A 288,358-nucleotide genomic window follows, 5' to 3' on the forward strand; every position below is an offset into this window, starting at 1 on the left:
AATTAGTTAATGGTGGGATTTGAAAATTCCCACTGGCCAATGACCTCTAAATTTTCCAGCTAAGTAGTTATTGGGATAAAACTTAGTTACATAACTTGTACATGTTTTGGGGGCATTTCTGGCTGGAGTTATCTAGCTAATTTATCCAGCTAACTCATCTGGCTAACTCTGGTCATGCCATAGAGTAGTCCTAAAGTTATTTGGATAAACTTTTCCTGCTAATTTTAAGGTAGTTGGGTATATGCAAGGTGCGGCTGTGCTACTGAATATCCTGTCAAAATTAGCTGGATAAGTGAACTAGACAGCGAAAATGGATCCCAAATGTTTGAAAATTTGCCAGCAAATCTACTCACTTTTCATGACATATCTGCATGATAACCATTAACTAATAAGATTGTGGTATCATATGCAAAGAGTTCTAAAATCAATACATCAGTATCATCTGATCCAATAGGGGTGCAGTTAAGAATAAAGTTTAGGAATTGTCTGTATTGAGAAGGTCACATTGCTTGGTCGGTTCAGTCTTGACCCTTCTGATTGATGGAAAGAGCAGAATATGTGTTTTTCATCCAAAAGCATTTTTTTTAAAGACTTCAAGTTTAACATTTACAAAGAAAGTTAAAAATATAATCATCACCTTTACTGTGAAGAAAATGAATTGTGATTTCAGATAATTTTAAGAATAATTTTTAAATCAACATACTTGGCCTGATAACAAATTGCCCGCTTCTTCCCAGCTTAATGTGTGCGCGGACTTCCATAGCATGCGTACTTTCAGCTGCTGGGACAAGAGGCACTCTGATGGGCACGCGTAGGTCGGGGGGGAGAGAAGTCGTGCACGCTCATTCACAGTTTCTGAACGTACACATGCTCTTTGTTTTACTCCTGCTCAGCCGCTCGCACAAACGGCAGGTGCAAAGAATGGCAGCCCGTGGATCTCATAGCTGCTGATTTTCAAGGCAAAACGATATGCATTGCTCTTCTCTTGAACATCTGCATGAACTAGGCAAGCTAAAGGCACCTGCATCTTGTGAATAATTGCCCCACCCCACCCCCATTAAGTGCACTGCTCATTGTCTAAGTCTTGCTGAAGCTATCAACTATAGGCACCCACTGCATGATGCCAGAACAATGAAATCATAAAAGAATATCTGGTGCAGCGTCTGTTTGCTTATTTTGGCCCACATAATCTTCTGCTATTTACTTTTTATGTATCACCTAACAAAATTACCAAGCAAAAAGAATGAGCTGTACCTATAAAATTAAAGTTACAGCCTTCTTCTCAATCGCTAAATGTTCAAATGCAGTATGTGCTGTAAACAGAAAAGACAGCTGGCCTGGAGAACACTACAAGTCACTGACTTTGTGGAGAGATTTGAATGACATCATAGCCCATGAGGGCATGTTACTGTCCAGCTGGCCTTAGTTATAATCGGCACATTTATGAGGAAAGATAACTGAAAAGCAAAAAAAAAATTTTAAATATGCATTTTTGTTTTCTGCCTTTTACCTTGCCATTAAGCACTATGTAGCATTTTTAGACAATTAAAAAAAAAAAAGATTCAAATAAGTGAGATTTTCAAAATGTAACAAAATGCAGGCAAGAACAATAAGGGCATTTTTTTACAATCTGTTGAGTAAATAGTCTGCAAAATGCTACAACTTTTCTTTTCTGTCAAAAAATGTAGAAATAAAGCCCCCTATTTTATATCCAGTGCATGATATACTAATTTCAGTAATTCCTTTTTCACGTCTATGGGATTTCACCAGTAACTTCTTTTCAGGTTGGTTCTATAATGAGCTTAAGGTTTTAATGAGCACCAAATATGTCAATGTGCCAATTTTAACTATTCCTCACAAAGCAGAGATGTGCAAGAAACTGTGAATATATCCAGCAGAAATCTTCAGATCAGAAGACCTTTTGCAAAGCAGCCTTTGACTTCTAACCTTATTGTAAATGCACATTTTTTTTTCAGGGGCAGGGGATGGGTTTAAATATGCTTCTGTGCTGGTATTTTAAAATACAAAAGGTATGATGTTATTTGTCACCCTGCCCGAAAAAAAAAATCCTTACTCAATCACTTTGCCAGAAGAGGGAGAGAGAGAGAAGGCAAATGTTCCTCCAGCTGTTTCCTGTCTACAGTGTCTGTGTAATGTACATAAATGTGAGGATTTTCTCTAAATCCCTCTTCTGTTTGCTAAATCTCACTGTCACTGCTAAAATCAGAGCAGACAGAGCCTGCGCAATGGAATAAAGTCCTCAATATTGAAATGTGACATTGCTCTCAACATCTCACATCTCTCTGGATTTTGTTTTCCTCATTATTACTTGCTTAACAAATTTATTCCCAGATCTTGCTCTTGAGAAGCAATGGAAAAAATCTGCAGTCTTTCAACACAATTACTAAAGTGCTACTTTTGTGATTTCTTGAAGGTAAATCTTTATTTCTATTTTGCAGTTTGCTTTTCTTTTGCAATGCCTGTCCTGGTTGCCACTTGACAGTATAATCTGTACCTTGCAGGTATTTGTTTCTGGTATGAAGGGAATTCTTTATAAATCTGCTGAATGTGCAGTTTGGGGGGGGGGGGGGTGCATGGTTGTACTTGTGACTACCCAGGAGGAAAATGTAAACTTAAAAACTATTATAGATTCTTAGACATGCATGTCTCTGCTGCTAGAATTAGCCCTGCTCTAACATTATTTCAGCTTTCAATTGCACTATTATTTCTAGAGAAAACTGTGAAGCAGAATAAGGATGTAGTGAGAGATTTTTTTTTTTTTTTTACAGGTGCAGGTTTTGCATGACTGTACCTGGTATGATGAAACTAGGACATTATCTGCATGTGTTTGCAAGTACAGTGTGCATGAGTATGTTACAAGTAAATGTGCAGACCTTACACATGTTAAAATATGCCTACCTGGAGACCTAGTTTTGATGCCAGCATGCTGGCACTGCCGTATATTTTGTTAACTTAATTTTAGAGTTCTGTTCCCCAAACTTACAGTGAGCTTGAGTCTCTGTTTTCAGAGCTCAGACCTATTAAGAGCTCCTACAGATGTTACATATTTATATAGATTATGTGATTGTTTTTTTTTTTTCTAAAGGAATTAGAAATCCCTTCGTATTTGCTTGCCCAGCCATTGCTTGGGTGGGAAGGGAGGATTTTGCAGGCATAGTTCTGATGTGAAATTTCATTCGATATAATGCTATGGTTTCTGCAGTCAAGTTCAAATTCTCTTTAGACAACTTTGGCTGGAATAGATGCACTGACCTCTGTTTCTATTACTGGCTGTGGTTCAAGTTTCCATTCTCAGCAAAACTGTATCCTTCAAGACCAATCTTTTTTTTTTTTCTAATCTGAAAGCAGTTTTGTGCAATTGACCCAACCTTTGCTGCTGTTACTGACGTAAGGTCCGAGTCATTACAGAAATAAAATAAATAAATGCACCTTTAGCTCCTGCAAAATTGTTCCTTTATCTAAGAAGAAGTAGAGAACACCATTTTACTGAGCGAAAGAGGAAATGTCAAGCTCAAGAATTCTATTTTTTACAAGGGGCCACTTCAAGTGGACATTTCATGCTCATGTACTCAAGAGACTTGAAGTTCTCAAGAGGTTGATGGTAGCTCAGCTCAGTGCTTCATTTCAGGAAATAACTCTCAGGAATTGAGTTCCAGCGCTGGTACAGAAAATGCCACAATCTGTCTGGGGCCCTGACGCAATCTGCTGGCCCTGCGTGTTCTTGGAGGTCTTTCACCCTTTTCAGGCAAAGACGATGACACATTTTCTTACCATAGGTCTTTTTCCTATTTCTTTTTTTCTTGCTGCATGGTGTTGCATTGTTAGAGATGCTTTGTTGATACCTAAATTTAAAACATTTTTAAACTTCAGGAAACGGTATATTTTAAGGCAAGTATTGTATACGTTCTTGTGGGTTATTCCTCTTGAAACTGCCAAGTGTACTTCCTGTTCTTAGGCATTAAACACTCAATTTACTCCAGTTTGCTCCTGGAGATTGGGAATCACTTAAGGATGGGGGTAGGATTGGCTAAAGCCTGACAGGTGGTTTTTAAATCCGGATTCTGGTTCACCGTAGCAGAAATGAAGACGATCTGGGTAACGAGAAGCACGTTGAATTCAAGAAAGGCTGAAATCTGATTACAGCCAAACGCCTAAGCATTTGTTGTCACCACGTAAATGCAGGGTGGAATCAATGTACAAACGGATCGAAGGGTTAGTGGCAGCACAAGCAGCTCTTCTCTTAACATCTCAGTACTCAGTGCCATTATGGAAATGCACTGAAAGTCTCGTGCTTCACTAGAACGGCATAAAAAAAAAAAAAAAGCTGGCACTGGAAATGTGATCCAAACATCAGCTGAAAAGCAGGGACTTTATCAAGCCAGTAACGGCATCTGGTGCCCAAACGTAAGCGGTTGTTTGCAGAAGCCACGCCCCCATGTCAGCAGGTATCCGTTTAAAGTTGCAGATTTCCTTTTCGACGTAGATATCCAGTGTGCACCTTGACTTGCTGTAATAGATTCACAACGTGGTTGCATTAATGTAATGTGAGTATTTTCTTGCCAATGTTTCTTTCAGAATCCAGAGAGTGTATTTTTATTCTAATGGGGAACAGACTGAATCAACTAATGAAACTATACTTTTAATAGAAATAAGAAAACCAGTCATTATTTTTAAAGATGTTTCTAATTAACTGTCCTGAATGCACTGCAAGCTGAACTGAAAAGGAAGTATAGGAACTACAGTAAACCATACTGAAACCAGGATCCAAACTTTTGGCTTTATTTATTTTTCTCAGTTTACATAAAGTTGGGATACTTTCTAGAGTTTTGTAGTTCTGTTACTTTTAAAGTTATTTTAGTTTGCAACCATCAAGAAAAATCTAACTTGTCTCTGTAGTAGTCATAACATTTGAATTCAAACTAATGAAAATGTTTTCATAAATTTGAATTATTAAATACATTAGTTTTATATTTTAATTGTATAGTTTGCAGTTATGGAAGTATTAAAGAAAAATCTGTTGGAATAGTACATTAAAATGCAATTGAGCAAGTTGCCACAGGTTCCTTACTATAATTATTGTACAAAAAAGATTAATCTTATGTATTGTATGACCTTAATGATAAACAAAATTATTCAGCATTATGTTTACTGTATTACCATGTAGTAGGCTGTAAAACTATTTATCGTATGCAGAGCCAATGGGAGCATTAGGTGGACTAGGTGGTTGCTAGGGTGACGGAAGTGGGCGGGGCGGTGGAGTCAGGTCAGGGCGGCGTTTGCGGAGCAGCAACCGGGGAGACACCTGTGAAGTACGATGGGGGACGGCGGCAGTATGCGGCGGCGGTTGGGTAGAGTTGGGGGAGAGAGAGAGAGAGATGACATCATCACTATCTAGGGAAGCTGCAGATCATACGATCAGTGCCTTGCACTGGCACTGATCCTATGATATATGGGTCAGCCAAACTGTGATGCCATCTCCTGCAGCTATAGCCCAGGATGTGCCAGAGGCAGATTTCTGCTCAACAATGGAGATGGAGTAGGAAGAGGGGGAAGCTGAATGGCATGACCTTGAAGTCTTCTGCCTGTTGCTCCTTGAGTCCCAGCAGGAGACAGAGCACAAGGATATATATACAGGAAGCCAGAGTAAGGAAAAAACCTCTCTAGGCTAACCTAGCAGTCCCTTGCGGACCTTTCCTCCCACTTCATTTGAAAGTTTCCCAGCACCAGCCCCGGACCTACAAGTAGCTGGTGCCCATCTTCAGGAGCATGACATCGTCATGGGACAGACATAGATGAGAAGTATTGTCAACAGTAGGCTCAAAAGAGTAAAAAAACAAATCATGTGACTGTCAAAAGACATCTGACCAAAATGTCTCTGAAGTATAGAATGTCCTCATTCAACTGTCTGGCTGCCTGAAGACAACATAGTCTGCTAAATGAGCAATATAAATAATACCAATAGGCAAAGTATAGAGCAATCTACTGGAGTTCCCTTCTATTCTCTCAACTGGGTCTACCCAGACCCTTTCTACAGAAAAGAGCGGCCTAAAGCACTCGGAATTCTGACCGAGAGGTTATCAGACTTGGCCTGCAAACCTTAAGATGTCATTATGAGGGGAAAAAGACACAATCCTGAGGAAACCTTTAATAACTGCCTTCCCTGGAGTTACTTGCTGCAGGCCCCATCTCACCATGTTTCCTTTTCTGAAAGGATTTGTTATGGACTCTCTGCTGGGGAGTGGACTTCTCAGAGTTGTCATGCTATATATATTGCCACATCCATCCTTTGAAATTTATATGCCTTGTATTTTGTAGCAGTGTTTCCCTACCATAGACTACAATGATTATATGTTAATTGTCTGTGCCTTGTACATTTTTTTCTAAACTTTATTTGTATAAAATTTACATTTCATTTGTAAGATCTTTGCATTGTTTTGCAATAAAAGATGTCTGCAGTGGAAAATCATATGTAATCTGATTGTTTTGGGGGTTGAGTGGTAGAGTGTTGGAGATCGTGAAATTAATAGACATCCCTCCTCAGCCCAGTAAATCTGGAAAACATTAGGAGGGCAATTTTCAAAACCTTTTCCAAAGGTAAAATAGCATTTACCTGTGAAATTGGGACTTTTAATATTGACCAACATTTCCAATGGGTAAAAGTGTACACATTGTTCGACAACGTGCATGCTTTTATGCACAGACTCTGGAGGCTTTCCCAGAGGCAGAGAGAGGCACACCACATGTAGATTTTGGTTATTCAAATCTACGCACATTGCTTTTGATCAAAAAATTACCTGCCAAGAAAGTAGGTGCTACAGTAAGAGTATGGATTAGGAATGTATTGGTGCATGTAATGCAGTATGTTCCTATCATCCTAATGGTGTGACCATTGCAAGGTATGTAGTCTTTGTAGCATTTCCATACATGCATAGTGATGATGTGTCCCTACATTTGGCCAAAAAGACAATATGTGTAGGTAAACTGCTAATGGAAACAAAGTATACTTGTCTAGCAACCATCCTTGGCCATCCATGCCCTCCTCAAATTCCTCAAAGAAGACAGAGTGAGACAAGATATGAGAACCATGGTAATGCCCAGGGGCCTTGATCAGCACATTCAGAATTTTCCTGTGCATACTGAAAACCATGTGCACATTCAGGGAATGAACACACTTTTGACTGCGAAAGACAAATGTCTTATCATGAAATAGTACCAGCGTGATAATAGAAAGACTAGGGGGCACTCCATGAAGTTAGCATGTGGCACATTTAAAACTAATCTGAGAAAGTTCTTTTTCACTCAACACACAATTAAACTCTGGAATTTGTTGCCAGAGGATGTGGTTAGTGCAGTTAGTATAGCTGTGTTTAAAAAAGTTCTTGGAGGAGAAGTCCATTACCTGCTATTAATTAAGTTGACTTAGAAATTAGCCACTGCTATTACTAGCAACGGTAACGTGGAATAGACTTAATTTTTGGGTACTTGCCAGGTTCTTATGGCCTGGATTGACCACTGTTGGAAATAGGATGCTGGGCTTGATGGACCCTTCGTCTGACCCAGTATGGCATGTTCTCATGTTCTTATGATGTGTGCAATTGATATCACTCAATGTTAGGTAGGTTGGTGATGTCCTAGAAATCTTTTGTCATGCCATTCTGTCCTCTGATTAGAAAATGATTAACATTCCTAAGTTATCTTAGCGGGGCATATAGGACTTAGCTGAAACACCTAGAGAAGGTGGACTGCTTCATTCCACCAATTATAGCTGGTATGGATTGAAAAGAACAATAAGCTAAAAAATGTAGCAAGTGCAAAAGCTTGACAAGGCCAGGCATGGCATGAGATCTGAATGTCAGAGGATCAATGTCATCTTTAGTTTCTCCATATAAGGCCCTAATGGCATTTGAGCTCACTCTGTATTTGATTGACTCCTGCCTCAAGAAGGCCTAAGAGAGTGTTCCCAGGCCTAAAATCCCTGGCTCTGCATAACTTCCTCAGCAGTGGGGTTTTCTGAAGCTTCACCTCCTGTCTCTTTTGCTGCTCCCAAACTCCCTCCCCTCTTTCTTTCTCCCATTCCTTTTTCTGTCTTTTTTGCTTCCTTTTTTTTTTACTTCCTTTTGCCTCAGCTGCTGCAGCCAGAAGCAAATAAGAGGCTCGATGTTGGTGAAAAAAAGCCATTCTTGAGGCAGTTTGTGGCAGGTGGAAAGATATTTTGCAACTTGAATATCATGCAATAAATACAGCACCACTTATCACACATTAGTACATACTGGTGACATTTCCAGCCAGCTCATTACTCTACATTTGTATATTTAGCATATTTGCATAGGTTACTGTGAAAAATACTTTTTCTGTTGCAATAACTCTACTTATTGTATCTTAAGATATATGATGAGTGGTTTGTAAAAGGGTGAGGGGTGAGCAGTTTATTGCACATTAGTACATCTATCTCATATTGTTTTTTAATGGAATGTATTTCTTACCACTAAGAAATACCATGAAGTTAGCAAGTAGCACATTTAGAACTAATTGGCGAAAATTATTTTTCACTCAATGCACAATTAAGCTCTGGAATTTGTTGCCAGAGGATGTGGGTAGTGCAATTAGTGTAGTTGGGTTTAAAAAAGGTTTGGATAAGTTCTTGGAGAAGTCCATTAACTGTTATTAATCAAGTTGACTTAGGGGCCGATTTTAATTCCTACACGCGCGGGGTACATTTGTGCGCGCTACCCGGCGCGCACAAATGTACACCTGATTTTTTAACAGGCACTCGCTGCTGCGCGCATGTTATAAAATCTGGGGTTGGCGCGTGCAAGGGGGTGCACACATGTGCACCTTGTGCGCGCCGAGCCCAAGGGGAGCCCCAATGGCTTTCCCCGTTCCCTCCAAATTGGAGCGGCCTCGAAGGGAACATTTTTTTTGACCCCCCCACCTTTCCCTCCCTTCCCCTATCTAATCGACCCCCCCACCGGCCCTACCTAAATCCCCCCCCCCCACCTTGTTCGATGGAGTTATGCCTGCCTCTCGCAGGCGTAACTTGCGTGCGCCGGCTGGCCAAGTCCCGACACAGGCCGCTGTGTTGGGGCACTCGGCCACGCCCCCGGACCGCCCTGGATCACAGACACGCCCCTGGACATGCCCCCGGACCACCCATTTTAGCAAGCCCCGGGACATACGTGTGTCCTGGGGCTTGCGTGCACCGCCGAGCCTATGCAAAATAGGCTAGGCGCGCGCAGGGGCAGATTTCCTTAGGTTACGTGCGTATGTTACACGCATCGCCTTTGAAAATCTGCCCCTTAGAGAATAGCCCCTGATATTACTGGCATCAGTAGCATGGGATCTACTTAGTGTTTGGGTTCTTGCCTGGTACTTGTAGCCTGGATTGGCCTCTGTTGGAAACAGGATGCTGGGCTTGAGGGACCCTTGGTCTGAACCAGTATGGCAGTTTCTTATGTTCTTATAGTGTTTTTTAATGGAAGGTATTTCTTACCACTAAGGCTGGATATGACTTTTGTGGTCTCCCACTATATTTACAAAGCTTTAGTGTTCTGGAAGCAACTTATATTACAGATGTATGATCTTGTTAATAGATGCTTAAGTACCTGGAGCAGCAACAAGACTTACATAGACATGTAGCAGGAAAACACACACAAAAGCTATTTATGTCATTTTGTTATTATGTTATCAAATCTTTCTTATGTTATCAAACGTTTCAAGCGTTTCATGTAACGGCTGTGCCGTTTCCCCTGGCCGCCTGCTTGTTCCTTGTAAACCAGTACGATGTGCAAACGGTTACCGGTATTTATTTTATTTATTTATTTCGTGATTTTTATATACCAGTATATAAAAAATGTTAAATAAATAAATAAAATAAAAGCTAAAATGCTGTTGCAACCGTCACTTCCCTACGGCTTCACTCCGCCTACCTTTCCTTTTCTGTGGCTCCTCCTGCTCTTCACGGACACCTGGCCGCCGTGGCGTCCACCTGCCGCCCTCTACGGTGTCCTCGGACCGGTTTGGGTGCTGCCTTCTGCCAGGTCCTACAGGTACCTGAGGGCGCGTGCGCCGCGTGGCCCTCATTCTTATTTCCTCATTGGCGCGTTCCTCAGGTGTGTCCCCCTGTGATGAAGTCACACTGCCTGGATATTTAAGCTTACACTTTATTGCTAGCCATTGAGTTAGCAAGGGGGAATTCTTACGGATGGGATTCGTTCTCCGAACCCAGCTACTCTGCCTTTCCAACTTCCATTGGACTCTTTCTGCTAACAGGGTACCCGCTCCTTGGGGTCCTCTTTTGCTTCTTTCAGGTCGCTATCAGGTAACCGGTACTCACTCCTCGAGGGCCCATGTTCCCTGACCCGCTGCCTGCATCTATCTCCTCTTCTACTTGGAAGAATTCTCTACAGACACCATCAGTGAGTACTACCATCATCTACTCCTCAGAGCTGTCTCCCTGGAACCAGGTACTCGCTCCTCGAGGGCCTGCCTCCGTTCCAGCGCCAGTGCCATCTCCTACATGGAACTGCTGTGTGAATACTTTGCCAACGAGTCCCCCGCTCCCAGGGATCTGGTACTCGCTCCTCGAGGGCCAGCTCTCCCTATCTCAGGGCTTTTCCATATTTGGGACTCTGTGAATGTCTTATTGTACTCATACTCTCAGTTCTCTCAACTACAGCACCGCTACCGGAGGAACCACTGTTTCAGCACCTGGTGAATACTAGTCCAGCCGGGCTACATCTTCTACTCACTACTGCCACCTCTGCTGGCTTCTCAAACTGTCTAAATAAAGATAAATCTGTGTTTGTGTGTCCAAGAGCTCAGCCTGACCTGTGGCCCTCCACGGGACTTCCCCCGTGGGCGTGGTCAGCTGCCACAGTGTCCAAGGGTCCACCTAAACCTCACTAATTATAACAGATTGCTAACTCCATGGATCCGGCACAGCTCAATACCCTGCAGGCCATTCCAGGCCTGGCCATACGCATAGCTGAACAACAAGACGCATTGGAGAAACTCACTTCTGCGTTCCATCAGCTTCACGCACAGAAGAATCAAAGCGCTACTTCCAGTAATGAAGGTCAGTTATCTGAAGTAACTATAAAGACTACGGTACCTCTGGCTGCTCCAGTTCATTTCTCTAGAGAGATTCAAAGAACTAGAGGTTTCCTAAATCAGTGCTGCATGCATTTTGCATTACAGCCTTCTCACTTCCCCACAGCCTACGCCAAGACTACTTATATTCTATCTTATCTTGATGGAAGGGCCTTGTCTTGGGCCTCAATGCTGTGGGAACGTAAGGATTCAATTCTGCAGGATATTGATGGATTTTTGAATTTGTTTAAATCTGTTTTTGATGATCCTGCTCGAGTTACTGTTGCTGGTTCTGCTCTGGTGGACCTGAAGCAAGGCAACCGACCACTGGCTTACTTTGCAATAGAGTTCAAGACTTTTGCTACGGAATTATGCTGGGATCCCAAATGTCTGAAAACCCTCTTCTTCAGAGGTCTGGATACTCGCTTTGAAAGACGAGCTGGCCACTCGTGAGATACCTGACTCGCTGGATGAACTAGTGGCTTTGGCTACTAGAATTGACCACCAGCTTTGTGATAAGGTGAAAGAACTCAAGCCTAGTAAAGGACCGGTTCAGAAGGAGGTTCGTGCTTTACCTGCCTTCGGATGGTTCCAGCAATACCCGTCGCCAGTGGAGAGGAACCGATGCAATTTGGTCGCAGTCACCTGACTTCAAAAGAGAGAAGACTTCGGAAGAGGCATGGCCTGGGTATGTACTGTGGACAAGCTGGTCATGATGTCCCAACATGCCCAATTTGTCCGGAAAATGGACGGGCCTAAGTCCTGTGGGAGGACTGTTCTTAGGCCTTACTATGCCCTCTCCTCCGCTCTCTCTCCCAGTCGCCCTGATCTGCGGACCGTCTGAATTTCAAACTCTTGCCCTGGTGTATTCAGACACCGTTGAAAAAGTAAAACCCCTGAAGAAGTCCACGAAACACAGACGTGTCCGGTGTTCTTGAAAAAAGCTGTCACCCATGCACGCTCAACATAATACGATAAGTGAATGCTTTCCATCATATAATTTACTTTAAAAAGAAGAATTCTTTCAAAAAAACTTTTTCTGTTTGCAAAACGCATTGTTCCAAAACCAGGGATTGTTGATACCAGTGATTACAAATACAAAAGTCCATACAGCGTATAACTGTGCCCATATATCATGGTTAACGCTTGAAACATGACTTTATGAGAGCACCCTCTAAGAAATATTGAGAGGCTCCCTATAAAATATGAGGTATCACATCCAAACAACACAGTTACATTGGTGATGTTCTTTTTGATTTAAGTATTACTATATACATCATTATTTCTACAGTTCGTTTCCAACTACTGGTGTGTTCAGGGGCAGGAGGCAACTTTATACTTCGACGCCTAGTGTAACATTTGACGATTCCCCTCATCGCTTTGAAGGTTCCACTGCTCTTATCATCTATCCATGGAGAGCCTTTGCCGGGTGACGTTACCTGTCACACTGAACCGGTGACCCTTCGCACCGGAGCCCTCCATACTGAGTCAATTCCCTTCTTTGTGTTAGAGAAGGCCATGCACCCTATCGTTCTGGGGTTACCCTGATTGCAGTTGCATCAGCCTCAATTCGACTGGGCTAACTTGGAACTCTCCTGCTGGGGCCCAGGTTGTCATGGCATAAGGAGGTTTATCCTGGCCTCTGCATGCCTACAACTCCAGTGATGTCAGGACTGCCGCCGCAATATGCATCATTCTGTGATGTGTTCTCTAAAGAAGCTGCTGACATCCTTCCTCCACATAGATCTTACAACTGTGCCATAAGGCTGAAACCGAACACTGAACCTCCTAAAGGACGTATCTAACCACTCTCTGTAATAGAGAATAAGGCTATGTCCGAGTTCATCGAGGAGAATTTACAGAAAGGATTCATTAGACCATCAAAATCTCCAGCCGGCGCAGGCTTCTTCTTTGTTGGGAAGAAGGACAGTACCTTACGTCCTTGTATCGACTATCGAGGTCTGAACGAGATCACAATCAAAGACCAATATCCCCTGCCTTTAATCTCAGAGCTGTTCGAACGGCTTCAAGGTGCCAAGATATTCTCGAAACTTGACCTGAAGGGAGCCTATAACTTAGTTCGCATTTGCAGTGGTGACGAATGGAAAACAGCCTTCAACACTCGAGATGGTCATTTCAAGTACTTAGTAATGCCCTTCGGCCGGTGCAGCATCCGCTGTGTTCCAGAACATGATGAACGACATCTTCCGGGACCTGTTGTACAAGAGTGTCGTAGTGAACCTAGATGACATCCTGATATTTTCTCAGGACTTGTCTACTCATCTAGTGGACATCAAACAAGTACTACAAAGACTTTGAGAACATCAGCTATCCAAGTGCGAATTAAGAAGAAGAACATAAGAAAATGCCATACTGGGTCAGACCAAGGGTCCATCAAGCCCAGCTTCCTGTTTCCAACAGTGGACAATCCAGGCCATAAGAACCTAGTGGATAACACATTGAAATCGTCAGTTCAGTGTGCTGCGGCAGTCAAAAAAGCAAACAGAATGTTGGGAATTATTAGAAAGGGAATGGTGAATAAAACGGAAAATGTCATAATGCCTCTGTATCGCTCCATGGTGAGACCGCACCTTGAATACTGTGTACAATTCTGGTCGCCGCATCTAAAAAAAGATATAATTGCGATGGAGAAGGTACAGAGAAGGGCTACCAAAATCATAAGGGGAATGGAACCCCTATGAGGAAAGACTAAAGAGGTTAGGACATTTCAGCTTGGGGAAGAGACGGCTGAGGGGGGATATGATAGAGGTGTTTAAAATCATGAGAGGTCTAGAACGGGTAGATGTGAATCGGTTATTTACTCTTTCGGATAATAGAAAAACTAGGGGGCACTCCATGAAGTTAGGATGTGGCACATTTAAAACTAATCGGAGAAAGTTCTTTTTTACTCAACTCACAATTAAACTCTGGAATTTGTTGCCAGAGGATGTGGTTAGTGCAGTTAGTATAGCTGTGTTTAAAAAAGGATTGTGTAAGTTCTTGGAGGAGAGGTCCATTGCCTGCTATTAATTATGTTGACTTAGAAAATAGCCACTGCTATTACTAGCAACGGTAACATGGAATAGACTTAGTTTTTGGGTACTTGCCAGGTTCTTATGGCCTGGATTGGCCACTGCTGGAAACAGGATGCTGGGCTTGATGGACCCTTGGTCTGACCCACTATGGCATGTTCTTATGTTCTTATGATAGTAATGCTATCTCATTGCACAAATGCAAATTTTTCATAGGGGTGGGATTAGGGAGGGGTTAAGTAAAATGAAGGGGATTTTCACACTGTGTGATAGAGTAACACACACTTCCACATTTTTAATGCCGGAAATAACTACACCCTTTTCCTGGAATTAAGCTGTGTGATATGCCTGAAACGGCCATAACGCAATTCGCAATAAAGATTGCAAATTGCATTTCAGCCATTTCTGAGGAGAGAGAGAGGCCTTCACAGAATTCAACTATTTATTGTAATAGTTTGTGGGTTTGTGGAACCTTGGCCCAAGGTAAGAGTTGTAACTACCTGTGGGGAGGAGCCCCAAAGGTCTACACAGTCAGGATGCGAGGTCAGGCACAGCGGAGAGGTCTGGGAGAAACTGTGGAGAAGTCCCGAGGAGTGGGATAAGAGACATAGCTAGGAGGGATCCCCACAGTTCGTAGGCTGGCTGGAGTTCAGTACCTGGGCAGAGACCTCCAAAGGGGATGGTGCTAAGCAGGCCCACGGAGCGGGGAGCACATACAGGAGGTATTCCAGAGAGGCAAGCCCGAGGGGCAGAGCTACTCCATGAAGGAAGTACTGATGCGATGACGTAGGCCAACCCACAGAGCGAGGAAGCCCGAGTCAGGTCTCCAGATGATGACGTAGAACAGCCCAAGGAGCGGGCGGTGCCGGCAGTGACCAGTGGTAGAATCAAGGGTACTGCCCTGAGGAGCAGGGAGCACCAGCAGTCCCAAGCGTAGAATGTAGGCGCTACTCTGAGGAGCGGGGAAGCACTGAGAGTCTCGGTATGAGACATAAGCACTTCTCCGAGGCGCGGGGAAGCACTGACAGTCACGGTATAGAATGTAGGCACTGCCCCAAGAAGCGGGAAAGCCCGGTGATAGAATTCCCAAGTGGTGAAGGCGTTCTCAGAGGCAACCCTGAGGAGCAGGTTGCCAGTGGGATAGAACCTCTGGAAGGCGCAGGGCCAGCCTGAGGGGCGGTGGAGGCCAGGAGACCAAGTCCCCATAGAATGCGCACACTGGCCCCCGAGGAGCAGGTACCAGGCAGGGTCCAGAGTCCAAGAAGGTCCAGTAGCGTCACCACAGGAGCAATGGAGACAGGAGCTCGTAGTGAAGTAATGGAACTCATTGCCAAGTTGGCTGGCTGGGGGCGAAGGTGGAGCTTAAGTACTCTGATGTAATGACGTCATCACTTAGGGACACCCCCGAGGTTCCCGTCAAAGAGGCTTTAAAAGAGGGGCTGGTGGCGCATGCTCATGCCTAGAAAGGCCCGGAGTCGGCGTGGAAGGCAGCGGTGTCTCGACTGCCACGAGGAGCCATGGTGAACGCGGTGGTAGGGACTAGCCCGTACCACGAGCAGGCCTGGAGAGGGAAGTAGGATGGTGCAGGACGTGAGTAGACGCGGTCACAGCCGTCTGCGACCGACGGTCATAACATTTATATTACTATAGGAGGGCCAGCTAATAACTCGAGTTCAGGTTTTGGTGGTAGTTTAGGGTTTTGGAGCCAGTTTGACATGCAGAGTGAGACATATGAACAGCACAGTACACCTCAGTGAAGATTTGATGCCATTTGAAGTGAGGAAAGTCTCACAAAGATGAGATTTCTACAATGTTCTCTCACCCTAGCTTGATAGTACCCTGTTATAGTTGTCAAATCTAATCCAAATGACATCAAATCTTCACTGAGGTGTTCTGTGCTGTATGTCTTACTCTGCATGTCAAACTGGCTCCAAAACCCTAAACACCACCAAAACGTCACCTCGAGTTTTTGGCTGGCCTGTGTCTGAATGTAGACCTCAACAGATTCATTTCCAAACATGACACATTTCATACCTACCATACCACATTGCAAACATACCATCAGCTAAATCCACAGCCCTGCTCTGTAAAGGCAAAAATGGTATGGCCGCCCTTCTACTGGTGGGCTGCAGACTTCCTATTCTAAGTCTCAGTTCAGACTAAAACTTTGACCAAGGGTTTTCTCTCCTTTAAGTCAAACTCTAGAGTGAGGAGACAAAGGGAAACTTTCTACTCCAGATGCCCTCCCCCTATCTAATACCTGCCAAACACTATTAGACATAATGACTGCACTAGGTTTTAAATTGATCACAGACAAACCAACACATAAAGCAGGCCACTCATTAGATCTAATCTTTATTAACAGTAGCCTCCTTGAAAACATAAAAACTGAATACACACAAATCCCATGGTCAGACTATTTCCTCATTAACTCCCGGATAAAGCACAAAGGACCCATAAAAAAACAGAACATGGAACCAGCCGAATTCTCATACCACCCCCCTTATAACACTGAAATTCTTAAAGACAAACTATCCAAAGAATTAACACATATCAACTACGTAGATAGCCACAACGCTACAACTGACTGGCTAAACAGAATAACTTCTTTAGCTAACAAACTAAATCCTCTACAAATGGCCCGCATTAAAGAACCAAAGTCAAACAATCCATGGTACAGTGAACAAATCAAAGAAGTAAAACGGATACTTAGAAAAAAAAGAAAAAAGAATGGAAAAACAACAAATCAACCGAGAATCTAACTAAGTACAGAAAACAACTAGCATACTACAAAAAAACTATCTTAGACACCAAAAAAAAATACTACAGCTCAAAAATAGAAAAATTTGCAATCAACGCCAGAACCCTATTTAATATAGTAAACAACCTAACATGCGACAACACTATCAATCATCTAACCCTACAAGAAAATCAATGCAATGATGTAGCCCAATTCTTTAAAGACAAAATTGAGAATCTAAGGAAAAAAATCCCCATAACTACAAAACAAGAGATTAGGATGCCCACTAGAGACGTCAGTATCTGGTCTGAATTTGAGGAGGTATCACACCCTGAAGTAGAGAAAATGATTAGGCAATTAAACCCTGCTACCCACAAAAGCGACACCATACCCATTACAGAACTTAAAAAAATAGCCGACACAATAACCCCAACCTTAACTAAAATCATCAACCTATCACTAGACGAAGGAGTAATGCCAGATACCTTGAAAGGAGCCATAATCAAGCCAATTATTAAGAAAAAGAACCTTGACCCCTTAAATCTTAGCAACTACAGACTAGTCTCCAACTTACCCCTAATAGCCAAACTAATCGAAAAATCAGTTCAAAAACAACTATCGAACCACCTTGAAAATAACAACATACTATATCCAGCACAACATGGATTCCGCAAACACTACAGTACAGAAACGTTGCTATTAGCTCTATCAGATAATATCTTAAGAGGATTCGATACAGGAACACACTACATTCTGGTTCTATTAGATCTCTCTGCAGCATTTGACACTGTAAATCACAGAATACTAATCAATAGACTGAAAGAAATAGGACTCACTAACAAAACACTAAAATGGTTCGAGTCATACTTAAACAATAGATATTTTCAGGTACAAATCAAAAATGCACTTTCAGACAAAGTCAAACTACTAACTGGTGTCCCACAGGGATCAGCCCTATCTGCAACACTCTTTAACATCTACCTCCTCCCAGTATGTCACTTACTAGCAGGACTGGGAATCATACATTACATTTACGCAGATGATATACAATTACCCATTCCAAACACCATTGAAGAAACAATGAAACTAGCCAATATGTACCTAGAAATAATCAAACAGCTCCTAAACCAGATGGAATTGGTAATAAACATTGACAAAACTGAATTCTTACACCTTGAACATAAAAACACTCACCACCCACAACCAACATTCACAATCAAAAATATTCAAACCACCGAGTTAGCAATAAAAGTTAGGGATCTAGGAGTAATAATTGACCCTGAGCTAAACATGAAACAACACATCTCACAGAAAATAAAAGAAGGTTATGCAAAACTAATGATCCTAAGAAGACTAAAACCTCTATTAACGATTAACAATTTTCGCACAGTTCTACAAGCAATGATATTCGCTAGCACAGATTATTGTAACTCCCTGCTTTTAGGACTACCTCAATCTACAATTCAGCCTCTGCAAATATTGCAAAATTCCGCTGCCAGAGTTTTGACTGGCAAAAAAAAGAGTGACCATATTACAGGAACACTTGCTGAACTCCACTGGCTTCCAATTGAACAAAGAATACAATATAAACTAAAGCACTTTGTATAATCCATAAACTAATCCACGATGATAAAGCCGACTGGCTTAACACGGCACTGCGCGTGCACGTACCACAAAGAAACCTGAGATCTGCAAATAAAGCTCTACTAACTGTCCCCTCTGTCAAATCAGCACATCTCACGCAAGTAAGGGAAAGAGCACTGTCACTGGCTGGTCCTGTACTCTGGAATACCATGCCACTCGAAATAAGACTACAGACAAATCTGAAATTATTCAAAACTAATCTGAAAACCTGGCTTTTTAAACAAGCATTTTATAAAGATAAAGAAAAGGAGAAAAATAGTTGAGCGATAAGGATGCACCAAGCTAGAAGTTTTTAGTAACCTACATAAGCATATTAATATTAAAATCAAACTGCCCAGTAATTTGTTCCTAACAATCAGGTTTAATTTACACACCTAGTTTATTATTTTACATTGTTACCGTACCATGATGGCACACGAGTAATTTGTAATCTATACCACCCATATTTCTCTTTATCGTGCCCTTCTGTAAACCGCTGTGATGGTATTTAACTTAACGATGGTATAGAAAAATTTTTAAATAAATAAAATAAATAAATAAAGATGTTGTGGAACAGGAGCAAGAAGGTTAAAATGGACTGCCAAATGTACCATTACAGTGGCAACTGTAGGGTACCAGTTGCAAGCTACTGTGGGCAGGGAGATAGGGGGCTTAAGTCCTTCTTCTTCTGCTTCTGCAATCCCCTAGAACTTTCTCTGGGTTCCACTAGACAAAATCCATGAGTGAACTTTGAGGTCACTAATTTGGAGGTATTCCTTAGCAAAATGGATATGCTTATTTCCTACTCTTCTGACTCCAATATGTCCTCCCCTAGGATAAACATAGATACCGTGAAAGGCTCCAGTGGTTTCTAACAACATATATATATAGAGAGAGAGAGAGAGAGAGAGAGAGAGAGAGAGAGAGAGAGAGCGAGAAAGATAGCCTGCTAATTCTGAATAGGGTTAACATGTACTGTATATATTCAGAGTTATCCTGCTAACTCTGACTATCTGAATTAGCCAGATTACTTAGCCAGCTAACTTAACTCCACCCCGGAATGCCCCTACATCATCAGGCTAAATTTTAGATGGATAATAAGTTATCCCACTACAATCTATCCAGGTATGTGGGGGAAATATTCAAAAATTTGCATTTAGCTGGATAACCTACTAGTTAAGGACCCAAAAAACAGGACGGCAGACGGTCTAGAAAAGTCACGAAGTGAAGAAATCAAAAGTTAGACCGATGCCTTGGAAAGATTTTATTAGATAATGAAAGGGCATCGGTCTAGCATTTGATTTCTTCATAACCTACTAGTTATCATGATAAATACTGCTGAATTTTGACTATATATATATATATATATATATATACTGTATATTGTACATGCATATATATAATTTTCATAATAAGATTGTCCAAAGACTTTTAAGACAGAAGCAAACATTTTCACTGTACAAAATAGCAACAACATAACTGAAAGAAAACTTTTTTTCTAAAATCATAAATGGGAATACCAGATCTAAACAGATACTTTAGTCACAATTTTCAAATAGACAGCAGCACAGTTGCAAAATATTAGGGTACTTTTAGGGGGGTAATTTTCAAAACTGTTTTAGGTGCATAAAACCCAATTTTATTTATGTTTACAAAATTATTGCATGCTTGCCTCCAAATATGTTCTCAGCTGGATACAATTTAACATACAAATCAGATTACAAAAACAATAAAACAATATACTTTCAAAAATATAAAACAATAAAATAGACAGATAATATAACAAGTCACTACCAAAACAACACAACATTACTGATGGAAACTAAGGTGGCCAACTGTCAATCATTCATTTCTCACTGCTGCTCCTTTATTCAAGTTCAAACGCCTGTCTAAACAAGTAGGTTTTTAGTGCCTGCTTAAATGATAGTGTGTATAAATAATGAATTCCAGGGAAAGCTGTTTCTTCCAAATGAGTCAGCCAAGAAGAGGGCATTTCCAATAAGCCCCATTGAACAGATCTCAATGCGCCATAGTGGGCTATTCGTGTGCAAGATAGAATTAATCCAGGAGGCTGAAACCTCATTTAAAATCTAAAATGGATCTTCCAATAAACAGAGAGAAAAATGAAGTGAATACAGAAATGGAGTAATATGATCTAGAACTTGAGACCCCATAAGGATCCTAGCGGCAACCTTCTTATTTGCAAAGATCTCAATGATTTTGAAGGAAGGCCCATAGAAAAGAAATTGCAGTAGTCCATGCTTGAAAAAATTTGGTTCTGCAAAACAATGTGAACGTTTTGTGGGTCTAACAACCGTTTCAGCCTCCTAAGCACGTGGAATTTTAAAAAAGCTGCCTTCACTATAGATTTTATGTGTTCACGCATTGAGAGACTACAATTTAGAAAACCTCCGAGATTTTTCACGTACGTTGAAATTCACAACTTATGGCCTTCGAAATCTAATGTTTTAGGAGCATCGTTCAACACAAATCTACTTAAAATAATTCCCTCTGTTTTATCAATATTAAAGGTCAGCCTGTTATGTAACAGCCAGCAGTGAACTGTCTTCAAGCAGACAGAGGCAAATTGAAACCTATCAGACCACATAAATCTTATTGGGGAAAAAACCTGAATGTCATCGGCATACATTTTATAGTTTACATCGAGACAAGAAAGAGTTTTACAGAGAGAGGAGAAGTAAATGGCTGTCCTAAAACTGACAGGCTCAGTGGATGTAAAAAGTACAGGAGGTTTTCAGTGGACTTTTATGTGTACCTAAGGAAGGCATTCCAGAGGCATTCCAGGGGTGGACTCAATTCGTATGTGCATACTTTTAATTTTAAAAAGTATGCGCCAAAGTGTACACTTGTAAAGTTACGCGCTCCGAAGAGGAGGTGTCACTTTATGTAAGTCAATGTATATTTGCCCAATTATCCGAGGATTTTCAAAATGAACTTAAGTGCGTAAGCTCGCTTGGAAAATACTTGGTGCTATGTATCTGTGTGTACAGTGTACATGTAAACTTCACTACTGTGTGGGCTGTTTCAAATGGTATTTTAGAAGCCATCAAATGTAAGTGCTTAAAGTAGCAGCATTATTTGCTAAATGGGCCATAAAAAGAATGTACCCGTCAACCAAAATCATTGATAACGTACAAACGTGAACAGCCAGATAAATGTCAAGCCAATTTTTGTTTCAAATGAACCTCATCATCATTTATTTATTTCATACTTTTTCTTCAAGAGAGCTCAAAGCGTGTTATAACAGATCAGAAATATATATGTAACCCCTGTGATGGTCAAACCCAGAGAACAGTTCAAGGGGCCACATTTCAGATTTTTATTTACGTGGACAGTGTGGTTATGCCACAAGATGTAATTTCCAGGGTTTTCTGTGTTGTGGGGAGGGGGGGGGGAGTTTCCTTTCAAGACCCTCACATTGCTCTTATGTCTCTCACTTTTAAGTCTTTTGCAAACAGCACTGATAACCACAGCTCAAAGAATAATAAAGTAATACCCAAGAATACTTGAGAGTGGCTTGGTGGCACTGGTTTCTAATATTTCTCTTTCTCTGATAAGATGCAAATGATGATTTGGAGTCTTTACATCTGAGTATTTTGTTTTAAAGGTGTTACAAATGCTTTTAGCAAACGTATGACTTCCCTAAGTCTTCCTCGAGTCAGATGTTAAAGCCATTTATTTCAGTTCTCTCATTTTATGGCTTCCTACAATCTTTCTTAAGTCCTTGATGGCAAAGCAATTTAATTTACTTCTTAAGTTAATTTATAACTTCCCTCCCTTTGGATAAAAGGCAAGTTAACGGCTTCCCTCCCAATGCAGATGAAGCATCAAAATGTATTTTAAATGTTTAGTCTTTTATCTCCTACCTCCTCCTGTAGTATCAAGGGTGATACCTTTCTTTCTCCTCATCTCCCAATTTTTAGCAGATATTTATGGGCCATTTAGAGAGTCCATCTCCTCTCCTTCTTTCCTCCTTTTCCTTCTTCATCTCACACACAGGAGGCTGGAAGTCATCCTCTCTTTGGATCTTGGTGATCTTAGGTCCATCTTGCATGAAGTGAACCTCTCCCAGTCTATAGGAAAGGGGAAAATAACTTAGCTTAACTGAGTCCCATATTGTTTGGCTCTCCAAACCCAAATAAATTAGGGTCGATTGAGAGGGTGGAAAGAACTCATATCCAAATGATATGCTCCATGGAGGCAGAAGTTAATCAATAGAAAAATTAGAGAACAGCACTGCCTCCTCCAAGTCAAAAGGGAAAATCCACAATGTAAAATGGTGCCGTGGCTCTAAGTGCTAAAGGGACAGACCATTACCAGCTTCCACATTGGGGAGCTGCAAACCTACAGTGAATGATATTCCTTGAGTCTTTCCCCAAACCAATTGGTTTATTCTTTTACCTAACTCTAGTAGGATGATATCTAACAGGATCCCACATATAATCAGAGGGTACATGATAGTTGTGTAAATAAGGTTTGCATCAAGTAAGGCACCTAAAATATAATTGGCATATGCAGATGAATTGGTGCATTCGTAGTGTAATTAGGGTGGGTGTCACTTAGAACAGGTTACTGGAAATCAGAGGTATACATCTGGGGAGGTGTCATTGTTGGCAGCATAAGTTTTTAAGAAACATTGTTCTATACTAATAGTTTGCAGCTCTGATTCTAGAGTGCCACAAACAGGTCTGGTTTTCAGGATATCTACAATGAATTATCTATGAGGTATATTTGCATGCGCTGCCTCCATTGTATGCAAATACATCTCATGCATATTCATTGTAGATATGCTGAAAACCAGACCTGTCTGTGGTACTCCAGGACCAGATTTGCCCACCCCTGTTCTATAGCCTTATTATTTCAGATTCAGAGAGTAGCGTTGTCAGATACACGACTTAAGTTGCACCATGAGTTGGAAAGACATTTTCAGAAGCCCACATTTTTCAGTGCTTTTCTGAAGACCAGTGTGTTCATTACTAGTTTGATGTTGACAGGCATGGAACTTTAGAATGGCATCTCTCTGTCAATGGTGAGGTACTAGTCCTTAAGTAGTGGTACCATTACATGCATTTATGGTAGTGAGAGCAGGAAGGCATGTAGAGGTTCAGGCTGTTTAGGGTTTATGTAATGATGCAGTCTTGTTCATTATGCCATATGAAAATACTTGTGTTTTCCCACTTAGAGTTTCTGATTTAAAAGAATTAACATACCATGGGGCCGATGTACTAAACTGAAAATTCCCTTGCAGCAATGAGCTGGCACCACAAGAAGATTCTCTCGCATTGCTGGCTCATTTAAATATTCATGCAACCTATGACAGAGTGTAGATGATGTAACCACAAAGTAAAGTATAAAGCACCAGGAACATCAAGTCAATCCAGTCCAATGGTTTCACTGACACAAATCCTGCCTTTTGTTGACGTGCAATGGTGTTGCATGCAGCAGAAAGGCAACAGGGACATTCCACGATGAGCTGACGGGAATATTTTCTTCACAGGCATAGTTTTGTTAAAAAAAAAAAAATGTAATTCATTGATCGTCCTCTACAACTGCAAAATGTGCAGGTGCTTTATAAGGCAGCATCTGCCCTGCAGAATACCTCTTGCTAAGACATCACTGCTGCATTTGCCTCATCGTGCCAGATACGCACATGGTAAGACTTGTACAGTAAGAGGTGCATATTAACTTTTGCAGGAGAATGTGCTAATGCGTGCCTCGATACCTGGAAACCTTAACTAGCAACCTAATCCCAAATCTGTCTTCAGACTCCTGCCACTTTAGCTCACTATAACCCCACAATTCCTTTCCCTCTTTAAGAATCCCTGTTTAGACTCCCGACTCCTTCTGCCCATGTAATTCTTTGCATTCCAACTACAATTAGTCAAGTCCCTCCCTCTGGTGTCATGTAATGCTGGATGTGAGAACCAGATACAGACTTAGCTTGAAAGATACTATAGAAAATATATCAGGGGTCTTGTATTATCATATGGCAGCATGCTTGTAATGGCTTACAGCGTACTTTTCATTTCTTAACATCTAGTAATTTACATTTCAGCATCATTCATCTGATTAGTATCCTAATGTGCTTTGCAGTTCAATGCAACCAACTGCAAGGTTGTTTGCCAGGAGCTGTGGCATAGATATAGGTGCCCTGAGGTTGAAAAGTTATTACAATGTGTGTTCGGGGCGTTATGTGTCAGTAGTGATGGGGGGGGGGAGGGGGGAGGAACATGTCTCTCCTTTCTACTGAGGCAATGTCAAATCAAACCAAGGCAAATGAAATAGTGGAACTTGCCCAAGTCAGACCCCAATGATCCACAAGGCAGAACTGCCTCTCTCTCCCAAGCACTAGGTGGATCCTTCCTTCGGGTACAGTAATGCACACTGGTCAGTTGACGTCTCATTTTCACGCAGACTGCACTGAAAAAAATCTGACCTGGTCCTTTTATTTCTTTTGTCAGATGAAGATGCGCACTGTGCCCTATGGTCATCTCTTCTACCTGACCCTGTGTTTGCTTGCCCTAACCAATTCAGCAGCCGCTGGCTCGGAGACACTCTGTGGGGCTGAACTGGTGGACGCTCTTCAGTTCGTGTGTGGCGAGCGAGGCTTTTATTTCAGTAAGTTTAATTTTTGTTTAGCTCCGTATCTGTAATACGTACAATGAAAAGCTGTCATCTGCTCAGGACAAAACTCCTGGTTTCTGCCTAGGATCTCCAGAACCTGAAGCATAGCTAAATTCTTATAGGGAAGAGAGCATGCAAGCTTCATTGAAGTCACCTTAACACTCTTTAGCTGGCTTTGCTTTTAATTTCAGGGCTGTTTAGCTTTCTAGGGCCTTCCATATTTCACATGTTCTGTAGCTATGATGTTCCAGTACCTGCAAACAAAATTGTGTGCCTTAATATCTTATCTGAGACTGTAAAAGAAGGTAGTCTCAGATATAAACTTAAAGCATCCAGCTTTATTGCCTTTGTATTTAAAAGGGGGTCATGGCTCCCAATCTAACAGTATCCCAATGTGTTACAGAGAATGTTCCACTTAATTCAGTACAAAAGAACAAATCTTCCCAGATCTGGTCAGATTTAATGTGTAATCAAACTCAAGAGGCAGGAAGAGAAAAGAAGGCAAGGCATCAGCCATTCACTGGTAATACTTGATGAAGAAAATTCTCAGAAAGTGATTGGCATGGTGCCTCAGTGCCAATGCAGGACCTGGGTTTATCTCCTGGGTCTTGTCTTCCATTCCCTTGACTAAATGGGGCTGGAGATGCTGCAGAGATAGCATTCACAGTCCTTGGGGGTTCGTTGCGCTATAGCGGCACCTAATGGTCAGACTTCCAGCTTGAGGACCAGTGATTGTAGAGTTCTGGGGGAAGCCCTGGTGCATTACTCCCAGCTGAAAGTTGTTGCTATGAAGACTGGCCTAAGTGAGTATAGAGGGGGCTATAAAATAAATGGGAAAAGTGTAGCTTCAAGATGCTGCAGCCCAAACAAATGTTCATGGTGCCATAGCCCAAAAGGAGGCTAGTTCTGACTGAGCTGAAAGCCCAAAGGAGCAGAATGAAACTGCTGGCCAAAGCCACTTCCCCTCCCCCCCCCCCCCCCCCCAAACAACAAAACAAAGAGATTCTCAAAAAGGAAAGATTTAAAGAGGTGAAGCATAAGAGAAGAATCAAAATTTCAAAGCCTATGCCTTGAAACACAGTCAAAATCTATAAATATGTTTGAGTCAAAGTAAATCCACATCAAACTTGTTCCCTGGCCACCTGTCTGTCACATGACCCAGAACACAACAAATCAGAGCAGATATTTGAGTGTTGTCCTGGCTGACTCAACCATCATCAAGTTTTTACTGATTCAGGGTCTGATTTACTAAGGCCTTTCTCCCATTCTGTATCTATAGGTGGAAAAAAAACTTAGCAAACGAGGCCCTCAGTTGCATTCTTCTGTGTCATGAGGAACAAGGTAGAATGCAAGCCTCTCAGAAAAGTAATTGGGCTGAGTTATTCTAGACCAATGGTTCTCAACCCAGCCCTTGAGACACACCTAGCCAGTTGGGTTTTCAGGATATCCGAAATCAATATTGCCTGAGATAGACCTGGATGCACTGCCTCCATCGTATGCAGATCTCTCTCATGCATATTCATTGTGGATATCCTGAAAACTCAACTGGCAATAAATGTGAGACACCACATGATTCCAGCTCCATGTAACGCCTGGAAATAAGTTTGTACTGCCGAACCAACTTACGTACCCAGTATATCCTGAGTCTTCTAGAGGACATTATAACCAACATAACACTGGCAATTTTTACACAGTTGTTACAAGACAATGATTCTGATAACTGTATAAGACTGTTTGGCATGCTGAGATGTATTGTTTCACAATAATCACTGGGGTCAGTATAAATGTTTCCTCTATAGTGCCAGTCACCGACAACTGGCAAGTTTTCATGGACAGCATGCAGAACAAAGATGGATAGTTGTATCCTATTCAACAATGGTTAGATATCTACAAATAATAATAATAATAATTCTTGGATGTGATGCCCCAGGTCACAAGAAGTGTCAGTGGGGGAAGTGGGATTTGTAGCCTGGTTTCTCTGGCTCTCAGCCTATTGCTCACCAAGCCACGCCTTCTTCTCCATGATTAGTTAAGCACTGTCTCTACCTTGAGCAAGGATTTACTGGCCAGGGTTTTATAATGAAGTGGTTAAATATTTATAAGTATATAGCCCACATAGTCTGGTGACATATATTCACTTCCTCTTGAACCGCATGCAGAGAAATGTGCCACTCTGCATTGATGTGCCTACAAGATTTCGGTGGCCATTACTGAACTGAATGTACTTGAGTATATTGACTTTATATCCAGTGGCATTTCTGCAACCACTGTTGAGCTCAGCTGTAATTTTCACATTTCAGCTGCAGCTATTGGCAAACCTCTGTGCTGACATCGCCTTAAAATGAACCTCCCGTGTGCTGCCAGGACGCAACTATAGCAGGTTCTCTTAAAGTTCAAATCTTTCGGTCTCATTAACCGATGGGCCGAAAAAAAAGATGATTCTGCATTTTATAATATTTGTCCCTCTGGATGCAAGACCAATTTGAAAATTTTAGCAAAAATTGCCAATCAATATCCGACTCGTTGAGCTACTATTGGCTTTATATGAATTTAGTGAGTTCTTTGCTGTCATGTTGGCAAAAGTCATTTAAAGAAGCACTTGGCAAGTTCACCATTAATTCTTGGCATAGCTGTCCTTCTTACTTTTCACTGAACTTGAAATACCAAGAAAAACCCTTGACTTGCTGTACTTCTGGCACATTGCTCTGTGTAACTAGCCAGATCCCATGTGCTTGCCTCGCAGTTTGTCCTGACATAATTGCCTTGCAATATAGCTGATTAGTTGCTACCGTCACAGAGCCAAGTCACAGGAATGACAGAGACCACACAGTCTCTTCATTAAAACCATTTGCATATAGTATAAAATATCTGAGGCAATCTGCATAGTAAATGCCTCAGTGTAGGGATTTCAATGTGCACTTTCCCAAACAATACATGCTGGAGCATGCTATACACGTAACTATTACTTCAGACTTTGCTATTATTCTGATTGCTCAATTATCTGACCCAAAGGAAAATATAATGTATTTTTATTTCCAGGTATTTAATATAATATACTATACATAAGGCTTCAGTAAACTCTTCATTCTCTGGAGACACTTGCCTTCTTTACTTCCGATAATTTTAGCACTGCAACACACGGCACTTACTCTCTCCAGTCTCACTGCTGAGCATCAGTAAAATGGAAATTAGGAATTATTGGGACGTGCGCTGCACCACATTGAAAAAGAAACGTACTGAGTCGTATTTACTAGGGGAGTATAATGTACCCCAAATTGTATAGAGCATATTTTACTGTTCATTCCTTCTGTTAGATGTGAAATTCAACACTAAATAGATCCAACATAAAACTAGATATTTTATTATTTCAAAAGGTGAGGCATTGTATAATATATTTTGCTTTGTTAATCTATAGTAGTCAATGTAACCTAATGAGGCAGATTTTCAAAATGAGTGCATTGATTAAACTTTTCAGTTAAACCCCCCCCCCCCGGCCGTCAATGGGTGCAGCTGTTTACAACTTTATAATTAATGCCATTTCTGTCACTGTTAAGGGTAGGATTATTTAGAGATTTTCTGGTCCCTGTGACATTTTGTAAGTCTAGTACTTCTGACACTGATGGACCACAGGAATTGCCAGCCTTCTCCCCATCATCTTCACCTGAAATGCCCTCTATACATTATACTTTAGGATAGGAGCATGAGTGCTGCATGATTTATTTTCACTGTAATATCCAATGCTTAGTGGTAAATTAAAAGGAATTCATATTATTGGATTTGTGATGGCAATCACCTCTCTGTGTGCTAATTGTCCTCCTTCTTCTTGAAGAAATGAAATTTGACAAGCTGAGTGCCAAAGCAGTACCAGTTCCCACAGAACATTTCATGTTGGTTTCAGGTTCTGTAGGATCTCTGCATCTTTCAGGAACAAAATGGAGATGGTACTTATACTTAGCAGTAAAGAAGCAAAAGCAAAAGTGGAACACATTGTCTCACTCTGTTCTCTAGCTGCTCCTGGTAACTGACAGGAAGACTGATAACTGCCAGGATTTTAGATGGACAGATGTACTAAAGAAGGGATGATGTGTCTACTTGCATAGAAGCAACACTTGTCTTACTAGTGATAGGTAATGGGGAAATATCTGTCTGAATGTGACGCAAGTGAGTCATGGCCTAATCGGCTAAGTCAGAGGGTAGGCAACTCCAGTCCTTAAGAGCCGCAAACATGTCAGGTTTTCAGGATGGCAAAACAACAAAGAGCACTAAATAGGTCCTTGAAATCAAATAAGGAACACAAAAGGCACCACCAAATCACTTCAGGCGTGCAAAAGGAATTTCAATTATGTAAAATGAAAAGTATTAATGAAGTAAGAACCGCATCTGCAAGCCTGTCAACGTGTTCAAACTCACCAGGTTGAACCGTCCGGTCTTTTCTTCATTTGCGGCTCTTACCGGGCTGTGAAGCCTATTAGGGATGTGAATCGTTTTTTGACGATTTAAAATATCATCCGATATATTTTAAATCGTCAAAAATCGTTAGGGCCACGATACAATACCAATTCCCCCGATTTATCGTCAAAAAATCGTAAATCGGGGGAAGGGGGAGGGCAGGAAAACTGGCACACTAAAACACCCTAAAACCCACCCCCGACCCTTTAAATTAAATCCCCCACCCTCCCGAACCCCCCCCCAAATGCCTTAAATTACCTGGGGGTCCAGCGGCGGTCCGGAACGGCAGCGGTCCGGAACGGCCTCCTGCAATTGAATCGTGTTGTCTTCAGCCGGCGCCATTTTTCAAAATGGCGGCGCAAAATGGCGGCGGCCATAGACCAACACGATTCGACTGCAGGAGGTCGTTCCGGACCCCCGCTGGACTTTTGGCAAGTCTTGTGGGGGTCAGGAGGCCCCCCCAAGCTGGTCAAAAGTCCCTGGGGGTCCAGCGGGGGTCCGGAAAACGATCTCCTGCCGCGAATCATTTTCCGTACGGAAAATGGCGCCGGCAGGAGATCGACTGCAGGAGGTCGTTCAGCGGGTCGTTCCGGACCCCCGCTGAATGACCTCCTGCAATCGATCTCCTGCCGGCGCCATTTTCCGTACGGAAAACGATTCGCGGCAGGAGATCGTTTTCCGGACCCCCGCTGGACCCCCAGGGACTTTTGACCAGCTTGGGGGGGCCTCCTGACCCCCACAAGACTTGCCAAAAGTCCAGCGGGGGTCCGGAACGACCTCCTGCAGTCGAATCGTGTTGGTCTATGGCCGCCGCCATTTTGCGCCGCCATTTTGAAAAATGGCGCCGGCTGAAGACAACACGATTCAATTGCAGGAGGCCGTTCCGGACCGCTGCCGTTCCGGACCGCCGCTGGACCCCCAGGTAATTTAAGGCATTTGGGGGGGGTTCGGGAGGGTGGGGGATTTAATTTAAAGGGTCGGGGGTGGGTTTTAGGGGGTTTTAGTGTGCCGGCTCACGATTTTCACGATTTTCACGATACTTTAAACACCCAAACGGCAACAATACGATTCCCTCCCCCTCCCAGCCGAAATCGATCGTTAAGACGATCGAGGACACGATTCACATCGCTAAAGCCTATTGTAGTTGTTATGGCTGTTGAGCCTAGAGAAAGTATTTGAAATTGGATAACTTTTATCAATAACTTTTGAAATGCATAACCAATGTCACATTGTCCCGTTTCTGTAAGTAAACAATCACGCGTTTTTCTGAACATTTTTTGAGAGACCTGCGTCCGGATACAGGAGGTTTTCACCCCTGACGAAGCTGCAAGTTGTGCAGCGAAACACCGGCCGCTGTCGGGGAGATTGTTTACTTACAGAAACGGGACAATGTGACATTGGTTATGCATTTCAAAAGTTATTGATAAAAGTTATCCATTTCAAATACTTTCTCTAGGCTCAACAGCCATAACAACTACAATAGGCTTCACAGCCCGGTACATGAAATTATTACTTCATTAATAATTTTCATTTTACATAACTGAAATTCCTTTTGCGTGCCTGAAGTGATTTGGTGGTGCCTTTTGTGTTCCTTATTAGGTTTTCAGGATGTCCATAATAAATATGCATCAGCTATATTTGCATGTCCTGCCTCCATTGTATGCAAATATTTCTTATGCATATTCATTGTTGATATCCTGAAAACCAGACCTGTTTGTGGCACTCAAGGAAAGGCATTGCTTACTTTGGGCTATGTTCCTACTCATTACCGTCAGTGATGAAAATACCTGCATTTAGAGGTGATTTTTCAAAGCCGTTTGCATGGGTGGAGAGTGATTTACGTACATAAATTGTCTGGCTGAAATTGCCCTTCTTCACTGCAGCACAAAGTACTTGCATGGTTAGATAGAGGAAGATTATTTGTGTTCTCAAAATGCAGATAAACCATGATTGTTTTCCTGCAACTCTGCTTTGCAGGAGTAGTTTTTACCAATAATTTGATTTAAACCTTTCTCCTTTCATGATTATAGGTTTATTGTCAACATGTTCTGATAATATTTGAGGGTCTTATTACTGACTTTAGTGGTAATTTGACTTATTTTACTCCCTTTTAAGATAATTGAAGATAATTTGAAGATTTTAAAACATTTTGGTTATATTTAAGTGTTTTATTATGGACTACGCTCAGTTGTATATGCTTCATGCCTGTTTATGGTTTTCCATGATTCTGAGTTTTGTTCTGGATTCTTGTAGATGGGGTGTGGATAGATTTTTTTTTATAAGGTATCTGAATTATGATTCATGTTATTTTGTATTCTGCTATGAGCAGACTATAAATGCCTTAGAGAAATAAATTGTTCTTCCATGCATGTAATTTTAGCCGTAATTACCAAGACTGCCCTCAAGGCAGATTACAATCAATTTAAAACAAACATAAACATAGAAACGACGGCAGAAAAGGACCAGATGCTCCATCCAGTCTGCCCAGCAAGCTTATAGTAGTATCTGCTCCGCTGTGCAGGTTACCCCCGTGCTTATCAGTTTCCCAGATTGTAAACATCAGGGCTCTCATTGATTGCTGTTGAATCCAATTTCCCGTTACCTCTTGCCATTGAAGCAGAGAGCAATGGAGTTGCATCAAAGTATCAGGCTTATTGGTTAAGCGTACTAACTGCCATATCAGCAAGTTATCCACATGATTATTTGTTTCCCCAGACCATAAAAGTCAGGGCCCTCGGTTGCCGATCAAATCCAATTCTTCTTTTCCACCTGCCATTGAAGCAGAGAGCCATGATGAAGTTACATCAACAGTATGAAAATAACTTCCAGTGGTGATCTACTTCACGGCAGGGAATATGACTTCTCCTTGATCAAAGGTACTGGGAGTTAGGTCAGGGGAAATGGGGTCTCAGCCAGGAAGACCTGGCTGAAAAGCAATGCCTTAGCTTTTTGGCTGAAAGTAAGCCAGCAAGGCTTAAGTCATAAGGGTAGTGGTACCTTGTCCAAATATTTGGTGCGTAACAACTGAAGGCATGCAGTCTGATGCTGGACAATCTGGCAGAGGCCAGAGGGGGAGATGAGAAGAGCCATTTGCGAGGATCAGAGATCTCTTGAGGGTGTGTAGGAGGAGAAGTTGAGAAAGGTACTCAAGAGCTTGTTTATTCATGCACTTGTAAAAAAAAAAGCAGAAAGTTTTGAAAGTTATCCTGTTTTTGATTGGGGGCCAGTGTAGATGGTGGAGAATTGGTTATGTTCTCGGTTCCTTTGGCTCCTACCAAAATTCCTAGCTGGAGGTGGCTGGAGGTGGCTGGAGCAGAAGCTGGAGGTGGGCCGGAGGTGGCCCAAGGACGGAGCCAGCGGCCCACCGCCGCCAGAGACGTGGAACTGGATTTGGCAAAGAGAGGTGAGGGGGCCAAGCCGCGGGTCTGCTGCGGCCGGCATGCACAACAGCCACCCCACTCATCTTGGTATTTTCCCTTCCTCCCCCCAATAAACACCTTTTCCTTCCCTCCCTCCCCCACAAACTCCTCACCTTCCGAGTCCACTCCCTCTTCCAATCCCTCATTTTCCCCAGTTCACTCTCCCCCCCATCAAATCCCTTATTCACCCTAGCTCAATCCCCCCCCCCCCCATCCTCTCACAATCCCCAGTTCACTTCCTCCCTGCCCCTCTGATCTCCTCACTCACTGGCTCATATCATATTGAAAAAGAAAGAACTCATCCATCGAGTCCTCCCTTTTCTCCTCCCGGGGCAGGGCTGAGCATTGTGCTTAGAGCCATGTGGCTCAGAGTGCACCATTCAGGCCCCGGCAGGGAGAAGGGAGGAGGGAAGACTCAGGACGTGACGGAGGAGCTCTTCTTTCTGTTTCAAAATGATATGAGCCGGAGAGTGAAGGGGAAGGTTGGTAGCGGTGGACAGCACAATCTTGTCTTTTTCCGGGGTGGATGGGAAAGAGAGGGGAAATGCACTCTTCCGGGGCAGGTGAGGGGAGTGGGGGGAACACCAATGCTTGCTGACTAAAATTTTGGGGGGAGCCATGGCCATAAACCTGACAGCAACGAGGCACGTCACAGCAGGTAACAGATGCCTGGATGTCATCGGGGACCTGCTGAAGAAAAGAGAAAAAAAAAGGACAACAAATGAGTGCTGGAGATGATACACTTGATAGTGCCCGGTATGGAAATCTGATAGCAATCCGCCATTAGCAGGGAGAACACTAGCAACCGCATCCCGAGAAGTGCTGTGGGAACTGCTGAATTTACTCAAGAACAAGCCATGCGGGCAGAAGGACATGTCTTCCCATTTTACTGCCATCTGAAAATAGTAATAGGACAAGGGGCTTTGGTTTCTTTTCTCTGTAAGGATATATGCAAGATCAGGCAGAGAGAGACTCTGAGAGGCGATTGTGGAGGATACCCTATAAGGAACAGTCTCTGAAGAGCCACTAGAAATGCAGACACAAGATATATTTGTGTAGGGAAACAGATGCCTAGGAGTAAAAAGACTTGCTGAAGGGATCGTATGACAATGGATGTAAATTTACCACCATATACAAGAGAGCCAGACAAGTATGAGCTGACTTAACAGCAAAGCGATATGAGCACCCCCGGTGCTGTGATAATGGAAGCGTGACGTGACCACTGATGCCATAGGCCAAAGCACAGCAGACAGCAGATACCTAGTTGCAAAAATGGCTTGATAAATGAATAAAGTAGCTGGTGGAAACTGCTATTGTGATAGGGCCCCAGCCTATTCGCGAAGGTGCTCCCGCTGTCAGACAGGGCAAAGCAACGCACGCGCCACTGCCAGGCAGGCCATTGCAGAGGCAATCAACAATTGATGCAAAATCTACAGCAATTTTGTACTGACCAGTGACATGAAGTGGCCCTTTCTGGGATTAAATGTTGCTTGACCCATTAATGACTACTCGAAGCATAAAATACTTATTTCCCAGAAGGCAATCCTGGAGGCACTCAAAAATATTTAGAATTCACATGCAAACACTGGGGTTCTAGAGTGAACCCTGAAACATCTGCTCAGGTCCCAGTGAAAGAAAAGTCTATGACTAAGGCTGCGCCAGTATGTCTCGGGCTATAAATCATCAAGCATCCTACTACAGGGACTTATGCCCTTCTATGACCGTATAGCTGCACTGATCAAACATCCAACTGCTGCACTTTTATTCACTTCTTAGCAATAGCTAGAATGCAATTAGCAACTTGATAACTGACAATTCTAGACTTGCATGCCGATAACGGACTCTAAGGGCCAGACACAGTACAGGTGCTGGTGAAGCCTGCCAAAGCTGTCTATGCTCATTGTAAAGACAACTACCTGCATAATACTGCATGTCCTTTTAAATGGACACCATCCTTTGTATGCCCATGATATGTCCAAACATGACCACTCCCATTTTCCAACCAATGAGAAGATCAATGCTAGCAAAAGAAACTTGTAGTAGAGGAGAATACCAGCAAATTGGCATTGGGGCAAGAGGTGTCAGCACTCATTGAAAGTTTTGAGAATCCTAAAAGGACAGCAAGGATTTTTAACTACCAAGATATGCCATCAAGGTCCAAGCAAATGTGACAGAAAGATAAGAAGAGGCTGGTGGATGGACCGCTCCATGCTTAAATTGCTGGCCCACCTCACAGCCTCTGCCCTTCCCTCCTGATCTGGAGGCAGAGCACCTCCATGGTTGTAGCCTCCCCCACCCCCCTAACCTGGAGATAGAGGGGGCAGCTCCTTTATTTAAAAAAAAAAAAAATGAAAATGCTATTCAGCAGTATGTAACAAGAAGAAGAATCTTATCTCAAACTTCGTTGTCCATTTTACAGTCTGCTCACTGTCTTATGAACAATGCTGTGTATCAAGGAGGCCCATTCTCTGTAGAAACAACATAACTGCATTTTACAACAATGCAACTTCATCCGTCATCACACACCTCTTAGGGCAGCATGCACTAACTAGTGGATTTTAAAAGCACTATGCCTGCCAAAGCTAGGAGATACGCATGTGACTCGGCCCGGTGCACGCCGCGTGGATTTTAAAAATCGCGCGAGTATGCACATATCTCCTGGTATGCGCACAAATTAAAAGTTCAAAAAAGGGATGGGGCATGGGGGACCTGGGCGGGGCATGGGCGGGCCAAGTCTCTTACATGAAGAGCACGTCGGGGTCCCCTACTGAGTAACTTTACGTCTGTTATGGATGGCATGTAAGTAATAAATAATAAGTAATAAATGGCATGGCATGTAAGTAATAAATAAGTAATAAATAAATATTTATTACTTACATGGATGGCATGTAAGTAATAAATAAATAAGTAATAAATAAATAAATAAATAAGTAGATCGTGCTACTTAGTTAGCCACATGTTCAGTCAATTGTTCGTTCTCATCAAATACCATGTATAGTCATTTGTTCGTTCCTTCATGTTACCATGTTACAAACAGTTACCATGTTATAATGTAAAATAAGCAGGTCATGTCTTATTTGTTTTAGTTATATGTAAACCGATGTGATATCTCGATCGAATGTCAGTATATAAAAACAATAAATAAATAAATAAATAAATAAATAATAAAACAACAAAAGCCTAGGCTAGTCAGAAGAGCTAATAGGTTCAAAGGAAGGGAAGTTAGCCAGGGGGGTTTAGGAAGTCCTCTTCTTTACTTGGATGAACTGGGAACAAACTGAGGAAACAGGTAACTGTGTCAGCGCGCATATCTACTAAAATCCCCCAACTTACGCGAGCGAGGCGGCATTTGCGCGTACATGCGCGTGTCATTATAAAGTTGTACGCACATGTACTCGTGTACAGCTGGTTTTATAACACGCGCAAGTATACGCACATGTACGCATGTATGTTACAAAATCGCTGTGTCCATGTGCGCGAGCCGACAAACACGCACACATGTGCACACAAGTGCGGGTTTTTAAAATTCACCTGTAACAGCGCTGCACATCACAATATTGAGCACACTAGGGCAGGAAGGGTAGGGGGGATGGGTAAACCCATGACCATGCAGGGCCATATGCATGGATGTACATATTAAACTGTGCTTTAGTAAATCGGGGATGATGTAACGAGGTGCGCTCAGGATAACACACAGGTTTAACTGTAGGTGCGCGTACATTTTTTGTGCGCAAACTTTACCTTCAGTGCACATAAAAAATGTACACACAATTATGTGCATACATGTGAGTGCTCCCGATATAAATTTAATGGTAATGATGTCTTTATCTATTACCCCCCCCCCCCTTTCCTTTTTAATGTGATTGACCAGTGCCAGGGGAAGGGCATACCCCCAGTATCCCAAAGGGCTGGATCAAAGATCTTTTTGCTCATGCGACCAGATAACAGTGTTTGTGAAGAGAAGAACTAAGACTTTTGAGTCAGGAACTCAAGACATTTGAAGATTTTCAATTGGATTAATATGTACAGTTCTGGAGACTGCACCTTTAAAAGGATATAAACAGGATGATCAAATTTGAACTAATGACTGGAAAGGGGACAATATGTAAATCTACAGCTCTAAAATTAAATTTTCAAAAGGAAAACTTTGATAAAATGAAGAAAATAGTTAGAAAAAAACTGAAAGGTGCAACTGCAAAGGTTAAAAGTGTGCAACAGGCGTGGACATTGTTTAAAAATACAATCTTAGAAGCGCAGTCCATATGTATTCCACACATTAAGAAAGGTGGAAGGAAGGCAAACGATTACCATCATGGTTAAACGGTGAGGTGAAAGAGGCTATTTTAGCCAAAAAAACATCCTTCAAAAATTGGAAGAAGGATCCATCTGAAGAAAATAGGAAAAAGCATAAGCATTGTCAAATTAAGTGTAAAACATTGATAAGACAGGCGAAGAGAACATTTTTAATGAAGTTGGCCATAGAGGCAAAAGCTCATAATAAAAGCTTTTAAAAATATATCCAAAGCAAGAAAACTGTGAGGGAGTCGGTTTGACTGAGGGGTTAAAGGGGCTCTTAGGCAAGATAAGGCCATTGCAGAAAGACTAAATTAATTCTTTGCTTCTGTGTTTACTAATGAGGTTGTTGGGGAGATACTTTTCAAGGGTGATGATTCAGATGAACTGAACCAAATCACTGTGAACCTGAAAGATGTAGCAGGCCACATTGACAAGCTAAAGAGTAACAAATCATCTGGACCAGATAGCATGCACCCCAGTGTTCTGAAGGAACTCAAAAATGAAATTTCAGATGTATTAGTGAAAATTTGTAACCTATCATTAAAATCATCCATTATACCCATAGGAAATACAGGAACTGCACTAACATGGTTCAATACATTCCTCAGCAATAGAGGCTATAAGGTCAAAATCCATAATAAAGAATCCTCCTGCTATACTTCATCTTTAGGAGTTCCTCAGGGCTCCTCCCTTTCCCCTACGCTCTTCAATATATACCTTCTTCCGCTTAGCCAACTGCTAACCCACTTGAAACTAACTCACTTCCTATACGTCGACGATGTGCAGATCTTGATACCCATTAAAGAAACCATCACCAAAACTCTTGAATTTTGGGAAATCTGCCTTCAAGAAATCAATCTCCTTCTCACTAGTCTAAATCTGATATTAAATTCGGCTAAGACGGAACTTCTTATCATCTCACCAGAAAATAGTAACCCCTTGCCGTGTCTTCCAACCAACCCACTTACTACCCAAACAAGGGACTTAGGAATAATTATCGACAACCGTCTTAACTTAAAATCCTTCATCAAACAAACTACAAAAGACGGCTTCTAAAAACTACAGGTTCTGAAAAGAATCAAACCTCTCCTTCACGTGCAAGACTTCAGAACGGTCCTTCAAGCAGTTATCTTTTCTAAGATAGACTATTGTAATTCTATCTTATTTGGTCTCCCTTCCGCATCCATTAAACCCCTTCAGATGCTCCAGAACTCAGCGGCGAGAATTCTGACAAACACCAGAAGAAGAGATCACATCTCTCCCACTCTTAAGAATACACTTTAGAATTATCCACAAATCCTTCACTATCATCTATAAAGCTATACATCACCATGCTACGCTTGATCTACAAATCCCACTCAGACGACACACATCCACTAGACCCATCAGAGAAGCCTACAGAGGATCACTCCTCGTTCCCCAAACCAAAACCACTCACCATTTAACTTTCAGAGACCGAGCCTTCTCCACAGCCGGACCTTCACTATGTAATTCTATTCCCCTGGATCTGAGACAAGAACCATGCCTACCTATTTTCAGAAAAAGGCTTAAGACTTGGCTATTTAAGCAAGCCTTCCCAGATCCTAATTGAATGACAGCAACATCATATAAGAGACTTCACAATATAATGTAAATAGTTAAATCCTAACTGCTCGGTTATCTTACTCTAATTCTCTCCCCAGTTATATTAACCTTGTAATGTAACTTTATGAACTCTTTGTACTTGTTAATGTTCCGTTCTGTGTTCACACCCCCTTGTTATATGTAAACCGGCATGATGTGATTCTTTATCACGAATGCCGGTATAGAAAAACTCTAAATAAATAAATAAATAAATAAATAAATAAATACCTGAAGACTGGAGGGTGGCCAACGTAACCCCAATATTTAAAAAGGGCTCCAGGGGCAATCCAGGAAACTATAGACCAGTGAGCCTGACTTCAGTTCCGGGAAAAATAGTAGAAACTGTTCTAAAGATCAAAATCACAGAGCATATAGCAAGACATGGTTTAATGGAATACAGTTGGCATGGATTTGCCCAAGGCAAGTCTTGCCTCACAAATCTGCTTCTTTTTTTGAAGGGGTTAATAAAGATGTGGATAAAGTTGGGCCAGTTGATGTAGTGTATTTGGATTTTCAGAAGGCGTTTGACAAAGTCCCTCATGAGAGGCTTCTAAGGAAACTAAAAAATCATGGGATAGGAGGCGGTGTCCTTTTGTGGATTACAAACTGGTTGAAAGACAGGAAACAGAGAGTAGGATTAAATGGTCAATTATATCAGTGGAAAAGGGTAAACAGTGGAGTGCTCAGGGATCTGTATATCGACCAGTGCTTTTCAATATATTTATTAATGATCTGGAAAGGAATACGACAAGTGAGGTAATCAAATTTGCAGATGAATCAAAATTATCAATATATTTATAAATAATCTGGAAAGGAAAATGACAACTGAAGTAATCAAATTTGCAGATGATACAAAATTATTCAGAGTAGTTAAATCACAAGTGGATTGTGATAAATTGCAGGAGGTGTTGTGTGTCCCGGCCGTGTTGGTGTCGTGGTCGGGCCTGCTCACCTCGCGCAGCCCTCTACTAGTTCCGGTCTTGCCGCTGCCGCCAGCTCCCGACGTCCCCGACGCACTCTCCAGGCGTCCTCGGCCTCTTCCACACCTGAGAGCAGCAGCGCTCCCATAGAGGCTCTGCGTCTTTCATCACCTCAGCTCTGCCCCAGGCGCGCGTGTGGCCGATGTCTCCACTTTTAAAGGGCCAAGAGTGAGAAACTCAATTCGGACGCTCCCCGATAACATCACATAGCCCTAGTATAAAAGGCGAGCCTCTTTCCTCAGAGCCGCGCCTTGGCAATCGGGTCAACACTTTGGTGTACTAGTTTGCCTGTTCCTTGTATCTGATCCTGCATTCCAGCGTCTCCTCATTCCAGTGTCTCCCTGTTCCAGCCATTCCATGTTCCAGTGTTCCCGTGGTCCTTGGACTGATTCTTCATTTCATTTTTTTTTTAAATTTCATTTTATTAAAAATTATTAATCGCCTATCACAAACAGGCCTAGGCGATATACAGTAAAAAACATGCATAATATGAAATTATAACATTATTGACATTATTGACAATAGACTTAAACAATAAATACCTTTAGTTTCATAGAAACTATAATATCCAATACCTTATTCAAGGTAGTCTAGATACTGTTTAATACTACATAACTCACAAATCATACCTATCGCATAGGTACTGACCCCTGCTTGTCTGACTACGACTGACCGCTGTCTGGACCCGACCTTTGCCTGCCTGCTGACCACATTGACCGCTGCCTGGAACTGACCTCTGTGTTGTGTCCGTCAGTCTTCGACGGCTTCGCCCCGCTTGCCTCACCTTAATCTCGTCTCCTTCCGCTTACCTGGGCAAGATGGCTACCGCAGCACCTACAAGCCGACCTCTCTGGCGTCCCAAGAATGGCTATGGTGCAGCCTCCTGCCATCACACCTCCCAGGTACCTACTAGGATGTGCGTGTGTGTGCAACCCACGTCTTTATACAACCCTTGGCACGAACCTAGAGGGTGTTCCCTCATGCTGACATCACGCCATCTGGGTATATCAGCATCATTGATTTGCTAGCTCCCCAAGTTAGCAAGGACTCGAATCCGTTCCTGTCTATGCTACTCTGCCGCTTCCGTGCTGCCACTGGAAGCTTTCTCTCTGCCCTTCGGGGTATCAACTAACCTGGGTACCCGCTCCTCGGGGGCCCTCTGCTTTATTTCAGGTGCCTTTCAGGGAACGGGTGCTCGCTCCTCTAGGGCCTGCTCACCCTGCCTCGGTGCCTGTACCTTCATATACTTATCTGGTGGAGTCGCATACCAACAGCTTTTCTCAGTGAGTACTCTAACCTCTCAATCTGTCTCACCCACAGTATCTCCTCGCTGGGAGACCTACTGCAGAACCTCCTGACGTCATCGTGGAGAGAAGGGCTCCCTCTGCCGAGGGCCTGGGACTGCAACTACAGACTACCTCACTTCTGCCACCTGGTGGCTACCATCTAGCTGTTTGAAAAAAAGAACATTTTCCTGTGTATTGTGTAGCACGAGTCTAGCCCAGTGCTGTGGCTCCTCATGGGGCTCCTCCCCATGGGCGTGGTCCCCTCCACAGCACCCAAGATTCCACCAAAACACACATAACCACAACACTCTCTGCTTGCCTGACCATGTTGACTGCCGCCTGGAACTGACCCTCGCTTGCCTTGACTACACTCGAACTGACCTTGGATTTGACCCTTGCTTTGGCTGACCACTTATGGACGGATACCCTGTCTTTGACCCTTGAGCTTCACTTGGACACTCTCTTCTTGCCTGCTGTGACCACCAGACCAACCTGCTTGGACTCTACACATGGCCTTCCTCCGACCAGACCCACAAGTGCTGCCTGTTCCGCCCTGAGAGCCTTCCTGAACTGTTACCTCCCTGAGGTCTCCAGAGTCTCCAGTTCAGGTCTGGTGCATCCTCTCTGCATCAGCCGTGCACCCTTACTCGTGGTAGGCACACCTCTCTTCTACCTCTCTGAGAAACCCTCTGAGGCCCACCTAAGTCCAGGCGGTCCGAGTACCCAAGGGCTCAACCTGAGGAAACCCCGGGCTGTTATTGGCGAAGCTCCAGCTAGCTTCTGTCTCCTCATGTGCTCCGCCTCCTGGTGGCAGGTGCTCTCTGGGTTCAACCAGGGGGCTGTACCAATCCTGCACCAGGCCAAGGGTCCACCTCCAGTGCATCAGGTTGCCAAGGCCATGGACTCGGCGGAGAATGGACTTGCAGGCCATCCCTGGTCTGGTCACTCATGTCCGAGAACAACAATGGATCATGGAAGCATTGGCCTCCTCCGTGGAAAAGATGCGTTCTCAATTGGAGGAGTCAGCCATGGCCAACACAGGGGCTCTTGCCCATACCTTGTCCTCACAAGCACCACTGGCCCTCCCAGCTCCACCTCGTTTCAGTGGGGATCCTCGTCTCTGTCGAGGTTTTATTAATCAATGCTACATGCAGTTCTCACTGCAACCTTCACTCTTCCTAGATGAAGTGACAAAGATCACGTTCATCCTCTCGTGTCTTGAGGGGAAGGCCCTGGCATGGACTTCCCCACTCTGGGAGCGTCCGACGCAATTCTACGCCAGCACCCTCGATTTATCTCCATCTTCCAATGCATCTTCGAAGACCCAGGCCGACAGGCGGTTGCTGGCCACCACCTACTCCACCTCCGTCAAGGTTCACAACTGCTAGCCGAATATATGGTGGAGTTCTGAACTCTGGCAACAGAGTTGGGATGGCAGAAGGACTGCCTGCGGGCACTCTACCTCGAGGGACTGTCTCCTTTCCTTAAAGATGAGCTGGCCACTTGGGAAATCCCTGCTTCTCTGGAAGACCTAATTTCACTGGTCAGAAGGATTGACTACCGTCTTCGGCAACGGCATCAGGAGGTAAGGGCTATTCGACCTCCTGCCCTATGGCCACCCCGTTCTGCGAGCCCCTGGTTGAAGGTCTTACCAGCGGCCCCTCAACCTTCCGAGGAACCAATGCAGATCAACCGTGGCAGCCTGACTTAGGAAGAACATCTCTAACGAAGAAAATTTGGCCTCTGCCTGTATTGTGGTGACTCCGGTCGTCTTCTCCAGACTTGTCCAGTGCATCTGGGAAACTCCAAAGCCTGAGCCCGGTGGGGATCCCGAGCTTGGGTGCTACAGTTTCTGGCAATCAACTGTTGCTGCCAGTCTACCTCCGCAGGGAGTCCCGTTTGTTCGACACCACCGCCCTCATGGACACTGGGGTGAGTGGAAATTTCATTTTAGAAGAGATTGTCACACTCCTTCAAATACCAGTTCAGTCATTGGATGTACAACTACGTATTGCATCAATTCAGGGGGAAGCTCTCCCTGATTGTATCACACACCATACCCTGGACATCCGCCTCACCGTTGGGACTCTCCATGATGAGGAGATCTCCCTCCTGATCCTGAAACGATCAACACACCCCGTAGTCCTTGGACTTCCTTGGCTCCAGTTACATACACCCCACTTCGACTGGCAATCCCTGCAACTCACCCAGTGGTGCCCTCGATGCCAAACCTAGTGTTTACGGCAAGTGTCTCCATCTATATCAGTCTTATGTTCTACAACCCTTCCCTGGCTACCTGCTCCATACCTGGAATTTAAAGATATGTTCTCCAAACAGAACGCCGATATGCTGCCTCCGCTAAGGAAGTTCAACTGCCCCATAGAACTCCTACCTGGTGCCACGCCTCCCAAGGGCAGAACATACCCTCTTTCACTCCCAGAGACTCAAGCAATGTCAGCATACATCAAAGAAAATTTAGCCAAAGGGTTCATAAGACCTCTACCTCCCCGGCAGGCGCCGTGTTCTTCTTTGTAAAGAAAAAGGATGGCAGTGTAAGACCAGGTTTGAATGCAGTAACCTGTAAGGACCGGTACCCACTGCCACTTATCAGTGAACCTTTAGACTGCCTGCAGGGTGCACAAATCTTTACTAAACTAGATCTATGAGGGGCATATAACCTAGTACTGATTCAACCGGAAGACATCTGGAAGACCGCCTTCAACACAAGAGACAGACACTACGAGTACATAGTAATGCCCTTCGGGCTATGCAATGCCCCTGCAGTCTTCCAGCGGCTAATGATCAAGATTTTCCGGGATCTTTTGTACTCCTTCGTCGTAGTGTATCTGGACGATATTCTAATCTTCTCCAAAGATCCAAAGTCTCACCAATCCGACATTCAAACAGTCCTCCAGCATCTCAGAGACCAACATCTCTAAGCTAAATTGGAGAAGTGACTTTTTGAGCAACCCAGTCTCCCCTTCCTGGGCTACATCATCTCTAGCCATGGGTTCCCCATGGACCCTGACAAACTCTAGGGTATTCGAGATTAGCCTCCACCAGTGGGTCTCCGAGCCCTACAAAGATTCCTTGGCTTTACTAATTACTATCGAAACCATCGCCAATTACTCCATGCTGGTCGCTCTACTCACCGCCATGATGAGGAAGGAATGTGATCCACGAGTATGGTGCCCGAAGGCCCAAATAGCGTTCCATGCCTTGAAAGAGGCCTTCTTCACCGGCCCGTGTCTGCATCACCTGGATCCAAACCACCCCTTCATAGTCAAAGTCGATGCATCCGCTATTGGAGCAGGAGCAGTCTTGAGTCAATACTCCATCAAGGTAACCATGGTTCCATTTTCCTTTTATTCACTCAAATTTTCTCTCACAGAATGAAATTATACCATAGGGAACCATGAACTCCTAGCAGTTAAACTTGCCCTCCAGGAATGGTGTTCCTGGCTTGAAGGGGCGCAACACAGGTTCACGATATATACCGACCATAAAAACCTGGAGCACCTAAAAGAGGCCTAGTTACTCAACCTGAGACAAGCCCGCTGGGCTCTATTCTTTGCATGCTTCATCTTTGAACTCCGCTATCGCCCAGCGGCGAAAAATCTTCGTGCACACGCGCTCTCACTCCGTCAAGCCAGAAGACACACCCGAGACCCCCATGCACATTATTGATCCAGCCTGCATATCAATTGCAGTTACCACCACGGTACTTGCTGGGAAGATGGTGGTCCCCCGCCGTCTCCATGAACGTGTACTTCGTTGGGCTCACAACTCCAAGCTGGCCGGCCATCCCGGCCAAGCCCAAACTCTCAAGATGCTCCGAAGGCACTATTGGTGGCCTGTATGATTAAGGACTCCCAAGATTATGTGGACTCTTGTCCGGTTTGCGCACAGCAAAAACCCCAGACTGGCTGTCTGTGGGGGCTTCTTCAACCACTTCCAGCACCCTCCGAGCCTTGGACTAGTCTTTCCACAGACTTCATCATAGATCTGCTGCCTTCAAAAGAGAATACTGTAATCTGGGTCATAATAGACCGTTTTTCAAAAATGGCCCACTTTGTCCCCTTACCTGGACTTCCATTGGCTCCAGAACTAGCTCGACTCTTCTTAACCCACGTATTTCGTTTACATGGACTACCTCAAGAAATCGTCTCCGATCGTGGCCCTCAATTTGCCGCCAAATATTGGAGGTCTCTCTGTAAGAGGTTCAATATCACATTACATTTAATGTCAGCATATCATCCACAAGCAAATGGCCAGGCTGAGAGGACTAATCGGTCTTTGAAAACCTTCCTGTGATCATATGTCAACAACCAACAAGATAACTGGGCTGACCTCCTGCCATGGGCAGAACTTTCCCATAACACCCATATCGCCTCTGTGATTCTGGCCTAGATTCTTTTCTTTAAGTTGCAGTAAAGACTTTATTTTCAGCACCATTTTGGATTCCTATTGATTTTTTCTTACAATTCCAATGCAAGAATTGAATGGATGGATACTGGTCAGAAGTTTGGTTTATATCCCTTTTATTAGTTCTGCCTTCCTTGTTCCTGTTCTGGACAATTTGGAACCTTCTGGAATCCTAGAACCAGAGTGTGAGTTTGTGGCTGAGATCGTGATTGACAGCAACAGGGGCCTGGAAAGATAATTCTGTCTCCCCTTCCGGACTGGGCCCAGACCCATAGCAAGCCTGGATGTGGCCAAACTGCCCAAACCAGGGACCCACTACTGTTACTTTGTTCCCCACCTTGAACTATGGAGGGTGCGCATAAAAATATTTAAAATAAATAAACTGAACCTCAGCAGGACAGCACCACAAAACAACTAGTACTGCAGGCAGGAGAACAGCAGGAGACCTGTTGCTGAGCAACTGGATGGTAGTCTGAGCTTCCTTTTATACTAGAGCTGAGATGACATCATCAGTCAATGCCCACAGGAAGTGCTGGCTGCATGGCCAATTAAAGAGCTTCGGGGAAATGCAGGTAGCTTCAGCCAGGCCCTAGGATGCAGCATGCTGCAAGAGGCTATGCTGGGAGTGTCTGGAGGTAAGGGGCGTTACATTTTCTATGCATAAACCATGTTTTTATGTATTCCTAAGCATTTTTTAATGCCAGTTTTCCAGTGAGTGTGCTTTTCTAATTCCCAGTGATTTAGTATACCATTAGCTTACCGTGCCGGGAATAAAAAATTTTTTAGAGCTTGCATTAGGAAACTGTGCACTGAATTTCAGTTTTTAATGCACAGTTTGTTTCATCCACCCCTTGGTTAGGATAGATATAATATCCCACTATCCGCACTTCATACATTAACAACCTTTCCTTCCAGTCATTATGACTTGTAGACCAATCAGTGGGGTCAACTAGTGTTCATTTCGCAAGGCCACAATCATTGGCTCCTTTCCATTGCCCTGGGCTATAAAAATTGCAGCTGTAACATGGTTTTCCCAGTAGCCTGACTGGCCACAACAGAGGCTACCGCACCTCCACCACAAGCCCTTTCCCACTTCCTGTAATAAAGCACATTAGATTGGATTAAGGTACTCTGGAGCTCTGTGGATACCAATTTTATTTATTTATTTATTATTATTATTACACATTAGAAACTTCATCATTGCAACAATTGTTTTTTATCTTTGGGCTGTAAGAGTTATAAAGTTTTATAGCTCTGTGGGTCTCTTGGGATTCTTTGGATGACTTGACCAATGTAGTTTACTTAAAGTAGATACTATAACATAAAATAGTTTACATTTTTAGTTTAATAGCAATATCTTAACTTTTATTAACAAATCTAAGTTAATAGATCTTCTATGCAGAAGCTTACTTCTTCCTATATATTGCAATTTTTTTTTTTCCATTTAAGCTTCCAGCTTCCAACACGCATATTTAGCTTGGCAGAGATGTGTCAGTGACTCATGGAATGAAGAGATTTGGGAGGAAGCTACTGAAAATGTATCCGATTTCTCCTTGTGTAATTTGGGAGCAAGCTATTGATAATATATCCAATTTTTCTTTCTCGAGTCAGATCCGTCACTGCCCAGTGATTTATTCTGTAAGGATACTTTGTTGAACCCTGAAATTTATAGCAGAATTCCAAGTCCTTAGTTTGTTTGAAGTCTTAAGACTTTTTCTATTGTTGTTGGCAAATCCCTAAATTCAGAGGTAATGGGTAAAAAACACACAGCCAAATTAAAATCATTTTCAGCGTGTCTCTTTTGGGTTAAATCATTTCTTTCTTTTGCTTCAGCAAACCCAGATAAACTTGCTTTATCAAAGGAAGCATTTTTCTGGCCTGCAGCTTTTAGGCCTATGAACTGGACTAGGAAGGGTGCCCCCACCCTTCAGGCTTTTCGTATTCTTTTGCTAGTGGCTAAGATGCAGTTGCATGTGTGTGTATATTTTTATTTAACTTTACCTCTATTAGATTGCAACAACAGAGGACCAGACTTAAATGTTAATTTATCTTACAGCTGATATACTTAAAGTAGACATGACTTATCAACCACTGAATACTATTTAATATGAAACTATGTTACAGTATTTGATGGCACCTGTTTAATATAACTCAGCTCATTTAAGTTTTAAATTATGTGCCTTATTGTGAACCATTGTGACGGCAACTAGCTTAACGACGGTATAGAAAAGATTTTAAATAAAAATAAATAAATAAATAATTTGCAAAAATAACTCCCACTTTTCCTCCTTAGTAACCAGAAGCAAATGTTGATAAGCGGTATACCAAAAAATAGAAATCAATAAAAAAAATTAATTCCCTAGAAAAAGCATTCATTTCTGTATGTATTTGAATATTTCAAACATCCTAAGAATAAAAGATTGAGGAATCGCATCCCCTCAGTTGAGAGGTCTGTTCCTAGCATTGGAGGGTAATTTCCAAATGTATGCAATGCTCAGCACATATATGCATAAGTAAGTGCACCTTATATTACACCTGTGTTTTCTAAACTCTGCAGGGGGAGTCCCACAGTTGATGAAATACCAACTATCATCACCTGGAAAATGTGTTCATTTATGTCAGTATCAGCACGTTTTTTAATGCAGAGAGCCACATAATTTATACATGTACTTTATAAAAAACAATATGCACATACCCTTCACGCGTTAAATAATTGTAATGTATTGCAACAATCCTCGGTTTATGCAAGGGGCAAGTATTTTCTAAAGTTAGCTGTTAGATATGCTTATCACGTTTATGATACTCATTGCCAAGACCTACACCCGTTGACCTAGACCTTTTATTTATATTCTGCCTTTTGTGACTGGCCAGCCACTTCAAAGCTGATTACATTCAGGTATTGTAGGTATTTTCCTGTCCCCAGAGGGCTTACAATCCAAGGGCCCTATATACTAGGCATTTTTCCCTTAGACACTGAATGGGAGAAAACCTTTAGCAAATGGGCCCTAAGTTTGTACATGAGGCAACAGAGGATGAAATGAGTTGCCCAAAGTCAAAAGGAGCAGCAGCATAATTCGAACCCTAGCTTTCTCTCTGCTCTAATCACTAGGCTACTCAAGGTCCAGAGCCATAGCAATCCCATGGCCAATATGCTTTGGGAACCGCCAGGGCTGGTTTATAGGTGCTATGCATATTTCCCAATTGAGTTGGCCTTGACTTCCTTTAAAAAAAAAAAACAACTCTTCCTCAGCAGTACCAACATTCACTGGCTCCCCTCCAGGCCACACTCTCTTATAGTAGCTGGAAACCAACGTCAGGAAATATTTCTTCATGGAGAGGGTGGTGGATGCCTGGAATGCCCTTTTGGAGGAGGTGGTGAAGACAAAAACAGTAAAAGATTTCAAAGGGGCATGGGATAAACACTGTGGAGCCCTAAAGGCTAGAGGATAGAAATAAAGAAAAGAGCACTTGGAGGTAACTTGCTGGTGTGGTTGCTACCCTTAACCAATAAGCCTGATACTTTTGATGCAACTCCAACATTGCTCTCTTCTTCAACAGCAAGCGGTAACGGGGAATTGGACTTAAACAGCAACCAACAAGTGCCTTGACTTTGATGGTCTGGGAAACTGATAAGTATGGGGGTGACCTGTATGGTGCGGCAGATACTACCATAAGCTTGCTGGGCAGACTGGATGGACCGTTTTGTCCTTTTCTATCATCATTTCGATGTGTTTCATTTCTATGCTGTTGCTGCAGCAGCTACCAACAAATGGAGTACTCGTGTCCCCACCGAGCCATCTCTATGCCTAGGCCATGCGGGGCCCCAGCAAGATTTCTCCCTCTCTCCTCACTTTGCAAGCTGCTGTGGCAGGGACAACTGTTTGAGCGTTATGCTCCTCTGCTAGTACCATATTTTTAATATTTATTTTATGTCAATTTTTGTGTTTGATGTTTGTTTTTATGATATTTTAGGTTATGATATTTTCTGTTTATTGATTTTATTTTGGTGTTGATTTTATTTTGTACTTTTTTTGGCTAGTTATTTTAATGTTATTTGAGTTTAATTTTCTGTGTATTGCTTTGTGTTACCAATTTAAGAAATGCAATTAATTAAGTAATAAATAAAATAAACCCCACAGCTCTTAGAGTGTGAGCCCGAGGTGCCTGAACTCTTATGGTGTTCTTGCAAGACTTTGAGAACAACATGGAAGTTCAGGCACTACAGACTCACACTTTAAGAGCTATGTCGTGCTGCTGGCAGAGAAATGGCTGCTTATTAGCTGTTCTTCTGAGCACCAAGACCAGCAATAGCAAGGTGAGGAAATATGGCTAGGAATCATTGTTGGGGCAAGAAAGTTAATTAAGGGGGAAGGATAATGAAAGGGATTATTGTTTGGGGAGGGTGAGGAGGACTAAGGAATGAAAGGGGTATGATGTGTGCATGGGGGTACTGAAGAGGGTTTGAGAGGGGATCAATGGAGCGATAAGGAGGGGTTGGGGATTGAGAAAGGAATGAGCTGGTGGGCAAGAAAGAGAATCAACTGGAAGGGTGAATGTATCTGAGAGAGGGGAACTCAGTGAGGGTAAGTGTGTGTGCGAGGTCAATATGGGCACTCCAGCTTTCAAGATGACCTAGAGCAGCAGCTACTGCCTTGTTCTGTGACCTGTCCCACAGGGCCAGAGATCAGCTGTTGTGTCCCCTTCCCTTCCTTCTCTCCCCCATAGCTCAGCTGGAAACCCAACACTTCTAACCTCCTCCTTCTACTGACTCCTTTCCCTTCCATATGGTTTAAACAGACGATTTGTGTAGGAGAAAGAGGACCCAGCAGCAAGAGAAGATTAGACGCATTGGGCCTCCAGCTGCACTCTCCTGCTAGTCAGGCCATGGAAGAGAGGGCTTGGAAGATGACAAGATGAGGAAGAGGAGGGGGCTTGGAAGATGAGGGAAATGAAGAGGGGGAATTAGAATATGAGAAAGAGCAGAGGATAAAAGTTGGGAGATTGGAAAGAGAAGAAGAGAGGGAGGATGGAAGTTGGGGGTTCGAAGGTGAGGGAAAGGAATAAAAGAATGGAAATTAAGGGGGGTTTGAAAGTTAGAAAAAGGAGGGGAGAATGGAAGTTGAGCAGGGGTTGGAAAGTGAAGGAGGAAGATGAAGGCTAGAGATAGAGTGAAAGGTGAGAGGTGGGAGAATGATATGGGGTGGTGGGGGTTGAGAAAGCATAAACAGAGACAGCTTTTAAGGGAAAAGACAAGGGAGCTCGATAGCTGAAGATGGTAAAGGAAGCAACCTAGCAAGGTGGAGATTCAGGGTTTAGAGTCCAATAGTTGGGTATATGTAGAATTTGGACAGGGAGAAATGGAGGGGAAGGAAAAGGTTGACATTTAGCTATAAGTGTAATATAGTGAGGCAGAGATAGAGAGAAATGGAGAAAACTGAAATGACAGGGAAAGCGTAATGTCAGACAGAGATGTAGGGAAGGAACTAATGATGACAGGAAGAGAGAGAATAAATAGAAAATGGACAGGAGACCCTGAAAAAGGAGTCAGGAGACTAACAAGAGAACATCAGGAAAAACAGATGAATTCAAAAGTGATCAGAAAAATATCAAGAGTACAAAGGTAGAAAACAAACATTTTATTTTTAGTCTGGTGAATGGAATATGTTGGTATTGGGAATGTACATCTCTAATATCTTTAATTTGTCCAATACAGGAGGAAAGGCATTTGTTATTGTGTCTCTGGTATTCATTGCATGCAGAGTCTGGATTCCTGGGGTTTCCATTTCAGTTTGTTTGCATGCTTCTATTTCTAATTTGTGGACCCTTATTCTGAATTTGATGAAGATTTGTCTGTGCTCTGCATGGGTAACAGTAAGAATGGCTTTCCTAAACACCAATCCCTAACTTGCTATTAGCCAAACATCCTGCAAGGAATATCAGGTATGGGAATCCAGGAACATTCACAACTGCGAATGTTCAATAAACAAATAATTAGAATTTTGATATTCAAGCAAACATTTCAAGGGTATCTCAAATTAAAGTTAGCCCCACATGATGTCACTTTTGATCTCATTGAAAGGAATTTTCTACGTCATTCTTGAGTTGACCTAATAATGTCAGGATATAGCCAGACTTTTTGACCATGAAATAACTGCTGATGATTTTGAAGAAAAAAATCTCAAAACTGAATTCCTCTCAGATACAAAGGCAAAAGTAATCAATAAAGTTCCCCTTTTTTTGAATAATCGTCTCTTGAGACAATTCCAATATGTCCGATAAATTTAAAGTAGGGTCCGGTACATGATCCACTAATGCTACCTCTTCTGATGATGGTAAATAATAAGCCTTATTTATAACAGGAGTAGCTTCTACAGGAAATTTAAGAATTTGAGTAATATCATATTCCAAGACCTGGCTGTTTCAACAAGCCTTCCCCTAACTCAGGCCCGTCTCAGACATTCCACAGTTCATATACTAATTGCCACCTAATCAGTGCACTCCATTTCTGACCCTCTATATTATTTGTTATAGTTACCAAGTTTATCTTCTGCTTCTGGCTTCTTCATCTCCCTAGTTCCATTGCCCTTGTTTTATTGTAACTTTGCCTCTTCTTCTATGTTAATGTTATTACCCCTTGTTCCATGTAAACTGATATGATATGGTCTGTATCATGAATGTCGGTATAAAAAAAGTACTAAATAAATAAATAAATAATATAGTTCTTTAACAGATCCTTTGACGGAATCAATTTAACATATGGAAAATGTAAAACTCTCAAATTCAAAATTATTAAGGAATTCTCTAGATTCTCCAATTTTTTTTAAATATGTCATATCAGATTGAACCAGCTTATGCTGCACTGTCTCCTCTGTTGAGATACATGTGACAAATTGCAGGAAGACCTTCTGAGACTGGAAAATTGGGCATCCAAATGGCAGATGGAATTTAATGTGGATAAGTGCAAGGTGATGCATATAGGGATGCATATAGGGAAAAATAACCCATGCTATAGTTACAAAATGTTAGGTTCCATATTCCAAGAAAGAGATTTAGGTGTCATAGTGGATAACACATTGAAATCATCAGTTCAGTGTGCTGTGGCAGTTAAAAAAGCAAACAGTATGTTGGGAATTATTAGAAAGGGAATGGTGAATAAAACGGAAAATGTCATAATGCCTCTGTATCGCTCCATGGTGAAACCACACCTTGAATACTGTGTACAATTCTGGTCACCGCATCTCAAAAAAGATATAGTTGCGATGGAGAAGGTACAGAGAAGGGCGAACAAAATGATAAAGGGAATGGAACAGCTCCCCTCTAAGGAAAGACTAAAGAGGTTAGGACTTTTCAGCTTGGAGAAGAGGCGGCTGAGGGGGGATATGATAGAGGTGTTTAAAATCATGAGAGGTCTAGAATGGGTTAATGTGAATCAGTTATTTACTCTTTCAGATAATAGAAAGTCTAGGGGGCACTCCATGAAGTTAGCATGTGGCACATTTAAAACTAATCGGAGAAAGTTCTTTTTCACTCAACGCACAATTAAACTCTGAAATTTGTTGCCAGAGGATGTGGTTAGTTCAGTTAGTGTAGCTGTGTTTAAAAAAGGATTGGATAAGTTCTTGGAGGAGAAGTCTATTACCTGCTATTAAGTTGACTTAGAAAATAGCCACTCTATTACTTGCAACAGTAGCATGGAATAGACTTAGTTTTTGGGTACTTGCCAGGTTCTTATGGCCTGGATTGGCCACTGTTGGAAACAGGATGCTGGGCTTGATGGACCCTTGGTCTGACCCAGTATAGGCATGTTCTTATGATTCCAAGTCACCCAACTTTACACTATATGTAGAAACTTGACCCTCTGTAGCCAAAACCCAACAATTAGTATCCAAGGATATAGGAGTGAAAGAGTTAATAGCAGTTTCCAACAATACCAAAGCAATCCAAACAGAATCTAAAGTTATCACAGGGGTTTTTTCAAGAATAGGTTTGAATGTCGGGCATACCTGGACTTTTCCATCACCTACACTCGCAGGATTATAACTGCCTTCCTCAGCTCCAAGTGTTATCGAGGCAATGGGAAGGCCCATGGAATCCTTCTCGTATGGATTCTCCGAAGAAGATACAGCCTCAGCCTCAGTATCCCTTCTCGGAGTCTCAGTTCTAGCCTGTCCTCCTTGTCCCAAGCCTGGGGCACCGAGCTGCAAAAAAGTTGGAAAGCGCAGCAAGTAGAGGTAAAGGTGCCATTGGTGCACAGGGGCTAAGTGACATATTGTTATGTTCAGGAACGCTAGGAGAGCGATCTCAACTTGAGGAGAATGTGTGCTCTTGAGCCTCGGCATGAACCCAGACAAATCCAAGACAGCACCGAGGGTTGGCGAGGCATGTCCCAGCATGGACGAAGACTAAGTCTGACCCTCTGCCGGACCTGCATGCTTCTGGAAGCCAACAACACTATGTTGGTATTTGAACAGTCCTCCAACCGTTCCCAGCCCTTTCTTGCTATATATCGGCAAGAAGCAGCAGGCCAGACTGAGGATGAGGGCAGACGGAGGCCTTGTGACACAGAAGACTCAAGACAAGACAAGAAGACTCTGGAAGTGGATGAGGATCTTGGAAGACTCTTGACGAGATGAGGAACTTGGAAGACTCTTGGACGAGATGAGAAGCTGAGACATTGGCACTGTCTCTCAGGGCACCCTACACAGCCCACCCGCGGGACTGGTCGCAGACCACCCTGTCCCACTGCGTGCCCTACACAACCTGGACCGGCTGGTCACGGACCACGTGGAGAGCGGGACAAGCGCAGGAAAGGAATCCAGTTGAGATGGAAACTCCAATGATGGGAACAGGAACCGACGAGATGGATTTACCCCAACAAGGTGTCATCTGGAGAACCAAAGGAGCTGGAGGGTCAGAAGGACTTGGAATGAGCGAGGGAGAAGTGGAACCTCGGAACATCAGGAAGTGAAACATCAGGAAGCCTGGAACATCAGGGAGAAAAACATCAGGAAGCCTGGACTAGGAACCTCAAGACTTGAAGACATGGAACATCAGGAAGCAGATGAGACATGGAGCTCCAACGAAGACCTGATGGAGCGCTGGAAGACGAGACTTCCAGGAGCAAGTAACTTCAATGCAAGGCAAGGCAGAAGTGTTGGAGAAGCCCTTTTATAGGGCTGAGACAGGAAACAGTCATCAGGTGGGGCCCAGGGCATATCCGGCCGTGGATATGGAAACAAAAAATTCAAAGGAAATCCAGGAGAGAGCTTCCTTATCGTGTGGTTCAGGCAGTGACCATCTTGGTCTCCCTGATTGTGTTTTTGACAGGGTTTTGTGGTGCATCACAATGTCCCTAGTAGTAGAGGGAGTTTACTTTGCTTGAATCTAATTAGTTCAGTATAACCAAAAATCACATCCTTTTCAACCCTACAAGGGAGAGATTATTAATCAGTTGGGTAGATTTTAAGGGGCACTTTGGTTAGGGGTTAAGGATCATATCCATACAGACCTAGGAGTTACACTTTTGGGACCAGGATCACAATTGTGTCTACATATAGATTCTAAATAATTAGTAGAAAAGCCCATCAAAAATTATGGGGTAAAATGAATTTCAAATATGTGCCCTCAGCCTTGTAAGGTTCTCTTCCCTAGCCTCAACCCTGTCAGCTACTAATGCCCCTTCACTGAGCCTCCCCACACTCAAAAGTCACTCATCCCAAATACATGCCCCAGTTCAGCACCATCTTCCAGTAATCTCCTAGCCCTTTTTCTTCCCTAAACACTGACTTCACCTTCCACCCCCCTCCAAAAATAACAACAAGAGGACCCCCAATCCCCTAAGACATCCAAGCCCAGTACTTAATGTATTATGGGGCCGAGTGAGTGTGTGTGTATATATGTCTGTATGAGTGGGTGATGTAGATGTTAGTATCTCAGTGAGTGGAGGACATGGAGGAGATGTGTATGTCTGTCTGTGTGAGTGAGTGGAGCGTGTGGATATGTTTCTTAGTGAACGTGCAGGTGTGTATCCTTGGGTGGGGTATGTGTATGGTGAGAAGTGGTACAGGATGTGTGTCTCTGTGAGTAGAGGTGTGAGAATTTGGCAGAGTGGTTGTCTATTTGAGTGAGGGGTGTGGGTTTGTTTGTGGGTCAGTGTCTATGTTGGAGGAGAGGAATGTGTCTACATGTGTGAGCAAAGGAATGGATTGGATGCTGTATGCTTTCCTTCTTATGCGTTGCTCTCCACCATGTTCTCTCCTCCTTTGTCTCCTCTCACTCACTCCCTTTCCTTGCTCTTCCACAATCCCCTCTCCATTCTCTTTCCCTCCCCTCCTCACTCACACTCCCTTCCCATCCTCTCATGCTGTCCTTCACACACACACATACTTCCTTCCCCTCTTCTCACACTCCCTTCCCTTCTGGTTAGCTCTCTTTTCTTTCCCCTCACCTCACCTGGGCTCCCACTTCTGCTGCTGATAGGGACCCCACCAGCATTGCCACCTCCACCACACCACTGTGCAGGACTCCTTCTGCTGCTGCTGGCGGGGGTGTGCGAGTGTGTGCATCTGAGTGGGAACAGTAGGCTGCTGTGTGTGGGGAGGGGGGGGGGTTATGTAATTAAATAGGCAGGGTGTAACTGAGTGGGGCAGTGTTCCATGTGCCCATAGTAAGGATGAATGTCTGCGACACATTCTCTCCCATTCAGACTTGCTCCCTCGCTACTTCCCGCCCCTTTCTCCTCCACCTTTTGTCCTTTTTTATTCTCATTCCCCTCTTCCATCTCACTAACACCCCCAATCCCCTTTACTTCCCTTCTGTGTTTCCCACCTACCTCCTCTCACTCATACACCTTCCCTTCTCTCTCACTCCCCCCTTCTTTTTTCCTTTCCCTCTTCTCACTCCCCCCTTCCTTTCCCCTTTCCTTCCCTGCCCTCTCACTCTCCCCTTCCCTTCCACAATCCTTCCTCCTCCCCTTCTCACTCACTCAAGCCCCCCCTTGGGTCTGCTTCCTTCTGCCAGTCTGAGATGGGAACTCACTGGCACTTTAGTTATTGTGCCATTGTGCAAGGTCGTACACCTCTGCCCTCTCTTGCGATGTTCTTCCCCTTTGTCAAGTGCAACTAGCATACAGTATTGCATAATATATGGGCCACATATGTGCATCCCTGCTTTACGGTTGGTCTATTAAAGTAGCTCTGGCTACTTTACATATCCAAAAAACCCACTCCTCCTCCCTTCACTGACCCCACCACACACCAACTAAAAAACCAAACACTTACCTCAGTAAAAAACCTAGGCATCGTCCTTGATAGCCAACTTAATTTCAAAGAACACATTAACAACATGCTAAGAGACGGAGTCTACAAACTCCAGATACTAAGAAAACTTAAACCACTTCTATACCCACAGGACTTTCGAACAGTCCTACAGGCCCTTCTGTTTTCTAAACTCGACTACTGCAACTCACTACTACTATGTCTTCTTGCATCAACCATTAAACTTATCCAACTACTACAAACCGCCGCGGCCAGAGCTCTCATAAATAGCAGAAGATCGGATCATATCACACCCATCCTCAAAGAATTACACTGGCTGCCCATTCCACAGAGAATCCAATACAAGGCTTTAACCTTCATACATAAAATTCTCCACAACAACAAATCCAACTGGTTGCCGACTCCCCTTCACCTCCACACTCCCCAAAGGAACCTTCTCTCCTCAAACACCGGACTTCTACAAACACCGTCACTGAAAGCAACACACAGACTATCAGCAAGGGAACGAAAGCTATCACTCGCCGGCCCCACCCTGTGGAATAAACTCCCAGTAGAACTAAGAACAGATCCGTCAACCCAATTTTTCAAGAAAAATCTTAAAAGCTGGCTCTTTCACAAAGCCTCTGCAGCAATAACGTGACCGAATCCCAAACCCGACCCTAACCCCTCCCCCCCCCCCCCGCTATGGAAAAACCTTTCTGCTACCACCTTAATTAACATCTACCTCTATTTTCCACCACCTTGAATCCCTGTCTAATTGCTCATTAATAATAGTTATTTACCTGTAATATCTACTCCTATGATCGTCTGTTCAACTGCTTATCTGATGTAGTTGTCCTCTGTATCAGAAAATAGGAATCGCTGAGCTTACCTGCACCACCCAGTTCTCTGTATACTGACAAGATACGTAATATGCATACCTCTGTTTATTGTTTAACCGTTTACCGTTATAGATGTTCCCTTGTAATATAGAATATCTACTCCTTTGATATTTGTTTAACCGTGTTTCTGTTATAGATGTTCTTTGTAACTGAGAAAAGGAACCACTTGGTTTCCCACACCACTCAGTTTTCTGTAAACCGATGCGATATGTAAAATCGAACACCAGTATATAAAAACAAACAAATAAATAAATATGCATGCACATAGCCCAGCATTACAATGTGACTCCTTGAATGACTGACGATAAGTACTTTAAATGGAAAAAACAGCAGCATTTAAGTCTCCCAACTCTTGGAGGCTGTTCCATGAATCTACCACCCTCTCTGTAAAAAAATACTTCCTCAGATTGCTCCTCAGTTTACCCCCTTTCACCCTCATCCCATGACCCCTTGTTCAAGATTCTCCTTTGCATTGAGAGACCCACTTCCTGTGCATTGATATTTAAATGTCTCTATTATGTGCATATGGAAGCGCACTTATTGACCTGTGGTTTTTCCTGCATGAGTGCATGCTAATGGCATGCAAAGGAGACAATTATCTATTCACGGGCAATGCAGGAAGCTGCGCTAGCAGGGAGATCGAGCTGGTCCAAATTTTTTAATGTGGATTTTTAGCGCCTGGGACAAGGCAGGACAGAAGTGAAAGCGCTGGTGTGGAGACTGGTTTTTTGATGCTTATGCAGGTCAGCCTAGTGGTGGACAGAACAGGTAGAGAGAAGGCAGCTTCTCAATGAGGCAGAATCGCCAATCTGCATTTCATGCTATCACCAGCAGTTGGAGTCTGATCATGAAGGGGTTAGATATGGCTCCACCCACCTTCACAACAACTTCTGGACCACTAATTTATTCGTTTTTTTGAAAAAGAGAGCCTTTCGCCTCGAGAATCAATCTCAGGAATTCATACGCCGATGGGTGTCCTCATGGGTTTCTGTGTGGATATCAGTGCATTTTACTACAAAGAGCCATTAGCACACGTTACTTGCATGCATTATGCTGCTTATTTTTGGTGTGCACAGGTTTTATTTATGTAGCTAATTAACATATATGGCCGTTATTACATCCCGCGCTTCCGCTGGTTTATGCAGTTCATGCCACAAAAATCCACACGGATTTCTGTGCAAGTCTTATTACATCGGCCCCTATATGAATAAATACTTCCTTGTATTATTCATGTCTATTTCCTTCCAGCCTCATACACGATCCCTTGCTCTAGTGCTTGCCTCTCACATTATTTATACCTTTGAGGTATCTGACTATGTTTCTTTTATTATTCTCCCCCCTCTCTTCTCACCTTATAAGGCTTATGATACAGACTGCACCATTTTAGTAGCTCTGCTCTGAACTGCCTCTACTTTTTCTATATCCTTTTGGAAATGTTATCTCCAGAAGTAAAACAGTGTTCCAGATGTGTTACAGATGAGGTCTCACCAATGATTTGTATAGACACTATCACCTCCTTTTTCTCCTGTTTATATCTTTCCCTGTCCACCCTAGCATTACTCTGGCTCACTTCATTGCTTTGTCACACTGTTTGTAACCTTGAAATCCCCAGATATACCTTGAAATTCCCCAAGATTCCTTTCCAGTTTGGTGCACATCAGAAACTCATCCCCAATCATATGCTGCTTCATGTTACGTTATGTTATATTATATAATCCTAAGCAGCTAGCAAAAGGAGCATGCACAATTAAAACAAAACAATTGAAATCAGCATAAAAAAATACAGCTTAAAAAAATTAAGAACAGTTAAAATACCATATTGAAGCTACTGTAAAACATCCGGGAATACAAACAAGATTGGGTGGTAGAGTAGAATAAAAAATTTTAAAAGAACTCTTTTTATAAGAAAGCATGAATAAAGAGGAAGGTTTTTAGTTGCTTTCTAAAAGGTTTGGTGCATTGAATCAAACATAAATCATCTGGAAGTGATTCCAATATTCTACTGCAGCAACAGAAAAGGCACTTTTATGGAATTCTATTAATCATACCTGATGGACAGAAGGAGCCTCCAATAAGAATTTTTGAGAGGATCTTAGGGTTCTTGTAGGACAATCAGGTTTTAACATTGTGGAGATCCAAGGAATGGAAAGACAGTTATGAAAATCATGAACCAGGCTAGCAATTTTGTAGTTAATCATTGCTTGTATCAGAAGCCAATGAAGGTCTGCCAGCACAGGAGATATATGATCGTGAATGGAAAGTCCAGATATACGGTGAGCCGCTGCATTTTGTACGTATTGGATTGGCTTATTAACATCAGAGGAAGGCCTAAGTATAACCCATTATAGTAGTCTAGGATAGGCATGATCATCAAATGAACCACAGTATGGAAGTCACATGGAAGGAGCAAAGGTTCAAGGGGACATAGCGACGAAGCTTATAAATATTGGATCTTACAACAACCTTAATTTGAGGAATAAACAATAAAGTTGAATTGATGAGACACAGAGGTTTTGGGCCTGGGTATTTATTTTCACTATATCTCCATGAACTGAAATAGACATTGGCCTTGGAATAGCATCTTGATGCTGGAGAATTACAAATTCGGTTTTGGAAAAATTGAGTGATAATCTGTTTTCACTAAGCCAGGATTTAATAGATGTCATGCAACAGGAAACCCTTTTAGATGTCTCGGTCCAAGAATCTTCAATGGGTAGCAAAAATTGTATATCGTCTGCATAAATTTGGAAGTCAACATGGAGGTCAGCCAAATAGTTGCAGAAGGGAGCTAAATAAATGTTAAAAAGTAAGGCAGAAGGTCCGCCTAAGTATTCTACGTGCCAATTCTTATGCAAAGCCTTCTTGTTGGCGACACAGACAATCCTTGCTCAATGGCTGGCGAAGGAATCTCCATCACTAACGCACTGGCGATTAAGATTGCACAGATTGGCCATCTTCGAGCATATGTCGGCAAAGACGTCACCTTCTCAACGACGTTATGATCTTTACCTGGCCATCTGGAACCCCTATTTGTTGTCCCTTAACCCTAGGGCCCGCAGCAAAATCTTGGCCTCTTAAGTCTGACTATGTCATTGCTCCCCAAGTACATTTGGAGACTTTCCCCACTCATCGATATATGCTAACCAGGACTCACTGGGGCGGATTTTCAGAGCCCTGCTCGCGTAAATCCGCCCAAAACCGGGCGGATTTACGCGAGCAGGGCCCTGCGCGCCGGGAAGCCTATTTTACATAGGCCTCCCGGCGCGCGCAGAGCCCCGGGACTCACGTAAGTCCCGGGATTCTCGGAGGGGGGCGAGTCGGGGGGGCGGGCCCGGTCGTCGCGGTGTTTCGGGGGCGTGTCGGCAGCGTTTTGGGGGCGGGTACGGGGGCGTGGCTACGGCCCGGGGGTGTGGCCGCGCCCTCCGTACCCGCCCCCAGGTCGCGGCCCGGCGCGCAGGAGGCCCGCTGGCGCGCGGGGATTTACGCCTCCCTCCGGGAGGCGTAAATCCCCCGACAAAGGTAAGGGGGGGGTTTAGACAGGGCCGGGGCGGGTGGGTTAGGTAGGGGAAGGGAGGGGAAGGTGAGGGGAGGGCAAGGAAAGTTCCCTCCGAGGCCGCTCCGATTTCGGAGCGGCCTCGGAGGGAACGGGGGTAGGCTGCGCGGCTCGGCGCGCGCAGGCTATACGAAATCGATAGCCTTGCGCGCGCCGATCCAGGATTTTAGCCGATACGTGCAACTACGCGCGTATCTACTAAAATCCAGCGTACTTTTGTTTGCGCCTGGAGCGCAAACAAAAGTAGGCTATTCGCGCTCGTCTGAAAATCTACCCCACTATGTATAAGATCTTCCTAATATACCTGCTCAAGCCCTTAATATTGGCAGGGTCAACTCCAAAGAAAGTCCGTTGCCGATGCTCAGGAAGAAACTGGTCGGCTTCTGCTGTTCCCTGGCTACTTACCTGAAGCAGATTCTATAACAGTTCTCCTTGTCTGCTGTCTGTACACTTTGGGACTCATGATTTTTGTGGTACCTCTATTGTTTTCCTGTTTCAATTTGATAGCGTTCAGGGTAGGGGGATGGGATGGGAGGGACGGGGGGAGGGGAGGGGAGGGAGGGAGGAAAGACAGGGTGGACAGTATTACCTTAGGGGCGGATTTTCAGAGCCCTGCTCGCGTAAATCCGCCCAAAACCGGGCGGATTTACGCGAGCAGGGCCCTGCGCGCCGGGAGGGCTTTTGCAGGCCCGCGCCCCGTTCTCGCAGGATTCATCATTCTGCGAGGAATGATGAATCCAGGCCTTAGTTAGCAAACTCTTGACCTCTTCTCCAGCTTTCTTAGATCATGCCTTGTTTTTTTCCACTTCACCTGAAATGTCCAGCCTTTGCAGATTTTAGTACCATCTGCAAAAAGTCAAAGCTCTCAAGTTAGACTCTCTACAAAATACTAAACAGAACTTAACTCAGGACTGATCCCTGAGGCCAATTACCAGTAACACCCATTTCCTTGGCATGAACTCTATTTAACACTAGCCTCTGTTGCCTATCACTTAAGTAATTTCTAACTCAGCTCGTTTATGAACCTTCTGTGTAGAACAATATCAAAGGTCTTACTGAAATCTATGTGCACTACATACAGTGCTACCATCTGATGTAATTCTTTGGTCACCTACTCAAAGAAATCAATCAGATTTACTTGGCATGATATTCCTCTGCTGTCTTGATTCCTATTATCTGCTGGATTCAAGGTGCTCCACCATTCTTCCCTTTAGTAGTAATTCCATTAAGCTGCTCGGAATATATTTTGGTGAACTAAATCCATTGTCTTTTCACCTTGTCCAAGAAAATGGACTGCCTCCCATTCTTTAAAAATTGTGATCTTTCAACAACAAAAAAAAAAGAACATGGGATTAAAACAGAGAATCTCTAGTGACATGAGGATGGTAATGAAGCATGGGGGTAACCAGCATGGAACAATGGTTACAACCGTAAACAATGGTATGGTTGCATTGGGCCTCAAAGAATGGATTGGGATAACCCTTATATCACATGGTTACAACCATATACAGCAGTGATAGTGATGGCAGTGGTGATGATGGAGTGGGTCGGGAGGTTTGAGAGGTCAGATAGAAGACATGGGGAAGGGGATTTAATGTAAGGTAGACAAATCTGGGCTGGGCTGACTGGATGGACCATTTTAGTCTTTATCTGCTGTCTTTTACTGTGAACCTTTTTTACTATATTGTGATAAAAGTATGGGAGAAACTAGGGTAAGGGGGACTGTTAAACTACAAATATATATTCAGGATCTTATTGTAGCCCCTTTCACTCAGTGGATCTCTCATCTTCTTTCAAGTAAGCCAACTATGTAACTAGGACTAGTGTGTCAAGAAACAAACCTCTGGCGTGGTAAACACTCATTAAAAACACGTTCCATCAACCACACGAAACACTGATACAAAAATCATGTAAACAGTGACCTTCATATTATGCCTGACACTGCAAACCGAAACTGTAATAATTCATATGGTGTGAGTAACTTTAATCATTGGCCAGTGTACAATCTTATTTTTTGAGCACCATGAGCCTTCAGTTACAAGAGGTTTTTTTTTCCTGTCCTCCTCCTCTTCCTCTTCAATAATCCAGCCATTATAATCACAGGCCTTGGTAATCCCACCAGTAGGTTTCAGGTCGCCCATTGACTGAGATTCCCTTCCCCTGGGGGCTTGGAATGAATGCTGCCTCTAGAGTACCTCCCAGCCTTTGATAATGTGATAAGCAGAAGCCAAATCTAGGAATCGAGCCCAGGTCTACTGAATGCCAGTGCACAGCATTGCCACTAATCCACTGGACCAGCCATACCAAGGCCCTGCATTATGCACAGTTATCAGAAGTGCACTAAAGGCAAAGGATACCAAATCCTAAATAAGGTCATTACTGATCCATGTGCGGATTCCACAGTACGCAGTTAAGTCCTCATTTCTTGCTCTCTGGGAGAAGGGTGAGCAGTGGGGTAAGGGGGACGGGCTAGCCTCCAAGCTAGCACAGAATTGCTCCAAAGGTAATCCCACTAACCGACCCTCCAGGAAGTAGAAATACTAACTGCTGTGCTTACAATTTCCCAATCACTTCTCAGGGCTAGAAAGTGAACTTCTGTTGCTTGGATCTATTCCAGGGTGGCTGTTTTTACTTTTTTTTTTTTTTTTTTTTTCCATCCTCCAGCATTTTCATTTTTCTGGAACAGCCAGAGAATAGCACTAACAAAAAGGATGATTTATCTTTGCCGTGAGAAGACGAATGGACCCTCTGCTCCTCTCATGTTACGTTCCTTTGTTATTCGTGCTCAAGTCATAATCAGAGTTGGGGACTTCAAAGAAATCCACCTGGTGTGCAGAGAACTCCCGAAAAGGAAAAAAATAAATAAATAAAAATAAAGCTAGTAACAACAAAAGTCTTTAAAGTTTAGAAGAAGTCAATTAAAACAGAGAAGTTGAAGAAAATAGTGGTACAGGAGAAAACAGAGAAAAGCTGACTAAGGAAATATGAGTTGGCTTAACATGAACAACGTTAATGGAAATTTGGTGTAAAAAAATGGAAGGAGGGTGAGGAAGAAGTGGGGGGAGGGGAGGTGTCCCATCCCAAAAAGAATTCCCTCTAAAATCATTATGCTCACAATAGTTGTGCATATGTTGGAAGCGCTGACAGAATTGTATGTTTTTTGGGTTTCTTTTTTTATCAGTAGCAGATGTACTCCACTCCGCCCCCTCTTTCCGTTCCTGTTGGAAGTTACGAGAGGGATCATTCAAAAGAACAATCAGGCATCAGACATCAACGTTTTCTTCCATCTAACGTACACGCCCTGCCACTGTTCTTGCAAAAAAAACCCCAAAAAACCTTGGTTTTGCTGATGGGGCAGAAATATATTATCATTTGCCAGCACCAAAAGTTTTTTGTTTTTTTTCTTAAGTAAAATTATAGCTTGGGTTTCTGAAGCTATAAAGTTAGATTAATAATGTGCTGTTATTGACTGCAAAGAAAGAGGTTACCATGGCAAGTGTGACTCAATTTTGAAACTGAGCATGCAGTTTGGATAGTGGCAAGTTTTCAGCTGTTTGAACAGGGAAATGCAGAGGTCCATATTCAGTCACGGTCCGGATATCAAAGTTAGTACCTGATTCACTAAGGGGTCGATTTTCAAAGAAGCGTGCGGGTGTCCATGTGCTCGTGGATCCTGGCGTGTGCATGTTATAAAATCGGATGGCCGTCCGTACATGCGTGCCGGACTGGGAGAGAACTTCCCTACTCCCCTGCCTGACCTTCCTTCCCTTTCCCCTCTCCACCCTGACCTGCTCTGATGAGCAAAAATAAGTTACGCATACTGACCAGCTGCTGGCACGCGTTTCCCTGGTGCAGCATACAATGGGCGCTGTCCCGGCCCACCTCTCACCCCGCCGGGGCCTGTTTTAAAATGCGCGCAGTGCGCGCAAGGCCCGGCCACGTACAAAACCCCCGCTTTTACGCTAGCGGGCCTTTGAAAATCCACCCTTATGGGTTTTTCCCATTGACCCAAAATGGGAGAAAAGCCTTAATGAATCTGGCCCTTAGCCCGATAAGTGCACAAATCTCCTTAGCTGGATAACTTCTATGCATCTAAATGCTTTTGAATATGGAGCTCCCAATGTAAACATGAATAAGGCACTCTCCATTCTATCAACATGAACCAGGTCTACATTATAAATTGTGTTTTGAAATATGTGCCAGAAAATTTCAGTAACAGCAAAATTCTTCAGGGAGGGTTATCCTCGGCTGTCAGGCCCCTGAAGCCATTCAGAGAGTAAGTTCACAACACCTCACATAGCGGCAAATGTCTCTGTGTACATTTCAAAGGGAACATGCGTGCGCATACATTCACTTTAAAAATCCTTGGGGTAATTGGGTAATTTTTTTTGTTGTTTGCTCTGTTAACTGGTTAGGTTACCCCTAGTTTACTGTAAACCGGTACGATAAGACCTGGTCTTGAGCATCGGTATATTAAAAGAATTTAAATAAAATAAATAAATAATTGGCTGAGTGCACACACAAATGACCTCACATCTCACATAAAGCTTCACCTCCTCGTCAGAAGGCACAGCTTCTGCACATATACGTTGACACGCACCCTTGTTAAAAAAATATGCATGAATGTTTTCAGTTCTGCCCCCCCCCCCCCCCGGGAATAAGTCATGTAACAGTTACACACACACACATAGAGCATCGGTTTCTTTCACTGCAGCCATTTACGTGCGGACAACTGGCATTTATCTGCATAAATGGCTTTAATATTTACCCCTCCCCCTCTTCAGCGTATTACCTGTCCATTTTTAAATAAAACACAATAAAATGTTACAGTTAGAACATAACAACATAAGAAATTGCCTTGCTGGGTCAGACCAAGGGTCCATCAAGCCCAGCATCCTGTTTCTAACAGTGGCCAAACCAGACCACAAGAACCTGGCAATTACCCAAACACTAAGATCATCCCATGCTACTGATGCAATTAATAGCAGTGGCTATTCTCTAAGTAAACTTGATTAATAGCCGTTAATGGACTTCTCCTCCAAGAACTTATCCAAACTTTTTTTGAACCCAGCTACACTAACTGCACTAACCACATCCTCTGGCAACAAATTCCAGAGCTTTATTGTGCGTTGAGTGAAAAAGAATTTTCTCCGATTAGTCTTAAATGTGCTACTTGCTAACTTCAAGGAATGCTCCCTAGTCCTTCTATTATCCGAAAGTGTAAATAACCGATTCACATCTACCCATTCAAGACCTCTCATGATCTTAAAGACCTCTATCATATCCCCCTCAGCCGTCTCTTCTCCAAGCTGAACAGCCCTAACCTCTTCAGCCTTTCCTCATAGGGGAACTGTTCCATCCCCTTATCATTTGGTTGCCCTTCTCTTTACCTTCTCCATCGCACTATATCTTTTTTGAGATGTGGCAACCAGAATTGTACACAGTATTCCAGGTGCGGTCTCACCATGGAGCGATATAGAGGCATTATGACATTTTCTGTTTTTATTAACCATTCCCTTCCTAATAATTCCTAACATACTGTTTGCTTGTTGGCTGCTGCAGCACACTGAGCCGATGATTTTAAAAGTATTATCCACTATGATGCCTAGATCTTTTTCCTGGGAGGTAGCTCCTAATATGGAACCTAACATCGTGTAACTACAGCAAGGGTTATTTTTCCCTATATGCAACACCTTGCACTTGTCCACATTAAATTTCATCTGCCATTTGGATGCCCAATCTTCCAGTCTTGCAAGGTCCTCCTGTAATGTATCACAATCCGCTTGTGATTTAACTACTCTGAATAATTTTGTATCATCCGCAAATTTGATAACCTCACTCATCGTATTCCTTTCCAGATCATTTATATATATATATATATTGAAAAGCACCGGTCCAAGTGCAGATCCCTGAGGCACTCCACTGTTTACCCTTTTCCACTGAGAAAATTGACCATTCAATCCTACTCTCTGTTTCCTGTCTTTTAACCAGTTCGTAATCCACGAAAGGACATCGCCTCCTATCCCATGACTTTTTAGGTTTCTTCGAAGCCTCTCATGAGGGACTTTGTCAAACGCCTTCTGAAAATCCAAATACACTACATCTACCAGTTCACCTTTATCCACATGTTTATTAACCCTTCAAAAAAAATGAAGCAGATTTGTTAGGCAAGACTTCCCTTGGGGTAAATCCCTTGTGAGCTCTGTAAGGGTAGGAGACGCACCAGGCGCCTTGTCTTCTTCGGGGTTTACGGTTGTAATATATCATGAAGAATTTGAGTGGCGGAACCTGCCTCTTCCTGTGCCACTACTGTGCCTGCCAAATCGATTCTAAATTTGTTTTCCTTGAAAATGAGCGATACCCTTTTTTTTTTTTTTTTGTTTCTTCAGTTAATTGGCATCGCTGCACCAGGGAGATCTCTTTTAAGTCTGCTAAATAAAAGGATCTGGCCGCTTCCCCCCCCCTCCCCACCCCCACACGCACAAGGATTTATTTATTTATTTATGTCCATGTTTTTATGTGCCCTCATTCCACCAGAAGTTCACAAGATCATAACGGTTTACATGGAAACATTTAAAGATAAAAATACGTGCAAGGTAAACTCGCATATAAAATAAAGGATTATTAATAGCATATACAAAAAAATTCCAGAGGGATGTTTTCTGGAGCATCTTATTTATAAATTCAGTAATCTGAATGCTAGGACTCTGTTAAGTTGTAGGCATGAATGTAGGATGAATCGGGCCACCTGCCTCCCCTATCCCAGCGGAACCCTCCCCCATCTCCCCGTAGCCTTTTCTATGTCAGCCGGGAACGAGGGACCCTCTGTCCCCGCTCCTGGCCCCTCCAGCGCTGGAAGCATAAGCTAACGTTGAAGTTTACGCTTCCAGCGCTGCCTCTGTCAGAGCAGCGCCGGAGGAGCCTTGGGAGCAGAGCGGAGGGTTCCTCGCTCCTGGCTCGCATAAAGGTTACAGGGGAGATGGGGGAGGGTCCGGCAGACGGGGGCAGGTGGCCCGATTCATCCTTGTGCAGGGGGAGGGAAAGGGTCCTATTTTTATGTAATATTCGGGACCGGGGTTAAATGCTGGCACAACCTAAATTTTTAAATGAGGTGTATGTGGTGTGTGGGGGGGGGGGGGGGGGGGGGGGGGGGGGGAGTTAGAAGAGTAAGGCCTGTCAGGGCCTTAGCGTTAGCTTTGGAGGAGGAAAGGTGATGGGATACTGATTCTTAAGTGAGGACAATGCTGCTTAGCCGCCATATCTTTTAAAAATATGCGGATAAGTAGCATGTTATCCGCCATACAAGGCCAGGTATCTTAAAAACAAAAATGGCTATATTCAAATAATAGCTGTTTATGTGAAGTTGTTCGCTACATGCAGCTGAATGACATTAAGCAAATCTGTTCCGCGGGGCATTTATCCCGCTGAATATATGGGAGAAGATATCTGGCTACCTTTAGCCGGCTAACTTGTCCACAAACGGCCCTACTGAATATGGATCTCCTCATTGCTTTGCTACCCCGAAATCTCTTTCTAACAATTCAAATTTAAAAACCATGCAGGTTCTTGCAAAGTCCATGGGTACTTTTATCCCTCGAACTTTGTGACAATTCTCTAAAGAAAAGTACACATATACTTTCCTTTTGAAATTAGCCTAGTGGAAAAAGTACCCCCGGAGGTTTGCACCTGCTTTATCTGTGAAAACATTTTTCCTAAAAACCAGGCACATAGCTTTGAAAATCGTGCATTAAATGTGGTCTTAGCTTGCATGCTAAAGGATTTAGTGCCTTCGCACTAAACAAATTAGCATGAAGTTTAGTGATTTGGACCCTAAAACACTGCTACCTTCGACATTAACGTTTGCTTCAGAATTACGGTTAGATAGCAGTATTATCAGATCTTGTTCATTTTCCCACAGCTGCATTCAGAAGTTGTTATGCAGCGGGATAACACTGAAATTATTTGCAAGAGTTCTCATCCCAGAGATGTTTGTGTGTAGCAGGGATGGGTGACCTGAAATGGCCCAGCCTGTGGTCTAACTGTAATCAGACTGACTTGCCTCAGTTTTTTTTGTCTAAACTGCTAAATCGGGCCTCAGCGGCTGGGGTTTGGGTTAGTTTGTGTCTTTAACATAGGATGTGATTATTTTTATATGCTGACATCAGCAAACAGCTTTCTGCTGGAAATTTCCCTAAGCCTTAACTTTTGGACAGAATTGAGCCGTAAATGCACTGGTATGACAGTAAAAAAAAATAAGACGTTTCAGCTTAGTCCTGCTGATATGTGGCCAGCCCCCCTGCAAAAAGAAGCAGTTCTAAAAAGAAATACATAAATAAAAAAAAAACATATTTAAAAAGTATGTCATTTCACAGAAGACCTGTGCACAGAGGTACCGAAGGGGACCCTGCATAGCAAACGATCAGCTGCAGCTTCAGAAGACTTGGAGAAGGCAGTTTATTATCAAGCCCTCCCATGTAGGTAAATAGCGATTTATTCTACAACGGGCGTATTTTCAGCTGCATTTAGAGGAGATGCTCCCGAGGGCGTGTTTTGGATGGAATCGCAAAATAACATGCATGGATCGCATTATCAAGAGCGGTATTTTCCTCAGAAAATCCGCCTGCCCATAAAAAAAAAAAGCAGGCGCAAACATCAACGGGTACTTTTCAAAGCGATAATAGGCCTGCATTTTTTCCCTAAAGCATGGCAACAAGTACCCACTGACTTTGTCCCAAAGGGACAATTTTTTGTAATTTGTCCAGCCACCTGGTAAAAATGCAAGTCGTTATTAGAAGAAACTCTGCCAAAAGATACAGTATGTGGATACCATCTAAAAGAAACGGAAATTGCAGCAATAGTGTGAAAGGGGCTATAATAAGTTACACCTGCAGCATTCTGGAAAGACAGCTGACAGCAATCCACAGCATGCAAGGTTATTTGAGAAAAATTAGGCAATTTGCAGTTGTTTGCAGAACTAGTAAAAAAAAAAAAAAAAAAAAAAGCCCTTATTATAAATAAACAAGATAATGTTCCATGCTTGGAACTGTTACAGTCTAAAGTTAAAAAGACTTCTGGGAATCTGCTGAAGAGTGGTAAACTTAAAAAAAAACCAACAAATTAACATAGCCAGTCATACCCAATTTAGCTTCCTCAGTTCAAACTAGAGAAACTCACAAAGGGAAATTTTCTTTGGGCCAAATCAAAATGAGCTGGAAATAAGTTCTAGGAAAAATTTTGGGATAAAAAAAAAAAAAAGGTTGTGAGGGGGGAAAAAAAAACCCCTTCATTGTTGGTGATTCATGCCAGCCTCTGCTGAGACCCAATACCATAACATCTGAGAACTGGTAAATGATATTATATTCTCTGAGAATGATGTACATTGGGGGTATGCTTTGTTTTTTGGTTTTTTTTTGTGTCATTTTGTTTCAGGTCATTATCTCTTTGATTTTGTTTTTAAAATGGTTTGGGGAGTATTTATTTTTGGCTTTCCCTAAATTCTGACCTAGTGCACACTAACAGGACTTGGGGGTCATTTTCTATTGATATTGCACGCGAAAAGGGACATTTCGCACGCGTAAAGTCCCTTTTTGCCTGCAATACCTAGATCGGGGCGGAGTCGGGGGGCGGCGTCAGCACCGGAAGAGGAGGAGTCGGGGCGGCTTTAGGACGGACGCCGCGGAAACTTCGCTGACGGCGAAAAGGTAAGGCCCCTTATCGCCACCGGTTGCGCGCCCAATAGCACCACCTTTTACGATGGCGCTATTGGGTGCGAAAGCCGGCAGCGATAGCACCGCGGAGGTCCGATCGCTGCCGTCTTTCGCAGGAAGCCCCCCACTTCGCCCCTCTGCCCCCCGTTAGTGCCGGGATTCAGGAAGCTGTGGTAGTTTAGAAAATCCGGCCCTTAGCGTGCACTAACTGAAAATGTTACTGATATGTTAAAAAGTGTCAACTGGGGGAGCAGTTCGTTATCTAGAGGTAGGGTTCTACATTCCCATTGTCTGTGTTGCCAAGGTTCCAAGGTGGTGGTTGTTGGGGATGGTCAGTGCCTGGTAACAAGTTTAAACATCCAAGTGATGTAATAATAGCAACAAGTTCTAGTCAGAAAAAGCATGTAATGTAAATGCATATTTTGAATTCGTCAATCCCTTTGTATTTTAGGAAAGGGTCCCTGGCATTTTGGGATATGCATACTTTGAATTTCCTTGGTGGGTAAGGGGGTGACTGGTGAGAGAGGGTGAGTGACTGGGGTGACTGTATGGGGTGACAGATAGGAGAGAGAGGCAACCTGGTGTGTGTGGAAGGTGACCTGTCACCACAGAGTCACTCCAGTGCCCTGCACACAAACCTGGCTGCCTCTCTCTCTCATATAGATACATAGATACATAGAAATGACCTCAGAAAAAGATCAAACGGCCCATCTAGTCTGCCCAGCAAGCTCCCACACTTATTTTCCCATATGTATCTGTTTCACTGACCACCAAGTTCAGGGCACTTGATGGTAATTGTTTGATTCGAAACAGTCACTACCCTAGCCAATCACTCTCCTGTCATAAGAACATAAGAAATTGCCATGCTGGGTTAGACCAAGGGTCCATCAAGCCCAGCATCCCGTTTCCAACAGAAGCCAAACCAGGCCACAAGAACCTGGCAATTATCCAAACACTAAGAAGATCCCATGCTACTGATGCAATTAATAGCAGTGGCTATTCCCTAAGTAAACTTGATTAATAGCCGTTAATGGACTTCTCCTCCAAGAACTTATCCAAACCTTTTTTGAACCCATCTACACTAACTGCACTAACCACATCCTCTGGCAACAAATTGCAGAGCTTTATTGTGCGTTGAGTGAAAAGAATGTTCTCCGATTAGTCCTTAAATGTGCTACTTGCTAACTTCATGGAATGCCCCCTAGTCCTATTATTCGAAAGTGTAAATAACCGAGTCACATCTACTCGTTCAAGACCTCTCATGATCAACTCATACATGTCAACTCATACAGTCACCCCAATCACTTCCCCTCTCACCAGGCTTCCTCTCTCACCAGTCACCACCATAACCAGTCTCTCTCCCACCTCCTCTCTCCATAAGTCAACAGTCAGTACCCCTCTCACCAGTCACCCGCCCCAATATATACACACACTAGGCTGCATCTCTCTCACTTGTTACCATCCCAAATAGTCTCTCTCCCACATGTCATCCCATACAGTCATCCCAGTCATATCCCCACTCACCAGTCACCTCCCACATACCAGGCTGCCTCTCACCACTCACCACCTCAACCAACCTCTCTCTATCTGTCACCCCATACAGTCATAGGAGTCATTACTCCACTCACCAGTCAACCTCACACATACCAGGCTGCCTCTTTCACACAAGTCACCACTCCACCAGTCACTCTCCATAGAGTCACTCCATAGACTCACCCCATAGAGTCACTTGCCTGAATGCCTCCTGCCTATGACACTAACTACTATGGACCTTCCATTACACCATCAGCAAAAACCCCACCTAAGTCACCCCATACAGTCTCCCCAATCATTACCCCTCTCACCAATCACCCCCACATATACCAGGCTGCCTCTCTCTCACTAGTCACCACCCCAACCAGTCACTCTCCCACCTGTCACCCATACATTTTTTTCGTTTCATGGCCTTACTGAAACAAGACGAATTGACAATTTCATTGTTATTTCTGATTTGTTAAAAATGACTGCACACCTCTAATGTCTTTTGGTACAGCAGTAACTATGGTTTAAGAAGGATTAGCAAAACTGATGAAGAAGAAAACAGAAAAGTGTCCAAAACATGAGAATTCTCATACTTTTTTTCCCAAGGCAAAAGAAGAATTAAGTACAATGGCTGCCAGTCTCTAGAAAGAACAGGATAATGGTATTCTGGGCTCCGAAGCTCCAAATTCTTAAAAATAAGCATGTTTCTGGAGGTTTGATACAAACAAGATGAAATCAAAATATGTGAATAGGGTTCATTTAGCCAGCCCACACATACGCTTAGGCTAAGAATAGTTCTATTTTGTTTTGTTTCATTTCATTAGAAAGAAAACAAATGGACAGTCAGCATGAAAATAATGTAAATTTAAAATTTCATTCATTTTTGGATCTCTTTCAAGTCAAGTCAAGGCAAGAAAATTTCAGGTTTTGTTTTTCCTACTCAAGGCAAGTCAGTGAAGTCACTGAAGCTAGACTGAACAGAGCCAAGGTGGAAAGGGACAAGGAAGGAGCAGGACCAATCAAAGTCAAGCATTTTTTAACCAACCTTTGTCAGCTGGCACCTGCATGGATTGACAATGAGGCCCTCTTTTTTTTTTTTGCAACTTGAAACTGAAAGTAAGCTATAACTTTGAGAAGTCCCCATTTTGTGCTGAGTTATTTCTCTGCTGGATTTTAGATGGAAATGTGTTTCTGAAGCTTTCTCAGAGCTAAAGAAAAAGTTGAAAAAATAGATTCAGAAGGAAAGAAGGAGAAAAATTAAAGTAAGGTGGACTGTGCTGTTTCCTGTTGTCACAAGGTTTCAACAGTCTGTTTCATGGCAGAAAGCAGTGTGTCCATGGGGGTAGCTAGGAACTGCTTCACGGCAGTACTGTCTCTGTTTTTCTCCCCACTGATCTGTTTTGGAGGCAACAGTTTTGATGGGGGAGCAAAGTGCAGTGTGTTTATAATGATCAGGGAGGTAGAGTTTCTGGTAGTTTACAGCTTTCCAATTAAAAAAAAAAAAACCTCATATTCCAATCAATACAGTATTTCACACTGCTTTTTTGTCTGGAAAAAGATGCCGGTACTCATATCCATGGCTTCCTTGGAGCGGAATGCAAAAGGGCAATGACCCAGGGAACAGCCCCCTGCAACTGACTACAGAGCCTTTGAAATGACAGCATTGCAAATATTACATCCCTAGGCATGAATACACCTTCTATTGAGAAAACAGAACAAGCCGGATTGTTGTACATTAGCAAAATACTTCACCATGATCACACAGGCAGAAAAGGGATAGACCCTCATAAAATACAGAAGAAATTACCGCAAATTAGAAATAGAAATATGCAGACAAAAATGAAATGGGAAACTCCAAGAAGTCAGTCTGCATGCAGTGCAACATTGGAGAAGCAGACACATTTCCTTCTGTACCATGCACAACTCACATTTCTAAAGGTGACATATTTGAAATCGCCAAACCAAAAGGAAAGGGCATTTTTTCCTTTCCTTAGTTGACTTTTCAGTTTGGACCCTAACATAACATCCCCTCTCTCAGCTGCTCCAACATAAGATCTCACACACACACACAGAAATGGATTAAGATGGAGGTTCAGTGGCCCCAAGATAAGACCCTCACACATCCCCACACTCACACACACACACAAAAGAACGATGACAAGGGCTCAGGGGCTTTTACCCGAACATTTCCCACCCTCCTCACACTATTTTGTCTGCTCCCTCTCCCCTCACCCCTCCCCTGTCCCCCCTTCCCAGGGTCCTGTCACTTACCTTTTTCCTCCCAGCAGGAAGGCTGAATGTATCCCCAGGGACCCAACACCAGTCTTCTTCTCCCTCCTCTTCCCTGCCCAGGCAGCAGCCTCTCTTCCCCAAATCCCTTCTCCATGTAGAAGAGAGGTCATGGGAAGGAGGAGCATAGGCAGCCCAGGATGCATGCCTTTTGTTTTTTGTTTATCTTTCAGTTATCTTTATTGAATTCCAATGCATACAAACATTGCATTATTCAAACTAAGAAATAGGAAATACTCTATGAGCCAAAAGAAGTAATCCTAAACAAAAAAAAGGAAATAAAAAAAAAAAACAGTCCATATATTGGCACAATATATGATTAATATTACAACTAGACGGAGGGCAAAGGACAATGAGGAGAGAATAATAAAGAAAACATATAAATCAAAGTTCTTAACCTGCCTAGAGCTGTTATCTAAGATTACTACTAGACACAATAAACCATTAATAGTCACTAAACTGGGCTCTAGAATCTAAAAAAGCTCTTAATTGTTCCAGAATAAAGAAATATAACAATCATTATCTTTTTTAACACACTTGCAGGGATATCTCAAAAGAAAAGTAGCGCAACTGGAAATTGTTTCCTGTCTAATCGAAAGAAAGCCTTTTCTCCTTTCCTGAGATATCTTAGAAATATCAGGAAACATTCTAACAATGGAACCATGAAAGAAGAAATCCAAATGACAAAAATAGCGAGATATTAATTTACTACTATCTTGCTCTGCAATCAAGGAAACAAGTATAGTTGGACAGTCTATAACTTCAGGTTCAGATTGTTCAAGGAAATTTGTTAAATTCTGCATATCTAAGGGAACTTGATTAGAAACCGAAGGAAAACGCCTTTCACTCGAAGCTAATGGAAGAAAATGAAGCTTGTTAATAGAGGGAAACTCGGCTTCTGATAGAAGAAGGACTTCATGTAGATATCTCTTCAAAGTGGACATGGGTATTCCCCCATGATTCTAGGAAAGTTAACAAGTCTGAGACTGAGATGGCAATTCCAGTTTTCTAGAAGTTCAACTCTTCTGGATAATGCAGTTTTGTCTTTAATAGTGGCATCTCTGAACTTGTGAACCTCCTGTATATCACCTCCACTTGTTGCATTCGCTTCCCATTAAAATCAATGGGGGGAAGTAGTGCAGCCTATTTTAACTTCAAAATTTTAGTTTTCTAATCAATTCTAATGAAATATGTGGGTAGACAACATCAGAAGGGAAAAGAGAACTCCAAGGCATCAAGACTGTGGCAAGTGTAATCAAAAGTACATGAATAGTCTAAGGCACTGTAAAGGGGCAGAAGTTCTCCAAGGAGGAGCAAAGCAGCAGCAAGAGTGTCGGGAACAACCTAAAGCTTCAAAAGAGGGCATTAATAACAGTAGCATCAATCCCAAAGGCAGCACTAAGGGGCAAATTGGCACCAAGAGTGGCATGAATATCCTAAGGCTCCATAAAGGGGAAACAAAGCAACAAAGGTGGCAGAGAAAAAAAAACCTATGCACTGATATTGGGACAAAGCACAAATGGCATGAAGGACTCCAAGACACCATGAAAGGTGCAAAACAACTACCCACCAGTGGCAAGAACACACCAGTAGTCGTTTCTTGGGTATGGTAGCAAGTTCACCTCCCCCCAAGGTATAAAGTCTGGTTATGGCAGCAAGTCTGAGTGGGTGAAATAACCCCCAAGGTATAGTATGAGGGGTATCCTAGTGATGTAAAGTGGCAGCAACACTCCCAAGGTGGTAAAGTCTTGGATGTCAGCAAGGCTGAGTGACAGAAAAAGTGTAGAGAGTCTGAGGTACGGAAGCCAGGATGAGTGCAGCAAGACCCCCAAGGTTATACATCAGGGGCATGGTGGCTAGGCACAGCTGCAGCAAGATCTCCAAAGTACTTTCAATCATCTTGCCATGCATATGGAAATTCTGGAAAGGCAGATTGATTTTCAAAAAGACCAACTTTTCCATCAACTCTGGTGCCACAGCTGAACAATAAGGGCTTTCATTGTCCCCTGCCATTGAGGACACATTCGTTGGGCATGCAGGTTTGTGGGTGGTAATTCTGAGCCACCTTGACCAGGTCTGGCCAGACTATGGTCTTATATGCCCAATATGCTAGTGCATCTGTGTCCATGTTCTGGATAGGCTCTTTTAGATAGCATGTCACAAAGAGTTTTGCTGGGTTCTCCTTTACTGGGGTAGGGCAAGGGTCTCTCTTGCTGGCTGTTTAGCTATGGCCTGTGTCAGGAGAAACGGGTCTGTAGGGTCAACATGGCTTTGGCATATTGAGGAGGGAGAGGGAGTGATCAAGGTGACTAACATAGCAGGATTTAAAAGAGGTTAGACAAGTTCCTGGAGGAAATGTCCATATCACATTATTAGCCAGATAGACTAAAGAAAGCTATTGCTATCCCTGGAAGTGAGTAACAGGAATTAGATCTCCTTTATGGAATCTGTCAGGTACTTGCAATATGGATTGGCCACTGTCAGAGACGGGATGCTGGTCTTGGTGGACCTTGGTCTAACCCAGCATGGAAATTCTTCAGTTCTTATATTCTTAAGTGCTAGCTGACAGGGTGCTGTTCATGCCTGCACTACTGTCTGGGGTAGCCACTCTTTCCTGTGCTACATCCCAACTGTACCTCTGCCTCTGGCACTTCTGTTCATGCATCCTAGATGCCAGCATCTTCTTCATGTATGTGAAACACTGGGACTGGAGGACAAGACTCCCTTTCACCAAGTGTGGAAAGCCTGTAAGTATTGTTTTCTGTCAGAGTTTCAGTCTCTCTTGTACCTGCTGCTGCTGCAGAGTGCACAAACTGCAACACCTCTGCTTCCATTCAGTCTTGCTAATGGAAACCCTTTAATTTTTTCTCCAGAATATTTATGATGGGGATGACCCCAACCAGGGGGGCACTTCTGGAATTAAGATCCTCATTGGCATCCTTGAAGAGCTTTAGGATTTGTATCGGCAGCCTCATCACTACTCAAGCATGATGCTCCGAGGGCAATCCACACCTATCTCTATGTCCAGAAACTGATCATGAAGGGCTATCTGCTGCTCCACTTGTCGTGGCAACAGCTGGTGTTTGCTGACCCATAGCACAAGAGCAAAGCTGGATCCAGGAACAGCAGGCTCGAAGAGGAACAAGGCTGGCCTGGCACCCGCCACCTCCCCCTCAGGTTGAGCCTTCAGGTTCTGGTGGCCAGACGTGTCATGGAAAGTGAGTCCTTGTCTGTGGTGTGATTGACACATCCTGGCAGACAAACCCACTAGGCCAGATTGACAACAGGTGGACATGCTCTACTGAGACAAGGACTGAGCTTCACCTATACCAGCCCCATTCCCTATGAGTTGAGCCTTTCGGTTCTAGGGGCTGGCAGGGCTTAGGTGAGGGTACCACAGAGAGCAGCATCAAGGTCTAGGGAGAAGTTAGAGCAGATAAGGATCGAGCAGCAAAGGCAGAATCCAAGGCCGAGGTCAGAACTGAGAAATCAGTTGGAGGACGAACGAGACACAAACAGACAAGGACAGGATGGAGGCAATGGAGTGGAAGGCCAAGAACGACAGGACTGGAGGGCAAAGAGTAGGGAGGAGGCAAGGCAGGACCAGAGCAAGGCAAGAGACAAAAGACTGGAACAGGCATAAGGCTGGAGAAAGAGTCAAGAACACAGTGCAACGTGCACTGCACGCTAGGCAGGAGACCATTGCTGAGGGTCGGCCTGTAGCACAGCTGGGGTTTAAATACATAACCACATGATGTCATTGCTAGGCACCAGCAACGATGTTTCCTGCCATGGGACCCTTAACTTGTGGTGCATCATGTGCATACATGCCTAGGAGGGTCCGAGGGAGGAGCAGCATGGTGGCGTCCCAGCTGCATTGGCAGCATTTCCAAGATGTGAATCGGTTATTTACTCTTTCGGATAATAGAAAGACTAGGGGGCACTCCATGAAGTTAGCATGGGGCACATTTAAAACTAATCGGAGAAAGTTCTTTTTTACTCAGCGCACAATTAAACTCTGGAATTTGTTGCCAGAGGATGTGGTTAGTGCAGTTAGTATAGCTGTGTTTAAAAAAGGATTGGATAAGTTCTTGGAGGAGAAGTCCATTACTTGCTATTAAGTTCACTTAGAGAATAGCTACTGCCATTAGCAATGGTAACATGGAATAGATTTAGTTTTTGGGTACTTGCCAGGTTCTTATGGCCTGGATTGGCCACTGTTGGAAACAGGATGCTGGGCTTGATGGACCCTTGGTCTGACCCAGTATGGCATGTTCTTATGTTCTTATGTTCTTAAGCAATGACATTGAAAATTAGTACGGCTGGTTGTGGAGCTGTTCTGTGGCCGGCCAGGCATTACAGTCCTCCCCCTTCTAAGCCCCCTCCCCAGGCCTCTTGGTTTGGGCTTAAAGGGAAACTCCTCATGAGATAGGGACTTGAACATTGGATGCGGGTTCCCATGTGTTTTCTTCAGGGCCAAAGCCCTTCCATGAGATAAGATAATATAGCTTGCCTCTAATATGCTTGGAATTCAAGATATTTTGTACCTCATATTCGGTATCCTTTTCTGACACTATTTTGATAGGCTGAGGTATGAATCGAGATGGCCACAACAGAAGTAGAAGCTTGAGTAAGGACACGTGGAAAGTGTCATGGATTTTGAGTGTGGAAGATAGTTAGTTGGTAGCAAACTGGGTTCAACTGGCAGGAGACAGGAAATACTCCAATGGAATGAGGTGCAAATTTCACAGATGGTGTTTTCAACTGAAGGTTTCAAGTGTTGACCCATGCCAAGTCATCTGGTCTAAAGTGAGGAGCTGGGCAGTGTTTCTTCTTTGCCTGTATGTACCTCTCAGAGGCCAGGGTGAGGAACTGGTGAGTTCTGTGCCAGAGTTTTCCTAGGTTTTGGCTCAATAACCACTGTGGGACAAAAGACTGTTAGTGGAATAGAAAGAGGAATATGGGAATGTCTGCCATATACAATTTTGAAAGGGAACAAGCCCGCAGACTCCCCAGTGTGATTGTTATGGCAGAACTCTGCCCATGGGAGTAAGGATGCACAGTCATCCTGTCATTCATTTATATAGGCTCGTAAAAAGCCCTTGAGGATCTGGTTGGTTCATTTGGTTTGCCTGTTGGTCTGGGGATGATAGGCAGATGAAAAGTCTCGTGAGGTCTTGAATTTCTGACAAAGGTTCTTCCAGAATTTTGCGGTAAATTGCACTCCATGGTTTGAGAGTTTGTGTTCAGGCAGGCCATGAAGTCAGAAGACATGTTGAAAGAAGAGATTGTTGTGTCCATCGGTTCCCGACGCCCTCTCTCCGCCCTCCTTACCTCTTTGGCGCCTCCTTCTTCGCCCGCGGGAAGATTGGCTGCCGCGGCGTCCTTCTGCCGAAGTCCTCCGGTGTCCCCGGACCAGCTAGACGTTGCAACCCGCCATGTTTCCTGGAGGCCTAGGGGCGCGCATGCGGCGCTGCCCCGATTGAAGTACCAGAGATGGCGCGAACCTCAGGGGCGTCCCCCTGAGATGACGTCACCCGCGACAGATATATAAAGTCTTAGGATTTGCTAACAAATCGAGTTAGCAAGGGGGTTACTCTACCTAAGCTACTCTGCCTCCTCGGACTTATCAGGGGTACCCGCTTCTCGGGGGCCTCGCTCTCTCCTTTGTTTTTCTGGTGACAGTCTGGAACCGGTACTCACTCTTCGAGGGCCCTCGTTCCCAGACTTGCTCCGTATTCTCTTCTGCCTAGAAGTCATCACTGCCAACTACATCAGTGAGTTACCATCGCTCTCTCAGAGCTTTCCCTGGAACCAGGTACTCGCTCCTCGAGGGCCTATACATTCCAGCTCCTGGGCTTCTATGAGACATTTTGTGAGTGTTACCATCAGGTTCGGTACATGAACTCTGCATACCCTGCCTACTCACTATATTTCAGTTTCTCTACAGCTCAACCTCCAGAGATCGCTGTTCCAGTATCTGAGGGACTACAGCCCAGCCGGGCATTCCAGCTCACTACTGCCACCTCTGGTGGTTCAGTATACTGTCTAATAAAAGAACTAGTTTGTGTCTGTCTCCTAACTCTGAGCCTGACCGGTGGTCCCTCTCGGGATCTTCCCCCGGGGGCGTGATCATCTGCCACCGGTCCAAGGATCCCCCCACAACTCTCCTAAATAACAACAGATTGTTAACTCCTATCTGATTGATACTCCCAACAGATAACAGCTCACAACAGAGATGAGCCAGTTCTGGGGCTATGAGAAGCCCAGAGAGTGATAAGACGTAGTCCATCTTTCAGAACCGGTCCACTATGATCTAAATAGATGTACAACCATTCAAGGGAGGAAGGTCCATGTCAAAGTCCATGGCCACGTGGGACCATGGTCTTTCAAGGATTAGCAATGGCTACAACAGTCTCCAGGGACAAGTACGAGTGGATTTGTTGAGTGAAGTTAGGGCAGGATTCCACATAGTGACAAACATCATGCTTTATTTAGGGCTACCAGTAGTGGGTTAGGAACAAGTCCAGTCTTTGTTGTACCAGGATGTCCAGTTAATCAGGAATCATATGCCCAATGAAGCACTTTTTCATAAAGGATTTGGAACAATGGTTTTCCTGGGGTACTGGGAGATTGGCGTCTACCAGGATTTTTGCAATAATATGATGAGGGGGTTCCTGAATATTCTCTGCCTCAAAGGACCTGGACAAAGCATCTGCACAGATTTTTTCTCCACTGGATGGTACTTAAGGTTGAATTCAAAGCGGTTAAAACAAGGACCAACACACTTGTCAGGGATTCAATCGATGAGCCTGCTGGGGGTATTGTAGATTATTGTGATCAGTGTAGATATTGATTGAATGTGCAGCTCCCTCCAGCAGATGGTGCCACTTCTCCAGGGTGAGTTTAACAGCCCTCAGTAGAAGTAAACCTCTTGAATAAAAGAAGTAAAGCATAAGGGTCACTCTATCGTTGTGTTGGGAGAGGACAGTCCCCACCCCAGTGGAAGAGGCATCTACCTGAAGACAATGAGCCCTGAGAAATGCTGCTTTAAGCTGGATTTCAACTTGAACAGCTTCTTCCGACCATTTCTTAGTATCAATGCCCTTTTTAGTGAAAGAAGAAAGAGGTGCCACCAAGGTGGAATAGCCATGTATAAATTGCTGGTAATAGCTGGTGAAACCTAGAAACTTTTGCAAGGCTTTGAGTCCCATGGGCTGGGGCCATTCCTGAAAGATGTTTACCTTTTCAGGATCCATGCAAAGGACATAGTGGGAGATATACCCCAAAAAGGGTAGTTCCTGCTCAAAGATGATTTCTCAAGTTTGGCATAGAGATAATTTTCACGTAGTCTCTGAAGTAGAGATGTGAATCGTGTGCCCAATTGTCTTAACGATCGGGTTCGGCTGGAGGGACAAAAAAATCTGTTCGCTGGAGATGTGAATCGGAATCGGTTCCGATTCACATCGTTAATTTTTAGTGAGGCCCGACCCTTTAAAATTGACCCCTTACCTTCCCCTTACCTTCCCCCCCCCGAACCCCCACCCCAAACTTTTTACGACCCCTGGTGGTCCAGTGGTGGCGCGGGGACCGATCTCCTGCTCTCGGGCCATCGGCGCCATTTTGATTGCCACTCAAAAATGGTGCCGATGGCCCGATTAAAAAACCCCCCACCCGACCCTTTAAAGATGACCCCTCAGCTCCTCCCACCCTCCCGATCCCCCCAAAACATTTAAAAATTATCTGGTGGTCTAGTGGTGGTCCCGGGAGCGATCTCCCGTTCTCGGGCCGTCGGCTGCCACTCATAAAGATGGCGCCGATGGCCCTTTGCCCTTACCATGTGACAGGATATCCTTACCATTGGCCGGCCCCTGTCACATGGTAGGAGCACTCGAGTGCACTGTACCGATTTTTGATGATTTAAAAAATATCGGATGATTTTTTTAAATCGTCAAAAAATGATTTACATCCCTACTCTGAAGCACCTGTTTGATATGTACTTGGTGTTGGGCCAAGTAACATGAAAAGATGATGATGTCATCCAGATAATCAAGGACATGGAAGCATAAGAGGTCTTGAAAAATCTCATTAACCATGAATTGGAACACTGATTGGGCACTACAAAGCCCAAACGGCATAGCTAAATATTCATAATGCCCATCATGGGTATTGAATTCTGTCTTCCATTCATCCCCTTCGTGTATGTGGATGAGGTTTAGGCGCCCCTAAAATCCAGTTTGGTGAATATCTGAACACCTTGTAGCCTTTCAAAGTTCAGATATCAACAGTAACAGGCATCTGTTCTTGCAGGTAATGGCACTGGGACCCTTGCAGTCAATACATGATCTGAGAGACCTGTCCTTCTTGCCTACAAAGAAGCCTACCCTTGCTGGGGATGAGGAGATACAGATAAATCCATGTTCCAAATTTTCTCTAATGCAGTCCGACATAGCTCTCATCTCCAGGGTGGACAAGGAATAGATTCTACTCTAGCGGGCTCTTCCCTATAAGTAGGTCATTTGGACAGCCATAAGACCTGTGGAATGGCAGCATCTCCATGTGTTTTTTGCTAAATACGTCAGCAAATGCAGCATACTGAAGCATGAGTCCCGGGAGAACTGAAGTCAGAGTACAGATCACCGGAATAAGTGGGGAGATCTGAGAGGGATTTTTGTTGACAGGAAGGACTCCAATGGATGATCTCCCTTGTCTGGCAATCAAAAGGATTATGTAGGGTTAAGCAGGGAAATCCAAGGATGATCAGGTTCACCGCCTTTGGTAGCACAAAGAATGTAACTTGTTCCTTGTGTAGTACTTCTATCTGGAGGGTTAGCAGAGCAGTAGTCATGGTCAAGTGACCTGGAAGTGAGTCTGCATAGTGTGAGGAAATCCTAACAGGTCATTCCAGGGATCACACAGGTATGTTGTGTTGTCACACGAGGGCCTCTTTGATGAAATTACCTCTGGCATCAGAGTCCAAAAAAACATCTGCGTGAACCTTTTTTATGTTAAAGGTGAGACTGACAGGAATTTGTAGTTGAGGAGAGGGTGGAGTATGGCCTAGGGTTGTCTCTTCCATCAACCTTAGACATAGAAGTTCCTCACCTTTTTGGGACATTGGGTGGCAAAGTGCCTCTGGCCAGCACAGTACAAACAGATGAACCTGCCAGCACCTCTGCTTCTTCTATTCAGTGAGACGAGCCTTCCCAAGCTGCATGGGCTCTTCAATGGTGGGAGCAGACATGGGCTTCTTGGTAGTCATCAATGGGTGCTGAAATTTGAGTGCAAGCTTCACAGAGCACCAGAAGGCCTCCCTTTCATGGGACCGTTCCTGGAAGTGGATATCAATACGAATGGTGAGGGTGATAAGGTCTTCAAGGTCGACTGAAAAATCCCTGCCAGTCAATTTGTCCGTGATTCTTTCTGCGAGGCCCTGCCAAAAGATGGCAACCAGACTCTCCTCATTCCACTACAACTTGGAGGTCAGAGTCCGGAAATAGATGGCATTATCCACAGCTGACTTGGTGACTTGCTTGAGGCAAAATAATTCCATAGCCGCTGAGGAAGCCTGGCCAAGTTCATCAAATAAAGGTATTTGATGTATTTCAAAAATGTTTCCAAGCTCCCCATGAGAAGGTAATTCCTCTCCCACAGGGGTAAGGCCCAGGCTAGGGCCAAGCCAGTCAGGAAAGAGAGGATATATGTCACTTTGGTCCAGTCACACAGGAAATTAGCAGCCTGCAGTTCAAAGTGCATTAAGCACTGATTGACAAACCCTCTGCAGGTCTTGGGATCCCCATTGTATCTCGGAGGGGGTGCTAGTGTGATATGGGTCTTGGAGCACAGGTTGGCATGGCCACTGGTGCTGCAGTGGGTACAGGACCTGGAAGCCGAGCCTGTATGTCATCCGTATGCAAGACAAGGCCCTAAAGTAATCCAGCTATCTGGTTGAGCTACTCTTCCTGCTGCTGGACTCAGTGGAACAATCCAGGTATGGCCTGGGCTGAGGGCAAATCCACCGAGCTCTTGGCCTCAGCAATCTATCATGGAAATTGAGCCCTTGGCTGAGGCATGATTGACATAGCCTAGCAGGCAAACCCACTAGGCCCACATCAACATCAGATGGACATGCTTTACTGGGACAAGGACTGAGCTTCAGCTATACCAGCCCTGTTCCCCATGGGTTGAGCCTTTGGGTTCCAGGGACTGGCATGGCTTAGGTGAGGGTCCCGTAGAGAGGAGTGTCAAGGTCCAGGTGGAGATCAGGGCAGATGTAGATCAAGCAGCAAAGGCAGAATCCAAGACAGAAATCAGAATTAGGACTTTAGTCAGAGAACGGACAAGACACAGACAGAAACAGGATGGAGGCGATGGAGTGGAATGCTAGGCAAGGACAGGACCGGAGGGAAAGGACCAGGGAATAGGCAAGGCAGGACTGGAGCAGGCAAGAGACAAGGGATTGGAACAACCACAAGGCTGGAGAATAGGCGAGAACACAGAGCGACATGCACTGCAGGCTAGGTAGGAAACCTGTTGCTGAGGCATTGGCCTGTAGCACGACTGGGGTTTAAATATCCAGCCATGTGATGTCATCACTGGGTGCCAGCAATGATGTTTCCCACTGTGGGGCCCATTACTAGCAGTGTACAGCGCACACTTATACCTAGGAGGGTCCAGAGGAGAAGCAGCATGGAGATGTCCTGGCTATGTCGGCGGCATTTTTAGGCAATGGCATTGGGGGTGAGTGCAGCCAGTCACAGGGCTGTCCTGCACCCAGCCAGATTTTACAGGCAGGACTTAAGGAGCAAACAGAACTGGAACTGGGACAAGAACTAAAGGATGCCCAGTAATTAAGACAAACAGGATTGAGACAGATACCAAAAGGCCACAGACAAGACAGACAAAAGCAGAAGGCCATGAAACGTGTGCCAGAATGCAAAACCAAACAAAACAGGAACAGCCAAACAGGACAGGATAAACACAAAAAACAGAAGGCCATTATACTTGAGCCAAACATGCAGAACAAGGCAAGGCAAGGCCAGGAATCAAAACATGGACCACAACACAAAGTAAGAGATCTCCATGATGAGCCATGATACTTACAGTGAGGCAGGTTTATATCCTGTAATAGTGCTGAGTCAGCACTAGGATCATGGCCGCCAGCAGGTCTTCCAAGCTATAGGGCTTAGAGGATTAAGGCAGCAGGTTACATAGCCCACTGAGTGCCCCTGCTGGTGGGAGAATAGTACTGCATAATTCCAGCAGGTACCAACATCTTGACTCTGACTCTTATGAAACATCCTACTTTTCACGGAGAAACTGCCCACACTTCAGTGAAAATGCCCTGCTATTTTTCTTCACCTCTCTATCAGGTCTTTCAGGACTGGAATCCCATGGTCCTTATGCTACAGCATCAGGGCATCCCTCACTGCCAGGTGCAGCAAATGTACAAAGCAATGGATCCCCCAAAAGCCCCTATCTTCCATTGCCTTTAGTATATTTGCACTACTGTCTGTCACAAAAAACCTACCTGAAAACTCCTATCTCTCCAGTCTAACTGCTAGCCCTCCAGCATCTTTCTTATGGCTAGTAGGATATTGCCTGCGGTATGAGGGTTATCAATCACCTGGGTATGCAGCATCTGAGCACCTGTACCCAGATTCTTCCTCAGAATCAGTTGTTGAACATGCTGCCTCCATTACCTCAGAAGCAGTAATCATGGCTGCTGCCTAGTGGTTGGTGGTTGGTGTGCTGTAGTACGTTACAAAAAGCAAAAAAAGACACATATAGCCATATAGTATTAGGCCTATCGTAACACATGTTGGATGTGAGCTTGGTCCTCAGAAAGCCATGAGACCACAATTACAATATAGCAAACCTCCCATACTAAAATAGCATTAACTGCCAACATTCATAGAAACAGAGAAACATAGAAATGATGACAGAAAAGGACCAAATGGTCCAGCCACTTTGTCCAGCAAGCTTATGGTAGTATCTGCTGTGCCGAGCAGGTTATCCTCATGCTTATCAGTTTCCCAGATCATAAATGTCAGGGCTCTCTTTGGTTGCTGTTTGAATCCAATTCCCTGTTACCCCTTACCTATGAAAAAACAACACTGCAAATATTACACCAGGCCCTAAAACAGCAAAACACCTCCTATAAAGAAAATAGAACAAGCCAGAAAATACATCCTAGCAGATGACATCACCTCAGACATACATGCAGAACACTGATAGACCCTCATTAAATACAGGAAAAGGCGACCATAAAGTATAAATAGAAATATGCAAACAAAAACTGAACTGGAAACCAACAGAATCCATATGCAGTCCAACAATGGAAAAACAGATACATCACCTTTCCTCACAAAACATGGAATTATAAAATCAAGAAATATAAAGCAACATAATAATAAAATCATTCTAAGAAAAAGAATAAATATTTCAAACAGCTGTCAAATAGAACATCCAGTAATTAAAAATTCATATCAACATTTTAAAAAAATTCTCAAATAATAAAAAAATATTTTAAAAGAGAAGACACATCAAATAATACCCAGTAATTATAACTTTTAAGATTTAAAAATCCCCCATTCTCCATACCTAGAAACTTTTGATTCCTAGTCATTCTGAGATTGTTGTGAATTTGTAGGGAGGGAGAAAGGGGGCATGCAAACTTTCTTCTTTCACATACACACACTCTCTAACTCACATGTGAATCATCTCACACACCCTCTCTCACACATATGCTCACAAATATGCACCCTTTCTCACTCTTTCACTTCCACACACACATACACTCCCTCTTTCTCACTCCATCTCTCTCTCACAAACATGCACGCATGCACACACGCTCATTCACTTATACAAACACACACACACACACACAAGCTCCTTCTCTCTCACAAACACGCTCATACACAGGTTCCTTTCCTCTCTCTCACACACATATGTAGATGCTTACACGCACACTATGCATGTTCCCTCTCTTTTCCTCACAGTAAACTCACTTCCTCTCTCACAAACACAGGCAGGATCCCTCTCTCATACATGACATGGTCACTCTCAGGCCTATCTCTCCCTCATTCGTCTTCTTCTGCCACCAGCGGCTCCGAGTACTCTTATAATTTTCTGTAGGGACAGGGCTTGCCAGCAGCTACAGGACCTCTCGTAATCTTCGGCCGCCAGCAAGATGGGGTCTACCAGTGGCCACAGGGCCTCTTGTGATCTTCAACCACCGGCAGCCCCAAGGCCTTTTGCAATCTTGGGGAGCCACTGACACTACTCTCTCTGAGATGCCATCCTGTGCAAGTACACAGCTTGCACAGTGGTTTGAGCCAAACCTGGTTGCATTGGTTCAACCTAGGACATGCCCAGATTGGTGCAAGTACAAAAGGTGCAACAGAGACAAACCCTTGCTGGTACAAAAGACTTCTGGGATATATTCTCTGCAACCTCATCTCACATTGCTCCCACTCTCTGTCCATCTCTGCCCATCTCTGCAGTCTTGCTCCAGTGTTCCTGCTCTGCATACAGTTCTGCAGTCCTGCTTTAGTGTTCCTGTTCCTTTTCCTGCTCTATACATTTTCTTGGCTTTCTGAACAGGATCCTGATCCAGTGTTATAGCTGCATGCCTAGACATCTTCCAAGCTAGTCTTAGTTTTACTAGCCATAGTTCAATCTTCATCCGATCATCCAATCTCTTCAGGTACGCCTCTTCCTAATGTACCATTTGCCTATGATTAGACATACCTAATACTAAGGCACAGCTGAGCTTAGGGCTTCAAATTATGAGGGGCCTCTAAATACAAAACAAATTACTAAATTTCAAGTTTTACATTATTTGGTAATGTTCTGGAACCTCTTAAACTTGACATAGCTTAAGGCCACAGCATGTCTAGCCTTGCCATGAACCGGTGTCTATGCACAGGACAGTACTGCAGCACTTCTGGCTGTCAAATATTGTCACTAAGGGTGTGCATTTGTTTGCAACGTATTGGCAATCCGCATCGTATAGGGCCATATTTGTTGTATTCGTGGGGAAACGAAACGTATCACAATTCCCACGAATACAACAAATCTTCACTGAATTATTCGGCCATCTAAAGGAGCGAATTTAAACAAAACCCCCACCCTCCTGACCCCCCCAGGACTTGCCAAAACTCCCTGGTGGTCCAGCAGGGGTCCGGGAGCCAACTACTGCACTCACGCCGACAGCTGCCGGTATTCAAAATGGCGCCGATATCCCCTGTGACATAGTAAGGGCAAAGGCTATCGGCACCATTTTGATTACTGGCAGCTGACGGCCCAAGTGCAGGAGATCACTCCCGGACCCCCGCTGGACCACCAGGGACTTTTGGCAAGTCTTGGGGGACCCTCCTGACCCCCACAAGACTTGCCAAAAGTCCATGGTGGTCCTGCGGGGGTCTGGGAGCGATCTCCTGCACTCGGGCCGTTGGCTGCCGGTATTCAAAATGGTGCCGATAGCCTTTGCCCTTACTATGTCACAGGGGCTACCGGTGCCATTGGTCGGCCCCTGTCACATGGTAGGAGCACAAGATGGTGCCGGCTGTCCATTGCTCCTACCATGTGACAGGGGCCGACCAATGGCACCGGTAGCCCCTGCGACATAATAAGGTCAAAGGCTATAGGTGCCATTTTGAATACCAGCAGCCGACGGCGTGAGTGCAGTAGATGGCTCCTGGACCCTCGCTGGACCACCAGGAAGTTTTGGTAAGTCTTGGGGGGGGGGGTCAGGAGGGTGGGGGGTTGTAATTAATTAAATTTTAGCTGGGAAACGAATAAGAATGGAACGCATGAATGGATCGGGGCCCCCCTTGCCGAATGCAACGTATCTGCCCCCCCCACGAATACCGAATGTAACGTATGCGGGCCCTCTGCACATCCCTAATTATCACTGACTGTTTTAGATTCTGTCTATCCCAAAATAAAGAAAATCATGTATTTACAATGAAATAATTGTGCAATCTTGACTGGGTACGCTTCAGTCATTTGAAAAGCTTAATTTGGATTCATCCAGTGGTGAGATCATTTTGCAGTACGCAATAGTTAAGGTAACTATGCAGTAAGAATGATGAAGGTGATGACAGTAGGAATGCAGAAGATGAGAGCAGACATTTGGTTTCGTGCCTCCCTTGCCCTGCCACTAAGGCCTGTTTGTGTTTGTCTCTCTCTGTTTTGGCTCCTACCATCTCTGCTGGAAGATTCATTGAAGTATTTTTCCCAGTTTCTTGGGACTTCTAGTTTCATCTGATGATGCTGATGCTGTAGAAAATGCTGCCTTCTGCTCCTTTATTGAAGCCTGCTAGGCATTTGACTGGTCTAAACCTTTGCTCTCTTTTTTTTTTTCTAGAGGGCATGGAAGGAAATGCACCATTTTGGTGGCGCTCTTCTGAATTAACATAACACTACAATGTTTCACCTCCATCGCAGGAGGGAAAACTGCTTGTGATCTTGAGCAAGTTGCTTATTCTCCTGTTTCAGGCACCCACTTTAGATTGTAAGCTCTTTGGGGCAAGGGACTTTAGCATTATTTGGAAAGGCAAGCTAAAAAATCCCAAAGTTAAATGGCATGTTTGCTGATAAGCAAATCGTATTATCTTGATTCCGAGTTGATGACCCAGTGGTGTTCTATAATGAAGCTGGAACAGGTTAACCCATGATCGATGATGAGTCCTAGTCCAGTCCTCTTGTGCCAAGATGCTTTCTTTACAATGCTGATCCTGAATATAACCTCGGTTTCTTAATTTCTTTCACCACTTTTCTTCTGTTTCTCTTACTATATTTGGGGACTAATTTATCAAAGCAATTACCACAGACAGAGAATGAGAGAAAAAATCCCTCCTTAATAAAACAGGTCTATTGTGTAAGAAAAGATAATTGTTAGGAATCCCTGTATTGGAAAAACACAAATTCTCGCTTCTTCAAGCTAGCCACCAATTTTTTATCATCAATTGTTGAGTTCTTTAGAAGGTGACCAGAAGTTCTCTTTTTCTGATTCTTTGTCTTTGCTTATTAAAGGGCGCCTAAATCTCACTTGCATCATTGGTTTAATTTGAAAGAACACCAGAGCTCCAGAAAGTCCAGTTTTCTCCTGATTGTCTAATAGCTCTCTGAACATGGTAATACAGTGGAAGGCAAACACTGTACATCAGTATGCAGTTCTGCAGTAATGAAAGCAATTCCTTCCCAGCCTCAAGCATAATGATCAGCACTTTTCTCTAGCATGTATTTATGTAGTACTATGGTTCCCAAACCTGCCCTGGAGAACCCCCAGGCCAGTCAGATTTCCAGGATACCCACAATGAATATCTAAGAGATAAATCTGCATGCAATGCAGACCGTGCATAAAAATCTAGCTCATGCATATTCATGGCCAGGGGATGCTCCAGGACAGGTTTGGGAACCATTGATCTAGATCATCATACTTTGATAGCCTTTTTCTCTAAAAACTACAAATGTGAATGAACAGATACTGAAATAACAAAATTGTGGGTCCTGGAAGCACACTTAATTAAACTATGAAAATATATTTTTTAAAGTTTAATTAAGCTGTAAAGTTGTATTAATTTTTTTTATATCTCTGTCCTGTGTAGAAAAAAAAAAGAGGTTGTACTAGATGAGCAAGAGTTGAAAAAAGTGTGTTTATACAACCTGTCTTTCCATCACAAGTGAGAAAATTGGTGATTGTTAGTCCGAGACTATTTTTGCCTTTTCTGTATTTTGCTTGATGAACAGATATTAACAGTCCAGAGATTACAAAAGTGATAAATGGGATTTCCATATACTGTTGGTTATGTTCCTATGAATATGACAGATATTATACCCATTGTATTCCAATTTCAGATCCAACATCTGTGGCCAGGCTATTTCAAGAGAAAATTACTAAGTTATGTTCAGGAAGGTCTACTCCTTCTTTGATGGGGCTAAAATTGCAATAAGTGAGATTTAAGGAAACTTGGAGATATATGTGCTAGAACTGATTTTCACATTTATTCATGGGATACACACATTACAATTTACATGGCATGTATAACATATAATATGTCACAATCTATGATGCATTTATGGTACTATAGCTATAGAAAATATGTGATTAGTGACTCCAATAAATGGCTCAATTCTACCACTCTAAGTTCATCAGCAGTATTGGCAGAATCAAAATCAAACTGCCTTTTTCATTTTGTCCTGATTGTGTTAAGGCAGACAAAAGAGAAGTACAGGGCTCCCTTCTCAGTTTCCTTGGTGGGTTATAATTTATAATCCGTATCCTTGATATCCTGCTCTGTAGGTATAACAAACCATCTGTGTTCATAATCTGGCAGGGAATGACATAATGGACTCTGCTTGATATTGACTCACACAAACAGGACTCTTGATTGTGTTCTGCTAACTTGCTTTAATTTAAAGTGCAGCCTGGCTGGCCCATCTTCTGTCACAAACCAGAAAATAACAGATGCAGCAGAACAGCAGCCATCAAAGAATTGAACTGCTGTCCAAGTGGCCCACCAATTCACGTAAACTTTTAGAAAAAAAAAGTCTAAAAAAAAATTTGGAAGGCTCGTGCCTCAGCCAATAAAGAAATATATTGAATTAAAAAAAAATACACTTGTTACTGTTGGCAGCCTACTTTGTGAGAACTCTCTCTTCCGTGGCATTGCTCAATAGCGTGACTCCAAACCAGAGTCTGGCATTGGGATAGGTTATTTACAACATAGCCCAAACATTGACAGTTTGAAACTGCTCTGCATATGAATCCAACAGATCTTTGATCAGAATATATCTTAGTAAGGTCTTCACCAAATACAAAGGTTTCCAGGAATTCAGAATTGCAGTGTCACGGGAGAGGTTTATATCTTCTCTGATGCAACAATTCAGTATAAGAAAAAAATATACACATATAAAAAAAAAATTCTAAGTATGATGAACAGTAGTTGCATGGCTCTGTAGAGTTGCCAAAAGGTGCTTTATACTATTTGACATAATGTAAACCTCTTGCTGCTATTTATTGCATGCATATTGCACTTAAAGAAACACTACTCTTAGTAATTTCTTATTTGCAAGGATTAGTTTTAGCTACAGATAATACTGTTCCTAAAGAAACCTGGAATCTTTCACTGAACCAACACAATTAATGAGGAATATTTAACTGAAAATGTAACCATTTAAATGGCATAACCGGCATATTAAGAGACTTATCTGGCTAAATTCTAGCCAGGCTAGAATTTAGCCAGATAAGTCAGGGGTGTTCCTGAGGCGGGTAGGAGATATTTCAGGGAGGAGCAGCATTAACCAGATAAATTATCCGGCTATTTTTGATGTTCAGATTTAGCCGGATAATTTATCTGGCTAATTCTGATCATGCAACTGCACTGCTGAATATACTCTGCTAGTTAGTGTATCTGCCTAACTAGCCCAGCCACTCAGCAGCTGAATATTACCCCCAATGTTGTAGCACCCAAACTTTCAAGACCTCACATGTCCTTCTTCAGATGGCTAAAGGAAAGTTGCATTTACAGGCAGAGAATGTTATGTTGCAAATTTTCATGTTAGGGCCCCACTGGAATCCCTACAAAGGAGTATGGCCAAATACATAGGTCAGGGCAGTGTAGAGTAGAGGAATGTACCATCTGTCACAGCAACCCCACTAGAGGCTACTGTATTGGTTTACTCCTGCTTGCATAAAAGCAAGTGACTTCTAGTGTCTGTGGATTTTTGGCTTGGGTTTAAAGAGAGAAGGGGTGTTTCCTTTCAGTTCTTTAATTTTCAGATTAAAGGCCCAAAGCCTTTAAAAGAAAAGTCTTAAAAAGTAAAAAGTAATTTTCAACCCACACTCACTGGTTGATGAGACATCTACGCCAAGAGACATCCCTGCAAATTTTCAAGAAAGGAGTCAAAACACGGCTATTCCGACAGGCCTATCCCGACACAAACCAAATTTAATTTCTCCCCAGCCCCCTCTGTTCGAATTTCCCCCACCCCATCCTATGTTTCCCCCGCTTCCCCCCGCACCTCCCTTGGATACCCTAGAAGAAACAACATTCCCCCTACGGCTTAATTTAATTTATTTTTTGATCATGATCGGTTAATGTGTACTTTTGTAAGAAATAGTATTTTGTTCTAAGGTTACATTGTTATGGTTTTACTTTATTTTATTCTTTGTACATTGTTTTGTTTTAATGTTTTATTGTATCGCCCATCTGAGTTCTTTGTAAACCGGAATGATGTGCTGCACGAATGTCGGTAAATAAAGTTAAATAAATAAATAAATAAAATAAAATAAATAAGTATTCTGTCATTTTTGTTTGAGAGGAAGCTTTTATCCACCCTTCCTGCCTACATAAAGAGGCATAAAAGAAGTTTCTTGATCATCTTAGTGTCTTGTAGCTTAAGAGATACCCGGAAAAACAATGGAAAAGAAGGAGAAAGAGTCATTCAGTATCCAGCAGAGGCAGAGGAAGCAGGAGAGAGGAGACATGGCATCCAACAGGTGTTCATCCAAAACAGATACTTATTCGGTGTATAGAGGAGAGTTGATGAGGGGCCTACAGGATACATAAGAGAAAAGAGGAGAAGCTGGAGAATTCAAGATCATGTTGCGCCGGGAGGCAGAGAGCGCCTGCCACCAGGAGGCGGAGCACAGGAGAAGACAGAGGCTAGCTGGAGCTTCACCAATAGCGACCTGGGGTTCCCTAAGGTTCAGTCCTTGGTTACCTGGGCCACCTGGTCTTAGGTGGGCCTTGCAGGATCTCCAAGAGATAAAGTTCAGGGGTGTGCCCACCATGAACAAGTGTCGATGTTCAGGTCAGGGAGCTCAGAAGCCAGAGACGGCCAGAACAGAGTCTCTGAATGGAGAGTGAGGATCAAGGCCAGAGTCAAGGATACCGTAGTCAGCCAAAGCAGGGGTCAATATCAGTGGTCAGTCCGAAGATAGTCAATCAGACAAAGGTCAGGTTCCAGGCGGCAGTCAGACGTGGTCAGTGTTCAGGCAGAGGTCAGTTCCAGGCAGTGTACAGACATGGTCAGTGGACAGGCAGAGGTCAGTCCCAGGCAGCGTGCAGACATGGTCAGTGGACAGGCAGAGGTCAGTTCCGGGAAACGTTCAGACATGGTCGAGAAAAAAGGCAAAGGACAAATCCAGGCATCAGGCAAATGTAGTCAAAGAAACAGGCAGAGGTCAGTACTGAGAAGACAGTCCAAATGGTACTACCTGGGGAGACAAAGGAACAGGAGGATGCTGGAACAGGAGGATCCTGGAACAAAAGACTGGAACAAGACACTGGAACAGGAAACTGGAACAAGGCACAGGAACAGGAAGGCAAACTTGCTATCACAACGTGATCGACCCGATTACCAAGGCATCGTTCCAGGAAACGGGCCTTGCCTTATATACTATAGAGTTGTGATGTCAACAGGGAGCGACTCGGCTGGATTTCCCACGCTTGGCCCTTTAAATGGCAGGAGGTCGGTTGCAAGTGCACCTAGGGGCAGAGCCGAGGAGATGCTGGACATGGAGCCCTGGCGGGAGCTCCGCTGTGAGGCCTGTGATGATGCCAAAGTTGGAGCATGCTGAGGGGGGCGACGGGGATGGCCGGGACTGACAGTGGCAGTGAATCCTGAGCTCATGGATGGCTGATAGAGGTGAGCAGGCCTGAATGCGGAGCATACGCAGCTGGGAAGCGCAACAGTACCCCCCCTTCTAGGCCTCCCCCTTACCGGCCTTACCGGTGCTCAACCATACTTTCTGGCCTGGTCGGAAGAGTGGAGCCGAGCGTTGATGCATATCTGCAACTCTCTTAGAACGTTCTGCGGCCTGGGCTAGATGCTCCTTAACTTGGTTCCATACAAGTCGGATGGTTTCAGCCTTGAATTGCGCCTCTGGCGAAGGCATAGAGAGGGGCACTGGCAGAGGTAGACGTGGTTGTTGGCCAAACACCACAGAGAGCGGAGAGACATCGATGGCAGCGACAATGTGCATGTTGTGTGACAACTCAGCCCATGGTAACAGGTCGGCCCAGTTATTCTGCTGATCATTTGCATAAGCCCTTAGGAAGGTCTTCAGTGTACGGTTGGTTCTCTCCTTTTGGCCATTTGCCTGAGGGTGGTAAGCCGATGTGAAGTTCAGGGTGATATTGAACTTTTTGCATAGTGATCGCCAGTACTTAGCGGCGAATTGCGGTCCTCGGTCTGAAATTATTTCCTTGGGTAGGCCATGCAAGCGGAAGACATGTTTCAGGAATAACTTGGTGAGTTCTGGAGCTGATGGAAGGCTGCGCAGAGGAATAAAATGACCCATCTTAGAGAAGCGGTCAATGATGACCCGGATAACGGTGTTGTCTTGAGAAGGAGGCAGGTTGGTAATGAAATGCGTTGATATACTTGACCAGGGTTCTGTGGGTGCTGGAAGCGGTTGGAAGAGTCCCCAAGGTCGACTAGTTGGGGGCTTTTGTTGGGCACATATAGGACAAGACTCAACATAGTTGCATGAATCTTTTACCATACTGGGTCACCAGTAGAACTTCCTCAGCATCTCGAGGGTTCTGGCTCAGCTAGGATGTCAGGCTAGCTTTGAATCATGGGCCCAGCGGAGTACACACTCACGTAGTTGGCATGGGACGACTATTTTTCCGGCGGGTACTGTGGTGGTAACTGCGAGTGACACACAAGCTGGATCAATAATATGTCTTGGGATATCTGGTGTATCCTCTGGTTCGAGGGAGCGTGAGAGTGCATCTGCGCGGAGGTTTTTTGAGGCTGGCCGGTAGCACCGCTCGAAATTGAATCATTCGAAGAACAACGCCCATCAGGCTTGTCTTGGATTCAATAGTTGTGCTTCTTTAAGATGCTCAAGATTTTTATGATCCGTGAATATAGTAAACTTGTGTTGTGCTCCTTCCAAACATGGGCACCACTCTTGGAGCGCTAGCTTGATGGCTAAGAGTTCATGGTCTCCAATCGTGTAATTCTGCTCTGCGGGTGAGAATTTGTGGGAGTAGAATGAGCATGGTACCAATGTACCCTTGGAGGAGTACTGACAATACCGCTCCGGCTCTGATGGCGGACGCATCGACCTCAACAACGAATGGGCAGTTTGGGTCTGGATGTCGCAGCAGGGACCGGAACAGAAGGCTTCTTTTAAGGCATGGAAGGCAGCTTGAGCCTTGGGACTCCAAACCCGAAGATTGGTTCCTTTTCTAGTCATAGCTGTGAGGGGAGCAGCTAACGTAGACTCTGACTCTTGCCTGGACTTTGACTACTCTGGCTTGCTGCCTGCCCTGACCAGGTCCGGTGCAAGGGTATTAAGCACCGTAGGCACCTTCTGCCTAACACCTGCCCCCCCCCTTGTCGAGCCACCCCGTGGTCTCAGTCCCGACTCCCAGTCCTACCTCATTCGTGGCCCACCGCCAAATCTCTACTACTTTTTGCCTTAGGCGAGATAGGCTCTGCTCGCAGCCCGACACGGCTGCTCTTCGGTGCTCCCTAATGGTTGGCGCCATAGGCAACCATGTAGTTCGCCTAATAGGTCGCACTGGCCCTGGCCCCAACCCAGCCCAGCTCCAGACCTTCTGTCTCTCCTTACCCTAAGTCCAGCTTGCCCCCAGATCCCAAGGGCTCAACCTGCGGGGAAAAGGGCTGATAAATATGAAGCTCCAGACCCAGTCCCGTCCCAGGGTGTGCTCGCCTGTTGTCAGTGTAGGCCTAGGGGCTTCGCCCTCTAGGCTGCGCCAACCACACGACAGCACTAAGTGTCCACCTCCCTCACAACTGGCCACCGTCAGAGACAGGATACCGGGCTTGATGGATTTTATGTTCTAATGTTTAAAGGGATATAATGAAATGTGGGAAAAATGGTATTCTGTAATCCATAATACACAATTCAGAAGATGAAGGAAGAAGAATTTTGCTTGTAAATTACTATCATACTATTAATAATTACATTGATGAAACATCTATGATAAATTGATGGAGATGTGACAGGTACATCGGAAAAAGTCTAGAGAGGTTTAGTAAGTAGGGAATGCAGGGGTTGGCAATTCTGGAATATTGCCCAGGATGAGGCTATGTGCTTTAGAAAAAGAAGAGGGAAAGTGCTATTTAATTAGTGTACGGATACATCCAGGAGATATTTTATAGCCCAGAGTAAACAAAATTCAGCATTGACAGCAACATCTCCTCAGGCTAAAGATTTCCCCACCTTTGGTTAAAAGAAGTCTTTACTCACCAAGTTGTGAAACTTCGGAACTTGTTGCCAATGGAGACTATCGTAGTTTTTTCAACACTAAATTTCAAAAGAAAATCATACGAGTTTTCCCAGGAAAAACAGAAATGTGCAATAATATTATTATACATTGGGGAAAAATGCTGATCCAGAAGCTGAAACTGTCTTTTTCCCACTAAGGCTACACACGCATATTGAGAATTGTTTATGCTACCCCCCTGAATTAAAATGTAGAGAACTAATGGGCAATCGAATGTTACAAGATGGTATTTAGAAAAACATGCCAGTAACATTCTGTATTAGCGCTATTCATCTTAGGTGTGCTTTTATGAAAAATAAGACCCTGAGGCCGCAATATGCTAGTGCCAAGGGAGTAGCATGGCCAGCAGCCATGTGACTCGGAGTGTCCTTGGCCTGGTGTCAAGAGGAGAACCCAACCTCTGACCCCCAAACCAGCTGTCCCCCTGCAGGGTGGAAGGAGGCTGGGCCAAATAGGGAAGATGGGAGGTGACCTCTATAGGGGCGGGGAAAACTGGGGCAGAGTCTGCAGTGAGTTTAAATGGCCATGCAAATGTGGCCTTGGGCCTCTTTTTTTCTGGTCTGCTGAAGGCAAGAGCTAAAAGGGGGGGATTAGGTAGTGTGGGTAAGGGATACAAAGGGAACCTGGGCCCACGAGTGCTGCAGTGTTAAATAATGTTCTTGTATAGTTTCTAAGTACTTTTACACATGTTCAGTATTGCTGTATAATGTATGAATTCTTGAATCAGGGCTTTGCTTCTAGTTGTTCTATGTACCGTACTTTCTACCTGCAGTTCGATGTAAACCGATATGATGTAACCACTAATATCGGTATAAAAAAAGTTTATAAATAAATAAATAAATACTTAGCCGGAAAGATTGGAACTTTTCCAGATAAGTGCTGCTGCTTAGCCGGATAGGTTATAACTTAACTAGCTAAGTGCAATATGTTGTTCTTTTTTCATGCGCGCACATGTTGCAGGGTATATTTGTGCATATTTTATAACCTGTGTATATCATATATGAGCAGGGTAAAAAAACAGGAGTAGATTTTTACTTGCCCATATACACACATGTATTGGGGGGGGGGGGGGGACTGCAGCTGTTTGAAAGTTATCCTCCCTATATATATTCTTTTGTATATTGGAGGGTAATTTTCAAAACCATTTACATGGGTAAAAGAGCTATTTGAAAACTGCCCACTCTGATTATGGGTAAAAGTGCACACATTGTTTCACAACAAGTTCTTATGGAGGCTTTCCCAGAGCATGGTTAGACCAGGGAAAGCAACAGCGCGCATTCTTTTATATTTTCAAAGCGACATGCATTGGTTTTGCTGGAAAAAATATCCACAGAAAAAGCAGGTGCAATTTTCTGTGGGTACCTTTTTTTTTCTTGAGCAGTTGTTCAAAAGCAAAACATGCATACTTGCACAAAATCCAGGGAGAAAAGTACCTGTGGACTTTATATCTGCTCCTACAGTTTTGAAAGCCTGACCCCTTTATAGTAAGGATAATTATTTTCCTCAATTGTAAAGGTGTGGCAAGTCAGTGCTATTGGTTTTTCATCGGTCACTATACAATAAGTACTAAATTATAAATACAAGGCCATAAATAAACCTGACTGCGGTTTTACCGTATCATCCAGAATCCAGGACCAAACTATAGTGTGTCTTATAATTTTGTGACCTTGGTCAAGTCACTTAACCTCCCATTGCCTCAGGTACAAACTTAGGCATCTATTTACCATGCTGCGTTGTTTTCCCCAGAGGAGAAAACAGGATTCACAAAGCTGTGGTAATCGGTTCTACAGCTTCATCAGTCCCAGGAAAAATCCCACAGCTTAGCTGACCCCCAGAATTTGCATAAATTGGCATGCCCCCCTACCCAGGGCCACTGTTTTTTGAAGGGATCTGAGAGACCCAAACAGTCCCCCACTCGGATGCTGTAAAACGCCCAAGGATCTCGAGAGACCTCCTGTCCCGCCCTTGAGGTTTGCAAATTAAAAAAATGTTCGCAAAGTTTACTCTCCTCAGGCACAGGACCCACCCCTCCCCCAATCCTCTCTCTCCCATGTTTAACCTCCTCTGGACCCCGAAGCCTCACCTCTCCCAGCATGATAGGTGCAAAGGTATGACCTTGGCCAGCTGCCACTTTGAAAATAGTGATGCCGGGCTCTAGTGGAAAACTCCAAGGACTTATTTGGGAAGGGCTGGGGGAGTCAGGAGGGGTGGACAAAGGCGCCAAAGAGCGTTTGAGGTCTAAAAGGGTAAAAAAAAGGGAGAGGGGATTGGAGGAGGCTGGAGCATGCACCATGGAGGATAAACTTTGAAATCTTTTTATTTTTATTTAGGCAGTCTCAACGGGTAGCAGGGGGGTAGGATGGGGTAAATCTTGAGACCTCCTAGATTTTTTTTAAATACTTGGCGGGGTTTCTTCAGGCCACTTGCTCTCCTTAAATGACACCCCCAGGAGCACTGGGACACATTAGCTATTACTCTTGAGTTGTAGATCATTTTAGACCAAATAACATAGCTTGTAAATTTTGAGCCAAGCCACATTTGGTTTACATGTATTTGCATGCAAATCAGCTCATTACCTTTCCTGCATTGTGCTGGGTGTTTTGGGAGAAGAAAATGCATGGTATCTGAAGTACTGTGAATTATCTCCGCATTAAGGGCTGGATTTTAAAAGCCCTACGCGCGTAAATCCAGAGGATTTACACGTGTGTGTGGGGGGGTTACGCGTGGCGGGCCTATTTAAAAAAGGCCCAGCGACGCGCGTAAAGCCCCGGGACACGTGTAAGACCCGGGGCTTGCAAAAAGGGGCGGTCCGGGGGCAGGGTGGGAGCGGGGAGGTCCAGGGGCTGGGCCAGAGGCCTCAGACACAGCGGCCATTACCGCTGTGTTGGAGGATCGCGTGCCGGCAGGCGCAAAAGGTAAGATAAAAGTCAGGGGGGATTAGAGTAGGGCTGGGGAGGGGGAAAGGTTAGGGGAAGGGGTGGGAAGGTCAGGCTAGGGGGAAGGGAAGTTCCCTCACAGGCTGCTCTGATTTCGGAGCGGCCTGGGAGGGAACGGGGGAAGGCAGCGCGGCTCGGCGCACACAAAGTGCACAATTGTGCACTTCTCTTGCGTGCGCCGTCCCCCAATTTTATAACATGCGCCCTTAGATTGTAAGGGAGATTGGAAAATACCCATGGTACTTGAATGTTAATCAACTTTGAAGTGGGTGGCCGGTCACATCAGGCGGAATATAATTCAAAAAATCTTTTTTAGAGAGTTGGGAGTAGTGCGGTAACAAATTGTATTGAATTATTTCTTGGAGTATTTGTACATGGTACAGCAGTACTGTATAGCCTGAACTGCTGAACTCTTGGCAATGGAAGAGTTATAACAGTTTCTTCTTTAGATAAGGACGATATGTCCTCTAAACATGTGGCTTAGTAAGATGTGGGAGACTTGGCAGGCATGTGCAAGTCTTTTTTTTTTTTTTATACAAAACAATGTTATGTGTTCCATCACTGTTAAACTTGTAACCAGAACAATCTATACAGGCCAATGATATCAAAGCTTAAAAAGTCAAAATTGTTAAGTTATAAACTGAGAGCATCTGTTCTATTAGAGAACTGCAAAGTGTTATTGGATCCAGAGTTTACATTAAAACATTAAGCAAATTTCAATTCCTGAAAATTGCTTTTGCTTAGCAATTTTACTATACGCCAGATATGTGATAATGTCTATGTAGAATACTTGCCAGACATGATACAAGTGTTGGCAAATAAAACACATCCCAGCACTTATTTATTCTTAGTGCAGCAGGTCTTATTTGTGCCATATTAAGACTTTTTGCATAGTGTCAACAAATTATAAAACCTTCCTTCAACATCATGAATATAGATGAACATCTGCTGGAAAAGATTTGTTTCACCTCAGATGACACTACTATGAAAATCAGAGCACAACCACAAAATACATTAATTTGGCCTCATGGCCAAGAGCTATGTATGAGGCATTTATGAGGTCCAGGTCTGATACCAATCTCTGGCTTTTTCTCCTTGGCACTAGCAGTTCTGAGATCTCTGTAACAGTAGCACTCACAGACCCTGTTGGCAGCTAGGTGCTACTGTTGGCTCAGTCCCTTTGATTTCAAATTCTTATCTTCCAACCAAGAGGTTGCAATTACTCCCGGATTTAGGCCTGAATCACACCTGCACCTGGTGGTGTGCCAAGCCATGGGATCCTAAGTGGAAAATAAATATCAGACAAACATGCCACTGGTGGACTGAGCCCACAGAAAAACCCAAGTTGTAAAGGTATATACAATTAAACCCAAAACCCAGGTTGTCCCTTGCCCCTCCCGCTCCTAAAGCCCTCTTATGCCCAACAAGCTGGTCAATCGCTGAGAGTGAAACATTAATAAGGTCAAACCCCAAACCTTTGCTGCTGGACATTTTAGGACCAGCCAGCAGTTTTAACAGTGGAGGTCAATATGCAGCCCAGGGTTACCTGGTGTAACATCTCAAACCTTGTGCACCAATAGGTTTTGGATGTTATGATTAAGTTGGTGGCTAGCCTTCCCCAGCCTAACTCCTATACCAGAAACAAAGCCAAATGGTCTAGGAAACGAAGGGACCTGGCCATGGGAGATGTGAAACAGTAGCTGGGTATCGGGGGAACAGCCCTTAACTCCATGGCCATAGCTAGTGAGCATACCGCCCTCAAGACCCAGAACATAGTTCTTGGATGAGAAGAAGCCTATGGACTGGGAAGTAGCCTTGCCACAGCAGTATTGCAGGGGCCTGACTCTGTAGATACCCTTTCAGCGAGGGGCAAAATCTCTATAGACCTTCTGTCCCAAATCACCTTGAGGTTGCTGGCAGCATTGGGAGCTATCTCCTCAGATACGGAAAAAGAGCAGACATGTTCAGCATCTCTTCTCACTACCTATAAAAAATAACTGCAGTGAGAAATGATTGAGTGGGAAGGCCATACACTCAGACCAAGTGCAGGTGAATTTTCAAAGGAGCTGCACATGTAAATGTAACATACTATCGTAGCAATTTTCAAAAGCCTTTTACCTGCATTAAGTGCACTTAATGCAGGTAAAACCTAAGGACAATTCAATAGCATACTTTGTAGCAGTTTTCATAAAACATAAGAAATTGCCATCCTGGGTCAGACTGTGGAGCCAACAAGCCCAGCTTACTGTTTCCAACAGCGGCCAATCTAGGTTATAAGTACCTAGAAAACACCCAAACATTCAATAAAACCCATGCTACTATTTATTTATTTAGTTGTTTGTTTATTTACTTGTTTTTATATACCAGTATTCGAGAATACATTGGTGGCTATTCCCTAAGTCAACTTGATTAATAGCAGTCTATAGACTTCTCCTCCAGGAACTTATCCAAACCTTTTTTAAACCCAGCTATACTAACTGCCCTAACCACATCTTCTGGCAATGAATTTCAGATCTTAATTGTATGTTGAGTGAAAAAAGTATATTCAGTGATTTGTTTTAAATGTGCTTCTTGCTAACTTCATGTAGTGCCCCCTAGACCTTCTATTATCTGAAAGAGTAAATAATTGATTCACATTTACCCATTCTAGTCCGCTTATGATTTTATAACCCTCTATCATATCCCTCCTCAGCCTTCTCTTCTCCAAGCTAAACAGCCCTAACCTCTTTAACCTTTCCTCATAAGGGAGCCATTCCATCCCTTTTATCATTTTAGTCTTTCTTCTCCGTACCTTCTCCAGTGCAACTATATCTTTTTTGAGATGTACCAACCAGAACTGCACACAGTACTCTAGGTGCAGTCTCACCATGAAGCAATACAGAGGCATTATGATATTCTCCATTTTATTCACCTTTCCCTTCCTAATTATTCCTATTTCCTAATATTCTGTTTGCTTTTTTCACCGCCACAGCACACTGAGCTGACAATTTCAATTTTCACTGTGACGCCTAGATATTTTTCCTGGGTGATAACTCCTAATATGGAACCTAACATTGTGTAACTACAGTATGGGTCATTTTTCCCTATATGCATCACCTCACATTTGTCCACATTAAATTTCATCTGCCATATGGACAGCCAATTTTCTAGTGTTGCAAGGTCCTCCTACAATTTATCACAATCTGCATGTGATTTAACTACTGTGAATAATGTTGTCACCTGCAAATTTGATCACCTCACTTGTCGAATCCTTTTCCATATCATTTATAAATATATTGAAAAGTACCGGTCCAAGTACAGATCCCTGAGGCACTCCACTGTTTACCCTTTTCCACTGAGAAAACTGACCATTTAATCCTACTCTGTTTCCTGACTTTTAACCAGTTTCCAATCTACTAAAAAACATCACCTCCTATCCCATAACTTTTTAGGAGCCTCTCATCAGGGACTTTGTCAATGCTTTCTGAAAATCCAAATACACTATATCTACTGGTTCACCTTTATCCAATTGTTAATTAATCTCTTCAGAAAGATGTAGCAGATTTGTGAGGCAAGACTTCCCTTGGGTTAATCCATGCTGGTTATGTTCCATTAAACCATGTCTTTCTATATGTGCTGTGATTTTGTTCTTTAGAATAGTTTCCACTATTTTTCCCAGTATTGAAGTCAGGCTCACCAGTCTTTATAGTTTCTTGGATCACCCCTGGAGCCCTTTTTAAATATAGGGTTACATTGGCCACCTTCCAGTCTTCAGTTACAATTGACAATTTTAATGATAGGTTACAAATTTTTACTAATAGATCTGAATTTTCATTTTTTAGTTCTTTCAGAACCCTGGGGTATAGACCATCTGATCGGGGTGATTTGCTATTCTTTAGTTTGTCAAGCTGGTCTACTACATCTTCCAGGTTCATTGTGATTTGATTCAGTTCATCCGAACCATCGCCCTTGAAAACTGTCTCCGGAACTGGAATCTCTCCAACATCCTCAAGTGTAAACATGGAAGCAAAGAATTAATTTAGACTTTTCGTGATGACTTTGTCTTCCCTAAGCGCCCCTTTAACCCCTCGATCATCTAATGGCTCAACCAACTCCCTCGTAGCTTATGTTGATAACCTAAGCAGCTAACAAAAGAACATGCATAGTGAAAACAGTTACAATCAATATGTACAGTACTTAATCAAAAGAATTAAAAGTGATTAAAATAACAGCATTAAAACTGACATAAAATATTAATGGATTGAAACAAAGCTGAACAGCAAAAATAGAATAAAAGTTTTGGATAAACTCTCTTTTTTATAAAATAAAGTGTGAAAGAAAAGGAAAATGTAATTGCTTTCTGAAAAGTTTGGAGCATTGACTCGTACATATGGTAAGGGATTCCAATATGCTACTGCAGCAACAGAAAAGACACATTTGTGAAATTCCATTAGCTGTACTTGACGAATAGATGGAGCCTTCCATAAAAAAATTTTGAGAGGATCTTAGGGTTTCCTACTTTGAATATATTTTTAAAAGATTTTATTATGAGTTTTTGCCTCTGTGGCCAACTTAATTTCAAATTCTCTCTTAGCCTGTCTTATCAATGTTTTACATTTAACTTGACAATGCTTATGCTTATTCCTATTTTTTTCAAATGGATTCTTCTTCCAGTTTTTGAAGAACATTTTTTTTTTTGGCTAAAACAGCCTCTTTCACCTTGCCTTTTAACCATGCCAGCAATCATTTGTCCTTCCTTCCACCTTTATTAATGCATGAAATATATCTGGACTGCACGTCTAAGATGGTATTTTTAAACAATGTCCACGTCTGTTGTACACGCTTATCGGTAAATTTTAAAACCCGTGCGCGCGCTTCCATGTGCACGCAGTTCCCGGCATGTGCACATGGACACGCCGATTTTATAACATGCACGCATCGCCACATGCATGTTAAAAATGTGATACCCACACACACACATGCGTACCCAATTTTATAATTAGTGCTCATGTGCAGGCGGGTTCAGACTCGCACACACAACAGGGCGGGGGGATTTTCTAAAAAAAATGCACGGTGACACAATAGGGCCTTCCCCAGTTCCCTCCCAGTCTGATCCAATTAAGGAGCAGACTGGGAGGGAACTTCCCTATCCCCCTAACTACTCTTCCTACCTTTTCTCCTCTCCTCCCTGACGCCTAACCCCTACCAATCTAGTCTAAATTTGTTTGTTAAATAACATACTGCTCCTTTGGAGCAGAAGTAAGTTCCACGCACCTGCCGGCTACTGGTGCGTGCTTCCCCGGGACAGCGTCTAATGGTGCAGTCCTGTCATGCCCCCTCCCCATCTCCCACCCCGCCCAGACCCTGCCCCTAGCCCGTCCCTTTTACTGTGCCTGGCACTTCCACACATATCTCCCGATACGCACTTGGCCATGCCATTTCTCAAATGAGCTCAGCACGCGCACAGCCGGCCACACACACACATATCTCCCAGTATTTGCGTGCGCTGTACTTTTAAAATTTGGCCTTTAACTTTTGCAGCTGCACCTTTCAGTTTTTTTTCTATATTCCTCATTTTATCAAAGTTTCCCTTTTGAAAGTTTGTGTTAGAGTCGTAGATTTACATATTGTCCCCCTTCCAGTCTTTAGTTCAAATTTGATCATGTTATGATCACTATTGCCAAGTGGCCCCACCACCATTACCTCTCTCACCAAATCCTGCATTCCACTAAGAATTAGATCTAAAATAGCTTCCTCTCTCATGGGTTCCTGAACGAATTCCTCCATGAAGCAGTTGTTTATTACATCCAGGAACTTTACTTCTCTAGCATGTGCTGATGTTACTTTTATCCAGGCAATATTGGGATCATTGAAATCTCCCATTATTACTGCACCGTCAAATTGGTTAGGTTCCCCTGACTTCTCTTAGCATTTAATCATTCATAGAAATATAGAAATGATGGCAGAAAAAGACCAAACGGTCCATCCAGTCTGCCCAACAAGCCCTCGGCAGCACCTACCACACCATACAGGTCACCCCCATACTTAACTGTTTCTCAGACTGTAAAAGACAGGGCCTTGCTTATTGATGTCTTAAGTCCAATTCCCCATTATCTCTTTCCGTTGAAGCAGAGAGCAATGTTGGAGTTGCATCAAAAGAATTAGGCTTATTGGTGAAGGGTAGTAACAGCTGCATCAGCAAGTAACCTGCATGCTTATTTGTTTCCCCAGACCATAAAAGTCAGTGTTCTTTTTGGTTGCTGATTGAATCCAATTCCCCATTTCCTCTTTTCCCCCTGCCACTGAAGCAGAGAGCAATGATGGAGTTTCATTAACAGTATGAAGACATATTGGTTAAGGGTAGTAAATGCTGTACCAGCAAGTCACCCCCATGCACTTTTTTTTTTTTATTTTCATCCTCTAGCCTTTAGGGATCCACAGTGTTTATCCCATTCCCCTTTGAATTCTTTCACTTTTTTTGTCTTCACCACCTCTTCCAGAAGGGCATTCCAGGCATCAATCACCCTCTCTGTGAAGAAATATTTCCTGACGGTTCTGAGTCATCCTCCCTGGAGTTTCAGTTCGTGACCCCTAGTTCTACTGATTTCTTTCCAGCGGAAATGTTTTGTCGATTGTGCATCATTAAAACCTTTCAGGTATCTGAAGGTCTGTATCATATCTCCCCTGCACCTCCTCTCCTCCAGGGTATACATATTTAGGTCCTTCAACCACTACTCATAAGTCATTTGATGGAGATGGAGAACCCCCCCCCCCCCCCACCCCACACACACACACACACCATTTTGGTCGCCCTTCTCTGGACCGCCTCTATCCTTTCTCTGTTCTTTTTGAGATACGGTCTCCAGAACTGCACACAGTACTCCAGGTGAGGCCTCACAAGGGACCTGTACAAGGGGATTATCGCCTCCTTTTTCTTACTGGTTATTCCTCTCTCTAAGTAGCCCAGCATTCTTCCGGCTTTAGCTATTGCCTTGTCAAATTGCTTCACTGTCTTCAGATCATTAGACCCTATCACTCCAAGGTCCCTGTCTTGATCCATGCACAACAGCCTTTCCCCCATAACATACAGCTCTTTTGCATTACTGCACCCCAGATGCATGACTCTGCACTTCTTGGCATTGAATCCCAGCTGCCATATCTTTGACCACTGTTCAAGTTTCCTTAAATCATGTCTCATTCTCTCTACTCCTTCTGACATGTCCACTCTGTTGCAGATCTTAGTATCATCCACAAAAAGATAAACTTTACCTTCTATCCCTTCCACAATGTCTCTCAAAGATATTGAACAGAACCCATCCCAATACCGATCCTTGTGACACTCCGCTTAACACTGTTCTCTCTTCAGAGTGGGTTCCATTTATCATTAAACACTGTCTTCTATCCATCAACCAGTTTGTAATCCATGCCACCACCTTGGCGCTCACTCCCAAGCTTCTCATTTTATTCACAAGCCTCCTATGAGGGACCATATCAAAAGCTTTGCTGAAATCCAAGTAGATCACATTGAGCACTCTTCCTTAATTCAATTCTTTAGTCACTCAATCAAAAAAATCAATCAGATATGTCTGACAGGACCTTCCCCTGGTGAATCCAAGCTGCCTTGGGTTTGCCTCATCATTTTGGCCAGATGGATGGTAGTATTCTCCTATCACTATACTCTTATCCCACACACATGGGATTTCTACCCATAAAGATTCTATTGTGCATTTAGTCTCTTGTATGATCTTTATCCTGTTGGATTCTAAAAGCCACTTAACACAGGTGAGGTGTATTTACACATATAAAACCCAGTTTTACACACATAAATGCTTTTGAAATCAGACCCTTTAGTGTCCCATACCATACGATTTTGTTATCATCCCAGAGACTCCCACCCGATTAGATGGTACCACTCTGCTACCTCTTTTGCATTTGCACACAGCTCTAGAGATATAGATCCCTGATCGAGTAGACCTATCCTTAATAGCACCTGCTATTAATCAAGTTTACTTAGGGAATAGCCACTGCTATAAATTGCATCAGTAGCATGGGATCTTCTTAGTGTTTGGGTAATTGCCAAGTTCTTGTGGCCTGGTTTGGCCTCTGTTGGAAACAGGATGCTGGGCTTGATGGACCCTTGGTCTGAACCAGCATGGCAATTTCTTTTGTTCTTATGTTCTTAGGAATGAAATCCTAAATATAGTCCAGTGCACCCACTCATATGTATGGGTCTAGTTAAACAACCCAGCTCAAACATAAGAAGCAAGTGGTAATCTTTGTGCATCGTACTCTAGAACAGTTCAAACATGCTCATGAAGAGGGGGAATATGTTGTCAAAGCAATCCAATGGAAGGTGTGATGGGACAACATTTTTTACAGTACTCTCCCAGAATGGGATTGGCCAAGAGCTGTAATTATACGTTTACTAGCTTTGGTTCCTGTACTCTGGGTCCTGGTCATTTTACTGTGCTGTCACCTCTGTCCCTGACCCTCACTACACTTGACCACTAGCACCAGCCCTATTGCTGCCATAAAGGTTGATTCCACCCTTTTGCATGCCTCAATGGCCCCAGTCCCTGCTATCTATCAGGAGATGCTCCAAGAACGAAGCCATTTCATTGAGGAAGAGTTATGATTTATCCCACTCTTCAGGAAGGATGGGATAGAAGAGGAGAAGACTTTGGGGTAAATGATATGTTACTAACATTTAGTGTATAAATTAGTTATGTTACTATATAGGGATGTGAATCGTTTTAGGACGATTAAAATTATCGTCCGATAATTTTAATATCGTCTTAAACCGTTATGGAACACAATACAATACAGATTCTAACGATTTATCGTTATAAATCGTTAGAATCGTGAGCCGGCACACTAAAACCCCCTAAAACCCACCCCCGACCCTTTAAATTAAATCCCCCCCCCCCCCGAACCCCCCCCCAATAACTTAAATAACCTGCGGGTCCAGCGGCGGTCCGGAACGGCAGCGGTCCGGAACGGGCTCCTGCTCCTGAATCTTGTCGTCTTCAGCCGGCGCCATTTTCCAAAATGGCGCCGAAAAATGGCGGCGGCCATAGACGAAAAAGATTGGACGGCAGGAGGTCCTTCCGGACCCCCGCTGGACTTTTGGCAAGTCTCGTGGGGGTCAGGAGGCCCCCCACAAGCTGGCCAAAAGTTCCTGGAGGTCCAGCGGGGGTCAGGGAGCGATTTCCCGCCGCGAATCGTTTTCGTACGGAAAATGGCGCCGGCAGGAGATCGACTGCAGGAGGTCGTTCAGCGAGGGTTCCGGCGCCTCGCTGAACGACCTCCTGCAGTCGATCTCCTGCCGGCGCCATTTTCCGTACGAAAACGATTCGCAGCGGGAAATCGCTCCCTGACCCCCGCTGGACCTCCAGGAACTTTTGGCCAGCTTGTGGGGGGCCTCCTGACCCCCACGAGACTTGCCAAAAGTCCAGCGGGGGTCCGGAAGGACCTCCTGCCGTCCAATCTTTTTCGTCTATGGCCGCCGCCATTTTTCGGCGCCATTTTGGAAAATGGCGCCGGCTGAAGACGACAAGATTCAGGAGCAGGAGCCCGTTCCGGACCGCTGCCGTTCCGGACCGCCGCTGGACCCGCAGGTTATTTAAGTTATTTGGGGGGGGTTCGGGAGGGTGGGGGATTTAATTTAAAGGGTCGGGGGTGGGTTTTAGGGGGTTTTAATGTGCCGGTTTTTCGATTTTTCGATTTTTAACGACCCGCAGGTTATTTAAGTTATTTGGGGGGGGTTCGGGAGGGTGGGGGATTTAATTTAAAGGGTCGGGGGTGGGTTTTAGGGGGTTTTAATGTGCCGGTTTTTCGATTTTTCGATTTTTAACGACCCGCAGGTTATTTAAGTTATTTGGGGGGGGTTCGGGAGGGTGGGGGATTTAATTTAAAGGGTCGGGGGTGGGTTTTAGGGGGTTTTAATGTGCCGGTTTTTCGATTTTTAACGACCCGCAGGTTATTTAAGTTATTTGGGGGGGGGTTCGGGAGGGTGGGGGATTTAATTTAAAGGGTCGGGGGTGGGTTTTAGGGGGTTTTAATGTGCCGGTTTTTCGATTTTTCGATTTTTCGATTTTTAACGATTTTTAACGATTTTTCACGATATTTTACCCCCCCAAACGGCAACAATACGATTCCCTCCTCCTCCCAGCCGAAATCGATCGTTAAGACGATCGAGGACACGATTCACATCCCTAGTTACTAATGCTTATCATATAATGTAGAAGACAGTCATTATATACAGATGAGACAGATACATGGTCATAAGAATATACAATTGCTCAAGTAAGCCCTCATTGCTCTGTTGAAAAAAGATTGGGAAACCTTCCTGGAGGCAGTTTGACCAGAAGAGTACATACAAGAGCAAATAAGATAAGTAACGCTTAGGCAAGCTGGTTGCAGATTTATGATTAAAGAAAAGGCTTATCAGTAACTTTCCATGCTAAATAAGGAGTGATCACAAGGCTAATATGAAACTATTATACAATCAAAAAAATATATAGAGGCCGATATTTAGAAGCCATTTAGATGGATAACTGAAAAGTTATTTGTCTAAATGTCAAAGTGGCAATATTCATTCACCATATGGGCTAGAATTTATCTGAATAAGTCAAAGGTGTTTCTGGGCAGAGCTGAGTTATTCAGAGTTAGCCGCTTAACGTATGCAATAAAGCTGTTCTAAAGTTAGCCACTTAGTCATAATTGGCTAACTTTTTTTTTCATATCTCTTTATTAAGGAATGCATGGCAACACAAAACACAGTTCAACTTTTTCCAAATGTATAAGTACTCCAATAAATATTCCCCTATTTTTAGCCTCTGTCCCCAACCCCTGGCATCCGCCCTCCATCCCCCAGCCCAAAATCTGTAGAATTTCCACCAATGTCCACAACTCCTCCAGAACGTGAATAATACAAATAAAACTGCAAACTTCATGCAGGCATACCTTTGAGCCTTTGGTATATCCTGAGACTCCTGAGACTCTTCAGTCTTCAAGTGGAAAAGCAGCTCGTACACTGTCAGGTATCGTCAGAAAAAATATATTCAAGATTTCTTTAAAATACAACTTCTTTCCTCAAGAAAACTTCTGATATAATGATCCATATTCCAACTGAAACAGCTCTGACATTAATGATCTCCACATTTCCACCATGGCTGATGATGGCTTTATGCAATGGCGCAAGATGCATTTTTCTGTAATTAGACATGGTTTCAATAAAAACATCAAAAATCTCACTTAACCACAATAAGAGTGGAAAGAATACAATACAATCGAAAAAACTCTGGACCTAGCCAATATGTATGTAGATATTATCAAACAGCTTCTCAACCAAATGGAGTTAGTTATTAACATAGAGAAAACAGAATTCCTACATCTAGAAAGAAAAAATCTAGAAATCATCCAAAATCCTATAACACTCAAAAACAACCAAAAGATTGAACTAGCTGAAAACATACACAACCTAGGACTGATAATTGACACTGAACTGAATATGAAACAACATATATCTTTCAAAATAAGAGAAGGTTACAACAAACTTATGACTCTTAGGAGATTAAAACCCATGCTAACAACAAACAACTTCCGATCATTAATCTTTGCAAGCACTGACTATTGTAATGCCCTACTCCTGGGTTTACCATACACAACAATTAGACCACTCCAGATACTGCAAAACACAGCGGCGAGAATTCTGACTGGAAAAAGTAGAAGGGACCATATCACTGACACCCTAATTGAACTACACTGGCTACCCATTGAACAGAGAATACAATACAAATCACTATGTACCATACACAAATTAATCCATATCGAAAAAACAGAATGGCTAAACACTGCACTGAAAGTACATGTCCCCAACAGGAACCTGAGATCCGCAAACAAGGCATTACTAACTATTCCCTCCGTTAAAACTGCAGGACTAACTCAAGTAAGGGATAGAGCCCTATCATTAGCAAGGCCTACATTATGGAACGTATCAAAAAGAACAAAGACAATTTCCACAACACCAAACTGTATACAAAAAAGGAAATGTCACATCAGAAAGTCTTAAATTGAATTACCGCTTTGGGAAGCGGTAATTCAATATAAGACTTTCTGATGCTACATTATGGAACACCATGCCATCAGAAATCAGACTGCAAAAAGACATCAAACTATTCAAAAAGAGCCTAAAAACATGGCTATTTAAACAATCATACCACAAAGAGAAGGGAGAGTAGAATCCAAAGAATTGTAGAAAGCGATGAGTTTGTGCTTTGACACAATACCCCTACTCATAATGAGTGTTTTTACTTTTAAGCAGTAACAGATAACATGTAAAATATTAATAATTTTGAACCGACCTGATAAACCTAAACACACAACCTCACCTAGCATCTTATAGCTATTATGAAACTCTGTACCGTACCTTACAGGCACCTGTCTAGATGTTAAAATAATAGTTAAACAACATTATTTTAAGTGCCTTATTGTTAACCGTTTTGACGGCTTCTAGCTTAACGACAGTATAGAAAAGAGTTTAAATAAATAAATAAATAAACTCACTTACGGCTGAATTTCAAATCAGCCACATGTGTAAAAATCACCACTTACGTGCAAGGCCGGGCCCTGCGCCCACTGTGTGCATTTTCAAAAGGGCCCAGCCAAGCGAATAAGTGGCGATACGCGCACAAGTGCTGGGCCCTGAGAAACGGGCGGGCCGGAGGGGAGTGTTCTGGGTGGGGAGGGGTGAGACACGGTGGGATAGAGGCCGGCTGGGACAGCGGCCATTAGTTGCTTTCGCAGGGAAGCATGCGCCAACCAGCTGCCTGCGCGCATAAAGAAGGGGAAGGAATGTTAGGCAAGGGTTAGGGAATGGGGGAAGGCTCAATTGCGTCGCAGCACGGACTTCGCAAAAATTCAACTCCCCCCTTGCGCGCTCTGCCCATACATGTGCGCACGGATTATAAAATCTGGTGCGCAAGTGCGTGTGGTCAATGGATTTTATAACATGCGCGTGCCAGTGCACGCATGTTAGAAAATCGGCATGTCCATGTGCGTGTATGTTTGAAAATCTACCCCTAAGATTCTAGCCAAAGGATTGGTATACAGCAAGGCAATGCATTAAAAAAATCTTTCCTTGGGATCCAAACTTCTGAAGGACCTTAAGCAAAAAAGGACCTTAAGCAAAAAAGGCCAAGCCATCCTATATACAACAATCCAGGCCAACACAAACTTTATGAATATTAGCCGTGGAGTGCTTCCCACATACAAAACCCGCCTGGTCAGTGAATACCAACTTAGGCATAATGAATTTGAGGAGGGCCGCTATTACTTTTGCATATAATTTGATGTCCAAGTTAAGGAGAGATATAGGTTTATATGACAAAGGAAGCTGCTCATCCCTTCCAGGTTTTGGTAAAACAACTATGGTTGCTTCCCCTATCACATCTGGCATTTTGCCCCCAGCACTCATAGCTTCAAATGTTAAGCGTAAACATTCAGGTACCTCGTCTGTCAAGGGCTTATTAAAAAGCGCATCCCGTCCATCTGGCCCGACGCCTTCATTGATAAGGCTTCTCTAATGGATTTTCTAACTTCCCCCAACTCAAGTGGACAATTTAATTTCTGTAGTTCCTCCATCGACACCTTAGCACACCCTGTCTCTGCGAGAAAGCTATCCATTTCGGCATTATCATTACTTTCAGCTGTGTATAAGTTTCAGTAGTATTCCGAGAACATCCTGGTAATATCCTCTGTGGAGGTAGAAATACTGCCCTGCCCATTTTTGTTTAATGGAATAAACCTAGATTGCTCCTGACTCCTCAAAAGGTTTGCTAAGAGTCGCTTCGGTTTACTCCCGAATTGAAAGAGCTTGTATTTTATTTGGCGCATTGAAACCATCGCCCTGGAGTGGAGCAAATTATTCAAAGCCATTTGCACAGCTTTATATTCAGCCAAGAACTTCCTATCAACATCACTATTCAATTTACACTTACATGCCCTTAAATATTTTTCTAACTCAATTATGTCAGCACTTAGTTTCTTGTGCTTATACTGGACAAAAATAATTATTTCCCCTCTTAATACAGATTTGGCTGCTTCCCACAACAATACTGGTGTGTCTAATTGCTGGGCATTAAACTTCAAATAAACCGACTTGATGCAACCTTTGGTCGTGAAAGCCGGTATAGAAATTAATAAATAAATAAAATAAATAAATAAATAAATAGTCCCTTCATTTAGTCTTTAACATTTTTGGAAACTCCAGATCATTAATTAAGTCTGGTGGCATTCTCCACTGCCTAGAACCTGTGGGTTCGCTCAGAACCATAGTACCAAGTACTGGACAATGATCTGAGATCACCAGATCCTCTATGCTAACTTTGGTAAACAGAGGCAACAAATGTTCAGAAATCAACAGATAATCAATCCTTGTCTTGGTCTTGTGGGCCCTAGCAATTTGGGTAAACTCTTTTTTTGCCCAGGTGCAATATTCTCCAGAGATCTAATAACTGCAAATGGTTTCAAAAAAACTAGATACCTTTGTGTTTGCTCATCATGAGTCCACCCAAATTAGGGTGGCTATCCTAGCCTGGATCCCCTCCCATTACTATTGGGTGATCTTCCAATTGGGACACTTGAGAAAAGAGATCTACAAAGAATGCATGCTCATATTTGCCTAGAACCCATAAGGTCCCCTATAATCATGAAAAATCTCCCTTTGGAGTCTGCCACATTTTTTATTAATTTAAAAGTCATTGTTTATGGATTAGAATCGCTACACCACAACTTTTTGTAGATCCAGTAGCGGAATAAACTTGTGCTACCCAATGCTTCTTTAACTTTGCAGCTTCAATATTAGTTAAATGGGTTTCTTGAAGGAATATTATTTTGGCCTGTAATTTATTCAATCAGCTCATTACCTTTTCTCGCTTTATCAGGGTGCCCAGTCCAGCCACATTCCATGTTACTACATTAAGCAACATATTGAAATAGTAATTGGAGATGAAAGATATACCCTCTTTCTCCAGAATTCACACATTGTATATCGTCCTTCTCATTGCTTCCCAATATGGCATGGATAATCAGTTCATTAACTCCACTCTCCATCCTATCCCACACTGGACAAAGCATTGGATATGGACTTTCCCAAGCTATATTCCCCCCATTTCGTCCCTTTTATTTCTTCCCCCTTTCCATAAAGACTGTATATAAACCTCCTACCCATCCCTCCCCCCTCCCAACCCCTCCAGCCCCATACCCAAATACCACAGAATCATCTCCATTTAGAAGACCCGAGGTCATATCACTAACATGAAGTGCTCAGGTGCCAACTTCCCTAGAAACATAGTTGGATAAACCTGAGCAGGCATTTTACTCATGGAGGATATATACAGCAGATAATTCATTTATCCTCCCAGCTCTTTTCCCCATGCTACTCAAGACAAAAAACATGCCACACATTTGAACTCAGTTAACCAAACTCAGCACGCATCACTGCTCATTAGGGATGTGCAGAGCAAAATTTTATGTTCATATTTCTTATGTCCGAAAGTGGGTCCCACTTGCGGCCAATATGGACATAAAAAAATCTAATGAGTTGGGTATATGTACATATGTCGCCCATTAAAGTCAATGGGGGAAGGATTTCCAGCCTATTTTTGGCTGCAGAATTGTGGTTTTCTTATCAATTGGCCCAGGAGAGAGTTCCCTTTCCTTTGTGCAGGGAAGTACTCCCTGGAAAGGGTCCACCCCTAGAGTTGTGTGTACCCGGTGTTTACATTGGCGTCCAGTGAATATCGTTGGCGTCTAGTGAATTCCGTTGGCGTCTAGTGAATTCAGACGGTACTTACGCACTTCAGCAGATGACAAAGGAATTGGAGGATCTCTCAGAAATAAGAATACGTGTGGGAATACAAGGTCTGGATGAACAGGCAGGCACAGCAATGGAGTTAAAACAGCAGTAGGAACACAAGGCCTGGATGAACAGGCACTTCATTCGAGGACAGAGGTCAATCCCAGCTAGGGACACAAGGCCTGCATGAACAGGCACAGGAACTAGGTTAAAACACTGGTAGCTCGCCAGCATCTTTCTGATGCATGCTAGAATATTGGCAGCGGTATGGGCATGGTCCGTCAGGTGGGTGTGCAGTAAAGCCCACCTCCACCCTCATGCTTGTTCAGGGAAGGACTCCCTGGAACGGGTCCACCCCTAGAGTTGTGTGTACCCGGTGTTTACATTGGCGTCCAGTGAATATCGTTGGCGTCTAGTGAATTCCGTTGGCGTCTAGTGAATTCAGACTGTACTTACGCACTTCAGCTGATGACAAACGAATTGGAGCCTAGGATCTCTCACAAATAAGAATACGTGTGGGAACACAAGGCCTGGATGAACAGGTACATCATTCGAGGACAGAGGTCAATTCCAGCTAGGGACACAAGGCCTGCATGAACAGGCACAGCAACCAGGTTAAAACACTTGTGGGAACACAAGGCCTGGATGAACAGGCACAGCCACTGAGTTAAAACACCTGTGGGAACACAAGGCCTGGATGAACAGGCACCGCCACTGAGTTAAAACACCTGTGGGAACACAAGGCCCGGAAGAATGGGTACAGCAACTGAGTTAAAACACCTGTGGGAACACAAGGCCGGGATGAAGAGGCGCAGCAGTCGAGCACAGAGGTCGATCCCAGCTAGGGACACAAGGCCTGGATGAAGAGGCACATCATTCGAGGACAGAGTTCAATCACAGCTAGGGACACAAGCCGCGGAGGAAAAGACACTAACCAGGATCCTCCAAGCCCTCATTTTCTCCAAATTAGACTACTGCAACTCTACATTTCTTGGACTCCCTTCCTCATACACAAAACCACTCCAAATGGTTCAAAACGCAGCAGCCCGTCTACTAACAAACACTAGGAAAGAGACCACATTTCCCCAGTCCTAAAAGACCTCCACTGGTTACCAATTCAGTTCAGAGTCATTTACAAATCCATCACCTTGATATACAAAATCTTTCACCAACACACCATAATCGACCTACAAATTCCTCTCCGTTTATACAAATGCACAAGACCGACCAGGGAAGCCTACAGAGGATGCCTCCTTGTTCCACCCTCCAAAACCACTTATCACAGCACCTTTAGAGATTGAGCCCTTTCCACAGCAGGTCCACCGTTATGGAACTCCATCCCCCCAGATCTCAGAAATGAACCTTGCCTCCTAACCTTTCGGAAAAGACTCAAGACATGGCTTTTCAGGCAAGCCTTCCCGAACTGCACCTAACACACACCATCAATAAATTCTCAGCTCAGAAGCTGTATATATTGGACGCCATATTTGTAATGTACTCTTGTATATTTTTATATTCTACACATGTATATAATTAACCTCCTCTATCCCTCTTTATTTCTTACACTCCCAGTTCATAGCCCCAGTTAATTGTAACTGCATCTCTTCACCACGTGTATTTATGTTATAGGTTGTTTTCTTTGCACCCCTGTTTTCTGTAAAGCGACATCATGTGAACGATTTCATGAATGCCGGTATAAAAAAACCTTAAATAAATAAAATAAATAAGTAAGTACCGCAAGGGAAAGTTGAAAACAACTTTGAAGAGGGAGTTCAAGAGGGCGTGAAATTGTAAAGAGGTAAATGGGTGGGGTCCGTGCAGTCCGCCCGCAGGATTCAACCCGGCGGGTTCGGTCGGACCGGGGTTTCGGCGGATCCCCCACCCCCACCCCTTTCGCGGGGGGTGGGGGAGGGGCGGGGAACGCCTCCCGGACGGCCCCGGCCCCCGCAGGGCGCATTTCCTCTGCGGCGGTGCGCCGCGACCGGCTACGGTTCGGCTGGGAAGGCCCAGGGGGGGCAGGTGGCCCGCTGCTCCAGCGGCGCGTGTTATAGCCCCCCCTCCCGGCGTTTCCTCCTTCCCCTTTGGCAACTGTTAACTTGTCTTAACCTCATTCACTACATCTATGCAGACGATGTTCAGATTCTTATTCCCATAACAGAATCTATTAACAAACTTGGCTATTCTTACAAGCCTTCCCTGATCCTTCAAACTTTCACTAGATAAGTAAAGCTACTCAGCTTTCAATATGGAACTTCGCCCCTCCAATATTCTCCTCATTTAGCTACCCTACTTATGCACTTCAGAAAATGACAAAGGAATTGGAAGATCTCTCAGAAATAATAATACGTGTGGGAACACAAGGTCTGGATGAACAGGCAGGCACAGCAATGGACTTAAAACACCAGTAGGAACACTAGGCCTGGATGAAGAGGCACATCATTCTAGGACAGAGGTCAATCCCACCTATGGACACAAGCCGCGGAGGAAAAGAAACTAACCATGATTCCCTCCGTAACGGCGAGTGAAGAGGGAAGAGCCCAGCGCCGAATCCCCGCTCGTCCGGCGGGCGCGGGAAATGTGGCGCACGGAAGATCGCCTCTCTGGCGCCGCTCGGGGCCCCAAGTCCTTCTCATCAAGCCTCAGCCCGCGGACGGTGTTAGGCCGGTAGCGGCCCCCGGCGCTCCGGGACCGGGTTTTCTCGTAGTCTGTTTGTTTGGGAATGCAGGCCAAAGTGGGTGGTAAACTCCATCTAAGGTTAAATACCATTTCCGGCGCGTGTTATTGCCCCCCCCCCCCCCCCCCCCCCCGGCAGCAGCTTCGCCGTTTCCCCCGCCGTTTCCTCCTTCCCCTTTGCCAACTGTTAAGTAGTCAACCTCATTCACTACATCTATGCAGACGATGTTCAGATTCTTATTCCCATAACAGAATCTATTAACAAAGCCATCGCACTTTGGAACAACAGCTTACAAGCCATCACTAATCTCCTCAACAGTCAAAGCATGAGATCTTATTAAGAAACTGACATTATCCTCAACAAATTCTTACTCCTAGCAAAACCTATACCAAGTAAGTACACAGGGGTCTGTATTTTCATACCCCATTGCTTGCTGTTTGAATACCGCTCTTGCCGTACCGACCCGCAGGGTCCACCTAGGGACACAAGCTGTGGAGGAAAAGAAACTAACCAGGATTCCCTCAGTAACGGCGAGTGAAGAGGGAAGAGCCCAGCGCCGAATCCCCGCCTGTCCGGCGGGCGCGGGAAATGTGGCATACGGAAGACCGGCTCCCCAGCGCCGCTCGGGGGCCCAAGTCCTTCTGATGGAGGATCAGCCGGCGGACGGTGTTAGGCCGGTAGTGGCCCCCCAATAAAACCACCAAAGACTGCTTCTATAAACTGCAAGTTTAAAAAAGGATAAGACCACTCTTCCACGCCAAACACTTCAGAACCATCCTCCAAGCCCTCATTTTCTACTACTGCAACTCTACATTACTTGGACTCCCTTCCTCATACACGAAACCACTCCAAATGGTTGAAAACGCAGCAGCCCGTCTACTAACAAACACTAGGAAAGGAGGCCACATTTCCCCAGTCCTAAAAGACCTCCACTGGTTACCAATTCAGTTCAGAGTCATTTACAAATCCATCACCTTGATATAAAAAATCATTCACCAACACACCATTATCGACCTACAAATTCCTCTCCGTTTATTCAAATGCACAAGACCGACCAGGGAAGCCTACAGCGGATGCAATGCCGGTATAAATAAATAAAATAAATAAATAAAATCAATAAGTACGTAAGGGAAAGTTGAAAACAACTTTCAAGAGCGAGTTCAAAAGGGCGGGAAACCGTTAAGAGTTAAACGGGTGAGGTGCGTGCAGTCCACCTGGAGGATTGAACCCGGCGGCGGGTTCGGTGGGACCGGGGGTGGTTTCGGCGCATCCCCCACCCCTTTCGCGGGGGGGCGGGGAACGCCTCCCAGACGGCCCCGGCCCCGTCCAGGAATAAAAAAAATAAAGTAAAGCAGTAAAATCAATAAGTACGTAAGGGAAAGTTGAAAACAACTTTCAAGAGCGAGTTCAAAAGGGCGGGAAACCGTTAAGAGTTAAACGGGTGAGGTGCGTGCAGTCCGCGGCCCCGGCCCCGTCCAGGAATAAAAAAAATAAAGTAAATATATAAAATCAATAAGTACGTAAGGGAAAGTTGAAAACAACTTTCAAGAGCGAGTTCAAAAGGGCGGGAAACCGTTAAGAGTTAAACGGGTGAGGTGCGTGCAGTCCGCGGCCCCGGCCCCGTCCAGGAATAAAAAAATAAAGTAAATATATAAAATCAATAAGTACGTAAGGGAAAGTTGAAAACAACTTTCAAGAGCGAGTTCAAAAGGGCGGGAAACCGTTAAGAGTTAAACGGGTGAGGTGCGTGCAGTCCACCTGGAGGAATGAACCCGGCGGGTTCGGTGGGACCGGGGGTGGTTTCGGCGCATCCCCCACCCCTTTCGCGGGGGGGCGGGGAACGCCTCCCAGACGGCCCCGGCCCCGTCCAGGAATAAAAAAAATAAAGTAAAGCAGTAAAATCAATAAGTACGTAAGGGAAAGTTGAAAACAACTTTCAAGAGCGAGTTCAAAAGGGCGGGAAACCGTTAAGAGTTAAACGGGTGAGGTGCGTGCAGTCCACCTGGAGGATTGAACCCGGCGGGTTCGGTGGGACCGGGGGTGGTTTCGGCGCATCCCCCACCCCTTTCGCGGGGGGGCGGGGAACGCCTCCCGGACGGCCCCGGCCCCGTCCAGGAATAAAAAAAATAAAGTAAAGCAGTAAAATCAATAAGTACGTAAGGGAAAGTTGAAAACAACTTTCAAGAGCGAGTTCAAAAGGGCGGGAAACCGTTAAGAGTTAAACGGGTGAGGTGCGTGCAGTCCGCGGCCCCGGCCCCGTCCAGGAATAAAAAAATAAAGTAAATATATAAAATCAATAAGTACGTAAGGGAAAGTTGAAAACAACTTTCAAGAGCGAGTTCAAAAGGGCGGGAAACCGTTAAGAGTTAAACGGGTGAGGTGCGTGCAGTCCGCGGCCCCGGCCCCGTCCAGGAATAAAAAAATAAAGTAAATATATAAAATCAATAAGTACGTAAGGGAAAGTTGAAAACAACTTTCAAGAGCGAGTTCAAAAGGGCGGGAAACCGTTAAGAGTTAAACGGGTGAGGTGCGTGCAGTCCACCTGGAGGATTGAACCCGGCGGGTTCAGTGGGACCGGGGGTGGTTTCGGCGCATCCCCCACCCCTTTCGCGGGGGGGCGGGGAACGCCTCCCAGACGGCCCCGGCCCCGTCCAGGAATAAAAAAATAAAGTAAAGCAGTAAAATCAATAAGTACGTAAGGGAAAGTTGAAAACAACTTTCAAGAGCGAGTTCAAAAGGGCGGGAAACCGTTAAGAGGTAACGGGTGGGGTGCGTGCAGTCCGCCTGGAGGATTCAACCCGGCGGCGGGTTCGGTGGGACCGGGGGGGCTTTCGGCGCATCCCCCACCCCTTTCGCGGGGGGGGCGGGGAACGCCTCCCGGACGGCCGCAGGGCGCATTTCCTCCGCGGCGGAGCGCCGCAACCGGCTCCGTGTCGGCTGGGAAGGCCCAGGGGGGGCAGGTGGCCCGCCGCTCCGGCGGCGCGTGTTATAGCCCCCCCTGGCAGCAGCTTTGCCGTTACCCCCGCCGTTTCCTCCTTCCCCTTTGCCAACTGTTAAGTAGTCTTAACCTCATTCACTACATCTATGCAGACGATGTTCAGATTCTTATTCCCATAACAGAATCTATTAAGAAAGCCATCGCACTTTGGAACAACAGCTTACAAGCCGAAGCCACCACTAATCTCCTCAACAGTCTAAACCTGGTCCTCAATGCCTCTAAAACTAAACTCCTCTTCATTTCCTACAAGCAAGAAAACCTCCCATCTCAGATCCATCACAAACACCTTCTCACCCACAACCATGTGAGAGACCTGGGAGTAATTATAGACAACCGTCTTGACCTAAAGAATATGATCCAAACCACAACTGTAAGATATAATATTATATCTTAATGGGCCTCGACAAAGGAAACTCTTTCCTATTGATCTTGTTAGACCTTTCCGCAGCGTTCGACACGGTCAACCACGCCATCCTCCTAAACCAGCTTTCGTCCATAGGAATCAGCGGCACCGTCCGATCCTGGTTCAAAACGTTTCTCGATAACAGAGGTTACAAAGTTAAACTCCAAAACAAGGAATCCTCAAGATTTGACTCTGTCATAGGAGTCCCTCAAGGTTCTTGATTATCTCCGACCCTATTTAATATCTATCTTCTTCCTCTCTGCCAACTTCTTACCGACCTCAATCTAAAGTACTTCCTTTACGCAGATGATATTGAAATCATCATCCATATCAAAGACACATACTCTAAAACTCTTGACTACTGGGAAACATGCCACCAGAAAATCAAACAAGTAGTAAACAACCTACACCTCATCTTAAACTCATCCAAGACAGAAATCCTACTCATCTCTCCTGAAAACAATATCTCCAACACTACTCTTCCCACCAACCTACCTACCACACAAGTTACAGACTTAGGAGTGATAATAGACAACCGGCTAAACTTCAAGGCACATATCAACAAAACAACCAAAGACTGCTTCTATAAACTCCAGGTTCGGAAGAGGATAAGACCTCTTTTCCATGCTCAAGACTTCAGAACGATCATCCAAGCAGTCATTTTTGTGAAATTAGACTACTGCAGTTCCCTATTGCTAGGTCTGCCCTCATCCTATTCCAAACCACTACAGATGGTTCAAAATTCAGCAGCCCGATTACTAACAGGCGCAAGAAAGAGAGACCACATATCTCCCATTCTGAAAGAGTTACATTGGCTACCCGTCCACTTCCGTATCATCTATAAAGCCATATGTGTCATCTTCAAAACTATTCATCAACGCATCTTATGCACTTTAGCTGATGACAAAGGAATCGGAAAATCTCTCAGAAATAAGAATACGCGTGGGAACACAAGGTCTGGATGAACAGGCACATCATTTGAGGACAGATGTCAATCCCAGCTAGGGACACAAGCAGCGTAGGAAAAGAAACTAACCAGGATTCCCTCAGTAACGGCGAGTGAAGAGGGAAGAGCCCAGCGCCGAATCTCCGCCACTCCGGGTTCGGGGATCTGAACCCGACTCCCTTTCGATCGGCCGAGGACGACGGAGGCCATCGCCCGTCCCTTCCGAACGGCGCTCGCCTATCTGTTAGGACCGGCTGACCCATGTTGAACTGCTGTTCACATGGAACCCTTCTCCACTTCGGCCTTGAAGAAGAATGCTCAGTCTGTTTAAAAGAACAAAATTAACGGACCCACTCAAGGAATATGCTCAGTCTGTTTAAAATAAGAAAATTAACGGACCCACTCTGAAGGTCAATGCTCAGTCTGTTTAAAAGAACAAAATTAACGGACCCACTCAAGGACTATGCTCAGTCTGTTTAAAAGAACACAATTAACGGACCCACTCTGAAGGTCAATGCTCAGTCTGTTTAAAATAGCAATATCAACAGACCCACTCTGAAGGACAATGCTCAGTCTGTTTAAAATAACAAAATGGAACTGCCCAGCTAGGGACACAAGGCCTGGAGGAACAGACACATCATTGGTGGACAGAGGTCAATCCCGGCTAGGGACACAAGGCCTGGAGGGACAGGCAGGCACAGCAATGGAGTTAAAACACCAGTAGAAACACAATGGCTGGAGGTACAGGCAGGAACAGCAACGGAGTTAAAACACTTGTGGGAACACAAGGCCTGGAGGAACAGGCACATCATTGGAGGACAGAGGTCAATCCCAGCTAGGGACACAAGTCGCATAGGAAAAGAAACTGACCAGGATTCCCTCAGTAACGGCGAGTGAAGAGGGAAGAGCCCAGCGCCGATTCTCCACCACTCCGGGTTCGTGGATCTGAACCCGACTCCCTTTCGATCGGCCGAGGACGACGGAGGCCATCGCCCGTCCCTTCCGAACGGCGCTCGCCTATCTGTTAGGACCGGCTGACCCATGTTGAACTGCTGTTCACATGGAACCCTTCTCCACTTCGGCCTTGAAGAAGAAAGCTCAGTCTGGTTAAAATAAGAAAATTAACGGACCCACTCTGAAGGTCAATGCTCAGTCTGTTTAAAATAGCAATATCAACAGACCCACTCTGAAGGACAATGCTCAGTCTGTTTAAAATAACAAAATGGAACTGCCCAGCTAGGGACACAAGGCCTGGAGGTACAGGCAGGAACAGCAACGGAGTTAAAACACTTGTGGGAACACTAGGGCTGCACAGTAGATGCCGGTCAGACACAGCGATTCATGTCAAGAACATGTGCTGCAGTGCTTACTGCTTACATTATCTTGAGCATAGGAGGCAATTGGAACTGCTGCAAGGCTCCTTTCAATAGCTTTTATTCATCTTGCCATTCACAAGGAAAATCGGGAAAGCCAAGCACTGGCAGGTTTACTTTCAAAAACACTAGCATTTCCATCAAGACCGGTGAAAGCCTTGAGCGGTGAGGGCTCATGATATCCCCTGTCATTGAAAAAACACGTTCACTGGGCACACTTGTTGGTGGACATGACAGATATCCTTCAGCCACTTTGGCTAGGTGTGGCCAGACAGTGGACTTGTGTGCCCAATATGCCAGCGGATCTGTCTGCGTATTCTCTATCGGCTCTGAGAGATACCGTTTCACTGACAGCTCTGCTGCTGTCTCCTCCTGTGCTTGGGAGGGCTGAGAGTCACTCAATCCAGTTACTTTCTCTCTCGCCTGTTGCACTACTGATGTATCTTTATGGCCAACATGCCTTGGGCGTTCTGACGTTGAGGTAGAGGCACTAGTAATAGTATCTGTCACTGACACAGTCCTTCTCCTGCCAGGGATAGCAGCAGCACAACTCTGTGACGTGCCTGATGTTTCCACCTGTGCTTCAAGCCTAATCTGTCTCCGCCTATGGTGCTCCTGTTCACGGACCTGTGCTAACAACAGCTCCTTCACAAATGACAGACAATTGGTCTGTAGGGCGATTTTACCTTTCACACGGGGATCACAGACAGAGGCGAGCATGTATGTGCTGTCCTCTGTTAAAGGCCTTAATCTGTCTTTCACCTGCTGCTGCAAAACGTCCACACACTGCAGCACCTCAGCAGTCATTCCCTCTTGCCGTTTAATGCCTTCCAAATGGTCATCCAGGAATTTCACTATAGGGATGATGTCAGCCAAGGTGGAACTTCTGGAACTCAGCTCCTCCGTGACGTCCTTGAAGGGCTGCAGGATTTTTACCAGCTGACTCATGACTAACCAATCGTGATGCCCTAGGGGATTCTGTACACCTATGTCTATTGTACCAGAAAGTTCATGAAGGGGTGTCTGCAGCTCCAATAACCTCTCCAGCATCATAAAGGTGGAATTCCACCGGGTGGGAACGTCTTGAATGAGACGCTTCTCGGGCATATCCAAAGCAGTCTGATTTTCTCGGAGAACCTGCCCCGCCCTGACACTTCTGTGGAAGTGTGCTGCTATGTTCCTGCACTTCTGTATTAACCTACGCAGGTATTCAGTCTCCTTGTCCTTGGACTCCAAGCCCAAACCTGACTTCACTACCAGATGCAGAGTGTGTGCAAAACATCGGATGTTCTTAAACCGCCCATCGCTTATTGCCTTAACCATGTTTGCACCGTTGTCTGTGACAAAAAAGCCTGCCCGCGTTTTACTGTCTCGCTGGTGTACTTTCCAGCTCGCCAGCATCTTTCTGATGCATGCTAGAATATTGGCAGCGGTATGGGCATGGTCCGTCAGGTGGGTGTTCAGTAAAGCCCACCTCCACCCTGATGCTTGTTCAGTAATAGAGCTGCTGGCTGCCCCTGCCTCTGCCATGTCCCACCAGTGTGCTGTCAGAGAGAGGTAAGAGTGTGCAGCATTCATGGCGGTCCAGATATCGCAGGTGAAATGCACTCTTCCGTCTGCCTTACCTAGCACTGCTTGCACGCGACTGACACAGTGCTTGTACAGGCTGGGGATGACCTTTCTACTAAATGTGGTTCTGGAGGGGACTTTGTAATTTGGAAGTACGACCTTCAAGAAACGTTTGAAACCCACATTCTCAACTAACTGCAGGGGCTGGTCATCAAGGGCAATCATTTCCCCAATGCTCCTGGTTACTACTTTTGCGGCTGCCTGCCTCCTACCCCGGGATAGCGTTACCGCACTCCACCCCATTTCCTCCATGGTGCATTGTCGCTTCTCCCACATGTCAGTGGGTTTCTGGCCTGCCGCCTGACTGCTAGAAGGGTATGAGGGCGTGGGCTGACTCTGCTGCTTTCCTACCACTGCACCCTGGTTGGAAGGGGAAGGGGTCCCCTGACGGAAAATGCTACCATCCCCAGATGGCAGTAATCTTGTTGGGTGTTGCCTCTTAACATGATACTCCATGCCAAAATTTGACAGATGTCCCAGTTGCTTGCCTCTGCTAATATCCCTGGCACAGTAATTACACCGAGCATAACGCGGGTCTTCTGTCACTTTAAAATGTGCCCAGATCGCAGATTTCTTTTGTGATCCTCCTCTCTTTCCCGCCCTGGGGGTGGATGGTGGCACTGGAGTTGAGGTACTACTGGGTGTGGGTGGTGCACCCACTGCACCCGGCGAAGCAATGCCAGCGGGGGCAACAGTCACCCTCTGTCTCCCTTCTGACAGCTCTTCCTCCTCCTCGATATCAGTGGAATGTCTCCCCTGCCGCAGATTTCTGGAGGTGGAGGCTAAAACAGGACTAACTGACAATTCTACCGAAGATTGCTCAGGTATAACATCTTCCGTTTCTGATGAGAATCCCATCCAAGAAGATTCTTCTTCTGAATCAGAAGCTAACAGTGCCAGCGCTACCTTGTCACCGCAAAGTTTTGCAGGACACTTCTGTCCCCTGGCTGCTCTTGGGTGTGTAACTTTTGTCTGGCTAGACTCTGCCTCCTCTTCACTCTCCTCCAAAACTACAGTGCCAGAAACAGGTGCTGGCGATTGCAAAGTTTCATGGTCTGATTTCTTTTTTTTTGCCATGGAACTGCCATCCCCTACAAAGACGTTTGATTGCGACAGTTGCCTTTTTACCTGTACTGGTGGTGTTGCGCTGGTGTCTTTTGCGGTGCCTCCGCTGCCATTCCCACTAAGTCGCTTGCATCTCCCTTTCCCTGACATTATGGATTTAATGTCAATGAGTACTAGTGGTAACACTGCCCACTGTCCCACAATAATAATGTTCGGTCAGTTTAAAATAACTAAATTAACAGACCCACTCAAGAAGAATGCTCAGTCTGTTTAAAATAACAAAATGAACGGACCAAGTCAAGGACAATGCGGTTAAGTCTGTTTAAAAATAGCAGATTGAACAGACTCGCTGAAGGCCAATCTTCACTCTGTTTACAATGCCCACTGCCTCACTGCCTGCCTGGCAATGCACGGAATGTGTCTGTCTGTGTGTGTGCAGTGAGTGCACAGAGAACAAGCTTCCTTTTCAGTAGATATGAGGCAGGGTACTCCCAGCCCTGGAACTGCTGCCCACCCAGCACTGAACCACTGAAGGAGAATGTGTTCACTCTGTTTACAATGCCCACTGCCTCACTGCCTGCCTGGCAATGCACGGAATGTGTCTGTCTGTGTGTGGGCAGTGAGTGCACAGAGAACAAGCTTCCTTTTCAGTAGATATGAGGCAGGGTACTCCCAGCCCTGGAACTGCTGCCCACCCAGCACTGAACCACTCAAGGAGAATGCTTTTAAGTCTGTTTAAAAATAGCAAATGTAACAGACTCGCTGAAGGGCAATGTTCACTCTGTTTACAATGCCCACTGCCTCACTGCCTGCCTGGCAATGCACGGAATGTGTCTGTCTGTGTGTGTGCAGTGAGTGCACAGAGAACAAGCTTCCTTTTCAGTAGATATGAGGCAGGGTACTCCCAGCCCTGGAACTGCTGCCCACCCAGCACTGAACCACTCAAGGACAATGCGGTTAAGTCTGTTTAAAAATAGCAGATTGAACAGACTCGCTGAAGGCCAATCTTCACTCTGTTTACAATGCCCACTGCCTCACTGCCTGCCTGGCAATGCACGGAATGTGTCTGTCTGTGTGTGTGCAGTGAGTGCACAGAGAACAAGCTTCCTTTTCAGTAGATATGAGGCAGGGTACTCCCAGCCCTGGAACTGCTGCCCACCCAGCACTGAACCACTCAAGGAGAATGCTTTTAAGTCTGTTTAAAAATAGCAAATGTAACAGACTCGCTGAAGGGCAATGTTCACTCTGTTTACAATGCCCACTGCCTCACTGCCTGCCTGGCAATGCACGGAATGTGTCTGTCTGTGTGTGTGCAGTGAGTGCACAGAGAACAAGCTTCCTTTTCAGTAGATATGAGGCAGGGTACTCCCAGCCCTGGAACTGCTGCCCACCCAGCACTGAACCACTCAAGGAGAATGCTTTTAAGTCTGTTTAAAAATAGCAAATGTAACAGACTCGCTGAAGGGCAATATTCACTCTGTTTACAATGCCCACTGCCTCACTGCCTGCCTGGCAATGCACGGAATGTGTCTGTCTGTGTGTGTGCAGTGAGTGCACAGAGAACAAGCTTCCTTTTCAGTAGATATGAGGCAGGGTACTCCCAGCCCTGGAACTGCTGCCCACCCAGCACTGAACCACTCAAGGAGAATGCTTTTAAGTCTGTTTAAAAATAGCAAATGTAACAGACTCGCTGAAGGGCAATGTTCACTCTGTTTACAATGCCCACTGCCTCACTGCCTGCCTGGCAATGCACGGAATGTGTCTGTCTGTGTGTGTGCAGTGAGTGCACAGAGAACAAGCTTCCTTTTCAGTAGATATGAGGCAGGGTACTCCCAGCCCTGGAACTGCTGCCCACCCAGCACTGAACCACTCAAGGAGAATGCTTTTAAGTCTGTTTAAAAATAGCAAATGTAACAGACTCGCTGAAGGGCAATGTTCACTCTGTTTACAATGCCCACTGCCTCACTGCCTGCCTGGCAATGCACGGAATGTGTCTGTCTGTGTGTGTGCAGTGAGTGCACAGAGAACAAGCTTCCTTTTCAGTAGATATGAGGCAGGGTACTCCCAGCCCTGGAACTGCTGCCCACCCAGCACTGAACCACTCAAGGAGAATGCTTTTAAGTCTGTTTAAAAATAGCAAATGTAACAGACTCGCTGAAGGGCAATGTTCACTCTGTTTACAATGCCCACTGCCTCACTGCCTGCCTGGCAATGCACGGAATGTGTCTGTCTGTGTGCACTGCAGTGCACATAGAACTAAAGTAGATATGAGGCAGGGTACTCCCAGCACTGGAACTGCTGCCCACCCAGCACTGAACCACTGAAGGAGAATGTGTTCACTCTGTTTACAATGCCCACTGCCTCACTGCCTGCCTGGCAATGCACGGAATGTGTCTGTGTGTGTGCAGTGAGTGCACAGAGAACAAGCTTCCTTTTCAGTAGATATGAGGCAGAGTACTCCCAGCCCTGGAACTGCTGCCCAGCCAGCACTGAACCACTCAAGGAGAATGCTTTTAAGTCTGTTTAAAAATAGCAAATGTAACAGACTCGCTGAAGGGCAATGTTCACTCTGTTTACAATGCCCACTGCCTCACTGCCTGCCTGGCAATGCACGGAATGTGTCTGTCTGTGTGCACTGCAGTGCACATAGAACTAAAGTATATATGAGGCAGGGTATTCCCAGCCCTGGAACTGCTGCCCAGTGCCCACCCAGCACTGAACCACTCAAGGAGAATGCTTTTAAGTCTGTTTAAAAATAGCAAATGTAACAGACTCGCTGAAGGGCAATGTTCACTCTGTTTACAATGCCCACTGCCTCACTGTCTGCCTGGCAATGCACGGAATGTGTCTGTCTGTGTGCACTGCAGTGCACATAGAACTAAAGTATATATGAGGCAGGGTATTCCCAGCCTTGGAACTGCTGCCCAGTGCCCACCCAGCACTGAACCACTCAAGGAGAATGCTTTTAAGTCTGTTTTAAAAATAGCAAATGTAACAGACTTGCTGAAGGGCAATGTTCACTCTGTTTACAATGCCCACTGCCTCACTGTCTGCCTGGCAATGCACGGAATGTGTCTGTCTGTGTGCACTGCAGTGCACATAGAACTAAAGTAGATATGAGGCAGAGTACTCCCAGCCCTGGAACTGCTGCCCAGCCAGCACTGAACCACTCAAGGAGAATGCTTTTAAGTCTGTTTAAAAATAGCAAATATGAGGCAGAGTACTGCCAGCCCTGCCTGGCACTGCCCAGGATAAAATGTACAGACTCACTCAATAAGAATGTTCTTTTTTTTTTTTCCCTAACAAAGAATCTGTTCTGTGTTGTCTATCAAATCTGGTTCTGTTCTGTGTTGTCTATCAAATCGGGTTCTGCTATCTTCTCTGCCTCAGCCTGCCTAAGCCCACCCTGCACGATCCCGATCCCACCTCCCCACTGAATCGCTGAAAATGTCCGTCAGTCCTCGTGCTGCTGCTGCTTTTATAGTGCTGCTGGCTCGTCAGGAAATCCTCAGAGAAGCACGGAATGACAGCGCGATTCGCTGCATTCAGTGCTTCTCTGAAAAGGTGAACGCAGATTCGCTGCGTTCCGGTATCCATGCCGACCTGTCCCACCCTTTCCTGTGAGTCACTGAAACTCACAGGACAGGGTCAGACAGGTTGGCATGGTTACCGCAGGGGCGCCGCCATTTTCAGGTAATCCGGGGCTCCGAGCTCGAGTCGCAGGTAATGGCGGCGAGAAAGCGCGCGCATGGCGATTCGCCGTATCCGACATATCTATGTTCATTTATGTCGGAAATCTGCTCGTATACGCCCCATCTTTTTTTTAAGTAAAAAAAAAAATTTGAGTTGCGTTTTCCATATGCGGTCAATCCGAATGCACATCCCTACTGCTCATCTCCTTCATCTGTAACGCTGTGTTTATCTATAGTCCTAAGCGCTTAGGACACGATTTTCCAGAGTTCCTGTGCTGTCAGTCATGCTCCCCACCGAGAACACTGCTTGGCAGTGACTTCACAAATTCCACTGCAGCAACCGCTGTATCAAATACATGTATGGTTCCATGATGCCAGATCTGCAATTGAGCTGGGTATTGCAACGTGAAGCATACGTGCCTGTGCATTAACTCTGTGCACATCAGGGAGAACTCCTTCCTCTGATTAGAAACCCACAGTGAGAAGTTCTGGAATATTAAAATCTTCCGATTTTCAAAGTGCACATCTCTTTTCTTTCTATAGCCTTGCAATATCTGCAACTTCTGTGCATAGTTGAGCAGCCTCGCAATGACAACTCTGGGCCTCTGGTTGACCACCATTTTTGGGCCTGGCCAGTATGCTCACTCAATAAGCACAGCCGCCATGCAGTCTGAGAGAAAGAACTCGGAAGCTATCTTGCACTTCAATATATGTCAAATCCAGAAATTCACTGGAGCACCGCTTGCACTCAAAAATTCCAATATCCACAAAAAGTGCAAGAATAATCTCAAGTCCTGGTCAATAATTTCACTGTAAAAATTATACTTTTATTCCGGCAACTCCTCAAATTACACGCAAAATCTTGCAGACAGACCCCCAACACGGACCCGTGTTTCGCCAGTCCGGCTGCTTCAGGGAGGATTAATTTTAACAACGATGATCTGTGTCAGAAACAGTATAAATTTCTCAAAGGAGTTGCCGGAATAAAAGTATAATTTTTACAGTGAAATTATTGACCAGGACTTGAGATTATTCTTGCACTTTTTGTGGATATTGGACTTCAATATATGTACCACATCTTGTTCAGGGATGCTTTCTGAGAACCTGATGAAGACTAAGTTGGACCTATGGGGGTGGTTCTCAGGTTCATCAATTTTGTCATCTCGGTTCTGGGCCTCTTTCTCTAATACTGCTACTTTTCTTTCCAGACTCACCAGCCCATCCTCAATCACTGTGTTCTGATCTTCCACCATGTCCATCCGACCCCCAAATTCAGCCATTGAGATTTGTACCTCATTTGTTTGCTCAGAGATACATGAGAGCTTGGGATCCAAAGCCGCTACCACCACCGCTGTTATTTTCTCTTCTTGTGTGTCATTGGTGGGAATGTCTGGCGCCTCCACACTTGTGGCATCCATTTTAGATTCAGGAGCCTTCAGCTTGTCTTTCTCCTTTCTAATTGATTTTGTTGCTATTACGCTACTAGGCTTTTTACAAAAAATTGCCCATAGTTTGCAGATTTGCTCCCCTCAGTTTCGGTTCCAATCAACCCAGAACCGCAAGCAGAAGAAATGCTGAATTTGAAAGGGGCACCCGGAGCTTGACTTGTGGACGTCTAATCAAGCCCACCATATCACATGACCTCAATTGGCTAACTTTAAGATAGCCGGGTATATTCAGCAGCATGATCGTGCTGCTGAATATACCCTGCTAGTTAGCCAGTTATGTTTATCCGGCTCACTAGCAGTGCCACACAGCAGCTGAAAATGGACTCCTAGGTATATTTATTCAATGGGATGGTGGGGGTGGGGGCTGAGGCTGACCTATAGTCTTTCATTCATGGCCACCTTTCCCTTAGCCTAGCCATAGTCACAGCATTTCTCAGCTAAGAACCGTAGGCAATGGTTTCCTTCTGAGCTTAATGCAAGGGCTCCATGAAGTCAACCAGTATGCGTCACTATTATACAACAGCTGGGACTTTTTTTTTTCTCCAGACAACCCCACACCAGGTACCTCAGTGAACTCAGTCACTGCCATCCTAATGAACAGGAGTCAGATAACAGATTTAAACACACAGTAGTGTATATTGCTGGGCAGCTAAGCCATCCCCTTCATTTCCACATTGTTATGTATAAATAAGGATTAACAGACAAGTTGAAGATGATGCCTTCCTATTGGACTAACACAATACAACTCTGACTAATGTCATCAGGTCAGTAAAGAAACATCTCAGTTAAACTGGGTTTAAAAAGAACAGTGTCAGTTAGGCTTGAGGCTGTCTGCTTATGCCATTACAGCTCAGTGAACAGATGGGTCGGGGTTGACAAAGGTGATAGAGACTGCAAAATTGTAAAGGGCCTTTCAAAGTGTAAAACTGTAGTGTGGCTTGCCAAAGGATCATAATGGCTGCTAATTCAAGATCACATTAGATACCAAGAGACCATGCATGGCAATGCTTTTCTAAAAATGTATATTACTCTGCACATTCTTCTGAAATGTGGTGGCATTGGTGCAGTCAATGGATAATGCAGATATGCAATTCAGCTACAGCACTTGGTTTGACATTTTTTAAACATAGTCTATGGCAACAGCACTTATCAAACTTTGATTGGTCAATTGATAGGTGGACAAAAAAACCACTCTAAATAAAAAGGTGTACTACCACCAATATCTAGAGACCATCACTTGAGAGATTACTGGGAGCATTGCATCAATTATTTTAATTTGATATTACTCCTCTATTTTGTCCTCATATTTTATAATCATTGGTCTCATGAGCCCATAATTCTATTTTTTGAGAATCATTTTTTGAATTTTGCTTGTAAAACATCAAAAGTTTTTTATTTTAATCGAAACTTATCTTGGTTTTACTGTTCATGTGTGGCTGTGATGTCATTTCGTGACCCCATACAAAAACTGCCATCTTGGCAGTATGTCGTTTCCTGCTGTTAATAGATGTTTTTCAATGATTAACCTGATGTCTGCATGCTGGGTCTGACTTTATGGAAAAAATAAGTTTTGATTTTTAAGACCAGAGTTCAAATCCTACTGCCACTCCTTGTGATATTGGGCAAGTCACTTTACCCTTCATTACCTCAGGAATAAACTTAGATTGTGAGCCTTCTGGGGACAGGACAATAACTATAGTACCTGGATATAATCCACTTTGAAGTGAATGACATCACCCCAAGCATGCTCAGACACTAGCTATGTCTGTTAACAGAGATGGACCATGCAGAGTCAGCCATGTTTGAATGTATGACATCACTCTGAGCATGCGCAGTAACTTCACTGTAGTTTTGCACATGCGCATTGTTTTTACAAAAGAAAATGTGCTGAAAGAAAGTTTTATATCAGTTTTGAAGCTCTTGCCTCTGCCTAAAACTACGGTAACTCAGATGGAAGTGATTTAGTCTTAACATCTAAAGACCTTGGTTTGAACTTGGGCTATGGTAGTCATTCATTTTTTATTTTTATTTGTAAAATAGCAAAAAGGGGCATTGTCTCATTGTGACATCATCAAAAGGGGCAAAAGGGGCGTGTTTTGTGGGGCTATGCTAATATTCATGAGATGGTAACAAAGGGACAGAGCTAAGTGGGAGCAAGGGGTGTGGCTTTGACTGGAAGTGAACACCAATTGGCTGGGAGGAGGGGCTAATAGGGAGACTTAACCAAGAAGTGAATGCTAATTGGCTGAGCTATCTGTCAATCACCTATCAAAACAGTTTGACAAGTGCTGTAGCCATAGACTACTATCATAATCTCCATATATTGTCATTGCCAGCCACTTTTAATGGTTTATGTATTTTGATTGTTTTTATTTTACCTTTAAATTATTTTCTTCATAAATCAAATCTAATCTGAATTACTACATTTACTCACCTCAAGTAACTAATATTAGCCTTTTAAAACATTTGTATTTATTGCACTTTTATAGTGTCCTCTAATAGTACACTATGTAGTATATCTCAGTTTCCTAATCAGCCTCGCACTTTCAATATTGTATCTATCTGTCTATATTTGCTGGGGGTGGTGGTTGGGGGGGAAAGAGTTCTTGCTCTCCATACAAGATCAGTTCTTCCAAATTAATGACTAAAAAATGTATGGTCAAAAGTTTTTCAAGTTCATCAAAGAAATATAATCACATCCTTTGTTTTTTTTAAAAAAAGGCATATCTGAGGTTCTAAATATCTTGCATCCTCTCCCTCTCTCCTTCCCTCATACATACACTTGGAATTGTGTACTACATTGTCAACTTCAGCACTTAATCTTCTAAATTTCTAAGATCAATTTATTATTCCTATGAGACTGCCTTAGATTTTCATAATGCTCTTGAACTGACATTGTCTTCCCTCACGTGTGTTCCTTGGCTTCTATTTTCATTTCCATAATCGGTAGTACATTGCCATAGAAAGCTTTTATAGATTCACTTGATTCATCTGGTCTGGCAGAGCACATGTTTTCCCAACCTTACATTCCAGGTAATGCCTTTGACAGCCCTCTGACATCTAACTAGCACAAATGACTTTCAGTTTCTTTTTCTGCTCATTTTGGTCTTCTGTTCCCTCGCTCTGTTGATACTCATTACTCTGCATTCACGGAACCAGCACTGCTGCTACAAATAAGAAGAAAAAGTGCAATGTTAAACTTCTAATTTAGGGTTTAATTTTTAAACCCTGCAGCTAGCATACTTGCAAGTATATTTTCAAAGGGAACGGCCCCATGGTGTTTAACTTTAAAAATACGGAGCTGGCTGGCGCTGCGGGTACCTCAGCAGCTACGAGATTCACACTTGTTTTGTGGCAGTTTCAGTCCATACCATAAATGACACACAGAGATTTCAAAATGAAATCTCCATGCATTGTCTGCCAGTGCATCATTAAACTGCACCATTGCACAGGGCCTCTTCATGCTGACAGGGTGGCCACTGCTGGGTTATTTTGTGGGAACTTTCTGCTCCCTACAAAATTTTGTCAGCTGAGGTGGCCATCTCACCCTGTTTTGTTATAGAACTGCCCTTGAGAACCAGACAGGAAGACAATTGAGTTGACTGGATAGGCCAGTTGGCAGGTGGTAGAGTTCTTGGGAGTGTGGCAGGACTGGCAGCTCCCTAGAAATATTATTACTGACATTCTGTGTCACTCCTCTGCAAAACTTGATTCCTGCCTTTCCCCCTTCCCCAGCATATCAAATCTCTGAAGGGGCCAGACTCCAAAGGAAAGATCCCTCCCTTGGCCCCCTCCAATAATTCAACCTGAGCTGCGCCTTTGGGATGGGGGCAACATCTCATCCTTCACCTCCGGATGCAGACTGTCTTGATCCACCCCTGCTGGTTCTATTCTACTTTGGGCAGACAAGCATAGAATTTTGCACACTTAGGGCCGGATTTTCAAAAGGTTACACGCGCTGGGCCTATTTTAAAAAGGCCCCGGGACGCGCGTAAAGCCCCGGGACATGTGCACTATCATCACATAATGTGCCATATTTACGAATAATGTGCACTATTTCCTGAAAACAAAAAAATACCAAAAAAATAAATAAATAAAAACCCTGAAAACAAAAAACAAACAAAAAATCTCTGAAAAATGAAATGAAGATCAAAAAAGTAGTGTTCACATCCCTAGTCAAGAATACTTGTTGACTTCTGAACATGCATTTGGTCAGTTGGTCAGTGCAGTGGAGGTACACAAAGGTTCTGTCAAATTCATCCATCTTTAAAAGGGAATGTGCAGTGGCATCCGACTTAGAAAAAAGTAATGAATACATTTGTAATATTAATATTACTATGAGGCCAATTTTCACTAGGCTCTTAAATTTAGGAGCCTAGAAAGTGGGTGACTACAGGGGCAGTTAGGGTAGGGTAGGGGCACAATGAAAATGAAGGCATTGGACTCGGATCATTAGGGGGCAATATTAGACTGGCTAGTCCACCAACTACTTAAAGCTACTGGTCCAGATGGGTTGGTGGGCCAGAGGTGGAGGAGAGAGGGTGGGGAGTCACTTTTGTTTTACCGAGGGTCAGGGGTTTAAAACTGAGCGTCAGGGCACCCGTGATCTTTTAATTTTATTTTTTACATTTAGGTCTCCTCAAGGGATGGGAGAGAGGGTCTCACTAGACCCCCATTGATTTAAGCACTATGACCAGTGGGTTCTGGGTCTTGGGGCTACCCAGCCTCTTTAAAGAAAGACCCTGGGAGCATCAGTACATACGTTAATGTCCTGACGCTCCGGTAGAAACATAGCTACATCTATGGTAGTATAACTAACTTCTGTTAGGATATCATGGCCTGCCAATGTCAGTGCAAGCCATTATATTTGATGCATATATTAACGGGCACATTTGCATGCATTTGCATGCAAATTAGTTCATTTTAATACCAGTGTTGTGCTGGGTTTTGGGGGGGGAGGAGATAACATGTGGAATTTCATATTTTGCATATTATCTGTACGATAAGGCATTTACCATGCTGTAAATGCTGTTTAGTGTGAGGTAAAGCCTTACTGCAGCTTAGTAAATTGCCCCCTTAGACTGCAGTTCGCTTCAAAATTCTGATACAAAACGAAATCTTCATCTTGGGGAAGGTGCTTTGCACCGTGTACTTTTGTACTTTCTGCTCTATCTCTTAAGTGAGTTTTGGGGGTAAAGGTTTGACAAAACAGTAGTAAATTCAGGGACACGTCAGTAGTCTCTGGAAATCTCTAAAAAGATTATATATGATGTACTAATAATGTCTTATTACTATGGTACTGCATATTAGACCCAACTCATAAGTACTAACATTTCTGCACACTAGGGAATGAATTTTCAGAGTTACACACGTAAAAATTAGCATATACGCGCGTCGGTAGCCTGTACTCGTGTAATCATTATTTTGTCAAGATTAAAAGTCTGCGCGTAATTTAAGGTTCATGCGCAGCTATGCGTGCATTAAAAAGAGGCAGTTTGAGGGCACTGTGGGGCAGGGCCAATGGTTTTGCGCAGGAGTTGCTATTTTAAAAGATGTGCGTGTACATTTGGCAACTTACTCGCGTAATTTTACATCTGCTAATTATGTGGCGTAAGCTATTGCAAATGTGTTTATTGGCTGAGTGGGAGGTCTAGATGAACTAGGGGGAGGAGGGTCTCAATGACCTGGAGAATTCAATTCCATGCATGCATTTTAAAATATTACCGACTTACGCACGTAAATCGTGTTTACACAAGTCCTATTTTATTTTCATGTGTAAAATATATATGCGTATATTTTTTTAAATAGATAGCAAAAGTATACTTGCACTGAATGCGTATACTTATCCTATGTTGCGGTGTAGAGATCTGTGTATATTGTGATACGCTCGGGTTATAGAATACTACATTGATCTACGTGTGGCCATATAGACTTAGTTTTTGGGTTGATAGACTTAATTTTTAGGTACTTGCCAAGTTCTTATGGCCTGGATTGGCCACTGTTGGAGACAGGATGCTGGGCTTGATGGACCCTTGGTCTGACCCAGTATGGCATGTTCTTATACACACATGTATGACGCCGCGTACTGTTGTTTGAAAGTTACCCTCTTTATTAACAGTTACAGTCAGAATTTTAAAAATACTCTCTACACATTGGCCCAATAAAAGGCATCACAACTACAAGTGAATTTAATATATTAGTGTTCAAGCTATTGGAATTGTATGGCCTCAGTTTTCTAGTCTTATTTACAAAATGGTTAGTATGGTCTGTTCATCATAACATATAACAAAAAGGATGAATGCGTTATGATATTTTTTTAAAAGTACTGCAATATCTTCAGATTATGGAGTCAGTTTTGTGTGTTAGGCCTGATATTTCCCAGGTCACTTTATTTCTCGTCATCATCCGATTTTCTCATCTTACATCCACTAAGTACCACATTCAGTAAAATGTGCTTGGCGTCTACAGGCAAAATAGAATTCAATGAGCTCCAGAAAGACTTAAACCATGCAAAGCTCTTACTTAGACAAAAAAAAAAAAAAAATTAAAAAAATTGAAGCGTAGGTTTGTGGGATGGGCGAGTTGGTTTGGAATAAATTCAAAACATCCTCTCCCCTGGCCGCACTTGGTGAATTGCAGCGCAGACCACCTAAACCCCCTTAACTCGATTGATACATTTCCAGGCCGAATGTAACTTTTGACCGACTTTTAGTTTAACCCTGTTTGCAGACTCACTTTTTGGCTTTCAGCAGGGAGAAAATAAATGTCTTTTCAGAAATTGGCAGTGTCTAGACAGAGAGCTCGACCGAGCCCATTTATCCTCTCTCGTTTCTGAGAGCAAGAAAGCAAGAGAACTGACAGGATAGAGGAGCTCACTTATTAAAAGATCTGCACCAGTTTGGCTCTGGTGCAAAACCTGCACCCAGATTTATCAATGGAAGGACTCTGGTATTTTCAGTGGTGAAAATCATATTGCTAAACTGGCCCAAAACTGTAATAAATTAGCCCCGGTGGATCGACCCCAGTGACTCAGTGGCAACGCTGTGTGCTGTTATATGGAAGACCTGGATTTGATTCCTGGGAAAGATCCTTTCTGCTCTCCAGGCCAGCCGAGGCTGGGGAATTTGCTGCAGAGGCAGCATTCGCAGTCCCTGGGGGGGGGGGGGGGGGGGGGCTCTGCAGTCATTGCACAATGGCAATACCTAGTAGCCAGGCTTAGGGCCCTCGTTAGCTGGATTCCAGAAGTATCTATCTACAGTTTGTGGACCTTGGCCAAAGACTGCACCGTGCTGACTGCTTAGGCTGAGTAAAGAGAAGGGGAGGAAAAACCAGGATAGCTGTGAATGAAGGCTCATGTAGTCCTACAAGGGGGCTGATTCTGATTGAACTGGAAGCACAAAGGAGCAGGAGAAACTGCCGGGCCAAGAATAAATAATTTAATGAGCTCCTGCGAGGCACAAAGAGAGAGAGAGAGGGAAACAATCAAATCCTAAGGAAGTAGAAGAGTGCTCCATTTTATCCATAAGTTGCTGTCTGTTGAATAGGTCGTGAGCAGCTTACTGAACGGACTCTGTGCACGTGAGTAGCGAGATGAAATCGCTCAAAGGGCAGACCCATAGACAGGCAGAAATAGAATCTGAGAGCCTGCATTGCTTGCATGCTTTTCCTTAGATGTTTTCATTCAAGCGGGGGCTCCCAAACCTGTCGTCATGACTCTACAGCCAGTCAGGGTTTTCAGACTACCTGCACTGAATCTGCATAAGACACACGTGGCATGCAGCAGAGGCCCAGCACTTGTCAATGCCTCACCTGCATATTTATTGTGGATAAGTCTGAAAACCGGACTGGTTTCAGAAGCCCTGGATTAGAATAGGCTTTGTGACACTCTTCATGCATCTTACAGGCATTCAGCATTTCAGCTAAAATGATCTGTATTGCTAGGCATTATCTGTGACAAAATAAACAAAATGCAAATCATATTTCTGCATGTTTACCCAGCTTTTTAGAAATGAAGTCAGCCTTGTTCTGCATTTCAAGTCATGGGGAAGAATAATTTTCACATATCTGGGTAACTGGTGTACACACTCAGTTGCGGAAAGTTATACCTCCTCTTCAGAGGGCATAACTTATTCATGTGCGCTTCTGCATATACTTTTTTAAAACCTAAAACGTATGCACACAAGTGCGACCCTCCCCACCTCTGTCCCCTGGAAGTGTAAGCCAGTTACGCGTGTATCCTTACATGAACTAAGCCCCAGGCTAGGGCCAATTTTCAAAGGGTTAAGACTCCTAACTTTTGGAGTTAGGCTCCTAAATTAGCCCTTTTGAAGATTTACTAAGGCTGAGTGCCTACATTTAGGCGGCTAGTTTCATTACACTCCTAAGGTTCTCCATCACAGAAGCAAACCCAGATTGCTGTTCCCTGCAATGCCAAAATTCAAAATGGTGCTAAATGACACATGGCTCCCAGGAAAAAGATCAAGGCATCATAGTGGATAATACTTTGAAATCGTTGGCTCAGTGTGCTGCAGCAGTCAAAAAAGCAAACAGAATGTTAGGAATTATTAAGAAGGGAATGGTGAGACTGCACCTTGAATACTGTGTACAATTCTGGTCGCCATATCTCAAAAAAGATATAGTTGCGATGGAGAAGGTACAGAGAAGGGCAACCAAAATGATAAAGGGGATGGAACAGCTCCCCAAGGAGGAAAGGCTGAAGAGGTTAGGGCTGTTCAGCTTGGAGAAGAGACGGCTGAGGGGGGATATGATAGAGGTCTTTAAGATCATGAGAGGTCTTGAACGAGTAGATGTGACTCGGTTATTTACACTTTCGGATAATAGAAGGACTAGGGGGCACTCCATGAAGTTAGCAAGTACCACATTTAAGACTAATCGGAGAAAATTCTTTTTCACTCAACGCACAATTAAGCTCTGGAATTTGTTGCCAGAGGATATGGTTAGTGCAGTTCATGTAGCTGGGTTTAAAAAAGGTTTGGATAAGTTGTTTTTAAATCATAGGAGGATTGTGAGAATTTGCAAGAGGACCTTACAAGACTGGAAGACTGAGCATCCAAATGACCGATGACATTTAATGTGGACAAGTGCAAAGTAATGCATGTAAGGAAGAGTAACCTGAATTATAGCTACACAATGCAAGGTTCCACACTGGGAGCCACCCAAAGCTTCAGGAACATGCATTACTGCCATGAAAGTAGGATTCATAGAGGGCTTAATGTCCTTTAGTAAATTCCATGTTCTCCTCACATTACTATTGTGCTTTTAAAAATTCACATTAATATACATTTTTAACATACTTTAGTACATAGGCCCCATAGTCTGAAACTGACAAATAATATAGAGGTAGATTTTCAAACCTTACATGATCGTGTACTTTTGTTCGCGCCACTGGCGCGAACAAAAGTACACCAAATTTTATAAGATACGCGCGTATCTTATAAAATCCGGGGTCGTCGCGCGCAAGGCTGCCCAAAATCGGCAGCCTGCGCGTGCCGAGCCGCGCAGCCTGCCTCCGTTCCCTCCGCCCTCCCCCCACCTTCCCCTCCCTTCCCCTCCCTAACCCACCCCCCCGGCCCTATCTAAAACCCCCCCTTACCTTTGTCAGCAAAGTTACGCCTGCTTTCAGCAGGCGTAACTTTGCGCGCGTCGGCCGGCTGCCCCGCTCCGTGGTCCGGTCCCGGGGGCTGTTCCGGAGGCCGCGGCCATGCCCCCGGAACGCCCCCGGGCCGAAAGCAAGCCCACGTCGCCGCCCCCAAAATGCCACACCCCGCCCCCTAAACACCGCGTTATCCCGCCACGCCCCCGACAGGAAGCCCCGGGACTTACGCGCGCAGGGGTTTTAAAATCCGCCCCATAATATACAGTATATCGGTTCTGTCTGTTTAAATTCCTAAATTTCCCACTGCATTTGAGCAGACATTATTAGGTATGGATATGCAGCTGTGATATTGTAAACATGGTAACTGTGGAGATAATGGGGTAGATATTTAAAGCAAGACAGCTAAATAACTTAGCTGGATAAATGTTATCGCTCTCGTCCAGGAGAGGGAGGAGTCAGCAATCTGTTATCGCTCTCCTCCTCCAGAGAGGAGTCAGCGATCTGCTGACACTCACACCGCCAGGATGGCGGAGAGAGCAATCTGTTCTGCTGTTCTCCTGAAAGGGGGAAGAGTAGAGATATGACATGACCTGCTCCTCCAGAGGGGAGGAGCTAGCTATCTGTAGATCTGTTAGCGAACTGCTGTTGGATGCTCCTGTAAGGAAAGGAGGTAGCAATCTATTACGAGTCTGTTAAGGACTAGCAATCTGTTACGGATCAACTCTCCAAGGAAGAGGAGTTGACAATCTTGTATAATGATACTCTTCGCTACTGAGATAGCAATCTATCATGCCCCCTGCTACGGAGTAGCAATCTGTATATATAAGCTGCTGTCAAGAGAAGTAGCTGTCTGTATAATACTTACATGAGAGGAGTTAGTGGTCTGTAGTGGTTGGCTCCCTCAGAGTGACAATAGTGAAAGGAATGACCACTTGGAGGAAATGGTGAATCCCTGGGTCGATGGCAGGTGACAGTGCCCTCAGGAGGAGATCCTGAGAGGAACCACCGACTAGGCTAGAATATGAGAAAAACACAATGGGGCGGATTTTAAGAGCCCTGCTCGCCTAAATCCGCCCAAATCCGGGCGGATTTAGGCGAGCAGGGCCCTGCGCGCCGGTAGGCCTATGTTCAATAGGCCTACCAGCGCGCACAGACCCCGGGACTCGCGTAAGTCCCGGGGTTTGGTGAGGGGGGCGTGTCGGGGGCGTGTCGGGGGCGGGCCCGAGCCGCGCGGCGTTTAGGGGGCGTGTCGGCAGCGTTTTGGGGGCGGGCCCGGGGGCGTGGTTACGGCCCGGGGTGGTCCGGGGGCGTGGCTGCGCCCTCCAGACCCGCCCCCAGGTTGCGTCCCGGCGCGCTAGCGGCCCACTGGCGCGCGGGGATTTACGCCTCCCTCCGGGAGGCGTAAATCCCCCGACAAAGGTAAGGAGGGGGTTTAGACAGGGCCGGGCGGGTGGGTTAGGTAGAGGAAGGGAGGGGAAGGTGAGGGGAGGGCGTTAGAGGATTCCCTCCGAGGCCGCTATACAGAATCGATAGCCTTGCGCGCGCCGATCCAGGATTTTAGCGGATACGCACGGCTACGCGCGTATCTACTAAAATCCCGCGTACTTTTGCTTGCGCCTGATGCGCCAGCAAAAGTACGCCTATTCGCGCGGTCTGAAAATCTACCCCAATAGTTCTTTATTAGACTGGAAGCTGGGCCACCAGGGGTGGCAGTAGTGAGTCGCTGTGTTCGGCAAAGCTGAAGTCCTTCTGATACTGGAATATAATCTCTGGGTCGCTGAGCTGTAGAGAGAGACTAGAAGTAGTGAGTAGACAGGCTATACTGGATACAAGATGGTACACTCACAATAGTAGATGTCTGCAATGGTCTCTATGCCACAGAGAGCCTTCAGTACATGCAGGAACAGGAGCCGTAGGCGAGCACTGGTTCCCACTAACAGTCTGTAATAAGAACTCACAATAGTTTTATATGAAATGGCTTCTAGAGTAGAAGAGAGTCTGTAGAAGATTCTAGGAACTTGGGCCCTCATGGAGCGAGTACCGGTTCCTATCCGCAATCTTGCCTATGTAACTCTTGATCTCTGTACCTGCGATAATGTCTTGGACAGAAGGGAGTCTTCAGAACTATAGGAATGTAGGCCCTCGTGGAGCGAGTACCGATTCCTATGAAATAGAACTCACTGTGTTAACATCCGCTATCGCTTCCAGGCAATGAGGAGTCTTCTGAGTGTTCTGGCAATCTGAAAACAAGAAGAGAGAGCGGAGCCCCTGTGGAGCGGGTACTCCTGGTAAGTTTGAAAAGGCCGAGCAGTGGGGAAGGCTTCCCCTTGCTAACTCGGATCGTTGTTGCAAGTATCTTGGACTGCCGAAGCAATTCCTATTAGAGTTCATTGCTAACTCGTTAGAGGTTAACAAACAAAGACCTTTTAAAGAGCAAATGGATGATGTCACCTCGGGGGGACGCCCCCCGAGGTTCACGCCCTTGCTGGTACAAAGTCTGGAGCGTGCGCACGCGTCTTACATCATCAGGAACATGGCGGATCCGAAGCGTCAGCCAGCCCGGGGGAACCGGGACTCTGGAGGCGGAGAGAAGCCACTGCTGCACTGTCCATCAGAGCCGAAGGGAGTCGCATCCCAGGAGAGAGGGTGGAGCGAGGGGCGAGAAGAGGCACGAACGCAACAATAAAGCTGAATATCCGCATAGAAACGCTGCTTAGCCGGATAAGTATTATCCAGCTAAGTCTAGATGTGCTCAATAGCAGATCTAGACTAAGGGGGCGGAGTCGGCCCTGGAAGAGGAGGAGTCAGGGCGGCACCAGGGCCGACACTGCTCAGACATCGCTGGCAGTGAAAGGTAAGGACCTTTAATTCCGCCAGTTTCGCACCGAATAACTACACCTTTTATGGTGTAGTTATTCGGTGCGAAAGCCAGCAGCTAGCGCACCGCAGTGGTGCGATGGCTGCCGGCTTTCCCAGGCCTGCCCCCCGCTTTGCCCCGCCCCCCGTTACCGCCAGATTTTCTAATGTCTGCGACCTTAGAAAATCCAGCTCTTAGCTGGTTAACTTATCCAGCTAAGGGTCAAAATCGCTACTTAGCCAGATAAGTTATCCAGATAAGTAGCGTCACCCCGATCCGCCCATCGCCCACCCCCAAGTTAGCTGGCTAGCCAGATAGCTAGATAAGTCACTTATCTGGCTATCTAGCACCACTGAACATAAAGGATATTCAGCAGCCATTAGATAGCCGGATACGTCCTACTGATCCGGCTATCCAGTGATTCAGTATTGGGCTCAAGATATCTCCCTCTAATAGTCCAATGCCTTATTCAGATGTAATTTCAAGTTGTCAAGCAGTCAAAATGCAGACAGCCACCGATCATACTGGTTTACTGCCATATAAAGGAGGCGCAATAGCTAGCATATATAATCATTTATATCATCTTGCTTTATGAAGACAAGTTTCCCCTGACTGAATATTTCAGATTCCTTTCAGATAAATTTAGATTTAACTGTCATGTCTCTTAATATGGGGAACCCAAAGATAATACCGCTGTCTCCATAAATTTCCTTTCCATTCCTTTGCCCTGTTAGCCAAATTTCTTCCAAGTAGTGACCTAATTGATTACTCTGGCACTGCATTTAACGGATAAATGTCAAAAATAGTGTAGCTGAAGAAATATTTCTGTGCCACTGGCCTTTGATTAGTATTGTAGGGTGGCTTCTGCAACACCAGTCTAGACTGATCTCACTGCAGCAAATAAATAGGCTAATCTAGGGTTTTTAAAACCTGTCCTGATGACCACACAGCCAGGAGGTTTTCAGGCTATCCACAATGAATATGCATGCGATCAATTTGCTTATGCTGGGTCTTCAATGCATACAAATTGATCTCATGCTTAATCATTGTCATATTTTGGAAACCTGACTGGCTGTGGGATCACCAGGACAGGTTTGGAAAGCCCTGGAAGGGTCCAAGATTAGGGAGACCTAGCTCAGTAGTTCCGTGGTTATCGAAGCGGCTGAGACAGTTCTGGTTTTCCAACCATTTTCTTGCATGAACATGCAGTCCACATTTTTAAAAAAACTTGTAACTAAAAGTCCATTTGGGCAAAGAGTAAACCCAGGACTTTGCACAGGACTGCACATAGAGCTACATGATCAGCTTAGCTATAAATCTAGAAGACAATATTCAGAAACCGTATAATGGATAACTTATGTGGCTAAAGTTAGCTGGATAAATTATCAGGGATAGTCAGCATGATAAGTATCCCTCTCAACTTATCCAAATAAAGTTATCAAGCTTCCTTTAGCCTGATTTAAATGGCTATCTTTGAATATCCCTAGTTAGATTTAAGGTTATCCGGGTATTGTACCCAGACAACTTTAGGCTTAATTGGTTATATTCAAAAACCCTGTTTGGTGATCCTGACCAAGGTCAGGAGGGGTCTTTCCTTTCTAGTCCACTCACTGGCTGGTCTGGATTTTTCCCTCTGGGTACATTGTTGGAATTTACTATTTTAAGTGTCAGGAGCCTTACTAGAGCCTGCTCACCTGCTGGGCCCAGGAAATGGGGAATGCTGGTTCTGGGGCTATGCAGATGAGGGAAGACCTGCCCTCCATACCCTCCACGAGGAAAGGGGTGCCAGTGACCTGCTGTAAGGATACTGTCCGGTGTTATCTTCAGTTGTTTGGAAGAATTGTTTTTTTCAAGATCCAGGAGGAAGTTCTGGCTGCCCTTCCTTCCTGACTGGAGCACAGAGAGTCCTGCTTCAGGGGAGTCCCTCCCATCGGGGATCAACTAACTGTGAGTACAGGCAAAGCCTAACATCTTTGAAGACCCGTTCAGTGCTTCTAACCCAAGGGGAGAGAGAGAGAGAGTTTATCTCTCTGTGCAGAGACAGTAACTTTATATCTTGCCAGTTGGAAGAGTGTCCTGCCCACCTGGGGATTCTGTTTTTCCAAAGGCCTGCAGGGTAGAAGTTCCCCTGGTTCTGACAGTTGATATTCCTGCACATAATGAGGCAGATACTGTAAAAAGAACATATTCTGTGGTGCTGAGGATCAGTATTGTGCCATTTTCATTCATTTGCAACATTAATGATTTATTTGGACACTAACACATTGGCTCTGTTAACTTTATTTGGCACCTCCAGCACCCACTGGGACATACACTAGCGATAAGAACAAAGGACACACAGGGCCACCCTTAGCACTCAGGGCCTTGGGAGTAATCTCAACTCAACTCAACAAAGAAGCCAGGCCCTGAAAAGAAGAGACTGTCCAACAGCTAGCTTGGGAAGGTACCAATCCCAAAGAGTTATGCAAATATTTGGTAGCAATCGTCACCAAGGGATGGGGGTTACACTGGTAAAAAGGGTAACTCACAGTCTCTACAGAGAGAGTCAAAATCTTCTTTCCCAGGGGGGGTGAAGACTCCAAGTGGGTATCCTCCAAGGTCTCAAGATGTTACCACTCACTGTTAGAAGAGTTTCTCTCTAGCTGGCTTGTTTTCAAATTTCATGATGGGAGGGATCCTTTCAGGAGCTTGCAGCTCTGTGTTCCTCTTCAGTCAGGAAGGGGCAGCCGAAAACTTCCTACTGGTTCTTTTAACAAAAAAATCTTTCCCCTGAACTGAGTTAAAAAAAACCCACTGGAATGACCTTAAATCGTGTCACTGCCATTCCTCTACTTCCTAAAATAGGTTACAGAAGGGCAGGTCTTCTTTACCCTAGGCCCCTCAAGGGCAGGGCAGGGCTGCCCGTGCCTTGACCCCAAGCAACACCAAGGGTCTCTCACTGCTTCCTGCTATCAAAAAAGGCAAAAACCTGGTAAAATAACCCAGAGGTAAGCCCAACCAGCCAGGTAGTGGACTGGTAGTGCACCCTCCCGACCTTGCTCAGGATCCCCAGGCAGGCTTTGCCTGGATCCTCCAAGTAGGCCAAAAATCCAAACACAGAAAAACACACCTGTACTGCCACCTAACTCAAACACAAAGCACTGCCTCCAGTCTCTCAGAGAGCTGCTTATATAACCTCCAGAGGATAACCATCCCAGCAGCCTCAAAGGGAGGAGCTGTACCAAAGGGTCCTCCCCCACTATTCCAATCTACACTGTCCCTAGCTAAAGGAGTTCTTAGGCCATAATGGTAATGAGCCCAGGGGTCTTTACAAAATATCTTCTTTGAATATTCCACTTGAATTTGTTACAGGTGTTTCTGGAAAGAACTTAAAGAAAATGTACTTGTTAACAAAAGAAGCTTGTCCAATTCATAATTTTTTAAATAAATAACATTTAATGTGAGTTTAAGTAATTACTATTACTACTGTGAATTAGCATCTATCGTATTTCGGAATTTTATCTTTGATTAGTTTTCAAAACCAATTCTATGGTACTTACTTCTTTCCCCTTCCTCCGGGGAAACCACTTGTATTCTTAATAATCACAATACAGAGAAAAAGTATTCTTTCATGTGTGACTGCCACTGAAGGAAAAGTGAGGGAGATTATCAACTTTAGCTCTATGAAAATATCAAAGCTCTCCCTTTTCTGTTCCACCCTTGGGGGTTACATTAAGGGAGTTCCAAGAAAGTTTGGAAGTTCACTGACCATTTTTTTCCATCATCCTTTAGAGACAGGATTAGTTTCAAAAGAATAGCAATGGTCAAATGACATCTTTCTTCATGATAGTGGAAATATGTAGGATGTTGGTGTGACCTCAATGGTAGATAAATTAATAGAATCGTCAATAAGGGAAAAATAGTGGAGTATCTTGAATCCAACCAGTTGAGGGATTCAAGGCAGCATCTAACCTACTCAATTTCTTTGATTGGGTGACCAATGAATTAGATCAGGAGAGAAGACTAGATGTCATATACTTGGACTCAGTAGCACATTTGACACTGTCCTACATAGAATACTCAGTTTATTTGTGAATCTTCAATGTCCCAAGGTGACTGACAGGTTATGATCTAGTTGAGTGTTGGGCAACAGGGCTTTGTGGAGTTCACCCCAAAGAAAGAGGGATTATCAGTGGAATGCCTCAGGGAACAGTCTGAGGGCCAGTTCTGTTCAATATTTTCATGTGATATTGCAGAAACTTTAGTAGGAAAGGTGTGTCTGTTTGCAGATGATATTAATACCTCTAATGGAGTGGACACTCCTGATAGAGTAGACAAAAAGAGGAGCAATCTAAGAAAATATTTGGCATGGACAAGTGATTGGCAGCTAAGACTCAGTGCAAAAAATGTGTAGAATCATTAATTTAGGGTACAGATATCCATCCAAGGAAAAAGTTCATAGTGGTGGTTGAGATATAGATGTGCATCAAACAAGAGTGAGATCTTGGATTGATCTTATCTGATTTTCATGATTGTAAACTAATGTGACAGGGCAATGGCAAGATCCAGGGGAATGTTAGGATGCAAAGAGAGAGGTATAATCTGTAGAATATAGGGGGTAATAGTGCCTTGGTGAGACTGAACTTGGAGTACTGTGTGAAGTTCTAGAGATCATATCTCCTAAGGGTACAGACAGATTAGAGGCAATCCAGAAAAGGGCTGCCAAAATAATTTGGAGTCTGAACCAAAGCCCTATGTAATGAGACTTAAAAGCCTGATGTGCGATGAACATTAGGGGATGTGTGAATATGTCAGGCTCTCGCACGCCGAGTAGAATTTAAAAGCTGCCCGGGTACGCAGGTACATGCCGCTGCCCGCACAAATAGTTTCTGGAAAAGGGGCAGGGCATGGGCATGGTCTGGACGAGCCATGTGCGTTCTGTGATTTTAAAGTAAAATTTGCGTGCAAATACTTACGCCCACTGGCACGCGCTGGGGGCCCCCTGCTGCATAAGTTTATTTCTGCTATGAATGACGCGTAACTTATAAAACAAAGCTAGGCAGATCAGTGAGGATTTAATGGCCGGGGCTAACGGTGGGGGGGGGGGGGGGGGGGGGGAGGAAGACTATTACACCAAAGGGGTTTGGAAGTCCTATCCCTTAACTGGGCAAACTGGGAATGAACTGGTAAAATGGGCAATGACGGCGTGTGTGCCTTTTAAAATCCCCCAACGTATGCGGTAGAAGCAGCATTTGCACGCATAGGCGCGTGCCCACTTAAATTTGAGTGCACATGTGCGCATGGTCAGGCTATTTTATATCATCCACACATATACACGAGCACGTTATAAAATAGCTGCGTCCCTGGGCACACACATGCACACGCACGCAGCTTTGAAAGTTGCCATCCCAATGTTTAAATATAGTGCATGTCCCATCTGCAATCAACTGAATTCTAAACTTATCAGGCATGACAATTAAAGTATTTTGGTACTTTATTTAGCCAAGATGTAGGATGTGTGATACAACCTGTGTTAACAAACCTTTGTCACAGTGCAATGTATGGCATCTAAGAGCTAAACCAGACTCCCTGAAAGGGGATTAGGCTTCCCCATGACCACACCCTTCTCCAAATTTATGGATTTCCTTTTTACTCCAGAGAATAAAATTAATGGAAACAAAGGAAATATAATTGCCAAATAAAATCACTGAGAAACATTTTAGGCCAATCTTGTGTTTCAGTCATCAAAATCATCCCAGAAAGCCTGAAGTGAAAATAACTTGAAAAAGCATTTTACAGAGCATATTCTTTAGTTACTTTAAAAACCTAGCTGGGGACAGACCTGGGTAGCTTAGTTCCAAGTGCAGCATACTGCCATGACCTGGACCCAGGTTGGATTTCCAGAATATGTGTTCTGTCCCCCAGGCTGACCAGGCCTAGGGATACTGCAGAGGCAGCATTCATAGTCCCTAGGAAGAGAGAGAAGCCCAGTCATCGTGCAATGGCAACAATCCTGTGGCTGGATTTAAGGCCCACAAATTCCAGGATTCTGGAGGGGAATCCTGCTGCATGGCCTCTGGCTGAGGATTGTGCTGCAATAGCTGGGATAAATGAATTGGGAGGGGAATGTATATAACAAGGGGGGGGGAAAGCCAAGGTAGTTACGATAGAAGGCTCATGGCACTGAGGTCTATAGCCCAAAGGTTTCAATTGAGCTGAAAGCTGGGAAAAAAACAACAAACGTGTAGCTGGAGTAAATATTGGTTCAGAGAAGACCAGACTATGATACTGTGTCAACAGTGGTGTGTGGCACCCAAAGATGAAGTTATTCTTTGGATATGTATAGGGGCCTTCATTTTCAGTTTAAACTGATTTTCACCCATAAATTCCTGGATTTTTCCAAAAATGACAATCAGCTTAAACTAATATTCACCCATAGTTTTAGGAAGATTAAAATGCTGCTTCAGAGCTACAGATGTATAACCTCAACTTAGGGTACATGAAATAGAACCAGTAGCTGGGAGTCAGTTCCTACCTTTCACTGGTTACTAGGGCTCTTGAAACATGGTCAAGCAGATGGTGTAGTGGATTTGGCTCAGAGTATTTCCTGGTGAATTTCTTTACTGGATAGAGAAAGCTATTTCCCGAACAGATACTCCCCCATGTGAATGGCTTTTTCTGAGCAATAACAATTCACTGGCAACTTCCACCTCAGGCAAATCCGGACCCTGGAATAAGTTAGTCCACATCTGGGATTTGATGGTTCCAATAATGGCAAATTTATTTAACAAAATACTTAGTGGCTAATTTGAAAGGGAACGTGCGTGCGCCCATAAGCACGCGTATCGACGCGCGAGCGGTGATACGCTGCGATTTTATATCATGCATGCAAATATGCTCGTGTCATTTAAAATCCCCTTGTGCACGTATGTGTGCCTGTAATCTTAAGAGGCATCTCGAGTAAATGACCCGCGCGTCTTTCCGCTAGGCTTTAGCGTCTTTTACGCACATATGCAGGCGGATTTTAAAACATGCTCGCGCGAGGGAAAACCTAGTTTTTCCAATTAGTCCACCAGTTTGCCCAGTTGATATTGAGGCCTTCAAGACCCCTCTGGTTCTTCGTCCTGTAAACCCCCCCTCCCCCCACCACGACACCAAACCTTTACGCTGTGCAGAAAGCCCTAAAACTTGAGATCTCTAGACTTGCTGCTCATCAGGGCCTGCAGCAGAGTTACGCGGATAACACATGGACGTGCGCCATGTGCAGCTTTTTTAAAATTCGAAGTTACACGCGTAAGTCTTAGGCCCGCCCCAGAGCGCCCATGGCTGCCCATGCCCCGCCCCTTTCCCACCCTCTTATTCTTGATGCGTGCATGGGTATGTGCGTGCGTACTTCGCAGAGCCTTAAAATTCGCATTGTATGTGGCCATTTTTGCGCAAGCAACACTTTTAAAATCTACCTAGTGAGGTAGATTTTAAAAGGCTTCCACAGTAAGGGGTAATTGTATAACACCCTCAGAAATTTGTGCGCAGTGATATTCCTAAGTTACAGCAGTTTTCAAAGCAAACTTAAACTCATAAGCTCACTTGAAAATTATCCCCCGAAAACAATCCATACAAAGTTTCACCTGCAACTTTGTGTGGAGAAAGTTTGCAGTACAATTTATGAACATTCAGGTGAATTTTCAAAGGAGTTATGCACGTAAATGTAACATACTCTCATAGCAATTTTCAAAAGTGCACTTAACACAGATAAATATTGACTATTCAATGGCATATATTGTAGCAATTTTCAAAAGCCCACTTACACGGATAAAGCACGTATGCACATGTAAAACGCAGCTTTAAGTGTGTAAATGCTTTTGAAAATCAGGTCTATCCAGAATCCAGTCCCCTCTCCTTCCCCAGAATGTCTCTCCAAAATGTGCTTCAAATTATGCACATACAGGGTGAATGTGTAATCTTATGCAAATATTGGCTGGTGAATTCTTAAAAGGATACTTTCTGCAGGTATAGTACTGTTTTACCTGCAGAAGTCCCTTTGAAAATTACCTTCTAAACGTTCTATCAGTAGCAAAAGGTATAGCAGCTAAACAAATTCTTTAATGCTCAGAATCCATTCCTGGCAAAATGCAATACATTGTGATTGAGCTTTGAAGTATATTATTTGCTGTTTGAGAGTGTAATCGCGTTTTAAAATCATACTGTTTAGCTGTTTGAGAGTGTGAGAGTTGTTTCTTGTTTGTAGTTGAAGAAGGGGTTTATTTGTTTGAAGTGAAGCATGAATCACCAAAGCACTTGTATGGAGGAACTGTTGCAATATAGATAAATATGAAGGCAAGGGTAGAATAAATTTAGTCTTGAGGGTGTGCTGCTGAAGCAAGAGCTGGTGAGAGCAGGATTTTGTACTGGATGAAAAATGGGATCTAACTTGCCAAACTATTTTACTTGCTGAGGTTAGCTTTAAAGTATAATTGCTCTTTGGGAATGTGATAGAGTTGTTTCCTTGTTTGTTTTATCTCCCCACCTCCCATCCACCCTTGTCTCAAATCTACATTTATAGACAATTTCCCTATTAGGAGACTTGGGAAAAATTTGCATAAAAGGATACATTTAGTACTTTGTTAAATAAGCGCAAAATAAATCCTCACACAAATTTTAAAAATAAATAGTAGGACGATTATAAGTCTTTGGTATAGAATAAACAAAAAAGTCAAGTAAATTAAAGAAATAAAATGTTATATCTTAAAAGAAAAGGTTGCAGACAGCAGTCCAGCAGGGAAACAAGGGTTATCTGGTCTTTTGCACCAAGTAAAATCTCTCTCTCTCTCTCTCTCTCTCTCTACATACAGCTTCTAGTTTTAACTGTTTATAAATTGTAAATTTAGAGATTGATATTCAATACCACTTCGCCGGCTAAGTGGTGATGGCTGAATATCTAGCTGCATTTAACAGCCGCCACGATCAGGATAAGTGGTAGGTAGGAAATGTGCATTTCAGGGCAGAATTACTTATCCAGCTAACTTACCGCATCATTCATCAAAATGCGTTATGGCGTTAACGCACGCAATAACGTGTTTGGCCATTTCTGAGCTAGGCGGGGGAGGGAGAGAGAGAGAGCCTCTGGGGAGGACCTCCCCAGAGGGTACCATTGCTCCTACCATGTGACAGGGGCCGACCAATGGCACCGGTAGCCCCTGTGACATAGTAAGGGCAAAGGTTTTCGGCGCCATTTTGAATACTGGCAGTCGACAGCCCGAGTGCAGGAGGTCGCTCCAGGACCCCCGCTGGACCACCAGGGACTTTTGGCAAGTCTTGGGGGGGTCAGGAGGGTGGGGGTTTATTCATTAGTGATACATTGGATTCATGGGGGTTTGCCATACTTTTTGTGACCCCCCTTTTGGTAAGGGTCTGTCTGTGTTCTGTATGTGTGATCGAGGATTCTGCGAGTTTATGGTTTCTAGTGGTCTATAACAGTCCGTCTCTTTCTTTTTTCAATAGGAGGTGTATTGGTCTTCTAGGGCCTGATGTAATATTTTGCAATACTGTTCTTTCCTGGGTAGGGCTGTTGCTGTAGAATCCTGGGAGTTAGTGTTGTGTTGACATGGCAAATTTGTCTCTTGGGGTAAACTGTATTCTTGGCAGTCTGTGATAGCTTTTATTGGAGCTATGAAAGTATTATTCAGAAATATTGTACGTGAGTTACTAAAACAATATAGGATCCGTCTTTAGATGTGAATGTTTCTGATCTGACATCTGAAGAAGGGACTTACATAGTTTTAAAAGCTTTTATACAATATTTTTAGGTATATGAATTAATTTTATTTTACGGGTATTTTAGGCAGCCTGACTTGTTTTGTTTTCTAAATAGGAGGCATATTGGTATTTTAGAACCTCGTATAATATTTGCAGTGTTGCCTTTTTGTAGGTAAGGTTGTAGTTTGAGTGCTGGCATTTAGTGCTATTTTTGATATAGGAAGTTTACTATATTGCAATTGTTTATTCATGGCTTTCTGAGGGCCAAGCCCATACCCATTACATGTTACAACAGGCCTAATGCCATATGGGTTCCATGTGTCTTTTGAATCTAGGGGAGAGGGGGGTGAGGGATTGAGACTGTTATAGACCGGGGAGTAGGGAGGGCAGACGGGAAACTCATGTGGGTGGGGAAAGGGGACTGAGAGAGCAAAACTGAATCCCTTGCTATAGACTAAGGCCTGGATTTTCTAAAATCGCAGGCCTTTGAGAATCGCGCAGTACTGGGCCTGCGAAAGCCGGCAGCAATCGCACCACCGCAGTGTTATCGCTTTTGGCTTTCGCACCCAATAGCACCACCGTAAAAGGTGGTGCTATTGGGCGCTCTACTGGCGGTGATAAGGAGTCTTACCTTTCGCCGTCAGCGAGTCCGCCCTGATGCCGCCCCGACTCCTCCCCTTCTGGTGCGGACTCCGCCCCGACTCTGCCCCGATCTAGGTATCACATGCGAAAAGGGACTTTTCGCATGCGATCCCTTTAGAAAATGACCCCTTAGACTTAGTTCTCTGTGGATTGCAGGATATGGTGCAAAGGGTAACTGGTGGAGTCCCTTGGCAGAAATGATCATAATGCAATCAAATTTGTAATAATTACCAATGGGAAAATATTAAGTAAAAATACTGCAGTAGCATTCAACTTCAAAAAGAGAAATATTGATAAAATTAGTAAGGAAAAAAGAGTTAAAAATTTTCATAAGGCATGGAGGTTTTTTAAAAATGTAAAGTGAACAAAACATTGCAATCAAAACCTTTAAAATGTAAGAATTTATTATTTCGTTTACATTTGTATTTGGACTTTTTTAGAGTGATTTTTTTTTTTAAATACCATCATAGAAGCCCAGATAAAATGAATTCCAAGCATTATAAAAGGTCAAAGAAAGACCAAATTAGTGCTAGCATGGTTAAATGGTACTGTGAAAGAGGCTATTAAAGCCAAAAAGGGCATCTCTTAAAAAACAGAAAGCAAGTCCAAATTGAAGAGAATAAGAGAGACTGTAGGCACTGGCAAGGTAAATGTAAAATATTAGTAAGGCAGGCAAAAAAAGAATTTAAGAAGCTTGCCACAGAGGTAAAAACTAATAAAAACTTTTTCAAGTACATTAAAACGAAAAGCCTGTGAGGGACCAGGGGGTAAAAGGTGAACTCAGAGAAGACAAAGTCAGCACAGAAAACAACATGAATTCTTTGCTTCGTTCTTTATTGAAATGAATGTTTGGAGTTGCACACTGGAACTGTGCTTTGAAGGTGATGAGAGAAACTGAAGCAAATCACTGTTAAACTAGACAGTAAATTAGAGAAAATTTACAGTCTAAATAGCAAAGCACCAAGACTTTATGATATTCTGCAGTTTCACACTTGAGTTCTTTCAGATCTGATCCTGTTAATTTGTAACTTTTAATTAAAATCTTCAGTTGTACTTGGAGACTGGAAGGTAGACAATGCAATGCCAAATTTTAAAAAGGGCTCCAGGGCACTGTTATAGACGCTCTTTTCCTCAGTGTACTATTGCTGTAATTGTTGTTGCTATGTATTTAGGGGACGGGTGAGAGGGTTTCAGAGGGATTGTATACTGGGGAAACTGTAATTGTCGATCTTAATTTTTTGTATTTGCGTTTCTGATTCTCTGTGGTACTGGTGGCTCAATAAACTTTAATTTGGAAAAAAAAGAAAAAGAAAAGAAAGGGCTCCAGGGTTAATCCAGGAAACTGCAGACCAGTAAGCCTGATGTCAATGCCAGGAAAAATTGTAGAAACTATAATTAAGGACAGAATTACTGGGCATATGGACAAACATGGTTTTAGCAACGGGAAGTCATGTCTTGCTAATCCATTAGAATTCTTTGAAGGTGTAAATAAACTTGTGGATAAGAGTGTGCCAACTGATAGTGTGCATGGATTTTCAGAAGACAATTGATAAAGTCCTACAAGAGAGAATCCTAAGGAAGTTATAAAGTTATTGCTATGCTCTCCTCTCCCTGAGGAAAGGAATTAGCAGTCTGTTACGCTTTCCTCCTCCAGAGGGAAGGAGCTAGCAATCTGCTGTCACTCACCCCGCCAGGAGGGTGGAGTTAGCAAGCTATTCTGCTGTTCTCCTGAGAAGGGAAGGAGTAGAGATATGACATGACCTGCTCCTCCAGAGGGGAGGAGTTAGCTATCTGTAGATCTGTAGCGAGCTGCTGTTAGATGCTCCTGTATGGAAGAAGGTAGCAATCTGATATCAAGCTGTTAAGGAGTAGCAATCTGTTATGGGTCAACTCTCCAAGGAAGAGGAGTTGGCAATCTTGTATAAGGATACTCTTCTGAGGAGAGGAGCTAAAAATAGGTATATTGTACTTCACTACTGAGATAGCAATCTATCATGCCTCCGCTACGGAGTAGCAATCTGTATATATATATATAAGCTGCTGGCAAATCTCAAGTAAGAGTAGTAGCTGTCTATATAATACTTCCGTGAGCGGAGTTAGTGGTCGGTAGTGGTTGGTTCCCACAGGGTGACAGTAGTGAAAGGAATGACCACTTGGAGGAAATGGTGAATCCCTGGGCCGATGGCAGATGACAGCGCCCCCAGGAGGAGATCCTGAGAGGAACCACCGGCTAGGCTAGAATATGAGATAAACACAATAGTTCTTTATTAGACAGGAAGCTGGACCACCAGAGGTGGCAGTAGTGAGTTGCTGTGTTCGGCAAGGCTGAAGTCCTTCTAATACTGGAATATAATCTCTGGGTCGCTGAGCTGTAGAGAGACTAGAAGTAGTGAGTAGACAAGGTATACTGGATCCAAGATGGTACACTCACAATAGTAGATGTCTGTAATGGTCTCTATGCCACAGAGTGTCTTCAGTACATTCAGGAACAGGAGCCGTAGGCGAGCACTGGTCCCACAAACAGTCTGTAATATGAACTCACAATAGTTGTAAATGAAATGGCTTCTAATGTAGAAGAGAGTCTGTATAAGATTCTAGGAACATGGGCCCTCGTGGAGCGAGTACCGGTTCCTATCTGTAATCTTGCCAATGTAACTCTTGATCTCTGTACCTGCGATAACGTCTTGGACAGAAGGGAGTCTTCAGAACAAATAGGAATGTAGGCCCTCGTGGAACGAGTACCGATTCCTATGCAATAGAACTCACTGTGTTCACGTCCGCGATCGCTTCCAGGCAATGATGAGTCTTCCGAGTGTTCTGGCAATCTGAAATCAAGAAGAGAGAGCGGAGCCCCCGTGGAGCGGGTACTCCTGGTAAGTTTGAAATGGCCGAGCAGTGGGGACGGGTTCCCCGGCTGACTCGGATCGTTGTTGCAAGTATCGTGGACTGCCGAAGCAAGTCCCGTTGGAGTTCCTTGCTAACTCGTTAGAGGTTAGCAAACAAAGACCTTTTAAAGTACAAATGGATGATGTCACTACGGGGGGACGCCCCCGAGGTCCACCCCCTTGCTGGTACAAAGTCTGGAGCGCGCACGCGCCCTTATGTCATCGGGAACATGGCGGATCAGTAGCGTCAGGCCAGTCCGGGGGAACCGGGACCAAGTGGTGGAGAGAAGCCGCGGCTGCAACTGTCCGTCAGAGCCGAAGGGAGTCGCATCCCAGGTAGAGAGGGTGGAGCGAGGGGCAAGAAGAGGCACGAACGCAACAGTTATGGGCTATGAAGCTATGTTATGGATTAGTAACTGATTAAAAGATAACAATCAGAGAGTAGGTCTAAGTGGCCGGTTTTCCCAATAGAGAAAGGTGAATAGTGGAGTGCCCCAGGCATCTGTACTGGAACCAGTGTTTAACATATTCCCAAATAATCTAGAAAAAGGAGAAATGAGTAAGGTAATCAAACTTACAGATTCAAATTTATTCAAAGTAGTTAAACATGAGCTGAGTGTGAGATTTCTTTTATGTACTGGTTTTAATGTTTCATATAATATTGTAATCCACGTTGATATTTCCTGGAAATTATATAAAGCAGAATATAAATAAGTAAATTATATTAAATTAAAATAAATTGCAGGAGAACTTTTATTATGAATGCCCCTTTATGTCAGCTCCTTAGGGATTTTAAGCAGTGTATGAATAAAGAAACCATAAACCATTTTGTGAGACAAGGGAACTGGGAATAGAAGTGGCAGATGAAATTTAAAGTGGGCAAGTTCAAAGTGATGCATAGAGGGAAAAACAATCCAACTCCATATACACAATGCTGGGGTCTATATCAGGAGTTTCCATCCAGGAAAAGGACCTTGGGGTCTTTGTGGACAGTTCAGTGTGCGGCAGCAGCCTAGAAAGCAAAAAGAACAGAAAACATAGCTGGGATATCATAATGCCTCTATCAATCCATGATGCAGCAACACCTTGAGAATTGTGTGCAGTTCTGGTCACCGCACTTCTAGAAAGATATACCAGCTAGAAAAAGTACAGAGAAGGGCAACAAACATGATTTGAGAGAGAGATCAGCTCCCTTATAAACAGGCAACAGGCCAATATAGAACGGTGGGCTTGGCCGAGCACACCGTTAGCCCCCGTTTGGACGCGCGTTTTTGACGCGCTATTATTACCCCTTATACAGTAATGGGTAATAGCGCATGGAAAACGCGTGGCCAACCCCCCCCCCCCCCCCCCCCCCCCCCCCCCCCAATACTAATAACGCTCATCACATGCAAATGCATGTTGATGAGCCTATTAGGTATTCACCTGCAATACAGAAAGCAAAATGTAATGTGCGGCCAAGCCGCACATTTTACTTTCAGAAATTAACTCCTGCCAAAGGCAGGAGTTAATTTCAGACGGCACTGGGCAAGTGTACAGAAAAGCAGAAAAAAACTGCTTTTCTGTACACCCTCCAACTTAATATCATAGCGATATTAAGTCGGAGGCCCCAAAAATAAAAAAAATAAAAATCTTATTAAAAAAAAAAAAATCTGCCTGCGGCCAGCGGGTTGGAAAACAGATGCTCAATTTTGCCGGCGTCCGTGTTCCGAACCCGTGGCTGTTAGCGGGTTCAACAACCAACACCGGTAAAATTAAGCGTCGACTGTCAAACCTGCTGACAGCTGCCGCTTCCGCCAATAAGTAGGGGCTAGGGACGCGCTAGTGTCCCTAACGCCTCCTTATTAGCGCGGGCCCTAATTTAAATACTGAATCGCGTGCCCAGGAGAGGTGCCTCGGCGCGTGTTGGGAGAGTGGGCGCTCACCTCAGAGCGCCGGCTCTCCCACACGGTTTACTGTATGGGCCTGTTAGAAAGTCTAAACAATTTAGAGCTCTTCAGCTTGGAGAACAGATGCCTCAGAGGGGATATAACTGAGGTTTATAAAATTATGTGGGTTATGGAATAGGGAATGGTTATTTACATTATCAAATAATACTAGAACTAGGGGACACATCTTGAAACTAACAGGCAGGAGATGTAAAACAAATTTAAGAAAGTATTTTTTCAGTCAGCGAACAATTAATTTATGGAATTTGTTGCCAAAAAATGTGGTTAAGGCTAGTAGTATAACTGAGGCTAAGCTTTTAAAATAAAGGTTTGTCAAGCTTTTGGAGAAAAGGTCCATAAATAATTATTAGCCAGATATTTGGTTTCTCCATCTCTCCGTTTTTGAAGACAGCAATATGAAGCAGACTTTTATATTGAGATTTGACGGTTACTTCTAGGCTATCCAGACTGGCTTCTGTCAGAGATAGGATACTGGGCTTTATGTTCTTATGTGTCATTTATGTTCTTATGTGTCATTGGTTAGGTGCATGCAGTCCTTCCTCTGCTCCTATTATTCCTTTTTAGAATGGAATAAAAATTACTAGATTAGTAATACTCCATCTGTACGCCTTACACTCCTTCTACTATGAGAGACAGGGGATGGATGACCTCCAAATCCTTGCTGCCTGTAGACTTTTTCCCTGCAAATTTGGAAATTGGAGAGCATCAATATCTACTTTTGAGAGATACGAGATATCAGATTCATCATAGACTCTAAACTCAAAGTCACAAGTAAGAATGGTGGCAAAATCAGTATTTTATAAACTTTATTAATGTGTAGAGATTTCTACCAGAAACGGGGGGGGGGGGGGGGGAAGGGAGTTAGAGGGAGGATGTATGGGTAGAAGTGTGAGTGTGCTAGTGGTGGGTGATTTGTGAATTGAGTGGGGGGAGTTGTATACATGGAGAAAAGAAGGGACGTGTGCGCGGCTGCAGCCCTTGCATTGTTAACTGTACAGCAGATTCTGTTGAGCCATGTTTCTCTTATATTCTTGTATCTGGTTGGCATGAATTGCCTCTATCGAGGTTGATGTAGCTGTAGACACACGTTCTTTAATAAAAATGATTTTGAAAAAAAAAAAAACACAAGGATTGTACCATTAGCATAAAACTAATCGGAGAAAATTCTTTTTCACTCACCGCACAATAAAGCTCTGGAATTTGTTGCCAGAGGATGTGGTTAGTGCAGTTAGTGTAGCTGGGTTCAAAAAAGGTTTGGATAAGTTCTTGGAGGAGAAGTCCATTAACTGCTATTAATCAAGTTTACTTAGGGAATAGCCACTGCTATTAATTGCATCAGTAGCATGGGATCTTCTTAGTGTTTGGGTAATTGCCAGGTTCTTGTGACCTGGTTTGGCCTCTATTGGAAACAGGATGCTGGGCTTGATGGACCCTTGGTCTGACCCAGCATGGCAATTTCTTATGTTCTTCTTATGTTCTTATAGGGGAAATGGAAAAGTAGTTAATGTGGGATTGTAGTTCTCCCATGTGGGAGCTTAAAAGGGTGTGCTCTTAGGACCAGATTTTGAAATCTACGCCCGATTTTATAACATGCGTGCGCAGCCGCGCGCATGTTATAATATCCGAGGTCAGCGCGCGCAAGGGGGTGCCCACTTGGGCACCTTGCGCGCGCCGAGCCCTAGGGGAGTCCCGTTGGCTTTCCCCATTCCCTCTGATGCCGCTCTGAAATCGGAGAGAACTTTCCTTCTGCCCCCCCTCCCACCTTCCCCTCCCTTCCCCTACCTAACCCGCCCCCCAGCCCTATCTAAAACCCCCTCTTACCTTTGTTAGATAAGTTGCGCCTGCCTATGGGCAGGCGTAGGTTGTGCATGCCGACCAAGTGCCAGTGCGCAATCCCCTGGCCTACAGGACCTTTGGAGCCCTCTGGCCACGCCCCCGCCCTGCCCCGGAACGGCATTCCCACCCCTTTTTCAAAGTCCCAGAAAATAGGCTCAGCGCATGCAGGAGCAGGTTTTCGAGGTTACGCATGTAATATACATGCGTAACCCTTTGAAAATCCGCCCTTTAAAGTATTAAAAAACCCTGCCATCATTTTAAGGTGTGGAATCTTAAGATGACCCTTCCAGGGACAGCATGACTGTTTCCTTGGTTTTGTTTATTTTTAAGGAAGAAGGCATCTGAGGTCTCTTGATTGAGGCTTGGATTCAGAAAGAAGACAGACAGATTTCACCTTTTGAAAGACTGTATCTGAAAATCTGTCATTTATTTTGTGTTTCCTGCAATACATTTTCCCACCCTCCCCGTCTTATATTTTGGTTTCCCTTCCTGAATTTTGTGTGCTATAATATAGCTGAGTACTCAGCTGGGGGTTCGGTGCATGCTAGCTAGAGGAGTGGCGTGTCTCAGTCCGAGAGCACAGGTGGACTGAAAGGAGTTCTGGAGAGGAATGGGATTTCATTCATTTCTGGGGGAAGGAGAGGAGAGGAGAAATGGAGACTTTATGGACCCATCCTAGGGTTCACTGCCATCTCAAGGAGATAGGAGAAATAAAACAGAATCATATGACTAGTATGGAGGAGAGGGAAGAAGGACTACAGGAGAAGTGGGAGAAGTTGGGACTTTCAATAAGAATATGACCACATAAATTAAACAGATTATGTCCCATCAGTTGGGAAGGAGATTACAAACTGCCTTAAAATTATTGGAAAGGAAGACGAATTGGACTTATTAACTAGAATTGAATTAAACTAGGAAAAATAATTTAAAGAACGATCACAAATGTATTCAAGAATTAAATTTGTAATAACGTATTTTGGAACAACAAAAGCTGTAAAGAACTTTTTTTTCCATCAACTACATAATTTATCAGTAAAAGTTATGTTGGAAACCATCCAATATTTCCAGCTTGATTAGTGCTGTTGTTTACTTGAAAGTGAGCATCAGTGCTGTTTACAATGAAGTTTACAGTGGGATTTGAGTGCATGCAAAGGCACTTTTTATCTCTGGTACTGATTTGGGAGTGGTCATGTAGATAATGGTCTTACGTATGCTAAATTATTTATCTTGTAGCACTAAATATCTTGATCTAAGTATTACAATTGACAGAGAACTCAGCTGTAAGATTGATAACAGGAACAATAAAATGTCTCCAAGTTTAAAAGAGCTACATCCGATCTCCATACAGCAGAGAGTCTTATTTAGGGACTATATGATACAATATTACGATGGGGAACATTGCTTAGGAAGCTTATTAAAGGCATATGAAGCAAGATAAACATTGTGTTCAGTTGAAAAAAACTTTGGATGTGATTCCATCGAGATAGTCAAGTCTGCTTCGAAAATTCATGCTAAAGTCTGGGTGTACATTTCTACACACAGACATTATTCCATCACGGGCTGTGCTAAAATCACTCTCCCTGTTTCATTTAGGGCATGTTTTTCAAAATGTAGTGCTATTTTGAAATTTAGAACATAACATAGAACATAAGAACATAAAGATATGCCATACTGGGTCAGAGCAAGGGTCCATCAAGCCCAGTATCCTGTCTCCAACAGTGGCCAATCCATGTCGCAAGTACCTGGCAAGTACCCAAACATTAAGATAGATCCCATGCTACTAATGCCGGCAACAAGCAGTGGATATTCCCAATTGATTAATAGCAGTTTATGGACTTCTACTCCAGGAACTTATCCAAACCTCTTTTTAAAGCCAGTTACATTAACGGCTGAATTTTTAATCGGCCACACGTATAAAAAACGGGGGTTATGCGCGTGGCTGGGCCTTGCACGTGCAGCACACATTTTCAAAGGGGCCTGGCCACGCACGTAACTCCTGATACACACAGAAGTGCTGGGCCAAAGGAAAGTGGCGGGGAGGGGCGGGGTTGGAGCCGGCCAGTACAGCGTCCATTTGCCGCTGTGCCGGGAAAGGGCCTGCCAGCGCACATAAGTTGCTATTGCTCCAACAGAGCAGTAAGCAACAAATTTTTTAAAAAGAAAAAGGTAGGTGAAAGGGTTTAGGGGGTGGGGAGGAGAGCGGAAGGGTAAGGGAGGTTAGCTAATGGGATAGGGAAGTTCCCTCCCAGTCCGCTCCTTAATTGGAGTTGTCTGGGAGGGACCTGGGAAAGGCTGTGATGTGTCACCATGCAAAATTCGAAGAAGTCTACCCCCATTGTGCGCGCCACCCGCATATACGGTGCACATGTGTGCGTGGCCCAACAATTTTATAACATGCGCATGACGGTGTGCGCATGTTATAAAATCAGTGCGTCCATCTGTGTGTGCCGGGAAGCACACGCACTTCTTTTAAAATCTACCCTTAACTGTCTTAACCACATCCTATGGCAATGAATTCCAGAGCTTAATTGTGAGTTGACTGAAATAATTTTCTCCCATTTGTTTTAAATGTGCTACTTGCTAACTTCATGGAGTGCCCCCTAAACCTTCTGTTATCTGAAAGAGTAAATAACTGTTTCACATTTACCCATTCAAGTCCTTTCATGATTTTGTAGACCTCTATCATATCCCCCCTCAACCGTCTCTTCTCCAAGCTGAACAGTCCTAACCTTTTTAGCCTTTCCTCATAGGAAAGCTGTTCCATGCCCTTTATCATTTTGGTTGCCCTTCTCTCTACTTTCTCCAGTGCAAATATATCTTTTTTTAGATGTGGCAACCAAAAATGCACACAATATTCAAGGTGCGGTCTAACCATTGAGCGATACAGAGGCATTATGACATTTTCCGTTCTATTAACCATTCCCTTCCTAATAATTCCTAACATTGTTTGCTTGTTTTGACCACCAGGGTACACTGAGCCGACAATTTCAATGTAATATCAACTATGATGCCTAGATCTTTTTCCTGAGTGGTAACTCCTAAAATGGAACCTAACATCATGTAACTACAAGTACGGGTTATTTTTCCCTACATGCAACACCTTGCACTTGTCCACATTAAATTTCATCTGCCATGTGAGCATCCAATCTTCCAGTCTCGCAAGGGCCTCCTGCAATTTATTGCAATCTGCCCGAGTTAACTACCCCGAATACTTTTGTGTCATCTGCAAATTTGATCACTCATTCATCATGCCTCTTTCCAAATCATTTATAAATATATTAAAAAGCAGCAGTCCAAGTACAGATCCCTGAGGCACTCTTCTGTTTCCCTTTTTCAATGTGAAAACAGACCATTTAATGCTACTCTGTTTCCTGTTTTTTAACTAGTTTGCAATCCACAAACGAACATCTCATCCTGTCCAGTGACTTTTTAGTTTTCTTAGAAGCCTCTCATGAGGGCATTTCTCAAACACCCTCTGAAAATGCAAAGATACCACATTTACCAGTTCACATTTACCCACATGCTTAATTACCCCTTATAAAAAATGTAGTAGATTTGTGAGGCAAGACTTCCTTCCCTTGGGTAAGTCCATACTGGCTGTGTCCCATTAAATCATGTCTACCTATATATGTTCTGTGATTTTATTCTTTATAATAGTTTCCATGATTTTTCCCAGCACTGAAGTCAGGCTCATCAGTCTATAGTTTCCCAGATCACCTCTGGAGCCCTTTTTATATAGAGAGATTACATTTGCCACCTTCTAGTCTTCAGGTACAATGGATGATTTTAATGATAGATTACGAATTACTTGTAATAGGTCTGAAATTGTGTTTTTGAGTTCTTTCAGAACCCTGATTTGGGTCAGTTCATCTGAATCGCCACCCTTAAAAACCATCTCCGCAACATCCTCCTCAGTAAACACTGCAGCAAAGATTTCATTTAGTATTTCCGTGATCGCCTTATCTTTCCTAAGTGCCCTTTTGACCCCTCAATCATCTAATAGTCCAACTGACTCCCTTACAGGCTTCCTGCTTTGGATATATTTTAAAAAGTTTTTTTTTATGATTTGTTGCCACTATGGCCAGCTTTTTTTCAAATTCTCTTTTAGCCTATCTTATCAGTGTTTTACATTTAACTTGCCAATGCTTGTACTTTTTCCTATTTTCTTCAGATGGATCCTTCTTCCCGTTTTTGAAGGAAGATCTTTTGGCTAAAATAGTCTCTTTCACCTCACCTTTTAACCATACTGGCAATCATTTGGTGCTCTTTTCTGTGAATTCTATTATGAAATCCTCCTTTCATGTCTCTAGTCTTTTTCCTCTTCTATGCACACACATTCCACCATTCAACTCATCTTTCAGAATCTGATACTGCATTTCCTTCCATCATTATTTATATGTTTTATTTTACTCTGCTTTGTATTTTGCTTCTGGTTTTTTTAATTTTCTTTCTGGTCCTGACTTCCTCACAATCTTCCATTCTTTATATTTTCTTCTTCCTCACCTGTGACATATCTGACTTTCTATCTCTACCCATTTCTCTTTGTCCTACCTTTCTGGCATAACCTTTTACTCTTTCCTTAGCTGGAACCTCCACATGCTACTAAAGCATTTCCTCTGTCAAATTAAGGCATTACTAGTTGGTGCCCATCAAACAGAACAGTTCTCATTCATGCAACTGTTTTGTCTAACAGGTACTCTACAGTGATACCTGTGTCTCAGAAAAGCGAATAGGCTTGCTGCTTCTGGAAGCCAAAGTTAAATAGAATGGACCCTATAGTTTTTCAGGCAATATCTCCCAAGATTCAAACTTTTAAACTACAATAGAACATTTTCTGTTGAAGGAAATATTCCTTTATCGGTCTTTAAAGTTAATTGGCAGGGTCTGCTTAACCAGCAGGTAGATGAAGTGCCAGCTTCTGGGGATGGGGAGTGGCAAAGAATAGCAACAGTCACAGCAACTGACAGCCACACAAACTCACAGAGCCATCAGCATTTATTTATTTATTTATTTATTTAGAGTTTATTTATTTATTTAGATTATTTATTTAGTTTATTTAGTTTATTTAGATTATTTATTTAGTTTATTTATTTATTTATTTAGTTTATTTAGAGTTTATTTATTTATTTAGAGTTTTTTTAATCATTTTACTTTCAGAAGTTCCATATTCTGCCGGTATGCAACTGAGCAAGTTAGCCAGATAAACGTATCAGCTAACTTGGCCAAAATATTGAATGACATGGCCACGCTGCTGAATATGTCCAGTTATCCAGCAGGTAGCCAGATAAGTTTATCCAGCTATCTTTAGAAGCAGGTCTAACTAATCTGACTAATTTAGCTGGATGAAGCTGAATATCTGTAATAATATGGCTAAATTAGTTGGATAAGTAGCTCCACCCTGGTACTCACCTGTCCTATCCCCTACTTAACTGGCTATTTAGTTGGATAAAAAGTTACTCAGTTAAGTGGTAGCCGCTGAACATGGCCGATTATTGAAACAGCACCACTTAGCCGGATTAGTCCAAATTTATCCAGGCAAGTGGTGCTGAATATAGATCTCATCTTTCATACATACCAATAAACAGCCACACCAATGACTGCTTTTAAACATGGTTTTACTTATGTGTTTTAGGATTTTAGGTTTTATAAAATGGTTTGACTCACTTTATGCTTATACCTGCCAGGAACTGAGCTTTCAACTTTGTTACCAGGGTTTAGCTTGTGGTGCAGGCAACTGGAGGGGAGGGGGTGAGGCTGAAGCCTACAGAATAAACAAGGGCTAGTCTGGTCCCTAATCCAGTCTCTCCCCTCCTATTTGTAGGATTGTTGTGGGCTGTAAAAGAATCATTTAAATACCAGCAGCTTCAGCAAGGCAATTCAGTAGCAGTTTCAGAGAACACTGTTGACACAATAGATTAAATAGGTCGCACCTCCAATTTATACACCAATTAATTTGTTTGTTTGCATAACCTTTTCCTAATTGGTTGGCATTATCATTTTAGGAGATTTAGGAGATTCTCCTAAATCATGTGATTTTTTTGTAAATTGAGCCTAGAAGGCAGGAATGAAACTTAAGGCTGACCTTTGGCATCTTTTTAACTTTTAGCATACATTCCAGCATGTCAGCATATTCTGGCATGTCAGCAACCTTGAATAGATTTTACAAATCTGATCAGTGTAATTTCACAGTGCAGTTATGATCACAGTGCAGTTATGATCTCTTATTTAACTAGTCTGGCTCCAAGCATCCCTACAGGGTGAACAATAGCAAAAGGTCATCCCCTAGATCAGACAGCAAGGAGTTAAAGTTATCTGGCTGTGTCAGCTGTCCCTGCTTGGGAAGGGAAGGGGCTGTAATAGTGAGGTAGATAGCAAGTAACTTGAATTAGTCAGTCTGAGTCTGCTGCCCTTCTTCCCTGCCTTTGTGTCTGGTCACACCAGCACAATCCCTTTGAATAGAACCATGTAACCATGTATATAATATTTATTGTTTTCCATCCCAGATTCAAGTAAAGTGTTTCTTTCATGCAACCACGTGAAGAGTGCTAAGTAATTTTCTATTTCACAATAAGTGTTTCTCCCAGAGGCATGAGAGTCCCTGCTATCCACGTCTGGTTCTGACTCTGAACATCAGGATTGGGCCATGCCATTGCTACTCTGCCAACATTGTTTTCTCCTGCCAGTCCCTCCCAAGCAGCTGCAGTCACCAGCATCTCCTTCACGTACTCTTGAAGTCTAGGATTCTGACCTTAATGTAATCCCCTTTTCGGTGGGTGACCTAAATACAGTTGTGACCAGACCCTCCAGTCCGTCACTGTAGGCCTCAGTTCCATTTCCCTTTCTTAAACATCTTGCGCTATCCATCCCCTCTTGCCCTGCTCCCACCTAGGAGAGCTGGGATTGGTTGCTCATGCCCTTTATATAACCAGCCATTTCACATTTTTAAGATGTGGCTAGAGCAGACACCAAAGAGTCAAGATGTTGATTTTTTTTTCCCTTCCTAGTGAGGCCTCCCTGCCTCGCCAGTTTCCATTTTTGGAGGGGGCTCACTGTGCACATCCTGCCAGTGGATTCTAAGGAAAGCTTTTGGCCTGAATCCTTTTGTAACTTGCATTCCTTGACTGAAGACCAGTCAGCCCATTCATTCCCTGAATGTAGCAAGCACTTGTAACAGACTTAGCTGTGTGAGAAGCTTGAAGGCTGGAAGAACTCTACATAAAAGGGTCTTGCATTTCACCCTGCTCCCTTGGGGAAGGTCATCCTTGCTGGGGCTATACACAGAGGACAGGGACTGAAATCAGTGATCCCATTCCCCCATGAATGTGGCAAGCACTTATCACAGTATAAGTACCCGTCTAGGAAGGTTTTGTAGAAGAAAGTATAACTCTTGTGTTGTGAGGAAGTTTTTGGCCATCCCTCCTCACTGGGAGCCTGGCTGGATCAGCAGGTTCCTACCACAGACTTCTCTACCTGAGGAGTCACCAATGCATAATAAATACAAGGAGTAAACTAAGATCAAGGAGACCCCTCTGGATCTCTACAAGGGCTGGGAGCTCGGGAAGATGACGGATCATCAGGTAGGATTTTTGCTATGCTAGAAGGATTCCTGACATAGGAATCCTGGTTAAGCCACTGGGAGAGCTTTAAGGGCACACTTTATACCACCAACTTGACCAGTTTTCTGAAGGAAGTGAAACACCCTACCTGTAACAAATTCAGCTGTAACTGCACAAGTATTTAAAGATGGACTTTAAACTAATCAGTAAATTATAAATTAACACCCAGTTCCTGGTTCTGCCTGTCCTTTCACAGCATCTCCCTCCAGGAGTTGCCACAGCTACACGCGCACGCACTCAGAGGATCACACACCACTGTCTGGGCCATAGATGAGGTTCCCCCCATAAAAAGAATCTCCCCCCACCCAAGGGATCAAGAGTTGAGTTTGGGATGGAGTCAGGTAGCCGGAGCAGCCCCGAAGGTTATAAATTAGTTATGTGCCCTGGAGGATCTGAAAGCTTCCAAAAAAGGGGTTTCACAATGTGCACGGCTATCCTGGAACCACAAACTCCCTTTCTCTCTCTCCCACAGTCCGCAGGCCCCAGGTGCTGGGGCCCCTTCCAGTGGGGAGTGGGGAGGATAAACCTCCAAGACCCAAGGCAAAGCAGGAGGGAAACACAAAGGGGCAGATTTTCAAAGCCCTACGCGCGCCAGGCCTATTTTCAAAAGGCCCGGCAGCGTCCATAAAGCCCCAGGACGCGTGTGTGTCCCGGGGCTTTTCTGAATGGGCAGGCAGGGGGCGGGGTGGGGGCAGGGCAGACGGCCCGGGGGCATGACTGGACGGGCATGGCTGGGCGGTCCGGGAGGCATAACTTCTAAAACAAAGGTACAGGTTTTTTTTTTTGGGGGCTGGAAGGCAGGACAGGTAGGGGAAGGGAGGGGAAGGTGGGGGGGAGGGAACGGGGAAAGCCAGCTGGTCTCCCCGAGGGCTCGGTGCGCGCAAGGTGCACTAGTGTGCATCCCCTTGCGTGCGCCGACCCCTGATTTTATAACATGCGCGCGGCTGCGCGCGCGTGTTATAAAATTGGGCGTACATTTGTGCACACCGGGTAGCGCACACAAATGTACCCCGTGCGCGTACCTTTTAAAATCTGCCCCAGAGTGTCTCAATCTTTTTCTCTCACAGACGTTCTCACAATTTGATATGTCCCTTGCTTTTGGAGCACCTTGGATTCTCACAAAAGACACTGGGCATGTTGCTGGTGGTGTTCCAACCAGAATTTAACTGCATCCAAAAATACCTTCTATTTAATTAGCTACCAAAATTCTCCATTTAATCTTCTCAAACAAAATTCCAAAAAGTAGCACTTGTCTTAGATCTGCACAACTACGTTAGTGTCCCTTCAGACAGTAGGCACTAAGAAACAAACCCAAGACACTTCCAAGTGATGGAAGGTGGGCTCCTAGATGGGCTGGGATTTTCTGATCTCTTTTTCTGATGACTTTCTTGGACCGCTGAGCTTAAAGGTTCCCCAAAAATGCAAAAATCAAAATATTTTCTCCTTCTCATGGGCTGGAACTGGTGGCAAAAATTATTCCCAACTAAACCGAAACAAAACTCTTCTCCAAAAATACTTCTCTCTTCTTCTCTGGCAAGACACTGCTGTCCCCCCTTATACTGCAGGCAGGAAATCACAGCATCTTATCCTGACCTCCTCCAGGCAAGGGGAAAAAAATCCTCCTGAGGCAGGACCAGGCTCCACACAAAATCAAAGTCTTTTCACAAAACACTTTCCCAGAACAAGTCTTCCAACTTCCAGAGATACTACCTGCCAGATAGAAGAGGTACTGGTCAGAAATATGTCTCTTTCCCTGGTATCAGACTGGTGGGGCCTAAGAATGGGGAAAATACTGCAAAATTCTCCTGCTATGCCAAAACTCACACTCCTCCTCATGCTCTGCCTGCTTTTTTACGGGATACTGACCAATCCAGGCATCCTCACAGGAAGCGCCTGCAAAGGATGGTCTGTAAATTCCTACTTTTTTACCTAAGATCCCAGCCTAGGAACTAAGCTAGGGACAACTGGATAATGGGGACCCAGAGGGTCTCTACATTTTTTTATTTCTCTGTACCTTTTCTCTTATATTTGTAACCTCTTTTTCAGTGGGTGTCCTTAATACAGAAGTATATGTTCCGGGGCCAATTACTCTCCCTCTCTTTGTCCACAGGCCCCCAGGTGCCAGGGTTCTTTCTGGCAGGGAGAGGGAAAGATAATTCTCCAAGGCCCAAGGCAAACAGAAGAGAAAACAGTCTCCCTGTCTTTTTCTCACCGATGTACTCACAAACGGGATGCCCTTGCTTATTCATAAAAAGACACTGGTCATGCTGGTAGGGTGTTCCAACAAAATTTACTGCAACCAAAAATATCTTTAAACTACTCAACCACTCTCCAATTGATCTTCTCAAAAACCAAATAGTACTGATTGTCTCAGGCCTGTACAGCAGTCCCTTCAGGTAGCAGGCACTAGGAAAAATACTCAACACTCCAAGGGATAGAAGGTGGGCTCCTAGTGGGGAACTGGGATATCCTAAGTCTTCTCTGGTGTTAAACTGGACCTCTAGGTTAGAAAGTCCCAAAGCTCAGCAAAAATAAAAGTCCTTACTCTCATGGGCAGGAATGGTGACAAAAAAAATAATTCCTCCAAACAAAACAAGAACCAAATCTTCTAAAATATTCAACTCACTTATCTGATAGCTAGACAATGCTGTCTCTCCTTGTAATGCAGGCAGGTCAACACAGCTCTTTACCCTGACCTCCTCCAGGCAAGGAGAGAAATCCTCTCAGAAGCAGGACCAGGACCCACATAACAATTAAACCTCTTCACTAAAATTAGACTCTCCAGAAATCTTCTCCCACTCTTGAGACAACCCCTGCCAGACCAGTTGGGTATTGGGCCTGGGAACTGCCTCCTCATTCCTCCCTAGTATCAGGCTATTGGGTCTGAAATCGGGAGCCCCTCTAAGATTCTTCTCCTTCCTCAAACTCTAACCAAAAACTGGCACACCATTTTTCTGCTCTGTCTGCATTTGTACAGAATGGCTGACTGAGCCAAGCAGCCTCCAGGCTTAAGCAAGAGACAAAATTAGATTGTGGCGACCTAGAGGGTCCATACTTACTGAACCATACTATCTAATGATTACTTCAGCTCATATACGAACCTCTGTGGATATTGGAAACACTATCTCCATTGGTAAATGCCACTTTCATGTGGGTTATATTATCATTTGTTTGAGTCATGTACTTTGAAATGAATCTATCTCTCTAACTGTAACTGTTTCTGCAAATGGGATACTCTAATCCAGCGGTTCTCAACCAGTGTGTCGCCAACACACGCACGTGTGTCGCCACACTTCCTGGTCCCCCACTGACCCAGCTGCTCCCCCTACCCAAGCGAAATAGGTCCTCCACCCAGGCTTAAAATGCTGATAGCTCGGGCAGAATGTGGCAGGGCAGCTGGAGTCAGCGGCACCGGCATGCTCTCTTCTTCCCGCCGCCCCCCCCGCGGCCCGGAAGAGGAAGTGTGAGCAGCGGGTGCATGTGCGGGAAGAAGAGACCATGCTAGTGCAGGCAGCATCGGTCTGAAGAAGAGAAGAGCAGTGCAGCCTGAAGAATGAGCAGCGTGGCTCGGAGAAAAACGAAGAACAACGTCAACCCCCGCGGCCGATAGGACTCCTTTCTCCATGAGGGCTGAAAGTGAAGGAGGTTGCTGCTGCCTTTAGGGTTGGAAGTGGAGGAGGCGGCTGCTGTTGCTAGTTCAGGAGGTGGGGAGAGAGTGAATGAGCAAGTATATGTGTTTGAGGTGCTGTGTGAGACAGCATGTATGTGAATGATTGAGAGCCTGTATATGTGAATGAGAGTATGTGTGTTATTGAGAGCCTGTGTGTGAGAGATAGTATGAATGGAAGTGTATGACTGAGAACCTGTATGTGTAAGTATGTGATTGAAAACCTATTTGTGTGAAAGAGTATGCGTGTGTGTGATTGAGATCCTTTGTGTGTGAGAGAGATCATGTGCATATATGATTAAGAACTGTGTGTATAAGTAAAAGAGAGAGCATGTGTGTCTGTGTGTAACTGAGAGCTGGTTTAGGTGAGGGAGCATGTGAGTATGGCCTGTGTGTGTGTGTGAGTGAGACAGTATATATGTGAATGATTGAGAGCCTGTATATGTGAAAGAGAGTATGGGCCGGATTTTAATACCTACGCGCGGGCGTAGATTTGTATGCGCAACCCGGCACACACAAATCTAAGCCCAATTTTATAACATGCGCACTCAGCCTCGCACATGTTATAAAATCCTGGGTCGGTACACACAAGGGGGTGCACACTTGTGCACCTTGTGCGCACCAAGCCCTAGGGGAGCCCCGATGACTTTTCCTATTCCCTCCGAGGCCGCTCCGAAATTGGAGCAACCTCGGAGGGAACTTTTCTTCCACCACCACCCCCCCCCCACCTTCCCCTCCCTTCCCCTACCTAACCCGCCCCCCAGCCCTACCAAAACCCCCTCCTAACCTTTGTTCCATAAGTTGCGCCTGCCTCTGGGCAGGTGTAGGTTGCGCGCACTGGCCAAGTGCCGATGTGTGATCCGCCAGCATGGGCCGCTGTTCCGGAGGCCTCGGTCCTTGCCCCGCCCTGCCCCTTTCACAAAGCCCCGGGACATACACACGTCCCGGGGCTTGTGCGCGTCGCCGGGCCTATGCAAAATAGGCTCTGCGCGCATAACCCCCCTACGCATGTAAGCTGGATTTACGCGCATAGGGCTTTTAAAATCTGCCCCTTTGTGTGTGATTGAGAGCCTGTGTGTGAGAGAGATCATGTGTATGTATGATTAAGAGCCTTTGTGTATAAGTAAGAGAGAGAGCATGTGTGTCTGTGTGAGATTGAGAGCTGGTTTAGGTGATGGAGCATGTGAGTATGTGATTGAGATCCTGTGTTTAAATGAGAGAGAGAGACCATGTGTGTCTGTGTGTGACTGAGAGCTGGTTTAGGTGAGGGAGCATGTGAGTATGTGATTGAGAGCCTGTGTGTAAATGAGAGAAAGAGAGAGAGCATGTGTGTCTGTGTGTGAATGAGAATCTGTGTGTGAGAGAAAAAGACAGCATGTATGTGCGTGATTGAAAGCCTGTGTGTGTAAGTGTGAAAAGACAGACAGCATGTGTGTAAATGTGTAATTAAGAGTCTATATAAGTGAGAGAGAAAAAGCATGTGTATATGTGAGCGATTGAGAGCCAGTGTGAGAGAGAGAGAGAAAGGAGAAAGTTGCAAGCAAACAATCCCTCCTCCTGCTAATTCAAAACAATCTCAGGGCACCTGGATATCAAATGTTCCCAGGTATGAGAGCAAAATATTTTTTGTATCATTATTTTCATTACTGTGTCTTTGTATCTGCTATTTTGAAATATTTTATTGGTATCTAGAAATTTTTTATATGAGTTTTTAATTATTGGATATTCCACTCATCAGCTGTTTCGAAATAATCTGTTCTTTTTGTTAATATGGTTTTGCTGCTATTGATTTTATATTTCTTGATTTGTTTTATAAGGACTGGTGATGTTTCTCTTTTTCCTTTGTTACACTGCATACAGAGACTCTGGCTTGTTGCGGTTTCCAATTCAAGTTTTGTCTGCATGCTTCTAGTTATGCTTTATGGTTTCTTTATTCTTTGTTAGGTGAGGGTCAGCACATGTGACTCAGGTGAGGTTTTCTGCTGGCGTGTAGCTTCTGTGTAGGGCTCTATAGCAGCCTGGCTTGTTCCGTTTTCCTAATAGGAAGTGTATTGGTGTCTTAAGGCCTGGTGTAATATTTTCAGTGTTGCCTTTTCTTAGGTAAGGTATTTACTGTTTGAGTACTGGAAATTGGTGCTGTTTTGGCATGAGATGTTTACTATTTATGCAATTTCTGTTCAGACAGAATACGTATCTTTCCCTTGTGTCATTCTTAACAATAAAAATAATACTGGGCCTTTATTTTTTATTTCCGCCGTGAATTGTAATGAGCAGTAAGTCACACTTGTGAGCGTGGTCTGTCAGGTGTGTCACGATGGGAAAAAGGTTGAGAACCACTGCTCTAATCTACAGCTGGTAGATTGAAATCTACCAACTGCAGCACATCTCATTTCATTGCAGTCTTGTGACTGTCTCTGATAGGGACAGTAACTTTTAAACTGGCGCACAGGCACACATGGGCACGCGTTCATTGGCCCGCACCCACGGACATGGCTATTTTATGACATATGCATGTATATGCACACATGTTATGAAATAGCCTGGCAAATGCACATGTATGCTGAATTGTAAGTGAGCACGTGCCTGTGCATGCAAATCCTGCTTCTACCGGTGCATTTGCTAGTTTTACCAGTTCGTTCCCAGTTCTCCCAGTTAACAGATCGTCCAACCCTCCTCCCCCACCTTCTTTGATAGCCTGTACACCACATAGTTACCCCAAACCCTTTAAACCCTTCCAAAATGGCTTGATTTTAGGGGTTTTTTTGGACTTACATGCCATTCACAGCAGAAGTAAAGTTACACAGCAGGGGGCCTCAACACGTGCCAGATCACGAAAGTATTTACATGCAAATTTCTGGTTAAAGTCCCAAAACGCCCAGGTACCACCCATGCCCAGACCATGCCCATGCCCCTCCCTTTTTTGAGAAGTTCTGGGATGTGTGCACGGCGGTATCTACACACATATCCAGGCAGCTTTTAAAATCCGACATATTCGCACATCGCCTTATTTTGGTGCATGTTGGGCTTTTAAAATTCACCTTTAAATTTCTAGCCATCTCTGCTGCCTGTGTTAGAGGTCTGTAGATCATGCCACTGTAGATGGAATGGCCATCCCCCATTTCCAAAATAACCCAGAGCACTTCCTCCTGCATTTGAATTGCTTTAATAATATTATTTTCAAATAAAGTGCTACTTGTACCTCTTTTTTGCCCATTTTGTCCTTCCTGAAGAGATTATAGGCTGGCATGATGGTATTCCACTCATGGGTCTCACTGAACCACATCTATGACAGCAACAATATACAGATCTACCTCTGCCAAATCAGGAATTTTACTTCCTAGATCATGAGCAATTGTGCTCATAGCCTTCCAGATATCACTTCTTCCTTTGTTTTGACTCCTTCATTTTTTCCTGCCCACCTTGTCCTTCCTGTTGTTAACCGTTAACTTTGTGAAATACCTATTATTGCTAATTTCTTACCTTAGGGACGGATTTTAAAAGGGTTACGCGCGTAATATATGCGCATAACCCTTTTAAAGCCGCTCCTGCGCGTGCCAAGTCTATTTTGCATAGGCCCGGCAATGCACACAAGCCCCGGGACGCGAGTATGTCCCGGTGCTTGAAAAAAGGGGCGGGGTGGGAGTGGTCTGGGGCGGGGCAGGGGCGTGGCCAGAGGCCTCTGAAGAGCCTCTAGGCCGGGGGATCGTGCACCGGCACTCAGCCGGCGTGGGCAGGCGCAACTTGAAGAACAAAGGTATGGGGGGATTAGGTAGGGCTGGGGGGCGGGTTAGGTAGGGGAAGGGAGGGGAAGGTGGGGGGTGCAAAAGGAAAGTTCCCTCCGAGGCCACAGCCTTGGCGTGAACAGGGAAAGCTATCGGGCCTCCCCTAGGGCTTGGCACGCGCAAGGTGCACATGTGTGCACCCCCTTGCGTGCGCCGACCCCAGATTTTATAACATGCGTGCGGCTGCGCACGCATGTTATAAAATCGGCGTAGATTTGTGCGCGCCGGGTTGTGCGCACAAATCTACGCCCGTGTATAACTTTTAAAATCCGGCCCTTAGTTTTTAGGAAGTGACAAACCAGTTCAATTTCTATCTACTACCACTACCCCCAATGTCTGGTCTGAACAATTTGCAAAGGATCTTAGCATCCCTTTAAGACAGATGCAGGACATCTCTACTGTGCATAGCCCTCTATCGTTCCACTTATGGCTCCAGCCCCCAATACATTCATACTCTTCCTCACTGCATCAGCTCTTCAGCCTCACATTAAAAGTTCTGATGGGATGTAGCCTGCCCTCCTCCTTACTACACACAGGTAATACAAAAATGGGCAGGATGCCATGTACAAAGTCAACACTGTTATTATTAATAATTATTTGTATTATAATCCTTTATATTAGGATGGTATTCGTATAACTGATTTGGCTAATAAATCTTATGACACTGAGACAGAATCTTCTTGAATAATCAAGGTGTTCTTATGAAAGACAAATGTGAAAAAGGTGTCATTGTAATTTGGAAAATCTAAGGTGGAATGAATCCCCTCTAATTCAGCTTAGCCAACATGAGGACTTCTTTTTGGCTGGTTGGTAGACCTGTTGCTTCAAGACCAGGGATGAGAAAACCTTTTGGTTTGTGAGCCCCCGTGGAAGTCTGTGGACGTAGCCCATGCATGCACCACATCGCTGGAACCCACCACTCCCGCAGGCTGGATGAGGCCGCAGACTGTGGTCTGCCCACCTCAAGATCTAGACCAAAAGGTTTTTCCGGTTCTAGTCTCAGCTGAGACATTTCCTTTCCCCATTTAAGCTTGCACCCTTTCACCCCAGACCAACCCCACTTCACTTGGGTATACACTGTCCAGTGAAGTATTGCTCAAATGTGGATCACTGCATGCAAGCTACAGGGGGTTTTTTTTATTACAGTGCTGCCTTTTTCTTAAATGTGAAACAAAAAAAGTTAGCTGATTTGGAATGGAGTTTTAAAATTAGCTGCATTTCAAGTTTTTAGCTGCCATATCAAATTCAAACTAATATTACCTTGTTACTCATAACTCTAAACTATGCCTCCGTACTTCTGCCAAACTTCTGGATACAATTTAAATAATAGGCAAATTACCCTAGCCTTCCCACCAGTTTACATAGAGTTCCCATGGAAACAAATACAGAGGGCAGTCCTACTTATTTTACACTTTTGTCCCTAGAAACAAACTAGATCTGAATTATGTTCTGAGGCCCTTTTTAAATAAAGGAGATTTTTTTTCCCTTCACATTTCTATGCTTTGTGATCTCCGTTTCATATTTGTGTTTCTGTTTAATTTCTGGTTTACCTTTCAGGGGGTCATACAACCCTCTGTAATAAGGGGGAAATGGGTCCAGGTAGACCCTTGCCAGCTGCTACCAATAAATACAACTCAGACTAGCCACAGAGGAGCCAAATGGATTTTACCTTTCAAGTAGTTCCTCTGTCGCTCAGTCTGTGAGAGATGGAAAGAGGGAGCAACCACTATATGAAACCCAGTTGGTCCTCTGCTTTTTCTGCTAGTCAAATGGAAGAGTAGCCTAGGTTAAAGGAGCAGGTTAAGAACAAGAGAAGCCAGGATTCAAATCCTGCTGATGCTCCTTGTGAGTCTGGATAAGTCACTGCAGGTCCATTGCCTCAGGTATAAACTTAGGGCATGATTTAGTACTAAGGCTATTCTTTACCCAAATATAATTCACCTGGAGCTCTGGTGTATGTCTTCCAAAAAAGTTCCTATGCAGGCTTTGAAAGCATTCATTTCATGATATATCCCTTTCTCCAACCTCAAATAGCAAATCCAATAAGCATGTATGTGCATCATTAATTTGTGAAAACAACTGGTCCATGGTGTGTAAACAGTGGTGGTCCACTTGGGCTACTGTCAACACAGACCTTTTCAATGTGCGGTGATTTTTTTCGTGGTTCTTCATAGCATATAGAGAGGATCTGCAGCCCTTCCCAACTCAAGTGGGTAAAATTGCAATGCAGACTAATTATTAAAGACCATCCTTAAACCTGAAACCTGAAAATCCTCTTGAAGGGTAAAGTTGAGCAGCTCCTGTGTAATATATGGGGACGGGACATCCACAAATTGAGGTTGACAGGGGGCATAGGGTAACAGGATACCAGCGATCTGGTAATAACTTTCCCCTAGCGTTCATTATGAAATGTCACCGGTACCAGACAAAAGAGCGAGTGCTGTGTAAAGCGCGGGAACGTGGCTCACTAGAATATCAGAGTTATCATATTACTATATTCCTAGATTTTAGCGCTGCCACTCAAAAGAAGAGAGCTGAATACACACGTGCAAAAAGGCTACCACATCAGAAAAAATTGAAATGTCACTTTTTATACCCTGCCAAACTGTCAGTAATAGTAAACGGGGCCTGGAAGGGATTTGATACACCGCATGAGGCAATGACATTCATGGCTATGTATAGCAAAGATGGCGCACAATCTCCGTGGTCCAATGTATTCAGTAGGGCAAGCAGGTGGCGCAGCCCAATGGGAGCCATCCTGTGGGAAATCTATGCCCCCATGATATCAGGCAGGGATGCCCCTTGTCCCCATTGTTATTTGATTTGGCCACTGAAGAATTAGCAGCAAGGATAAGAGCTTCCTTAGGTATTGAGGTATTTAAGGTGTGAGGACAGGAGTACCATATTTCCTTATATGTGGATGATATTCTCCTTTTTCTGACAAACCCAAAACAAGAGCAACAGTCCCAAGGGTGCTAGTGGTTCTTGCAGCCTACAGCAAGGTTTCCGAATATAAGATTAACTATGCAAAATCAGAGGTGTTCCCCATTGGCATTTTGAACACAGATGGCATTCCTTTGTTTTTCAAATTTTAGGGTAGCGAGAGAGGGGATTAAAAATCTGGGGATATGGGTGGCTAAGAATCCTCTGGATTTATGTAAACACAATATGCGGCAGTGGTTGATCACATGCAGAAAGATTTGCGGGCATGGGATAATAAATTCTTATCATTGTTTGGCAAAATAAATGTATTGAAGATGAATATATTTCCCAGAATGATATACCGGTTCCATCATGTTCCATGTTACTTACCAGAGGGGTTTTTTTTCTTCACTGCAGGGGATGTTAGGGAAATGTATATGTCACAATAAAAAAGCACGCATTAAGTTCAGGGCACTGTGGAGGCTGAAAGAGGCTAGCAGAATGGCTCTTCCCTACTTTCGGGGCTATTACTGGGCTGCAGGGCTGACAGGTGCATTGCCTTGGTTTCACATCAGAAGATGCCCTGGTTTTCGCTGGAAGTGAGGCTGTTAGGTGGACAAGATCTTCCAGTGCTGTTATTACAACCTGAACTGTTACATGATGGAAATGGGGTGTGAGGAGCAAGCCCGCATGTATCTCATACTATTAAGATTTGGAAAATGTGAATAGAACCCTGGGATTTCACCCACAGAGGCTGTCAGGAAGTAGGCCCATTAGGAGAAACCCGGAGTTGCCCAGCACTACCTTGCACAGGGAGGTTGCTACATGGTGGAAACAGAGCTTAAAGTTTCTAGGCCTACTGTGGAAGGAAGAAGATGCTCAAATGAGATCCTTTTTAGATCTTAAGGAAGACTATGAGGTTCCGAGAGAGACGGAGTTGTTTTATCAAAGGTTGATGGTGTAGCTGGGGACTTATGAGTGGAGTGGGTGGGAACGAAAGGTGTTTAATCCTGTAGAGCAAGTTATTGCCCATGAGGCCATGCCAAGGCCAGGAATTTCATAGGGCAGTATTGGAATGTCAGATGGGAAGAGATCCGACATTTAGTCTGAAAGCACAGATTGAGAGGATAGAGAGGAGTTGTAAGGGAGAACAGGACCAAAGCTCAGTAGGGATACTTCCCTCCTCTCCTTCCCCCTCCCCCACCCACTGCAATTCAGGTTCTCTCTCCTTTGATCTCAGATTCTATCTCCCAGATCCTGGATCCTCCCTTCTTTCCTCTCCCTTCTCTCCAGATCCTGAAACCCACCCCACAACATTGCCTACTCCCTTTCCCCCTTTCTCAATCCCAGAACCTCCCTCCCTCTCCCTCTTTTCCACCTTTTCCAGATTCCTGATTTTTACCCTTTTTCTTGATCTTCCTCATCTCTGATCCTCCCTATCCCCAGTCCTTTTTACCTGCTACTTTAGCACAGTGGCGTATCCAAATACATCAGCTTTTGCTTATGGAAATAAGCCTAGTTAAGAAGCAGAAGAGATTTTTAGATATCTGGAGCCCATTCCTGAATTCACTTTCACCTAGACTATGCAGTTTAATTATTAACTCTTGGAAGCTGGACTAATTACACACCTTTGTTGTTCTATGGAGTTGGGGGGGGGGGTGAGGGAGGGTTAAAAAAGGGTGAGGAGACAACATGGAGTTCTTATCATCCACTGATGTATCATGTAAAATGCTTGATGTTTAAGACTATTATTATGCTTGTTGATGTAAATGTTGATGGGCTATGCTGGGCCTTTACTCAACAAACAGATTTTTTCCTCAAATCCACTCAGCACACAATGGCTTGACATATTTGCGCATCCCCTAATTTCGGTGTGTATCAGGCTTTCAAAATTCACCTTAAAGTGTGAGAGAGCATCTGGTCATCAAACCAGAAACACCCTCTAAATATAAGACCATTGAATGTGAACCCTGGAGTTACCATCGATGCTGAACTCTCTTTCAAACCCCACATTGTAAATAAAACGAAAGAAGGATACCACAAGCTACTAATCCTAAGACACATAAAGCCATTTCTCAACCCTTCTGACTTCAGAACCGTCCTCCAACTGCTTATTTTCACCACCTTCGATTACTGCAACTCATTACTTATTGGAATCCCTTCATCATCCCTCAAACCACTCCAAATACTGCAGAACTCAGCTGCCAGAATCCTTAACGGAAAAAAAAGAAACGAACACATTGCACCCATTTTAACCTCTCTTCACTGGCTTCCTATTTCTGCACGAATTACCTACAAATCTATGACCATCATTCATAAAATCTTAAATGATGATCTTCATGGACTAAAAGGCTTAAACATTACCCCCCAAAACCCACAAAGAAACCTACGCTCCAACAACACAGGATTCCTAAACATCCCCACCTTAAGAGATGCTCATCTTTCAACTACGAGAGAAAGAGCATTTTCCATTGCTTCCCACTGAAGACCCAGCACATCCAAAAATCATTTAAAAAAGACCTAAAAACATTTTTATTCCGCAAACTCTATTCTAACTATCTGACACCTGATCATCCCAGCACTCAACAGAACTCGCAAGCATAATCCTCCTCCTTCATGCTCTCCTGATGTACCCTCCTTTTCTACCCCTCCCTGCTCACTCCCTTGATCCGTTAAGTTCTTTGAAAATGTTCTCCGCAATATTCTGTTATTCAATGACTAAGAAAATATGTTGATTGTTCACAAAACCCTACTGTTCCCAACTACTATGTTAACTCCATTTGATTGTAAGACAATTGCATTTGTTGGATGATAATTGCAGATTTGTAAACCGTTATGATGGCTCTACTGAATAACGATATATAAAACCCTACAAATAAATAAATAAATAGATAAATAAATAATTGTATAATATCTATTCAAAATACCATATTGTGAAACATATGGGTGTAAATCTTTCAGGGGCGGATGTAATACGTGCGCTCAGCCTAGCACACAGCTTGACACATGGTTGGACGTGCATTTTGGATGAGCTAGAATAACTCCTGATGCAATAATGAGATTAGCACATCCAAAACACATGTCCAAACCTGCGCTTAGTTAATAGCGCTCATCACATGTAAATGCCATGTTTATGAGGCTATTAGCTAGTACCCTCGATGTAAAAAATCACCATGCACCCGACGCTAATATTTTAACTCTCAAAAATTTACGCTAGCCCCGGAGCTGGCGTTAAGTCTTGAGATGCCCCAAGCTATCAACAGAAAAGTAGAAAATTCTGCTTTTCTGTGGTTCCGCCGATTAATATCGTCACAATACTAAGTAGGAGGAACCATAGAAAGCAGCAATATGAAAAAAAAAAGAAAAAGATTTGACGGCGGTCAGGTTAGGAACATGGACGCTCAATTTACCAGTGTCTGTTTTCCTAACCCATGGCTGTGTACGGGTTCGGAAAACGGACGCTCATTAATTGAGCATCTGTTTTCCTAACCCGTGCCTGTGCATACAGCCACCTCTCCTGGGCACCCGATGCCAAGGATGTGCTAGGGATGCATAATTTCCCCTAGCGTGTCCTTTATAACATGGATGTCCATCTGCATATCGCATCATGCACCCAGGAGAGGTGGATAGGCACGCGTTAGGGGGAACCGGGTGCCCAGTTTGGATGCCCGATTTTAGCGTGTCCATATTGCCTTGGCCTGTCAGTTTTTTAGTAGGTATCTATGGATTAGGGTATCCATCTTTTAAAGAGTTTTTAAGTACCAAGTATTTGTTACCATATATATATATATAATATTATTTGCATGCTATACATCATGTAATTTGATTTTTTTGTAATAAAATGAGACATCATAGTTGAGATTAATTTAAGAACAGTGAAAGAAAAAAATCAATAAAAAGAACAGCTATCAGTATTTGTGAAAGGAAGCAGAGTATTCTTATAAAATCTGTGTGGCTTGTGGAAAAAAAAATTCTTTCAGAATCTGCTCATTTTTTACTGGATTAACATAAAAAGTACAGTATCCAAACATGATGATGCATATGGGGCTTTTAAGACTACATAAGTCTCTGATATTGAAGAAGTGGGGGGGGGGGGTCTGTGTAGTCCCAAAAGTTCATGTGCATGGGGCCCAGGCTTTCCATTTTGGTCCTAGGCCACTAGTAACATATCCTTTCATCTTGGGCCAAATATTTCTCACTTATCCTCTACCTTTGGGAGTGTTTTTGCCTATTGCCCTCTAGAGAGAATATGCCCTGTGTAGTAGATACGAGCCTGATGTTTTGAGTGGGAATGATTTTTCTTTCAAAGGGAAAGACTTGAAGCGAGTCTAAGGAATCCCTTTAGCCCTGCTGGCGTTTCGAATTCAGCTAGTGTGCCGAGGGAGTGCTCCGGGGCATTTGCTATGAGGAATCTGTGAGGACGTATGTATGTTAATAATATTATGGGAGAGCTTGTGTCCTCTGGAAATGGCCTTCTGTGAAGAATTCAGTGATTTGATGTGAATACCGACAAGCTTATGTGGGAACAATAACAAAGGCTTTGGGATTTCTTAATAGAAGAGAGATGGATCTTGATAACATGCTAAAGAAAAAGGAAGCGTGTGCTTTATTTTGTTGCTGCTGTTATCTGCTGTAGAATCCTATGACTCGTCTTTTTATGATTTTGATTGACTGCTAGGACCCCAGAAGAATAAAAGTTATCACTTTGAAGTATGTGTGAGACTCTGAGACATCCCAGAGTTATGGATTCACGGTCTAATAATGAATGGTATAAAAGTGAAGACAGAAGATTTTGTGCAGTCTGATGGTTACAGAGGGAAAAGGTTGAACTTCCCTGTCCAGCAGTAAGAAATATTGCCCTTAAGTCTCTGATCCAGATTCAGCATCTGCCCGACCATCATATTTTTTTTTGGAACCCACAGAGTTAGTGCCAGAACCACAAAAACCCAGCACCAGACCTCTTTAATTTTATATGTCCTAAGCTGGGGTTGCATACATCATCCTTTTTGCACAGTTCTTACATTTGATATTTGGACAGTTAATTAGATTTGATATCCTGCCTTTACACTGTAAGCCCATCGCGGGTTACAATACAAATAGGAAACCATATAATAGGAAAATTCAATATAGTACATAGACAAATACAACACATAGGGCCTCATTTTCTAAAGTATCGCAGGACTGTGATACTTTAGAAGATGAGGGGCAGGGGGCCGAAACGGGGGATGGGCCTGCGCTAGCCGGCAGCAATTGCACCGTCGCATGCAAAAGGTCCCTTATCGCGTGCAAGCGGCTTGGAAAATGAGGCCCATAGTGACTAACAAGAAAAACTGAATGAAATCAAGTCCCCCTACTTCCTGAGTCATACAGCTATTCTTGTTAAACTTCTTAAGCCTGAAAACAATCCCAAGATTTAATCTTCTTACAAAATGTAAGAAACATAGATATATATAGAGACATAGAAATGATGGCAGAAAAGGACCAAACAGTCCATCCAGTCTGCCCAGCAAGCTTATGGTAGCATCAAAGGTAACAGGCTTATTGGTTAAGGGTAGTAACAGCCGCATCAGCAAGTTACCCCCCCCCCCCCCCATTCTTATCTGTTTTCCCATACCTTAAAATTTAGTGTCCTTGTTGGTTGCTGTCTGAATCCGATTCCCCTTTTTTTCTTTTCCCCCTACCATTAAAGCAGAGAGCAATATTGGAGGAGAAAGCAATATTGGAGTAGTATCAACAGGATGAAGGCTTATTGGTTAAGGGTAGTAACCGCCACACCAACAAGTTACACCCAGGCACTAGTAAGATAACACAATGGAATTTTATTCCATAAAATTGTTACAAAAATATGAAATGCTATTTGTCATATTGAAACCAGTCAAGCCATCATACCAGACTGCATCACAAACACTTACTGAGATGGTCTTAAACATCCAGTCAGTTTATAGTGATTTAGCAGCTTACTTAAATACACAGGTACCAAAGAATTCAAACATTTAAAGGCTATACATTATACAATGAACCTTAATCATTATATGGTGCTCTACTGGAAGCCAGTGTCACTCCTTTAAAATAGGAGTGTATGGGCCTCCCAAACAGAGTCCTTCATCACTGAGGATGTTCCCTGATATGGATTCTGTGTGCAGCAGTTCATTAGCCCTCTATCTGGAGTTTGCAATTGGGTTGATAATTGTTTGAGTATTGTGAATAGAAAACTCGTCTACTGTTAGTAGAAGAACTAAAATAAAAGTTGGCGTAGTGAGTCTGAGATCCTCTGCCAAGCCTTCAAGGAGCATCCCTATATAGTCTGACAGGATAATGTGATGAGTCAAATGTAGTAAGTTGAATTGATGATCTTATATTGGATTGGTTTTCTGGAATGTTTGTAGTGCTAATATAAGGATGGTATCATATGTGGGAAGTTCATGGAGACATAAGGGGATAAGTGGATGGAGACAGGTATTCAGTACCAATTTTAAGAAATAGCTTGAAATACTAAAGTCGGACTATAAATATTTATGGAAGCTGATACTGTTACCACCCTTGATTAATTCAGTGACTTTTAAAACTCTTTTGAAAACTCTGAATGCTGGTAACCCCAGAAAATAAAAGTTGTATGAATATATCTTGAAGTGAGTCTCTCTCTTTTATCTACAGGTGTGAATTTTAGGGGACAAAACTGACAGAGCAGTCACAGAGGTTCATAGAGGGGAGACCTAGGGTGGTTTGTTTCTTATACAGCTCAGGAAAGTTGTCCTTGCCTCTGGATCTGTGTCCAGTACAACATCTGTTTGACCCATTTGCTCATTAAACCCTACCGAGAGATTAATGCTGTGCTTCCAGACACCAGTCCCTTTAAAATTTGATGTGCCTTTTTGGGGAGGCTTAAAGGAGTAATATAATCTTGTGGGGGTCAGGAGGGTCCCCCAAGACTTGCCAAAACTCCCTGGTGATCCAGCAGGGGTCCGGGAGTGATCTCCTGCACTCAGGCCGTCGGCTGCCAGTAATCATAATGGCGCCGATAGCCTTTGCACTCACTATGTCACAGGGGCCGACCAATGGCACCGGTAGCCCCTGTGACATAGTAAGGTCAAAGGCTATCAGCACCATTTTGAATACCGGCAGCCGACGGTGTGAATGCAGGAGATGGCTCCCGGACCCCCCGCTGGACCACCAGGGAGTTTTGATAAGTCTTGGGGGGGGTTAGGAGGGTGGGGGGTTGTAGTTAATTCAATTTTAGCTGGGAAATGAATAAGAATGAATGCATGAACATATCGGGGGGCCCCCTTACCGAATGCAACGTATCTGCCCCCCGACGAATACGAATAACGAATGCAACGTATGCCGTCCCTCTGCACATCCCTAAAATGTATTACATAGTAACTTCATTGTGTGTCCCCTAGTCTTTGTACTTTTTGAAAGAATAAACAACTGTTTTGCGTGTACCCGTTCCACTCTACTTATGATTTTATAGACATCATCTCTCCTCAGCTGTCTCTTCTTCAAGCTGAAGAACCCTCACCTCTTTAGCCTTTCCTCATAGGGGAATTGTTCCATCCCCTTTATCATTTTGGCACCCTTCTCTGTACCTTTTCTAGTTCTGCTATATCTTTTCTGAGATGGGTTGACCAGAATTGCACACAGTGTGTGATCACACCATGGAGTGATACAGAGCCATAATGATATTCTTTGTTTTATTTTCCATTCATTTCGTAGCATTCTATTTGCATTCTTAGACGCCACCACACACTGTGCAGAGGATTGCAACATATCATCTAAGATGACGATCCTTTTCCTGGGTGGTGACTCCCAATGATGGATCCTTGCATTGTGTAGCTGTAATTTGTGTTGTTCTTCCCTACGTGCATCACTTTGCACTTGTCCACATCAAATGTCATCTGCTATTTGGATGCTTAGATTCCCAGTCACGTAAGGTCTTTTGCAATTTCTTCCAATCCTCTTGTGATTTAATAACTTTGAATAATTTTGTATCATCAGCAAATCTGATCACCTCACTCATTGTTCCCATCTCTAGGTCATTTATAAATGTTAAAAAAAACAGTAGTCCCAGTACAGATCCCTGTGGTACTCCATTATTCCCTTTTCAGATTGCCTACCATCCCATTACTTTTTTAATTTCTTCATGAGTGTCTCATGAGGTTCTTTGTCAAACACTTTCTGAAAATCTAAATATGCTATATCAACTACCTCACCTTTATCCAAATGTTTATTCATGCCTTCAAAAATAGGTAGCAGATTGGTGAGACAAGACTTCCCTTGGCTAAATCCATATTAGCTTTGTCCCATTAAACTATGGCTATCTAGATGTTCAATAATTTTGTTCTTTATAATAGTTTCAACCATTTTTACCAGCACTGTCAAGCTCGCCCATCTGTACTTTCCTGGATCACCCTTGGAGTTCTTTTTAAAAACTGGCATTACGTGGACCACCCTCTAGTTTTCAGGTACTGTAACTGATTTGAATGATAGTTTCCAGATTACTGTTAGTAGGTATGCTATTTCATTTTTCATTTCTTTTAGCACTCTGGGATATCTACCATCCTTCTCCAGGTATTTGTTATTCTTTAGTTTGTCAATTTTCACTATTACATCTTCCAGGTTCATGGGAATTTGTTTCAGTTCCTCTAAATCATCACCTTTAAATATCACTTCTGGTATGAGTATTTGCATTACATCTTCCTCAGAAAAGACCACAGCAAAGAATTCATTTAATCTACTATGGCCTGTCCTTCCTTAGCACTCCTTTTATCCCTCAGCCATCTAATGGTTCAAATGACTTCCTCACAGGCCTTTTGCTTCAAATGTACCTGGAAAAGTTTTTGAGTTTTTGCTTCCACGACAAGCTTCTTTTCAAATTGTCTTCCTTATCCATGCTTTGCATCTAATTTGCCAGTGCTTATGTTGTTTTCGGGTTTCTTCATTGGGATCCCTTTCCATTTTTTCAAAGATTTTCTTTTGGCTGGAATAGCCTCCCTTACCTCACCTTTTAACCATGCCAACAGTTGTTTGGCTTTTTTTCCACTTCTTTTAATGCATGAAATGCATTTGGTCTGGGCTTCCAAGATGCTATTTTTAAACAATGACCATAACTCTTAACTATGCAGATTCTCATTTCAGTTTTTTTCTTACCATTTTTCTCATTTTATCATCGTCTCGCTTTTGAAAGTTAAATGCTGTCACAGTAGATTTCCTTAGTGTCTTCTCTCCAGTTATCAAGTCAAATTTGATCATGATCACTATTGACAAATGGACACAACACCATTACCTCTTGCATCAGCTTATGTTTTCCACTAAAGAATAGGTTGAAATAGCTACCCTTCTCATCAGTTCTTGCACCAGCTGCTCCTTGAGTAGTCATTTATTTCATCTAGAAAATGTATCTCCTTACATGTCCTAATGTGACATTTACCCGGTCAATATTCAGGTAATTGAAATCACTCATTATTACTTGTTGCTAATTTTGTTACCTTCCCTAATTTGTTAGCATTTCATTTTCTGTCTGTTCATCCTGGCCAGATGGACAGTAGGACACTCCCATTGCTATCCTATTCCCCTTCTTACATTGAATTTCTATCCATAAAGATTGTACAGTGCATTTTGTTTCTTGCAAAACTTTTATCCTGTTTGACTCCATGACCTCTTTAACATTAACCACTCCCCCTTCATCAATTTGATCTATCCTATCATTGTGATAGGATGGATAATCTCTTTCTACTAGGAGGATATCCTCTTTCTCCTAAGTCTCTGAGATGTCAATTATATCTACCTCTTATTACAGTGCTATGCATTTGTTCCATTTGACGGTTCACGGGCTATCCTCGTGTGCTGCCATCCTTCCCTTCGTGGCCGGCACACTCCAGCTAGCCACTGTCTTTGGCATAGCAGGATGCAGCCAACTGCTATGCGGCAGGAAACCACTGGCTCCTGCTCCTCCCAGCTCCCCTTAAGTGCAAGCATGCCTGACGTCAGACTTTTTAAAGGGGTAATGGCAGGAAAGTCACCGCACCCCTGCTGCTGATGTCACAGCATTGCCCTATTTAAGGGCAGGTCTCCTGATGCACCCTGCCTTGGCAACAGGTCCAGCTACATCCAGTAGTGCATGTTGCTTGTTCCTGCCTTCATCTGCCCAGCCTATTCCTGCTTTCATCTGACCAGTCCATTCCTGCCTGGGCTGGTAAAGGTGAAGCTCTTGATTGGTCTCTACTTTGCCTGAGCCCCACCTGCTGATGTTGAAAACCTGCAGGTCACCCCCTAGAGGTAGAGCCAATCTCATCCAAGCCCAAGGGTCCACAGACACAACAGCATTCTAACTGTCCCATCTTATTTTGTAGACTTCTAGCATTTATATACAGACCTCTCAAAGTATATTTTGTTTTTTATTAACAACCTGCTTATCAGCTGACTGGTGTAATTTGGAATCGTTCTGCTCTGTCTGCTCTTTACTTTAAATGCTTTTAGCATTTATTGCCACCTCTCTGTTCGGTTCCTTGTTTTGTTAGTATCCTTCAAAGATGCGCTTCTAATGTCGGCTTTCCCCCATCATCTAGATTAAAAGCTGCTCTCCCTCCTTTTTAAAGGTTAGTGTCAGCAGCCTAGTTCCACTCTGGTTAAGGGGGAGTTCATCCTGCCGGAATAGGATCTTTTTCCCCAGAATGTTCCCCAGTTCCTAACAAATCTAAGACCATCCTCCCTGCACCATCATTTCATCCATGCATTGAGACTCCAGAGCATGGATTGAACGCACATTTTAACTCAAGAGAGGAGGGGGGTTAGGAAGCTGCCAACAGGAGAGCTCTGATATCCTCCGCAACATAGCCGGATAAGTAATGGCTTATCCCTCTATCTGGCCATGGTTAGCTGCTGCCACTTAGCGAGATAAGTCAGTCAGTGCTTAGCTGGCGTGGTTCACTGCTACTTAGCCCGATAAGTGCTATCCCCATGCTGTGATTTGAAGCAATCAGGTGGGATGCTGCATAGCCCTTGGCAAACTGCACCAGAGAGCCGGTAAGTTCTGACTTATCCGTCTAAGAGGTGGCAGTGAACTGTGGCCAGATAGCCGGATTAGTACTGGCTTATCTAAGTGGCAGCGGCTAACCACATCCAGTTAGCCGGTTAAATCCAGACTTATCCGGCTAAGTGGTGGAGGAGCTGGAAAGATTTTTTTTTTTTTTAAATTTTATGTGCCTGTACAGCCCCGCTAGAAACTTTATGCTACCTCTGATCCAGGCATAAAGTTTCCAGCGTTAATAAAATGTGTCTTCAGCCAGCGCACCTCTCTGCATTGGGAGTGCATATTTAATGCCATCATTAGCATGCAATTTTCATGCAAAGGCGCTAAGCTGACCACACATTTTTGAACGATCATTTTGTGAGCATAAAACTCCTTGCTGCACTAGGAGTAAGGTTTATGCTTGCAAAATGAGCTTTCAAGAGCAGGTGAACCTGTACATTCAAGTGAGCGCACCTTTCTGCTTTGGCCTAATAGTGAATGAGGGGATTGGAGCAAACAAGCCGTCTCACACTGGAGATCTGCATTGGAGCTGTTGCCGAGGGCTATGCAACGCCCCACCTCCTCTCCCGATTGCTTCCAATCACAGCGTGGGGACAGTAGGTAGGGTAAGGGCCAAAGGGGACACAGCCCAGCCTCTCTCTTGTGAGGTGCTGGTCCTGCCCTGCCTCCCTCCCTCAAACCAGGAAGCACTGCTAGGGCAAGGAAGAGCCATCAGACACAGTGAGTAATTAGATTTACAGTGTCAGGTTAAAAATGGATTCACTGTAGACTGGGCAGGAATTTGGGCTGCTTGGGCGGGAGAGTGGTTGACAACATGCAAAAACAGGAGTCTCCCGCTGATTATGGGAGACTTGACAGCTCTGCATTACTCAGCTTGGTGCTGATGAGGCGGGGGGGGGGGGGAGGGGTGTGTTCACACAACTTCCCTTCCCCCCCACCTCAACTCAGGTCAGTTGGGTGGAAGGGTGCACACCAAGAAGGTAATTTTCAAAACCATTTCCATTGGTACAAAATTTCCTGCTCAATAAACAGGTAAACTAAGTTCACCCATAGAGGTAGGTTTTAAAAGCATTGCTTGCGCAAAAATGGCCACATACACGGGTATGTGGGCCGCGTGCGAGCAACGCAGATTTTTAAAAGCCACAAGGTACACACGTATATATTGGTGCGCGCGTCAAAAATAAGAGGGTGGGAAAGGGGCGGGGCCTGGGCAGAGCATGGGCATTCCAGGGCAGAGCCAAAAGTTACGCACATAACTCCGTATTTTAAAAGCAGAAACCACGGAGCGCATCGGCTTGTTACCCGCGTAATTTTACTGCTGCTCCAGATGAGGAGCAAGTCTGTAGATCTGTGGTTTTAGGGCTTACAGGAAAGGGTAAGGGATCTGGATCAACTGGGGGGCGTGCAGGATAAAGAAGAAGACCTCAATATTAACTGGGCAATATGGTGGAGTAATTGGAAAAAGTGAGTTGTCCCTCATGCAAGCATGCTGTAAAATCCGCCTACATATGCACGTAAAAGCCTACAAAATCCTATGGAAGACACTAGGGCTGCCAACTGGCTCCAGATTTTCAGGACAGGTTGATCCAGTCTTGGTTTTACCCCACTGCATGCTGCACTACCTATAAAAGTAAGAGTATAAGTATTTGCATGCAGGGGAGTAAACCCAGGACTGGATCAACCTGTCCTGAAAATCTGGAGCCAGTTGGCAACCCTAGAAGACACACATGCTAGCTGTGCTTGAGTACCTTCTTAAAATGAAGAGCATACTTACATGCAGTTGGTGTATTTTAAAACATACACGTGCAAGTGTGCGCACAATTTTAAATTCCAGCGTTATCTTTGCTCTGGCGCCAATACATGTGTGTATGGGCGCACACACGTTCGTTTTTAAATTTGACTGAGAGTGAGCAGAGGCATTCCCAGGGCTGGGTTGAGGAGGAGTTTCCACTTATGCACATACTTTCATATTTTCAAAAGTATGTTAGTAAACTTTCCCAGGAAAACTATATGCACACATTATCAATTTGAAAATTGATCTAAAGTCTGCAAGTAAAAAATACTCGTAAACTTTACATCAATGCAGGCAGTTACAAAATGACACCTAACTACCCCCTGCCCCAACTCAGACTGATGTCCCTTGGAAGAGTGGAAGGGAAGGGAGGAATGGGAGTGAAAGCAAAGTCTCCCTCCCCCCAACTCAGACTGGTATATACTGGCCAGGTTGCATGAGAGAAGAATGAACTTTCTCTCACCAACCCCAGAGTCATGCAAATGACTCTATCTCACTCACACACACCAATATATGGGACATATTCTTTTTAAATGTTATCTTGTCTATACTGATTTATTTTTTTTAACGTTTTATCAGTTATGTATATGTTGTTTTCTATTGAATTTTATATGATGTGGTGTTTAATACTGTAAACAGTCATGATTTTACAGAACAGTAGCATATCAAATAAAGTAAACTTGAAATATCAACTCTCATTCTTCCCCGACCCCAGCACTCTCATCCTTACCGCCTCCAGGCCCAGTCCTCTCACTTGGGTCAACTGCTTCCCAGACACAGCCACCGCCTCCTCTTTCTGGCCCATACAGGCCAACACATCCTCCTCCTTCTTTCAGCCCACTCAGGCCGCTGACCAAACTCATCTTCCTTCCAGCCTGTGGGTGCCAATGAGGCATATCTTCTTCTTCCACCTTCCAACCCCTATAGATCAATGATGTGCTTTCTCTTCTGCCTTCAATCGCACACCCCCTTCCTCCTCCTGGTCCATGCAGGTCAATGAGACGTTGCCTCCTCCATCTTCCAGTCCATGTGGACATGATGTGCCTCCTTCTCCTCCTCCTCCTCCTTTCATAGAAACATAGAAATGACGGCAGAAGAAGACCAAACGGCCCATCCAGTCTGCCCAGCAAGCTTCACACTTTTTTTTTTCATACTTATCTGTTACTCTTGGCTCTTAGTAACCTTTTGGTTCTATTTCCCTTCCACCCCCACCGTTAATGTAGAGTGCAGTGTTGGAGCTGCATCTACGTGAAATATCTAGCTTGATTAGTTAGGGGTAGTAACCGCCGCAATAAGCAAGCTACACCCATGCTTATTTGTTTACCCAGACTATGTAATTCAGTCCTTGCTGGTTGTTGTCTGTATATAGATCCATTTTTCTTTATTCCCCCTGCTGTTGAAGCAGAGAGTTATGCTGGATATGCATTGAAAGTGAAGTATCGGACTTTCTCCCCTGCCGTTGAAGCAGAGAGCTATGCTGGATATGCATGAAGTATCAGACTTTCTCCCCTGCCGTTGAAGTAGAGAGCTATGCTGGATATGCACTGAAAGTGAAATATCAGACTTACTCCCCTGCCATTGAAGCAGAGAGCTATGCTGGATGTGTGTGAAGTATCAGTCTTTCTCCCCTCCCGTTGAAGTATCAGACTTTTTCCCCTGCCGTTGAAGAAGAGAGCTATGCTGGATATGCACTGAAAGTGAAGTATCAGACTTACTCCCCTCCCGTTGAAGGAGAGAGCTATGCTGGTTATGCATTGAAAGTGAAGTATCAGGCTTATTTGATTCGGGGTAGTAACCGCCGTAACAAGCAAGCTACTCCCTGCTTTTTGTGAAAGTAAATCCTTTTTTCCACATTTCCTCTTGCCGTTGAAGCTTAGAGCAATGTTGGAGTCTTAGAGCAATGTTGGAGTCGCATTAACCGTGTGTATGTTTATTGAATAAGGGTATTATCTCCAGGCAGTAGCCGTCATTCCCGCGAGCCACCCACTCTTCATTCAGGTCCTCTAGACTTTTATGGATCCACAGTGTTTATCCCACGCCCCTTTGAAGTCCTTCACAGTTCTGGTCTTCACCACTTCCTCTAGAAGAGCATTCCAGGCATCCACTACCCTCTCTGTGAAGAAATACTTCCTGACATTGGTTCTGAGTCTTCCTCCCTGGAGCTTCAAATCGTGACCCCTGGTTCTGCTGATTTTTTTCCGACGGAAAAGGTTTGTCGTTGTCTTTGGATCATTAAAACCTTTCAAGTATCTGAAAGTCTGTATCATATCACCTCTGCTCCTCCTTTCCTCCAGGGTGTACATATTTAGATTCTTCAATCTCTCCTCATAAGTCATTCGATGAAGACCTTCCACCTTTTCCACCTATGCAGGCCAAATATATGCCGCTACCTCATCCTCCTCCTAGTCTGTACAGACCAATGATGTTCCTTGTCCTCCTCTGAAGCTTTCGTGTTTTCCCTGGAGATCCGGCAGGTTCTGCAAATTCCCAGAATCTCCAAGTAAAACCTAGAGAATTCCCAAGTATATTTATAATGGTAAGAGGGACATGCTCTCGGCAAGATTTCAGATGGGCATTGGTTTATGAAAGTTTATGGAATCCGTTTCATTCATCTTTCTCATTTAAGATTCATTAATTGTACTGCGGTTGAATTTTAACGATCTATTTATTGATATACCGTATCTATCTATATATTCATATGTAAAATCATTCAGTTGCAAGTTTTAAGACTAATTTATAGCACCTGTCAAGTTATTCCAAGGGGAATCACATGTGAGCCAACTTCTGCTTCTCCGCATAAATTTAGCTGAAGCTGCAGTTCTTTGGCAGTGGAATAAAATTATTTTAGAAACACTTTGTCATGGGTTTTTCAGCTATTCCTGCATATCTCCAATGCATACTTCTAACATCATTGCCTTCTGTGCATTGGGTCTTTGGCAGGATGCCAAACGTGTTCTAGGGCACATTGAGGAATGCAAAGAGCATTTTTGTGAGATCTAGGCAGAAAATTATCTCAGTTACTACTTAATCTTACCCTTTAGATATCTTTTTTTTTCCCTCTGAATGTCTGTGTGGCTAAATTACAGTATTACTTTTTTATTTCTGTTTAAGGAAACCCTGTCAAGACAAAACATTTAATTTGCTACTGCTGTTTCTGAAAGGATTGGCAAACTAGCATAATAAGAGTATTTGGTAAAGAATTTCAAAATATCAAAGAAAATGTGTATGTTATTTAACAGTGGAAGAAGGTGTCTTTGCTTTCTCAAACTCGTGTCCTACAACATCTTTTTTGTTGGTCCCCTCAATGGCCCTCAAACTACAAAGACTCCATGTTATATGCCAGAAAGCTAAAAGTACATAAGGCAGTGTTCTAGTGATGCAAAAAATAAAAGCATGATACTGCAATCCTTCTCAAACATGTCTCTTTTCAAGTACCTCAACCCTGACGGTAATCCTTTAAGAATTCTACTTCATAGAAAGCAGGTTAACGCTGTAGGCAGTGCTTGGGATTCCTGGAAAGAAACGTGCCTGTTCTGAGGGCCGTCCTTGAGGGATTACAATCAGGGCCACTGCCCCACATTATCTGCCACTGGCTGCAGGGTTCAGTCACAGCAGGATCCTCCCTCCCGCTGACAGAAGAAAGTACCAGGTTTGCCCGCTGGTGCCTCCTCCGCCACTGTGGTGCCACGGGAAAAGCAACAATGGGAGAAGGAAGTTAAAAGAGAGAGAGGCACCACTGGTTCTTTTCACTGACTCTCCCGTTCCTCCTCTTCTGGTGCTTTTCTCAGATTTAGTTAATGTCAGGAAATTTTATTGTCGTGCCATAATTTATGTGCTGCCAAAGTAATATATAGAGTAATTAAAAGGAGAAAAGAAGAAAACATACATAATAGTGCTAACGAAAGTAATTATAATTCCCGGACACAGAATGATTAACAGTATGGATAATTTCCAGGCTTTGCTACTGTTCTGCATTGTCTCTGGTCACGGCATGCACAGCTGGTGCCTCCACTCTTCTGGCCGGTGCCCTGCAGAGACCAGCTCTCTGCTTCCTGGTCCATCCAGCTCCTCCCCTCCCAGGAAGCAGCCTGCAGAGATCAGGAGTGGAGGGGGTGAGACTGAAGCAGACAGATTAGAGCAGAGAAGAGCCCCCTCCCCTCCTGCCACTGCCCAGAGGCTCTTGCAGAGGAGAAAATAGGTGCCCGTACCGTCAAGATCTGGCAGTAAAAAAGCCCTGGCTATAGGTAAACACTATCACTAAAGCACTGGGTCTGTAAGAGTCCAGCTATTTGAGTTGCATTCTTCTACATTTTTCTATCATGAGTACCCACTGACGCAGCAGGAGAATCTGAATCAAGACTGGCTTTCTCCAATTGCTAGACTGCTATGTATTTTTAAAACCTCAATCCTGCTAAAATGTTTTGCATTTTTTTTCTTCACCAGCACTAATGTGTGCAATGTTTGTTGTGTGCAGGTAAACCAACAGGGTATGGATCCAGCAGTAGACGTATACACCACAAAGGAATAGTTGATGAATGCTGCTTCCAGAGCTGTGACCTGCGGAGGCTGGAGTTGTACTGTGCCCCGGTTAAACCAGCCAAATCTGCACGCTCTGTACGTGCTCAGCGCCACACTGATATGCCAAAAGCACAGAAGGTAGGCCAGGGATTGAGACTGTATCCCTGTTTGCAGCAGGATGGTGTTTCTCAGTCATTCGGGTCTTCTGGCTCACTGCCCCTTCTCCTTGTCCCATTTTTCTCTTCCCCTTGGAAGTTAAGAGATGCCCATTCTGCCTACGGATAACAGGCAATTGTTTGGGCAATGCTCTGAGACAGGAGATCGTAGGGGTGTGCATTCGTTTTCGCCGTATTGGCGATCCGTAACATATATTGCACTATTCGTAGTATTTGTGGGGAAGCGAAACGTATCGCGATTCCCCACGAATACACAAATCTTCGCCGAATTATACGGCCACCTAAATACAAATTTAAACAAGCCCCCCGCCCTCCTGAATCCCCCCAAGACTTACCAAAACTCCCTGGTGGTCCAGCAGGGGGTCCGGAAGCCATCCTCTGCACTCATACCCTCGGTGCCGGTTTCATCATGGCACCGATAGCCTTTGTCACAGGGGCTACCGGTGCCATTGGTCAGCCCCTGTCACATGGCCATCGGCGCCATCTTGTGCTCCTACCATGTGACAGGGGCTGAACAATGGCACCGGTAGCCCCTGTGACATAGTATGGGCAAAGGCTATCGGTGCCATTTTGAGTTCTGGCATCGGACGGCCGGCGTGCAGGAGGTCGCTCCGGTACCCCCGTTGGACCCTCAGGGACTTTTGGCCAGCTTGGGGGGCCTCCTGCCCCCACAAGACTTGCCAAAAGTCCAGCGGGGGGTCCGGGAGCGACCTCCTGCATGCCGGCCGTCCGATGCCAGTACTCAAAATAGCGCCGATCGCCTTTGCCCTCACTATGTCACAGGTACCGACGTCGGCCCCTGTGACATAGTGAGGGCAAAGGCAATCTGCTCCATTTTGAGTACTGGCATCAGACGGCCGGACCCCCGCTGGACTTTTGGCAAGTCTTGTGGGGGTCAGGAGGCCCCCCCCCAAGCTGGCCAAAAGTCCCTGTGGGTCCAACGGGGGTCCCGGAGCGACCTCCTGCACGCCGGCCGTCCGATGCCAGTACTCAAATTGGCGCCGATAGCCTTTGCCCATACTATGTCACAGGGACTACCGGTGCCATTGGTCAGCCCCTGTCACATGGTAGGAGCACAAGATGGCGCCGATGGCCATGTGACAGGGGCTGACAAATGGCACCGGTAGCCCCTGTGACAAAGGCTATCAGAGCCATGATGAAACCGGCACCGAGGGTGTGAGAGTGCAGGAGATGGGTCCAGGACCCCCCGGGAGTTTTGGTAAGTCTTGGGGGGGGGGTCAGGAGGGTGGGGGGTTGTAGTTAATTTTAATTTTAGCTGGGACATGAATAGAAATCGCCGTATTAATGCATCGGGGCGCCATACGGCCGAATGCAACGTATCTGCTCCCTGACGAATCCGAATCACGAATGCAACGTATGGCGTCCCTCTGCACATCCCTAGGAGATCGTGATCAAACTATTTTTCAGGTCTGCTGCTGTACAGAGGTTTGTGAATTTATCCTGTTAAGAAAGTGAGCAAACCATGAAGTCCACAAGTATATATTCCCTCTGTTGTGAGCATTTCATGTTTTGTGCCAGAAATATTGCTTACATTCCTGTTGTAGTTTAGGGGTGCTTGTTAACTATAAGTAGTTTTTAACCCGTTGCTGCCATTTGCATACTTAGAGAAAAATGACCACGGACTTTTTTATAAAAAATATTACAATACATGAGTAGTTATCAGATGAAGCTGTGTTTGTAGAAAGCATACTTGTTGATGAAGCGAAGTTCTTTTCTACATTTTTCAGGGAGTTCCGTAGCAGTGGGAACTTGGCATTTAGGCAATTTCCAAAAGCTTATTTCCACAAGGAAATGGGGGATGTGGGTCTATGAAAATATTCTGCCATTAGGGGAAGAGCTTGCTCTTACGTGTGAATATTTGTATTTCCAATTCAGATTAAGATCATTCAACTTAATGAAAATCACCCTTAAATATCAATGCAAAATTGTTATTATGAAAAGTGAACTCACTCATCAACAGCTCAAACATCGATCACTCACTTAAGAATAGCAGCCAGTTCAAAGTAAAGCCTTAAATATAAATCTTAAAAGCCTGAAGTGCGCAATAATTTATTTATTTATTTATTTATTTGAGTTTTTTCTATACCGGCATTCACGGAATTCGTATCATGTCGGTTTACATAAAACGAGGGGTGATCAATACATTAAAAAACGTGCATAAATATAACAAGAGAGTATACATTTACAAATTATAACAAGTTATAACAAGTGCGCAGAAAAATCAGTTACAATAAAACAAGGATGGTTCTAACTGGGAGAAGAAGAAGAGGATGATAGTAGTTTAACAAGAAGTAGAATGTGCAGTGTTTGGTAAGTCTGTATCAGTTTAATGGGTGATAATCCGTCTTTCTGTATTTGGTGGAAGTGCATCAGTCAGAGTCCGGAAAGGCTTTCTTGAACAGCCATGTCTTAAGTCTCTTTCTGAAGGTTGGAAGACATGGTTCCTGTCGTAATTCTAAGGGGATTGAGTTCCATAGGGGGGGACCTGCTGTAGAGAAGGCCCTGTCTCTCAGAGTTATATGTTGGGTGGTATTGGCGTGTGGTACCTGTAGAAATTCTCTGTACACTTCTCTAGTGGGTCTGTTCGAGGAGTGTTTTTTGAGTGCTATTTGTAGATGGAGTGGAGCTAGTCCATGGATATTTTTGAAGATAGTGGTGAGAGATTTATGGATTATTCTGTAGTGGATTGGCAGCCAGTGAAGGTCTTTAAGGACTGGCGTAATGTGATCTCTTCTTCTCTTGTTAGTTAGGATTCTTGCTGCCGTGTTTTGAATCATTTGGAGAGGTTTAGTATGTGATGATGGGAGGCCTAGTAGTATAGCGTTGCAGTAATCTATTTTCGCAAAGATAATTGCTTGGAGCACTGTTCTATAATCATGGAAATGAAATAGGGGTTTTATTCTTTTTAATGTGTGTAGTTTGTGGAAGCAGTCTTTAGTTGTTTGATTAATAAATGCTTTTAGGTTTAGTCTGTTGTCTAAGGAGACTCCTAGATCTCTTACTTTTGAGATTTGTAAGTTGGCTGGCGGGTTCGTAGTGATTTTGCAGTTATCTGGTGAGATTAGTAGGAATTCACTTTTTGATTGGTTTAGAATTAGGTTTAAGCTGGATAGGAGGTCATTAATTTCTTTAAAGCAGTTTTCCCACAGTTTTAGAGTTTTATTGATGGATTCTTTGAGGGGGATCACAATCTGGACGTCGTCGGCATAAATAAAGTGTTTTAGGTTCAATTTGTTAATTAATTTGTTAATAATTAATCAATTTGTTAATCAATTTGTTAATCAATTTGTTAATAATTAATCTCGGGCTCCTGTGCTGGCCGGATTTTAAAAGCCGCTCAAATATGCGCATAAATGCCACAACACACACATCCCGGAAGTTTTCAAAGCAGGGCTTGGGCGGGGTCTGAGCGGGGCATGAAGCTTGGAAATGAATGTAAATACTTATGCGCTCCGGCGCACACCGATGGCCCCTGCCATGTAACTTTATTTCTGCTATGGATGCCGTGTAAATTCTAAAATAAAGAGAAATAGGCAGATTGGCAGGGTTTTAAGGGTTGGGGACAACTGGAGGGGACTGAAGGCTATTAAACCAGGGGGGTTTGGAAGACCTCTCTCTTAACTGTATGAACTGGGGATTAACTGGTAAAACTGGGAATGCGGTCAGCGCGCACCCCTTTTAAAATCCCCTTATTTATGCAGTAGAAGTGCCATTTGCACACACTTGGTGTGTGCCCATTTAAACTTTGGCACACGTGTATGTGGCCAGGCTGTTTATAACATGCACACATATACACTCGCAAGTTTTACAATAGCCGCGACCCTTGACGCGAGCCAACGAATGCTCGCACATGTGCGCCTGTGCCCGGGTTTGAAAGTTACTGTCTATCTGTGTAATCGTTGTGTTCCATTCCCAATAGCGCATAACAAGTATTTTTTAAATTTTTGATATGCAATTTTTAAGCTTTTTTTTTTTTTCCATTTAAATGCATCCCTAAACTTGATGCATGAAAACCCTCTTAATGGGGCTGATGTTTACCCAGCTGCTGTGATCTATCACATGGATTATACCACATGTCAGGTCGTACTGCATTCTTGCACTCCAGTCGGTTGATGGCAATTTTGTTCTCCTCTGTCTTATTCACATTTCTGTAATAGTTTGTAATTCAGCGTTTCCCTTTTTGATATAACAAAGATATCAAGAGCACGTTGATAAACGTAATCCAAAATACAACATCGTTATTGAAAATAGCACAAGTGAGTTCTATGCACCGAAAGCAGCAAGAGCTGTCAAGTTCCTCCACAGCCATATTTTTTGGTAGCTTTAGGAGATTTACAAATTCGGGTGCTTTTGTTTATTGGTTTTCTTCAGGGAAAGGGTTTGGAACCTCTCTCAACCTTTGTCCTTGCAACTATAACGCATGGTAAATAGCTAAAATGGTACTCAAGCACCCCTCGTGAAATTTTTTATGCTTTGGGGGACGGGGGTGTTATCTGAGCATGCACCGGTTTTAGCTGGGCCACTCCTTTCAGAGCACTGGAACAGCTCACATCTCCAGCATGAAGCTCTAGTGGACCCAACTCCCTGTAGAGCATTCATGATCTCCAAGAAAGAAATGAGATTCCTCTTGTTGAGGCATGGGGCAACCATCTTTATGTGAGTACCATGGAGTTGCACTAATTCCATTGGCAATAAAATCTCAGAATTATGAGCAGCATTTGCTGATGTGAAATATCAAGTTGCATCGGTCAACATAAATATCCACTAATGTATTGATAGTTCTGGGATTGTATTGAATTTAACATCTACTTCTGAACTGGAACCTGTACTTTTTGTGTCATATATATATATATATATATATATATATATACACACAAGGAAATAAATGATATGGCTGGACTCAAAAGGCCTGATTTTCGAAAGCATTTCCACACTTAAAAATGGGTTTTACACATGTAAATGCACTTTACTTGTGTAAGTGGGCTTTTGAAAATTGCCTCAATATATGCTATTAAATTGTCCATAGGATTTACCCACATAAGTTCACTTTATGCGAGTAAATAGCTTTTGAAAATTGCTACAATTGTAGTTACATTTACACTTGTAAATCCTTTTGAAAATTAACCCCAAAGTGAGTGAATCCTGTGGTTTTATTTTATAGAAACATAGAAATGACGGCAGAAGAAGACCAAATGGCCCATCCAGTCTGCCCAGCAAGCTTCACACATTTTTTTTCTCATACTTATCTGTTTCTCTTAGCTCTTTGGTTCTATTTCCCTTCCACCCCCACCATTAATGTAGAGAGCAGTGATGGAGCTGCATCCAAGTGAAATATCAAGCTTGATTAGTTAGGGGTAGTAGGGGTAGTAACCGCCGCAATAAGCAAGCTACACCCATGCTTATTTGTTTTACCCAGACTATGTTATTCAGCCCTTATTGGTTGTTTTTCTTCTCCCCTGCGTTGAAGCAGAGCTGTGCTGGATATGCGTGAAGTATCAGTTTTTCTTCTCCCCTGCCGTTGAAGCAGAGAGCTATGCTGGATATGTGTGAAGTATCAGTTTTTCTTCTCCCCTGCCGTTGAAGCAGAGAGCTATGCTGGATATGCGTGAAGTATCAGTTTTTTCTTCTCCCCTGCCGTTGAAGCAGAGAGCTATGCTGGATATGCGTGAAGTATCAGTTTTTCTTCTCCCCTGCCGTTGAAGCAGAGAGCTATGCTGGATATTTATTTATTTATTTTATTTATTTGGAGTTTTTTATATACCGATAGCCGTTTGCACATCGTATCGGTTAACATACAACTAATTACTTGTGGGCATCGCCCTTACAGAGAACAATAGACAAAATATGAAAACAAATATACATGAGATATACGTATAATTAATAGATCTAAGCAATAAAACCATGGGTATAGATGTATATAAGAACAGGGAGTATAAACAGGGAATTTTAGAAACTAAATTGATAAAAAATATCTTAAAGAAAGCAATTATGATGGGGGGGGGGTCATAATGCTAGCACAACAATAAACCTTAAACTATACAACGTTGTCATGAGAGAGGGTAAACAGCCGAGAGGAGCTGAGTAAGTCAGAGATCCTAAAAAGGATGGGTCGGAGAAAATAACAGCATAACGGAGGTATAAGAGGGTGTAGGAGAGAGAAGCAAAGGAGGGCATACAAAGGGATGGTGGGGGTCATGAGCTACAAGGGGGTGGCTATAGGGATAGGGGGAGAAGCAGAAATCAGTAAGGGAGGTGAGAGTCCGAAGCAAGGGGTTATCCTATCGCTATCCTGTTGTAGGGTCTTCTTCATTGGGAGGGGGAGAATGTGGGTAGGCCTGTATGAACAACCAGGTTTTTAGTTTGTTTTTTTTAATTTAGGTGTCGAGATCTCAGTGCGTATATCAGGGGGTAGTGAGTTCCTTAAGGTGGGGCCAGCAAGGGAGAATGCTCTGTTCATGGTAGAGTTAAGTTTGATGGTTTTGATTGTCGGGGTGCGGAGGGTTCCTTGGAGGGCGGGGCGGGTGGGTCTGATGGAGGTGCGTGGATGTAGGGGGGGGGGGGTGATCCAGTTGAGGTTTTCATTAGTCAGGCTTTTATGTATGAGTGAGAGGGCTTTGTACAATATACGTGATTGTATAGGGAGCCAGTGAAGTTCAATAAGTGTTGGTGTGATGTGGTCCCTTTTTGTGGAGTTGGTGAGGATACGTGCAGTGGTGTTTTGTAAGAGTTGTAAAGGTTTAGTATGTGTTGAGGGGAGGCTAAGGAGAAGGGCGTTACAGTAGTCTATTTTAGAAAAGATAATAGACTGGAGAACTGTTCGAAATATGCGTGAAGTATCAGTTTTTCTTCTCTCCTGCCGTTGAAGCAGAGAGCTATGCTGGATATGCGTGAAGTATTAGTTTTTCTTCTCCCCTGCCGTTGAAGCAGAGAGCTATGCTGGATATGCATTGAAAGTGAAGTATCAGGCTTATTTGGTTTGGGGTAGTAACCGCCGTAACAAGCCAGCTACTCCCCGCTTTGTGAGTGCAAATCCTTTTTTCCACATTTCCTCTTGCTGTTGAAGCTTAGAGCGATGTTGGAGTCACAGTAATCATGTGTATGTTTATTGAATAAGGGTATTATCTCCAGGCAGTAGCCGTCATTCTGGCGAGCCACCCATTTTAGAAGCACATGAGTGCATGGAGGATGGAGGGTCCGGGAAGGAAGGTACACCCAAAGCCTATCCCCTTAGAGAAATTCTGCTGGAATTGAGAATGAATGTAATGACAGGTTACAAAATGGCACCTGGAGCATGGGCTTTTGTGAGCAAAATCAAATTTTGAACTGTTTCGTGCATTAATGATTATTGATGTGTTGGGTTTGTGGCATAGTGTGGACTCTTAGTCGCAGTGGTGATGACTCCTCCCACGGGGAGGGGCCCTGTGGGGAACCACAGCGATAGGCTAGACTCAGAGAGCAGACACTGTAGATGGAAAGCTTTATTGTACTGCTGTAGATAGATGGTAATTATGCAGGAAGGAATGGCACTGAAGTCCAGCAAGGTGCCAATACGCTCAGACAGTCTCAGATGTAGCAGTCTCACCCAGATGTACAAGGTTGGTAGTGTTCCGCTGAGCGGGATAAGCTGAACCTGGTGGGTGAAGTGGAGAGCTGGATCATAAAGGTACTCACTGAAGAGTAGTGCAGGAATCCTCCTGGTGATGGTGAAGGTGGACCCAAGGTCCGTAGTGCTGGATACTCTGAGCTGGTAGGCCCTCGAGGAGCGAGTACCTGGGAGCACAGAATCCTGAAAGAGAAGAGTGACCCCCGAGGAGTGGTTGTCTAGTTAGTAGAACCCCGAAGGGTAGTTGGAAGTGAAAGACCCCCAAGGAGTGGGTGCCCAGAGCTTCTTCAGGAGTGAGATACTCCGGAAGGTAGTAAGGAGTCTAAGCGAGCAGCTTAGAAGCGGTCAGAGTAGCTAAACTGAAGTCCTTGCTAATTCGTTTGTTGGAAGCGAAGTGGAAGCTTAAATACCCGGAGGTATTGACGTCATGCGGTGGGGATACCCCCAAGGTTCCCACCATGACGTGTAGATAAGCGTAGGCAGCGTGCGCGCGCGTGCCCTAAGAGGCCATTAGAAGCAGCATGGCGGACGGAGACACCCATGCTGAGTTGGAGAGCCGAGGGTTTCGGCACTCAGCACCGGAGGCAGCCATCTTACCCATGGAGGAGGAGAAAGGCAAAAAAGAGGTGAGGCAGAGCGGTCGCAGCTGTCTGCGACCAACTGATGCAACATGATGCAAGGGCAGGATGTTAAATCTAAGATGGCTGTAGGGTCTGTTGTCATTGGAAATTCAGTAAAGAAGATTTTTAGAGTCTGTGCAAGCTGGAAGAATGCTCTAGAACTGTTGCATCCTGTGTGCAGTGCCTATCTATGTATTTCTCATCATGCACATATTGGTTGGGTGTGGTCCTGTGCACTGAGGAGTGTGATGCAGAGGAGAACATGGTGGACAGTGTGTGCTGTAAGAATTTTTGTCAAGCAGCTTGAAAGAAGGAAATTATGGAAAACTACTACCACAGAAGAATCTTTCTGAGCCTTGAACAAGGTTGGGTTGTAGTGTGGCTGAAGTGTCAGTTTTGTAGAATCCTCAGAAGACCAGTGGTGTTGGACATTGCATGCTGTGATTACCATACCACACATGTTCGACCCATGGTGGACTACCCAACAGGTATGAGGCATTTTGGCAGAATGGGAGATCAATGGAGAGGAGTCAGCTGTGGTATGATCACCTCCCCGGTGTCATCAATGAGGTGTGAACCGCAACAGTACCTATAGTGGAAGGCGGCAGGGAAGGAAGAAGAGGATAAGGCCTGCTGCTAATGGTGATCAGTGACTGGAAAATTGTTGAAAAACTCCTGGAAGAGGAGGACCAGCCTGCTGCCACTGCCATCAATTTAGATTAGCTGGATCTCTCAGGAGAAAATAAAGTGACCTCGTCAATGGCATGGGAGATGGCTAGTGGAGTGCAACAAGTTCTGTCGGAGGCCCTAAGTAGGACAGAGGCTGAGCTGCCTGATATCACTAGTTTGTCACTGGAAACAGTCGCTCCTGTAAGCTGGAACAGCTTACAGTGCTGAAGGTTAGCCAATAGCCACCCCGCAAAGGAGCCAGCCATGTTAATGGGCTCTGGGAAAGACAAAGGAACAGCTCTCAATGTGATTTTGAAGATGGAGCAGGATATGAGTGAACCACCATTGGTTAGTGTGCCAGTTTCAGGGCCATGGGTCATTGATGAATCTCAGCCAGTAGAGGGATGTCCATGTGCATGAAGGATGAGTTCCTTGGAAAAGAATGAAGACTCAGGGTCATACTCCCGAAGCTACAGGAGAGAGAACAGTGGAGGTTGTGGCACTCTCTGGAGTCTCTGAGCCTCCAAAGGAATTTGGAATGCAGGCAACATATGCTACAAAGGCTGTGGTTCTGTCCCATACCCATTATCAGGTAACCATGGAAGATCTGTGACTGGAGCCAGGACAACCATATTCCTAAAGCTTGGTGCAACTCTGTAGAGTGGAGAGAGTAGTTAGGAAAATGGTGAAAGACTTTTGGGGTTATAAAAGTATCCATATGCCCCGAAGTGAACTATGGAAGTGGTTGAGAAAAATCAATATCAACGGATTCACCAGAGGATTGTGGAAAAAATGAAAGACAACCTCAAACTGGCTCACCTGAAGGAGGAAGCACCATTATTTCAGTAATTGGTTGGTAAGATCAAGAACTCTTGGCATGTGGAGAGACAGATAAGGATGAACTGTGTGGTGTATGTTTCCCAGAAGGCTATGAGAGATATGCCATAGCCACCAGAAGGCTGGAATATTGGTCAGTCTTGGAGAAACCAGACCTTAACCATTATGAATAATTATCCATGTCAGGACACTGCTCCTAAGACTCACTTAATGTTTTGGTTTTAAGAAATGTTTTACTTGTTCCTGTCCTGCTTTAAAGTAAGACCTTGAGGACTATGTGCAGCAGAGGGGCCTGATTGAATTTTGGGATGAAACCAACCTCCCTAGTTGGACTTAGGTCCATAAAACAATATAGCCTTTCATTATTTCCTTACAGGTGCAGGGCCATGTTCTGGTGACGAGACTTCCTGGAGAGCTCCTGGAAGTTGGACTAGAATCCTGCTCTAAGTTTTGAGGAATTTCACTGACTGGTCTTGTTACATCACCGACATTGCTGTCACTATTGCCTGATAGTTTTTATATGGGCAATACTATGGTTGCCCCGTTGGGTAAACAATCAGTTAATTAATTAGTTTTATAAAGTTTGATATTTAAGGGGAAGAAAGTCCAGCTTGTTCATTATTTCTGTTATGGTTGTGTATGTAATTTCTGTTTCTTCACGGTACAATGATGAAAAAGCTAAACTAGAAAGTTCTTTCACAGTCAAGTCGAAAGACTAAATTATTCCATCATATCAGTATCAATGTCTTGTTATGTGTTGTATTTTGGTTCAGTGACACATGCTGCCATGGCATCACTTAAATGTGGACCTAGATATTGCCAGGGCTGGTTGGTTGCCATTACAGTTCATTACAGTTCTAAAACAGAGAATAGTCTTTAAGGTATTATTGTAGCTATTTGTTGTTAATAATATTGTGTTATGTGTCTACAATGATGGGTGATTGGGCCATATAATATGATACTATTTTAATTGGATTACAGCTAAATGTATTGAGTTGTTCATCATCAAATTACTTAAAAGTTGTTAAATGTTCCTGTACCTGCCAGGTATGTCTGGTTTCAGGAGGGGACTATGTGACCCATGGTTAATAGCTAAAATGGTACTCATACTACTCAAGCACCCTTGTAGACTTTTTAATTTATTGGGGGGGGGGGGGGGGGGGGGGGTTATCTGAGCATGCTCCAGTTTAGTTGAGTCAATCCTTTGATAGCACTGGAACAGCTTACATCTCCAGCATGAAGCTCTAAAGGACGCAGCTCCCTGTAGAGCATTCATGAGCTCCAGGGAGGAAATGCCAACTATTTTATTGGGATTCCTCTTGCTGAGTAATGGGGAAACCATCTTTATGCGAGTACCATGCGGTTGCACTAGTTCCACTGGAAGTGAAATCTCAGCATTATGAGCAGCCTTACCTGATGTGAAAAATCAAATTGCATTGGTTAACATAGATATCCTCTGCTGTATTAGTAGTTCTTGGATTGTATTGAATTTAACAACTACCTCTGAACTGGAGCCTACACTTTCTGTGTCATGTATGTGCAAGAAAATAAACAAGATGGTGGATTCAAAGTGAGTGAATCCTTTGGGTTTATTTTGGCATCACATGAGTGCATGGGGGATGGAGAGACCAGGGAGGAAGGTACACCTGAAGCCTACCCCCTTGGGGAAATCCTGCTGGGAGTGAGAATGAATGCAGTGGCAGGTTACACAACCATTGCATCAATTCCCATCCTTGCTCTCTGTCTCTTCTTCCTGCACCATGAGGAATACAGCGTGCCCTATCTCCCTCTGTTTTCATGCTGGGTCAGACACGCACAGCTACACCACCCTACAGGCATGCCCAAGTGTCACGATGCTAACGTTCATTAAGTGCAGATTTTCTACTATAAATCGCATACAAGAAACTATCTAGTCACTGTACCATATTTGTTAGCATTCTAGTAGCCTTTATCTTCCAAAGAAATGATTCGTGCACCAAACATTCCCTCACATTTTAAGTTGCACTACAGTTGAAGATGTTTTCCTAGACCAGTAGAACCTATACTAATGGAACAAAGTCAGCATGGCTTTACCCAAGGCAAGTCTTGCCTCACAAATCTGCTTCCTTTTTTGAAGGAGTTAATAAACATGTGGATAAAGGTGAACCGGTAGATGTAGTGTACTTGGATTTTCAGAAGGCGTTTGACAAAGTTCCTCATGAGAGGCTTCTAGGAAAAGTAAAAAGTCATGGGATAGGAGGCGATGTCCTTTCGTGGATTATAAACTGGTTAAAAGATAGGAAACAGAGAGTAGGATTAAATGGACAATTTTCTCAGTGGAAGGGAGTGGGCGCGTCCCGGGGCTTGAGCGCGCCACCGTGCCTATGCAAAATAGGCTCGGCGCGTGCAGGGGCAGGTTTTCGGGGTTACGCGCGTAACCCTTTGAAAATCTACCCCACTATTTTCTCATCTCTGCTCTTCTAGTTGTACCCTTTCAGGTGAATTTTCAGAGGAGTTTCGCATGTAAATATAACACTATCATAGCAGTTTTCAAAAGCCATTTACCCATGTTAAGTGCACTTGACACGGGTAAAAACCTATGGACAGTTCAAAGGCATATACTGTAGCAATATTCAAAAGCCCACTTACACAGGTAAAGTGCATTTACACGTGTAAAACCCAGTTTTAAGCATGTAAATGTTTTTGAAAATCAGGTCCTGTATTTCTTTTCTCAGTTTTTGCACCAATTTGTTTTCTTTTTCACTCTCTGTCCCCTTCCCCTTCTCTTCCATTCTAAACATTTTTATATCTTCAAACTCTACGGGGGGGGGGGGGGGGGCAACTGCGGTCCTCAAGAGCCACAAACAGGACAGGTTTTCAGGATATCCACAATGAATATGCATGAGGGAGATTTACATATTATTATTATTTATTTAACAGTTTTATATACCAACCTTCATAGTAAATAACCATATCGGATCAGTTTACAATTAACAAGAATAAAACTGGGGTAACTATTCAAGTAAACGAAAGATAAACAGTAGGTAGGAATGAGTCAAAGTTACAATCAACAGGGAAGAGAACTTGGAAGCTTGCAACAAGCTGGAAAGAAGATAAGGCAGGAAATAAATATGAAGTGATACCATAGGGCGTACAGGTTAAAGCTTAATGGTGCTTTAACCTGGGAGAGTCAGAGTCTCCCAGGTTAATGAAGCCAGTGCATGCAAATCTCCCTCCTATATATTCATTATGGATATCCTGAAAACCAGGCCTGTTTGTGGGTCTTGAGGACCAGAGTTGGCCATCCTTGCTCTAGATCTTTTCACATATCCTTCCATCCCTTCTCCCCTTCCTACTTCTTCCCTCCCACGTCAATTGTTTTCTCCTTTTTTTCTTTCCTCCCTGCTTCTTCTCTATTCCCTCTGTTATCTCTCTAATCCTTCCTCTGCTGTTCCCTTTTTGATTTCTTCTGTCCCACCATCAGTATTTTCTCTGCATTGTGCATCATCTGTCTCCCCACTTCTTGCCACTCACCCATCCAATAACTTATTCTTCCCTTTTCCTGAGTAATTCTGCAGCACAGTGATCTGCATTACCATGCCAGGACGTTATATGTTTATTTATTTATTATGATTTGTTAACCATCTTTCTGAAGAGCTTCACCTGTGTCGGTTTACAGCACATTAAATTGGACATAGGCAAATTGAGATGTTATAATAGCAATCTTATCAATACAGAGGGATAGCCGTGTCAGTCCGGTGTAGCAAAAAAGGCAGGCACCTTATAAACTAACCAATTTATTAAAGCATGAGCTTTCAAGGACAGAGTCCACTTCATCAGATGCAGATGAAGTAGACTTTGTGCTTGAAAGTTCATGCTTCAATAAATTGGTTAGTCTATATGGTGCCACTTGACTCCTGTCATATCTATCAATATAGTACCACAATCGCAAAGAATACCAATAGTGTCCAAATTTATATTTCATTCACCAAGAACCTCTAAAGTGAGTGTACATACTAGGCTTCATTGACCTTCATAATAGGCTTCATCGCATAGCATGGTTTCACTTTCACACTCCACCTTTTATTTAATCATTGGTCAATACTAATGTATTATTTTTGTTATATTTTTTGAATTTGCAAATCTCTCATGTAGATGCCACCTGTGATGTGCTCTTATAATTCGCAGTACCAAATCATATCAGTCGTATTACTTAGCTTAGTAAATGGAAGCTGTATTGTCCAAATAGCCCAGTAAATTCTGCCCGACATGGAACCGTGTTTCGGATGTCGAAACAATCCTTTTTCAAGGACTCATTTATTTCAGCCGCTCAATTAGTCAGCTTACAACATGATGGCGTTCATTTCCGGTATTTGCCAACGGTCCATCCCCAAATTATTATTTATTCAAGGTCTGTGGTTCTAGTATTGTCATATCAATACAGTATACACCATGTTAGCACAGTGTACCTTAGATCATCAACTTACACATTAATGAACAGGACAAAGGCAGCAATTTATAAACAAATGGAGGTAGAAGATATATATAAAAAGACATAAGAGTAAACCAAGGTAATTATGTTAGGCAATATGAGCATGCAGATGCTGGCTATTAGGCCATGTGACGATGAATTATATATACAATTTGTAGAAGACGTGTGATGAGTGATTGATATTACAGTTGTAAAGGGAGTATGCATTTAATCTTAATCAGGGAGTGAATCAAGCACCTCTGTGAAAGGCTTGATGAAAGAATCTGGCTTTCACCTCCTTCCTGGAGATAGTTCTGAGATAGGAGTAGCTCTTCTGGGAGTGAGTTCCAGAGGTGGTGTATTACCAAGTGGCGGATCATTTGCAAATGGATGATTAGGGATGCTGCTTGGGAAGACTTTAGAGGCAGCGCTCCCTCTACCAGCCTGCAAGTTTCCAAAAAGAGCAAGTCAGGAACAAAGGAAGAAGGGAGACCACATGAGATGGAAGCTGCTTGTAGTGCTGCTGGTATACCACTAGTTACTGAGTCCTAGCACAGAATAATAGTTATATAGTCTATGGAACTACTCACAGGAGAGAGGAAGGGAGAGGGGCAAAGAGAGAATAGAATGGGACTTAAGAACAGATGATAGGAGAAGAGGTGAATAAAAGTGATTGTCCTTAAGAAGTCTCAAGCTGCTTTTGGATCATACTCTTGGTCCTCTTCCCATCGTTGGAGGTTTTGATGGGCAATAAATTTCACTGCATATTTTAGATTATTTCAATCATCATTTCTTGGCCTAAGAACCCATTTAACATTTGGCCAGAGGAAGATGGGATTTAATAATTAGACTCTAAGGGCTAACAAATATCTAAACTTCACTAAAAAATCAGCATGCAGTGTTTTTGTGTGGGTAGAAGAGGGAGGCAGTTGGGGAAGTTGAAAAGTTTACTTTTCTTTGATGGAGCTTAACTGTTTCTGTGGTTCTCACTACAGTTTGACAGTCACAAGCCATTGCCTACATTATTCTGCATTGTGAAAACAGATTCTGGCTTTATCACAGTATGAGAAACAATGCATTCTTAAGCTTCAAAACTCTGATAGAAATAGGAAGATGTGTCTAGGAGAAATTGGACATGTAGTTCAGGACATTTATGTATGTGGGGAGACCCCCCAAATTGAATTTTGTTGGTTTCTAGGAGCACACAATGTTCTGGGTGGAAGAGATACTGCAATTATCATACTGGATTTGTTTGGGAAATGTTTTGTATGTTTCTATTGTAGTGTTAGCAAATAGTCACTGGATGGCAATTTTAGAGCAGTGAGCATTAGGGATGTGAATCGTGTCCTCGATCGTCTTAACGATCGATTTCGGCTGGGAGGGGGAGGGAATCGTATTGTTGCCGTTTGGGGGGGTAAAATATCGTGAAAAATCGTGAAAAATCGTGAAAAATCTAAAAATCTAAAAATCGCAAAACCGGCACATTAAAACCCCCTAAAACCCACCCCCGACCCTTTAAATTAAATCCCCCACCCTCCCGAACCCCCCCCAAATGAGTTAAATAACCTGCGGGTCCAGCGGCGGTCCGGAACGGCAGCGGTCCGGAACGGGCTCCTGCTCCTGAATCTTGTTGTCTTCAGCCGGCGCCATTTTCCAAAATGGCGCCGAAAAATGGCGGCGGCCATAGACGAACACGATTGGACGGCAGGAGGTCCTTCCGGACCCCCGCTGGACTTTTGGCAAGTCTCGTGGGGGTCAGGAGGCCCCCCACAAGCTGGCCAAAAGTTCCTGGAGGTCCAGCGGGGGTCAGGGAGCGATTTCCCGCCGCGAATCGTTTTCGTACGGAAAATGGCGCCGGCAGGAGATCGACTGCAGGAGGTCGTTCAGCGAGGGTTCCGGCGCCTCGCTGAAATGGCGCCATTTTTCGGCGCCATTTTGGAAAATGGCGCCGGCTGAAGACAACAAGATTCAGGAGCAGGAGCCCGTTCCGGACCGCTGCCGTTCCGGACCGCCGCTGGACCCGCAGGTTATTTAACTCATTTGGGGGGGGGTTCGGGAGGGTGGGGGATTTAATTTAAAGGGCCGGGGGTGGGTTTTAGGGGGTTTTAGTGTGCCGGCTCACGATTCTAACGATTTATAACGATAAATCGTTAGAATCTCTATTGTATTGTGTTCCATAACGGTTTAAGACGATATTAAAATTATCGGACGATAATTTTAATCGTCCTAAAACGATTCACATCCCTAGTGAGCATTTTAGTTCAATGTGACAATGTGGTTTGGGATAAGGGGTGTGTGAGTTCTCTAACAAATGTGTGTTCCTCTGATTGGGTGACAAAGATTTAGTGGGAGGTATAAAACCAGAAAGCTTTTGGTGGGATTTTCCCTTTTTCATTCCTGCCCTTCTCAGGGTGGGGTTGGTCAGAGGGACCTCCAGGGATATAGATGCCTGACATAGTTAGCCTGCAGACTGGTGAGCCCGGGGACCCTCCCAGAGGGGCAGGGCTCTGTAGAGGCTCTTCCTCTCAAGGTCTGAGGCCATGGATTGGAGCAGTTTCTTCCTCCTCCCAAGGAACTGACCAGAACCGGGGCGAAGTGGCAGCTGTTCCACCCATTGGGCCAGGAGAGGAGGAGTCTGGGGTGATTCTGAAATGAAGGGAGCCCCAAGAGGCCCATGGCATGGGGATGCCAGGGAAGCCTACATTCTATGGTACTGGAGAAGTGACTTCGATTGGAAAGTCAGAGACCAAGAACAGAAATTGCACTGTCCCCTTTGGATGTGAATTTTGATAGGAGATGTCTAGTGACGTTCAAATGAGTGAACCCATTTCCTTTATAAGACAGCTGGAATGCAGGGAGCATAGAAGAGGAATCTGAGAGTTTAGTCTAACCCTTGGTGTATGGGGTGGGCTTGCTGAAGAGGAAATGAGTACTTGGGGAACGTAATCATTATGTTCTGGAGAATTAATACATGGGAGGTCTCAAAGATTTTCCTGTGAAGGCCGAGAGGCAGTCCCATTAAGCTTCATGAGAACTAGACATTGAGGGGGTGGGGGGGATGAAGGTGCTATTTTGACTGTTGATTCCCATGAATTCTGATGTATTCAGTGTTGACACTTTTTAACCTATGCAAATTGGTCCATGTCCCACAAAGGAACCTTCGTTCAGCTAACAAGGCACTACTAACAATTCCTTCAGTAAAATCGGCAAAACTAACCCAAGTAAGAGAAAGGGCCTTATCTCTGGCTGGGCCCAATCTATGGAACACATTGTGCCCACTGAACTCAGATTACAGAGTGATATCAAATCCTTTAAGAAAACCTTAAAGACATGGCTCTATAAGCAAGCCTTTCCAAAAGAAACGATGGCGTAGAGAGGGAGAGAGAGAACAAAATACAGAAAAGCGCAGCTAAGAATAAACGGCATTGCAATATTAAAAATACTTGACAATACAGTTATGAAGTAGACCAATATTAAAAGTAACTCAGTAACACACCTGGACTAAACCATCACTACCCAAACATTGTTTTTATTAATGATATTGTAACCGTACTTAATTGGCACTTATTAGAATGTACGATAAACTACCTATATATACCTTTTTTGTGCCTATTTGTAAACCGTTGCGATGGTACATGACTTAGCGACGGTATAGAAAAGTTATTAAATAAAAATAAATAAATGATTGCGGGCTGAAAAACCCAGAAATAGTTGAAGTTTGAAAGGAGTGTCTGCAACACATTATTTTAGCCAGCACTGGCAGGCAGCATGGGGCCAGAGTTCATAGGGGAAGATGAAGTGTATCCTCCCTTTCCAGTCAGAGAAAAGAGTGCGGATTACTACCACCTAGAGATGTAGTTCGGGAGTGCTCAAAAATGAAATAAATGTTTCCAAAATTTCGGAAAAATTCATATTTCCTGTTAGTGCGCGCTCATGGGAAAGTGCACGCTTACTCCCATGAGCGTGCACTAACTTTAAAATGTTAGTGCGCACTAGCACAAAAATTGGGAACCACGAAAAAAAAAATCCCAAACCGCAGAAAAATGAAATTACCCACAGAGGACCCAAACCAAACCACGAACCGGAAAAAAAAACCCGATACACATCAGTACCACCTGATTTGTCTCATATACAGGTCCACTTCACCATCTTAACCTAACTTGAGAGCCTACTAAATAAATTTGGTAAAGATGACTCTTACTCAACACCCCAAAACAAGGTTAAATATAATTTAGTCGAATGGAGAGATTGTCAGCCCAAGCATGAGTGTGTGAAAACCTCAGACATCTGAGCTCCCAAGCAAGGAACAAAAAAGCTAGATAGGAAGGAAGGGCTTGTACTCTCTCTATACACTCCTGTTGGGCTGTCAGCTTTTTTTGGTTGAAGTAGGAAGAGGCCCTGTTGGTTGAAGGGAGTTGACTGGTAGATCATGGGCTTAACCAACCTAGAGTTATAAAGGACCTGGCAAGTCATGGGTATAGCAGTGCTATAATCCCCAAGAAGGATAGAGTATTGGAATTTTGATATCCTGGGGAGGGCTGCATCCAGCAGCTGCTGGAGATAGAATTTGATGCCTTAGAAGGGGTGGAGCCAGGGGTTGCTTGGAGGTCAAGTTTGATTCCCCCAAGAGGGTGTAGGCCCAGGTATAGAGAAAAGAGGAGGCAGATCTTTGGTCTACCATCCCAGGAGGGGTATGTGCCCAATAGTGGAGCAGAGGCATTTCTAAGGAGACTACCAGCAAGAGTCAGCTTGGACACAACAGATCCCTCTATTATGACTTTCAGCATTCATCCAGTTGCATCCTACACATGGGTGAGACTTGGGACATAGGAGGAAAGGGAAAAAGAGGAGGGGGAGAGGATCAGTGTAACAGAACAAATGGAGCACAGGAAGGTTTTTCTTTGAATAGTTATGCGTTATGGGGATTATTACCCCTCATTACCTGAATGTACCATTACTATCTCCTAGGAATTTACAGTTATAAAAATGTAATACAACTTGTAAATACTGCCAGCCCTGTTTAAACTCCAATTTTGATTTCAGGTTCCCTGGGGAGAAGGAAGAGAAATTACCCTGCTAATACCTTTTTTTCCCCAGGTGGAGGCATTAAGTACCCAAAGATTAATGGAGCCTACCCCAGCAGGGGGGCATGGAGGGCTTCTGCTAGGCTAGTCCTGGACCCAGGAATGTCCTCGCCATGTGTTTAGGGAAAGAGGGCATTGCCCCTATTTAATAAGGATACTCATTTTTCATTTTGTTTGGGTTTTCATTTGGGGGTTTTATTACATTCCAATTTTGTTTTTTTTACTTTACATTTTGTTTTTGTTTTTGTTTTGCTTTTTTAATTATTGCATTCAAACCTCTTCTATTTAGTTCACCTCCAGAGCCCCTCCCATATCTAATTTCAAAGCTTTGTAATAATCCAAACAGCTCCCAATCCGAGCAGCTAAAAATACTTTCAACTGTGCCTAGAAAATACATTAGTCATCCCAGATTATTGACATTTTAAGAAAGCAGAGTAAAAGCACTTAATTCCAGAATGAAATAATGGCAACTCAGAAACCTCTGAGCAAGCAGGAAATAAAAAAAGGAGCTTTGTGTGTTCTTTTGTGTGAATGTGCTGTACATGTAAAAGGCTTCAGAGATGAAAAGTGGCTTCTTAACAGGTTAAGCCATTTGAAAAAAAAACTTTGTCTTCTTTCATGGGAAAATCTCAAATGAAGACTAAGCCAGACTGAGAAGATTGAAATGTGCCCCCTGCCAATGTAAAATGCAGCTGGAGTAATTTGATGACAGGTTATTGCACTGTGGCACTAGTAGCACAGTATCATTACAGGAAGGTGTAAGTCAGTCTGATTCCATGCTCAGATTGCAGCAGGGAAGCTGCCGTTTCCGAATGATCCATGTAAGAAAAGTTCAGTGGCTTCCAGCAAATTCATTACTTTAACATTTGTGTTCTTTCTTGGAGTAGATGTGAACAGCATTCAGCTCTCATGGATTGAGTACTTTTATTAAAATCCATATGTAAGTGTCATCCCCACTTCAGGTTATTAGGCCGGGTGTGGAGCGGGGATCACCATAGGGAAAAATTCTTATAATAATAGTCTTATGTAACATGGAGGACCGCAGTCTCTTTTCAGGTTGGGGGAAATAAAATGCAGTTTCACAGCCATCTTTTCTAACACTTGGTAATCACTTTACACCCCAAACAATCTTTCACCACCTAATTGGTGGTAGTTGAATGCACAGTCCCTGTACTTCCTCTAGATGTGCTCTAGACCTCTCCCTCCTCACTACAGATGGTAGAAAATAAACTCAAAGAATTTAGTTCAACACATCTTTACTCTGTGAATATGATACGCTTAGAAAAAGCAGAAATTTATTTCACATATAAATATAGGCAATCAAATACTAAACCAACAGGGTTAAAAAAAACTCTTAGTAAACCCAAAAGTCTTTGTGGCAAAGTAGCTAAAAATGTAGAGGTCCATACTGAGCCACTGTGCCGCTCGGTAAGTTAGCCGGATAACTTATCTGAGTTATCTGGTGTTGTGACTTCGACGTCGGTTGTGGACCCTTGGCCTGAGTTGGGATTGATGCCACCTGGGAGGAAGACCAACCACAGGTTCCCAACATCAGGAGGCGAGGCTGGCAGATGACAGGGGCCGGCTGGTTGAGGCTTCACCACTACCAGCCCCTTTCCCCTCACGGTAGAGCCCTTGGGTTCCGGGGGCCGCCTGGACTTAGGTGGGCCCCTGTGATAAAGCTCCGACGAGTGATGATCCAAGTCCTGGGCAGGCAGCGAGCAAGAGGCGAGAGGTCCGGTCCAAAGGTCCAAGGCAGTCGGTGAGCAAGAGGCGAGAGGTCCGGTCCAAAGGTCCAAGGCAGTCGGTGAGCAAGAAGCGTAAGGTCCAATCCGGAGTCCAGGGCAGGCGGCGAGCAGGAAGCATGAGGTCCAATCCGAAGTTAAAGCCAGGGGAATCCGTCCAAAGGAGCAGGAGGAGGAACAAGGCTGGAAGGCAGGAATGGAAGCTTAGAAGACAGGAACCAGCACAAGGAAGACAGGAAAAGGCATTGGGATGACAGGAAGAGGAATGCTGGAACAAGCAAAGCACCGCAAGGACACCAGGAGCAAACTTGTTGCCAAGTTGCCAGAGGGATGTCAGCTGAGGGTTTTTATAGGGCAGAGCCCTGACGTTCAAGGGAAGGGCCGGCAGCGACTTTAAATCTTCGCCTAAGGTGCGCACGCGCACCTAAGGCGAGGATCAGCTGGGGGTGGCGCCGGCGGCATACTGCACGCCGGAGGCCCTGCGTCAGCGTCTGCAGCAACGGAGGCCCTCCGGCCTCGGGGAACGGCGCCGGAGGAGGGACCGGCCTGGGCAGTGAGTACAACAGTACCCCCCCTCCTAGACCCCCTTCCAGGGGGTTTTGGCTTCTTGGGATGAGAAGCGTGGAATTGTTCAAGTAGACTCTTATCTAGGATCTTTATTCATAGGATAACTAACACACAGGCTTCAGTGGAGAAACCGCACAACTCACAGTTTCCCTGTCTTAGGAGACTTGAACTCTGGAAACTCTTTGTTCAAATGATTATCCAGGGGCAGGCAGCTCAACCCTGTCTTCCTTGCAGGCGAAACATGCCCTTCAAACTATTGTTGAACATTGGCTCCCACTTCACACTGGTATCTCTCTTGCAGACAAAAGAAATCCACAGGTGGTGTGATTTCACTAGCTTATTTCAGGCTCTTAGGTTGCATGAACCTGGGTCCTTTCTCTAACTCCCCAACTGCTTACACAGCAGCTGTAAACATCTCCTCCTCTGTCTCTCTGCAGCTCTCTCTCTGTCTCCTTCAAGGGGCTTGAATACAGTCACACTTTTCTGCTCATTCTTGAATGGATGAGAGTCCTTGCAAGGTTATCTTATCTGTTCCTGGGATTGGCTAAAGATCCACACAGATTGCAGTATGCTGATTGGATCTCAACCAGGAGACATCCAACTGGGGATTAACCTTAGATGTTCTGGGTAAAGTCATAGTTTACTGCTTCCAGCCTTTGGATCCAAAAAAAGTTGAAGAGGGACTCAGCACACTATAGCCACTCACAAATCTGAGTGAGGCCTATATAAAGGTGTTACAAAAGTGTCCTTTGCTATGTGCTGTCATGCGTCCCGGCCGTGCTAGGCCCACGCCCAGGCCTACTCACCCCAGGAGCTCAACTACCAGCTCTGGTTCACCTTCGCTCGCGGTGGTGGGCAGCCGCTTCTGTCCTCGAGCGCCTGCAGCCACCTCTTCTGCTTCTGACTCCTGCACGGTTCCTCCTGGTGCCCGCCAGGCCTCCCCGCATGGGCCACGGAGTGATACCGCTGCCCTGCTTCCTCTGGGCTCTGGCTTAGGCCCGTGCGCATGCAACTTGTGCTCTTTTAAAGGGGCCGCGGTGGGAAAGTAGCCCGTGGCCCCAGATGATGACATCACTGGGCCGCTGTATAAAAGGCAAGGCCCAGCCACTTGTTCACTGCCTTGGCAACAGGTCTCCACGATTGCTCGTGTACTCGTTCCTGTCATTGTTCCTGGTTCCTGTTCCTGTGTGTTCCCTTGTCTGCTCCTAGTATCCTCAGACTGATTCTCTGGTATTGACCGCTGCATCGCCTGGACTACGCTTGGACTGATTTTCTGGAATTGACCCCTGCTTTGCCTGGACTACGCTTGGACTGATTCTCTGGTATTGACCCCTGCATCACCTGGACTACACTTGGACTGATTCTCTGGTATTGACCCCTGCTTCGCCTGGACTACGCTTGGACTGATTCTCTGGTATTGACCCCTGCTTCGTCTGGACTACGCTTGGACTGATTCTCTGGAATTGACCCCTGCTTTGCCTGGACTACGCTTGGACTGATTCTCTGGTATTGACCCCTGCTTCGCCTGGACTACGCTTGGACTGATTCTCTGGTATTGACCCCCTGCATCGCCTGGACTACGTTTGGACTGATTCTCTGGTATTGACCCCTGCTTTGCCTGGACTACGCTTGGACTGATTCTCTGGTATTGACCCCTGCATCACCTGGACTACACTTGGACTGATTCTCTGGTATTGACCCCCTGCATCGCCTGGACTACGCTTGGACTGATTCTCTGGTATTGACCCCTGCATCACCTGGACTACGTTTGGACTGATTCTCTGGTATTGACCTTTGCTTCATCTGGACTATGTCTCATCTTTGTCCTGGCTCTGACCTCAGCTCTGCTCCTGGTACTGTGCCTTCCTGCTGCCTGCCCTGACTCCAGCTTGCCTTGGACTCTCCTTGTCTCCTATGGACTTGGCCTCTCAGGCTTCGACCTATCTTTGCCTGGACGTCCCCTGTTCTCCTTTATTCCTGTTGGCACCTGGGTCTTTGGAACCCTGCCTTGTCCGGACTGTCCTCGGTCCTCCAATACCTCTGCTGGTCTCTGGCGCACCCTTGTCTACATCAACTGGGAGTCGTCTCACAGAGGTCCACCTAACTCCAGCCAGCCCCAGCACCCGAGGGCTCAACCTAAGGGGAACTTGGGCTGGTATTGGCGAAGATCCAGTCTGCCTCCGTCTCCTAGCCTGCTTTGCCACCTGACGGTGGGGACCCTTGGCCCTCACCTCGGGCCAAGGGGCCACCATCAGCGCAACATGTGCATCAGAGTCTTCACAGAAGCTTGAAGTATTATTAGGTCAGAAATATCAAGAGTGTATTCCCTAGTGATGTCTACTGAGGTGTGAGTTTCACAAAACTCTTGAGCCCACGTCAGCTCATGTTCTTTCCTCCAGTCTTTTGACCTAGAAGAATGGTTGAAGCTCAAGGAAGGAGCACTTGGTCCTCCAAGCTTTCGAAACAGCTTGGGTCTAGGAGGACTTACATGCAAAAGAGAATCAAATGATAGAGTTGGTGAAAGAGAATTTTATTTATCTAGTTGTTATTTATTAGGAATACTTATAAACCTCATTATTGCAAGAGTTTATTGTAAGCAGTGAAGTTAGTCCCATACTCCTTGTTTTCATTCAAGAAGTGCCTTAAGTGTCTAAGTAGTGGAGTCTTTTTTCTTTTGGGGGTCAGATGGAGGTTTGTCTTCAAGGAGAAAGTCTATAGAGTTGCTGCTGAAAGAATTATCAACAGAGAGTCATGTGAAGTTTCTCAGGACCTATTTCCATTTCCCAACTGAAGGATTAGATCTGTGCCACCAGTACAAACCAGGAAGGGAAAAAAAATCCAAATGGGATCCATCTCCAAAGAGTACACATTCTAGTGCATAGTTCAGTAGAAGAAGCCCCTAGTGTGTGCAGATTGTGCATTGACTATGATATTTAGATTGCTTTACCTTTGTTTCCTTGTATGGATTTCACCAGAACCCAAAGTACAAAATGCCAAATAAATTACTTGCATCCAATTACCCAGTAAAAGGGTTTATTTTTAAACAACCCCAGTTTTCAAATATTGGGACTTTGCCAGAAGACATCACAAGCCAAAGGGCCTTGAAAGGCTTTTCTCGTTCTCCTGTCAGGAAAGAACCCAAGGAAGCATGGGGTGTTTGTTTGCCCACCAATCCAGAATGTGCTCTAAAATTGTTCTAGAATGCGCAAAAGACTGAAAATCAGCAAACCCAGGCATGCTAAAGGTAATGAAGTAATAATGGTAGACGGTGAGGGAACTTCCTGCCAGTCAAACAGGATGAAAGCATAGAACGTGTTTTCAGCTTCTGAGGAAATGTCCAATTCTAATTACTGTTATATAGCTAAATGCTCATTCTATTTTTTTTCCTATAGTGGTGCTAAAATTTGAGAACCAGAAGAGGGGAAAATATTTAATTTGCAAATTCACATTGTAAGCATTGTCTGTCACTTACTGTGACAGACAATGAATGAAAAAGAAAGGGTAAGCATGGACCATTCTAATTTAATCTTCAGTAGTTCTCAGCTCAACCAAGAGAAGGACTTCCTAGCTGGAGAAGTAAAAGCAAAGATGGATTGCATTATCACAGGATCAGAGAAACCATTTCGGCAGACACAGAAGTACAAGTACAGTGACTCCCTTAATCCTCAGTGTTTGGGAAAAAAAAGTATAAAAATTGTGTCTCTTGCGCAGTTGTTGGCTGCACACATTCCCACCCCCATTTTTTGTATATTGAGTAGCCAATACAATCAACAAGGTGGATAAACAAGTTTATCCACCTTGTTGATTGTAACTTTGCTCCTTTTGTTAAATGATTGTTTATTGTTAAAGTTCTTACCCCGTTCTATGTAAACCAATTTGATATGGTTATTACCATGAAGGTCGGTATAGAAAAGTGGTAAATAAATAATAAATAAATAAATAAATAAATAAATTCTGTTCCTTTATAAAGCTATTCCTTTTATTTTCAATTTGAAACAACAGAAATTATATCCAGAATGTAAAATATTAGAAAACCAACATAAACTGTCATGAAGTGGGAAGGAAAAGCACTAACATTATTGGTATTGTGGGTTATTTTTCTACCCCCAAGAACATATCTGTCTGTGATGAGGTAAATGTTCCCCAATAAAAGCCTATTGTTTGTGCCAAACTACTGAGAGCTATGACACTTCAATTCTGGAGTGGGACATACAAGCACATCTCCCAAGCTTATGCACCATCTGTTTCCCTAGTGCTAAAGAAACAGTGTCCACTATGTGATGATCAAGTAGAAGTCGAGGTTTATAATCCAGAATAGCTACAGCTGATCTGATGCTCTGCTTGAGTTTAGTTCAGTCTAACATCCATCACCTTAACTCAGAATCGATCAGGTCTTTTCCAAGACATACCAAAATCTCTCTGCCTTTTTCGGATGTGTCCTTTGTCATGTGACTGCAAATTAACCAAAGGCAAATTTGGGTTGGATGTTAACTGTGGAATGATTTCAGGTTCTCTCTGTATGAAAAGCGGAAGGAGTTATATATGCATTCTTGAATCAGGTGTTTAGTTAAAATTCATGGGACATTTTTGTTATCCCAAAACTTATACTGACAGAATAAAAAAAAAACCACCCAATCGCAAAAGCAATACATTTCTGGGGCTGTTTTATGCAGGTGGTGTTCTTTTGTTTAGATAAAGAAATCTGTAAACGGTAAGGCATCCATCTTCAAAAGATTTGTCAGGATAACTTTATCCAAATGACTAACCTGCTCACCGAGTGAATATGCACTCCTAAGTAACTGGACTGTAGGGACATTGTTTACCATTGTACAGGTGGCAAAGTCCTAAAAAGACAAGGTTGTAGAACCACTTCAATGCACATTCTGTCAAAATAAAAGAGCACCTGTTGTAGGATTTTGGCCCAGATGTTTGCTTGAGAATTTACAAAAAAAAAAGCCTGGATGGGAAGAGTACCTAAAGGGGGCATGTCCAAGACGGTGGCTGACGAATGGGTCGCTCTCTGAACTGGCCCACGCATCTTGTTCTGATGGTAACGCGCAAGAGAAGCCTGGGATTTACCCTGCAGTCTCGATGCTGGAACATTTGTGGGCCCAATGAATGTGCACACCCGCAGGAGTGGAGTCATTGGAGGTCCTTGTAAGCTCCATCCAGGGGCAGGTTGGCCCTATCAGGGGAATCAGGCATTCTCCAGTGGGCTGGTCAAAATGGTCGCATGCTGCTAAGAAGTAGCATGATCTCGCTTGAGTCCCCATGGGCTGGTGAATGGCCCAGAAGCGCCACTGTTGGAAACCAGCCAGTGGGGCCCAAAGTGGGAAAGAGAGGCTGCAAGTCACTGCCGGAGCCTAGGCCAGCGGCAGCCAAAGAAGAAAGAGAGGCTGTGAGCCGCCATTGGAGCCCAGGCCAACGGTGGCCAAAAAAGAAAATGAGAGGCTGCGAGCTGCCATCGGAGCCCAGGCCAGCAGCAACCAAAAATAAACTGAAAAAGGCCAGAGGTGGCTGAAAAAAATGAGGCTGTGTGTGTATGTGAGAAAGAACCTGCTTTTGTGTGAGAGTGAGAAAGAACCTGCTTGTGTGTGTGAGAGAGTGAGAAGGAACCTGCTTGTGTGTGTGAGAGAGAGTGAGAAGGAACCTTCTTATGTGTGTGTATATATGTATGTGAGAAGGAACCTTCTTGTGTGCGTATCTGAGTGAGAGAGAAGGAACCTGTGTGTATGTGAAAGAGAGAAAAAGGAACTTGCTTGTGTGTGAGAGCAAGAAGGAACCTGTATCTGTGAGAGAGAGAAAGAGCCTGCTTGTGTGTGTGTGAGTGTGTGTGAAAGAGAAAGAAGGAGCCTGCTTTTGTGTGTGTGTGAGAGATAAGGAATCTTGTTTATGTATGTGTGTAAGGAAGGCGCAAGTTTGTACATCTACTATCTGCTGCTAATCCACGACAATCTTAGGATGACTGGAAATCAAATATTCCTGGGTATGGAGAGCATGAGATATGTTTTTATCCTTACTAATTTTAATAATTGAGTGTTATTTGATGTGTATCCCAAATACCAAAAAAAATTTCAAAACATTCAATTTTTTTTAAAATGTGAGTTTTTATTTATTGGATATTCTATTCATCAGTTGTTTTTAAATATTTGTTCTTTTTCATAGTATGGTTTTACTATTATGTTTTATATTTCTTGGTTTTATTGTTTGATGTTTTATGAGAACATAAGAACATAAGAACACTGAGGAACACTGAGGAACAGTAATGTTTCCTTTTTTTGTATACGGTCTCTACCTTGTTGCTGTTTCCAGTTCAATTTGTCTGCACATTTCAGTTTATACTTTATGATCTCTTTTTATTCTGTATTTGGCGAGGATCTGTCTGTGTTCTGCCTATCTCAGATAGAAGTATTCTGTTATGGTGTTGCTGTGTAGGGATCTATAGATGCTTGTCTTGTTCTGTTTTCTTAATTGGAAGTGTATTGATGTTTTAGGGTTTGCAGTATTGCTTTTTCATAAGTAGGATTGTTACTATTTGAGGGCTGGCAATCAGTGCTGTTTTTATATGGGAAGTTTACTATATTGTAATTATAATTTAGTTTACTAATGGTTTTCTAAGGGCCAAGTCCAAGCTCACTGTGCGTTAAAATAGGCCTAATACCATATGAATTCCAAGTGCCTTTTTTATTTTGTTTTATTTTTTGCAGGGTTTTTTGGTTGGCACCACAGCAATGCATGCAAATATAGTATACATGTTGTGATATTTTACTTCAGAAAACTGTACTTTGTCCGTTTTACATGTAAAGTTTTATTACAAATGCTTAATTAATTGTGTGCATGTGTATGTATGGTGGGGCTGGGGGTTGCAACGCTGTAAGCTTTGCCTAGGCTGTCTAATACTCTGGCACCCATCCTGGCTGCCCTGGCTCCACATTGTAGGAAAGCAGAATTTGATTTGGAACTATTTTGTCATGCACCAGACTTGGCTGCAGCAGTGATACTATACTACCTCTCTAAGTGTTTAAACTTTGATTATTTAGCATACTATTTAGTTTGCTATGTTAATTATATTATAAATTAATGTATTTACTTCTTTCTTCTTTGGAAATGCAAATAATTTTAAATGATTAATTGCTAACTACTGTAAACCGATTTGATATGCTTGCATGAAAAGTCGGTATATAAAAATTATTAAATAAATAAATAGTGTTGAATCTGAATCTGAATCTGACCTTCGTCCACGTCTGACCTTCGTCCATGTTTGTTCTTCGTCCTTGTCTACTCTGCCTCATGCCCGGCCTGCTGCCTCTGCTGCTCCCTGCAGCGAGTCCGAAAGGGCTGGGAATGGTCGGAGGACCATTCAGAGACCACCATTGCGTTGGTGGTCTCACGGAGGCGTGCAGGCCCGGTAGAGGTCCCCGGGTTCCAGTCTTGGATCGTCTCATCGCAAGGGCACACATTTCCTCCCACACTGGAGAGCGCCCCCTGGTGCTCTGGTCATCACAGCGCAATATTAACTAAACAAAGTTTGGCTGGCCTTCTTTCAATTTCCTGGAATTGTCTAAAGTCTTGGAGAATGAGGAAATGGAAACTAGTGAATGTACTGCTTTAATTGTGAAGTTTGTCTCAGAACCAGATAAAGAATGGGTTTTGAAATTATTCTTTCAATGCTTTGCTTCTTAACTCCAAAGGCCATGCCTTCCCAGATGTAGCTGAAGCTACCCAGTGGAAACATAAGCAATTTCTACTTATGCATCCCCAATTATTACAATTTGGGGCTACTTTCTGCTTAACTTATCTATGTAAATGTCTTATTAACTATCAAGAGTCCAAATACATTTTTTCTGATCATCCACAACTCGCTGTCTTTTTGAGTGCTAAGACAGGGTCAGCTGGGGACCCTATCTAAACATTAATATGAAGAGTAATCTCTCGCACTTAAGTAATTTGACGACACTTCCTAGTTTCCTCAAACTTTGATTATTCTTTTTCTCTTTTTTTCCTGATGGCATGTTCTTTCCTTATGGTTAAATGACTTTTTAATATTGAATATGTTTTCCTTTCATTTGTATTTCCTTTGTTTTCACAAAACCAAGTTTATTCTTGATTTGTTAGTTTTAAAGTGATAAATGAATAAAATAGTTTAAAAGCCCTGGTAATCATTTCACAGTTGCATGGATGTTACATGGTTGCTACCCCTAATTGAGCTGGATGTTCACTTGGATGCAGATACGGCGCTGCTCTCTACATTGGTGATGGGGTGGAGGGAAATTTGTGGTGGGGTAGAGGGGAATTAGGGCTGGAGGGTATTGGAAGCCAATAGTAACAGGTGGGAGAGAGAAAAAGGGAAATAAAAAAAATGGATAAAGTGCGTAGCTTGCTGGGCAGACTGGATGGGCCGTTTGGTCTTCTTCTGCCGTCATTTCTATGTATGTTTCTATGTTACATCAGGGACACATTAAAGTAGTCCTGTGTTAATATCTGTATTGCTGGATGTGATTAAATATTCTCTTGATCTCTGCCTGTGATGGCATTTTTTATGGGTACAATAACATTTGGTTTTATTTCTCCTAGTCCGCTTTACTTCCTGAGCTAAATCTTTCAGGTCAATGTGCTAAACTGCAATAAAATGGGCTGATGATAATGGCCCATGTTAATCACCTGCAAATGTTTTTGGAGTTAAATAGCAAGCATTGAATTGCAGGCAATAATGTGGTCATTATCACAGAGAAGTTTAACTATATATCACTTGAGGTGCAGTTAAATTACTCATGCTAATGCCTGTGCCTTGTTATTTCAGCTTTTTAAGGCATGTTATTTAGCTATGCAAATGTAGTTAATGAGCTAATTTGCAGCAGGTAACTCATTACCTCGTTTTGCATAGATTTTGCAATGAGGTTCACAATAGCTAAATAAAGCATGCAAATTTTAGCGAAAGGATTAACGTGTGTTATTTACCAATGTAGCATGTGTTAACATGTTTGTAAATATTACTAGACTTTAGTATGTCAGTCTGTTAGGAAGCATTGCGGTATGGTTGCAGAAGCCTGCAATTATCTTGTTTTGTTGCTAAGAAATAGGGGTGCACATGCTCCCTTTTTTGTTTTGTTTAGGTTTCGGTTTGTTTATTGTTTATTTTTTTTAAAAGCGCATACTATTTACAAAAAGTGCGTGCTAAAATTATTTAGTGCACACTATTTGCAGATAACATGCTATTTCAAAAAACAAAATGAAACTAACAAAAATTTGTGGATATTTTTGTTTCATTTCTGAAGCATAAGTGTTATGGAGTCTCAGTTTAGTGGACTCTTAGGCCGACCTGCAGGAGACTGGGAAAAGTGGTCAATGTCTCTAGTATGTGGCAGGCCGGGAGGAAGATGTTCAGGCAGGACGTAGAGGTGCTCTTCACCCTGGAAGCTGGTGCTCCCCCGGGAGGAGCCCGTAGGAGCCCAACCACTGGGGCTTAGGCAGCTTCACCCTTGGAAGCCGAAGCCCCCCCGGGAGGAGCCCGGCCACTGGAACTTAGGGGGGTTGTTGATCAGGACTGAGAACTGGAACCAGACTAGAATAGTAGATAAGTTCTGTAATAGGGCTCAGGTTCTGGAACCAGGCAGGAACTGTAGCAAGACTCAAGTACTGGAACCAGGCAGGAACTGTAGCAAGACTCGGGTACTGGAACCAGGCAGGAACTGCAGCAAGACTCGGGGACTGGAACCAGGCAGGAACTGTAGCAAGACTCGGGTACTGGAACCAGGCAGGAACTGCAGCAAGACTCGGGGACTGGAACCAGGCAGGAACTGTAGCAAGACTCGAGTACTGGAACCAGGCAGGAACTGTAGCAAGACTCGGGGATTGGAACCAGGCAGGAACTGTAGCAAGCTAGCAGGAACCAAGCAGGTGCTGTAGCAGGCAGGCAGGAACCAAGCAGGTGCTGTAGCAGGCAAGCAGGAACCAAGCAGGTACTGTAGCAGGCAAGCAGGAACGGAGGGAGTAGCAAGGCAACTCACTCCGGGGCATGGCGCAACAGGGAACCAGGAGGTAAGCCCGTTGTAAGGCAAAGACTGAGTGTCCACGGCCGGCTTATCAAGGCCGCAGCGTCTGACGTCAGGAACTGGGCGGAGTCACCACTGGCGGGAAATGGCCTAGAAAAGCATCCAAGTGGCGCGCGCCTAGAAGCAGGGCATCCATGGGAAGCTTCCCGGCGGTGCGGCCCCCGCGGGGACGCCACCAAACAGGGCGCAAACCAGGCCTCCAGAAGCGGGAGTAGGTCCAGAAGCATGGAGGTAAGGGTCTGGTCGCGGTGCTCGCAACCAGAACCGCAACAATAAGAATTATCATTGATATTTCTTAAGTCATTTCAAACGACTTCCTATTCCTAGTGGCGATGTTATAAGCAGTGTGATCTGGGACTGGATGTAATGATAGGAACGCAGTGACGTCACAGCAGCGTACTCTGGGATTGGATGCACAGCTATCCTTGCACCAAGGTTTAAAACTGACCGGTAGTGTTCAGCGTTTACTAAATGGAAAAGTCAAACTACTAAATGGAAAATTTACTAAATGGAAAAGTCAAACAAACTGCTAAAGATGGATTCTACAAACTCCAGGTACTTAAAAGAATCAAACCGCTCCTTCACGTGCGAGACTTCAGAACGGTCCTTCAAGCAGTGATCTTTTCTAAGATAGACTATTGCAATTCTATCTTACTAGGTCTCCCTTCCGCTTCCATCAAACCCCTTCAGATGCTCCAGAACACAGCTGCGAGAATTCTGACCAACACCAGGAGAAGAGATCACATTTCCCCTACTCTCAAGAACCTGCACTGGTTGCCTATACACTTTAGAATCATCCACAAATCCATCACTATTATCCACAAGGCTGTACATCATCAAGCAACGCTCGATTTACAAATACCACTCAGACAACACACATCCACTAGACCCATCAGAGAAGCCTACAGAGGATCACTCCGCGTTCCCCAAACCAAAACCACTCACTACCTAACTTTCAGAGACCGAGCCTTTTCCACAGCCGGTCCTTCATTATGGAATTCTATCCCTCCGGATCTGAGGCAAGAACCATGCCTACCGACTTTTAGAAAAAGGCTTAAGACTTGGCTATTTAAGCAAGCCTTCCCAGATCCGATCTAAATGATAGCAATTTTATAAGAGATAGCAAACTATACAAGAGACTTCACATTATAATGTAAATAATGTAAATAATGTAATCCTTACTGTTCGGCTCTCTTATTCTAATTTCTCTTCCCAGTTTAAGACCCTTGTTGTAATGTAACTTTTGATCTCCTTGCACTTGTTTATGTTTCGTTTCTTGTTCTCACCCCTTGTTGCATGTAAACCGGCATGATGTGGTTTCTAATCATGAATGCCGGTATAGAAAAACGCTAAATAAATAAATAAATAAATAAATAAATTTGACTCGAATTGAAGATGGTGAACCGATTCATATGGAATTAAGATCTGAATGATTACTATACACCCCCCCTGAAGAAAGGTCCGATCGTGGACCTGAACGCAGCTGCGTTTGGCTATGGGCTTCTCCGCCAGCTGCTGGGGTGGGCCTAGTGAGTTTGCTTACTAAGCAGCACCAACCTCACCGCAGCCAGAACGATGCATTTCCTTGACAGCATCACAGTCCCCAGATGTCACCCTCTCTATCTTTTCCCCATCCCCACCAGTCATTCTCTCTCTCTTCCCTCTTCCATAGAAGTTTTTCTTTCTCTTCTCCATTTCTCCAGCAGTCTCTCTCTCTCTCTTCATCTCCCCCCCCCCCCAGTCTCCAGCAGTCTTTCTCTCTTTTCCCCTCACCTGTTTCTGGCAGTCTTTCTTTCTTTCTTCCCCCACCAGCCTCAGAAGTCTCTCTCCCTCTTCCTCATACCCAGCAGTTTAGCTCTCTTCCACTAACTCCAGCAATCACTCTTCCTCTTTTGCCCTATACCCTGCAGTCACTCTCTTTCTCTTTCTTTACCGCCCCAACTCCTGTAGTCACTCTCTCTTTTTCTCCCTATCCCCACCCACTGTCTCTCTCTTCCTCTCCATCTCAAGCCGTCATTCTTTCTCTCGCTTAGCAGGCTCCCTGCCTCCTCCCAGAGGACCCACTTCCAGGTACTTTATTTACATTGGCAGGTGAGGCAGTCTCCTCACCTGGGGCAGATATTTTACCAACGCTCCTCCTAACTCATACTCCCAACGCATCACCATGGGTCGTAGTCTCCTTCTCAAGTCCAGGCCTGCTGCCTTTTCAAGACTACATGCACAGAAGAGTACAAAAGGCCAAAGACACTGCCTCCTTGTCTTTGCGCCATGCAGGCAATGCTGAAGAGAATAAAAGGCAGCTGCATTAGCAGAAGCAGGGTGCATCATTGCTGCACAGTTAGGCTGTTACACTATTTCCTTCTCCTGCTACAGGCAGGCCAATGATTCCCCTTACTTCTTTGTGGGCTGATGCTGACCATTGCTCTTGCCTGCCTTCAGGGCCGCCCACACAGGACAAAAGCAAGGAGGCAACGTCTTCAGCTTGGGTGTACTTTTTTTTTTTTTTCCCTTTGCAGCCCTGCTACATCTTCATTGAGGTGGTACGTTTCATGTGTTCACTTTTATATACCGGGATTCGTGTTGACTTCATATCGGTTTACATGTCAAACCAAACAGGAGTAAAGCAGATCAATTAGTAAAACCATCTTAAACAATTCAAGCATTAAATAAATAAAATCAAAGGTCAATTACTAAAATTCAATTCTAACATCAAATACTCTAAAACTCTAAACTATACAAATAAAACTGCCCTTAAAAATTAAAATAAAACTGCCCTATCACCTGAGGTTTGGGAACTACGAATTGCAACCCCTGTTCTACTCTATCTGAAGTGTCCACTATGTTGCAGATATTAATATTATCTGCAAAAACACATACCTTTCCTACTTAAACTTCTGAAAAGATGAATTAAAGTATTTGTTCAGTATTTCTGCTTTTTCTTTGGCACTCTCCACCTCTGTCTTTCAATCCTCCCTCTGTACTTCCTCCTTTCACTGACATATCTAAAACAAAGTTTTGTTACCTTGTTTTACTGCAAAGTATTTGGATATTGGCTTTCATGTGCACGTACATATTCCCTAATGCATTTGTCTGTTGCTGCAACATACGTTTAATTCTAAAATTGAATTTTGATATCGAATAAGGATGACTTGACATTGCACTTCCCGGTTATAGTGGGTATAGTGGCATCTTTATCTGTTTAGAGGTAGATAATCCAGCTTTCCCATGGTCTGGCAAAACTGGAGGATAGTTTTTACCTGCCGAGTGTGCCGCAGTAATCAAAGCAAAACTATGCAGGACCTAGTTCTGGTTTGATTATTACTCCCTTAAAATGTGTACCAACTTTTTTTGTGTGGGTACTTTTGCTAGGTAAAACTGTGCATGTAGTTGCCTCTCCTGACAGTCTACCCCAGGATGCAGGTAAAGGCCCACACACTGCAGACGTACGCACACACTCTTATCCACACAGAGAATAGGCAATAATTTTTTTTTTAAAAATCCATTTCCACGGGTAAACGTGTTTTACCTGCGGAAATAGTTTTCATTATTGCCCTATTAAAGAAGTGGGCTTGAGCCTCAAAAATGTACTTGATGTCTAAAATAATAGTTTGAAAATGCATTGTTTTCTTTTTTTTTGTCTTCTTACAGGAAGTACATTTGAAAAATACAAGTAGAGGCAACACAGGAAACAGAAACTATCGGATATAAGAAATGCCATCTCTAAGAATCTGCAGGATACTTTACTGTAAATAAAAAGTATTCGTCGAACAATGGAAACCTAAAAGAAATATATAGTTTAACTAAGCTTAATGATCTCTCAATGAATGGGCATTCTCCCAATGAACAATGCAAGTAATAATCTAATTTGTATTAAGCCTTTCCAACATGTTTTCAACTGGTTCACTGCTAAAGGCTTCTAGAGTGGGTATCTTTCTATCTGATTTTTTCAACTGTCTTAAATGTCCTGCACAAATGTTTAAAAACCTGTACCCATCAAAACCCCCCAAAATGAATGGGCTTTTGATGGTTCCAATTGCACTAAATCTGCCGAGGAAACCTGGGTGCTGGAACTTTCTAGCAGCCTTAACTGTTGTTTATTTGCACTTCTATTAAAAAAAAAAAAAAAAAGGCAAAAGGCTGTTTTTATCTTACAGTGTCTAAAAACATTATTTGTCTACTCTATTATACCTGCACAGTTTTACATTTTCAATAGGAGCAGCATGACAGTGTTGAAGCCTTTATCGGCTCCAAGTTTGACAATTTTTAGCATTAGTCAGATGCTCCTTTTCCTTCCATCTTGCTGTGCTGAAAATATTTCCAAGGCAAGTGAGACTTTAGTTAAGGCACATGTAGGCAGTGCCAGTGGAAGGGTGTCCAGCCACCCTAGGCAGTGATGTCGTCGTGTGATATCTCTCTCTCTCTCTGCCAAATCATAAACGACAAACGACCCCGGCTCCTCAAAGAAATACATACCCAAAAATGGAAAACGTTCCCCAGTTCCGTGCCTCACTTGCGCCACTTCTCATCTCCTCCATCCTTTCAAAACTGCTGCCCTCACCATCTGCTCTGCTGCCCCGCCCACTTCTGGCGCCCCAGGCCACTGCCTACCCCACCTAATGCTTCTGCCAGCCCTGCATGTAGGCTATTGAACCCTTCCCCCCCCCCCCCCCCCATCCCACTGATTCCTTCAGGAAACAAAATTGTCTTGCAACTGTATAAATGTAATTTCTTCATATACAGCAATATCCTAAATTTTATTATATCAATACACACATATTAAATAGTACGTAAATCTCTGTTTTATAGTGCAATGGTGCTATTTTGTAGTTTGTAATATGAAAGTGTCTGGCCAAAAGAGTAACAGGTAAAAGCAAATGGGGTGGGGGAAAGACATGAAAACTTCACTCAACCAAAGATGATACATTAAAAAGTAGTTTGGAAATTTGAAATTTACTTCTGACCTGAAGATTATCTTTGACATCTATTTGCTATGTCTGTAATGAAATTGGAGGTATTGGCACCTCCATTCTGGAGAATCAGAGATCGACATTCAAAGGCTTTGCATAGCTATCTTTTGGAGTTAGCCGGACAAAAGCCAAGATTTGAATATTCCCAACCCCCACTTCTTCCTCCATTTAGTGAATAAATGTTGTGCACACCACTGGGGGTGTACCTGGGGCGGGGCTAAACTTCGCGAGCGCGTGCAAATATTGAGCATGCTCCAGCTAACGTTACTCATATAAGTCTGGTCTGAAAAATGCCTGGCCTAAAGTTATTCAAGCAAACTTATGCATGTAACTTTATCCAAGTATATTTAGCAGCAGCAGACTTATCTGGCTAAGTCCTGCTGAATATCCGGATAAAGTCACAGACATAGCTTTACTCGTTTAACTTGACCATTCGCCAGCTCTCTGAATGTCGACCTCTCAGTGTCTAATGATTATTGTTACAATTCAAAATGTGGAAACTACTTGGCTGAAAACTAATCGTGATTACATCTATGCACTGTCTTCTGCTCGGTGGCTTTTAAAAGCAATATTTCAACACAGAATCCATGACAGTCAACTGCATTAAAATGTTTTGTACAATATCATATCCTAATTTAGTATTACTTTCCTTTGCATAGATAAGGGTGTGCCAGGAACTCTTTGGACCAAATTTATTAAGGGCTTGCTGTCATTCCATGTCTGTGGGAAAAAAACTTTCATAAATCAGGCCATTAGTTCCCTCCACGAAATGCTCGAGCTCGCTACTGAAGACTACTGGCACCTTGCTCCATAATTATCTCTCGGGGAGAGCTCAGCAGGGTATTAAAGGGAAGCCTGGGACAAGGCATTTGTATTAATCCTTTCAAAAAATCAGATGCATAACACTGTCATTTACAACAGAACTGCAGATCCTCATTGCAACACAGCAGTGTTGGAATGTTGCATCAAGCTAGATGGATTTTGTGGTCACCACAAGACAGAGAGTTGATTTCTGCATTTATTTTTGGAAATATAGAATTCCATTGTTTGCTGTCAGAAAATGCTCTGAGTGAATTCATAGAAATCAAATCAATATGCTAGGATTATTAAAGAGGGTCATGTGAACCAAGGAAGGGCAATACTCTGCTGCACACTTTCATCACTTTCTTTTGCCAGTGGAGCTTTATTTATTTATTTTTTTTTTTAATATATGTTTATTGTTGTGAAGTAACAAAGTACAAACACTGTATCGAACATATTCAACCAAATGTAACAAGACCAGGAGTAGGCTTTGTACAAAATATAATATACAAGGTATAGCATATAACGGTCTCTCCTATAAAGCCTTCATAGGTAAAGTCCAACAGTAATGATAGCAACATAACCTTGAATATGACTAACCTGTATGGCTTATGACCCAGAGTGCCTTCACTTTTTCTAGTTCCTAATCTATGCTTCCCCCCCATAAATTTAGGAGTTTAACCCCAAACCCCTCCCCTTATCCCCTTCCCCCCTCCCCCCTTCCCCTCCCAAATGGATATGTCGTAGGTCAATGGAAAGGGAAAACTCAATCGAAGGGGAAAAGTCAGTCGCCTGGTCTGGCTTCTAGCGGCAGGTAGCCTTGGAGGGTTCTGTGTGGATATGAAGAGTTCCACCGAGTCCAGCCGATGTAGAGGTGAGAGTATTGTGCACTCAGCTCCCATGGTCAATGGGCTAGATGCCTATTCGGTTTGAGGCCTTCCCGTCTTGGTAATAGCCAGGCTTAGATACGAGTGGAAGGGCTGCCATATCTGTTGCATTTTGTCCCTCTGTTTCGTGGTAGAATGTTTCGCTAATAGAAACTCTTGAGTACCAAGACTCAACATCCTCTGGAACCAATGATCCTTCATTGGGGGCTGTTGGGATAACCATTCGGTCAGGATAACTTTTTTCCCCATTGTGGCAGCTTTGGTTAGGAATATCCCCAGGTAGTCTACATCTGGCATATTATCCCTCGCCACTCCAAACAACCAGACATTGGGATTAACCGGGATAGGGTGGCCCCATATCTTCTCGCAAAATGATGCTATATCCGCCCAAAATCCGAGGATGGCAGGACATTCCCAAAAGCAATGAGTGTAAGATCCAATGGGTGCTGAGCATTTCAGGCAGGCGGGTGTTGGGCACAGTTTGAATTTGAAGGCGGTAGCGGGAGGTATATAGCCCTTCCATAAAAATTTAAATTGGGTCTCACGTAGTTGTTCGTTGGTGGATATTTCCCGAATAGTGGCGAAGGTTTTCGTAAACTCCTGGAGGGAGAGGTTGAATTCTGGCCATGTTTTCCAAGACAGGTACAGTGGGGTTAGCACGTCTCCGTCCAAGCATTTTGCCAGTTCCCCATAGAAACGGGAAATACTTGGCCCATTCTTGGTGCCTGCTGTAATTAAGTTAGTTAGGGCCGGCCGCTGGACCCCAAGGGTGTGTTCCTCTCCCACCGAGTTAAGAAAGTGGCGGAGCTGTAGGTAAGCAAAGAAGTCAGAAGAGGGAAGCTGATATCGCTCCTGAAGGTCATGAAAACTGTGAAGGCCTTCTGTCTCTTTATTTGCCATTTGATGTAAGCATTTCAGTCCCAGCTTTCGCCACTGGAGAAAAACTGATGGCCCTTGACCTGGAAGGAAGTGTGGGTTGTTGGCGATGCTCACCATGGGTGTCGTGTGATATGGAAACCCCAGTTTCGAACAGACGAACCTCCACGTGCGCCTGCATGTCTGAAGCAGAAGATGCGGCCGTATCTCAATCGGTATGGAGGCGGGTAGAGCATGCAAAAGACAGTTTAAGGATGGGACCCCAAACCATGCCTTTAGGAACGAGCCCGGGATGAAGAATGAAGTATCTAGTAGGCAGTCCTGCACCAACCGGAGATTACATGAAAGATTATATCGGAAAAGGTTTGGGCATCCCAATCCCCCTTTCGTGTCCGGTAATTGTAGGGTTCTTAGTGAGATTCTAGCCCTCTTCCCCCCCCAAAGAAAGCCAGAAATTGTCTTGTTCAGTAGTTGAAGGTCTCGTAGCCGTAACCATAATGGGAGCATTTGGATGATGTACATCCATTTGGGGAGAACCACCATTTGATAGAGATGGACCCGCCCGCGTAAGGATAATGGCAATGATGTCCACCTAACCAGTGTGTCTATAGTATTTTTAAGTTTAGGTTGTACATTGAGATGGTATATTGCATCTAGGTCTGACGGAATAATCACCCCTAAGTATTTTAGCTGCTTGTTTGCCCATTTGAGCTGGAAGGGCACAGGCCAGTTGAGCTGGGCCGCTTGACAAACATCCAGAGCTTCGGACTTGTCCCTATTGATCTTCAGACCTGCAAATGAGCCGAACTGCGACTGCAGGGCTAGAACGAGTGGAAGAGAAGTAAGTGGTTGTGTCAAAAATACTAGAACGTCGTCAGCGAACGCAGCCACCTTAAAGGTCTTGTTGCCCCTCTCAAAGCCTTTGATGTCCGGGTGTTGGTCGATTTTGCACAATAACGGGTCAATGGATAGAATATATAAAAGTGGGGAGAGCGGACACCCCTGTCGGACTCCTCTATGTAGAAGAAAAGCATCTGATTTTTGACCATTGATTAAGATTCTGGATTTGGGATTGTCATATAATAAGGCAATATAATCAGTGATTGGGCCAGAAAAACCATATTTTTGTAAGACGGAGAACAGGTATGTCCAGGAGACTCTGTCAAAGGCTTTTTCCGAGTCAAAGCCTACCGCCAACGATGGGATTTGCTGGTGTTGCGAGATTCGCATGGCCGTGAGTAGTTTGAGTACGTGGCTGGTGGCTCTCCGCCCCTGGACAAAGCCCACTTGATGTTCCGAGATGAGGGATGGTAATATCGAATTCATGCGTTCTGCCAGCACTTTTGCTAGTATTTTGAGATCACAGTTTAGGAGAGAAATCGGCCTGTAAGAAGCTGGGAGGCTGAGGTCCTTTCCGTCTTTTGGTAAGACCGTGATAATGGCGGAGTTGAAGTCGTCTGGAAACTTGTGTTTGGTCAGGCCTTCCTTGTAAAAGTCTGTTAAGGGGGACGCCACCAGTTCCTGTACCTGTTTATAAAAATCATACGAGAAACCGTCTGGGCCAGGCGCTTTTCCCTTAGCTACCCCCTTAATCACTCGGATGACCTCCTGAACTTGTATGGGTTTGTTTAGGAGCGCCAGCTGTACCTCTGTAAGCCTGGGCAGAGAGACATTCGAGAAAAATTCTTGCTCCTGGGATAGTGTTGGAGTCAAGTCATCCGTGTAGAGGGCTTCGTAAAATGTCCGGAAAACATTTCCCATATCCGACACTGTAGTCACTAGTTTGCCTTCTGTCGTCTTCATGGTGTGAATGAAGGACTTCCTTCTAGACCCTCTCACTAGGTTTGCTAATGGTCTGCCGATCTTGTTCCCAAATTTGAAAAAATTATGATTCATGGCTTGTAACTCCCGGTAGGCTTGAGCGTGTAACGTTGTGTTTAATTGGCTTAGTGTGCTAAAATACAGTTTTTTGTGCGATTCCGTTGGTGAGGAAAGCCATTGTGCTTTAAGAGTCTTCATCTTAGCTTCTAGAGAAAGTATCTCGGCCGCCATCCTCTTTGTTCTAGCGCTAAGATACGCTATTATGTCCCCCCGTATGACAGCCTTGCCAGCTTCCCAAAATAAAATCGGTGTGATGCGATGCCGCTCGTTATTCTGGGCATAGAGTCTCCATTTTTCTTTCAGGTAGTTTTGAAAATCCACATCCGTGGCCAAACCCCCCGGGAAATGCCATGGCCGGTCACCCTGTAGTCTGTCTCCGAGGCGGAGAGTCAAGGTCACCGGGGAATGATCTGAGATCACTGGGGTCTCTACCTCCGCTTTTTGAGATTTAGGGAACAGCTGTCGTGCCAGAAGGATGTAGTCTATTCAGGACTGCGAGCCGTGGGGGTGTGAAAAAAAAGAGTAGTCTTTTTCTGTGGGATGTAATGTTCGCCACACATCAATGAGGTCCAGATTTTGACATAGCAATTTAATTCCATTGAAAACCCCTGGACGGGGAGTGTGCCCTGCTGGGGATCTGTCCATTTCCGGGTCGTGAACACAATTAAAGTCGCCCGCCACTATCAGGGAGCCTTTCATATGGGTCAAGAGAGTACTCAGCAAGCCGTTAAAGAAGCATGGTGCATTTGTGCTTGGAGCATAGATGTTACATATAGTGACCATGGTACCTTTCCATCGGCCCACAACCAAGACATATCTCCCTTCTGGGTCCGCTATAGACTGCTTTACCGTGAAATCAGCTGACTTATGTATCAAAACCGCCACCCCTGCTTTACGCCCCTGTGCTGCCGCAAACCAACAGTCTCCCACCCAGTCCCTCTTTAATTTCAAACTCTCAATAGCATTTAAATGGGTTTCTTGTAAGCATGCAATTTCTGTGCCTAATTTCTTAAAGTTGTTCAGAATCTTTTTACGTTTAATAGGTGTGCCCATGCCGTGCACATTCCATGACACCAACTTGTTCATGTAATGCCCCTATCATGATCATTTCTTATGCCTGTTAATCTCAGTATTGATGGGGGGGGAGTGCCCAGCCTCCACTCACCCCCCACACCCCAAGGCTCACTGTTTATACCCTTCCAACTTATCTCTGTCTGTGCATCCCCCACCACCCCGTACCCTTTCCCTTCCCTTGACCTTGTACGCCCTCTATCAGCATGTCCCCCCTCCCCTCCCACCCCGTGTCCTCCCTTTCCCCTCCCCCTCCCCTTTCCCCCCCACACATACATCCAACTCAAAGTCTTTCTCCCACTACCCGCAAGCGGGGGGGAGATCCGGGGTCAGTGTTGGATGTTCAAGCTCCCCGCACATTATAAAAAGAAAGTAAAAGAAAAGCAGTCATATAACCCCTTGTCATTCATGAGTGCAGACAGCAGTCAGATGGAGACAGGGAAACAAGTCTGCAAGGACTCTGTCCCTGCACTCACCACCAACACTGATATTGACAGTCCGAGACCCGTCCAATAAAGCCCCGCAGGTATTGGAACAATGGAAGCGCAGGGGACCAGCGTGCAAGGGCGTCCTAATCCGTCTGGCCTGTCCGGTGCTGTTTCTAAACGCTTGCAGTTCGGTCCTGGTAATGAAAATCGGTGCTCCACAGCAGTTCCCTGTCGGCTCACGGGGGAGGGAATCGCAAAAACTTCTTGGCTTCATCCTGTGAGTTGAAGGTGAACACCTTCCCATCCTGCCAGACCTTCAACGTAGCAGGGTACTGTAAGGCAAATCTTTTATCGGTCTCCACGAGGTGGGAGCACAGAGCAGAGTATTGCCTTCGCAACTGGGAGACACGGGCCGAGTAATCTTGTGTAAGGCGGATGCGTTGATTATTATATGTAAGCTCTTTTAGGCGTCGGGACGCTGACCAAATTTGTTGCTTATGGGCGTAGTTCAAAAATTTTGCAATGGCGATTCGAGGGCAGGTGTCATTCGGTTTTTTAGGGCCTACCCTGTGTGCCCATTCCACCATAAGCAGGCCTTTAAGCTCAGGGAGGCCCACAGCGTCCGGCAGCCAGGAGGCAAGAAACTCACCCAGCCCTTTATCGTCCACGGCCTCTGGTAGTCCCAGGATCCGGAGGTTTGATCGCCTAGAACGGTTCTCAAGATCGTCGAGTTTTTCTTGGCATTCTTTGAGGGCCGTCGCTTGTGCCTGGAGCTGAAGCGCAGCAGACGCCATGTCTTCCTCCACCGTCATCACCCGCGTTTCCACGTGGTCGAGCCGGGGTCCCAGGTCAGATAACGTCTCGCTCATGCCGGTCAATTTCTCATGAATGCCCGCTAATTTTTCATCAAGCGTGGCTGCTATGGTCTCCCGAAGGGTCGCCAAGGTGATCGCTTCCGCGAGGCCCTCCGGCTGCTTTTGTGCTGCCGCATCCGCCGCCATCTTAGGCTCCCCTGCCTTGCCGCGGTCCTTCTCCTTTTCCTTTCGTGAGGTCCGGGAAGTCATAGGTTGCGGCGATTTATTCATGAATTTCACGATAGACATATGCCAGCTGTCGGGTGTGTTCAAAAAAAAATATTAAAATTGCCGATTCTTAGGGATTTCGCCGGTGCCGAATGTGCAGGGAGCTCGGAGCTGAAGGGAAACGCGTCCTCCTCAGCACATCACCCCACGTGACCCCCCCAGTGGAGCTTTATTAATGGTTTGTGCTTTGTGGTAATTAGATACTGGCACTATAACTTAGTGGTTAGACCCCCACAGCCAAGCAAACTTAAAACCCATTTTTAATATTTTTATACAAATTTATATTCCTTTGCATCTCTTCTGATCTCCTTCTTTCTCTTTCTTATTCCTAGCTCTACTTTTTCTTTTTATCATTGGTCCTTTTGAGAACGAGAGAGGATCAAGGTTGGACTTTGGCTTGATGTACATTATGAGAGAGCAGATAGCTCAAATAAACTACCAAAAATATAGGCTTAACATTCAGAAACAATCTCATGGCTTATACTTATAGATACCTATGTGCTGGTAGTTATTTAAAGAAACTGAAAAAAAACTGTAAGAACATAAGATGGGCCACACTGGGACAGACCAAAAGTCCATCAAGCCCAACATCTTGTCTCCACCAGCAGCCAGTTGAGGTCGCCCGGCACACCCCAGAGTAGCTCCATTCCCTGTTGCTCATTCCCAGCATAAGCAATGGCTTTCCCAGAGTTTATCTGACTAATAATTGTTTACAGACTTTTCTTTCAGGAACTTGTGCAAAACCCCTTTTAAACCCAACTATGATTAGGTGCCTTGACTACATCCTCCAGCAACAAATTCCACAGATTAATTGTGCATTGAGTGAAAAAATACCTTCTCCAGTTTGTTTTATACCTGCTTCCTGCCTGTTATATAGAGTGTCTCCTAATCTTAATGCTATTGGAAAGGGTGAATAGCCGTTCCCTATTTACCCATTCCCCCCCCCCCACTCATGGTTTTATAGACCTCTATCTCTCCTCTCAGCCATCTCTTCTCCAGGCTGAAGAGCCTCTAACCTGTGTAGCCTCACCTCACAGAGATGGACAGTTCCCTCTCCTTTGTCATTTTTGTTGCCTCTCTCTATCCTCTTCTTCTGCTTTATTTTTCTTGAGATGGGCTGACCAGAATTATACACAATACTCAAGGTTGCAGTTGCAGCACATATCTATACTGGAGCATTATGATATTCACAGTTTTATTTTCAGAATAATGCATAGAGACATGGTTTTGATGCACCAAATTTGGAATGGGTGGTCAATATCCTAGTGAAAAACTACATTTAAATACGGAATATAAGACAAGAACAAAATTCCACAGATTTTGTACCTAATGCACTAAGATCTGTGCAATATAGGCCCATTTCCGTGTAGATACTCTTCAATCAATTCACTATATATATAGATAGATAGATAGATGGATATAGATATATATATAAAATATCTACTTGTGGCCTTTACCATATCTGGATAGCCACCAATTGCAAGGTGACAACTAGAGAAGGGACTGATGTGGTCTAGAAAACTTGGAGTAGATATTCAAAGATATCCAGTTACATAATTTAATCAGATAAGACTTATCCAGCTAAGACTTATCCAGCTATCTTACAAGGAATATTCAGCAACACAGCTATGCTGCTGAATATCCTAGAATAAGTCACTCGTTAGCCAGATAAGTCTTATTTGGCAAACTTTAGACCTGCTATTGAGCAGGTCTAGTTTATCCAGTTAACTTAACCAGATAAATTTGAATATCTCTACTTATCCAGCTAAGCTGGCCGGATAGGTAGCTCCTTCCCAGAAGACTCATATTCCCCCTGAATAGGACCCAATATTTAGCCATTTAGCCAGATAAGTCCCTACTTATATGGCTAAACAGCGCTGAATTTCAGCCTCCTTGTGTACAAATCTTTGGGTAATTCTTCCACTGGGGTGATAAAAAGGCATCACAAGCTGTAAAGTATCCAGTTTTCTCCAGGAGCAAAATAGATACTATTACTTTGTTATTCTGCAACCACTATGTAGAATATCAGAAGGTAACCTTGGTTACAGTAGTTGCTGTAACAGCTCTTTGGAATACCATTTTGAAAATTCTCCTCTCCTTCACACTGTTCCTCAATACTAACACAATGTCCTCTTTTTCCACCTCATTACATGTTTCTAAAATGGCGTGTTGGCACAAGAGGAACTTGGAAAAGAAAAGAAAAAATGCTATTAAAATTAAGCAGAAATCAATTCTCTGTCTAGAACTGTGGATACTGACAGTTAAGAAAAACTAATTTATAAAATGGCCTCTTCTGTTCAATGTCAGTTCAGCTATATGAGACAGAGTAGAGGTAGTCCAAAGAAGGGCTATCAAACTGGTACAGTCTCTGCCCCGTAAACCTTTGGAAATGAGACTTTCAGACCTAGGTATAAATACCCTAGAAGTCAGGAGAAAGCAGAAAATATGCTAGAAATATTCAAATCCCTCAAAAGGTATAGATAGTGTACAGGAAGCAAATGTTTTCCATGGGAAAGGACATTCTAGGTCATGATATGAGCCTAAAAGAGGGGGCTGGAAGGGTATCATAGGATGAACATTAGAAAATACCTCTTCCTGGACAGAGCAGTGAGGAGGAGTAGCCTAGTGGTTAGAGTAGTGGGCCACAATCCATGGAAACCAGGGTTGAAATTCCAGTGCTATTCCTCATGACCTCAGCAAGTCACTTTACCTTCCTTTGCTTCATGTTCAAACTTAGGGGGCAGTTTTCAAAAGGATTTACACATGTAAATATAACTACTATTGTAGCAATTTTCAAATCCCACTTACATGAGTAAAGTTCATTTACGCACATAAAATCCATTTTTAAGTGTGCGAATGCTTTTGAAAATCTGGCCTTTAGATTGTAAGCCCTCTGGGATAGGGAAATACCTATAGCACCTGCATGTAATTTGCTTTTAAGTACCAAAAAATAAAATCTAAATAAAGGGTGGTGGGCACATGGAAGAATCTCCCAGTGGCAGCCAAGACAGTAAAAGAAGTCAAGAAACCATGGGATAGACACAGAGGAGCCTTGGAGGCAAGGAAGTGGGAAGAAAGCCTGAGAATGGAGTAGGCTGTGTAGCATTGTATCAGGACTATGCAAACTGGCTGGGCCTTACAGTCCTCCTTTCCCATCATTGTCTTTGTGTCAAAGAAATGATGTTCGTGAATGCATGCAGCGCAGAATGGTACAACAGCCTCAACAAATGTATTGACCATTCAAGTATGTAGCATATGTGCTTTACCGTTTACTGCTTTGGCCAGGAATGCCACTGTGGTGCTATTGTTTTGTTTAAGAAAGTACTTGACTAAAATGTAAAAAAAAAAAAAAAAAAAAAAAGCATATAAAATATTTTTTTAAAGTATAAAAATGTAGATAGGATACAATACTCTGATAGAAATATTTTTTAAGTATCGCTTTTAAGCAGTTTGCCATACAAAAGCAGACTCATGTTCTATAAAATATAAAGGATATGAAACAAGAATAGAAGAATCAGACTTTGTAATATTGTTGATTTTTTTTAGGCCCAGAGACGATCAGAACCACAGGTCTTCAGTCTGCTCTGGTACAAAACTCATTTTGAAACTGATTAGGGAAACTCTCTGTAAGAGATCCTTCATGTGTCCACAACTTCATATTACTTCACATAGCATCTGAACTGGTCTGATCACTGATTGCGCATTATTATTAGCCTTATAAGCAATTAAAATGGATGCTAGCATTGGCACAGTCTCTAAATGTACTTAAAATCTGTTCTGTAATGGGGACTGTTGTGTTCAAGGAGAAAGGATGGCTCAGCGGGCTGGCATAGAACTGCAAGATATTTTACCACTGGGTCACTTCTTCAAATAAAGCTCAGACTGTTTGCGTATCAAGTTGATGGTCTCAACAGTTCTCAGTACAAATCTGCAGAGAGAATGAATTGGCTGCTCGGCATGACAGTAAATTAACTTCTTGCCCTATACGGGTGTTTTGCAGGAGCGAAAAAGTTAAAGCATCTGAGTGTGTCACTGAGGTTAACGCTGTGCTGTCGTCGGCTGCACCCGTCCTGTCCTGCTGACATAAGGGAAGGCACTGAAAATATGGCACTTTTATGAGCATTAGAAGTTCACTGGAAATGTGAGGCTACTATTTCAAAGGTTTCCAAAACAGTTCCTGGAAACTACTGTACATGCGCCATAGACAGATACTTTTAAGAGACCTATTCAGGCAGAAACCTGGTAGCTGATGAATTAGACTAAGAAAGTTGGTTTAAACAATTATTTTGCCCCAAGCAGGTCAAAGAATCATCACATTTTCTCTTTTGTAGATGTACAGTGTATATAACCTCTGATCACATGATGTTCCTCAGAAAGAGCATTAAATAAAGAGTTGCTTTGCTCATTTCATGAGAAATAACTGAAAGCTATGTTAAGCACTTTGTGAAGACTTGGGGTTTTTTTTAATTGTAGTTTTAGTGAACCTGACTCCCTTACTGATAAATAGACAACTGCATTGATTGAAAGGGTTGTCTGACAGGCACCAAAGGTATACAATTAACCATGTAGTGAAAACCCAGACAGAGTTGTCAGGGAAGAGATTTTCAAAGGCACTTATCGGGGTGGGGGTGGGGATGGGGGAACACGCGAGTTCCAGGTGCAAATTGGGTGACCGAAACTTGGCCCTCCCTCGATGCAGCCTGAAAATGCGCAGGGCGGGCCGCCTTGTGTGCATGGCGAGCCCCGCTCAACGGAGGCATTCCCAGGGCCTTGTCTAGGTTGAGGGGAGGAAGAGTTACGTACGCAGATTGCATTTAAGTCTGCACGTGTTCCTATTCATTAAAAAAACAAAAAAGTACCTGCACAAAAAGCAAGCGAAAGGGATCATAGGTACTTTGTACCTGCGGCACATTTCAAGGTGCAAGTACGCATTACATTCACTTTGGGAACCAGTGCAGAGTTCGCTGGTAAAAAGTGCCAACATGTATAGTTTGAAATTTTTCCCCATCCCCCTTAATAGCGCAGGCTGCATAAAATGGATTTCTAATTAAACTAGTTAACATATGTTTGACATTATTTTGGGGCTTGAAGAAGTTGCCGTAATGTGGTAGGAACTCAGCATGTTACGGCTGGCCCTGCTTCACAAACCCTGCTCCAGCTCACTCTCATTCTCCAGATAACAATGTTTAATGCAGGCAAAACACACTATTATGCTTCCGTACAGTTACATGTATTGAAATTCCTCTGCAGCGTTTAATGAAAACAGGAGGACTGCCGTTCATCTCAACCAGTCTCTACGGCGAACACATTGTCCAAAATCTGTACTGTTAGCTCCTAATGCAGTGCCCTTTTTTTTAACCTGTGGAAATGCTACGTCGAAACAAGGTCTCTGTACATGCATGCAGCTTATGTCAGATGACATTTCCGATCAGTCATTCGTATGAATGAGAGCATACAAACTTTATTATCAAAACTTGCATAACGTTTACCATAAAAATATGTCAAATAACATCATTAACACTCACCCTTATGCACATACACACTTATACACATTCATTCTTCGATATTAAAAACAAGGTTACAATATTCAATCGTAACACACCCTGTTATGCAAGCTTATTCAAATATATTTTCATCAATAACAGTCTTGTAAACCCTTATGGCTTTTGTGCCATTTACAACTGGCACTTTCCCAGCTGCTGGTCTATCTTCAGATGGGGACGGGCCCTGTCACCAGATCTTCAGAGGGGAGCCCTTCTCAGCCCCAATCCTGGATCTTCCATTGCAGGGTCCCTTTCCCAAAGTTTCGCTTGGGGGTCCAGAACTCAGACTTACACCACTGAAAAGAAATTGATTTGTTCAATGCAGCTAGCAGAGTTCACAGTGTACATATCAACTCCTCTTTTCAGAATTTTCATCACTGATAGGGTCAAAAATTCTTTAATGATGTCAATTTTACAATGGATACCTCTGAATGTGTCTGTAACACCACCCCCCTAACCCCAACCCGCCTCTCGAAAACCCACCCTGATTCAGTGCCCCCTTACAATGGTCCATATATAGAGTATCAGACTGAGCCTTATAAAGTCTCTCTCTCTCTCTCTCTCTCTCTCCCTCCCAGACTCCTGCACCTAACAAGGAGCTGTAGCAAAGTGGTGCATGCAACATATGTGCGCCAGCTGAGGAAAACTTCCCTTCCCATTTATTTGGATTTTAAAATCTCCCTTTTTGTGGGAGGGGAATTGAGACGTGGGCAGATGCAATTACCAGTTTCCCCAGTTCGCCCAGGTAAGGGATAGGACTTCCTAACCCCCGCTAGTTAAATAGCCTCCCTTTAACCCTGTTAGCACCAGCTCTTAAAACCCCGCTGAGTAGCCTATTTTTTTTTTTTTATTACTTTCACGCCATCCATAGCAGGAGTAAAGTTATGCAGCAGGTGATGCCAGCGCGTGCTTGTGCACTTAAATACTTACACACACATGTCATGTTAAAGTCCCAGAACGCACATGCCCCGTCCCTGTTTTCAACTTCTCATTTGTGCGAGCGCCTTGTAAAATCCCCGTGGCGTGCGCCAGCCCAACTTCTCCGTGAATCTCTCGGCTCTGGCTTGCGTAGGGCTTTCAAAATTCACCCCTTAATTTCCAAAAGCCAAAAAATGTGTGTATAAGTCCAAACATCTCCCCCAACTCCACCCCCAGAAACATCTCCACTGAATCCGGGTAGATGTATGCACTAATATGACATCTGCATGTTATGCCTGCATATCAGGCGGGCAGTGTTACAGAAGCCCATTTCTGTGCAGCTTTACCCATGGAAATACTTTTTAAAATTACCCTCTATTCCATATCACATTATTCTAAATGTTGTTAGGCAAGTCATGTGATCATGACTCTGGGCTACTGCTTCCAAACAGAACTTCTATTCTACTTTTAATCCTTGATGGTAAATCAAGCCCATATATAATGTTTGGTGAAAGGATGTTAAGACCTATGGATTCTAAACAAGTAACTCATTAATCCTACTGGCGCGCTATAATATCCATCTTGACAAATTAACCTAAAGTATGTATTGGATGTCATTTCTTGGGAATTCAGCTCGTTTGTGTTTGTAAATTAAAAATTATCATTACATCTGATAACACATGCAAATTACACCCTAATGGAGAATGTCAAAATTAGAGCTAAACATTACAATACTAAAAATATGCATATCTTCAAGATAAATTAAATGGTAATATTTTAAAGGAACATTTGACTCTGCACCATTTGAGACCATAATACAGCAAAGAGAAGAGGGACTCACAAACACCACAGTATAGAGCTCTAGCCAAAGTTTTGTGTTTGCAAACGTTATACTAAAAATTTGATCTGAAATGACCAACTTCTCTGGTAACAGATTTCCTCTGATTTGTGTTTGCCCTAATTTAGGGAAAGAAGAAAGCCCCAAATCAGATGGTGTTCCCTTTAGGTCCCTTCATGTTCACTTTAAATAAGACTTTTATGGAAAAAATAATTCCCAGGTCTTAAGAAACGTAAACTATTATTCAGTTTTATTGAGGTTAACCCTAGTTTTTGTTAACACTTAACACAGAGAATTTTATTTGATCTTCCAGAATTCATAACACACCTGGACTCCTCCCATCCTCTTCCCCCCCTCCCCCCCAGTGAATCCTCCACCCAAGCATCCCCAGTATGGTTTCAGGATTTTATTTAGGCCTCCATAACCTGCCTTTCCCCACCCCCAGCACCCTCTGCTAGCACAAGAATAGAACCTAGATGGTGCTTCATTCTTCTGGCCACCAAATTAAACCCTGAGATATATATATATATATATATAAAACAAGAAAAATAAGAGGTCATTTTTGCCTCATTTTCTCCTGTTTTTACTGTTGTTGCTTTAAATACTGATAAATTCCTGGGGGAAAAAAAATAAAAGCCAAAAATGAAGAATCATGAGTATTTTGCAAATAATAATTTAAAAAAAAAGTAATGAAATTTCAGAATGGGTTAGTAGTCTTCAAATATGTGTGTGAATCCAATGAGTGCTACAACCGTATCATAATTATGAAACTTATAAAAAGAAATAAAAAGAAAATATAGTAGACCAATAGTTCTCAACCCAGTCCTCGAGACACACCCAGCAAGTTGGGTTTGTAGGATATCCACAATGCATATGCATGAGGTAGATTTGTATACAGTGGGGGAGGAGGGGGCTGTGCATCACATCCATCTCACACATATCCACATTGTGGATATCCTGAAAACCCAGTGGACTGGGAGTGTCCCCAGGGAAGGAGTTGAGAACCACTGCAACAGACTTACCTGGTGGAAGACATAACTCAAGTATCCATACCGTTTGCACTCTAGGGAGGGTAATTTTCAAAGGCCTTTTCCATGGATCAAACAGTGTTTTAACCACGGACATGGCCTGTTATAAAATTGCTCCACTGACATGCAGGTCAACATGTGCATAAGTTTACAAGAACCGAGTAGAAGCATTCCTTGGGTAGAGGTGGGGAGGGGGCTTGCAGTGGACCTGCATATCTTTTTGCATTTCAAAAGAATGCACAGAAATTTTCTCAAAAAATTTCTGCGCACACAATAGCAGGCAAAAGTTGATGGGATCATTTTTGAAGCGAATGTACCTGCAGAAATTTGCTTTGAGAAAATGCTGGAAATGCAGGCTTTTACATAATTACCCCCAAGTGTTCCAGAAAAAAAAAAAGTTTCTTGATGAAGGCCTTAGAAATATATTGCATTTATGAGTTCTGTCAGGGCAGGGTACTTTGTTGTTAAACGATAGATTATTGTACTTCTTACCGCAGTAACAGTAGTTCTGGTATTATAGTCTTTGAATCTGTGAAGCACCATCACCAACTTTTATGTCATTGGAGCTCAAAGAACTATAACCAAAACATGTATTAGTTACCCAAAAGTGCTAAATCCTTAGTAAACCAGCATCTGAGATTATTCTTTCCTATTAGCTGCCATATTTTATTAATAGTTATAGTTTTATATACAGTGCCGTATGATGGCATGGATTGATATGATGCCTCAGGCACAAACGTAAAGTCCTGTCATTCCTGATATTGCTATTTATAACAATATAACACTGAGCTTAACAATATATTCTTTGTTGATACAACAAATATATTCAAACAATTGTATAATCTTCATTTACAATATAAGCTATCTTGTTAAGAACCTAATCAGACTCCACTGATCTTATTCTTTACCCATTTATTCTTCTTACACTGTAATGTCATTATTGGATGACAAGTAGTGTTTCATACTATGTATGTCTCATGACATTACAATATTATCTGTAAAGATATATTGCAGAAGAATCCAGGAAGAGTCATCAGCTGGATTGCTATCAGTATTTAGCACTTGTTGGCATCACAGTTGCTCCAGAACACTGGCTCATGCTAAAACTCATAGGTTGCTCTTTATAATGCTTAAATCCCTGCCTTTTACAGAGTCAACTGCCAGTTCATTTCTGTGGGTGAGTGAATGAATGCAGATGGAGATTAATTTGAAAGTTAGAATGTAAGTGCAGAGGCTGCCAAGTACTAGAACTTATAACAGGTGTACCCTCACATTAATGACCCCAGCCTTTTAAAACCTGGCTGTCACATACACTTCGGGCCTAATTCACTTAAGGTTTTCTCCCATTCTGTGTCAGTGGGGAAAAAAAAACAACTTAGTAACTCAGGTCCTTTATCAAGCAAACAAACTCTTACCATGAACTGTGGACTTATAAGTGCTCCTCATCAGGTTTACAGAGCTAGTTGACTGTCGTTTATAGTAAATCAACTTTGATTTCAGTAAAGGCTTTTGCCATACTGTATGCATAAATCTTGCACCCTTTGGTTTGTAGAATGTACTGAAATGTATTCTACTCTCTTGTTATCAGGTCTAAAATGTGAAGCATTACTATCAGAGGGTATGTTTCTGCTCTATATGTGTGTATAATTTACACCTCTGTGAGGTTAAATAAAGGATAATTGTTAATAACATCTGGCTTTGGAGTATTTTTTGTGTGCATAAATATTTAGCTTATATGCACTTAGCAGACAAAACTGAACAAGAAATTCATAATTTGGGTGTGAAATGTTAGGATTATGGCAAAAAAATGTAGGCATGTAGTTTAACAAAATAAAATGGCATTACAGCCTCACATGGCAACTGGCATAGAAGGTTGCCTGAAAAAGCGAGTTGGCAGTAGGATAAAGAGTGTTATATTATGACTCTATAACAGGGGTGGCCAACTCCAGTTCTCAAGATCCACAAGTAAGCCATATCTTCAGGATATCTACAATGAATACGCATGAGATAGATAAATATGTACTGCCTCCATTGTATGCATATCTATCTCATGCATATTCATTGCAGATCTCCTGAAAACCAGGCCAGTTTATTTCTCTCGAGGACCAGAGTTGGCCCATCCTTCGTCTATAAGTCTTGGGCAAGACACCATCTGAAATATTGAAATGTAAGACACAGGGTAGTTCACTGCCTTGCCAGTAGGATAAGAAGGAGATTTGTTAGAGGTGGAATTGATTATTTAATATATCCAGAAAAACTTGAAGGTCTTGGGATATTGACTATGGAAAACAATGCAGTTGAAGGGGTTCCAGTGCTCCTTTGTGCTCTGTCTTTATCTCATAATGAAATCTCCTACTCAAGCTTTCTTCATTTCTCCATCATTCCCCCTCTCGTTCCCTATTCCTTTCTTTCAGATTTTTCTTCTCCTGACACCAGGGTAAATGGTAGACGGGCTGATCCAAGAGGTCCTTATCTGCTGAAGCCCTTTCTAATAAAGACTATGATTTCCTTATGTATAGATGACATGTTTATATATTTGAGCGACACTAAGGATAATATAAATATAATATTGGGTATTCTGGTGGTAAGTATGCTATGGACAAAACATGCCTAGAGTGCTAATATCAAATGACATTTGGGACAATATTGAACAGCTGGAAATTAAAGTAACAATGACACAAAAATTTACATGTACCATTTAATCACTACTGCAAAAAGTGGTAAAAGATCTTGAGAAGTGGAAGATTTTCTCATTTGAAGGTTCAACTTATTTAAAATGGTGACACTGACATTTCCAAGGGTTTCTCGAGAGTACCAGTTTATATACTGGGCAGGTGATTTAAAAGTTTAGATTCTGTAGTTGGAACACTTTTATGGACTGGTAAAACTCCATCAATAAGCATTAAAACATTGTCTAGCACATTGTGACGGTACACTGGCATTTACTAGATTTCAAACACAATATTTGACAGAATGGTTGAAGAATAAGACATTAATAACAGTTGCTGAAATAGAGCAAGAAACAGCCTCTTGGCAATTCTCATGTCCACTTCACTGTCCTCGTCTTTCTTAATTTTTCTGCTGCCTTTGACACCCATGATGATCTTTTGTTCCTAAGGATCTTTCTCTCTTTGATTTCATAACTTTGTCCGATTTTGATTCTCCGCCTATTACTCCAACCACTATGATCTGATTTGCTGGTTCACCATTTTCCCTACTTCCCCTGTCTATTCAGAGCTCAAGATAATACTTCTCTTTTTTTTTTCACTTTGCACACTCAGAGTGGGCATAGGTTGAATAACCTCAGATATTCAACAATAAATGTACCTTCATAATTTTGTGGAATAGAGACAATGCTTGAGCATTTGTATAACTTGCTGCTTTAATCAGATTATGTGATTTTTACGCATGCTATATAGAACATTTTTATAAGGATAAGCTCAATGTTGTCTGTACCCAAAAGGCAGTGTTATGTTCTTGTAAGAATGTGAACCCTGGGCTGAGATGAGAGGTGTATCCGCCCACAGGGAGGAGTCCTGTGAGCCTCACCGTCAGCAGGCGTAGTCTCGGTGGCATGGGACACAGCTGTAGGTAGAGACTTTATTATAAAGGAAGGAAGATATAATAGTACAGGTCTGAGCACTGGGGAATACCCAGAGCGATGCCACAGATGAGAAGATCCGGTTGTGACTCGCGAAGCGGGGTATGCCAAGGATGTCTGTACAGTAGATGTTGAAGAACTGGTACAGATGCCGGAACCCGGAAGTGGCTCCGGTAGTTGGTGTGTCAATGCTCTGCAGTGCAGGAAATACTGAATAGCTTCTACTGAAGGAAGGCAGTAGTGGCCCGAGGATCGGCGTACACCATGGTGAATCGTTGATACAGTTGTAACAAAGAAATCAGTAGAGATACTCACAAGAGGTGGTTTCCAGGAGAGAGAGAGACCCGAGAAACAAGTCTGATAATAGTCAGGCAGATAGACCCTCCGAGGAGCGGATAGCCAGGAACGCCGGGGAGCCCCCAAGGAGCGGGTACTCAGAGTGTCGGATGCCAAGACCAAGTCAGGAACAGGAAGTCCTCAATGGAGGCGGAATTCAGCAAGAGGGAACTCCTTGCTAACTCGTAGAAGGCAAGGGCCGGTCAGGTTAAATACCATAGCGGACTGACATCATCGGGATGGGATGCCCCCGAGGTTTCCACCATGACGAGTATTAAGGAGGCTCTTGTGAGCGCGCACCTAAGTAATTCCAGATCCAAGATGGTGGTCGGCAGTGCCCACGCTGTCCCGGGGACGCTGGAGAGGTCAGCGGGGATTAGCAGAGACCGCCTTTCTTCCCAAACTTGATGTAGAAAGAAAAGAGGTGAGCATGAGAGGTCTCAGCCATCTGCGACCGACAGGCGTAACAGTACCCCCCCCTTCTTAGGGCGCCTCCCCGGGGGTTTCAGTTTCTTAGGATGTGTCTTGTGGAATTGTTATATCACGTCCTTGTCAAGAATGTTGCATGCAGGCTCCCAAGTATTTTCCTCAGAACCAAATTGTTCCCAGGAAATAAAATACTCCCACCTTCTGCCGTGTTTTCTAACATCAAGGATGTCGTCCACCTGAAATGTGATGTCTTCTTCGGCAGTGAGAGGCTTTGGTTCAGGTATCTTCCTGGAGAATTCCAATAAGATGAGCGGTTTCAGAAGAGAGATGTGAAAGGCTTTGTGTATTCAGAGTGCCGGGGGTAGTTTCTCCGCCGCCTGGACCCAGGTGGCGGACAACTGAAAAAGGTCCTATGTACTTAGGTGTCACGGTAGTGGCTGACATTCATAAACTAGTTGAAAAGGTGATGACCCAGTTGAAGCAGACTGATGAGAATTCAGTGCGAATTCGGCCCAGGGGAGCAAGTCGGACCAGTCACTTTGTCTAGAATTAACATAGGCCAGGAGAAACTGTTTTAATGTGCGATTCGTTCTTTCCGTCTGTCCATTTGCTTGCGGGTATTAAGCTGACGTAAGATCCAACGATATGTCAAATTTCTTGCACAGGGATCTCCAGAACTTGGCTGTAAACTGAACCCCTCTGTCAGAGAGGATGTGTTTTGGCATGCCATGTAGACGGAAGATGTGACGGATGAACAACTTCACTAACTCCAGAGCATATGGTAAGCCGGGTAGTGCCACAAAATGAGCCATTTTAGAAAAGTGATCAGTGGTGACCCAGATGGTATTATTGCCATTGGACAAAGGCAAATCAACGATAAAGTCCATGGCAATGTGTGTCCATGTTTTACTAGGAGCAGGCAGTGACTGGAGAAATCCCCAGGGATGACCGGCCAGAGGTTTCTGTCTTGCACAGGTAGGACATAACTCCACATAGTCCCATATATCCTCTTTCATGGAGGGCCACCAGTAGTATCTTTATAAGGTGGTGAGTGTTCTGGATTGTCCAGGATTGCCTGCAAGCAGAGAGTCATGGGCCCATCTGAGGATTTTTTTTTCCGAAGAGACTGAGGCACCACTGTCTTTCTGGCTGGAACCGTGTGCGTAGCTGAGAGAAGTATCTTGGTAGGGTCAATGATATGACATGGTGAGTCCGGGACATCCTCCGGAACGAAGGAACAGGAGAGAGCGTCTGCCCAGGTATTCTTGTCCGCTGGACGATACTTCAATAAGAAATCAAATAGATTAAAAAATAGAGACCAGTGCGCTAGTCTGTGGTTCAAGCGTTGCGCCTGATGTAGGTATTCAAAATTTTTATGGTCGGTGTAAACCGTTATTTAGTGTTGTGCACCCTCGAGGCATGGGCGCCATTCTTCGAATGCCAACTTGATGGCAAGTAGCTCCTTGTCTCCTATCCCATAAATCCGCTCGGCAGGAGAAAAATGCTGAGAAAAAAAATGAGCAGGATGCAAGGTGTGGGTGTCACTGTGTTGACTAAGGACAGCACCAACTCCGACGTCCGAAGCTTCCACCACGACAATGAATGGTCATCAGGGGTCTGGATGATGTAGACATGGCTCTTGAATAAATGCCTCTTTGAGTTTCTGAAACGCGTCTATGGCTTCTGTTGACCATTGAGAAGGATTGACTCCCTTCCGCATCATGGCTGTAAGGGGTGTGGTCAAAGTGGAATAGTGATGAATGAAGGACCTGTAGTAGTTTGTGAATCCGAGAAATCTGCACAGAGCCTTAAGACCAGTAGGTTGAGGCCAGTCCCGAATGCTTTTGGTTTTCTGCGGGTCCATTTGGAATCCTTGGCTGGATACCACATAGCCTAGAAATGGAATGGATTCCTGATGGAAAGAACATTTCTCTAATTTGGCGTACAGGTGGTTATCCCTTAGTCTTTGGAGGACGTTGGCGACATCTACTTGATGGCTCTGTAGGTTTTGAGAAAAAAACAGTATATCATCGAGATATACTACTACACAGTTGTACATGTCCCTGAAGATCTCATTCATCATGTTTTGAAATACGGCCGGGGCATTGCAAAGGCCGAAAGGCATGACTAAATATTCAAAATGGCCGTTGTGGGTATTAAATGCTGACTTCCATTCATCGCCGTAATGTATGCAGACCAAGTTATATGCCCCTCTGAGGTCCAACTTTGTGAATATTTTAGCCCCTTGGAGCATATCAAAGAGTTCAGAGATCAAAGGCAATGAATAGCGGTCCTTCATGGTGATCTCATTTAAGCCTCAGTAGTCTATACATGGGCGAAGGGATCCATCCTTCTTACCCTCAAAAAAGAATCCAGCTCCAGCTGGAGATTTAGAAGGCTGAATGAAACCCTTAGCCAAGTTCTCTTGAATATAGGCTGACATAGCCTTGGTCTCCGACAGAGAAAGTGTGTACTCCCTTCCTCTGGGAGGTTTGGAGTTAGGTACCAAGTTGATGGTGCAGTCAAAGGATCGGTGAGGGGGTAGAGTATCTGTTGCCTGTTGTTTATTTCTGTATGGCAGCTTATTTATGCCTGCCAGTTTGCATACATACTGATGTGTTATTGTAATATGCTACCTTAAAATTATAAATTTAAAAAAAAAAAAGTTTAAGAGACCTCATTAGGAAGTGGCTCACCATGTATGGATGATAGCAGCAGTGGTGTAGGTGTCCGAACAATGGGAATTCATAGGTGCTCTACGAGTTGTCTGAGTATGAAGTTTCCCCCGGCACCGGAGTCCACTAGAGCTAATGTGTGGAATTCGAGAATATTCGAACTGATAGAGACTGGAAGCGTCAGTGGAGGAGATGGAGAAGTTAGACCTATGAGAAATCATCCGGCGGATCCTAGGTCTGCGAGTTTCCTGGACAGATAGGACAGGATGGAACTGCATGGCCAAGTTGCCTACAGTACATGCAGAGGCCTAATCTTCTGCGATAATGCCTCTCCTTGGCTGTTAGGTGGCTGCGGCCTTATTGCATGGGTTCTTCCTCCTCGATACTGGGTTTGGAAGTAGTCTGAGTAACTGGTGCTGGACAAGAGCTTGGGACTTCCAGTGTCACCTTCTTAGGACCCCTTACTTCTTGCAACCGTTCACACAGACGACGGTCAATTCTTTCCGCAAGATCAATGAGGGAGTCCAAGGTGTCAGGAAGTTCATGGACCGCTAGTTCGTCTTTGATACGAGAGTTGAGACCTTAAAAAAAGATAGTCCATAGACAACCCAGGGCCAATGTAACTCAGAGGCCAAGGTTTTAAACTCAATAACATAGTCAGTCAGAGGTTTGATACCTTGGTGAAGATGTAGGAGTGATGATCCAGCAACGGTCTTACGAGCGGGGTCGTCAAACACAGAACGAAGGAGAGTAAGGAAACCAATCAAATCACTGAGGATTGGATCATTACGATCCCAGAGAGGTGAAGCCCAGGCCAGGGCTTTCCCATCTAAAAGAGACAGGATGTACGTAGATTTGGACACTACATCTGGGAAGTAGGTAGGCTGTAAGGAGAAGTGAATACAGCACTGATTCAGGAAGCCTCTGCAAAGTAGGGGATCACCTGTAAAATGAGTGGGTGCAGGCAAGGGCACGGAAGGTCTTACAGGCCCCACAGGTGAAAAGGCGATAGACTTGTCAGGCAAAGATGCAGCATTCAGCCGGGAACTTAGCTGATTGAAGTTGTTAGCCAGAGTCTCTAAAGTCCTTTGCTGTTCAGCCAGATGCTGGGCCAGGCCAGGGATGGCCTGGATGGCTGAGACCTGAGCCGGGTCCATGAAGTTAGCAATCTGTTATGTTCTTGTAAGAATGTGAACCCTGGGCTGAGATGAGAGGTGTCTCTACTCACAGGGAGGAGCCCTGTGAGCCTCACCATCAGCAGGCCTAGTCTCAGTGACGTGGGACACAGCTGTAGGTAGAGACTTTATTATAAAGGAATGAAAAGTATTGTCCACAGAGCTGAAGATATAATAGTACAGTTCTGAGCAGTGGGGAATACCCAGAGCGATGCCACAGATGAGAAGATCCGGTAGTGACCCGCGGAGTGGGGTAGGCCAGGGATCCTCTCTGACGAGTGTAGGCAACTCAGGAATACAGATCCAATAGTGGCCCGCGAAGCAGGGTATGCCAAGGATGTCTGTACAGTGGATGTTGAAGAACTGGTAGAGATGCCAGAACCCAGAAGTGGCTCCCGTAGTTGGTGTGTCAATGCTCTGCAGCGCAGGAAATGCTGAATAGCTTCTACTGAAGGAAGGTGGTAGTGGCCCGAGGATCGAAGTACACCGATGTGAATCCTTGATACAGTTGTATCAAAGAAATCAGTAGAGATACTCACAAGAGGTGGTTTCCAGGAGAGAGAGAGACCCGAGAAGCAGGACTGGTAATAGTCAGGCAGATAGGCCCTCCGAGGATCGGATAGCCAGGAACGCCGGGGAGCCCCCGAGGAGCGGGTACTCAGAGTGTCGGATGCCAAGACCAAGTCAGGAACAGGAAGTCCTCGACTGAGGCGGAATTCAGCAAGAGGGAACTCCTTGCTAACTCGTAGAAGGCAAGGGCCGATCAGGTTAAATACCATAGCGGTCTGACGTCATCGGGAGGGGACGCCCCCGATGTTCCCACCATGATGTGTATAAAGGAAGCCCTTGCGAGCCCGCACCTAAGTAATTCCAGATCCAAGATGGCGGTTGGCAGTGCCCACGCTGTCCCGGGAATGCTGGAGAGGTCGGCAGAGATTAGCAGAGACCGCCTTTCTTCCCAAACTTGATGGTGTAGAAAGAAAAGAGGTGAGCATGAGAGGTCACAGCCATCTGTGACCGTCAGGCGTAACAGGCAGCAGGAAAATTATCATCCCTTTTCTACTGCTGCTAGTTTGCTATATATAGCCACCTTATAAACACCATGGAAAATTTTATAAATCAATAGGTATTGGCATGCAAGACGCTTAGGCGTAGGTGGTGGACTTGGAACTTTATAGGACCCTGTCTGCAGACACAAAGTATGCTCCTGCTACAAAGGTCAAACATTTGGTCTTGAGCAAGAGTGACCTATCTCAACCCCTACTATTTAATCAACAGTGTGAAGAAGTTTAGTGTTACTCTTTTCTGATAACACTGGTTAATACCTAGATCCCAAAGTTATTTGCCAGTTTTAATGCTAATAGTACATCACAAGACACCTGTGTTAAAGACAACATGGCCATGGTAATATTGTTATATTCTGCATATTAGGTTTCCCTGCACTACATCCTCTAACATATGGCAAATACGGTAAATTACTATTTTAAAAGATACACACATACATTTTCCAACTTACTTGTGTATTTTTATACCTGCTAATTATCTGGCAAAAGTGAAAATAAATGTGTATATTGTGTACTTTTGTTTGGGTGGGAGATGTGGGTGAACTGGGGAAGTTCAGGCTGAAGAATCAGTAAGGTCTTGATGACCTGGAGAAGGACTGGGCAGACTGGAGGACTAATTGATAAACTGGTAAATTTCCTTGACACATGCATAATTTAAACTGACCAACTTACACAAGGAAGTCCTACTTTATTTTATTTATTTAAAAATTTACATTCCATAAAAGTTTATGGGGATTAAGCTTATAGGAATATAATGTTGAATATTGGATATTATATGACATATTTTCTTGATATTCCTTTGCTTTCCTGTGGATATTATCAATGTATTTTGTTAATAATTCAATAAAATATAAATTTAAAAAAAATTATATTCCACCAAGCCACAGCACTAGGTGGATTACATAAATATATACATAATAATAAATAACAGTATGAACACATAAGAACAGACAAAATCAAGCAAGAAAACATAATAAAACAAAAATAAATTCATCAATCTTCTAAATTCTACAAATAAAATAAAATGAGCTTGTTCCCATTTATATTATTTACTTTCATGAGTAAAATATTTGTGCATATATTTTTTAAATAAGTAGGAAAGTATGCACATCTAATGTATACTTTTCAATGCATTACATGTATTCGCGTGTAAACATGCATAAGCGAGTATGTTGCAGGGTAGAGATAAACATATTTTATAAAATGCTCATATCATACATGTGGGTTAGAAAATACTATGGTAAAACTACGTGCAGCATCTACACGTGTAGATGCTGCTGCATGCAGTTGTTTGAAAGTTATCATCATACTGAAAGAGTCAGTTAGTGTCGAGAAACTCCCCCCTCATCAGACACAAATACAAGCCTCTGCACCTCTTCACCCACCCCCCCCACACACACGCACTACCTCCCCAAGCTTCTGCACCCTCTCCAGACCATTCTTCCATCCCCTTCCCCACAGTCACATCTATAAACATGGGTGTCTGATGCATCAATCTCCAAATTAGCCTCAGGATTCCCTCCTGCTGGGTGTGGAGCCATATCCAAAATGGCAGCAGTTACTTGGACTCATATGTGCTTTAGCATTGGTTGGGGATCTCGGAGAGCTTTAATTTTGTGAGGGCTGAGAAGGTAGGTTTGCAGGGCCCTTCTTGGGGGAGAGGGGTCCTGCAAGCATGTTGTTATTGAGGAGAAGATTATGGGAACCCACAAAGGCCCAAGCAGAGGTTTGGCAGCAGTGTTTGTTGGTGCATATTAAAGTGAGCCACAAGCAAGAAAGCCAAATGAACCTCCTGGGATGTAGCTACGTTTTCTGCCTTAAATGGCCCACATTAACCCATTTAGATATTAACAATGGATATAGTACATCCATTGTTAATACCTAATAAGCCTTCTATAATTAAATTATATTTTTTTTACACATTTGCATGTGCATTAGCATCACCATAGAGGAACTAGCATTAGCGCTAAAAGTGTGCAGATAGTGGGCATTAACACTAATGTTCACTAGTACATGAGCCCCATAGCCTTAAAATTACAAGCGTCATTGACAGAGTTACCATATTGCTCCACGTCTGTCAAGAAAGTCTGTGCCAGTCATGGACCTGTAGCTCCAATTTCTTAATAAGCAGGACCTACAATACAGACAATGGGTAGAAAAACCAGGGCTGGCCCAGCCTCTCCTGACAGACATGGAGTTATATAGTAACCCAAAACAGAAAAAAAAAAGAGATCATACCGCTAAACTATCATGCTATCATAATGAGGCTAGGATAGACAAAAAGCTGCATTGCTGATTATATCATCTTTGTTTGCCTGACTTACAGCTGATTCATCAAGGTCTTTTCCCATAAACTCAGAATCTGGCCCTTAGTGTTTATACATTGAAAGTGCAAATGATGTCACACACACACCCCTTTCTGGGGTGGTTTTCTCCTATTAGGAGTTCAATTAAACCTTACAGCTTTACTTTTGGTTTCCATACTAAAATATTTTATCATTATCTAGAGGGTAAATAACAATATAGGTACGGGAAAGAATGTTTGATACTTTTTCTTTAATACTGTTGGGGCAAAGGTAAAACATCATACTAGATATTGCATCCAAAAAATTACTGGGAAAAAAAAAAAGTAAATATTTGATAATGAGGTAAACAGGTAAAAAGAAAATGTTAACTGAAAGACTGGACTTTGGATAGCAAAGAAGTTTCCATGAACAGCAAAAGCACGTTGCTGTCTGATCAGTTTTTACTTTGAATCATGCATAGTGAATTTGGCATTAAACATTAGCACAGCTGGCAAAGATTCAGGTAGGTATAGGACAAAATTAATGAAAATTTAAATGACATGCAAGGTGCAAAACATAGACAGAACATGAAACTATTTTATAAACTGCTAAAAGAAATGTGCATTCCAGTTACTATACAGAAGAGCTAGTTTGATATCCACAGTCAGCCACTGTGCGGCTCAGCTAGTTAAGTGGATAAACCTAGCCGGCTAACTTAGCCTGTATATTCAGCAGCGCAGTCAAGACACTGAATATAATATGAGCCTATCTTAAAGTTAACCGGATAACTTATTCAGCTAACTCAACTCCTCCTAGTTACATCTCCAGGTTCACCCCTAATAATTCCGGCCAAATGTTAGCCAGATAAAAAGTTATTCAACTAGAATTTAGCTGATAAATGCACAATCTTCACTTAGCCAGGTAACTTCTGAATTATCTGGCTAAATGCTTCTAAATATGGATCTCTTTGTATGTTCCGTAATTGTTAACTGTGGGCCAGATTTTAAAAGGGTTACGCGCATAAGGTACGCGCGTAACCCTTTTAAAACCCCCCTGTGCGCGCCGACCCTATTTTGCATAGGCTCGGCGGCACACGCAAGCCCCGGGATGCACATAAGTCCTGGGGCTTGCCTGGGGGGGCGTGTCAGGAGTGACGCAGCGGCCTCTGTCGGGGCCTGCCGCGCCGGCGCGCGTAAGTTACTACTGCCCAGAGGCAGTAGTAACTTTTAAGATAAAGGTAGGGAGGGGGTTTAGATAGGGCCGGGGGGGGGGGGGGGGGTTAGGTAGGGGAAGGGAGGGGAAGGTACAGGGGGGTGAATGGAAAGTTCCCTCCGAGGCCGCTCTGATTTCAGAGCGGCCTCGGAGGGAACGGGCAGCGCGCACAGGGCTCGGCACGCGCAAGGTGCACAAATGTGCAGCCCCCTTGCGTGGCTACGCGCGTATCTTATAAAATCACACATACTTTTGTTCGCACCTGGTGTGCGAACAAAAGTACACGCGCGCGTAGATTTGTAAAATCTACCCCTATGTGCGCATGCGCAGGTGGACAGCACATTGGGTAGATTTTAAGAGGTACACCCAATTTTACAAAATGTACACGCAGGTTATAAAATCGGGGGTCAGCGAACTCAAGGGGGTGCACAATTGTGCGCCTTGCGCGTGCTGAGCCACACTGCCTTCCCCCGTTCCCTCCCAGGCCTCTCCGAAATTGGAGCGGCCTCAGAGGGAACTTGCCTACCCTCCCACCCCACCTTCCCTTCCCTCCTTCGCCCTTTCCCCCCTACCTTTTAGCAGAATTTTCTTTTATTTCAAAACTTACTTCAGCCTTGGGGCTGAAATAAGTTGCGCATGCCGGCCGAGTGGCAAATGGCCACTGTGCTGAGAGCCTCTGACCCCTCCCCACCCCTTTTTGCAAGCCCCGGGACTTACACGCGACCAACAGCTTTACGCGCGTCGCTAGGCCTTTTGAAAATAGGCCCGGCACGCATAACCTTTTGAAAATCCAGCCCATAATGTACAATGCTACATGCAGTTTGCCAACAGCACAAAGCAACCCGTGTTGCTGGGAGCCCAGGGCACCCCCTCCCTTCCCCCACCAGCAGAAAGAGATAGTGGTGCTGAAGGGAATCATCTACATGGCTGGCAAGGGGGCCAGGCCTCGCCAGTGGATGAGATTGCATAGTCAAAGCAACAGCACCATACAGTTGGCATGGAGGTCAGATATTGCCAGTTGGACAGGCAGCAACCTTGGTGAAATTGAGCAGCTCTGCCAGGGAAGAATCCAGGCCCTGCCTGCAGATGACTGCTACTGGGACCAGGGTGGGAGATAGGGAGAAAGAAAAGAGAAAGAGTCTACAATGTTGGGATTGAGAAGGGGAAGAGGGGAAGTGGAAAAAGGAGGGATGGGAGAGAACATGGGACATTGGTGAGTAGAATGGGAAAATGGACCTCCCTGTACACTCCATATGTGGGTGAGATAGTGCCATAGGTCTAATGGAACTCCAGCAGGGCCTTGAATGTGGAGAGTACTCTAGAAATCTTATAAATCACAAATAGCTCCGAAGCTTAAAAGCCAGGCCCAGCACCACCAGGTGTGCAAACCGTGCAATTGCACAGGGTGGCATACTCAGTGTGGGCGGTGTCAGGAGCAGGGAGAGACTCATGTTGCCGCTGGTAGACCCGATCCCACCAGCAGCAGAAGAAGTGGAGACCTGTGGTGCCACCGGTAGACTCAATCCCACTGGCTGCAGAAGAAGCAGGAGACTTGTGGTGCCACCAGTGGTCCTAATCCCACTGGCAGAAGAAGAGGAAGCCTGTCTGGCAACTTCTCCTCATGTGCTGGCCCCACGGTTTTCAGCACTTGCAGTGCTAGCATTTCCTGTATTTTCATCTCGTGAAGCATGAGATGGCACAGAGATGCACAAAGACACCAACAAACGCGGGAAACTATTGCCTCAAAAATATTCAAGCACAGAAGCATAAGATGTTCCACGGCATACAAACCTTTAGAAGACATCCAGTTTGACGGCACACAGACTCGTGGACAACCACCGCCGAAAATATATTTTCAAAATCCCATTGAGACAATGTGTCTGGTAGAGAAGGAATATTGAATGTGATTCTTGATACACCTCTGAGCAAACCAGTATGATAATTAAGCCCCTGAAGCAGCTCTGTCACATGAGCGAAACTCGGCCACAGTTGGGCTTTATTGGTTACCACACATTGTATTAATAAAAAATCCTTTTTACCGATCAACTTCTTTTGGTTGCTACTTCTCCATTGGTGTCAGCACTATTGGACAAGAAGTTCCTCCTCTGGTCTGCCTTTGTTTTCAATTACGCCTTTGTCACAGTATCTGTGGACCACATGTTTCCCACCCTGCTTCATGCCGCTGCACCTGAATATAGCCTGGGCAATGGTACGCCAGATCTGGCTCTTGGATGTCCTCGATGTTCTAGCTGCATGGTTACTGACAAGCATGGCGTAATGTTCGAGGACCCCTGTAATAATCATTTAATTGTCCTCCACATTGAACTTCAAAGCTCTCAGACGAGCATGCCCTACTGCCTGGCTGCCAGAGGTGGGTGCCACTTCTGTTTCTGGAGAGGTGTCCTCCCTTTCTTCACTCCCTCTCCCCTCTCCCCGCCCGTCCCTGTGTTAAGCCTACCGGCCCCAAGTCGGCTCTCTGTCACTCTCTAGTCGCTCCAGACCCTCGGCAGGGCCCACGCTCCTCTCGTGCCACCGGGCTTTGACCATCTCAGCCCTGCCCCCTAGGCGGACATGCGCACTACCTGCGCAAATTTAAAGGGCCCGTGGCATAGAGGCGCCACTGGCCCCTCCTGTTCATGTCGGGCTCTTTCCCATATATTTTTTGCGGCAACCCAGGACCGACGACTTGGCAACAGGTCTTGCTGCTTCTTGCTGCTCCTACTTTGGATCCTGCTCTTGCCTCCTCTTCCTGCCTTCGTCTGCCCGCCTGTCCCAGTTCCTCATCCTGGTCCAGTTCCTGCTCCTGTCCTTGCCTTCCTTTGCCTGTTCTGGACCCCAGCCTCCTCCTCCTTCCTTCGGACGGATTCCTCGGCTTGACCATTGGACTGGACCCCACTTTGCCTGATTGCCGCCTGCCACCATTCAATGGACTGGACCTCATTTTACATGATTGCCATCTGCCACCGACCATTGGACCGGAACCCATCTCCTCTGCTTACCGCATCTCCACAGCTGGTCCCAGCACCCAAACGCTCAACCCGCGGGGAACGGGATTTTTTTTAAATTTTTTATTTATTGCATTTTAAGTATATACAAGTATTCACTTGTCAAAGAAATAACTCAAGTACAATTTATAGTAACAGGTAACAAACAAAAATATTTCCAATTGGCAATGATTCATAATTGTACTCAATCTTAATAAAAGCAATACAGGAGAGCCTGAAACAAGGAGCATTATATAAGATAAAAATACAAATAATCAAAATAAGCGTCCTGCATCCTCCACCTAATACATTTACTTTCACCTAAGCAGTGAGCTTATATGGGGTTGGTATGGGTGTCCAGGAAGTCCCTTAATTGAGATGGTTCCAGAAATATGTATTTATGTTCCCCACATCTAATATGACATTTACAAGGAAATTGGAGTTTAAAAGTACCCCCTTTCTGGAGGACTTCCATTCTCATATTCAGGAATAGTTTTCTACGTTGTTGCGTCTGCTTAGATTCGGATAGCACCAAATCTTTTGTCCAAAAAATAACGTTTGGTTGTTGCGAAAGAAATGTTTAAAGACATTGTTTTTGTCCATCAAAAACGCGAAAGAGACTAATAATGGCCTCCTTTGGGATACCACCATTTCTTGCGATGAATCCAAAAGGGTTGTTAAAACAGGTAGTGATATTTCTTCCACATTAGCTTGATTAGAATCCGTAGAATATAAATAATACACTTTTGTTATCACAGGCATAATTGCTTCAGGTATTTTTAGTACATGCGATACATATAATTTGAAAATATCCAATGGGGCAATGTTCCTAAAGACAGGAAAATTAATAAACCTGAGGTTATGCGCTCTTAAATTGTTCTCAATTCTTTCCAGTCTCTTATTTACTTCTATTTCGCTCTGTACTAGATTTATCTGTGTCTTTTCAACATTTTCTATCCGTTCTTCTATTTTTCCTATTTTTTCTGAGTAGCCAATTCTACAGCATTCGGTTTAGTTTGAGTTTTTATACTTTGCACCTCGCTTGTTAAAGCCATTATAGCTGTTTCTAAAGAGTTAAGTGCATTCCAGATCGTGGAAAGAGTTATTTCTCCTGAGGGGAGCATTAATACAGTACATTTGCCTTCCCGGGCCACAGCTTCCCTTCCCCCACTTACTGCTTCTCCGTCGCCGTTTTTTGATCTCATCAGGCCGCCTCCTGGAGTAGGTTTCGAGCCCACGGCCTCCACTCCTCCCCGCGGATCCAGACTGCCCCGCTCCGTATTGGCCAGTCTCTCTGCTGTTACTCCATGGGCTACCGACTCCACCTCTCCGTTACTCTCCTCGGAGGGGGGGGTAGCCTCCGACTGCCTCTGCTCTTCACCTCGGCCCGGCGGCGGAGGTCTTACCGGTGAGCCGGGACTCAGAGATAACTCGGTCAAAGGGGGGTAGCTTTGCTCCTCTGCTGCTCCCAACGCGACCTGGTCTCCCGGCGTGGGTGGGGGAAGTGTGGCAAAGAAGCTACCAATTCGTGGCTGAGAAGCTTCGGTCGGTGTGGAGGAACTTTCTCCACAACGCACCCTGGCTTTTCGCTTGGTATGTGGCATATTAGTAATAGTTTGAAGAAAAACGCAGGAGCTCCTTTTACACACGTCTGTTCAGGACGCCATCTTGGAGCTCTCCGAGAACGGGATTTGTATTGGTGAAACTCCAGCTGGCCCCTTCCTTCCGTCTGCCTCACCTCCTGTCCCTGGGGACCTGTGGTAGGTCTTCCTCCCAGGTAGTGTCAACCCCAGCACAGGCCAAGGGTCCACACTTTTACCAAGGTCATAACACCCTGGCCTAAAAACTCCCTCTCTGTCCTTTTTGTCTATCCTTAGCCTGCCGTCCTCCTCCCTCCATACTCGCCTGCCTACCCCTTTTCCCCTCCCGCCTCCCCCTATCCCTTCCCTCCTGCCTATCTCTCTCTAATCCTGTCCCTGTCCCTATTCCTACTTCTCCACCTAGCACTCCTCCCTCTTCCTCCATCCTCCCCCTCGTTTCCTGATGCTTTTCCTCTCCTTTCTTCCCACGCCTCTCATGCTCCATTCTCTCCACTCCTCAATACCACCATGTCTCACCACTTCTCCTCTGCCTCAACACCACACCTCACCACTCCTCCTCCACCTCACTACCACGCCTCACTTCTCCTCCTCTGCCTCACCACAACACAGACAAGCAAACAGGACAAACTAACAAAAACTTTTACACACAGATCAAGACAATAGACAAAGGGAAAGGGAAACAGATGAGAAATAAGCCACAAGACACCTTACTCAGAACTCGCTAAATACCTCCAACCCACTACATACTCACCTATTCTCCTCTTCTCTCTCCAAATACCTGACACACCCTCAAAGAGACAGCTCCAGTAAGCCAGAATATATAAACCAGAAAAATAACGCACCATGCATAAATCAACACGCACCGCGTAAAATGACATGCTAAGTGTTGACACTATGCACGACGCAATAACGTAACATGCTTCGCGAAAATCGCCTATGCAATTTGGTATACAGGAAATTAGCTTAACCATGCCCTTTTCTTTTTTTTTTTTTTATCATCGGCGCTATTTCTGCTATATTGTTAGTGTTTTTATTAACCTAGGGCTTAGTTCACTGTTATCCTGACTCCTTCCTCAGACAACCAGCTCTGAGCCCCTACATACTCCTTTTATATAACTGCAACTCACACAACCATTGGCTAGTAGTCACACTTGCCATTCATCACACTATACACACACCTTCATGGCCGATCCTGAATCACTATCTAGAATATTCTCTATTTTAAAGAATAGGATAAACTTTTAACCTTGTCTGAAAAACACACTGCACACACTCCTTATAGAGAGGGCTCCACATTATCTTCTATTAACCATCCTTCTTGAGATAAAATTTAGATAACCTCTGTTAATCAGAACATTCTCATTTTAAGGTATTGATTGAACTTTTGAACTCCCCATTAATCATTCACAGTAAATACATAGCCCTAGTAAAACTGAGCTACAATTTCATCTAGTAAGCCCTTAGGGTTACATATATCAAGAGCATTAATAAAGAATTACAAGGGTTCAACTCCCCCAAAATGCAAAAAAAAAAAAAAAGATCTGCGCAGCTATGGCCCCGGCCCTCCCTTCAGCCCTTCCCACCCACCCCAAAAAAAAAAAGCACAAAAGTAAAATGTGGCTCCAGACATGATCTTGATCCTCCCACCCCCAAGTGACAGTGATGGTCCTGTTCATAAACCCCCCTCCATTCCCCACCACCTCAAGTGACAGCAACAGTCCCCCTAAGTCCATAAGCCCCACTCGCTCAAGTAACGGAGGTCCTGGGCCCCACTGTCCTCCCACCCCCAAAAGGAAAAAACAAAAAAGTAGTGTCTTGGCCCCCACCCCATCTTCCCCATATGTAAAAATGCATCCCATGTCGGGGCTGGGTGAGTCAGCGCCATTTTCCATTTATTCTTTTTTTCTTTAATTAAGGGAGATTGCTGTCATTTGGGGTGTGGGGAGCAGGGTATAGGCTTGGGGAGGCTGTCGCTGTCACTTGGGGCAGTGGGGAGTATGGTGTTTGGGGGGTGGGGGGATTAGTATCAGAGGCCAGGGCCATAATTTACTTTTGTGCTTTAGGTAAGGGGGGAAAGAGGGCTGGGCCATTTTTTATTTTTTACTTTTGGCAGAGTCGGGGGTTAAGACAGAGGTCAGCACCGAACCCCACTCAACCTCCCCATTTGCCAAGACTTGTTTTTTTTCCTGCTTCTTTAAATGTGCAGCGGGAGCCTCGGGACAATAGAATTACCTCCCTCTGGCTTGCTTATTAACTCGGACACACACAAACTCTAAATAAACCCCACTAATTCACTTTTCCCTCAGCTTTTTAAGTCCTAAGATTTCCCAAAGCAATATTAACCGATCCTCTTCAGCCACCAGCAAGATGGTCTTCTCCTCTCAATGCTTCCACTGGATTGAGGGTTACTGAGCTCTTCCTCTGCAAAATCTAATCTTTATGGGTAGAAATCCCTTGTGAGTCGGGGAAGACTTTAGTGATAGGAGTATATTACCATCCACCTGGTCAAGATTGTGAGACGAACAGTGAAATACTAAGAGAAATTAGGGAAGCTAACCAAATTGGTAGTGCGGTAATAATGGGAGACTTCAATTACCCCAATATTGACTGGGTAAATGTATCATCGGGACACGCTAGAGAGATAACATTCCTGGATGGAATAAATGATAGCTTTATGGTGCAATTGGTTCAGGAACCGACGAGAGAGGGAGCAATTTTAGATCTAATTCTCAGTGGAGCACAGGATTTGGTGAGAGAGGTAATGGTGGTGGGGCCTCTTGGCAATAGTGATCATAATATGATCAAATTTGAATTAATGACTGGAAGAGGAACAATAAGCAAATCCATGGCTCTCATGCTAAACTTTCAAAAGGGAAACTTTGATAAAATGAGAAAAATTGTTAGAAAAAAAATGAAAGGAGCAGCTACAAAAGAAAAAAGTGTGCAAGAGGCGTGGTCATTGTTAAAAAATACCATTCTAGAAGCACAGTCCAGATGTATTCCACACATTAAGAAAGGTGGAAAGAAGGCAAAATGATTATCGGCATGGTTAAAAGGGGAGGTGAAAGAAGCTATTTTAGCCAAAAGATCTTCATTCCAAAATAGGAAGAAGGATCCAACAGAAGAAAATAGGATAATGCATAAACGTTGGCAAGTTAAATGTAAGACATTGATAAGATAGGCTAAGAGAGAACTTGAAAAGAAGTTGGCCTTAGAGGCAAAAACTCACAGTAAAAACTTTTTAAAATATATCCGAAGCAGAAAGCCTGTGAGGGAGTCAGTTGGACCGTTAGATGATCAAGGGGTTAAAGGGGCACTTAGAGAAGATAAGGCTATCGCGGAAAGATTAAATGATTTCTTTGCTTTGGTGTTTACTGAAGAGGATGTTTGGGAGATACCCATACTGGAGAAGGTTTTCATGGGTAATGATTCAGATGGACTGAATCAAATCACAGTGAACCTAGAAGATGTGGTAAACCTGATTGACAAACTGAAGAATAGTAAATTACCTGGACCAGATGGTATACACCCCAGAGTTCTGAAGGAACTAAAAAATGAAATTTCAGACCTATTAGTAAAAATTTGTAATCTATCATTAAAATCATCCATTGTACCTGAAGTCTGAGGATAGCTAATGTAACCCCAATATTTAAAAAGGGCTCCAGGGACGATCCGGGAAACTACAGACCGGTTAGCCTGACTTCAGTTCCAGGAAAAATAGTGGAAAGCGTTCATAACACCAAAATAACAGAACATATAGAAAGACATGGTTTAATGGAACAAAGTCAGCATGGCTTTACCCAAGGCAAGTCTTGCCTCACAAATCTGCTTCACTTTTTTGAAGGAGTTAATAAACATGTGGATAAAGGTGAACCGGTAGATGTAGTATACTTGGATTTTCAGAAGGCGTTTAACAAAGTTCCTCATGAGAGGCTTCAAGGAAAAGTAAAAAGTCATGGGATAGGTGGCGTTGTCCTTTCATGGATTGCAAACTGGCTAAAGACAGGAAACAGAGAGTAGGATTAAATGGACAATTTTCTCAGTGGAAGGGAGTGGGTAGTGGAGTGCCTCAGGGATCTATATTGGGACCCTTACTTTTCAATATATTTATAAATGATCTGGAAAAAAATACGACAAGTGAGATAATCAGATTTACAGATGATACAAAATTGTTGAGTAGTTAAATAACAAGCAGATTGTGATAAATTGCAGGAAGAACTTGTGAGACTGGAAAATTGGACATCTAAATGGCAGATGAAATTTAATGTGGATAAGTGCAAAGTGATGCATGTAGGGAAAAATAACCCATGCTATAGTTACACAATGTTATTAGATGCTACAACCCAAGAAAGAGATCTAGGCGTCATAGTGGATAATACATTGAAATCGTCGGTTCAGTGTGCTGCGGCAGTCAAAAAGCAAACAGAATGTTGGGAATTATTAGAAAGGGATTGGTGAATAAAACAGAAAATGTCATAATGCCTCTGTATCGCTCCATGGTGAGACTGCACCTTGAATACTGTGTACAATTCTGGTCGCCGCATCTCAAAACAGATATAATTGCGATGGAGAAGGTACAGAGAAGGGCTACCAAAATGATAAGAGGAATGGAACAGCTCCCCTATGAGGAAAGACTAAAGAGGTTAGGACTTTTCAGCTTGGAGAAGAGACGGCTGATGGGGGATATGATAGAGTTGTTTAAAATCAAGAGAGGTCTAGAACGGGTAGATGTGTATTGGTTACTTACTCTTTCGGATAATAGAAAGACTAGGGGGCACTCCTTGAAGTTAGCATGTGGCACATTTAAAACTAATCGGAGAAAGTTCTTTTTTACTCAACGCACAATTAAACTCTGGAATTTGTTGCCAGAGTGGTGTGGTTAGTGCAGTTAGTGTAGCTGTGTTTAAAAAAGGTTTGGATAAGTTCTTGGAGGAGAAGTCCATTACCTGCTATTAATTAAGTTGACTTAGAAAATAGCCACTGCTATTACTAGCAACGGTAACATGGAATAGACTTAGTTTTTGGGTACTTGCCAGGTTCTTATGGCCTGGATTGGCCACTGTTGGAAACAGGATGCTGGGCTTGATGGACCCTTGGTCTGACCCAGTATGGCATGTTCTTATGTTCTTATGTTCAAGGCAAGCTGAAACACGATATCATCAGCAACGATGATGGTGATAATATGATGGCAGATAAGGGTCATTAGGCCCATTTAGTTTCTCCAATTTCATTCCTGGTGTAAGGCCACAGACCCCAGTTGATTTCTGGCTTTTCTCCCCTTCTTCACAACTAAGGATCCTCTATGCTTTTCCAATGCTCTCCTGAATTCTGTTACTGTTTTTGTCTCCATCACCTCAACTGGAAAGTTATTTCATGCATCCTTTCCCTAAAGAAATATTTACTGATGTTGTTCTTCATTCTACCCCCTTGGAGTCTCACACAGTGACCTCTTATTCTAGAGCACTCTTTGCTCTGAAAAAGATTTTCTTATGCATTTTTTATGCCTTTAAGGTAATTAAATGTCTCATGTCTCTGTCATATCCATCTATTTCTCTTGTGGAATACACATATAGGGGTAGATTTTCAAACCGCGCGATTTGGCCTACTTTTGCTGGTGCATCAGGCGCAAGCAAAAGTACGCTGGATTTTAGTAGATACGCGCGGAGCCGCGCGTATCCGCTAAAATCCGGGATCGGCGCGCGCAAGGCTATGGATTCTGTATAGCCGGCGCGCGCCGAGCCGCACAGCCTACCTCCGTTCCCTCCGAGGCCGCTCCGAAATCGGAGCGGCCTCGGAGGGAACTTTCTTTTGCCCTCCCCTCACCTTCCCCTCCCTTCCCCTACCTAACCCACCCGCCCGGCCCTGTCTAAACCCCATCCTTACCTTTGTCGGGGGATTTACGCCTCCCTCTAGGAGGCGTAAATCCCCGCGCGCCGGGACGCAACCTGGGGGCGGGTACGGAGGGCGCGGCCATGCCCCCGGACCGCCCCGGGCCGTAACCACGCCCCCAGACCCGCCCCCAAAATGCTGCCGACACGCCCCCTAAACGCCGCAACGACCGGGCCCGCCCCCGACACGCCCCCTTCGGAGAACCCCGGGACTTATGTGAGTCCCGGGGTCTGCGCGCGCCGGTGAGGCTATGTAAAATAGGCTCACCGGCGCGCAGGGCCCTGCTCGCCTAAATCCGCCCGGATTTGGGCGGATTTAGGCGAGCAGGGCTCTTAAAATCCGCCCCGTAGGTCCTTAAGTTTCATCTCAGATGGCCTTTGGTGTAGACACTGTATCATTTTGGTAACCTTTCTCTGAATTACCTCCAGCCTTTCCATATCCTTTCTCCTCTGATATCTGCCCCTGAGTAGTCTAAAAACAACAAAGCATTTCACATAACTCAGATAGATGCACATTGCTAAAAGTTAGTAGTTAAAGAACTTTGCACTTTTTCCAGTCACTGTTGTTGCAAATTAATTCTGATCTGAAAGGAAATATTCAGAGTGGGCAAATTGTCCATATGCAAGAAAAGGAAAGTAAAAATGAATTAAATATGTAAGCATTACAGCTGATAGGAAGACATCATCTTCAGTGAAACTTAATAAACTCTCTTTTTATTCTTTTTGGCATGGTTTAAAAACATTGGATATCATTAACTTCAATTTACCACTGGAGACAACAGCCAAATAAATCAAAATAGGTATTCCCTAATTTAGCAGCTGTTACCTTTTACTTCAATAAGTGGAAACTTTGAGCATTTTCTAGTTCTCATTATAAAAAGAATCCCTTCGAGGTTTTGGAGAGTGCAATTAAATTCTCACAAAATAAGATGTTTGCAGGCAATTTAAGTATTTCTTCCTAGAATACAGATGCCGAAGAAAAGACACTGAATATTCCTCAGCAGTTCTAATGACATTCACAGAATTACTTACGTGCTCAAATAGTTAAATCAACCCGAGGATTGTTTTGAATGCAGAGTATATTATAGTATGAATTCATCTGCAACTTTCCCAAGTTGTATCTTTTTATAAAAAACAAAGTGTGCTGATACTGGCACACTGACAAAAAATTATGCATGTATATCAAACAAAAAGCAAGACAGCATATTACTCATTATTAGAGATGTGTATTCATTTTGATCCAAATGGAAAAATAAAATGAATAAGTCCATTTTTTGGGTAGGGTTTGGGGCAATCAAACCAAATGGGCATAGTTCCCAAAACATCTGAATCCTTTTCGGCTCATTCTGTTCGGTACAATTAAAGTCTATGGGGGAAGCAAAGCAATGCATTTTCTTTTACTCCAAGCCAGATAGAGTGGAGCCAGTTGGGAATAGGACAAGGAAAGAGCAAGATCAATCATGTTTCAAAACTTTTCCACTAACCTACCCCAGCTGGCAGCTGCATGTCTTGACTTCATCATTTTTTTTAGATGAAAGTGAATCTAAGAGCACTTTGAGCTGTGTCCATTTTGTTCACAGTTAATCCTCTGTTGGATCTCAGAGAGAGAAGGCAGAAATTCTGAAGCTCGTTGCTTCAAACTTCAAAGTTAAAGAAAAGCTTACTAAAAAAAACTAGAATAGTGTGCTGTTAGAGTCAATCATTGATACTGCTCTTAGCTGTGGTTTGGGGTGCTACGTAGAAGCAGAAGAAAGTCTGAACCTTTTTGAGAGGGTTATAGCGTTTATGACTCTGTGCCAGTGGTGACAGAAAAGATCTTGCAGCATATGGAGTATTTGTACACTGCTGTGACTTAGAAGCAGCCTCCTGCTATCTCTGTGTAAGAGTCAGTGACAGTATACTAATTCTTGTGTGCATACTCTTACATTAAATTTGACATATTTATTTTCAGAGGGGGTAACTTTAAAACAAATGGGCTGGATTTTCAAAAGGTTACGCATTCTGGCCTATTTTCAAAATGTGTAGTGACGCGCATAAAGCCCCGGGACGCGTGTAAGTCCCAGGGCTTGCAAAAAGGAGCGATCTGGGGGCGGGGAGGGGGACAGGGGGGGGCATGGCCAGAGGCTCCTGGCACAGCATCCATTTGCCGCTGTGCCGGGGATCGCGCGCCGTCATTCATCCAGCGTGCGCAACTTACTTCAGCCCCAGGGCTGAAGTAAGTTTGAAAATAAATGAAAAAGGAAGAAAAAGGAAGGGGAGAAAGGGCGGGGGAGGTAAGGGAAGTGAAGGGAAGGTGGGGTGAGGGTAGGGAACAGGGGAAGGCAGCGCGGCTCGGCATGTGCAAGGTGCACAATTGTGCACCCCTTTGTGCACACTGACCCCCCGATTTTATAACATCTCGCGCCTGCGCGTGCCTGTTATAAAATTGCATGTCCATGTGTGCGAGCCGGGTAGCGCGCGCACATGGACGCGCTCACACAGGTTTAAAAATCTGCCCCAATGTGCACAAGCTCACATACAAGGATATGTGGACACGTGCACACATGCACATGTATTTTAGATCATGCACACATTTGTGCATGTAAGAAACAAAATACGTGCAAATCTACCCAATAACATATTTGCATTTCTAAAAGATATATGGCATGTAATGTTGAGCATAGCCAGATAAGTACCATTTTAACACATCTGCCTATCTTATTTAGTCAGATAAGTAGACTATTTTCACTTATCTAAGTGGCAGCAAGGCCACCACTTACCCAGAGGAGTCAAAGTTTATCCAGATAAGTGACGCAATTCAACACTAATTGTGTATTTGTGCTCCTAATTTTAATTATTTACATGAAAAGATGTAACTTGTGTAGTTTTCATAGCAAACTGCTTCCTTGAATTTTGTAATCTGTGTGAGAAAGATTAGCAGTTAGCCCATCAGTTTTCCCAGTCTATCTGGCCCTCGTGAGGATTCTTCTGGCTCTTCAACCTAAAGTCTCCCTATGTCTCCCAGACCTCACACACAAGTCATTTTCTCACTTTCAAGATGTTTACGATCCTATTCGCCTGATATTGAGCAGCAGTAAATATACGCAAGTACAAGACTGATGCACGCCACGTTGGCAGGTTTTAAAATAGCAACTTATGAACGTACATGTTGGCCCCTCCCCAGAATGCCCCTGCCCTGCCCCTGGTCCACCCCTTTTATCTACGCACAAATTTACTCGCGGTCCCTGTGTTATGCACGTATGTTGTGGTTTTTAAAATAAAACACCAGGAAGAGTGCTAGAACAATGATCACACAGTCCGGGGTTCCAATCAGTTGAAATCCAAAAATATTTTTATTTTTAATTCGGCAACTCCACTGTAAACGATAAAGTATTCCAAAACCAGGTCCCCCGACACGGACCCGTGTTTCGCCGAGGCTGCGGTCGGGAGGGACACACAATAAGGGGTAGATTTTCAGACGAGAGCGAACAGCCTACTTTTGTTTGCGCTCCAGGCGCAAACAAAAGTACGCTGGATTTTAGTAGATACGCGCGTAGTCGCGCGTATCGGCTAAAATCCTGGATCGGCGCGCGCAAGGCTATCGATTTCGTATAGCCTGCGCGCGCCGAGCCGCGCAGCCTACCCCCGTTCCCTCCAAGGCCGCTCCGAAATCGGAGCGGCCTAGAAGGGAACTTTCCTTTGCCCTCCCCTCACCTTCCCCTCCCTTCCCCTACCTAACCCACCCGCCCGGCCCTGTCTAAACCCCCATCCTACCTTTGTTGGGGGATTTACGCCTCCCAGAGGGAGGCGTAAATCCCCACGCGCCAGCGGGCCTCCTGCGCGCCGGGCCGCGACCTGGGGGCGGATACGGAGGGCGCGGCCATGCCCCCAGGCCGTAGCCACGCCCCCGTGCCCGCCCCCAAAACGCTGCCGACACGCCCCCGCAACGCCGCACGCTCCGGCCCCGCCCCCCGACATGCCTCCCGACACGCCCACTCCGAAAACCCCGGGACTTACGCGAGCGGGGCCCGGGACTTACGCGAGTCCCGGGCCCTGCTCGCGTAAATCCGCCCGGTTTTGGGCGGATTTACGCGAGCAGGGCTCTGAAAATCCGCCCCTTAATGTCAACTGAATCTACAAACAGAATGTCAAAAAGGACTGTGTTAGGGATAGAACCAGTGCCGCACCAAGCTATACGTTCATAACTTTAACTTTAATCCTACCTTCATCAGGTATGAGAGGTCTAGAATGGGTAGATTAACTTTAATCCTACCTTCATCAGGTATGAGAGGTCTAGAACGGGTAGATTAACTTTAATCCTACCTTCATCAGGTATGAGAGGTCTAGAACAGGTAGATGTGAATCGGTTATTTACTCTTTCGGATAGTAGAAAGACTAGGGGGCACTCCATGAAGTTAGCATGGGGCACATTTAAAACTAATCAGAGAAAGTTCTTTTTTACTCAACGCACAATTAAACTCTGGAATTTGTTGCCAGAGGATGTGGTTAGTGCAGTTAGTATAGCTGTGTTTAAAAAAGGATTGGATAAGTTCTTGCAGGAGAAGTCCATTACCTGCTATTAAGTTCACTCAGAGAATAGCTACTGCCATTAGCAACAGTAACATGGATTAGACTTAGTTTTTGGGTACTTGCCAGGTTCTTATGGCCTGGATTGGCCACTGTTGGAAACAGGATGCTGGGCTTGATGGACCCTTGGTCTGACCCAGTATGGCATTTTCTTATGTATGGCATTTTCTTAGATATCAGATTTTCATGGCAGGGAACGCACCCTACTGTATTCGGAACAGTCTTTAAAGTCTGTCAAAAACAGCACCAAACCTTTAAAGACTTTAAAGACTGTTCCGAATACAGTAGGGTGCGCTCCCTGCCATGAAAATCTGATACCTGATGAAGGTAGGATTAAAGTTAAAGTTATGAATGTATAGCTTGATGCGGCACTGGTTCTATCCCTAACACAGTCCTTTTTGACATTCTGTTTGTAGATTCAGTTGACATTAATTGTGTGTCCCTCCCGACGCAGCCTCGGCGAAACACGGGTCCGTGTCAGGGGACCTGGTTTTGGAATACTTTATCGTTTACAGTGGAGTTGCCGAATTAAAAATAAAAATATTTTTGGATTTAACATTTAACATTTACCTTATTTAACATTTACCTTATACCATTATGCCAACTACTCACAGACCTCAACCTCAAACACTTCCTTTATGCGGACGATATCCAGGTCCTGATACCCATTAGGGATTCCTTCGCAAAACCTCTGGCTTACTGGGATACATGCCTTCAAAAAATTAAACTCCTCCTCACCAGCCTAAACCTGGTATTAAATTCCGGCAAAACTGAACTACTGCTCATCGCCTCAGAGAACAACCCCATTACCTCTGCACAGCAAGCCACGCCAACAATCACACAAGTGAGAGACCTAGGAGTCCTAGTTGATAATCGCCTGAATTTCAAAGCCACTATTAACAAAACCACCAAAGACTGTTTCTATCAATTACAAGTTCTGAAAAGAATTAGACCTCTTTTCTATGCCCAAGATTTCAGAACCATTCTGCAAGCAATCATTTTTTCAAAATTAGACTATTGTAACACCATCCTACTTGGCCTTCCCGCTTCATACACCAAACCGCTTCAGATGGTGCAAAATGCAGCTGCACGAATTCTGACAAATACCAGGAGAAGGGACCACATAACCCCTATTCTAAAGAACCTCCATTGGCTACCGATACACTTTAGAATAATATACAAGGCCATTCTCACCACATACAAAAACATCCACCAACTGGCTCCCATTGACCTACAGATCCCTCTCCGACTACACAATTCGTCAAGACCGACAAGAGATGCATACAAGGGTTCGCTACAGGTTCCACCGCCCAAATCTACCAGACACAGCACACTAAGAGACCGAGCTTTCTCTACAGCCATCCCACCGTTATGGAACTCCATACCCTCAAATCTTAGAATAGAACCATGCATCTCAACCTTCAAAAAAAGACTAAAGACCTGGATATTCATACAAGCCTTCCCAGACGTCAATTGATCTAATACTTACAAGCCACCCCTAATCTCCATCTACACTATGGTCGACCTTATCTCCTATCGTTTACTTGTGTAAATTAATAACCTGTCCTTTCTCTTCCTCTAAGCCAAGTTCTTATCACCTTGTTATATGTAACTGCCTTTTCAGCACTTTGTTATTGTTATGTTTACTTTGCACCCCTGTTTTATGTGAACCAGCATGATGTGACTGCTGTCTCGAATGCCGGTATATAAAAAATCTAAATAAATAAAATAAATAAAATATTTCAACTGATTGGAACCCTGGACTGTGTGATCATTGCTCTAGCACTCTTCCTGGTGTTTTATATGTATTTTGAGTGCTGACCTCCTGCTCTTGTGTTTCCGTGGTTTTTAAAATACCATTTTCTCACTCATGTGTATTTATGCATGCACAGCTTTTTAAAATCTAGCTCTTAGTGTACGTATTCATCATCAGTTAATTCACTGTGCTACGTTTGTGACAAAAGTAATTGACTGGTCTGCTGTCTATGTCCATATTAAAGTGTACAAATATTGTAAGACTAAAAGCCCCTACCCTTGAGCGATCTGTTTTAATAAATTCCATCATGTCACTGGGCATCAAGAGACAACCATAACAATGGGAAAGGACTCTTCCTCCAGCAAGATCTAGAGCCATCAGTGGTGATGATAAGAGCCATGGGATGAGGACAAAGAGCCATTTTACTTGGATCAGAAGGGATTTTTTTAAAGAAAAGAGCACAATCTTGTAAATCTCATATTAGATGTAGCTCCCATCCCAGTCAGCTCTTGAGCATGGAAGCTCATTGGGAACATCATGGACCAGGCATAGCCCTATGACCTCCTGGTCTTCCCTCACATGAGGGAAAGAAACCAATCTATCAAAACACTTAGAAGAAAATTTTAAGAGCCGCGCGCGAGTGCATTTTCCAGCTCATGCACATAGACGAGGCCATTTTAAAACACATGCATGTGTTCTAAAATCGGCTATTTGCGCATATATGTGCACATGATTTCATATAGATGCGCATATGTGCGCACAAATTCCGCCTCACTCGCGTAAGTGGGGGGAGGGAGATTTTACTAGATGCGCCAATGTGTTTACCTCTTTTCCCAGTTCGTTCCCAGTTTGCCCCAGTAAAGGAGAGGACTTCCTAACCCCCCTACCTAACATGCCTCTCTTTTGCTCTATTAGCCCCAACCCTTTAAAACCTCACTGACTACCCTATTTTATTTTTTTATTTCACAACTTACACGCCGTCCATAGCAGAAGTAAAGTTATGTGGCTGGGGGACCCAGGCGCGTGCTTGTGCACATAAAGACTTACGCACAGACTTCATGGTACAGACCTGGCTCTCCCATGTCCTACCCATGCCCCGCCCACACCCCACCCCTTTTTTTGTGAAAATAAATTTTGTACGCATAACAGGAGATACACATGTACTTACTTGCACAGTTTTTAAAATCCATGTGGTGCGCTTGGGCCAAGTCAAGAGCGTATCTCCTGGCTTTGGCACACATATGGCTTTTAAATCGACCAGTTAGGACTTTCTTGCACTGGGGCTCTTCTGCTCATCAGCCCAGTCTCTTAAAAAAAAAAAAAACCCACACTGACTCCTAAACTGTTGTTCCAAAAGAAAAGTCTTTACTGGCACTGATAAGTAGGTAGAAACAAAGTTCAAAAACTCTGGCTCCATACAGTAGCACAAGTCCGAAATTAAATACAAAACTTAAATTCAGTCTTTTTAAGCAGTTCCATCCCTCTCCTACTAGTCTTGCTCCCTGGAGCAAGGCCTCTTCTTCCCCTGAGTCTATATCTAGTACCTGTTTAGTTGGGTAGGCTATCCTCTTTCCTTTCCACAGCTTCTGTCACTTAGTTTAATTTCTAGCTGAACTCTTTTTTCAGACAGAAACTCTACAGATTTCTCTTCTACTGGGTAGCCTCCTTTTCCAAAAACTCCCACAGAAGTCCTGTCCTTCTTGAAACACAGTTCCCCAAAAGCTCTCTCAGGCAGGGATGAGTATCTTCCTGCCCCTCTCTCCCAGGACCTCTTCATATGTGCACACACTAGAATCCCAAGCTTTCCATTCTCCTGCACCCCTATATTCCTTCCTCCCAGTGACGCCTGGCCAACCCTGAGTCCCAGCCACCTTCCCTGGATAGGAGCAGCTTTACTCTAAATCTCCTGGAATTTTCCCTGTGAAGGGAATCATTTTATGGAGAGATGAATAGCACGAGACTCCAACTCCCGAAATCCTATGTCACAACTCCTGTTGCATCACATGGTGCAGTCCTTTTATTCAGACTCAAACCCTCTGCTTAACACACCTACTTACATCAACATTACTATAGGGGCAGGATCTGGAGAAGACTTCTGACATCTACTACAGGCAACTAGGCATAAGGGGTAGAATTTGACATCTCCTTACATAGATGATTATAAGAAATTCCACAGAAACAGCAGATAAAGACTGTATGGCCATCTAGCCTGCCAAACTGCTCCATAAACCTAGCTTTATAATTCCCATCACTCCCTTAGAGATCCCCTGTATTTATCCCATGCTTTTTTGAATTCAGATACTGTTTTTGACTCCACTACATCCACTGGGAGGCCGTTCCATACATCCACCACCCTCTCTGTAAAAAAAATATTTCCTAAGATTACTCCTGAGTCTACACCCTTTTACCCTCATCCCATGGCCCCCTGCTCTACAGCCTCTTTTCCTTTGAAAGAGGCCTGCCTCCTGTGCATGAAAACCATTGAGATATTTAAATGTCTGTATCATAACTCCTCTATCTTGCCTTTCCTCTATGGTGTACATGTTTAGATCTTTAAGACTATCCCCATATGCTTTAGAATGAAGACCACTGACCACTTCAGTAGTCACCCACTGGACCGATTCCATCCTGTTTATATCCTTTTGAAGGTTGATTTCCTATACAAGGACAATATCACCTCCCTTTTTCTGCTGACCATTCCTCTCACTATGCAGCCAATCATGTTTCTGGCTTTTGTCATTGTTTTATCTATCTGTTTGGTTGCCTAAAGCTCCTCAGGTACAATAACCCCAGATCACGCTATTCTTTCATGCTTAGAAGAATTTCACCTCCAATACTATACCTCTCGGGTTTTTGCATCTTAAATGCATTACTCTGCATTTTTTAGCATTAAATCTCAGCTACCAGACCCTAGACCATTCCTCAAGCTTTGCTAGCTCCCTCCTCATATTTTCTATAGATTTCTGGCTGTCCACCCTGTTGCAGATTTATTATTGGCAAAAAGACAAACCTTTACTGAAAATCCTTCTGCTATGTTGTTCAAGAAAATGTTGTAAAGAACTGGTCCAAGGACCAATCCCTGAGAAACATCTCTAGTAACACCTCCCTCCTGAAAGAAAACTCTTATCAACCACTACCCTTTGTCACCTCCCACTCAGCCAGTTTTTAACCCAGTCACTCTAGGTCCCATATAAATAAATTAAAATCTTTATAAATAAGTCTTTCTATGCAGAACTGTGACAAAGGCCTTGCTTTGGTGTTTACTGAAGAGGATATTGGGGAGATACAGTACCTCTACCAGAAACTGTATTTAACTGTGATGATTCAGAAGAACTGATACAAATCATTGTGAAGCTGGAAGATGTAATAAGGCAGATTGACAAACTAAAGAGCAGCAAATTGCCAAGATCTGATGGTATACAACCCAGAGTTCTGAAAGAAATAAAAAATGGAATTGTAGATCTGCTACTGGTAATTTCTAACTTATCGTTAAGATCGTTTGTCATTCCTAAAAACAGGAGGTTGGCCAATGTAACCCCAATCTCTAAAAAGGACTCCAGGATGATCTGGGAAACTATAGACCGGTAAATCTGATCTCAGTGCCAGGAAAAAATCGTGGAAACTAGTGTAAAGAACAAAATCACAGAACATATAGAAAGACATGGTTCAATGAGAAACAGCCAGCATAGATTTACACAACAGAAATCTTGCCTCACTAATCTACTACATTTTTTTTGAAGGGGGTTAATAAACATGTGGATAATGGTGAGCTGATGTAGTTTATTTGGATTTTCAGAAGGTGTTTGACAAAGTACATCATGAGAGACTCCAGAGAAAATTAAAAAGTCCACAGGATAGGAGGCAATGTCCTATGGTGAACTGCAAACTTATTAAAAGATAAGAAACAGAGAGTAGGACTAAATGGTCAGTTTTCTCAGTGGAGAAGGGTAAACCATGGAGTGCCTCAGGGATCTGTTATGGAACCAGTACTTTTTAATATATTTATAAATAATCTGGAAAAGGGAATGATGAGTGAAATGATCAAATTTGCAAATGACACAAAATTATTCCATGTTGTTAAATCACATGCAGGTTGTGAAAAATTGCAGGAAGACCTTTCAAAACTGGAAGGCTGGGCATTTAAATGGCATATACAATTTAATGTGGATAAGTGCAAAGTGATGCACATGGGGAAAAGTGACCCACACTGTAGCCACACAATATTAGGCTCCATATTAGGAGTTACTGCTCAAGAAAAGGACCTGAGCATCATAGTGGACAATTCTTTGAAGCTCTCAGTTCAGTGTGCAATGAAGAACAAAAAAGCAAACAGAAAGTTAGGAACTATTAGGAAAGGAATGGAAAATAAAACGGCCAATGTCATAATGCCTTTGTATCACTCCATAGTGAGGCCAGTTCTAGAGTAGTATGTGCAGTTCTGCTTGTCTCATCTCAAAAAAGATATAATTGCATTGTAAAAGGTACAGAGGAGAGCAATAAAAATGATAAAGGGAATGGAACGTCTTCCCTATAAGGAAAGGCTAAAGAGGTTGTTCAGCTTGGAGAAGAGACATCAGAGGTGGGATATGTTAAAGGTCTGTAATATCATGAGTGGAATGTTACGCTCAGGGGTGGACCCTTGTCCTGGGGCAGAGGTGGAACACCCCCTGAAAGGGAATAGGAGGTAGCTGCCTCCAGGGGGCGGAGCACTGGAGGAAACAGAGGCTAGAAAGAGCTTCACCACTGGAAGCCCGAGGTCCCCCAGGAGCCCATAGGGACCCGGGCCGCTTGGACTTAGGTGGGCCTCGCAGGGTCTCCTAAGAGAGTGAAAGTCTGGCATGCCCACAGAGACAGGGGGAGCGCGATCGGGTTCAAAGGTGGCTGCTGGTTGGAACAGGGAGAACCAGACCTTTGTTGGTGATGTCGAGGCGAGGAACAGAGCCAGAATCTGGAGACGAGGTCAGGCAGGCAAAGGTCAATATCCAGAGGTCAGTCCAAGGAGTGGTTAGCAAAGCAGAGGTCAGGTACCGGAGGTCAGATGAGGTCAAGGCAGGCTGAGGTATTGAGGCAGACGGCAGGCAAGTCAGGAACAGGCTGTGGTCTTTGAGGCAGGTGGCAGGCAGGCAGGCAGGTCAGGAACAGGCTGATGTTAGTACCAGAAAGTCAGTCCAAGGGTACTACCTGGGTGGACAGACAGATGAACACAGGAACAAGCAGGATACAGGAACTGGGATGCAGAAATGAGTCAGGAACAGAACTGGAACAGAAGGATCCTGGAACGAGACTAGGAACAAGCAGGAACAGGTACAAGCGCAGAGGCAATCTTAGAACAAACCGACCCGATTGACAAAGCAAGGAAGCAGAGACAGGAACTTCTTATATTGGGGGATCAATCAGAGTGCGCCATGGAACTAGGATCCCCCTTGGCCCTACATGAATCCGGGCAGTCTGCGTGCACGCGCATATGGGCGTGGCCAACATGGCCGAGGAAGCCGAACCTCTGCGTGAGGCCCAACGCGCAGTGGAATGCCCGGTGACCAGGAGGTCGTCTTGGGACCCATTGTGGAACCATGAAGGTGAGCAGGACCGCGTGCAGGACGGCCGCTTGCGGGGCGCATAACAGAATAGAACTGGTAAATGTAAATTGGTTATTTACTCATTCAAAAATACAAAGGCTAGGGGACACTCCATGAAGTTAGCACATTCAAAATAAATAAGAGAAAATTCTTTTTCACACTATATACAATTAAGCTCTGGAATTCATTGCCAGAGGATGTGGTTAGGGCACTTAGCATAGCTGGGTTTAGAAAGGTTTGAACAAGTTCCTGGAGAAGTTATTAAACTGTTACTAACCAAGCAGACTTAAGAAATAGCCAATACTTAATGTGTAATAGCAACATGGGATCTATTTACCGTTTGGGATCTTGCCAGGTTCTTGTGACTTGGACTGGTCACTGTTGGAAACAGTTTACAGGGCTTAATGGATCCTTAGTTTCTTATATAGGGCCTCATTTTCCAAGCAGTTTACCGCGTGCGATAAATTCGCAATTCGCATTCCACATGAGACGTACGGAAAGAACAGTGGTCTCCAGTGAAGATTTGCTGGCCGTCGGAGTGAGGAAACTCACTCCAAGAGGAGATTTGGGCAACGTTCTCTCCACCTAGCTTGATGGACACTCTACCTGGGCAACAACAAGCTAGGTGGAGAGAACGTAGCCCAAATCTCCTCTTGGAGTGAGTTTCCTCACTCCGACGGCCAGCAAATCTTCACTGGAGACCACTGTTCTTTCCGTACGTCTCATGTGGAATGCGAAAGTGGCCCCCAACCCCCGATGCTCATACCTAATCCCCACCTCGAGTTACTAGGTGGCCCTCCCATAGGGATACAAATACTTGTCTAGGGCATAGGCATTATAGGAAGTCTGTCTCTCTCTCTCTCTCTCTCTCTCTCTCTCTCTCTCTCTCCACCTGCAGATTTGCAATGATGAATTGTTATTAATTTTATTGTTTGTATGTGTAATTATCTAATCATGAAATTGTTAAATGCTCTTAATTGTAATTTGCATTGTACAACTATGTTGAAAATTGTAGAATATAAGTTGTTAAAATAAACACCTATCAGTTGCAATACAATGGGCTAGTATGAAAATAAAATCCAAGATGATGGCTGTGATATATTTGGCCTACCTGAATACAATATATGGAGGTATCCAAACAACTTGTTTTTATTGTTTATTCTGTAGATATTGGGCATTAAGTCTAAAGGAAACTTTGAGGATGAGCAACGTCATTGTATTTTCTCACATTGTTAATTTTATTAGAAACTGTGGTTGAAACATCTGCTACAGTGAAAAAGAGATATCAGTCAATGTTGATTTTATTAAAACAATTATTAACAAAAGGGAATGTTTCTTGACTATATGAAGTTATCCAGAATGCCTCAGTCAGGAATGGCATTAGACACCCTAGGGCCCGGGGCAGAAATTAAGAAGTGGGCCTGGTGAAAGGTGCACTGAACCTCTACCTCAGTGACATCACTTATCTTCACCAAAGGGGACTCCTTGTGATGCTAGAACCTCTGGCAATTGCCCTGTATGCCCCTACCCCAACCCACCCATCCACCCCACAACCGGTTCTGCTCAGAATATGCTAAAAGTTTATTTATCCAGCTAGGATATAAGTGACTCTGAACACTACAAAAATCTGATGAAGATCCAGTGATAAGCCATTGGATCTCCAGAGCTTTATTGATAAATCACCAAGATAAATCACCAAGACATCACTAAATTAAGCAATATCTGGCATCAAGTGTGATAATGAAAATTCTTGGTTTGACTCAACTAGTTAAACAACATTTTTTGAATCTTTATTTGCTCTTGGCCTGTTATAGGCTGCCTATCTCATCACTGACTTTTACCAAATTATTTCATATCATTAATTAGTTCTTACTTCTTACAGCATGTATGTGTATATGTGTGTATATACATATATACATCTGTTTATATATACATATTGTGTATGTATATATACATATATATTGTGTATGTATGTATATATATATATAGAGAGAGAGAGACCTGTATAATTATTATAACTGGATCTTATAGCACCATCTAGTGACTTTTTTGATTACATCAATGTTTCCCATTTTACTTCCTTGTTTATCAGTGAAATCGATACTACAAGGGATCCTGCCACCTCAATTCTCAACCTCTGTTTTCCAGACCAGAAACATTATTAACAACTTTTCAGACTTTTAGAGTATTAGATACATTTAGATAATGAGTCAGAGTCCAAGATGTTGCCAGTTAACTCCACTCTAATGGAGTATGTGCCAGTTTTGTTTATGGGTTTTCTGGGTAAGGGAGGAAGACATGGGATACCATATTATTGAATAAAGTAGTAAAATTGCTGTTAGTTGTAGGTAGCACCTTTTTGTTGGACTAACTTCAAACATTTGTGACTAGTTTTCGAGAGCTATGCCAAGGCATTTACTTCATGAAAGAAGCATAGCTTTTGAATAGTCATCACAAATGAATGAGGTTAATCCAATAAAAAGATAGCGGCACGTTATAAAACTGTTCTTAAAGTAGATTATTTGAACTCAACTCATCCCTTAGGACACAGACTTTATGGCGTTAATTCTCAGTTACAATTTGGTATGTTAATGCATCCCCTAAAATTTCAGAGATTATACAATTCATTACAAATATCAGGTGGTTAATTCATTTTATCAATAAAGAATTATTTCCTTTTCATGCTGCACTGTTCCACAGAGCAAAAGGACTTGTAAACTGCAGCTATATGCAGAGCTGTGCCTCAAATGAACACCCAGTGCATGCATATAGGGAATATATCATAAAAGAAATTAATCATATTATAGTTATGACTTGGTCCAAAAAGGCTACCAAAATAGAACAGGGTTTACACCAAAACAAAGCCTATGAAAAAGACGTAGATATGTTTACCCTAGAGAAGAGAAGAGAAAGGGATGATATGATAGACATGTATACCCTAGAGAAGAGAAAGGGATGATATGATAGATATGTATATCCTAGAGAAGAGAAGAGAAATGGATGATATGATAGATATGTATACCCTAGAGAAGAGAAGAAAAGAGAAGAGAAAGGGATGATATGATAGATATGTATATCCTAGAGA

At 43.8% G+C, this 288,358-nt stretch overlaps 1 protein-coding gene across 2 annotated transcripts; it reads left to right on the top strand.

Moving 5' to 3' along the window:
• The first annotated feature begins 2,266 nt into the window (after positions 1-2,266).
• IGF1 (insulin like growth factor 1) lies at positions 2,267-233,933 on the top strand. Of its 2 annotated transcripts, none has more exons than XM_029599689.1 (4): positions 2,267-2,434; positions 24,987-25,143; positions 197,938-198,119; positions 233,454-233,933. In XM_029599689.1, exons 1-4 carry the CDS (start codon positions 2,372-2,374, stop codon positions 233,511-233,513), a joined length of 462 nt encoding a protein of 153 aa, XP_029455549.1. In that variant the 5' UTR covers positions 2,267-2,371; the 3' UTR covers positions 233,514-233,933. The 2 variants fall into 2 exon arrangements, with proteins under 2 accessions (XP_029455549.1, XP_029455550.1); XM_029599690.1 differs by lacking the exon at positions 2,267-2,434 and adding an exon at positions 4,105-4,565.
• The last annotated feature ends 54,425 nt before the right edge of the window (positions 233,934-288,358 follow it).

This window comes from Rhinatrema bivittatum, chromosome 4, assembly GCF_901001135.1.
Source record: "Rhinatrema bivittatum chromosome 4, aRhiBiv1.1, whole genome shotgun sequence".
NCBI lineage: Eukaryota > Metazoa > Chordata > Amphibia > Gymnophiona > Rhinatrematidae > Rhinatrema > Rhinatrema bivittatum.

Excerpts from the sequence above, each read along its gene's own strand:
- IGF1 (XM_029599689.1), top strand. The coding sequence starts at position 2,372 with ATGGAAAAAATCTGCAGTCTTTCAACACAATTACTAAAGTGCTACTTT. Across the intron at positions 2,435-24,986 it reads ACTTTTGTGATTTCTTGAAG|ATGAAGATGCGCACTGTGCC; the intron begins GTAAATCTTTAT and ends TTCTTTTGTCAG. Across the intron at positions 198,120-233,453 it reads ATATGCCAAAAGCACAGAAG|GAAGTACATTTGAAAAATAC; the intron begins GTAGGCCAGGGA and ends GTCTTCTTACAG.